We start from the raw sequence: 248,350 nt of genomic DNA, 5'->3' as shown, positions 1-248,350 counted from the left end.
TTTTTTGTTTATCCCCGGCTCGATGATTTGATGAGTGGTCGCCTTCTCTATCGCCGTGGCAACATCAACCCGTCCCACCTCCTCCCTGCTCTCCCGTGTCCTGTCGTCACGGCGATCCAGTCAGCGGTGGTCCTGATAGAAGCGTCCAATGAGAGCGAGGCAGGCCGGCGGGGGAGGGAGGGGGTGAGGAGAGGCGATGGGGAGAGGCGGGCGAGCCCTAATGAGGGGAGTTAATCCTCCCTGTGAGAGGGAGGAAAACACGGCCATGCTGCTTTGTGTGTGCGTGTATGTGTGCGTGTGTGTGTGTGTGTGTGTGTGTGTGTGTGTGTGTATGTGTGTGTGATGCAAAAGCAACTCTTCACTATCCAGGCCATCTGGATGCTTGCTGAGCGGACATCTGGATGGAGAGGAAAATAGAATAAAAGGACAATGTGTGTGTGTGTGTGTGTGTGTGTGTGTGTGTGTGTGCGTGTGTGTGTCACAACCTCCTGGTCTTTCCCAAGTAGTGTGATGAGCAACATTGCGTCCAAGTACTGATGCAACTGAGCAAATCTGAACCACATCCAAATGACATGTGCACACCTCATTCCTCTTTGTTCCTCCTTCCTTCCATCCTAACTCCTTGCCTCCTTTCCTTTTCCATCCTCCAATCTCATTTGTTTCTTTCCTCTCCTTCCCCACCACCCTTTTTTCTCTCTGAGTCCGTTCCTGTTGATGTCCTCAGGCCGGTTATTCGCAGCTCGCTGAGCAACATTAACTTTTTGCTCTCGTTCCCCCTCCTCCTCTCCTCTCCTCTCCTCTGCAGGCAGGCAGTCACACATGAGAGCAGCACGCAACATTGCACTGTAAACATGCACACACCTCCTCACAAAGGCATTTGCACTCACGTCAACAATCAACAAACACTACTGCTACACAAAACTGACACACGGAAATGTAGTGCATGGCAACAGAGGCCTACATCACTACATTTTGAACAGAGGGCACTTCCTTCGCCATAAATGAGCCTCGCACAAACCACTGAGTTTTTTATCCTTATCCCTCCTGTTCTCTCTCTGGAAGGAGCTGTTGTGTTGTTCCCCTTCCTAATTTACAAGCTGAATCCAAAATCAATGATCATTATTAGTCAGGATGGCCACCAGAGCAGCATCACCAGTGACAGGAGCTAATATTTTAAAGGACTGGCCGTACGGGTCGCCAAGTACATTTTTGGTGGCTCACATGTAAGTAACAACTAAATAAAGCCTTCCCTTGCTGTGACAATCCAATACATGAAAGGACATCAATGGAAATAAAATATATTTTATTACTGATTTAAAGTTATAATCTCAAAGATCTCAGTTTTGTTCTCTTTGGCGGCAGCTATGGTGATAAACGGTAAATGCACACTTCCCAGATACCCAGGCAGTGTTGCACGTGTGACTCTTGATTTTCCTCGCTGACAGTCGCTTTCCTTTTCAGACCGTTTGCCTTCATCTGAGCGTCGAGCTTGTTTCTTTTTCTTTGGATTTTCACTTATTTTTGAAGTTGTATCTGCAGTCATCGATCTTTTCTTTGTTTATTCAGCCATTGTAGATTACTGTTTACGCGCAACACTTGCAGAGAGCGGAAAAGCAGCCGCTTAGCTCCGCCTACCCTCTCTGCACCAGACCCCCAGTCTGTAATACTGCAAATGCAAAGGCTTTCATCAGTGGGCCATAGGCTCAGTCACCATTGTGTTACCTCATTCACAATTGATAGTGACTTAAAAGACATTTATTTAAATTAAAATCTTCAAAATTATAACTTTAAATAAAAAAATCTAGTTATTTGGTGCATACTGTATATTCTCTCACAGTCTCTTAGTTCACAATTCATCTTTTTTCCTTCCAATTCTTCAATTTAAAATTCCAAAGCTGCCAAAGTAGAAACAATACAAGAGAACCACAGTCCAGTTTCTGCACCAGTGTGTCGGCTACACCTGCCCAGGCTCTGCTGCTGCTGGAGGAGTTCAAGAGCTGGAGCATCGTGACCACAGGGAGCCGCCTACATGTTCTATTTTACGGTCACAAAGTTTCTCTTTATGGTCACACTCTATCAGGCCATGGTTAATTTTGAACCCTGATATGAGATCTCCAAGTGTAAACCTGTAAATGCCGACAAACTACCCACAGCAACCTCACTAATACTTTTATTTCCAACACGTTCTGTCACTTTATCTCGAGATCTATGTCCCCACATTTTTGAAGAAACTGAATGGAAGTGTCAACAAACAAGGATTGCTTGCACTCCCTCGAGTCTTACTGGACAACTGGGTGTAGACAACAAAACCAGCAGCTGTGTGTAAGACAAAGCAACACTGCCCTGTAATATATAGGCCTACTACATTTGAGAGTTATTGATTACAGTTAAAACAGTATTTACAGAGGGACAATATGATATGCAACACCACAATTATAAAATAATACACAAACAAACAAACAGTATACACAATCTAATGCTACTGTATGAAATATGAAATGCACATGACAGAGGAGCAACGTTACACAGAGCCAGATATCAGCGGGGGGAGAGACAGAAGCACAGAGGGGGGACTTCCTGGCCAAATGAGGCCATGATAACTGGAGCGGGGCCGAGCTGTGGGGTCATGTGGGGTCACTGCTGCTGCCCACCGCCTCCCCCTGATGGAGTTAACACGCAGGACGTGAGACTGCAGGGCGGGGATGAATAGTGAAAAAATAATCATGTGAACATAGATTCATTTTTCCATTCTGTGAATTTATGAATGAAAAGTAAGTGAAGGAAAAATGAGACTGTGTTATACATTGTACAATCTTGTTATACTATCATAATATATCTATATCCAAACTATCGTAATACACCGCATTAAAAGAAAATGAAAAAGAAACAGACTGACAGTGACGAGACAGAAAACCTCTATCAGGTGTTGCACTGCTTCCTGCGGTCCCGTTCTTACTTCACCATGAGTGGAAATGTTTCCATTTAATGTTAGTAATAACAGCTAGCTTAGCTCATTTTAATGTGAGTAATAACAGCTAGCTTAGCTCATTTTAATGAGAGTAATAACAGCTAGCTTAGCTCATTTTAATGTGAGTAATAACAGCTAGCTTAGCTCATTTTAATGTGAGTAATAAGAGCTAGCTTAGCTCATTTTAATGTGAGTAATAACAGCTAGCTTAGCTCATTTTAATGTGAGTAATAACAGCTAGCGTAGCTCATTTTAATGTGAGTAATAACAGCTAGCTTAGCTCATTTTAATGTGAGTAATAACAGCTAGCGTAGCTCATTTTAATGTGAGTAATAACAGCTAGCGTAGCTCATTTTAATGTGAGTAATAACAGCTAGCTTAGCTCATTTTAATGTGAGTAATAACAGCTAGCGTAGCTCATTTTAATGTGAGTAATAACAGCTAGCGTAGCTCATTTTAATGTGAGTAATAACAGCTAGCTTAGCTCATTTTAATGTGAGTAATAACAGCTAGCGTAGCTCATTTTAATGTGAGTAATAACAGCTAGCTTAGCTCATTTTAATGTGAGTAATAACAGCTAGCTTAGCTCATTTTAATGTGAGTAATAACAGCTAGATTAGCTCATTTTAATGTGAGTAATAACAGCTAGCTTAGCTCATTTTAATGTGAGTAATAACAGCTAGCTTAGCTCATTTTAATGTGAGTAATAACAGCTAGCTTAGCTCATTTTAATGTGAGTAATAAGAGCTAGCTTAGCTCATTTTAATGTGAGTAATAACAGCTAGATTAGCTCATTTTAATGTGAGTAATAACAGCTAGCTTAGCTCATTTTAATGTGAGTAATAACAGCTAGGTTAGCTCATTTTAAGAAGGCTACAGAGTTAACCTTTGCTATGGATGCAGCTCTTAACAAACTATATGTAAAACATCATTTTCAAATTAATAAAATGATCAATATTTAGTGTCAAATAATTGATTTTGTAAGTGTAAGAAGTGGGAGGAAACCCTTTCCATTCCGCGAAAACTACCTGCTCACTTTACATTATCCCTTACATAAATCTTTGTAAATGCTCCCTTAAAAACATTCGAGTTCAAGTGTTCTGAAATAAACTGGATAAAAAATACATGGATAAAGTTCACTATGTAAAACCTCCCTCACATCTTATCTCAGAACAGAACGTATTGGGGCAGAAAATGTGTATTTGCTTGTCATTACTTTTACTTAATACGTTTTCATTGGTGATGTAACCACAGACATGCTGCCTATTAATAGCAAATTATGCAATTATTCGTAGTTTTGGTATTGCTTGTTTTATATTATTTTATTCTTTAAGAAAGTAAACTATTTTTTCCTGACTTATATATATAAGCATCAAATATTCTTGATTCCTGATGTCAACTATGCAGGGAGCTCCACAGCTTGACCCCTGACCCCTCCGCCTCCATTATACGCCACATTTCATACACTCTCCTCCAGAAACCTGGAAATCTCCTCTCATAACCACATGCAGGGGCTCTGACCTTTGACCCCAGACTCCTCAGTTGTCAGCCATTTTGAGGCAGGGGGAAGGTGAAGCCGATGCCTGTTAAAACACGTAAACGCCTTCTTTGTCCGCGTGATGAAGAGCAGGGAGACGCAGAGCAGACAGGCTGTGGGTGTAACGCTCCAGTGTTCCCAGCCCAAACATCACTTAAACCCTCCCTCAGAGAGACCGCTCAGAGTCCTTAAAGACTGGAGGACCGGGACCCCGGGGCCCCTCCTGTCTCTTTACGACTGTTGGTGGGCAGACCGCAGGCTCTGGGGGCAGCAGTAAGCTTTTGAACAGGAGCTGGACGAATCCCTGATGTCTACTGCTGATGTGGAGCTCACAGGGTGGAAATATAATCAGGTAGAGAGAGGTTGTGATGGAGTGTATATAAGTATGGGGAAGTACAGTATTTTCTTTGGAACTACTTTAACTATATTCATTTACCAATCTATGTATGAGATATATGATAAAGGCAACTCTGGGGCTGAACCTCTTTCAATCTGTTTAAGAGGATTTTTATTGTACTGATTATTAATTTAATTTTTAGAGCAGCATAATAAAGTAAGAGTAATATATTACAATTGACTTCATTTCCACAACAACGCTATAATAAAGTCATATGGTAACAACGTGGTGATATAATGATTATACAAAGAACAAGAAGGCAGTGCAGTAATTACACAATAATGGTGTAATAGTCTTTTCCTACAATACAATCTCATATTGCAACAATAACACCATGATGCTTATACAGCAATGAGTGCCTTTATTGTCATTGTACAGCTGCACAGCGAAATAAGGTGCTTCTCCTAGGTGGTTTTATACGTTATAAAAGCAGCATCATACAACACAAGATGTAGACAAAATATCAATACAAAATATTAAATAAAAAATAGTTAATATTGCACCCATCTGCATAGTCATTTGTTATTGCACAAGAAGAAGAAGAAGAAAAAGAAGAAGAAGAAGGTAAAGGCCTACTTCATTAATTCAATGTTTTCACTCTGTTATTATTACAAACATGCTACACACATGCACAAACAGGATTCTATGGACATGCATTAATGTAGAGATGTCAGAGTGAGGGGGCTGCACATGGACAAGCGCCCCAAGAAGTGCTAAAGGGCACCTGGACGGCGCTCAGGGAATGATCACCTCTCCAGCAACCAGCCCGAGTCTCCATGCTTGCTCTGTACCGGGACTTGAACCGGCCACCCAATCAAAGTCCCAACAGACTGAGCTACCATCTACCCCAGTCTAAGACAGTATTTCACAGTCTCAATATTAATCAATTACAGCACAATCTTCAAACTCTTGGAGGTGAGTTTAGTTCTTTGATGGCATTTGGATAAAAACTGTTCAAAAATGAGGGGGCCAGACCAGGACACCAGAGAGGCAAGCGACAGGCCGCCCACCGCACCGCGCCGCGCCACCCCCAGCAGCTGACAGGAGGGGCATGGGCAGCAAAGTAACCCCTCATTAGCCACATTTCAGTTTTGCGCTCTAAGAAGGTCTATCTTGTTTTTGTGTCTTTACAAAATAAGAAACAATATATTAAAATACTGATAAACAAACATCACAAGTCACGACAGCCCTGATGCCTTCAGCTGTGCGCTCGGGTCCCTTTTACCTTCTTTGTCGTCATTTTTATTGACTACATGATTAAATATTAGATAAAAATTCTGATACATTAATTATAAATACAGTATTAAAAGTTGCAGTCCTAAAAACATGTACATCATTACATGGTATTTTATAAAATAAAAAAGCCATGAAGCGAGTGAAGGCTTCTATTCTGTGTTTCAATGAAGAAAATTAAAGCAACTAAAGAACCATTATAAATATAAAAAATAAAATCATTGCTCAAAAGTACTTGTTTGCAAATCTTTGATGTTAATTAGCCATTTCTCAGAAAATTAATCCGCAATTTATTATATCAGCAAAAATGTGAAAAACTTTACAAAGACTTTACCCTCATTTATATCATTGTGAACTCAGTATCCTTCTGACAGCCGCACGTCTGGCTCTTGGAAACTGATGGACACACTTCACCTTTTTTTCTAGAAACCTAACGATCATTGATTGTTTTTTTTTGATAATTTTATATATTTATAATTTTTTGTTTAGAATAACTGATAATGGAAAAACAGGATGCAACCCAAAATTGATGCAGCAGCTGAGATATTGTATACTGAGCGTGAGTAGAAGCACTGCATCCTACACTTCCTGTAATGAATAATGTATCTTTTGGTGCCTGTATGATAAATGTGCTCGTGTATTAAACTCCACTCCTCCAGTTTGTAATGCAGATTTTCTGTTAAAGCTTTTTAATCTTCAAAGGCAAGCTGACACATTTCTGCAACACTGACCTTTAACAGAGATCTACAGAGCCACGGGGACATTACACACATTTCTCACTGTCTCCCAGATTTCACTTTAATTCTGAGGTTAAATAACAACACATCACACACACAGACACACACATACCCCTTGACCTCTAAGCACCCCTGAGTCCGTCAACACAAATGTCTTCTGGTCCACGCTTTACATTCACCTTGAATAAATGAAATAAATAAATAAATTGAAATGATTTCTTAACAGGTGAAGAGAAACTAACTATTCTGAATATTTTCTTATAATAAAGAAATCAATTCACGAGCTAGCCCGTAGTTGAACTAGAAATGACTTACAGACCTGTTCCTGCTGTGGGCCCCCGACACTTTAAAGCACCCATGTCAAAGGAATATTTCTCCTCATAGGTCATGGTAGCAGCTCCCACCCACAGCTTCTGGTCAGAGATCAAATCTTGTTGACTTAAGCGATGACTTCACCTCAGTGAGGGTGAAAGGAGCCGGATGCGCTACCAGATGATTCAGCGCTCGGCGATATGAAAAGAGACGTTAACGTGGAGTAATGACCGCGCCGCTGTGCTGAGCATGTTGACACAGTGAAAACGTACCCGCCCAGAGAGCACGCTGATGGAGCTGTGGTCGGGGTGTGGACTGTGGAGAAACAGTCAGCACTTCTTTGTGCTTATATTTTTACACCTTTACTTTGCAACACAGCAGCAGAAGACCTGACAGCTGATGCACGTGTCGTCAAAACTAAACCTCTTTTCTCTCCTTAAATCCTCACCATATGCTGAACAATCTAATAAGGCTTTCAAGCACCAATGTGTTTCTGCTGTCTCATTTCTGGGAAAAACAGCGTATCAGACTCTCTTCATCGTCTTTCTGAAAAACAGAAGAAAACTAATTTAACAACGGTTTATATTTATGTGATATTTTAAAGAACTCATCGAGCAGCAATGCCAAATAAGCACCAAGTTTCCTGAAGATCTGTTGCTTCATTTCATTTTGATCTTTGAAAATTGATGAAAAAAGTTCAAACAAGTGAAAAAAGATGTTATACATATATTTATATATTTAAAAAATGGCAGATGGAAAAAGTTTTTAGTTGCTTTTTTCATTTGACCAAAAAGAGGCTGAAGTGTGCCTCTGTGTTCTAAATAGGACTCATGTTTTTTCCGGGTGGTTTTACACTCTAAACACAAGATAAATACATCCTGCATATTGAGTGTGTAAATGTTCTAAATGTTTTCTACTCGTTGTAATTCTATTTTTAATGTTTAATATTAAATTTGATGAGCAACAAATAAAATACACTTCACTTCCAAAATACATCACATATCCCCGGAGTCATGTGTGACATCTTTAAGTAACACTGGAGCAACAAGCACCAAATAATGTTGTTATAGTTTTGTGTTGTGCTTTCTGTGTGTGTCTCTCCTGTGTGTTCCCCAGGTGCTGCTCTCCCTTCACTGCAGGTGATTAAGCTCACCTGGGCCTCAGTCAGCAATCAGGAGAGAGTATAAAGAGCAGCAGAGAGGAGACAGCCAGTGCCAGTGGGCCATTCGACTGCATGTGTGTTGGACGACAACTAGCTTGTGTATGCTCCTTTTGTGTAAGGAGGGTGCTCTGTCTTCGAGGCCTTCGTGTTTGATAGTCGTAATTTTGGGTTTGATTTTTAGAACAGCTTCTCTTATGTTTGTTTTGAAAGAAGCTCGCTTAGTGTTCCATTTTGGCTTAATTTGTAAATTGCCTATACTTTGTTCCTCCCTTCTTTTTCCTGGGTTTTAATTCATTCTTACTCCCCTCATCGCCTGGCCCATTCAGGGGAACATAACAATTGGGGGGATCAGGGATGTGTATGCAAGTGTTTATCTCCTGTGATTATATGGTAAGCGTTGTTGTTTGGATGCATGTTTGCTAACCTTTAAGTTAAGTATTTAAGTGCTCCCTCAGTTTAGTTAGGAGTGTCCAGCTGGGCTGTGTCAGTCTTTCCTTCAGGCACTCATTTGTTATTTTGCCTTTCTTGTTTTTCAGGGTGAATCCTGGGATCCATTTCCCTGGTGGGGGTAGGCGTTTCAGGGTCTCAGCCTCTGATAGTTGACTTTAAAGCTGCCTCGAGCCCAGCAAGCCCCAGAAGAGGGTAGGTAAAGTTTGTGTAAGGTAGGATCTGGGCAAGTTTTGCGTACTTTTGTTTTCTGGAGGTTAGTTTATTTGCCTGTGGGTTTTGTTTGTTGCATCCCGTATCAATCTATATACAATTTGATAGAGTTGCCAGTTTAAGGAGTTTCCAGATAATGATGATGCTATGAAGACATCAGGGTTCATCAGTTAAACTTTACAATACAGTTTATTTATAAGAGCTTACATTGTCTATCACACATTTTAAGGCCGTGTTATTGTTTTTTAAAGAGGGGGTATTATGCTGTTTCACATTTTAAGACATATATATAATTTTACAATGTTGGATGTCCATACTAAACGTTTCAAATCTGCAGGTAAAAGTATGTTAGAGTAATCCACCTTCTCAGCTCAGTCTGCAGGCTGCTGTGAACGCCAGGTTTCACACTGTTTTTTATACATGCTGCACTTTGTGACGTCATAAAGTGCAGCCTCAGCAGGCTTTGGAGATCTGGCCAATCAGAAGAAAGTGGGCTTGTAGGGGCGGGGTTTCTTAAAGGGACAGAGCTGACTGAGTCGTGTCAGGAAGAGGCTGTATGAGGGCCTGCACAGAGCACCAGTGTGAGAAAGATGATTTTTTTTTAGCATAATACCCCCTTTAAAGTGGAGATAGTTTAAAAACCAATGAATGAAGACATGCACTTTCTTCACTGGCAGCTCAAACTAAACTTTGCAGGGGAGCTGTGCCTGTGCTCTTGTGTGTACTTCACGTGCAACCAGAAAACTGCTGATTCACTGCCTGTTGTCACTATTTCTGCTCTCTAATAGGTTGTTAGATCCAACCACAAATGTCAAAATGTGTAATTTTATTGATTGTTTTACCGCCCAGCCCACGATATCAGCAGTTAGTCCAAAACTGTAAAAGCTAATGAAAAGGCTGCGACTGAAAGATCGGGCTCAGTCTGGATCGATCCCAGTTTGGCACAGAGTCAAACCTGCTAATGGCTTCTGTAGGAGACACAATATTTCAGCTGTCAGGAGGAATATTACCCCCCACAAATCCTCCCTCATCTCTGCTTTCCCAGAAAGATTTCCACTTCAGCTGAAACACAGGTGGACAGGCACGCTGAACAAATCCACTGTAGCAGAGGTGTGTGTGTGTGTGTGAGTGTGTGAGTGTGACAGATAGTAAGAGATAGATCGACCTCCATGCTTTATAATCCTCAGCCCTCGTGTTGTTTCTCAGAGGTGTTGCAGGGGTATGTCTGCATGAGGGGTGTTGGTTTCCCCCGTCCCTCGTGGATAAACAGGTGGGAGTTAAGAGGGTGATCTTAAGCCTGCGGGGCAACACCGGGCCGTGCGGGGTAACAGAGGACGGGATTAGGGGGACAGGAGGAGGGGATGAGGGGTCCCACTGTTCCTCTTAATCTCTGTGTGCGTCCCTGCCAAGGTCACGAGTAAAGAGGTATTCAGATCATCAGCAGCCAAAGCTCTCTGTGTTTCACTGCCATCTGGGTGCCCGCTCATACATCATGCCAGGGGCTTCGTGTGTGTGTGTGTGTGTGTGTGTGTGATGACATTGAAGTGACACTGAGCACACTGACTCATTCACACCATCAGCTCACATGCCAACGCTGCTGTCTGTGAATCAAGGCAGATCACAAACATGGGTCCTCTGCTTTAAACTGATCTAAGGCAGGGTAACAATATAACATTATTATTGTAAATGGGTTGCACTTATGTCGTGTAGAGTCGGAAGAACGGAGACACGCTACATCTCAAATTCACTCCATTCACACACTAAAGGAAGAAGCTCCTAACCTGCCCATCGAGATCTGATCTAATACACTAACACACTCAATTTCACTTTAAACAGCAGAGGTAAAAAAGTAAAAACAATGCAACAATAAAACAACAAATTTAACAAGACAGATTTACAGCGCATAAAATCATGTGCAGAGGTTTAGTGTGAGCGATCAGACTCAATAAGCAAGTTTAAAAAGATGTTTTGAGCTTGGATTTGAAAACGGAGGCGGAGCCAATGTTACGGATGTCGGGTGGGAGGAGTTCCAGAGGTGCAGGGCAGAGCAGCTGAAGGCTCCCGACCTCATGGTGGTCAGGCGGCCGAGTGGTGCAGTGAGGGGAATGGAAGAAGAAGACCTGACTGACGAGTTTCGGGGGGATGCTGCATTCAAGTGCGCTCAGAAACCTGAGTGATCAAACACCTGCCTCTTACGTCAAGCATGAAGAACGGTGCAGGTGGAAAAAAACATGTGCCTAATATGTCGGTATCGAAATCGGCAATCAGCAAAAAGGGTTGGAAAAAATCCAATATCGTGCATTTCTAATACTAACAGAGTGAAAAAATTGAATTTCCTCTCAGGGATTCTTGAAGTATCTTTTCTTCTTCTTCTTCTTCTTCTTCAAACTGCATTGATTCTCAGCTGACTATATGCAGAGGCGATGTCTTTTCAAACACAGCCCAGTGCAAACTCTTCGCACCTGTAACATGCAGTACAAATGACAAAGTTCAAAGCCACTGATTCAAATGTCACTCATTCCTCCATCTGGCCACATGGGGGCAGCCTGAGGCAGTGACAGGACAAATGGTCGAAGTGCTGAAGCCCAAATCTGATTATTCTTCCTTGTATGAACCTTTAAATGTATTTATCTAAAGACACTGTAAGAAGATAAAACAGATTTTACATTTGGCCTTGGTCGTATTTCATGGTACTATGGTTCTAAATGTGTCATAAACAGTCTGACACGCAGCAGAGTTCACTGGGATTTAAGTAATTTAGTAGAAATAAAGATGAAAGAGGTGTCATTACTTTTAAGAAGGTGGAGAGCAGTAATGCAGGTGTTCAGAGAAGATATTTCAAATATTATGTTGCTACTGACAGAAGCAGTGTGCGTGAAATCCTTTTGGAAGTACTGGAGACTTTTCAGAGAATTAAACTAAAAATAGCAGCAGATAGTGTGCAGGTTTGGTTATTCAGCGGGGATGAGAACAGGCAGCAGACCGCCGCTCAAGCCGATGCTCGGTCAGATGTTAATAATTCTCTTTAATGTCTGTCAGCAGCTTCCAGGGACGTAATCTCTTCTATTTTTGGAAAAAGCAGACGTCCCTCCCTCCGACCGATATCTGCGTTTACTGAAGTGTTCTGTTTATCCTTTCGGGTTGGCAGTGAGGAAAAGTGAAATGCCAGCTTAATGATTTCTATCCACACGCTAACCACGGCCTCAGACAGCCTGACAGATGGTATTAAAAGAAGGAGCACAGTACTACAACATGCAGGGCAGACTCTGTGCTGCAGGGACAAACACTTAAAACCTCAGAAGCGAAGCAGGAACTAAACGTGACCTGACATCAAAAACAACGAGACTTTCACACTTATAATAATTTAAAATGGATCGTTTAAGACGCCTGGGAGTTCTGAGTATGTGTGTGTGTTTGTGTGTGTGGGCGGTACTGTGCACTTTCACAGACCTGAAAGAAAGACAGCTACATTGCATCATCACTGCCTTCAGTGGTGTGCAGGTATGTGATGTGTGTGGGTGTGAGATTGTGTGTGCGTGCGTGTGTGTGTGTGTGAAAGAGTGTGCCTGGTCAATGTGTAAGCTGCTCTTCCGGTCCCCTCTACCCACAAGGAGTGAGTGATTGAGCAGAGTAACAGCAGATAAGAGAGACAACAACACACACTGCACCCTGAGGCCCCGAGTGTGTGTGTTAGAGAGAGAGAGAGAGAGAGAGAGAGAGAGAGAGAGAGACTTCATGGATAAGGACCAAAAATACAGCGCGTCAACAAACCTTTACTATACAAACAAACACATCAGGAAACAATGTCATAATCAGGAAGTAAAAACAATTCATTGCTTTCCTTCAGACACACACAGGAAATCAGTGCTTGAAGAATCACAGCCTGTAAAATGTGCTGAAGGGTGTTAAACTGTGTGTAAACACTAAAGGGACATTCTGGCATTTTTCTGCCACTCTCATATTTTTCTCCATAATGACTCGTGGTAATGACAACACCTTTAATAGAGAAGGGCGGAATGATTCTCCTGCAGCTTTACAAAAACTACTAAGATGGACGACGCGTTTCCATCTGCTCTCATTGTTTGAATTTGAAGCCAAAATACCCCCCGTGACGGGCGCTGCCATCTTGCGATGGTGACGTCATTTTGAGCCAGAGTCGCGCAGTAGACATTGGTGGGTGGAGCCGCCGCAGCCACTTCCTCTAACCACAACACACACTTAATTTACTGGAAAAAAAAAACAGATCCCAGATGTCAGCATGTTTAACAGCAGAACAGCTTCTTGTGTTGGTCTGAAGCAGACGTTCACAGATATGGAAACTTCAATGACTGTAGTGATTGATAGACAGGGTCAGCCCTACACACGGGTCTGTATGTGACTGACTGACTGACACGACTCTCTGTCTATATGGCTCTGGATACTTTGTTCGCTGGCCTCACCTACGTCCGCAGCGTGCACCTGCTTTCAAACACGTTGTCATCGGCCTCATAAGAACAGTCCTTGTAACACATTGCCCACACGCACATTGACCTGATGTGGACAGCCACATACGAGGTTTTGACCTAGTCTTGTTTTAGTTACGTCTCCTCTCACCGTTCCTCCTCCACTCTGCTAATCCAGAACAGATCGGCTGCAGGAGCCGTATTTGTCAACAGAGCTGTCAATCATCCTTTTTACAGCATCAAATAACTAATTAAAAATAAACTTGTCAGAAAAATGAACGCTTGGACGTAAATCAGCATGATAAGAACTAACTATAATGACATTTTTTCAGGTGGTTGAACAAGTTAGTTGTGTTGCTTTGGGGCGCAGACACAGGTTTCATGCACTCTGCATATTACTTTTTCATGCTTATCATCACTTCAGCTACATGACGTGTTTGCACAAACAACAGCTCGCACTGAAAAACAACAAGAGACATTCACAAGGACAGCTACCTATTCTCGTACCAACAGCTGCTGTAACCACGACAACCACAGACACATTCAGCTGAAAGTCTCCAGTTAACATGGTCACTCGTTGAATCGAAACACCGGTTGTCCACTCTAAACTGCCGCTGCAAAGTAGGCGCTCATGACACGACATGCCAGCTCTCCCAAAAGTGACGCCAAAACCTCTCGATTACCTCCTAGGGGAGCAGTTGTTAGTTGATTTGATATGCAGCAGAGTTTTCTACGGGCGGAGAACACATTTTAAACGTCAAGATCGCCGTCAAACATGTTTATTTAATCATGCAAAGCAAAAATCGTGATCAGGATTAATATTCGATTGGGCAGCCTTACATATTGCCCATATTGTTTTTAATTGATAGAAGTGGATCCACTATGCTGTTCAGTTTGCTACTTGTATTTCTAGACATGACAAGTGTGTCCTATGTATATTTTCAAGAAGGGAGAAAAGTTACTCTGGCAATCTTTGTCTCAATGGTGGTGTGTAAAATAATACCATGGACAAAAATATCAGACTAACACCACAATATCTGCATTTTTATTTTAATATTTTCTTTTGCCGTTTGTCTATATTTGTAAAAACACTATGGAAACAGACAGGAAATATTGAAGATACAATACATTTTGTTTAGCTTGAATCTATCCAGGCCATTATATGGCAAATGTCTCTAACCACCAGGCCAACAGAAGACCTGGTATTTACCTTTAAATAAACAACTTTATTAAAAGCCTGACTCTTTGGATTTTATCCAGACTCAGAGCTTATATGCATGAGGTTTGCATCCATGCTCCGGGGTCATTTCTTTTTGGACGTATAAGCAGAGGTTGAACTTTAAACTATGGGAAGTCCTAGTTTTCTAGACTGCGGCTGTGAGTTGCCAGTGTCACTAGGTGATCTATTACAGGGTCACTTAATCAGGAAACCTGACGCGTTAACAACACGGCTAACATACAATACACCCGGAAGCACCAGACAGCATGCCAGTCCTCAGGGGGGCTGGTAATGAGATATCTGTGTGGAGGAGCAGAGAAAAGAGAGAAAGGATAATAAACAAAAAAAAAAGAACAGGTAAAGGTGAGAGGAGAGGAACGCTGGAGAAAGAGTGAAAACAACAGCGAGGCTTGTGACAACTAGTCTGCAGGTAGACTGATTGAGGAGTCAGAAGCCGGGAACGGAGGGTACGGAGTGACAGGCAGATGTAAGTTCAGGGTTAAAATAACACTGTCCTCTCTCTCACACCCACACACACACTTTGACTCTCAAAGGCTCCCTTTCCTCCGAGTTCTCCTCTGTCAGTCTGGGCCCCCGCGGCCCTCCAAGCATTCAGAGACACTCTCCACAAAAAGCACACTCACTGCTCGCTGCTGCTATTCTGGGAGCTTCCCTTCCGCTCCCCAACTCCCTTTTAGTCCCTTTCCCTCCATCCTCGTACTTTCTGTCTCCGTCTACCTTTACACCCACTACATTTTTTTTGTTTAAATCCTGAGGAATAATCAACTCAATACAGTTCTCCAGGAAGTATCGATTCATTTTTGGAGCGTCACAGGCCGTAATAGAATAAACCGTCTTTCCTGCTACCCTTCCTTTCCCTATCTTTGACCAATAAAGGGACACAACATTTTTATCCTCAGGTCATAGCAGACCCTGAAACATTTAATGCTCTTTACCTTTAATTTCAAGGAACTTAATTGTGTGCTTATCCTGTTAAAGGAGCAATTGGCCCCGGGAAAAAGCCACTGTCAGTCAAAGCTGGTGTTCTCTGTAATCGATAGAAGCAATAATATTTCAAATTGGCGCCATAGCTGTGGAGAAAGTTGTACAAACAGCTTGTGGTTTCACCCATTCTACATTCCTACAACACCCAGTGTGCAATGCGGCCCTCCCTCTGAAAGGAATGGCCAAACAAGAGACGCTGGAGTGAAATACTACCGTTTCGCTGCAGGCAACGGCTCAGAGCGGTACAGGATCGAAATACAACGAGAATATACCGGTGGATCGTCTAAAAAATCTTCAGGTCTGCAGTCTACATTTCAAACCTGATGATTTTGAACGAGACATGACATCGGAGGCAGGCGTCCTAGATTGAGGGAAAGTAGTTTTGCGAGCTCCCTGGCCTCCGCCAGATGGCACGTTTTACGTAGTCTGATGGAGGTTTTCCAGGGCCCGTTGGAGAAGCAGATAGCATCCTCCAAAGGCATAGAGCCAAATTGACTGATCGTCAGTCAATCACTGGGATGACAGACAACCACTCACACTCATATTCACACTAGGCAATTTAGTGTCATAACATAATCTAACAACCATGTTTTTGTACTGTGGGAGGAAGCTGGAGTACCAGCAGAGAACATGCATGCACAGGATGCAGGTTTAACCAAGAACCCTTCTTGCTGTGAGGCGACAGTGCTAAACACTGCACCGCTGTGCCACCTGGAGAATTTCTACAGATTGTCACTGTGGCTTCCTGTTTTGGCTTGACTTGCGCTGCATTTGAAACACTTTATCATGATTGACTGATTTGAGAAATGGGTGGGTTTTTTGCTTGACTAGTTTTGCTCACATTTGTAAGATAAAGAATTCTTTGTTAGTCTAGAATATTCTGTGTTAGCAATATTGGACAATATACGGTGTTCCTCAAGGAAGTATTCTCGGTCCTATTTTTTTCTGTTATATATGAACCCCTGGGTAAAATAACTAGCATCATAATGTCAAATTACGCTGATGATATACAACTATACATCTCTGTCTTGATAGAAAATCAACATGCTTTAAATTCTCTTTTAAGTTGGATGGATAAATCCAAATATTTTATCTGTAATGCAGTCTAGTAGAAGCTTTATGTAGCATAAAATTGAGATTCACAAGTAAAGTCCATGTACCTAAAAGTTGACATGTACACTTCCACAACAGTTTCAAACAAACAATACAAACAAATATTTAATGGTCACACTGAAATGCAGTATTTCAGTCAGACATCCCCTCAGGCGAAGGAAAAAGGTCTGGCCTGATCTCAACGGTACTGTAAGATTAGCATTTCTAACAAAGCTGCCATTCCACCTGCTCTCAATGCTGCTGCAATTATTGAGGCACAGCCCTAAACACTGATGATCTGCCTCTAATAACTACACAACCCGACTGTCCACAGGTTATAGTGTGGTTTTTCACAAACAAAGAGCGTATCCACTCACACAAAGGCATGTTGGCTCAATGCCTACATTCATAGGCACAGATTCACACAACGAGTTTGTTCCGCTTACTTTCCTCTTAAACTTAGCTCTCAAACAAACACTCCATCATCATTTCTCTTTGTACTGAGGCCTGCAGACACCTGCTTGGGAGTGTCTGGCTGGCCAGCATCCTGTGTGTGGCTCTGAGGGGTTTCTATTTACGACACAAGTGTGACTCTCACTTCCTCCTACTTTACCTCATGAGCTGAGAATTGTTATAGAGCGACTGGGTCCAGATCTAGAAAATAAATAAATCTAGGATGTGAGAGACCCCTCTGATACACAAACACAAGTCTGACAAAACAGGAAACTGTCAACCACATCCGTCTTCTGTTTTTCAGTGTTTATCTTTCAAGTAGTAAAGAATTTATTCCTCTTTTCTTCGTCATCCTGCAAACAGTCTTTAACTCACTCAAAGACACACACAAAGAAAACCAACAGTATTAACCAAGATGACATCACCCCTGGTATTTGCTCCTCAGCATTTCAGAGGTGAATAGTTCCCATTCAGACATGGAGTGAGCTGATGTGCGGACCTCCCCGCTCTGAGGAAAGCACAGTCACTACTTGGCATGATCTCATGTCTGCATAGCTCAAACACAGAGACAGAAAAAGCAAACAGAGACGTGGCAGATAATAATTATCTTACCTTTAATATTTGAGCCACAGGAACCTGGATTTCTGCTTTTCCTGGTCTGACTCCAGCGTCTGCTCCGTCACCGACGATACTCCTCTCAGGTTGAAGACAGGAAGTCAACCACGTCCAGAGAAGGCCCCCAGTCCATTGAGGTGAGATTTTGACCAGCTACAAGTCCATTGCAGTGCAAAGCTGGCACACGTTCACATGATTTCATCGTCATCCATTGGTTAAAACAAACCCAGGAGTGTGTTTCAGGACTGGCCTGAAAGAAACAACAACACAAAGAACAAAAAAATGTCAAGTTGTAGTCCGATATGGTTTCAATGCATAGATATGACAAGATGATAACCACCTTTACACGCACTGTGTCTCACTTTCTCTGAGTGACTGAAACTGAGCACCCATGGGTCTTTGTTCACCCACAGAGAGACCTAATATTGTGATGAGAGGATGAGTCAGAGGCAGGACCCTGGAGAGGTTTACAGGGTTTCAATGGAAAAGGAATGGATTCACACAACGCAGATTGAACATACAGACTGATTATGTGTTTGTTTTCATTTTGTTGTTTATACCATTTATAACTCGGTAAAATGAAACCATGTTTTTTTTATTATAAATGATTGCAAGTCAGGTCCTGTCTAAACACTCGTTAGGCCTCACACTTCAGGATGTTATAGAAATACTTTGTAATCTTCATGAAAATTACTTTTCGCATTTAAGGATATTTAAGGTTAAATCATCCACTTCTATGCATTTCTGAAATTGTAGAATTGTAGGCTAGTGTTTTGCTTTCTTTTTTTCATAGCGAATGAAACTCTAAAGTTATAAAGAAGAGAAAGCCAAGCTGTCAGCAACAGCTTTCCACCCACTCACACTTTTAACACATGACCAAACAGAGTGCCGGATACACCTGAACTGAGTAAACTGCAGATAAGTAATAACAATAGCTTTGCAGAACCAAAAAGTAAAACTACTCCGGTCAGACTAATCTGAATGAATTTTTGATATAAAGTATGATCACCTCAGAGTACAATTCAACATCATACGTTTTTTTATATCATGAAAACCAAAATTAAAAGAACATGAAACTCTATTAAACAGCCTACTGAACCAATAACCTACATAACGGCTACAACCGGAAACAACTCCCAGTGCTCGATGTGAATTAACTTGACAATGCTCCAAACCAGGTCTGGGGGCTGTGGTAGGAATGCCTGAGGGGCCCCGCGCAGGAGAGGGCAGTATGAATGAATCAATGCGATTCACACGGACACACAAGGACACAGTCCACCCACCACCTAGTAAAGTAGCTGACTGGAGCCTACAGTGTCAGAGGAGAAGCTCACAACAAGGAGGAACACCAAGCTATTCTTCCTCCCTGCATACTCTCCACAAACGTCTCCTTTGTCTGTGAGAGGAAAAAAAAAAGACAACGTATGTAACTGTGCGTGGTGTTACAGCAGCACGCGGGACACCAATCACATAGTCGTATAAACAATTACACACACTCAACCGTGTGGCAGCTTTTAAGTGGCAAGTAGCCACTGGGATGTCATTCATTTATTGACACGTGCACTATCCATGCATTAGTGGCTCAGGCTAAAACAGTAAGCTGCATTTTTTTCTATCGACAACAATCTGTAACATGCCGGAGGGCGACATCACACGACCCCAGCGCTTTTTACATTTTTTGTTACGCAACTCGGGCAGCGGGCAGGGCTGGGAGAAGGTAGTTTATAGCTGCAGCCCCCACCCTGGCACATAAAGACAGACAAACACCACCCCGTCCCTAGAGAGTGTAAGAAAGGCCAGAAATAAACTGCACAAACACAGGGCACAAAGCACTGGGGCCACTTAAAAACCGAGTTCCCCTTACTGCAGTGTGCAATTCAGGCAGTTGCTCAATGTGGGCAGAGTCTTGACTTGATGTCGAACCAACCTTTGTTCAACCAAAGCAAACATTTTACATTTCCTGACCCTCATAAGATGTTGTAGAAGCTGAATGACCAGTAAGTATCTGTCAAATCTCCGGTGCGCCCTAAAAACTAACTACACCTTCCCTTTCTTTTTGGACATAACATGTTTCTGCTTCAGTGAGTCATCTGGAACAATAAGTCTACAACTAACCATGAAGTGAAAGGAGCACTGCCCCATTCCATTACTTCCTGCCTCCACCGAAACAGCAGGGGTTTGCTCGTGTCATACAGTGAGAGCAAGTACTGGTAGTTTCAACAGCTCCTTGAGAAGTTGTCCTCCTGTTGACAGGTTGGGGATGTATCTTCCGAGATCACTTGCATTGCCCAGCAGTATCCCTTTTTGCTTTTACAAATCTGCTGGGGGTGACAGCTGCTCAGTAGCTTCCACTTCATCAGGGTCAGGTCGAATCCCGGCTGGTTGAGACTTGGCTGAGGAATTGCTGCTGAAGCACTTCAGTCGCTGCTCCATCTTCATTCAATTTGCTCAGTGGTATAGCTGAGAGGATGTTACTTTTACAGAGAGTACATGTTTCAAAAATTGCTCTTCTTGAAGTCTTCAAAATCCTAAACAAAGCTCTTCCTATATAGATTTTTATAGACGTTCTTAACAGACAGAACCCAAGGAGCCAGGATTCCTAATGGATAATGTATTTAATTGATTGTGGTGAGGTGGGAGGAGGTCTATCATGGAATGTTATGTTGAACTTGAATGTATCAGATCAGACACACCACTGTACACCCGACACACTGTCCACAGTAGGGTCATAGTCCGAGTCCTCCAAATGGCTCTCAGGTGGTGATAGAGGTACTGCCTCCTCCTCTGTTGGAATCAACACAGACATTGTGCATAATGGTGTTGACCACTTAGTTGCTAGGATTCTCTCTGTTGATGAATTAGATCTGAACAATGAACTATCGACTGTAGAGTCCATTTAGGTAATGATAGGTAGGTGATACCAGATGATACATGGCTTCAAAGTATAAAATGATTGCAAAAGGCTCCTTTCCAAATCCAGCCATGACTTCAGTCATTGGCCTGGTAAGATCACGGCCCTGTAGGAGTTGATCATTCAAAGATGTCCCCTGAAATTTCAATGTCAAATACTACCTTTTTAAACACTTCTCTTCGAGTGGGACATCTTACGATGAGGTAGATACCACACGGTACCATTGCTGCATTCAGAGTCCCCGCTAAAACCATCTGTGTGTGACCCTTGAAGACTTGGAAGAAACATCTCTGTGATGAACTGGAGAAGCCTTTCAGATTGGAGGTGAAACATCTTCAAGAACTTCAACCAACTCAAGTTACCTTTTCTATTATACTTTGAACTCTGTCAAACGCTGTTCTGCGATCACCCTGTTGTGAGGCATATTTTCTTTCCATTCAAGCTCATTAGTATATTGGCCAACAGCTGAGCAAACTGGTAGTCCTTTTTTAACAATCCCTGCTGTTCTTCTTCACCACATTTAGGTAAGATCTTGTTGGCACTGTTTAGGGGCTATTTGCAAACTGTTTTATAACTACTTTCTCCAACGACAGTTTGAGGGTCCAAATCAACACTTTGCATGACTTGCAAACGCTCCAACGCCTTAGTCACGTTAAGGCCAATGGGCTGCTCAATCTCTGAACCAATTACAGGTCAGCGTACACGTCTCAGGTGAGGAGACATCTTTGAAGATCTTTTTGTTTAATGAGTGTGATATGGGACACTTGTCCGTGGGTATTTGTTGGGTAGCTCACACTAATAGTTACTGTTCAAGCCAGTCAATTTTAGGTCTGAAACTGTACCTCTCCATAATCTTCTTCTTGTGTTCTATGGTTTACAATCGCTGGTACAGCTCAGTTGGCAGACCAGGCGCCCTGCATGTATAGAGGCTACAGTCCTCGTCGCACTGAAGGCAGGTTTCTGGTCTGCTGGTCATTTGGTGCATGCCGTCCCTCTCTCTCACCTCGCCACATTTCCTGCCCTGTCTTCATTGAAATTCCTATTTCATATTACCTACCTTTTTACAGGTGATATGCAAAAACATCTGAAGTGATATGCCAGCACAGCGGTCAGTTCAGTGTGCGCTCTTGTTATATAATATCCAACTATAAATTAGTCAAGGAGAATGTAGCAAGTTTTCCCTTTGCATCAAGCTGCAAAAAAGTTGTAACAGGACTACTGTGAGACTATTTAGACGTATGTGGCATTGCACGTCCTGCAATGTAACTACTGCATGTGCTCGCTCAGCAATGTCCATGCTGATTCAATATAATGTGCAGCCCTACGTTGAACAGAGATCAACTGCATACCCACTGAACTTTTGTGCAGCACAATAGAGGAGTGTAATCCCGCAGCCAGCGGTCCACCAAGTTCAAGCTGTGATTATGTGCATTACATATTATTTGGATGTTTATTATATGACATTGCTTGCTATTGATCAGCTGATTGCTCCATTAGTATTGGGTAGTCCTACGTCTGCATAACAGTGGTGAAAACTGAACCTACTGTGGTGTGTTAACTGGATGATACAGAGGCACTGACGGTATGGATTTTCTCTTGATGCAGAGAAAAAGCAACATATCCCCACAGGCTGGTGGTTTATGATTCATGCATGAGGTTCAATATGAGTACATTAGTACTCTTCACCCTGTCTGCTAGCCCTTTGTCTTTTAAATAAGCTAATAATTAAACAGGATGTGTCAGGATGAATAGAGCGACTGCCTCTCCTGTAGTTTCCATTGCACAGTCACTGCTGATTCATGCACTCCACTGTCAACAGAAAAGTCTTTCATTCATGCTGCCTGCCCCCACTGATGAAGTCAACATCGCGCCACAGACCAAAAGAAAAGTGTTTTGAATTGCCTCATCTTTACCAGGACCACTTGGGCACTGAGAAAGGTCTTTGTCTGAGACTGTGCTGTATATAAGTAAGTCTACTAAACATTTCAACAGTACAAAACAAAAACATATCAGGCGGCTGAGACAAGCTCAAACCCATGCTATTAAAACTCAACACATGTATAATATCTTCAAATCCAAATAAATGTAGTAACACAATCTTCTGTTTTTGCTGCTGTTTCTACGGATAATACTCTGATAAAGCTGCGATGTTAGTGAGGGATGATGTAATAGGGCCAGGCCATCTATTCTCTCCTGAGGACAATGGAAAGCTGCAGTGAGGAAGACGAGACGCAGAGATAAGAGAAGTGAAACTCAACCTTCTCACACCAACAAAAAGAGACGGTACAGGGAATCCAGTACTTTCTCTATTGCAAACACACACGTACATCTATAGTAGGTGTAAGTAACATAGTGCCTGAGTCACAAAGGTCTCTATTACAGTATTCAGACATTGGTTTAGACATTACTGAAAACTTTTCCATTGATGAATTAGAGGGTATACGCTTACTTAGTAACCAGCCGAATGACTCTAACCTTTCCCTTGGCGTCAACAACCTTGCAGAACAGACCAAAATATGACCCTCTCTAAACACTCACTACTCCCCAAACAACCCCGTCTGTGTCAAGAATCACCTACTCTTTTTTGTGTAGTTTCTAAGAGTTATAAGACAACTGGGCGACCAAACGTTACTCAGACAGGAATAAATCGTACTTTTTTAGGGGACTGTTTTCAGCCGCACATTACCACAGGTATGGTGCTCAACTCAATATTTTTGCCTCAGGACAGGGAACTGCAAATACAGAGACAGTACATGATGGAAATACATTTTCCATGATGACAATAGTTAATCATGTGGTGTTTTAAATGATTCTTGAATACAGAAATTAGCGTGTCGCTGAATGTTTTCCACACATGTTCCCAAATGAGTCAAACAGCTTCAAGTTGTCAAATTATAATATTGTTTACAGTCTGCTTATAAAACTACAAAACAGTCAAAATGACTGGAGGCAGAACTGTAACACACTAACATCTCACCCCTGGCTGTCATTCTTAGATACTGACTTGGACTTACAGTATAAATCAGTGTAAGCAGTAAAACCAGCTTTGATTGCTCTGAGTCATCAAGTGTTTTCAAACTATTTCTGTTATTGCAGGAAGTTGGTGCAACACTTTGGATTGTGACATCCATTTGGGAAAGTGGCACTGCCCTGATTCGACAATATTGCTAACCGCTTGCCGGGCAACGAGCCAGTATTGACAAAGTTTCCTCTCAATCCATCTCACATGTCCACCCCCATGAGAACAAACTCCTACTCAGCAGTGATTATAGTTTCATTTTGACATCTTTGGAAGTTTGTGTTTCAACATGCCGGTCTAGAGTCTAGTTTCTTTCATTTTCATTGACCCTTTTTAGGACTTACAGTCATGAATAGAAAGCACCTCGGCATCCACCTTGCAAAATACATATAGCATAAAGGCCTGTGCCCATTAATGCCATTTTTTGCGCTGGCAGCACCTATTTTCTAACCAGTACAGTTCAGCGTTGTCAGCACTCACTGTGAGCTGTTTTTTTGTTGCTGCGTTCACAGCGCGCTCAGTTGAAAATAGCTTGTCAATGTAATTTCTCTCTCACCAACCAATCAAAATCAATAAGGGGCGGGGCTTAAGATATCAACTTTATACTTTAACCACAGTGGAGGAGGTGAAGCTAATTCTTTCGTTTTTTCAAGGGTACCATTTCCAGGTGTAGAGCTGCTGCTAATGTCAGAACACGATTCCTTTCCAATGTTTCTTTGTGAAATTTCTGTGAATGAAACCAATTCTTTAGCATACAGAGCAATTTAAATCAGACTTAACGATCACTACCAAGGGTAACAACTTTCCTAACCTAGCAGTAAGCGCCGGTGAGGAGCCTAGCACTCTGAAATTGAGATCTTGGGCGCTGCCAGCGAAAAAAAAGGCCTTAACGGACACAGGAAGTTACAGAACACAGGGACTGATTAATCGTCAAGTAAATACAACTAGGTCAATTTGGTTTTAAAAGCTAATTCTCACCAAGTTTGATCCACTACTAATGCTTAATTTGTTTTAAATTGACATTTTAACACCAATTGATCGATATTTATTCAGAAAAGCTCATCAAGTAATAGCCAAATGTGGCACTTGGCAAAAATATGTCGTCCATAAATCTCACTTGTTAGTAAAAATAAATTGTTGTGAAGTCTACAAAACATATTATAGACAAGTTGGCCGTCCATACCCCCAACTTTTGGAACAAACACATACCCGCCTGCTGTTTGCAATGAAGGGAAAAATAAACATATTTCTGTTGTCTTCTTGTTTTTATTACTATAGGCCGATTTCTTCTCAGAATAAAGTAGATCCAAAGAAACTTGTCCTCAATAAGGTCAGTGAATACCTGGGTAAATAAAACCTGTGTTTCAGAGATGATACAAGTCTAAGCTGAGCGACTGCACAAGGGAATGAAACCAGACGTCAATGAAATTGCTTTATATGTATAAAATCATATTCAAACAAATGAAATGATTTAAAATATAAAGCCTGTGTCTCAACCTAACCTCTGTAAGCGCCCTGATCAATGTTAACCCTTTCCATAAACTGTCAACTGACAGAAGCAGTCACACAGTCGTGGCCTGTGTCTGACTCTAACTCAGCCTTTAGTGAGGAGAGCATGACTGCCTTTGTGTCAGTAAATGAGTTTAACTGCATTTATGTCATATGACTGTCAGCCTCATCCTACTAGTTAAGTGACTAATGGAACATCCTGCAAGCGACAAGATCAGAGCTGCAGTTTGACTTTAGCACAGCAATGGAAACAGAAACAATTGCAACAACATACAACAAAAAGTGATTTACATTAGGAATGCCAACACTTAAGGAAGCTTCTCTGACCACCACAACATCACCTCACAGGAATGTGGGAGATACCTCGACCACAGTTTGGGTGTTACTCAAGAATCTGCTAATTCAGCCGAGCTGTGTATTTATGCTAGCCCTCCCACCATCACCATAGACCAACTGTGTGCAATATTCAGTGGAAGCAGGAGGTTTGAAACTGGACGTCTTCCACTTCAAATACAGAATAATCCCTCTGGGACATTCACAGGTTATTACATGTCAAAAGTGGAAGTAGATTGAGCCATTTTTAAGTGATGATGTGAGCGGCAGAAGACAAAGGGAAGCGTACTGCTCAAAATGTAAGATGCCAAGACCAGAGATAGAGGTTCACCCTCAGATTGAGAACCCTACGTGGGGAAAGAGGCCGCCACGTTAAATAACGGTGAAATTAGAGCGATACAGAGCATCATGTTCAATCATGTTAAGTTTCTGGTGTAATCGGTAACACCTGATTGTCAAAGGTTTATTAACTGGGGGGGGAAATGTCCTCATAGCTGCATCACTAGTAGTGTCGTGTGAATTTCTGTAGTGTTAAAATATTTAGATACAAATGTAGAGACAGAGATGTTTTGAATAACCTGCATTAGAGTAATACTCTTGAAAATGTTAAATAAATGTCTGTTAAGTCTCTATCTATCGCTGAATGAGGTAACACGATGGTGATTGAGCCCATGGCCCACTGATGAAAGCCCTTGCATTTGCAGTATTACAGACTGGGTATCTGTGGCGACTTACGTGGAGAAAATTACAAGCGGCGCCCAGTTAGTGACATGTTTTCCATCACCCAGCAGTGGTTGGTCTGCCAGAGAGGGTAGGCGGAGCTAAGCGGCTGCTTTTCCGGTCTCTGCAAGTGTTGCGAGCAAACAAAGAAAAGATTGATGACTACAGATACAACTTCAAAAATAAGTGAAAATCCAAAGAAAAAGAAACAAACTTGACGCTCAGATGAAGCAAACAGTCTAAAAAGGAAAGCGACCGTCAGCCAGGAAAATCAAGAGTTACAACCGGAGCCAACCGTGGACGTCACACATGCAACACTGTCTGGATATCTGGGAAGTGTGCTCCCGTAATTACAGTTTATCTCTATAGGTGCCACCAAAGAACAAAACGAAACTAAGATCTTCGAGATTACAACTTCCATTACATTCCTTAAAGCCTCCCATTGCCTTACTTTTCATATAAAAACACACAATCATGACTGTCTTGACCGATTCTGTCAAACTGAAATCCATAAATTATAATCACACTACAAGGTTGTTGAAGTGACATTATTCTTCATTCTTTCATATAAATACATCATACAAATCACACAGACCCATGTGGCGTTCAGGTGCAACTACCTGTACGACAGTGATCTGGACTTTTACCCCGTCAGAAGAGTGGGTCAGTTTCATTTTATAGTTCAACATTTCCAACCTTTAAAAGTTAATTGTACCAATAAAAAAATCACTTATGAGCAAATGGCTTACATAATGCTGGGCATAAAACTGTAAGCATTACTCATAGATGTACAGATAATGACGGCTACTACGGCAACCTGGGAGGGCGTGTGATGAGACGGGTGTGTGTGTGCGTGTGTGGACCAGAGATAGCGAAAGATAGCGTGTTCGTAATTTAAGCATAATGAAGACACAATTCTGGGAGTGACCGACATCCCTGACTTCTCTGTGAGGATGTGTGTGTGTGTGTGTGCAGGTGTGAGGATGTAGCGAGCTTTGTTCTGCGGCCCTCAGGCCTCGTATCTGACACCAGGTGTGTCAGGTGTGTGTGCGTGTCAGTGAGACAGACAGAGAGAGAGAGACAGAACACGCAGCAAGTGTGAACAAGAACAGCCCCATGGAGCTAAATAGCATATCTTGTCTTTTTGAAGTCTGACACATTTTTTCACACTTGCAGGTGTTTCAGTCACCTGAGGTGAAGTGAGTTCTTTGATCAGAGTCAATATGCTAAAGCGTTACAAAATTTTGGGGGAAAAAATGTAGTTTTATCAAAATACATATCACACAACCACACTTATGTGATGCTCATTGATCATCTTTTTCTGATTTAATTAATTTGGGGGGGGAAACAGAATCACAGTTTCTTAAAAAACTAAAGAACATTGATTCTCAAAATCCTCGATTCAATTACACTTTAGATTTAAAAGGGCACAATTCAAAGTTTCATGTAAAACCTTTTCATTTTAAATCTTAATGTAACTGTCGTTACATTTTAAAATTCCTATTCAAAAAACAAGGCGTGGTATCAACTGTGATAAAACCAGGGCATTTTTTGGGATGTACCTAACTAAAGCTGTACAGTCAAATTTAAATTATTCATGTTAAGATAAGAAAACTTTATTGTCCATCACAGCACATAAAATCATAATCTGCCTTGGCAGCATAAAACAGACCGTAAAGAGCAACTAGAATATGTTTGCAGGACTCAGCAGAGGCCACGAACACGTCCAGGTCAGATTATTTTTTTGGGCCATTTCCGCCTTTTTTGACAGGACAGCTGAAGAGAGACAGGAAGTGGTGGGAGAAGAGAGAGTGGGGGATGACATGCAGCAGGGGGCCGAGGACGGGAGTCCAGCCTGCGGCCTCTGTACATGGGGCGCCTGCTCTACCCACTGAGCTAAACCAGCGCCACAGAACAACTTCAATTCTTGTACCTATTTTTCCTGGCTGATAGGACCTTGAGTCTCCTGACAGATGAAATGGGTGGGTGGGCTTCGGCCTGGATTGCCTTTTTAATGAAGGGCAGGTTGTTCAGTTTTTTAAGTTGCAATTCTTTTTTCCCCAACAGGAATAAACTGGGACCAATCTTATAATGACTTTTAGAGAGACTTTTTAATCTCCTACTTCAGAGGGTAAAATAAGATAAGAGATAAGATAAAACTTTATTAATCCCGCAGGAAATGACAGTGCCAGATAGCTCCAACAAATACACTACAATACAAATTCCACTTCAAATATAAGTGAGAATGTAAACTGTATGGGTTAATGCAAAAGAGACGGCGTGTAACAGTTAGATACTTTCTCAGCACAAGAGGAAACATGAGTAAAGTAATGTACAGAAACTGGTTCAGATGAAAGGTAGGTTTATTGGTGGAACACATGAGCCAATGCAGCGGTAACACTAACCTTAAAAACTGGGCCAAACCAACCACTGACTGGTGCTGACTAAATGAATGCTGACATTAATAGAAAATAAGTTATAGAGACTAACGTTAACTCCTAAAAATAACTAATAAGATGGAGTCACTTCCTGTTTTTCAATCTGTATTTTAATTCAAAATAAGACTTTATGACCCAATAAAAGGTGAAATGCTAAAAAGTATAAATAGCAGACTGGCCTAGTTTTAGGTGTAGAGTCGCACATTACAGATATATTTATTATTACAGATGAACTGTACAGAATTTTAGTCACACAACATGGTCTAAATAACCAAAGGAGAACAGGCAAATAGATATGTTTACACACACAATAGTACACATGACAACATGAACATACTTCATACTGTCCTGACTTTGTAATGGCAGTCTGTAGCACACACAATGTCATATATGGCATTGGTTGAAGACAGTAAAGGAACTTTCTGTATAGATCCTTTCTAGTCATCACTTTATTTAACCTTTTTTTGATGCAGTTATTCAGCCATTGTATCAATTATCCAACTCTTACAAAGTGAGTGAGCACATCCCTTCAAAATCTCTGAAACAAGCTTTGGCCACGACCCTTCAGAGAATTTATATAATAGCAACATTAACTTCTATATCCATCGTCAAATACACACAACACATTCAATCTTACAGTGAGACAAATATATAAACACAACAAAATAGTAACGTTTCAAGAAAATTACCAAAAAAAACCATCTCCGCCCCTCTTTGCTTCCATCAGACCAGCTTTCCACACAGGTAAAATCATTCCCTCGGTGTCCTCAGGGCAGGTCAAACAAGGTGAGACTCTGAAGGGTGGATGTGTTTCACTTGGTCTGGGTTTCTGACAAGGAAAACTTGGTTATACAGCTGAAATAATAACAATAACAATAATATTAGTTAAATATTAATATGAGACTAAAACTGTAGGCAGACTTTGACATGCATGTGATAATATTCAGCTTGAAATCACAGACTCTAACCACAGCCACCTTCAGACTGGCCTTTACAGTGTCTCATTATCAGCCTACAAAAGTGTCCTTGTATGTTACATAGCTCAGAAGAGTTTACAATAACATTAAAAAACAGGAAGCAAGGCTAATGCTAGCCCTGTTGAATAACTTAATTTACAGGTAAACTGAATACCTTTCTGGATCAGTCAACTATATCCATGAGGCTTCCAAAATGTGAAGAAAAAAGAAAGGAAAAATGCAGCAACTTACCATATTTTATCAAAGTGTCCTTTGATGAATGCCGCTCAGACAATGAGGCCTTTTGAAAACATCAAATTCAGGCCAACTTGAACAGCCAATGGTGTGTGCACCTTCAAAACATCGGTACACAGCAAACATGGTAGCCGAGGACAGTGAAATAGTTGGTTGGACCAACATCGTCCACTTTCTTCACAGCTTGCAGAAAGAACCAACAGTGCCCCCTCCCCTCTATGTTTCAGTTCAATATGTTCATACGGGATAAACTTTTATAGACTTTAATTAGATATTTCTTCATCACAATACTGCTGCAACATTAAGGAAAGTGTTTCCTCATTTGTGTTAAGGCTAAACATGTGCGTCACTTTCATCATACCCAGGCATGAAAGTGGCTGACCCATTGAACGACAGAGAAACATATTTTCCAATAAAGAAAATAACAGTAAAATGACATGATTGTGCAGTCATGTCATTTTGTGAGTATTCATGTTACCTAAAGAAATAATTAAAGTTAATGTTGTTCCAGCCATTTATAAAACGATTTGCCTTAAGTCAAGTCACCTGCGTAGTTATATTTTTACACATAAGCCTAATATAAGAAAACAACAATAACACATTTTAGTGAGAATTAATTGTCATTATAAGCTTTTATTTAGTGTTTTATCTCCTTTAGAACTTTTTCTTACTTGTCAGTAAGTACTGAACACTGACATCATGTGACCTGGCTCTGTCTTTCTAAAATTAAATTAAGTTTTTATGCCAAAGAGCGCCAATTTACCCGCACGTTTCACCATGAACGCAGCACGATAAACAAACTCTACACCGGTCCGATATCTCGTGCTTGCTGGGCATTAGACGACTCCAACAGGTGGCTACTCCACAAATTAGCATTTTGTACAACATTTAAATTACAAAGCTAACACTTTCAAACTGAAATGATACATAAAAGTATGTTTGCTTGGTGTTTCTAGTGAGACGCGCGCCTACCTGTCAATCTCAGCTCCTGTCACTTGCTGTCACCTCCTGTTCCGCTGTGTTTTAGCACTGCAACAAACCGGCTACAAGTTCCCAAGTCCTGGCATGTGTCACGCTTTAAAGGTTCTCGGACACGGCGTGAATGAGACTGACACTAAATAAAGTTTGCACAAGTCTGAGTTCAATGGCTCACACGCACACCAGCCCTGTCCGAAAACACAGGGTAACACGGGGGTTTGTGCTGTGAGGCTGCTGGCGTCAGTTCTTTGCTGTCTTTGTACGACTCAAAGATCCTATGTGTTTGTAAAGATGGATCACTCCGGTCAGGGGAAACAAAGTGGCTCTTGTTTGTGCACTTGCCCCTGCTCAAAATGTAGGTAATCAATCAATTAATCACTCAGTCAGTCAGTTAATTAGTTAGTTAGATAACAAATTCATGTGAACACACAAACACACACACACACACACACACACACACACACGCTCACACACGCTCACTTATAAATGAAACACATTTTTTCTTTTTATTCTTTTTATTTCTTTATTATTTCTTTTAAAGTATATTTTGCTGTTGTTCATAGTCTATATATTTTCTTAGCTGGTTTGCCATCACTTTTATTTATATTGTGTTCTGTAATTTAGTTTTGTGTTCTTTATAACACTGTACTAAATAACATAAATGGCTTCATATAAGCCCACTGGGATTTCTGCCTTCCCCTGCACTGTAATAATAATGTATTATTTTGTTATTTTGTGTACCTGGCTTGACACTGTGGCTTAAACCCAGTTTGTTAGAACAAGCATATTTTAAGCTGTTTTGACTGTAAACAATGGGACTGTGTATAATGAAGTCAAATATTCAGTAAACATTATTATTGCAAGAGGGTCAGAAACAAATTAATTTTGTCTAATACTGCATGTTTTTTAAATATCCTTTAATTACAATTTTGTTTGGCAAAAAGACAGATTTGTGCATGCTGAAATAAATGTAATTTAATAAAACATTAATTTTCACAATCATGATTCAAACTGGGTTAGCATCATCACATCTATTTACTAATTTATAAGCATTTTGTATGATCTTATTCTCTTCATGCATGTATCCTCTCTGGTCTGGATCCTGCTCATAACAAAAAGAGGGTTTGTTATTTTTATTTTCTTTGTTTCTTAATTTTTCCGTATCAAAGTTGGCGCATTGTCTGTATTTCCTCCACCACTCTTTGTGACGACGTTTGCTGCGGTAACAGGATTCAATGGCGAAGTGAGAGCTCTTTGTTTCTCTCACATCTCTGGTACACATTCAGGCTGTCAGCCCACTCTTAAAGGAACAGGCTGCAGTTTTGAAATATTACTACACATGACTACAGCTGTTACTAACAAGTTAAGTGCTTTAGGGTCTTTATTGAGACATTTAAAAAAAAAACATAGTTTCTATTTTAACTATAAGCAGTATAGACATGTAGTAAAGTTAGCAAAATTAATCATTAATGGTACTCAAATTCAAGCTGAAGTACTTGTGTAGTAAATTATTTCCCTCTTAAGTTTTGACAGGAAAATATTTTGTATAAGTCGTTTAAATTCAAACTTTTTATGAAACCACTTTATGAAACCACACACTTTACTGAGTGACTAAAGGTAACATTAAGCCTAGAATTGAAAGAAATCATATGGTTGACTTTGTCTCCATCAACTGGTCAAACGTTGTCACAACACTTATTTTCCTCTGAATTTGAGCTGCTTGTGTCCTTCAGTAAAGCCGTGTTTAAAGTCTTTCTTTAATCTATAATTTTACCATATATTTTTAGTTTGTTTCCTTTTCAAAATTATAAAAGGATATTTACAAACGTATTTGACCGCTAGACACATGTCCACGTTTTTACTTTACTTTGAAGGCTTCGAGTTTCTACATATTTAAACACAAGCTTAGCTTTAAAAATCCTTCTCATGCCAATATGAGAGGAGAGCACGGAGAAATGGGTCGCATTTAAAAGATGAAGTGCAAACAGCTTTCTTGTGCACATTTTAGTCAAAATAACCCAAACTCAGTTTTGATTTGAGGGGCTTTAATGATTTACATATGTAGCTGCTTACATAATACATCAGTAACATTCGGCAGCAAGGCTCTAATGTAAAGCAGCTGTGTCTAAAAATAATAAATGTTGTAGAAGGAATAGAGTTAACAGAGGGAATTATTAAGGAAGATTCATAGTTATCATTGACAGGGTTTTATACAGACATTACCAAATGTAATAATGTTTGCATGATTGAATTGTTCATTTCAAAGTGAACATTTAATTAATTACCTTATAAAACAAGTGTAGGCCTACCACAGCTCTGCAGTTATGCGTCTGTAAAAGACGTCGTCCAGGCAGAGAACAGATAATATGGAGAAACAAACATAGCAGGACTCGGTGTTTGTGATGTGATTGTTTATTGCAGCAACAAGAATGGAAAGCTCAGAAAACTTGTACAGTGAGAAAAAAAATGCATTGTTATTTTAACAATTTCCAAATAGCTGGTTGTCAGAAATTTGAAAGACCAATTTTGCATGTGCATCTTATGAGATTTTGCATGTTCTCAACAAGATGTCAGTATCAGAGATGAAACCTCCAGCACACACTTTACTGCAGCCCAGCAGATCAGCTAAACCACTCATCTATGAATGGTGCACAGATCTTTGTAAAGAGGCTTCTGATCTAAAACAATTCAATCTTTATTTTCTACTGGAGGCGTAAAGTCAGCTGGTTTTTCAGAATAAAATAACGGAAATTAATGACCAGACTTGAGCTAAAAGGAAGAGCTCAATGTCGACTGCAACATTCACTGTGTAATTTTTACATCCAATTTACAATGAATCCTTTCATTTTTCACAATTGTCATTCTTGTAACTTTTCCGATGTAGCAGAACAGGCTTTTAAACCAGTAACTTATGATTCAAGCAGATAACAGGGGGGGAAAAAAGGAATAGAAATGTGAAAACTAAACAAAACAAGCCAAACATACATCCTCCAAAACATTAAAGTATTCTTCTGTACTTAGAAACTCAGCTCTATACTGCAGTCATGACACAAAAAGGCACAAGGAAATCTTTCAACAAGAGTGAACACATCAAAACAGAAAGTAAAAAGTACTTTCACACCAACTGAATCATTAAAAAGGAAACCCATGTAGCAGAGTGGTGATCTTTACTGACAGGACCACACGGCTGTAATCACAGTGGTCCCAGACATGTTTGTAACATTATTCATCTGTAAAGTAAAAACACCTTCCACATCGGATCCATGTAAAGTCAGAAGAAAATATCACACACATTGTAAGCGTTTGATTAAAGAGAGACAGAACAGAAGAACACATGAAGCGTCTTTGCTAAGCGGACAGACGTGAAGCGCTTTTATAAGAGCTCGTGTGAAAACTTAGCACCACCTGAGGAGGCCACAGAGGTACGTTAGCGAGGAGAAATCATAGGCGGCTTCTAAAGATGCAGACGTGTGCAGCAATGTGTAGCAATGTACTCTATATACAAACATTATGGGAAACACTGTCCCCGATAATAAAAACATCCACCCCTACAGTGAAATATGGAGGGCACTGCCTCCGATACAGACACACACTGGTAGAGTAAAAACTACCTTCTTCTTTTTGCTCATTATGGAAGACACTGCTCCCGATAATGGCGTCAGGACGAGGCGTGTACATGCGCCAAGGACCCGTACCGACACAGACAGGTGTTCAGTAAATGTTTGCCAATCCAGTGTCAGTTAAAGTAAACCCCCTCAGAGTTGTGCGGTTCGCAGAGAGGTTCCTGATGGTTTCTGTGTTCGGTACGGGCCGTCGGTCCGCATGTGCACTCCTGTTAGCAGATGCTGCTTTTGTCATTTCGACAGTATAACTGTCATAATTATGGAAGGCACTGCTTCCGATAATTATATATCATTTTTTTTATAAAAGGCGATAAAAAAACTATTTATAGTGAACCCTGCCACTGATAAATAAATAACACAATAAATAGACGTACGGTTTGTTTCAGTGCCACATGGTTGGAGACCTTCTCTCTTGGTTTTTTAAAGGCCTACAGAGGTTTGCTCTCATGTCAGGAGGTGGGCGATTCAGATTTTAGGTTTTTTTATTGCTCGTTTCTGGGACTCATTAAATGGTTTCAAGTCGCTGATTGTCCAATTACTTCAAGGTTACTTCAGGGGAAACACTGAATCTCTGACGATGAGTTGTGTAGCACATTTCAGCACAGTATGAAACTATAGCTACCAATGCGACAGCTCCGATTGAACGCGAGGCTCGAGCAGCAGTTGGAAACACCAGCAGTATTGACCTGTGAGAGTTATGGTAAACAAAGGAGAGCTGTTAGCTTATAGTATTCTACCGCCGTTTAGAGTTGGACTAACCTCCGAGCTGCCAAATAAATACAGCCTTTCCTGAGATTGTGACTCGATGATACTGTGCTGAAAACGCATCACTTTCACTACGTTCAACTCATTCAAAAGGATAATGCCAGTTTAGGTTGTACAGCCACATGACAAGGCTGTTTCAGGTAGATGTTACTAGCACCAAAGTATTCAAAATGCCACATTTAGATCAATTAAACTATAAAGAACTACTAAAGAACAAGAGGATGATCTAGTAAACTTGTTTTTGTTCACGCTGAAGGCTTAAGTACATTTTCGGCAGCATAATAATAACACAGAGGTGATGGCTGTTATGGTTCATTTAGAAAAGGCTCCACTTTTATCATTTACTCAATCAGCTGATTTTAAATCTGTGACGCTGTGACCGTCGGTGAATCATCACAGCCTACTGGTTTTCACATTGCCGTTTGTGATGAGAGGATCAAACCATGACGGAGGAACGAGAGGGGAAACATTTCTTAGATCTCGTTATCCAAAGACCAAATGTCTCCTGCTAGTGAGTTGGCACAGCCCTGGAGGGTCCAGGTTGCCAGGGCGAACTGGTTGCGGAACAGGTCGGCGTCTGCGTCGGGGTGGTCGACCTTGAGGGCTTCCAGGTGGCTGGACAGAGCCTTGAGAGTGTGAGGACCCGAGCCCAGCAGGATGTGACGGAAAGGACTCTCTTTGGGAGACACATAGGGGGACAGGAAGTTCCTCTCCACCTACAGAAACGACAAGAGGAAGACCGGATTACGGAAAGAAGGAATATTAGTTTTCTTAAATGATGGATGATTGTCTGCTTTGATGATCAACGAGAAGTTATTTTGTCTTTAAATATCTCTAGATATCAGCTCCTCCCTATCATTTCCAAAGCTTGAAAGTTGCTTTTTTCAAATCATTTCTTTTCAAAACACTGCTCCAGTACTATGATAATAAGATAAAATGGCACAAAAATAATCTTTATTTTTGCCTTCCCAGTGAGCACCATCCGGGATTTCAACATTTAAATTTAATAACGGGGAAAAAGCAGGTCTGAACATCCTCATTTCAACCATTTTTCAACCATCTAAAATACGGTTACGACATCCACGTGTCAGAAACACATTTTATGACTTTGATCATTTCTTCATTTTAGCTATGAAAGGGTGACGAAAGTGACGATTGTAGCGACATTTCTCCAAAATCATTTTGCAGCAGTGGGTTAAATTCGGTCTACACAAAGATGTAATTTAATTTTTTTTTTTTTTCATACAAAAATCAAAAACACAGCACTTTATGGGATGTGTAACGTGTGACGTTCAAGAACGATCAGATTCTTTTGAACGGCTCTTTGGTGCGAACGACGGGAGCTGAGTCGTAGGTGAGAGCCGTTCTTTTTATAGCACCTCCGCTATACCAGGTCACATGCAGCAGAATCATGTCACCACAACATAGTGCTGACGGTGAGCAACATTATAACCCTCCGCCTAGTTTGTTGGTTTAAAACCAAAAACCAAAAAAAACAATCAAGGTCAATACTTCTGTCAATCATCAGGACCGTGTCACGGTGCTTGGATCAGATTGGACTGACAGCAAACAACCTTACGTGCTTAATTCTGATTGACACACGAAAGTAAACACCCCTTTCTTTTCCACCACACGTGAACCCATTTCAAATAGATGAACCCCAAGTTATAGAAGTCTTACAGCCATGATGCGGTCATTAATGACGCGGCACATCTCGATGTCATCCAGGTTGCTGTTGTCGATTTCTGTCAGCAGGCCGCGGGCGGCGCGGCTGTACGAGCCGGAGGCTGAGATCAACCACTGCACCGTCAGGGTCTTGGGCAGCATGCCGGGCTGCATCTGGAAACACACAGACACAGGGGTAATGTAGTGTGATTAACCAGCTAAAAGGATGTGCAGCTTTTGGACACATCTGGGTTTAATTAAAGCTGCAACTAAACAAAAAAGGGGACAATTGAAAGATAGTAAAAAAGACGAATTGGCTACTCTAAGATCAGAATTTCAACAGGGAGGTTAAAAAAAACTATCTGTTCTTCTTCCTCCCAATGCTGTCAGTTTCTAAGAAACTACAGCTATAACAGTCAGAGCAAAACAAAGCTGCACACTCACCCTTTTGACAGCGAAGACTTTCGAGTTGATCTGAGCCACGTTCGTACGGATGATCTTGTCGTACTTTGTCAGGTCAAACCGCAGCAGGTGATCATGGACCAGCCTCAGCACCATGTGACCTGCGAATCGGGTTGCTACTTCAGCCAGCCCAGAAGCCTGGTTGGATGTGGCAGTGTTCAGTTTATTCCGGGTGTCCAGCAATGTGCCAGAGTACGGGTAGATCTGAGAGGGGAAACCAGAGAGAATCAGTTAGGAGAGATGCGTCCCATCATCAAACTGAGATTAATTGAACTTGATTGACCGGGATGACTTACTGAGGTATCAGAGTTGAATCTGAAGGACACTGAGGGAATGCCGGAAAAGGCAAGGAATGGGTAGGCAGCGTTATTCACCCTCATCGGCTCCAACCTGGAATAAACACAGAGAGGATGTAGCTTTAGTGGAGCTTCATCTCGATGCAGGTGGAAAAATACATTAAACATGAGAATGACAACGATCTGACACATTCCAGCAGTGGATGTGATAGTAGTGAGAAAAGTGTCATGGCGATAAATAAACACCGACTGCACCAACAGCCCGGTCAGACTTACACTTCTGATTCCCAGTTGCTCCTTGCAAATTTAGAAAAGAGAGAGGTACCCGTGTTTGGCAAGTTCACCTACAGAGAAGAAAGTACAAGTTGCACAAATTGATCAATTTTTTGGCCAATTCATAGAAAAAACATATTGAACTGTATCAAATATTTCCCCTTAAAATTAACAAATAAGGTAATTCATTAAAGGACCTCCAGCTTTTAATGTACCTCTTTCATAGAGCTCTGGATCAGGCTGTGCATCAAGGGACTCGCTGCTACTTTAAATCCATCCTTACCTGGAAAACAAGTTTGATATTCAGCCATTCTGGAAATCAAGTGTCATACTAAATGGCTTTTTAAAGTTACACATTTTTAAAAGCCTAAGAGTTTAGCAGGATGTCAGAAATAAGTACTTGGGTTGGGCATTTCAAGCAAAAATACGTGATAATAAGTGAAGTGTATTATTGTGAAATGTCTGTCGAAGTCAATAAACGAGGATGGCGGAGCAACACGGTTGTTTAACCGTACATGTGTTGGTTACCGAGCCGACTCAAAGTGGAGAAACATGAAGAAGACTAAAGATAGTCAATACATGTTCTACTAATGATAGGTAGTTTTATTAGTAGTAATAGTTATAATATTAGCCGTTTGCGATACAGCAGCTTTGTTCAGGGAAGCTCTGGTGGGACTGCCAGAAAATACAGTGACCTGCCGCGTCAGTCTTGGAAGCTACCGGACTATTATTAGTTCCATCAGTTCACGATAGCTCCTGGCATCTCCCCTGGCAGCTACCGGATGTGCCACGGCAAGCTACCGCTACCACAATTGAGTTTGCCCTTGCTAGTTTATTTCCTCATAATCTGGAGTGACTCTGCCTCACTGCCATTAACGTAGCCTTTATTATTTGTGACTTGAAACAAAGCTCGGCGCTGTATTTAATCCCTTCACCTAAACGAAGGGTGCTCCGTTGGAGCAGAGGCGCTTGTCGACCGGCGCGGAGAAATGCGCGTCTGGTGTGAACGGAAGTGCTCCGGCTCGCGCGCGATTTTCGTTGCGCGGCGCTTCGCAGCGCTTCGGCATCCGGTGTGTTCCCGGCGTAAGTGTGATGCCCGACGGATTCACTCCAAGACGACGTGCGAGTAGGGAGGGTCCGGTTTGAGAAAGACCCAGCGCTTATATCTCGGGTTCACAACGCCACGCTCATTTAACCGGCACTTTCTTCTTCTTTTCTTATTTAATGGCTGTTCGCCAACAGCTTTCAGATGCGCTACAGCCACCGTCTGGTGGTAGCAACGCATCACAACCAAATATTATATTCTATTAAAATGGGACTATAGTCGCTTGAACTTTTCGATGTTTTATAACTTAATGACAACATATTCCAATATTTGAAATTCATGGCCCATCCTTAATACGCACCTGTTACAACACCATCCAGGTTGATGTAGGCGAAGGCTTTCATGCTCAGAGAGGAAAGATAACCCTGGATAATCAAAAAATACAGATACAAATTAAAGAAGACTTCTATCACAGATAAGTGTAACAATAGCTGCATAAACTAAGGAAACAGTTGAGAAAACTTTGAAGTGTAAAATTCATTTCTCACCTCCAACCACTCGGTGGCACCAACACTCCCATATTCCCCAGCACTCCAGCTAGCAAACACAATACTTCTCCTTGGCCTGAATTGAGCTGTAAAGAGGAAAACATGCAGATTTATAACAGAAGGAGCAGAACAACATTTTGAATGGAGCTGACATTCGGAGGATCTGACAAGAAGGGTACATCCTTTATTAAATAAAAATTTTGCATGATTTCACGCTGAAAATCAGCTGCCGAAACTTACCATGCTCCACCATGTTTGAGATGGAACGTGCCAACTCAACAAGGACGCTGGTGCCAACAGTTGCCGTAGCAAAACCTGGACCCCATGCATCCCTCTGGGCACCGATAACCACATATCGGTCTGAAATGAAAAGGAAAACAAAGAAAGAAAAGGTGAGTCGACATTTATCACTCATATTCTTAGATGTTTGTCTCTCCTGTTGTATGATGATTTGATCGTACCTGCATCTACAAAGCCTTTGATGACCCCGAAGACATTGACTATCTTCTTCTCAGTAAGAACGTTGTTGACCTCCAAAGTGACAATGTCGCTCTCTCCTCCCAGTTTGAAGATGCTTCCCCACTCTTCAGGCCCACTCTGACCCCCCAGCTGCCTGTGGGACGCAGACAATAAACATTAACCCAGTGGAAGCAACTACAATATTTGGTGTTAAGATTACAGTAGTATCTTATTATTATTATTATTATCTGTAATAAAACCTCTTTTTAAGTGCATTGTTTCAGATGGTCCACAGCATATCTGAACCTTACTTCAAAATGGTGTTAGCCATGCTTGCTGAGATGGTCTGAGCCAAGATTTTTGGAAGGCCTGAAGACTCGACGGGTGGAAACTGGGTGTGGTTGAAGGAGGGGAAACCTGGGGTGTAGGGATCCCCTGAACCCATGTGGACCTGTGTGAGACAGACAGAAGGAGAGATGGAAAGTTTTAGGTTTAAGGATAAGCTCCCCTCGAGCACATTGTATTTAAAAAAACGGTTTGCCGTTATTAATTATTGTTCCCAAGAGACTATTTAACAACCATTTATAAAGTTACAGACTGAAAACAAGACTAGGTCAAAACCTAGTATGTGGCTGACGGCATCAGGTAAATGTTCGCTTTTGTGGGCAATGTGTTACAAGGACTGTCCTTATGAGGCCGATGACAACGTGTTTGAAAGCAGGTGTGCGCTGCGGACGTAGGTGAGGAGAGTGGACAAGCAGCGGAGGAGCAGCCCCGCCTACTCCCCGAACAAAGAATCCAGAGCCGTACAGACAGAGAGTCGCGTCAGTGGAGGTCCAACATGCTCCATAATGCGCCATTGCGATGTCGCGCTCTCTCTACGGCTCTGAATAACTGAGTGAGTGAGTGATGGTACTTTCACTGAGTCAGTCACATACAGACCCATGTGACCCCAGTGGTCAGCCAAAAACAGATGCATTTAGTGTTCATCAGAACATGCCTGCTGACCGTGATCGGATCGATCATTTCTGATGCATTCGAGGAACTCGGGAAATCTGAACGCTAAACGGCTTTCGTGACACAGCATCAGGGAATTTATCTCAAGTTAAATTCTAGATCTAGAGCAGATTGTTAGACATCTGCAGCAAGTTCAGCTGTTTATAGAGAGTAATAAGAAGCTAAATTGTCGGTGCATTACGTTCCTCCTGCTTTTGTTCTCCTCATGGACTGTTCCTGCATACGCCGCAGCCTGCTGATACGTGATTGGTCAATACTACTCAGACTACAAGCGTACTACGAACAGAAACCAGAACTTGCAGTTCCGGAAATCCACCTCCCTGCCAAAACTTCAAAAAGTCACTTTGAAGATGCTCAATGTTTTTATTATTATTAGTGCCCCGACAAAAAAAATGAATAAGTGGGTTTCGTCTTCCAACATTTTAGTTTCTAAACTGTTCACACTCACATGTCCAAACAGCGGGGTGCTTTCTGCCATAGAATAAGCTGTGGGGTCCGGGTAGATCAGCACAGCAGAGGCGTTCATTTTGGCAGCATTGGCGACCTGTAAGCAAACAGGCAAAAGGGTATAGACACAAATCTAATCATGACCAGGTATCAAGTATTATTGCCACTAACAGCTAAAAACTATTTGATTAAGGCAAAAGGAAGACGACAGTGGAGTGTATTATTAAAGCACCCACCTTTTCAGCTAAGCTGATCCTACCACTTCTGACCAGCACCACCCTGCCGTTCATGTTGACGCTGTTGCTCTTCAGCCACTTGAAGTCATTTTCCTGTCCGTAATGTGCAAACAAGACGGCACCCTTGAAGAAAACAAACAAAAAAAATTACTTAATTTTTCTCCACTTAATATTTCATGATTTACTTAATAAGGCTCGAAAATTACCGTTTTTTTCCCAGTGGCACTGTAAGACAGAAATCCATCTGCACGCTCAGCCGTCCCATTCTTGAAAGAAATACTGTTCACGTCTGAACTGTGGGCCTCCTGAATCTTCACAAAGTGCTCATCGGTCCAGGTTTTCATGCCATACCCATGAAACTTGTTGAGCACCTTGGCACCCAGAACCTCATCACCTGAAGAACCGGCCCGATGGTCGGAACTAGAAAACTCACTGAGATAGGAGGAAAGAAATAAACGGAAATAAGAATAAAAGGTAAAAAGAAATAAACAATGATTCACCATTTAAATTGTTTATACAAATGAAAATAAATCACATTGGAAAAGAGCAAGCAATGCCTCACAGCAATCTCTACAAGCAGTGTGGGTTTATATTCACCTGAACACAGACTCCAATTTGGCAGCAGAAACTCTCTCTTTAAGCAGCTTTTTGACATCGTCCCAGTCCATGAGGGGGGCAGCACCCGTCTCAGGGGCAACATACATTTCAGGAGGAAGCGTCGAGGAAGCACAGTTGGGAGCCACATCCTTCTTCCGATGAACCAGAAAGCCAATCAAATACCCTGAAGTGGTGTCAGATGAGGACAACAGGGGGGAAGACAGGAAAGAGTGCATTGAGTCATCACTATAATTTGCTAGACCAGGACATTACTGAACCGTATGAATCTGTTATGCAACCCAAAATAACAAAGCTTTAAGCCAAATATAAAAGCTAGTGTTAGTCTCTCTGTATTGCTCAGAGAGGGACTAGTTGAAGCTTTATGCTGATTGGACTGTGGCTCCAGTTGCTTACATCTAAAATACATCTTTAAAAACAAAAGTTGTGTCATCAGCAAAGGTGGGGAAAGACAAACAGTCTACTGAAATAGTAGTGGCCCTAAGATTGATCCTTGAGGAACTTCACGCATTATTTTAGAGTGATGAAAACTTAATGCATCTCAGCTAACCCATTCAACAACCCCCTCTTACCTATGATGAAGATCAGAAGGGTGGCAGCTACCATGAAGCAGAGGTTCTTGGGGGTGCGTCCAATCTTATTTACCACGTAAGGTTTGCGGTTGGAGTTGTGATTGAGGTGTTCTCCCACGCCATTTCCCCCAACCTCCTCATCTATATCAGACGACAGCTTCATCTCCACCTGACTGTTATCGCCCTCCATGTTCTGGGTCAAGTTGAAACGGGTGTAGGAGTGCGGCTCCCCGTTAAACTGTAATTGCAGACAAATACAGCCAGGAGAAGAAGATGTTCTTTATTTGTTTGAGATGTCACAGAATTATGTTTTATGGATGTTAATGTTAAAAAGCTCATCCTTAAATGATCCAACATCAACAATGCAGTGTTGATACCACTCTAAGCAGCCATCATTTTAAAAAGGGTCTAATAGGTTGAACTGATAGGTAAAAAATTTCTGAAAAAGTTCATCAATACTTATTTTATCAGTAGGGGTGGGAATCGCAGGGTAACTCACGATACGATACACGGCCCACGATAATTATAATATCACGATACAGCTATTAAGCCATATTTGATGTATTGCAAGACAATCAGATATCGTGATGTGTCATTATATGATTAACTGAAGAACACAGAATGCCCTTAAGAAGGTAATGTGAAGGATTAATGTATTTTTTCACTGCAATTTGGTGTCAGTTTCACATAATTTGATACTAAATTAAATTTAGATTAATGTCATAAGCGCCACCAGTTTTTTTTCCCCGTTTAGAGCGCCGTATATTTGTAAATTAAAATATCAATATTTGACGCCAGCATATTGATAACTGTATTACACGAGTCATGACGACGATATATTGCTGTATTGATATTTTGTCCCATCCCTATTCATCAGTAATAAAAGGCCAACTTCAGGTTTTCCAGGTTTAAGAAAAACATTTCTGTCTCCAGCATAGGTTGCTTTGTTTTATTAGCTTTAAATGGGTTTGCTGGGTTTTTTTGTAGTGAAGGAATCTTGAGACCTCGTAGTTTATTATAAAAGTAGTAATAAAAAAAAAGTTTTTAAAAGGAATTTTGGAGTAAATACCCACTAAAGTAAGAAAAAAGAGCTTAGTTTCTGTTTCATTTCACTTTTATGATCTCCAACTCCTTTTACATCTTTATTTTACTGTTACTCTTTAAACAAATAGGCACATTTACATTTATAACTTTGTAAGTGTGATCAAAACATTTGACGCTTGTAAAATTAACTCAACACAATCTGGAACAGCACAACCTCATCATGTACCAGTCAGATTAAAATATCCATTTTATAAATAATATTCATGAATATAGAATTAAGACAAGAGCATAACAAGATTAACTCACAGCAGCTGCTTTCTGAGAGGTAACAAAGACAGATGATGAAAAATGACTAAAAAAAATGAGTGCTACTCTGTAGATCTGCTACCAGGAGGATCAGCCAGAGAAAAAAGGAAGAACTACTTTCTTTTACAGTTACAGTCTTGTGACAAATTTTTACACAATTGTCTTGTACTGTGCCAGGAACAATGCAAAAAAAAAAAGTTTAGTCAGCCCCTTTTTTTGTTGAGGGCTGGCAGTTCACAGTTGGTGGAACTACAAGAAACTAATTCTCCTTAAACATTCTGGTATAGTCGTCAGAAAGTAAGACGCAATACATTATTGTGTAGTACAATATTAGAAATTATTTTATTAAATGATTTGCCGTGTGCTTGGGTAGCAGTTAGGGGGTTATTAACTATTAGCTCAGTGGGTGTATGATGACTTAAAACAAAGATGTGAATGTGATTGTAAATACCGGATCATATACAGTACTTATTAACTCTTTCATCAACATGTAACTTTGCAAGACTTTCTCTTGCAACACTGCGCACTGCTTTCACAATAGAATGCCTATAGATTTAAGCGGTGTTGAAACTTGCTGAGCCATCAAGTGTGCATGTCTGTGAAGGTTCTCAGCAAGGTTAATATAGTTAATGAAAACTAAGACTGAAACTAAAACTAGCAGTGAAAAAAATATTTCATTAACTGAAATAAAAATTAAAATAACAGTTTAAAAAAACAAAACAATGCAACACGAACTAAAACTAAACAGAACTGCAGCTAAATTCAGCTTTTCATTGAGAAACCACTTTGTTTATTCATTCTATAGGTTATTTTTATTAGGCCAGTGTCTCTCGTCAAACAGAATAGGACAATTAATTAAATAATCAATGTTATCATATTTCATGTCATTCTTTCATCCTACTTTTTTCAGCTTCTTTAAATCAAGGCTTTCCTCATAAGACCTGAAAATCTAAAACCAACGCTTATTAAAAAAAAAAAAAATAAACTAAAACTAGTCAATTTCTCATTATAAAAACAAAATAAAACTACTTTTGAACTAAACTAAAATCAAAAAACAAAAACATAAAGACTAAATTAAAATTAAAATTTAAAACAATGTAATAAAAGCCATAAGATATTTATGAATATCAGTCTTTAACAGATCACCCTGTGGCTATGAAATGTGTCATGAATATCAACCAATCAAAGTTTAGAAAAATGAGCCCAAAAACACTCAAAAAGGTTCATTCATATTTTGTGTCAATTATTTCACTGCAATATATTTCACTATAATGTGTATATCTAATGCAGTAGATGTGAGCATGCTTCTTTGGCTTTTAAGGCTCACATGTGAGACTAAAACTATTAATACTCGAGGTGTGGTGGTGCTTCAGCCCGTCATGAACAGGGCCGCTGTAAGTTTAACAATCCACCAGATGTCAGTGTTTGCAGAGTTTAAAGCTCAGAGGCTTTTTTCTAGCATAAATAGAAAGAAAGGCCCATGAGGCTTCATCTGCCCTTCACTACCACTACTATTATCATTCAGCAAGGCGATGAAGGAATGTGAAGTAAGAAGTATTTATTCCAAAAGATGAAAAGAATAAAAAAACATTCATTATGTATCAAGAACAGTTAGAATAACACTCATTTCTGAAGTGGATTATTGCTTATGGCAATACTGGGTGGTATTACTGGTGACAATACTCACAATTTTGGATATCGTTGACCTTGCCTGGTCCATCGCTGCTTCACAGGAATCTAAAAATGGAAACAAAGAGGAAAAGATGAATATTTTCTTTCTCTCAGTGTGTGACGTTTTGGAAGATGACCTCCACTTAAACTCTTGAGTGTAAAATATTCATCCTCTGCAGACGTGGTGGCTATAAATACTTTCCCTTTTATTAAACAGCCATGTCTCAAGTGTAAAACAGGATGTTTAATACTCCAAGACATTTAAAGTATAACATGCTGGTAGGTTTCTGTGCTGTGTGTACACGGTTTGCTTTCTATGGGGTGTCCAAAGAACACGTCCCACCTCTTGTCCAAACATCCATGGGGTTTCCTTTGCTGCTAACTAGAAAGGCTCCACTGTTTCTCAGCACAAAAGCCCAGTGTCCAGCACAGGTCAACACAGACTCCATGCCTCCATGTGAACTCCACAGCCGGAAGAATACAATACCGGAATAACCAGCTTCCCACTAGCTTTGATTCAAAAGACAAGCCAAACAAAGCAGGAACATGGGAACAAGACCTGAAATGCAACTCTTGTGTATATATTTTCAACTATAGTAATAAAATAGCGATGTTATAGGAGGCCGACCTGTGATCATCCTCAGGGGAGAGGCCTGCTCTGTATGAAAGGTCAGACGGGTCCTCTCAGCTCTTTATCCTTTTATATATTTATAACTAATCAGGACCGTTTTGCTTTCATAAAACACGCTTTGCTGCACAGTTCGTCTTATTCATATTTTCAGAGGACGCATCTATTTTTAAATGAATATATGAGAGACACAATGTCAGTATAGAATTTCTGACTACTCAGTGAGTTTCCTGTCGATTCACTGATATTTGACACTCGCACGCTGCAGTGTCACTTAATCGCCTCTTGCTGCTGCTGAGGATGGCCATTCAGTTACAATTCTGTGAATCCTACAGACTACATAAACTGATTAACAATATTATTATGCAATACCTAAGTTAACCAAGTATAATGTAGTTATATCTGTACTTAATTCATGACTTAAAGGAGAAGTTTTGTATTCTTAAACCTGGGCCCTATTTTTTAAATGACGCAGGAACAAAAACCTTCTGGAATCATATGGATCTTACTCTTTAAGAACAAGGCCGATCTTTGTAGGGATAATTTATGTAATGTTGTCGGACACCCAGGGTAACAATCAAAAACAAGCACTTTTAGTGGATGTGCTGTGATCGGGCGCAATTGGCCCAAAGGATTATGTTGCAGCCATTGGGTCCGTAACACGGCTACGTCGGAGGACATCTACTGGAGCGACTCCAAAAGTCATTTTGACACCCAAATTTGTAAAAAAAAAAAAAAAAAAAAAAATAGGGCCCAGGTTTAAAAATACTGAACTTCTTCTTTAAGGTTAGATAGAAACACAGAATTTAGCTGTGGTTCAGTTGTAGCTGTTGAATGTGACTGTAGCGGTCAATCAGCCCAGACAAGCTTATGTTATCACAGACTGCTTTTATGATAAGGTATGATAAGTCAGCGGGCCAACTCTTCTTTACTGGGTATTAGGGCTGACCAATTCACTGCATTTCCATCATCTCTGGGAAATTAACATGGACAATGAACACATCGCAAAAGGCTGCCTGAAACAAGATGAACTCATCTGAAGTCATCTTACAAACACTGCCACATTCACAGACACAAACATTTTAGATTTGATTTAGATGGAGCCTTGGATATATGTGCCATATAGGGCTGTGACAGTATTGAATTTTTCTAACTGTGGTGAAACACTGACGCCTCCTTGCAGTCTGGCGGTTAACTGCTGCCGCCGGCCCGCACAACCCCCCATAACACCGACCCCTCGGGCCTTCAGTTTTTTTTGTGCAAAACTTTTAGACAGCAAAGGCGTGGAAAACTATTAAAATGTTGATTACAACCAGCATGAATGGTTACAAAATTAGGCTATACACTAACTTAACTGTTCACTAATTTTTATCTCACTCTCTTGGGATCATCCGAGATGTTTCCCACTGCTGCTTTTTGTTCTGCTAACTTGATACCTGACCGCATTTAGGTCTGACTGTTTTCCTCCATGCCGCCATAGCGACCAGTAAATGTGACGTGTGCCGTTTGAGTGATGTAGGAAAAAAAAATGGTGCTTCATTGCACAGACATCCAGAAAAATAATTAATGTATAAGGGCTTCCAATTGAGATGAAGCGGTGTGACGGACACTAGGTCCAGGTCCACCCCGCGGTATTGCGGTCATGCAGTTACCATCACAACCCAAGTGCCATGCATTGTTTCTCATTTGGCCAATCCAATAAAGCTCCAGCTAGCCGTCACCTAACCTCAGATTAATCCCCAGAAACCCATCTAATAAGAGTTGTCCGAAATTTCTCTGACTACATGTAAAACCCAGGAAAGTTTGGCATCAGCCCCAGAGGCTAAATTGGCAACAGACAAAAGCCAAAGGGTTCAGAGAAACCCTCAGAGTAATCCAAGTCAATCTGGTGGTGATTGCGAGGTTAGCTAGCACGATGGCTGAGGAAGGAGAGTGAAGCGATGGAAATGTGGCCGTGGTGACAAAGACGTTACTTTGCTTGATTTAGCAAGAACGATTTCTTATTGAGGCCAGGTATTATGTGAAACATGCCAAACAGCAGAATAGCTCAAGAACCATGCCACTCCAATATTGAACAATAATCACACATATTTCCTCATGTGGTGCAGTCCAACCACATATTTACTTGTCTGCGACAGCACTGCCACTTTTCTTCTTCAGTGACATTTGCAGTGACATTTGTTCCCTGTAGTAGAATTTACTTCCACTTCCTTGTTCACAACAAAAGCATGATGGCGTGCAGGTGTGTTTTTGTTCCATACGGCTTATACAAAAGGAATGCTAACAACTGAAGCAGTTTAAAGTTACACAATGATTTTAAATAAACAATAAACCTGTAGAGAAGACAAATGGAGCGGAGAATGGCATCATTCATTATAGTCAACAAAAGGCTATATAGAGAGAATCGTGTATCGTCTACATCTCTTGGTATTTTCGAATGACTCGTTAGGCAACCATGAGAGAGTGAATAAAAGACACATTGTTAGTAATTCACACCTTTCCACCTTAAAGCAACCAATATCTTGAGCCGTAAGAAAAGCCACTCTCAAGAATCCCCTGGTCCCAGTCTATTGAGCAGACTGGATGATTGCACTGAGAGGCCTCTCCGACCCCGTCTGACTTTCAAAGAAGAACAAACGGACAAAAAAACCCACCCAAACACGCCTGGTCTTATCAACAACAACAGCTAAGTGAGAAGTAAATGGCCTCAGAGGTTAAACCATTACCACAGAGATCGAACTTTGGACTTGAATGAAACACTGTCAACAGTCGGCTCAATCACAAACCACATAGGCCTTACATCATCAAACAGGCTCAGCGCTATATCTGTGCACCATTTGTTCAATGTATTCAGCCTGGAGAGATTATGAACGACTTATAATGATCGCACAGGGAAATTCACAAGCTCCACTGGAGGGAGATCCCAAACTGGACATTGCGTGAGGAGAGCTGGTTTGGGAGAAAGCCAATGGGACACTAACGATCGGGCTGGCAGGCCTGTCTGCCCTAATTTGCAGCTCCAAAGCACGGCCTGGCTAAACTCCTGCAGCATACTTCCAAGACAGCAGAGATGAAAAAGCCCAACCTTGTACTCAGAGTGTATTTTAATAAAGCAAATCAGGCTGCATACATGTTGGAAGAGGGCCACACAATAGCTAAGTTCAGAGAACATGTTCGGTATTTCAGGCGTTATGAAGTTCAGCTAACTTTAGAACAAGGCTTGGCTTCAGAGGGCCTCAGGAGTCCGTCCACTTTTACAGCCTTGACGGGTCATAAAGCGACAGAAAAAAACACGGTGCATAAGACTTAAGGTCACAAACTAAAAAGAAATTGTAGCCTTCCCATTTATTTTTATTTTTTTATAGCCCGCTTTGTAACATATCTTAAATACACTTGGCGAACACAGACTTTAAAATTGCTGTCAGAACAGGCTAAGCTGCTTTGTAAAGCTAATTGCTCTCTAAGGTGGCAGAGCTATGTCTATAATCTTACATACCAAAAATACCAAGCAGGGCCTTAATACTTTAATCAGATTAGCTACTTTTTCAGTTGAGAAACCTATGGACGGACATAAGCGATATAAACTCAGGAACTGCTCTAAAAAGTAAAAGGCATTTTGTGTCCTTGAAGGCGGCCATGTTCCTGGTGCAGTGTTTGACTATGACTAACTGAAAGAACTTGTATCTCCACTGAATGACTTTCAGACACGTGTGCGCAAGAGATAGTAACAGCAAGCTTGAGTCACACCCTTCAGTTGAGGTCTGTTAGACGTGTTAAATTACAGCAGGAAAGCATGGCTTTAATAGGTGAGGAAGGTTTCATAAAAGAAGTGGAACAACGTGCTACTCTCATTCACTTCTTCCTCAAAGTAATGCAGAGCAATTGAGAGAAAAACTATAAATGATGCAATGTTAAAAACAGGAAATGGTTTCTAATCAAGCATTATCTAAGTTTTAATGTCGAGGACTGCATCGCCCTGCAGGCAGATTAGATATCAGTGAGTGTTTTAGACGCGACATCCTCCCTGGTTTCCAGGTAAAACGGTAAAACGTGTTGCAACAGCAGCTTCCTCAAGTCTTAGTACATGCAACAATCCTTTTTAAGAGAGAAAGACATGATTGTTTCACCACTTTTGCTGCAACATGTTGCGAAGTCGGTTGAAAGTCACTGAGAGGAGGTGAAAACTCCCCCCTCTCATGCAATAACTGGATCAATCTCAATAACCAAATCAACTGAATCAAACGGGACAAGTGTGAGCATGCATGTTTTTCAAACTGCTGACATGCTCCACTACTCCATCAACAACTGAAGTTAAACCTTAAAAACATTACATCACATAATTATAATCAGTCGGTGCGAGCTTAAATGCATCACAATAACGGTTATTACGGCGTTAAAGACCGAGCACATTTGTCCAAACGGTATTTTTAATGCACTTGATACTCCGTGTTTGTGCATATTCAGCTCTTGCTGCAAAAGACAGACAACAGCAACTCAACTCATGCCAGAACAATCTGTTATCAGTTCATAAAACAGTATCAAATGATTTTATTGGATGCTCTTTTCATCAGTCCTCATCTGTCCATTGTTCCCAGAAAAGCCATATCGACTACTCGCTAATTAAAAAACAAAGAAGAAGTCCTCTTTCTTTCTTCCTGTTACTGTTAGAGCTCTGAGGCATCCCAGAAGCCACACACAATAACAAAAAAATAGTGATAACCTGTTTAACTAGTAGCTGAACCTTTACCGGTAACATGCACAGTGTGCCAGGAAATAAAGTCATTTAAGGACGGCAGCGAATGTTTGGAATTCAAGCCTATGCACCCAGGTGGAGACACCAAATGGATGAGATCAAATGACATAACATAAGAAAACACAGGTGCAAAGTGTGAACTAATTTCCACACTTTGTGTACGATACAGATATTCTATGGTTAATGTATTACGGAAATAACACTACTAAGGATAACTGAACAAATCCCACAAATCATTATTAACTCACTACATCACCATTTATCATCAGGACAAACCTCGTATTAACCCGTGCTTCACGGAATCCAGTGCCGTGCCCTCACTGCACAAACATTACAGTCAACTATTTGTAATTGCTTTGTGTTTATTACTGTTTTAACTGTTCAAATATGGAGAGAATAACACTTTATAAAAAGGCAAAAAGCGAGTCACCGAGTCTTTCAGATTTCAGGCAACAGAACTCTTTCAGACCAACTCTGTCCTCAAAAATAAAGGACAGAGGTAGATCAGGGAACAGAGAGACAGGTGAGGGAAACAGTAACGTGGGAGACAAAAAGAAAGGGTGAGATAAGAAGAAAAAAAAGCAACAGAGGAGCTGAGAGGGGGAGAGGGGTCAGGGGTGCGTAGGAGTCATTGTGCAGTGGCTTATCATGTGAGAGTCACATTGGGGGAAAAGCTTTGACTAGCTCATGGGAAAAATGAAGCAGAACAGTGATGCAGGCAAAATCCCATTTATAAGGCTCGCACAAGACGTACTCCTTAAACAGCTGCACATTGTGAATTGTAGACACGAGCTCCAACACAGGATGCATTGCTGCTTTTTAATGCAACCGAGACAATTACCTCCTGTCCTCCTATGGCAGTTTCTTTTTGATTTTGTTTTATCTTACAAGAACGCAGGTTCTGGTGGTTACTTTCTCAATAGTTGCCCTACTCGCTACATCTATACACAGGAGCCCCAGCAGGTGGCACCAGGGTGTATGCATGCCTTAGTGGAACAGAGTCAAGATCATTTCAAAAGACTAATATTACTACAAATAACCTGCAATTAAGTCTCTTCTCAATATTCTAACACTTTACTGTATATGTGAGCTAAGATGTAATGTTATACAGTAACTAAATGGTCTTTTAAGGGGGGAAACCGGCTACAGTCAGCAGTTAGGCTTGTCAAATTCACCTGCTGCTCGTCTGAAAAGAGTGCTGAATGTTTCAGCCTAAAACACCTTAGGGTAGGGCTGGGCAAAATGACAATATATATCGTTAAAACAAAATGAAAAGTCTATCATATGCGTTTTTCTATATCATCTCTATCGTGATAGATTTATTCACACAGGATTATCCATAAATAGGCTTCACCGTGTGTTAATTTCATAGGGTCTCATTGTAATGTTAAATTACCAGAAAACATGCTTTATCAGGATATATATCGTTATCGAGATATGAAAAATCCTATATCTTGATATAGGAATTTGGCCATATTGCCCAACCTCAGCTCAGCTATAACCATACAGTTCCTATCCTTCCATATGTTAACATTTCGTCTCTTAAAAGGCAATTTCAGGAACAAAATGTGGAATCTAAATGTCTAAATGCAGGTAGGGTCATTTTAAAGCAGTCTAGAGGTTATAGCTATGAATAATATTGTAGTAAAGATAGCTTATCTTTGCAGCAGCCTATTGCTGCCTGTCAAGGTCAGCAGGCAGGGACAGGGTAATGTCTACCTACTGACACGGTTACCCCTGAGCAGCAGGGTCATTCAAGGGAGCTATAGCCGTATTTATCACCAGCACAGAGCACACTACGCTGCCCTATGGGACCTGATAGACGTGACTACAGGCTCTCCTCATTATGGCGCCCTTGGTGCACTGGCAACGTTACAAAGAACAACTTGAAAACCGATTTACATCTACAGTGTAATGAAGCACTGTCTGTTAACAGTTGACAGGTGTATTTAACACTTCCGCTCCTGTGTGCTTTGTTGAACAGGCTAAGACACGTTAGCATTACATACATGTGGGAGACTTAAATAATAAAGAGGACTCAAGTAGTAAATTAAATATAGATATACATTATATATATATATTCAGCATTTAACAACACATAGCCTATCGTCAATTAAAACGAGGGCTTATATCTTTTAGCATTACCAGTCTTTAACTTGTTGTAAAGCCTAAAGATACAGTGTGACTGTAGACTTAGCACCTCCAACAGCTAAATATAAACTATTTCAGCTAGCTGTTGATTACAGATAAAGCTCTCACCTTCTCTTTAACACAGCTTAAAACGACTGACTTCTTCTGTGACACCCTTGACACGCGGTTCCTCTCCTCCGGGTTGCTTAGTGCTTCCTATCTGCGCTCTCCGAGCCGGTGCCCTTGACCATGCTGCTTCAGTTTTATGTTAGGACGGCTGCTGGTGCGCGTGGGCTGGAGCCGTCAGAGGGCGTGGCTAGAACGTCACTTCCCTATCTTGTTCGCGCGCCAAAAACTAGTACTCGCGAGATCATGGGTTTTTTTTTCTTTTTTCTTTTTTTTAATCAAACTTTATTGTAGAAATTTCACATTTACAAACTGTAAGGCATACGTTCACTACAAAATTGCTTTCAGGTAGTAAGTTAAGACATAACTTAAATGACACAAAACATTGCACAAACACAATAGAGTATGTAATATAAAATTCAAATAAAACTAATCAATAAAAAAGGTAAGTATTTAAGACATTTCATTGATGAGGTTGTTTGTCTTTGGCATATTTGGATTTCATCAATTTAAAGGACTTAGTATAGAGTTGAATTTCAGTGAGTCTTTGTGAATGAAGAATTTGCTCATAATGAGCCAAGGTCCAATTTTGTTTTCTTTTAATAAGACACACAAAAAATAAGTTTTGTCCTAGAGCTACATGTGCTTCTTTTGACATTAGTGAAGGGAAATTCTGCTCTTTCAAGTGAGTATGATTATTTGGCTCAGCTAAGCAATAAGAGCCAACTTTATCGTCGTAAGTTTGGTATAAAAACTAAAATAATACTGTATAAAAGCATTCAACACTATTACACATGTATGTGCCTATTAAAAGGTATATTTATACTGAACTGTGTTTTCTAAGTCTCACTATACTTGGCTCTGAATGTTATTACCAAAGTGAGACATTTCTAGATTGTATTTAGCATGTAGGCTATAGGATCATCTTATAATTCTGTCTTATATTCATTTTTAAAAAGAAACAAAGGAATTGGTTCTTTAAACAAGAGCTGGCTTCAAGCGTTCACCTAAAAGGGACGCTCACAGGGCTGACCCGTTTGCGATCGACACATAACTAACTAACTAATAACACTGTCAGTGATTCATAAATACATAAAAAAGGGGTGTTTTTTCTCACCATACTATTTTGATTAGTAAGTTATTGAGAGGTATCTGTATATTCAAGAAGACAGAAGTCAAACTTAAGATGTATAGGTTTACTAAATAGGGAATCAATAAAAAGGGAAACCAAAGTTGCTATAAGGTCACTGAGAGTGGTGTACATTTTCTCAAGTACTTTGCTTCAGTGCAACTTTGAGGTAGTTTTTACTTTGCTACTTAATACCTCCATGTAACTTTGTTTCTTAGGAAAATATTTAACACTCAACTGTTATTTGACATATTTACTCAAATTTGCTGAAAGATTTAATGATCTAAATATTAAAATTCTTTATGGAGTGACACACTGAGAGTAAAAATAATATCATAGACAAACGTTTTTTGGTTCCTGTAAAGAATATTCAAAGAACAAAGTTGCCTCATGGAGTCATGGGTTATCTTAAATAACCCCCAGTGTGTCACAGACAAATCGGCGACTTCCTGCTGCTGCTCACCTTGAAATGAGAACAAACCAATAATACCAGTCTGTTCAGGGCTGTCAGACCCAACAGTCCAAAACGATGTGTTGCTTTTAATGCTGCACCTGTGAAAACAGCAGCTCCAGGAAAAGGAAAAGGAGTGAAGGCCTATTTAGTTTGGTCTTGGGTGTGCTGACTCAGTCAGGCGCACAGACGTTTTCCATTTAGGTTGTCTGGGACCATTTTGGCTCCTTTTTCTAACATCAGGAAGACGTGCAGTATCATACGATTTAGACTGTAAGCACAGTGTTTGGAAAATGAACAGAAGCCAAACATGGCAAATTATTAACTGTGAACACTGAGGTAGTTTGATTGGCCTTTACTTAATCGAAATACACAAACACATACAATATAGATAATTCTGTTATTGTATCACTAAGTGTTATGTTCATTCAGACATGGGTGACACATCAACTGCCCTGTGATTGGGCGTTCATGGTGGGCAGGACAAAACAGTCGCCAGTGATGGTAAATTATTAGTAAATCTCTGTTAGCATTTGTTTACTTTTATTTTTTTGATAGCTGGTGTTGCAATCATTTATTTACCATCACTTTTTAATTATTGATTTCTGGACAAAAACAGCCAGAGTGGTGCTTTGTAAGCGTCCCTGTAATTGCTCTTTTGGGTATCATTGGTAATCACATGTTTATGCTTGCTGCCAGGCTGCTAACTGATATTTAGCACAAAGCAGTCATTGGGTGGTCTGAGGTCAGGTTTTAAACACTTTCCCACAGCATGATTTTTCTCACATTTTAGGTAACTTTCCTCTGTTGCTTTGACATTTCATATTCACCAACTTGTAAAGAAGTTGAAGTTGCGGCTGGTCATGTTTTTTTTGTGGAGTTGCTGCTACTTTTATGCCCCGGATTGACTTTGGTGATGTTTTATTCATGCACGCACCTTCTCAATGTCTTCTCTGGATACTGTACACCATGGAGCATTGAGGTTCATTACAAATCTTAGAGACCTGCTCCAGTCATGTTTTGAGACATATAAAATGCTCTGCTTGAAATAATAAATTGTGTCTGATATTTTTTTCCTGCAAAATATGTTTAATTACCTTGTAAAAATCCTCTGAAGGCATCTCCTCTTTCTCCCTCATTAAAAATTCCCAAATCTACATAGTCCCCGCCCACCATGCACATTTACAACCGCCCCCTCTGTCGCTAAAACAAACCACGTCTCTGCCATCGTTTAGTTGCAACTTGTTGAAACTTAGCAAGCTTGAAATGTAGTAATTAGTAGTAGTAACGTTAACGTTAGTAGTCAGTAGTGAGTTGGCAAAAATTACAATGACGGTTACAGCTGGCTCGCGCATCGCCGGAGTGGTTGCCATAGGTTACACATAATGATATGCATAGCGTCACCCCGTCCATTACCGGGATTGGCTCCTTAGGTTTGTGACGTCTCAAACCTGCCAATCTGAAAACGTGTTGTTCAGCCTGTCCTTGGTACACTGCAGTTTAAAAGCAGACAGGCCCAGCCATGGAGATGACTGCTCATGTTGTCCCTGATATGTCTTGTAGCACATGAGAAACACCACATGGAGATGTTTACAAGGTTAAACACTTAATTTTCACTCGAGGGGGGCTTTCAGGCCCCAACTCATCATTGCTCCCTGTATGCTCGAGTTGACATTGTCCACATATATTAAATCACTGACATGTCTTTATTTATAAGGCAATTCTGAACTTGCTTCCCTCTTATGTTATTTTATCAATCTGAAAAATGCTGGAAGCTACATTCTTCACTCTGTGACTTATATTTGCTATCTGTCCCCAAAGTCCCCAAAGAGCGTCTTGAAATGAAGAAAAGGGGAAAAGGGTTTTCAGGTATGCAGCTTGGAATCTGGATTTATGTCTGGGGGAGCTGATCTCTTTAAATCTTTTTTGGAAGCAGATTGAAGACGTTGGAGGAAGATGCATCAGGTTGTAGATGCTTTGACTGATGACCTTCCTCTATATGACCCAGAATATGTTGACTTGTGTTTGTAATTCAATGTGGCTTTTCCTGGTTAAATAAATATTTAATAAATTAAAAAAATTAATTAAAGTGACATAAGGAGGGGCCTTTGAATACGTGTTCTGCACAACAACCACCTTAAAGTCCGCTCTTTCTTGCAGGTTAGTACCCAAGATTAGCCTCATAAAGCTACTGTATATCTCCTGCTGAACAACAGAGCGGACATAATGAGAACGTAGTTCCTTCCTTCCTTAAAAGAGCGGTCTCACGGTCCACGATTTAACGTTTGAAAAGTTCAACCGCATGTTTTACAGCATCTCGTTGTTGTAGTTTCCTTCAGTCACAGGCCAAGAATGTAAAGTCCCATGGAGACTGTCGGCAGATTCAGTTGTCTCCTTTTGTAGTGAAACGATAACTTGACACTCTGTTAAGGTCTGTCTGGTGTTAAGCAACAGGTAATAATGCCTCAGCCTGTGTTGTTGGGTTCAATTGTTAACTCTCAGCACAGCACGCGAACATATTTCCACACTATCCGTAGCTGTCACTCATGGAATTCAAACAATACTCCAACTGTGTGAAAACAGTAGAGGAAAAGTTTTCTCAGAAAAAATAATAGCGATGAAAGTGGGAGGTGGTTCTTGAATTTCACTGGAAAAGTCTGACCTTTTGCTAATAACTAGGAAACACATGAGTACACACTCAGACTCAGGAGGCTGCAACACCAAACCAGTGTGTTGAAATGATTTAGAAACACCTCCTGCAACACTGTGGTTCCCTCTCACATGTACAAATATCCTCTTTTGTGAACAAATATCATCAATCAGAAATGTATGTTTTTTAACTAAGTGGGCTAATCAGAATCATTTGAAGTTATTGCCAAGTGCAGCATATTTACATATACAGGGAGTTCACCTTACAACATCCTGTTGCAAACAAAGAGATGTTAGATAAGAGATTGTATTTTGTGTTGACATCTTATTCAGGTGAGTTCCTCACTTCCTTCTAAGTTGTATCTGCAAATGAACACCTCTGAATATAGTGCAGTCCAGTACGACACCATCACCAATACGACCTCAGTGCAAAAACATGAAATTCAATTATTACCATGACAGAGTCAACAAAAATTTAATATAATAGACAAAATAAAAGGAAAACAGCTGCATTCATCGGATTAGTTTGTACAGTTGCACCCAGGGCTGTCCATAAGCAGGGGAAAGGGGGAAAGCTTTCTGGGACCTTTGTGCAAGCTCTGTGAGGCAATTTTTAAATTTTGATAAAAACAGACCACTTTGAACCTTTGTCAAACGCTATCTGTGTGTTCATACACCTCCAAAGTGTTATGTGACCGATTTTGAGAGCAAACCATGAAGCCTCCGGCCAGTAAATTCTCGAATACCAAATCATCTCGTGGGGCTAATGCTAATGCTAATCTACCTGTTGACGAGATGTAGCCTGTTTCAAAACTCCCTCTCCTAAAAAATGGTCATTCGATAACATGCCATGTCAGTACCTGGCCAGGCTTCAGAGATGAAGTATAGCCAGGAGGCTAACGTTACAGCTAATATGACTGACCAGAAGGTAGCTAGCGCCAATGAAGGCACCATTACTAACACGTCTTCCTCTGAAAAAAAAAAGGTGGATCATTTCAATAAGAGCAAAGACTTTATTAATCTAACCTCGTCTCTGTAATTTGAAGCATCTGTGAATAATAATGATGCCTCAGTAAATTCACTGGACCACTGGCCTGGCTGCAGCCAATAAATTGACTCTGAGTGTATAGGACTACAGTGAACTTGGCTACAGATATTCAGATTCCCCAGAGGATAAATTGTAATGACTTTGTGATACTGGTTTTCAATGTCATGACATCCGCAGGTCAGAGTTTACATTAATTCATGTAAGTAGCTTGACATCTATGAATTAACACATTTTGTGTTGTTGCCTTCGGTCCCCAGATAATACAATTATTTATACTTGACCCATGCTGTACTACATGAGGTTTATTTTTTTCCATTTTGAATCTAATATCTTTACTTCATGGTCTCTGGAGTTGTGTTCTAATTACATTGGTGGTCCAATGGACTGCAGATAATCGCAAAAATTTGTATCCAGCACCATTATCCAGTTAGATTTCCCATCTGTCCACTGCTGTAGTTTATGACCCAGTGCCTGAAAAATATATGGCATCTTTGTCAGGTTCAGCTGTAGGCCTACTTGGCATTCAGTGCTAATTAGCAAATGTTAGCATGCTAACAGGCTAAACCATCCAATTCTATACCGCTTATCCTGCTCATGCTGTCATTGGGTGTACACCCTGGACAGGTTGCCAGTCAATCACAGGGCTGACATTCACACCTACGGGCAATTTTAGAGTCACCATTGAACCTAACTAGCATGTCTTTGGACTGTGGGAGGAAGCCAGAGTGCCCAGAGGGAACCCACGCATGCGAACATGCAAACTCCACACAGAAAGGCCTGATAAGTCCAAACTTGGATTCAAACCAGGAACCTTCTAGCTGTGAGGTGACACCGCTAGCCACCGCACCACCGTGCAGCCCCAAAGCTGAACCAAGGTAGCATGAATGCTAGCTATTGTAGTGTTGCAAGGTAGCTAGCTGGAGGAAGAACGAGGAAGAGGCGATGTGCGTTGCTCGCTCAACAGAGCCCAGATTTATTTCCTTGTTGCAGCAACAGCTAACCCGAGGTTGAGGGTGTTGCCGGAAAACAACAAACAGGTTGGCTAACTGCTTTTCTCAACATGCGTCTTCTTCTCCCAAGAACACCGAACTCCCGCTTAAGAGAAGCTTTATCACAATAACTCTCTCATCCCTCCCCTGGAACTACTTCTCAGCCAATTACCCACTACGGTGGACACCTCCCAATGAACAACAGCAGATAAACAGGAGCTTATACCCAACGTTACAATATCACCTACTTTAAGCATGTGAGCATGTTCCCACTATTCTTCTCCCTTCTCAAACACACATCATAAACCTCATATTATCACCCCAAAGAACACAGGGAAGCCACACAGTTTATTGGATGTTGTCCTGTCTATATTTTATAAACCAAGCTGAGCTGAGCTGTAATGCTTTAATGATTACTCTACGCCTGCTAATAGAGGGTTTCCTGGAGGAGCTGGGGACAGTATGAGAAAGAATTGTCTTCTGCTTCCCATAATGCTGCTATATCTCATTAAAAAACTGCTTTGTGTCCAGTAACACCAAATCTGTGTCTTTTCAAGGTAAGATCAATTATGAGATCAGACTTTGCAGGAAGTAAAGTGAGATTCTTTCTTTGAGAAAAGCCAATGAGGACGGTCTCACGTCAACCACAGCTGGACTCTGTTATGGAGAAAGTCCTGTGTTGTAGGATTTGACTAAACAAGCATGTTAATGATACCTTATGCTGTCTACATATCCACTAACAGTATCCTGTCAATTATATGACTCCCAAAAGACAGGTTAAAGAGCCTTTCACTTCCTCCAATGAATGTTTGCATCTTCTTGTTTTGCTTAAATTATTTCACATTTTTTAAGGGCAGACGCTCTGTTCATTCTGAAACTGCAGGTGCTTTTTAGGCTGTTTCCTGTTGCTTATTTATGACAGAGGAAGTGTAAGAGGAGAAACCGCCAAAATAACAATGAAGAGGGAAAGGACTTTATGAAAATTACTCCTACTCTTCTCTATTTCTGCACTAAAACTTGAAAACGTTACTGTGACATTCATCTAATAAATGCATAAACAGAGCAGTTATTCATTGGCCAGAGACTAACTTGGTTCCAATCTGAGCAAAAAATAAAGTTCACCTAAATAACTGACCTGAAACCTGCATGGTTAGCTTCAAAGAATAGGCGTCTTTATGACTCATATATTTTTTTTGGTTCTGAGTTTTGGAAACTATGGTTCTGAAGCTGCTGACACAGACAGACCCACAAAACCACAGCACACCTGCAAAGGAAATGTGCACCAACTGGTGCCGAGGTGCCAAACCGAGGTTTCTTCTGAGTCCCAGCTGTACTTCAATTATAACTAAACAGAACAGAGCACTGCAGGCAAAACCAGTGTACTGTGACACCAAACCAGAAAGATCAGTGTCAAACAGGTCCAAGGTTAAGTAACTCAGGTTAATAAAGGTTAGATTAATAACTAGGCCATTATATATAAGGTGCAGTAGAAGACCAAATAAGGTATTCTGAGCTTTGTTTACACTAACAGATTAGTCTAAGAGTAACGCTCTCACCAGTCTGGTTTCACACCTATGCATTACACCATCTCACTTGTCAAAGCTTTTCTATGCAGTTGATCACTCCCTGCTTATTCAGACACTCTGTAGTATTGGGTTTGACTCCATTGCTTTTAAATGGTTGTTTTTAGAATTACATTTGTGATAGATTTCAGTGTGTCAATCTAGAAATACCTCATCAGAGGTTTTACCACTAACAAAAGGTGTCCCACAAGGCTCAATTCTGGGCCCTGTCTTATTTACAATTATAATAATAATATTGTCTCTCTCCCTGGGTCCAGAACACGTACTTTTAGGTAAATCCCCCCCATGCACTCACTCTTAAATCAGACAAATACCTTTTCAGAATACTTAGAATAACTGCAATTAAAGAGATAAATAGAAATTGTCAGAAACTGTTGGCACCACAAAGAAACATATGGAAGGAGAGAATCAATGGACTCTATATGATGGAAAGGATAACTCACAGGATAAGGAATCTGGGCGACCTCTTTGAGTCGAGATGGGAGAGGATCACCAAAACTGATAATGTATTTCAATAATGCAAAATCGGATATTGTGTATGTGTGGTTGTTAAGGGGTAGGGGGTGGGCTGTATGTGTGCTTAAGGGCTATCAACCTCCAGTATTCTATATGCGTGAGATTTAGATGTACTTTATCATATGGAGGTATGTGTGGAAGGATGTGCAGTTATGTATTATGTATAAGGATGTTTAGGTAGGTTGCCAAGGTATTGGATTTAGGTCATGAACAAACAGTGGAGAACATTAATATGACAGAATGAACCCACTTCTATGACCAAATAAAAATGTTGTTTTTTGTTTGTTATAAAGTAACAAATTGAAAATGGGTAATTATATGTAGGCCTATGGGGTGGCCTATGGGGCGACCTGTGGGGTGGCATGTGGGGTGATGACCCAAATTGCCCCCTGTGGCAGCATAGATCTGATTGGAAATTGTCACTTACGTCATTGCCCTCAGCGTGTGAATGGGTGAATGTGACATGTAGTACAAAAGCTTTGAGCGGTCTGAAGACTAGAAAAGCAGGGACATTGCTCTTTTTGTAGTGTCTTGAAATAACTTTGGTTATGATTTGGCGCTATGCAAATAAAATCTGATTGATAAATAATTTGATTGAATAGCGCGTCATAAGTACAGTCCATTTGCCATTTATGTGTATGAATTACAAGACCCACTGTACATGCATTAATACTCTAACTATTATTTTTTATTTAAATATATATATATATTTTACTTCCTCACAGTTGTTCTTTGTTTTGTTTTGTTGTTGTTGTTTACACCTACACTATCCTATAGAGAATAATGACACTTAATAATAATTAACCGACCCACTTTCTCTTAATACTCTTCAGAATGCACTCATCAGCCTTATGTTAGTACTTAACGCCAACTAAACCTAATACTGTAGATGCTTGACATCATTGCAAGTTAGGGAAACTCTAAATATTTCTGAGGCTTAAAATGAAATTGAAATTACTTTGACAATACTTGACACCAGTAAACGAAAGCTCGACAGCTCCTGTCCTTACAGGACCAAACCTCACCCACTCTGTTTAATGTATGAACTCTCTCTCTCTTCGATCCCGCCTATTTCAGTTGAATATTATCTTCTGCCGCCACCTGGAAACTTTACAGTAAAGCATCACCTCCCCAGAAAAAATATCCTTATCACTGTCCCACCCATGAGCTCTGCGGGGAGAAGGCCACACACTGTACAATCTACAGTATGTGAACACGGTCAGCATGCAACATGTCCCCTCTGTACTCTTATCTGTCATCACCATCACCATTGTGAATATGAGAGACAATGAGGCCTGAGTTTAAAAGGCTCCGACATGCAGCTGCTCTCATGATGTCTCAAGGATGACATTACAGGTGCACTGTTGTAACACATTCAGGGAAAAATAAATAAGGAAGTAGTGATGTCTAATTACGGCGCACAAAGGCGTCTCTCGGTGTGTTTCCTTTTCAGCATGTGCAGAGCGTCTATAACAGTAGCTGATGAGGAAGGAATCATGCACGTCAGTTAGGACTTCTATAATACTCCAATTTACATCTGTTATAATCTGTCTTATTTAAATGTTGAATGTTCAATTTTGCAGAGGAAACGAAATGAATGATGCAATGATCCACGTAGAGCCCAGCGGGGTTCTGGGGAGGGACGAACGTCTTTTTCTGGAGGGCTGCAGGCAAGCGATATGCAATCTGACGGACAGCAGAGCCAAGTGAGTGCGAACAAGGCAAGACTCTTTGGTTATGAAACCCCTGACGGTTTGGGACAGAGGTGACCGGTCCACCTTTAGATGTTTGTGCACAGCATGCGTCATGGAGCCTCTGGCAGTTCGTATGCCTGAACAAACATGGGTCAAGAGCCTTGGATACTTTTATTTACTTTTAATTTATCTAAAGACAACAAGAACGATAAGACAAAAAAAATATAAAAAGAAAACGTTGGCAGTTAATTTCTACCACTTCTCAGAAAAGGTTGCTCCTTTAAGTCTTAAAGGGAAAGTCATCCTTCATTCGTTGCAAAGATTTCTGTTAGATTTCTATCCATTCTATGACTATGCGACTGATAAGCGTCCATGTGCCCTCACCGTCTCCTTCTCTGCGTTGTGACTGAGATTGTTTTAATGACTTTTAATGTGAAGTGTAATAAAACACTGAATCAAATTTTCCAAACAAATTCTCTCCACTTCTTTTAGCTTGTGGATGAATAAAAACGAGCCTTTCTTGATACTGATTAAGGCATACAAAAAAACTGTTTGGTTTATTCCAGTCAGCATTACATTTCTACCCATCCAAACGATATATTTCTACACTAAATAAACAGTATAGTTTGCAAGAAGCATTATTAAGCCTTCATCAGAGTTGTCTTTCTATTCAACCTTGTAAATAAGGCCCTGAAATGCACATCTGTCTCTCAAGCTTATTGCGTGTGTATTTGTAGCTGTGAGTAGGACAACAGTGACCACTAGTGGTTGGAGTAGAGAACAAAACCAAGAGTGAGGTAAAAAAATATTTATTGGACAAACACGTTGTTAGCCTCACAGACATTTAGCAAAAGCTAATATCACCACACATCACTCTCTTATTCAAGCAAGTCAACAAACATACACACACACACACTCAGACATTTACACACTTTCACATTTGCAGACAAGTTGGACATACTCTGTGTTAGTGGCTGGGTCGGTAGGGGAACGGCATCCCCGTCATGAAAGGCTGAGCGGGGTACTGAGGGTGAGAGGAGGGATGGGGGGCTAGAGGTGTGTGTGGAGGGATCGGGGGGTGTGCAGGGTGCGTGGGGTGTGAGGCGATGGGGGAGTGAGCTGCGTGCGGGCTGAAGGCCATAGGAGGGGTGTGGATGTTGTTGTAGTACATCACCGGGCCGGACAACACCAACTGGAGCAAACTGGAAACACAGATACACAAGATTATGTAAACCAAGGTACAGGAGGGTCTTGCTTTTCCCTTGGGGTCCACATGGGATCTTGTTATTTATTGCCGTAAGCATTCTCCATATGTCATACTCAAGCAGATCTTAAGATGAAACCTGGGCAGTGGTCAAAAAGTCCCAAAAAATTACCCCTTGTGTCTAACCACTTTTTCCTCCTCTATAGAAAACATCATGAGGTCAAGGAAAGATGCGAGGAGAACTCAAAAGGAGTAAGGAAGGAGAATCCGACTGCACTTACACTGGGCCATGTGACTAATGTCACGTGGTTCTGCCGTTTAAAAAACTACAATCTACTAATGATGGACTACAAAGAGTGCATCTATCGCCTGGTGCTTTCCGTGTTTAGTCATAAAAACGTGGACAACTCCGTCAGGACGAGGCAGCTTGTCTGTCTGAGGACCTGAGAACAACTGGAAGTGTTCATACCTCTAAACGTGCACTTCAAACTTCTGCAGCCTGGTTTACCATTAAGAATTATTAAATAAATGATTTTATGAATGTTTTTTAAATAATTTATTTTACTGTATTTATGTTGCAGAATCATATTCTGTATTGTTGTTTCTGTTATTTGTAATACAATCTTATTCTATCTTATATTTCTTTCTATCTTGACCGCCGGGGTCAGCCCAACACATATGACTGAGTGACGGTACTTTCACAGCTGTAGGGAGAGTTGCGACATCGCAATGGCGGATCATGGAGCATATTGGACCTCCACTGACGCGACTCTCTGTCTATACGGCTCTGGATACTTTGTTCGGGGAGTAGGCGAGGCTGCTCCTCCGCTGCTTATCTGCTGTCCTCACCTACGTCCGCAGCGCGCACCTGCTTTCAAACACGTTGTCATCGGCCTCATAAGGACAGTCCTTGTAACACATTGCCCACAAAAGCGCACATTGACCTGATGAGATCAGCCACATACTAGGTTTTGACCTAGTCTTGTTTGTATTAATATTACTGTAGTGTACACTTGGAAAACAAGTTACCAAAGGTCATGGATCAGAAGTTATACTGTATGAAAATAACTGTTTAATCCAGACAAGTTGGTATTCAAGTCTACTATCTACCATCTTCTGTGATGTCGATGTGTTTTCATGACCGCCGAGAGGTGCGTCACTTTAAATGTTGCTGTCGCAAGGAATTGTGGGTCATTATTTTCTCCTCTCCTTTCGTAAAGGATGGTCCAGTGTTTCCTATGCTAAAGGAGATAATAAAGGAAGCAGTGAAGCTCCTTTCCTTATCATTTACAGAATTCGAACAGCTCTTATCAAGGCTGACACTTAAAACACTTGTGGGTCGTTACACTCTGTTAGGAACCTTCCTAACCAAAGAGGACTATTCGACCGCAGCCCAAGTAACCAATAGAAATAGTAACAAGATAAGAGGCAGTTAATTGTTCTTACTTGTTGTGTGGGAGGCGGGAACAGATGGCTCGCAGGTCCTCTGTAAAGACGAGGAAGAACATAATAAGCACTCAAACTTCACCACAACATCAAGAGAGAAGCTATTTGATAAGTAAACAAAGATAAACCTCAAATCTGTATTTTACCTCCCACTGTGACCTCCTGCATGTGTACAACAAAGACGGCGTTCTTGTTGTAGAAGGTTATGTTACTGTCTGATGTTCATTAGGGTTAAAATCCCTGTATAAACTGGAAAATGCACACACTATTCTTAGTTTAAATTTATGCAAATAAAAACATGGCTATATGTAGGTTGTAGTATATAGTATGTGTTTCCAGTGAAGTTTATCCATCTACAGCAAACATGCCTAACTGTTTTATTGCAAAAAAATAATGTATCTGAGCCACTTCCTGGTTAGAAACTCCAAAGTAATCTGATTGGATAAGAGGCATTCCATGAGTGCTGATACAGAGAACAACTTCACTGGGACTTTTCACTCGGTGTATCACTCCGCCTCAGCCAGGGGGCTTTTTCACAAAACCTAGGATTTAAGCCCATTAAGCTCCGTGTTTATGATTTTTTTTAAATTAAAATTAAAATGCGTTGAAATTACATCTTTGTGTAGAGCAGATTACACCCACCGCTGCAAATGATTTTGGAGAAACGCTGCTACAGTCATCACTTTCGTCACCCTTTCATTGCTAAAATGGTAAATTGCGCATTATATACATACTGTATATAGCTACATGGTCTTAATATGTTCTGGCATTGTGGATGAGTGGTTGTAATGTATCTTGATGGTACATTTCCTGAGTGACATTATCTTTACTGCTCACTTTTAAGTTAAATGCATCTCTGCATTTTATAACTATGATGGTTTTAATTAAGAGTGGTTGGTGAATGTATCGGCGATTTTTAGGCTACTTACGCATTTAGTCCGTCCTCAATAGTCTGCCATGCGTTTTCTCATCGTTTTATTATAGCAGCAGCATTTCCTTTTTCTTTTAATACATATTATGTGTTTCAAGTCTTCATGAACTCCCATTAGTAGCTCTTGCTCGATCGCGATGGGTGTAAAGTATGCTGCACGCGTCTTCTTCATCTCAGCATCAGGAAATCTGTGATCAGCCCCGCGGTCAATCCTGGATTTCTGAATTCTGCTTTTGTGAAATAGCCCCCTGGTGTTCTGAGTGCTGTTAATTACCAGCAGACCACGAAGTCTACACTGATCAAGCTCTGAATCACACAGCAGACTCTTATTTCACTGGTTGATAATAAATTAAATCAAACACATAAATGTACATGAAAAAACTGCTGATCTGTGGTAACCTCGAGGCACAGAGTGCGGGAGAATGTTTGGGTTGCTTGGCAACAAAAGGCCAGTTTCAGTTAAGTTGTGGAACTAGTTGAGTTGGTGGAACAAAAACTAATCTGTTGTTGATTAATACTTTTTACAACCATTTCCTGCTTGTATAGCTGTTGTATAAAAGCAATATCACACTGGAGGTTGTGATGTTGTACTGAATATCAGCATGGCTGTGATTGCGGCCTCGTGCCTACGATTGAATGACAGCCGTGATGATATCCAGTACGACATCACGACCTCCAGTGTGATATTGCTTAAATTGCACAATAAGTACAATATATTATGAAATCCCAAATTAAAAGTTTGAAATTATAAATCTTTGTATTTGGATATGTGCTCTCTAAACTCTTAGCCTATTATTGTGTTTAGTCGTGAGCGCAATAGAAACTAACAGGTCAGAGAGAGAAAGATAAACACTAAAAATCTGTCAAGTTCATTTCCAATCTCAGGCCCAAGAATGCAGGTACTGAGGACTTTGCAGCAACCTATGAAAACAATTTTTCCAGAAATGTATTTTTCCCATTTCCATCCCCTATCGACTTTTCTTGTCTCTATTCTGCAATACTTTTATCCTCACATCCCCCCTTTCCAGGATCTTACCTCTCGAGCAGAGCAGAGCTCCGTTGGCCATCGCCACCTGCAGCGCTTGTGCCAGCCGGTCCAGGGTAAGCTGGGACAGTGTGTGTGTATCTGCGGACGACGTGTGTGTGTGTTTGTCGGCCTGGTCCAACAACCTGGAGAGGTCTGAGGTCAGTGCAGCGAGAGAGTCCACCTGCAGCAGCGCCAGGCGGCCGAATAGCCCCTTCTCATTTAGTATGTTCGGCAAAAGCATGAAGACCTGAACGTGGCAGGAGACAGACAAAGACATGGCTTGATTATCTTCACTTTATGTGTAGAGATGTTTCCTCTGCTGCACATAATTATTCAGTGGAAATGTTGGCAAACCGACACACACCTGTAGGACACTCAGATGGAGACCAGAGAAAAGAGGCCCAACCTCCGGCTCGCTCTCAGTTGTTCCGTTGGTTAGCGTCTGCTTCTTGTCTCTCCTGTAGGCCAGCGGTGCTTTGACGCACCAGCGCACTAACCCACCCAACGGTGTCACATCAAGTGAGTTGATTGGCTGGTTGCCTGTGAGGGGCGTGTTCAGGAAGGTGATCAGGACTAGACGAGGGTCATCTTGGATCCACGACACGATCATCTGGAGAAGTTCTAAAGGAGGGGTGAGCTCCTCTGAGAAGACACACAAAAATATTAAAATTAAACATGTTAACAACACACTTTCCTTCTGCTTAAGATTTTTAATTGTATTTTAAATGGATGTTTCGGATGTTTATTTATGTGTGTCACATGTACCTGAGGTGAGGTCATAGAGGGTGGTGACAGCAGTGATGAACTGGCAGCAGAAGCGTGGGCTGGCGCTGTGGATGTTCTGCAGGGTGGGCACCGAGCCTGGCACCATGCTACAATAGTCATCTACTAGCACCTGTGCAAGGCGCACACAGTACACACGGTGGTTTCTCTGCAGGACACAAACACAGCCAGAGTTAAATCTTCAGGGGGGTACACTACGAAGCAGGATCTGCAGTTATCGAGGTAACTTCAGGGTAAACTCCGACTTTTCAGTACTACGAAGGTGGTTCACTTCTCACCGGGGTAGATCACCATGGTAACTTATGCTGAACACCTAGCCTGCTCCGGAGCAGGTTATGTTGGAGATTACAGATCAACCTGAACTAAACACCACCCACTGACCAATCAGGTCTCTTGATTCAGGAGCTCTGTGAGCAGATCGTACAGGGAGGAGGGAAAGAGAGCGGTAAAACACTTCTGCTTTACCGTCTGATTTTATGAAGGAAATTCCTGAAAGATATTCATCGAGCTTTACTGACATACATCCACAACAGAGACTGATAAAAACAATGAAGCCTGAAGTACTTTTGTACTTATACGATATGAAAATAAGCATTCGTGCTGCTTTAAATTGTGGTTTTACATTTATTTTTATTTGCTCCATAGTTTGATACGGCTGAGAGAATAAGTCTAAATCTGTCATTAACGCAACAAAAATACATCAGTGCAACGTATTAATCTAATGTAATACACGAGAGTTATAATCAATATATGGTGCTCTGATGATGGAGCAGTGATATTATTATATGTGCGCATTTACACAGTCTGCGTTTTTTTTCTATTTGTCCTTCCTGCATTCAGCAGCTGCAACTGAGTGGATTATAGTCTGGATTAATTTCTTCTTATCTTTCTAAAATCAGTTTGTAAAATATTCCGAGCAGCTGACGGCAGACGTGCCCGTGTCGAGATTGGTCAATTGCTCCAAACCATGCCACTTTATGTGAACGCGCTCATAGAACTTGACTTATCGAGCTGATAACCAGCGTTGTGCGACCGCTTAGCGCGATCACCTATGTCAGGTTAAGTGAAGCCAGATCAGGAAAAGATACCCTGGGTATGTTGAACTCGCTTCGTAGTATAGGCCCCAGCTCTGCTCAACCACAGTACACAAAAACATGCATTCACACAAGGTCTGAAGTTCTAAGAACCATTTTAATGTACATCTAAGTTTGTTTTAATCCTCACCTGTAACCAGCTAGCAGCACATTCCAAGATAGGGACCCTGCCCATAGCGATTGCCATGGAGACCAGCTTGCCTAACAGTGCCATGCGACTTTCATCTGCCTGGTTGCCTTGAAGACTGAAGAGGGCGGAGAACATCAGCTGCCGGACAGTGTCCCGGCTCTGTTCCTGGAAACAGCTGCACATGATCTCCAACAGCTGGAGCTCCTGGAGAGCACTCATCCTCTGAAAGATAAAAATACAATGAATTCGCTATTCAAATGTGTGTGTTTACATGCTGTATATTGGTGTAAAAGCATTTCAGTCTCTTATTTTACCCTGGCTGGAGTGTTTCTGTCTTTAGGTGCATGCAGGATGAACTCCTCCACCAGCTCCAGGGTCTTGGAGTCGACCTGAGGAGGCTGCCTCCCTGACTGCACCAGGTTACAGATGTAGATGTCCAGGTGATACAGCAGCTCCTTGGCTGCACTCAGCACATCCCGGGGCAGCAACGACTGACGGATGTCACCCATCACCACCTAACAGAGACCCATACAAATTTTCTAATCTTTATTTTTGTTGCTGAAAGTTAAAGAGTGACATGCTTAAAACGGTTCCAAATAAAGTGGTTAGAAAGTTTTACAAGAATGTAATGTGATTTTCACCATAAGCAACAGGCCATGATAATGTAGATTTGGCTTTACAATGCCTCTAAATAATTGTATGTATTTTTATTATAAACTACTACAACTAAATGTGTATAGCTTTAACATAACAATGCACTGATCCTTAGCTTATTTTTACTTTTCCAAGACTAAAATAAAAATGTAAAACTGTACAATGAAAATCGAACACAGAACAGTAAAAACAATGTCCAGTTTTAACATTACATTTGTAGGTATCAGTGTTACAAATAGTGCTCTAACAGCTTAAACACTTTTCCAGTGGAGTAGCTCCACTCAGTCGGTCTCCTCCATCCTGCTACAGTTAGCGTTAGCAAGGTTAGCTAAGAAGTCTCTTACTATTTTGCTATTAATTTCATGTGCGTAAGTTATCCCAGCTGACGGTCAAAGAAAACCCATGTTTAGTCAAGCTCTTACCTCTTCAAAAATCTCTTGATATTCTTAACAAATTAGCCGATTATGAGGCAAGTGAAAGGTCTCTAAACGACGACGGAGCCACTTCCGGTTTCTACGGATACGTGTGCGGGACAAAAAGTACTGCCATTGACTTTTGCAGCGAAATCAGTGCATGTGCTGTTTGGTAAATGTCAACAAAGACTGAGTGTCCTTTGTTAGCTATTAAGTGTGTTGCAAGTAGCACATAAAAAATATGTAATTTAAAGCAACTGTTAGTTATTATAGCCAACAAAGACAAAGACAGTAAGGTTTTCTTATCTCACACAGAATTATTTAAGGAAAACTTAGTATCATTTAATTATTATTCTATATTATAATACATGTAACTGTTGGAAATATTTATAAAAAAATAAAAGCCTCTTTTAGAACACACACTTTAAGCTGTTACATCTAATCGACTCAAAATAACATAAGATAATCTATTATTATCTTGTGTATTTATTCATTAACTAAACGGGTTTATACTCTATATACGATGTTTCTATATTAGATATTTAAAGGCCTAATGTAATTAGGCCTATCTTACTTAACAGGCACTCTGTTTGTCAAATTACTTTGTAAGATTTCTTTATAATTATATCATATTATACAATATAATATATTTTATTTTATACAAAATTAGTCTTTTGATTTTGATGATAGGAAAACTTTATTGTTCAATTCTTCTTTATCGGTCTAAAGTGACATTTCACTATTATTAGTAGTAAACCTATTAATATTTCATGTATGCAGTCCCTGTTTTCATTCTGAATTGTCCTCAGGATGCTTGCACTAAGTAAACATGAATTATATAAACACTTTTTTGAGAGACGGAATGCTAGAAATGTTTGTTAGTCTTGTATGTTGTGCTAAATATGCGGCTAGGATCGCACCCTATAGCTTAACTTGTAAGTAAATTAGAGAAAATTAATAAAATTATTTTTTGTATCATGTCACAAACTAACCTTTTCAACCGTGAGCTTGTCGACCTTATCACGTTATAGCGCACTGTTCTACTTAAAAACGTAATTTTTATGAATTTGGTGACAATTTATAGCCTTTTTCAATACTGTAATCCCCTTTAATCTGCTACAGGGGCGCGCGAGGTAGGCACCGGACCGCCTCGTGGATAAAAAAAAAAAAAGGAAATAGTGGTGCACTCTCTGCCGCGCGCTCCCGACAGCACTTCGCTCTTGCACTTTCTACCGTCCCGTCGAGTGATCCCAAGCAGCCTGCAAGATGACCATCAACACCCTGGCTAAAGGAGGCTGGAACCGGGAGCAAATGGCGTGTTTTCGAAAGGTAATACTGTATGAATCTGTCTCCTTTGCTTTGCTTTTATAATGTGACATATTATACCGTAGATACTAACATGTATGAATCCAGAAACATATAACACATGAACGGATGTTAGGATAAAATCAAGTTGTTAAAAGATGGAATATTTAAAATATTTAAAGTTTTTCTTAATGTGAGACTTTATATGTTTGTTTTCTGTTTGTTGTGAGTACTTGCATGCTCATGTGTATTATGTGTGTATTCCCCTGACAGATGGAGAGAGTGATTGTGGCCATGCAGGACCCTGACATGGGCATGAAGATGAGAAACCAGAGGCTCCTCATCACAGTTATTCCACACGCCATGACAGGTGTGTGTATGTGTGTGTGCCCGTGTGTCAGTGTGCATCAGCATCTGTGTGGACTTGCACTTTGCAGCCTGTGTTTGTCCCAGTGGTCATGCATAATGCAGCAGTGAATTTGGGAGAATACTGTGTGCTTTGCAGAGTAGATGGAGCAAGTTTGTCCTCTTTTCTGGTCTCTTTTGTAACTGTTTCTCTCTTTGTCTGCAGGCCGGGACATAATTGACTGGTTGATGCAGAAATACAATATCAGCGAGGAGGGTAAGAGACTGTATTGATGCATACATTTTATGTGTGTGATAGAGAGAGAGGATTCACTGGGATTCTCTGTCTCAGCGTGACCTGTTTGTTGTGTCGTTGCTAGCATGTTGCCAGGATATGGTGCTCTCTCTCAAGCTGACGTGGTAGTGATGTGTTTGTGAGTGTATTATGGGGGTTGCTGTTTCCAGTAAACTGGCCCCAGAGGATCCAAGTTTGATTAACTCACCTGATGATCTGGGTTTGATTAGTGTCCCCGTGGGGGTTTTGCACCTCAGGAGACTTTACCGTGCCTGAACTAAATTAGAGGTTGGGAAAAAAGTACAGCCCGCTGGTCCCTGTGGCTTCAGAGCAGACTAAAGGAGGAAAGAGACGAGTCAGTGAGCGAGGGAGAGAGAGAGAGAGAGTGGTAAGAGCTGATTAAAATGCATCACACAGCTTTTTTTGGAAGCTGTCAGTCATAAAAGTAGGGCTCTTTAACAAATGAGGAGAGGCTGAAGATTGATTAGGCCTTTTATCCCTGCTGGAACAGGCGTCGATTTGTGAGAGATTGCTAACAAGGTGCTGACACTTAGAAAAATGTATAAAAATAAGATATACTTTATACTAAATTTATTCCTTGTTGTCATAATATTATTTATTCATCATGCTTGATTTGAAAGCTTTGATCCTAATAAAATCAATCAACTCTTTCATGTCCCATCAACCATGGTATAATACAAACTTTGCTTATACACTGATCAGTCATAACATTATGACCACTGACAGGTGAAGTGAATAACATTGATTATCTCATTACAAAGGCCCCTGTCAGTGTGTGGGATATGTTAGGCAGCAAGTGAACATTTTGTCCTCAAAGTTAATGTGTGGGAAGCAAGAAAAACGGCCAAGTGTAAGGATGTGAGCGACTTTGACAAAGGCTGAATTGTGAAGTCTAGACGACTGGGTCAGAGTATCTCCAAAGCTGCAGCTCTTGTGGGGTGTTCCAGGGCTGCAGGGGTCAGTACCTACCAAAAGTGGTCCAAGGAAGGAAAACCAGTGAACCGGCGACAGGGTGTGCATGGGGGAGTGAAGGCTGGCCCATGTGGTCCGATCCAACAGAAGAGCTACTGTAGCTCAAACTGCTGAAAAAGTTGATGCTGGTTCTGATAGAAAGGAGTCAGAACACACAGAGCATCGCAGTTTGTTGTGTATGGGGCTGTGTAGCCGCAGACCGGTCAGGGTGCCCATGCTGACATAATGTTATGGTTGATCAGTGTATATTTCTAACCAAGTGTTGTTTATGGTACAGATATTCCAACCAGATTTTTCCCAGTATTGGTTGATATCGATTACCCCTCCTGTATCAGTGCAATAAGAAATATACACCTATAGGTGGAAAGAAATCATAGAGTGTATAAAAAGATGGATGACATGACAGCTCCCTAAAAGGATGGCTGCAGTATAGGTCATAAAGCCCGCCTCCCCATGTTAACAGATGGGACATGAGTCAAACTATAAAATCAAAATACACGTCAAATACATTTTTCACAAACATGGTTTCTGTCATTATAGTTAGTTCTTATCATGCTGATTTACGACCAAGTGTTCATTTTTCTAACAAGTTTATTTTTAATGAGTTATTTGATGCTGTCAAAAGGATGATTGACAGCTCTGTTGATAAATACAGCTCCTGCAGCCGATCTGTTCCTGATTAGCAGAATAGAGGAGGAACGGCGAGAGGAGACGTAACTAAAACAATCACTACAGTCATTGAAGTTTACATATCTGTGAACGTCTGCTTCAGACCAACACAAGAAACTGTTCTGCTGTTAAACACGCCAGCGTGCTGGATCTTTGCCGTTTTAAGTGTGTGTTTTGGTTAGTGGAAGTAGCCACCGCGGCTCCACCAGCAGATCTCTACTGCACAGCTCTGGCTCCAAATTACATCACCATCACAAGATGGCAGGGCCTGTCACGGGGGCTATTTTGGCATCAATTCCCTACAATGAGAGCAGATGGAGACGCGTCGTCCATCTTTATATACAGTCATTGAAAAAAACAGTTTGCTGACAAGCTTTTGCAAGTTTTACCTAATGTAACACTCTCTGCTAGCACCTTATTTACTTAGTGCCAAACCAAAACAAAAGGTAACTCTTGACACTTTATAAATGCAGCCTTCTGCTGGGGCTCATAAATTATGGTTTCCAACTGGTGCATTAGTTTGCTTACTCATCAATTAATGTCACCACATTTTGGGCTGTATTGGAGACTTTTCCGACACTGATATCTGTATCTGAACAGCTCTAGTTTCTGGTAGCTTTGAAGGTGTGTTAGCACAAATAAACAGCCAGTTTACATCTATCTAAAATACTGAGACAGCAAAGTAATTAGTTTCTTCTGTGTTGTTTAACAGAGGCTCTGCACGTTGGTGGCATGCTGGTGAGATACGGGTATATTTACCCCCTCAAGGAGCCCAGATCCCTCGTGTTACGGCCCGATGAGTCACCCTACCGCTTCCAGGTAAGTCGCTCATCCCTCATGCAGTATGTTCACTCCACCTGCTCCTAAAAACTCGCTGTCCCTCCTTCCAGTTCAAAACCACTTTGACTTAACCGTCACTTTTCCCTCCATCATTGTCCATCTCCCTTTCTCCCTCTCACTCCATTAGCCCACTTCCTAATCCCCCATCCATCTGCCACTTTTTCATCGGCTGCTGCACCATCACTCTCTGTCATAAATGTTAAAAATGTCACTTGTTTTTCAGACTCCTTATTTCTGGACTAGCACCCGCTGGCCTGCCTCAGAGCTGGACTATGGTAAGGCAAGAACAAAAACACACAGTGTGTTTAATTGTAAGGAAAAACAACAATCACACTTCATCACATTATTAAGTGTAATAATATGACACAGATCAGGGAACAACTCTCTATCTAATGTCTTTCTTTACTGTTTTTGCTTTCGATCCCGTCAGCAATCTATTTGGCTAAAAAGAACATAAGAAAACAAGGAGAACTGATGGAATATGAAAAGGTGAGCAAAGTGTGTATTGTGTGTAAGAATAGGAGAGAACATATATGTATGTATAATGAATTATACCATGGTAATTCTGCAGGACCAGGAACATATAACTTTAAATTACACTCCTCTTTGTTCTCTCCTCTCTTTTAAGGAGCGGTACAGTGTGCTGCACAAGAGGATCAACCACACCTGGGACTTTGTGGTGATGCAGGCAAGAGAGCAACTCAGGTGAACTGCACATACGCACAGCCACATCGAGGCACATACACACACAGGCACACACACACATAAACTTACAGTGTGATTTATGTTCAGAGCGTCCAAACAGAGGAGGAAGGCGGACCGCATTGTTCTGGAGTGTCAGGAGCAGGCCTACTGGCTCATCAACAGACCCCCGGTATGTTCACTGTTATTATACTCTGGGTTGTATTAGCACACTATATACTACACTACTCAATACTATACTATACTCTCTATTTTATATGATACTGTCCTCTACCTATATTAGATTTGCTTGACCATACTATAGTGTTCTCTCCTGTGTTGGGTTACAATAAATATTATACTTAACTATAATTTACTATACTGTGATATATTATCCTATACTATACTAGTCTGTACTACACAGTTATTACTATGGTATACTAACTATACTTTACTACACTATACTGTACACAACGTTATGCTATACTATGCTATATCATTCTATAGTCTACTATGTTATACTATATTAACTGTACTGTACACTATGCTACACTATCTTATGCCATACTATACTGAAGCTAATACTTCACTATATTATACCTGACTATACTATACTATACTACTATACTATACTTCACTATACTATAACTGACTATACTATACTACTATACTATACTATTCTATACTTTACCATTATACTATACTATACTATACTACTATACTATACTATACTTTACTATACTATGCTATACAATAATATTATATTCAGGTTGCCATGCTTTGCATATCCCAAGATTCATTGCGCGCCAATTCAAAGGAGATGGTGGACTCTAGCTATGACAGCTAATTAGCCTGCTAGCTACCTGTTGCTAGGCGACAGGAGCAGTGCTTTGTGACACAGAGGTAAGGGCCGCACAGCTGGTGACGCAAACAGGACATCTTTCTAGTCTAGGTCTAGGAACGACTCGTCCTTCGTAGAGCGTGTCCTTTGAAGGATGCAGCTCCTGAATTGAGACACAGCTTATGCTTTACTAAACTATTCTTTACTTTACTACACTATGCTGTACACTTTGCTATACTATGAAATACTATACTATACTATTTTAGATTCCAGCAGAGTAATTTTGCTTTTGGCGTGGAGAGTAGGGACAATCTAGTATTTTTCGGTTCCATACTAAACTGTACTCAGTTCAACACTATTGGTCTCTAATGTGTTGGATTAGAGTATACTGTATAATACTATGATGTACTATGTTATTTAATGCTGTATTATACTTTACTATTCTACACTTTTCCATATTGTTCTGCACTGCATTGTACTATACTGTTGTATACTATACTATACTGTTCTCTTTTTTTAGAATAAACACTAACCTATTATATATTAAAACATTTTGCTCTACACTCAACAAAACCATTCTGGTTTACCACAGTTTTGTATACTATATTGTACTATACTATACTATACTATATTGTGCTTTACCATGCTACAGAACAAGATAAATGTTTGGTACAGTATTTAAAAAAGTCAGACGTCCCACTAATGTTCACTCGCAGTCCCTTCTGCCTCTTACATGAAATATTCAACCCATCTGGTAAAAGCTGCAGCTTACATCTCAGAGAGAGCGAGAGAGAGAGAGAGAGAGAGAGAGAGAGAGAGAGAGAGAGGGGAAGAAAAATAGAAAGAAAAAGAGAGAGAAAAGGAATATCACCTTACACTTTCTTTATATCGCCTGCTGTAAACACAACAGCAGTCCATTTGATACTTAGAGAAAGATCAGATGGAAAGGAGGAAAGGGAGGACAAAGTATAGAGGTAATGTGGAGAGAGAGGGAGGAGGAGGAGGAGAGGGTTTGGAGGAGGGACTCCATCTTGTCTTGCCCTTATGAATTAGGGACGAGGATATGGAGAAAAAGAAAGAAACATGAGAATAAAAGTCAGGGCTAGTGGAGTGGAAAGCTTAAGAAAAGACGAGTGCTCACTCACATGCATGTTCTCATCAGCGACACGCACATACACAAATAAACACAACCTTTACAACAAACATACCATACTTAGTTATTAGTGTGTGTATTTTCTTTCAGCCTGGGGCACATAATGTGTTGGACATGGGTCTAGAGAGACCAAACAACTTCAGCTCCCGAGTTACGCTGGTTAGTGACATCATCAAGTTTGTTTACTTCCTGTTTTACTGTTTATACACCTCTGACAATGTAATGTGATGACATGTCTTGATGACATGTTTTATTGCTTTCCCTTTTTCTTGCTGCTTGGATTGTTTCAAAGTAAGTGTTCAAATGAGCTGTGCTGTACTGTGGACAGTTACAGTATCGTATAATGTGTTTGCAATTAGTGAAAACCTCATTCTGCAGCATTTTAGCTGTTTTATTTATAAAAGGAGGCTCCAAATTAAGTCCTTAAAGGATACTGTTAGGATAATTACACATGTATTATGTTATGACCATAGACTGTATAAAAAGATGACATGACAGCTCCCTAAAAGTGAAGCCAAACCCTCTCTATTGCCCCCTGCTGACTGGCTGCAGTATAGGTCATAAAGCCCGCCTCCTCCATGTTAACAGATGGGACATGAGTCAAACTATAAAATCAAAATACACGTCAAATACATTTTTCTCAAGCATGGTTTCTGTCGTTATAGTTAGTTCTTATGCTGATTTACGTCCAAGTGTTCATTTTTCTGTCAAGTTTATTTTTAATTAGTTATTTGATGCTGTAAAAGTAATGATTGACAGCTCTGTTGACCAATACGGCTCCTGCAGCCGATCTGTTCCTGATTAGCAGAGAACGGCGAGAGGAGACGTGACTAAAACAATCACTACAGTCGTTGAAGTTTACATATCTGTGAACGTCTGCTTCAGACCAACACAAGAAGCTGTTCTGCTGTTAAACACGTAGACATGCGGGATCTTTGCTGGGTGTTTTTCCCGGTAAGTTAAGTGTGTGTTTTGGTTAGCAGATGTGGCTACGCCGACGTCACCCACAAATCTCTACTGCACCGCTCTGGCTCCAAATGACATCACCATCGCTAGATGGCAGCGCCTATCACGGAGGTGTTTTGGCTTTCATTTTGTACAATGAGAGCAGATGGAGAGGCTTCGTCCATCTATATATACAGTCATTGGTTATGACCAATCTGTCTGTTCCTTATGTTTTATTATATTTAATATATATATTGAAAGCCATTGTTTATGTGGGTGAACAGACAAAGGGAAGCTACTTTCTGCGACTGATGTAACTGTATAAATGTATAAAGCTGTCATTCTGTTTCTCTTCACAGAACTAGAACAGTGACTACTACAAAAATGAGGTTAACATTGTCCATTATTTACACACTGTCATTTTAAATTCAAGAGTGTATATTGAAGCTCAGTGTGTGTGTTTACATTTGTATTTTTGTGTGTGTTTTGTTTTTGTTTATAGATTGAAAACTGTAGAAGGGCCCTTGGAAGAAACCGTGTAAAGTCATCTATCTGCCTAGAAGGGTATGTGTCGGTTTGACCAATGCAGATACACACAAACACAAAGTCACACACACACACACACATGCACAGGAGGCCTAATGGACTCGATGCTGCCTGAGCCGAACTCTTCGTCTTAGGCACACACTCACATGCACACACACACACATGCACATAAGCCTTAGTGCTCCCACTATAAGAGCCCCTAATGGATGCATCCTGAGGCAACTTGGAATTAGTGGCCATTAACTCTTATGATCTGCAGCTATAATACAATAATACTGTGTGTGTGTGCGTGCGTGTGTGTGTTTATGTGTGCGCATGCCTCTGCATTTGTGTGTGGATGTGCAGTTTTGTGAAATACAGCGAGCAGTACCTGAACCACGACCCCATTATGCAAGGCTGTCTTCCCAGTAACCCCTGGATCTCTGATGACACGGCACACTGGACGATGAATACAGAAGCGTGAGAGAACACACACACACACACATTTGTTTCTAATCCAAACTGCAACCACCATAGTAGTGCAAGAAAATAAGTAAGTTATAAATGTTTTAGTCCAAAGTTAGGAGTTTGTTATTTGTACGTTTCTATGGTTTATGTTTGTGTTGATGTTGTGTGTCTGAGAGCAGGGCGCCCATACCGACACGTCTTCGAGTGGAGCGTTGGAGCTTCAGCTTCATGGAGCTCCTCAATGACTCCATGGGGAGGCGGGAGTTCATGACCTACCTGGAGAAAGAGTTCAGCGGTAAGAAAGACTGACAGACATGTTGGATTATACTCCAAACACAACTCTGTCGTATACTTGTGTGTGTGTTTCTGTGTGTCCTGAATCTTGTATGTTTGATAAAGTAAAGATGAATTTTCACAAAACTGATGATGATGATGATGGGACTTAACAAGACTTGGCCTAAAGAGTTCAGACACAGAATATCCCATATTTCTTTCACCTTCTTTTTACCACTCCACAAACAACAGCTGTAGTAAGGGACACTATGTCTTCAAGTTGTCTGTCCCTCTGTCAGATTCAAGTTAGAAATCACTTCCACACTTGCAAGATTTTGTGGTTAATTGTCAAAGGTCAAGGTCACTGTGTTCTCATTGTGCTTTCTATTCTTGTGAAAACTTTATCTCTGAACGTTTTATTAAATACTTCACATCAGGCACAAACCTCCACTTGGACTCACTAATGAACTGATTAGAATTTAGTAGTCAAAGGTTAAAGTTTAAGGTCACTGTGATCTCTCAAAAAACTTGTTGGGCCATAACTCAAGCATTCATACACTAATTACACCATAGCTGTGTCTCACTTCAGAGGATGCATCCCTCAAAGGATGCGGTCTATGAAGGATGAGTAATTCACCTGTGTAGACGCTCAGGCCGAACGGAACTGAGACAGTCTGGTCTACGGAGGATTTCCTGTTTGCGACGCCAGCTGTTCCCGCCCTTAACACCATAACTAACGTCACGTAACTTAACCTATTATTCTTTTTCTTTTTGCCTTTATTAGATAGGACAGCTGAAGAGAGTCAGGAAATGTGGGGAGTAGAGAGTAGGGGAAGACATGCACCAAATGATCACAGACCAGGAGTCGAGCCTGCGATCAGTGCGTCGAGGACTGTAGCCTCTGTACATGGGGTGCCCACTCTACCAACTGAGCTTAACCAGCGCCTCTTAACCTTTTATCTTTGATCATTTGTTACAAGGCCCCATACATTTTTCTGAACACGTGTAACGCTACCTATTCAATTGATTTGAAACCAAAAACTTTCACATTTTAAAGTGTATTCATCTGCCGTTTAATAGTCCGCCATCTAGTTTGAATTGGCACGCAATGCATCTTGGGATACATTGGTCAGCCTTTGACGTGCTGCTGTGACGCAATCGGCCTTCAAATACGTCCTTCGAAGGCTGCAGCCCCTGGATTCGGACAGCTTACTTCACACAAATGTCTAATAGGCTAAAATGATAGAGTGAAGATACAATAATTTATATTCTAAAGGTCAAAGGTCAACTTTATTATGACATCATAATGTCCCGGAAAACTATTTTCTGGCTGTCATTTCTGTCCCATTCTCATGAGAATGACATCTCAGAAAAGCCTTGAGGGAATTTCTTTGAATAGTACAATTGAATGTAACTATTGTGTCTACATCAGTGTCAAGGTCACTGTGACCTCATGTTCACCCCATAATCCGAGCAACACAATAGGATGTTTTTTATTTGTTCTCAGATTGACAACGATGCCAACGATGCCTCAATATATTAGAGAACAACCCCTTGCAGTTTTGCAGAAAACGCTGCTTAATTATTCATCAAAGGAAGGAGATTATTAGAATAAAAAACAGAGAACAACTTATTTGTTATTCATATTAAACCAACCTTGTTTCTAAGTCTTATTAGAAGTCTTTTCTCGTAATACTTTTCAGTCCTAAATATGAGAGATTATTTAAGAAGATAAGATACATTTCATGACAACGATAGATGAGAGGATGTAAAGGGTAAAAAGAGAAGAAGAACAGAGAGGAGAGCGGTAAGTCAGAGGAAGATTTAAGAGTCAGTTATACAGTAGAGGCCAGTACGTTTGTTCATCCATGCAGACGTGAATTATCTCTAGGGACCAAGGTTTCCAACTGAGGGCAGCCATGCTATAAAAAGTCCTGTGAGTCACTCTTTCCTGCATCACCTTGTTGTCTGTGTTTCTGCCAGCGGAGAACCTGTGTTTCTGGGAGGCCTGTGAGGACATCAGACACGGAGAGAGCTCCAGGATCATCGAGAAAGTGGAAGAGATCTACAAGTAAACATACAAGCACACAAACATGCACGAATACACGCTTCATTCATCATGAGGTGGCAGCTTTTCTTTTTGTGTGTGACTCAGAAATTTCCTGGCTCCTGGAGCTGCACGATGGGTCAACATCGACAGTAAGACGATGGATAAAACTTTAGAAGGGATCAGACACCCACATCGTTTCGTCATGGACGACGCTCAAATGCACATCTACTTCCTCATGAAGAAGGTCGGAACTCTTTGATCCACAAATCATTTATACTTCACATGAAGGCTTAGTATTTTTCAAACTTTATGGAAGGAATAATTTGAATACACTTTTCCCGATCTTCCAGGCATTCACTGATTTCTACAAGCGCCTCTGTACGACATCAATTTATGAGCGCTTCTCACCGGCCCTTACTGTTGCTAGGTTACAAAAGTTGTCTGGTGGCACTTCCGCTTCCCTTGGTAGTGACTGTGAAGTCTGTTTTAAATAGCTCTTTATGCTTAATATTTACTTTTATTCAAGGAAACTTTACGAAGAAAACATAAAAACAATGTAAAGGAATCGTGTCCTGACATTAGCAGCAGCTCAACTGGAAATTGTACCCTCGAAAAATGAAAGGATTAGCTTCTCCTCTGCCATTGTTGTTGACAAAGTTGATACCAGAAGTCCCGCCCCTTCTTGATTTTGATTGGTTGGTGAGGATGAAGTGACATTGACGATCGGGGCGGTGTTCCCAAAAGATGAACTACTTTCAACTGAGAGCACAGCAACAAAAAACAGCAGAGGGCGTTTTTGCACGGAGGATGCTGAGCGCTGAGAATGCTGAACTGCACTGGTTTTGTTTAGAAAATAGGCCAGCGCAAAAAACACTGTGAGTGAACACAAGGTCCTAGAATATGAAAATCTTTTGACAGACAAAAATAATTATTTCAATTTTGTAATCACTCTAATGATGACTGCATTCTTGATGTTCAGTGTGATGGGAGCATTAAGCCAGCTTTATCAGTCTGCTGATTGATTTTCACAAAACAAATGACTGCCTGGAAGGATCGGAAAAATTCACTTGAAAGAAACTGAAACAGTAGATCGTGTACTCAGGAATAAAACATGTCCCTCAATCCTCCAAATACACTAGAATTGTGTTAACACTGAGTCCATTTTTGTTGTACTAGTCATTGCTCCCCAAAGCCTTCGTCTCTTCAAAAGTTGAAGGCCAAATTCTCCTTACATGAGTCACAAAACTGTGCTTACAATGTGCTCATATACTGTACATAAATTGAACAACTGGAAACCTATGCTGAGATCTAAAAATAGTTGTAATGACATCAAGGACTCTGTCTGCAGCATTTTGTTATGGCTGTAGTTGGCTAAGAGTCTTTTTAGGCAGATATGTGAGAAGAGCATGTAGTCTATCCAACAAGGGATTAATGCACGTCTGCATCAGCCTGATGAGATACCTCCTATTTAGAGATAAAACAAAACATTAATATCGGTGCATATTGATTCAATTGTAATGCCTGTAATGCATTTAACCATACTATATACTATATTTCTGGACTTTTTACAAGCCAGAGGCAACATGTAAAAACTGAACAGCAGAGGACCCAGTGTTGACCCCTGGGGGACGCCACATATGCCAATATTTCTATCTATCTATTTCTATGTAAAATTCCCAGCAAAAAAAGAACTTTATGTGGAAATGTTGTGTGATCTTATTGTATTTGTGTGTGTTTTTGTGTTCAGGACTCTTACCCAAGATATCTGAAGTCTGACTTATACAAGAACATGCTCGCCAAAGCTATTGTCCCCCAGGAGACAAAGAAAAGGTACAAATTCTCATTAATTACCATGTTTACTTTGAAACTTTTTTAATTCTCTAATATTTTTCTCTAATATTTTCTTCCTCTCCTTCCTCTCAGTGTGTTCCCCTTCATGAGACGCCAGCGTCATGCTAGCCCCTCCCCTGCTCAGGCTGCAACTCATGGGACGGAGGAGGACGGGCAGGCTAAGGGTGCCGGGCAAGCAGGTACCAACTCTGCAGGCGGCTCCAATGTCTGACTCACCTCGGTCTCTATTAATTCTGTTGGTCACCGTAGCAACCATCTAAAGAGTTCTTCACTTTTTCTTTCAAGTCAAACTGTCTTTGTGAAAGTCAGAGCTTTTCTTTCACCACCGCAACATTTCAACACTTTGAACATTAGAGCTTCCTCTCAGAGCACGGATGTTACCGCATACCTCAGCAGCATCACATCCTATTCACCGAGCACGACTGCACAACTAGTGAACTGTAGAGAAAAAAAGGGCTCATAGTGCTACAGCCTTTACAGCTGCATTATTATCCTACATCCTATTGATCCATAAAGTCTATCCTGTTGTTCTTGATACTGACCAAGTCTTCCTTTCTCCCTCAATAGCTTTTATATTGAACCTCTCTGCCTCTCGTTAGCAGGTTTAGGCAAAATGGTCCTAAATAGAGCAATAGAGTTGTAAAATATGTAAGTAGTCATACATTTGGCTCAGCATGTCTGTGATTCATTCCATGCCAGAGTTTGACATTGTAAATGTTAAGTTTGCTCGAGCATGTTTTCACCTAAAATAAAATGTCACAATTCTCAACATTCAGTGTCGTGTCGTGTTTTCACTCTGCGTGCTGTGGTAAACTGTGCGTGTGTGTAGATCTGTGGTTAGGTTTTTATTCCTCTGACTTCCTCTCGTTCTCATCTCCTTTTTTCTGTCTCTTTGTAGCCTTTTGGTCTATTTTAAGCACAAACCCTTTGTGTGGTTTGTTTTAGCATGCAGAGACTTTTTCTTCCAAAGAGACTCCTGAAGAATCAAAAGATAAAGATATTTTAAAGTTTGGATATTTCAATTTTCATCATCACACATACAGTATACATCGATCAGCCATAACATTATAACCACCTGCCTAGTATTGTGTAGGTCCTCCAAAACAGCCCTGACCCGTCGAGGCATGGACTCCGCTAGACCTCTGAAGGTGTGCTGAGGTATCTGGCTACAAGACGTTAGCTGCAGATCCTTTAAGTGCTGTAAGTTGTGAGGTGGGGCCTCCATGGATCGGACTTGTTTGTCCAGCACATCCCACAGATGCTCGATTGGATTGAGATCTGGGGAATTTGGAGGCCAAGTCAACACCTTGAACTCGTCGTGTTCCTCAAACCATTCCTGAACCATGTCTGCAGTGTGGCAGGGCGCATTATCCTGCTGAAAGAGGCCACTGACATTAGGGAATACTGTGTCCGTGAAGGGGTGTACTTGGTCTGCTAGAACTCGCATCAGTCAGCCTTGGCCGCCCATGACCCTGTCTCCAGTTTACCGGTTTTCCTTCCTTGGACCACATTTGTAAGTACTGATCACTGCAGACCGGGAACACCCCATAAGAGCTGCAGTTTTGGAGATGCTCTGACCCACTTACATATTCTTACAAACTTCTTCATATTTCCTCTCCATCTACTAACGTTTCAGGGTTTTTTTCCTGAAGGAACTGCTGCGTCTTCTTCTGACTGGCTCCCTCTTCTGGCTGTATGTAGTCAAAGTAGCGCACACAATACATCCATCCATCCATCATCTATACTGCTTATCCTGTTCAGGATCACGGTGGACCTGGAGCCTATCCCAGCTGTCATTGGGCAAGAGGCGGGGTACACCCTGTACTGATCACCAGTCAATCACAGGGCGGACACATAGAGACAGACAACCTTTCACACTCACACCTACGGACAGTTTAGAGTCACCAATGAACCTAACAAGCATTTCTTTGGATTGTGGGAGGAAGTAAGAGTACCCGTAGAGAACCCACGCATGCAAAACTCAACAGAGAAAGGCCCCCCATGTCTGAACCGGGATTCGAACCAGGAGCCGACAGCGCTTGGCACACAACATTTACTTCAAATAAGGAACACACCTACTTAGATAATCATCACAGGTTGAGTATAAGTTGTGCGCAGCTCAAGCAAACATTCCCTTTTTTAGAGCAATTTATGTTAATGGAGAGGGTTAAGGTGGACAAACTATTTTGTTTTTCAAAATAAAATTGCAAAAATGTGAAAATTTAACTTAATTCTGTGGAGGTTAATAGTTTTATTTTTTATGTTTAATCCTTATCATCTTAACCCCCCTCTGATTTATCTTGCAATGATTATCATTTATCATCTATGCAGGACTTTTAATAAAATATCACCACTACTACTGAAAAAGGATTCCCTTTTAGGTGACAAATAATTCAGGTAAAAATGGCACGTCACCTACTTTTAATGAGAATATCAGAAAACAGCAACAAAAGGCGCCGGATTAGCTCAGCGGTTAAATCGGCGGCCACATACAGAGGCTATAGTCCGCTATGTGACGGCCTCGGGTTCAACTCACGCCCTCGGCCCTTTGCCGCGTGTCATCACCACTATCTTCCCCTATTTCCAACACTATCCACTGTCCTCTCAATAAAAAAAAATCTTAAAAAGAAAACAGCAAGAGTTTTAAAAATGAGGGCATTTAGTTCTTGCAAAAGTTACTTTTGAGTTGCTTATGGGAAGTGTAGGTCTCAGCATAGTTTAAGTCTGACTTTATGGATTAAAAGTCCTTTGCTTCTAGAAATGTCAGCATTTACTGCTGTTTCTTTTACCACCAGAATAACAATGAGTGAGGTGCTGGTTTAGCACGGTTGGTAGAACACGCACCCCGTGTACAGAGGCTACAGATGGGCGGTTCGACTCCCGGTCTGCTGATCATTTCCTGCATGTCTTCCCCCACTCTCTACTCCCCATGTTTCCTGTCTCTAGTCAGCTGTCCTATAAATAAAGGCAAAAGAAAAACAATAAGTAGTTCAGTTTAATGTTGTGATTGAATCAGTGATCTGTGTCAGCTGTGCACGACCTGAGAGCTCATCAAATTTACTAATGGAGGTAAGCTCAACATAAGCGCGCAGGCGGATGTGTTCACATGTAAGCACACACACAGTTTAATGTGTATTTCAGCGCTCAGAATGAGCACTTGATATATTTCTGAGGATTATTATAATCCGCTTCCCTGCAGTCCCTCCTCCTCTGTTGGAGCCTGAGAGTGAATGTTTATGTGAGTGTGCCTGAGTGAATAAAAACAGCATCAGTCCACATATAAAGCAATAAATAATCATGATGAAACATAACTCTTTATACAACAGATTTATTTTTGGTCGGCTAAATGCTGTTTGGATTTTTTAAGAGACTGAAAAGTAGCTGTCCAGAACAGGAAGTAAAATCTGATTTTACACGGAGCATTCCATTTCTTCATCCGTAAGTCTACAGTGTGTGATGTAGCGGTGACAACATGAATCAATTCACTCTCTCACAGAAGAGGAGACAATTTCAACAACAAAAGGAAGGCTTATGAAGGGCGACATGTTTGTGCAAAATCACAAAATCATCATAGTGGGGGGAAACATAAAACACATGTTTGTGACATTAAATAACATAAAGGAAGAGTTCAGCAGCTTTTCTGGTGCAAGACACGAAACACACTCTCTTAGAGCACAGACAGACAGGAAGAGGCACCGGACACAAGATACATTCATAAAGTGCCCATTCATACACATGTGGGTTATGTACATTACATAGTGTGTCTGTTTTTTAATCATCAAAGTGCTTCAGAATAAATGAAGGTACAAAAAAACTGATGAGGCTTTAGAGCGGGAAAATTAACAGAAAAGATGAGAAAAAAGAGAAGTCATTCTGTTTGAGTACAAGCTGCCTGTAAGTCAGACATGAACACTACTCCAGAGGGGTGTAGGGGTGGGAATCGCAGGGCAACTCCTAGGGATGCACGATATTGGATTTTTTGCCGATATCCGATATGCCGATATTTTACAACTCATTTAGCCGATTACCGATACCGATATTTTTTTCCTGCACACCTAATTGCAGAGATCATCAACTCTCTTCTGTATTGGAATTAGCGTACAGTATAATGGTGACACTCTTATCAGATTTGTTACAACGGTCGGGGTGACGGGTCTTGAGATGGTTAATCAAGTTTGTAGTGTTGAAAGACTTTGCCTTGGCTCCTCCTCGCATCACCGAAGCTGAGCAGTCATTGCAAATAGTAGTTTTGCTATCTATTTCGGACACTTTGAAAAACTTCCACACCACGGACATTTTGGCTTCTAACTCTCTCATGCTGCAGGTAGACACACGTGACGTCATCACGCTGCGCCGCGCAGGTCTTCTTCGCGCTGGGGACATTGCGCCGAGGTCGGGCATTTAATCAAGTATGCAGCAGCCCATTATTTTATCGGTTAATTATATCGGCGAATATCGGCGTGTTGGCCGATATCCGATAGTTCATTTTGAAGCCAATAACGGCCGATATAACGTGCCGATAATATCGTGCATCCCAAGTAACTCCCGATATGGTACGCAGCCCACGATAATATCACGATACAGTGGTTCTGCAATAGTTGATATATTGCAAGACAATCACGATATCTCATTAACTTCTCCTTCGGCCAGTTCGTTCCCATTCACGTTACCCTCATTCATGTCTTTAGCGCCACCGTGTGGAGTCATGAAGTAGTGACGAGGTGAGTCAAAATCGGCATATATTTGTGAATTTAAATTGCGATATTTGGCGCCAGCTTAGCGGCAATTGTATTGCACGAGTTAAGACGATGATATATTGCCATATTGATATTTTGTCCCACCCCTACCTGGCATGTTTAGTGTTTAAAGGGGATCAGGAGGCACCCTGTACACCAACAACTACTATTTCATTTGTCCACGTTTCACATGTAGACTTGATTTAAAGCCACTGAATCAAAGACATGAGCTGTGGAAAGGCATAAAGAAAAGTTTTAAAATAATTGTTAACAGATTATTTTGATCAGTTTCCTTTAGTGGTCGGCAGTTATACATTATGAAGACAAAGGTGGAAGATGAGTTCCTCTGCTGATGAAAGGCCGCGTTATACGGTTGAAAGTTCGAGAACAAGGCTTTAAAAGTGAAGCTTGAGTTTTTGCTGTTTTTTCAAACTATTTCAAAGAATTCAAAGTTTAATCCAAAAGGAGGCAGCTGGACTTGGTTCAGGTTCTTGAAGTGGTTTCACCTCTCATCCCAAAGACTTGGAGGAGCAAGAAATATAAGCCTCTGTAGGTCATTAGGATGCTAATAGATGGGCAATCAACGGAGAGTCGTTAAGCTGTTGACTTTATAGCACCAAGAATCATAGCACCCCTCTGGTGTTGATGGGTCGTTAGGCTCGCCTGCCTCCGATGTCATGTCTCGTTCAAAATCGTCGGGTTTGAAATGTAGACTGCAGACCTGAAGAATTTTTAGACGATCCACCGGTATATTCTCTATTTCAGATTCTGCCCCGCTCTGAGCTGTTGCCTGCAGTGAAACAGTAGTATTTCACTCCAGCGTCTCTCGCTGGGCCGTTCCTTTCAGAGGGAGGGGCGCAATGCATGCTGGGTCTGTAGGAATGTAGAATGGGCTAAACCACGAGCTGTTTGTACAACTTTCTCTACAGCTATGGCGCTGATTTTAGATATTATTGCTATCGATTACAGAGAACGCCAGCTTTGACTGACTTGGCTTTTTCCAGTAGGGGGAATTGCTCCTTTAACATAGATGGTCAAGGAAGCCATCTACACTCACAAATCTATTAACACACTAATGACCTACTTATATTTCTGGCTCTGTCCACCAGTCAGTAAGAACTGAAGGAGACTTTTGGATGAAACGTCTTTAAGAACTTCAACCAAGTCCAGTCGCCTTTTGGATTAAGCTCAGAATTACGATGAGCTGGATGACTGAGAACCTTCAGAGACACTATTTCAAAGATTGTTAAAACGACCTGGCAGGATCAAAAGGTAGTTGTAATGAAAACCCAGGGGGGATACAAGAATGAGGAGTGTTTACATCAACTATAAATATAGTATACTTTATCAGAAGAAGTAATAGGCTGAATATAAAGATTTAAAAGTGTTCCACAAAGTGCTATTGTTCCCTATAAATATTTCAAACATTTATTCTCTAGCCTGGTAAATATTTACATACCCATTATATACAAACTGTTGGTCATGAGGTCAAAGGTCAGGTGGTGTGCTTACCTGAAAATGCTCACACGTAAGCTGGTGCGACAGACCACCTTGGAGGTTTCAGCAGGTTTGATTTGGGTTGAACGGTGTTTCTGTGTGTGAGTCTGTAAGCTAATTTTTTACGCTTTTTTAGTCTTTTTTATTCAGATTTCAAACCTTAAAGATTTTGAAATTTGAGTTTAAACGCTTTATCAAAATATCAAGAAACTCATGATGTTGTAAGATTCTGTCCTGTGTGTTTCTGTTACCTTATGTGGATGTCTGTAATGCTGTTTCACAATCAATATCTGCTCATTTCTTCTTCGTCTACTATGTGACAGTGTAGAGTTCCTCCTTGCTGCTCTCACAGAGCGTGTACCCACACACCCGGGGTCTCCAGCTCCAGCTCCAGGTCCAGCTCCAGCCCCTGCTCCACCCTAGCGCCTCCCTGTCCCTCTCCCTGGGCGGAAGCAGGAACACCACACAGCTCGCCACCAGGATGTGCCACAGCGAGTGTGTGTAAAAGTAGTTGTCCTCTGTCTCGGCAAAAATGTACAAACACACCCCGATGAGGGCGCAGAGCGCTCCGGGGATCAGGTAGAGGACCCAGCGCTGCCAGGAAGGAGGGTAACAATGCCGCCGTCGCACCCCTCGGTACACCTGTAAACAAACGGGGACAGGAAGTCCATCGTTTGATTTCATGTTGTTACAATAACAGAAATTGTAAACTTTGATTCAATACTAGAATAAAAAACGGTATTAGATAACAAAAATAGAAACCCTATGCACACAAAAAGTCAACCTGCACACAGAGAAACTGTCCTCTGTCTGTCTATATTTTACTGTGTTAGGAACATTTCTATGCGTCAGTCATTTGGCAGTCTCGCAGAGCCTTCAGTCAGCAGGTTGGGACTTGCAGGTTGACCTGGTGACACCTCAGTCCCCGTCTCTCTCCTCTGCTCTCTGTCTGTCTGTAGCTCACACTTAAGGGCACACATCTGTATGAGATGCCAAAGAATGGTGACAAAACATCTATATTTGTGGACCTGGATAAGAGAACGGTTTGCTGTGTTGTAAACGTATAGGAGCTGCAGGTGTGACACAGGGCTGAGCAGAGAGACACTCAGAACAGGCAGGATGAAGCTGCAGAGGTGTGGGGGTGTTTATTTGTTCTTTAGAGCTGCTTTGAAACAATCTGAATATAATGTTGTGTTTTTCTAATTTACTGCCTTTCCTTTCTCTCTCTCTCTCTCTCCTTCTCTAGCACACTCGACCACAGCTGCTCTCTCTCTCTTTGTTCACAGAAGCTTTGAGTTGAAAGTCTGATTGTAGGTCTGTGTATTATTCTTAAAGCTTTTGCACTTTTTGATTCAATCAAACATAACATTAACAGAGATTGGTATGGAAAAATGTTGAGGTTTCTATACTGTTGACTGTTGATACTAAATCTTTGTTTTCTGCCCGTTAATACGGCCTCGTGCCTACGACCGAATCACAGCCATGATGATGTTCAGCACAACATCATGACCTCGAGTGTGATATTGCTTTTATACAATAGTTATACAAGCAGGAAATAGTAGTAAACGGTAATAACCAACAGCAGATTATTTTTTGCTCCACCAACTCAACTAGTCCCACAACTTAACTGAAACTGTTGTTGCCAAGCAACCCAAACATTCTCTTGCTCTCTGTGTCTCATGGTTACCACATATCAGCTGTTTTTATCATGTACATTTATCTGTTTCAGCCAGTGAAACAAGAGTCTGCTGTGTGATTCTGAGGTACCGGCTTGATCAATGTAGACATACACGGTCTGCTGTAATGGTAATTAACAGTATTCAGAACACCTGACTGAGGCGGAGTGATACAAGTAAAAAGTCCCTGTGATGTTGTTTTCTATATCTGCACTCATGGAATGCCTCTTATCCAATCAGATTACTCGGTCAGAACTAAGTGTTGTATATTGGTGCATGTCTTACCCAGGCAGAGACCATGAACATGATGGCACAGAGGACGGGGCCGAGCAGGTTCCACAGACCTTTGCGGTCCAGCTGCATTGACATGGCTATCAGCAGAGCCCCGAGCATGAACAGAGTCTGTTAAGGTGTAAAAAAAAAAAACAGGACAACTTGTAATCAAACTTTTCACTTTTAATAGTGGGAAGTGTATTAATAGTATTGTAGCAGGACAGGCAGTAGTCAGTGTCTTACATATTTGAATGTGTCTCTGATGCGAGCCATGCACAGGATGGTGACCCAGATGGAGCAGACGGACCCCAGGAAGTCACAGTACTGAAGGGTATCGTAGTCCATGATACACATCACGGCTACACCGGGCTGGTCACATGCGTGGTAGAACTGCAATATGACAAGAAGAGGAATCACTATGAAAGCTGTACAATACAGTTTAAATACCAATTAACACTCACATTATATGATTATGTATAACAGATCTTTCTATTGTGACCAATCTGGCATATGTCTAACTTAAAATCTGCTAATCAGAGAAATGTACAAAAAAAATCTCAGATGTTAAAAGTAATGACGACATGACGGCTCCCTTAAAGTGAAGCCAAGCCTCTCTATCGCCCCCTGCTGACTGGCTGCAGTATAGGTCATAAAGCCCGCCTCCTCCATGTTAACAGATGGGACATGAGTCAAACTATAAAATCAAAATACACATCAAATAAATGTTTCTCAAACATGGTTTCTGTCATTATAGTTAGTTCTTATCATGCTGATTTACGTCCAAGTGTTCATTTTTCTGACAAGTTTAGTTTTAATTAGTTATTTGATGCTGTCAAAAGGATGATTGACAGCTCTGTTGACAAATCCGGCTCCTGCAGCCGATCTGTTCCTGATTAGCAGAGTAGAGGAGGAACGGAGAGAGGAGACGTAACTAAAACAATCACTACAGTCATTGAACTTTACATATCTGTGAGCGCCTGCTTCAGACCAACACAAGAAGCTGTTCTGCTGTTAAACTTGCAGACGTGCAGGATCTTTGCGGGGTTTTTTTCGGTAAGTTGAGTGTGTGTTTTGGTTAGACGCGTCGTCCATCTTTATATACAGTCATTGGCCAATCTACCTAACACAGCTATCAATAGCTCTATTAACACCATTACATAATCGCAGACAAGATGAAGTCCTGAAATAGTTTAACAACCACACCCACTAGTAAATATACAAGATGATCCTGAAATACATCACCTTGTGATCACTACACAAGTGAGACATTAAACTGCATTTTTATTTCAGAAACATAATGATAGATTTGATTTATGATTATTAAGTTGTACTTTTAGTTCACACTGGAGGCTGGAGGATGCACATACGAAATGCTTGATTGCTTTCACCACATTTATGTGCTTTTGTGTTACAAAGAATTAGGTGAAAGATGAATTGCATTTGTAAGATGGAACATTTTGTGCCTTTACTCTACATATTTAGCTTAACAAACTGTAGCTGGCAGTCCTCACAGTCTTGTAAGGAGGACTAGATTCTCTTGAGGTGACTTGGTCTCACTGGAAGTGTGATTACAAAGTGTTTGCACAACAGTAACTGTAAGGCTGAAGGAACATGTGTAACACTCTAGAAACAAGCCTGAAATGCATGAAGTATTGCCACATCTCTGCACAAGTGTACGTGCGTTATGCAGCGTGTGTTACCGTGGAGAAGAACATGGTGAAGAGGTAGACGGAGGCCTCTGTGATGTACCAGCGTCTGACGGCCACCACGATGGCCGGCAGGAAGGACAGGTTACTGAGCGTGAGCAGAAGAGTGGCCGTCACCTGCCGCAGGTACGACTGAGCTGTGGAGTCATCAGTGCAGCCCCACCCGTTCCTGCCTGAACACACACACACACAAATTAAACCAAGTGAATTAATTAAAGTGTGTATAAATAAAATATAACGTGTGTATGTGTGTGTGTCGTACCAGCCTTGCAGACACAGGCAGCGTACAGGTAGCTGTAGGACCTCAGCAGTCTACATTCTCCGTACGTCCCACAGTCCTCCACACAGGCACTGACAGACACCTCAGGGACCACAGACACCACTGATGCGTTTCCACAGTCACTGCTGCAAGAAACACACACATTGACATGTTAAACAAAAAAACAAAAAAATAGATTATTGGTGTTTTAGATACAGGTTTCTAAATATGAAACATGCCGCAAGTAGAGATACAAGCTGTGGGGTAAAAACTATGTCAAAGTTTAAATACAAATACACAAAATAAGCAGGGAAGTCTCAACCTAGACACACTGTTTAAAATACCGTACCTGGTGTAAATATGTGTTTAATGTTAACATATACAAGCTTACAGAGGCATTACATGTGTAAACAGTGTTACGGTTTGTATGTGTGCATTACAAAGACATTTATTGACTGTTGAGTATTCCTGTCTCTATTTGAAGGAGGATGTTTGAGGTGCGGAAAATATTATAAAATACTTTAGAAACATCTTTTAGGATGGAGAAATGTTTGTATGTATGTGTGTGTGTGTGTGTGTGTGTGTGTGTGTGTGTGTGTGTGTGTGTTACCTGTTGCATGTGAGCTGCAGGGTGAGGTACCAGGTTGTTGACTGAGGAAAAGGCAGCCTGACCACAGCTTTAGGAACACTGGTATTCACACTGACACCATATCCTCCGAACAAAGCTGCAGACACACATAATAATACGTTTTATTATTTCCATAATGTTAAGGCAAGCTTTCTGTTAGTAATGTGCTGCTGGGAATCAGTGGATGAACAAAGATTGGACATTAGTGGAATCTGTTACATTTCAAAAAGGACCTGTTTTGTTAAATATCAAGCTTAAATTATTTAACATGAATGAATACTACAAAATAACAGCTTTTTCCTTACAGCTGATTTCCACAGTAGTAAGCAGTTTGAAACTGTGAAAGCGGTAGGCCAGGTTAACCAGTTTCTGGTTTTGGAAAGGAGAAGTTAACAATATTACGGCTTATGGCAAACCAATGCTACTGTGTTGCATCCCTATTTGCTCTTAAAGGAGCAGTTCGCCCCCGGAAAGCCACTGTGAGTCAAAGCTGGGGTTCTCTGTAATCAATAGAAGCAGTGTTGTAAGTTGGTGCTACAGCTGTGGAGAAAGTTGTACAAACAGCTTGTGGTTTTGCCCATTCTACATTCCTACAACACCCAGCGTGCATTGCATGATAAAAACAGCTGATCTGTGGTAACCTGGAGACACAGAGTGCAGGAGAATGTTTGGGTTGCTTGGCAACAAAAGTCCAGTTTCAGTTAAGTTGATGAACTAGTTGAGTTGGTGGAGCAAAAAATAAACTGTTGTTGATTGTTTACTACTTTTTGCTGCTTGTACAACTATTGTATATATAATAACTTGGTCTCAGGGTTTCCCTGACAACTAAAATGTAATTAGATTAGGGTTCCAGTGCTTTGCATTGTGAGACAGGGTAGGCCAGGTCGACTGGTCTGATGCAAACTAGATGAATTTTTCAGAACGACATCCAGGTATTTTTGCATATTGCATAACACATGCTACCTTTTGTCCTGATCAGGACATGCTGCTGGTACAAAGCAGGTGGAATGAAATACAGCCACAGTAAAGTTGCAGCATATCCCAGCATGCACTTGGTCCTGCACCCCAGGTGTTTGATGCATCACTTGTTAAATGCATCAATTCTTTTATGTTCGAGTAGATACATCACTGAAGTTAAGTGTGTTACCTGAGCGACAGGGTTGAGAGTTGTTGAGTTCCAGGACTGGAGCCCAGGGAGAGAGACAGGCCACAACGCTGCTGCCGTTTCCCAGGGTTACATTAGTCTGCACACACGAACAACACACACAAACACACATGTAGAGCAAGTTAAACTAGTACATTACACAAATAAAAAAAGAGCACAAACTCACAAATCTCATATCTAAACAGGCTTTATCAGAAGCCTGAATGTGTGTGTAGTGATTCAGTCGTACTTACAGTATTCAGTGTGAGCTGCAGGTTGAGCGTCCCCCCAGTGGCCTGTGTGTGCAGGGGGTAGCTGAGCAGTGAGGGGTGTGTGTTTGAAACGCTGACGTTGGGTCCGTTGACGGGGGTGAATCGGAGCGACAGGATGTCCACCTCCTCGTACAGCACGGGGAAGCTCCACACACACGCCCACGGCAACAACGGCGTTAACAGTGATGCCGATACGTTGCCAAAGCCGACCGCGTCTGTAACCACTGAGCTGTTTCCTGCTGATGTCGAGTTGCTATAGCTGCTGTTGCCACGGAGTTTGCTGATGTCGTCATCTGCTGAAAGGCCGACACTTTTTGGCTTACATCCCACTGAGGCAGAGGAACGCAGAAAAGAGAGAATGCAGACAGGTAGAGGGTCAAAACAGAGGTGTAATGTGTGAAACTTAAGTTTAAAGTAAGGGTGTGTTGTTTGTTCACCTGTGTAGTTTGAGACGATATTAAAGGTCACAGTGCGGTTGTCTTGTTTGCTCTCCACAACAACTCGTAACCAGGTGTCCCAAGGCGGGTTAGAGAGAGCAGCAGAACAGCTGATCCCTGAGCAGTTCACTGTCACTGGGTCATGATGGGGGGACACGGAGCCCAGCCTGAGGACCAGTGAGCAGTTTCCGCTTTCGGCTGCCTCCTCTGATGAACAGTCAGCCACAGAGACGGAGAGAGAGGAGGCAAACTCTGGAACAAACAACCTGAGACACACACAAACAGATGAACTCTAATTATAAAGACTGATGAGAAAAATGTAAAACAAAAACACAGGATGGGAGCACAGGAAATTAAATGTGTTTACTACGGCTGTATCAGACAAGAATTCAAGATTTTGCCTACTTGAGTCTCGTCTCTCAGTGGGACATTAAAACATTTCCACCCAGTGTTTAAAGTCGTGATGTTGTTTTAAACTACAACAGATGAAAGACTTTTGTTAACAAAGGTCGAGAAATAGAAAAAGTTAGTGCCAAAGAGTGTTTGAGAGAAACTGATTTTTAACAAGAAACATATTAATTCAGTATTTCTACCAATCATTTACGGCCCGGTTGCTCAAAAGGTTTCATCTGGGTTTGGAAATCCACTTTTTTTTTCTATCCAGGACGAGGTAAGCCATCTTATGTTTATTCTGGTTGTTCAAAGAAACCTGGATAGGATCAACCTGATCCGGATTCCGACTTCTTGGGATTACAAAATCCTGATTACCAGTGCTCTAATCTCTAATTACAGATTCTACACACACATGTATGCAGGAAAAACAGTCCGTGAGGAGAGCAAAAGCAGGCGGAATGTAATACGCTGTAATGACATCCCAGCTCCCATCAGAGTCATCTGATGATGATTTAGCTTCTTATTAATCTCTATAAACAAACATCTGCATGCTAACAGCTAACAATCAGCTCTACATCAAATATTCAACTTGAGATAAATTCCCTTATGCTGTGTCACGAAAGCCGTTCAGCGTTCAGATGTCCCGACTTCCTTGAATGCATCAGAGCGATCCGACCTCCGTTCAACAAACGAGCATTTTAAAAGTAGTTTTCTTCTCCTCTTGAGGACAGACCTGACAAAGCTTCACTTTTACTTGGTACAAATCTGCATCATGATGAAATTTAGGCAAACTTAAGATCTGTTAATTAGAAATAAATCATAAGAAAAACGGGTTATTTTTCTGTGAACAATGCAGCATGTGGAAAAGGAAGTCTTGACCGAAAGCAGTTTATGCTAAACGCTGGCTACACGCTCGGCATGTTCACCGTTGTCCCCAGAGGCTACATCGTCGTCAGACTATAGCCAATGGGAACCCAGATTGCCAGCGCTCTGAATGTAACTTTACACTACGTCCTTTGACCATAGGGGGCGCCAAAATTCGCACAAGACTAAAGCTCCTGACAGCTGCTTTTATTTGACTATTTGATGTTTATGTATAATATATAATATTGATGATATTTGGTGAAATATTTTATGGGGACAAAATCCTTTATTTTTTCCACAACCCTAAAGTCTACCTCATCAGCTATGTCACTCAAATCAACAATTCAAGAGAAAAACCTTAACTCAAAACTTTTGTTAAATGTTTTTCCCCTCTAATCCAGCCTGAATCCTCCCCTCTGCTTGGATCAGGGTAATCCTGATTTTATTTTTTATTAACGTAATCAGAATCAGAAATACTTTATTTATCCCCACGGGGAAATTTGTGTGGATCAGTTGCTCTGACACAGAGAGAAGCACGGAGAAATATATGGCATAAAAATAGAAGTAAGAAATTTTTAATCTTATCAGATTACCTTTGGACAACCAGGCCTAGGGCTATTTGTTTAACAGAGTAGCAGACCTTCGTGGATGTTTTGACTCCCATTTAAAACCTAACTCACTGAAGGAACCCTCACCTAAATACAAGCCTAGCACGTACAATCAAGCTAGCAGCAGCTCTGCTGCCTCTCCTGACTCCTGTGTCTACTGAGGAGCATCCGAGAAACTCTACATTTTACATGAAGCTGCTTTATTCAGTGTGTTTACCTTTTTTTTTTTTTTTAAACACAGGTCGGTTTGTATTTGAGAGAAATGGAGCTCACCAGATAATCAGGCTCCAGGTAAAATCCTTGTGAACTATGAAACTGCAGAGCCATTTAGAGACTTATTTCATAAAGTTAACATCACTTTATGTGCATTGACACAGCTGAATAAAAAGTTCAATTACTCAACAGACAAACCGTGAGTCCACTTGGCTGACAATAGCTCACAGGATTCAGCCCTCGTGTACACATACACACACACACGCACTACTTACTTAAGGCGTGCAGGTCTGTCAGGAGCTGCAGTCTGCTGGAGGAAAGTGCCCTGCTGTAAAATGGGCGTGTCCACCGCTCTCCTGAGTGACAGCTGAGGCTGGAAGAAGTAGGAGCAGGACGGAAAGCCCTAACAGATAAAAACAAACATTAAATAAACACACTGGCACACAGTTGTCTTCAAATGTTTACCTTCCATACAGGTTTTACAGGTGACTGACAAACCAATGAGCGTAATGATCAGTAGTGGGATAAAATGGGGGACTAAAACACACTCAAAATAAAAATTACTAGAGAGATATTACACAAGATGTTAAGAGAATAATGGTGAAAAAGGCCGATCATTTGCATCGCTGCAATACAAACAGAATCCTGCAAAACAAGCAGCAGAAGAATGCAGTTTAGCTGCTTCATGTGAGAAACTAATCGCTGCTCCGGTGAAACTGGTTCGGTTCAAAGCGAAACTTTCATGCAGAACATCATTAAAATAATGACACTTCATCTTAACCAATACAAAACAGAAGTATCTACTGTAAACAACTCCAAACAAACCTTCTGCTCAATGCGTCCATCATCTTCAGGTAAGTGGGCAGCGACGTACCAATCCCCAGGAGCAGGACTGGAGAGGTTAAAGGTTGTGGAGCTGTGTGATGTCACCGGCAGGATCAGAGACAGACCGGGGCTCCACAGTGTTGCATTGGGAAACACATACCCGGTGGGGTTTATGACTGGAGGGGCACCCCATCGAATATGGCTGAAAGAGAGAGAGGGTGTCATAAGATTGTAAAAGAATAAAGTTTGATTTCACTGAATAAAAAAATGCAAGGCAGAGAGAGCTGGGATGTTGGTAGATAATTAATGATGCAGAACTTAGTGTATCTTACATGGTGACATTGTGCTGTCCACAGTAGAAGTTGTGGCCCTTGGTGACGGAGAACAGCCAGCGAGCGATGGCGGTTTCCTCCGGGATATGAAACCTCTGCAGCCGGACGTTTCCGTACCAGCCATACTTTGACAACTTCTGAGCCGGTTTGGACGAGAGCTCCGAGACAAACGTCAACTGTCCATCTGTAGGGTGTAAGATTTTTTTTTCAGTTAAAATGCACACAGACACAAACACAGATTTTTTGTAAAGTTTAGGAACTGTTTATCTTTCAGAAAATGTGTGAGTCACTCGGTGTTTCAAGTAGCCCAAGATGATGCTCTCAATTGCTTTGTCCACAACCCAAAGAGTTGTGTTTTCTTAAGTAATTGCTCATTCTGATTTAAGGTAGAATCTCGAAGATATCAGTTTCGTTCTCTTTGATGGCACCTAATGGCGATCAACAGTAATTGCAAGAGTCCTCTTCCCAATTTAACCAGAAGTCCACGGTTGGCTCCAGTTGTAACTCTTGATTTTCCTCGCTGACGGTCGCTTTCCTTTTTAGACTGTTTGCCTTCATCTGAGCGTCAAATTTGTTTCTTTCTTTGGATTTTCACTTATTTTTTAAGTTGTATCTTTAGTCAACGATCTATTCTTTGATTGTTCAGACACTCCCCCTACCCTCTCTGGCAGACCAACCACTGCTGGGTGATGGGAAACGTGTCACTAACTGGGCGCCGCTTGTGATTTTTTCTGCGAAAGTCACACCAGACACCCAGTCGATAATAGTACTATATACTGCAAATGCAAAGGCTTTCATCAGTGGGACATAGGCTCAATCACCATTGTGTTATCTCATTCAGTGATAGATAGTGACTTAAAAAATGAAGGAAATGGAAAGGAAGCCACAGTATGCTAAAACTGTATATGCAGATCTCATATAGTGTAGATGAAATTTAAAATAAAAGAACATAATTAGAATTCATCCTGGCCTTTAAGTGCAAAGCAAAATTCTTATCCAGAAAAATGGTCACACACAGAACCAGAGATTTGACACATCCAGGCCACAAAAGACTGAAATACCTGGTGTTACATCTTTGAGCACAGTGTTTGTTGGCAGATAATATATGTGATTGAAGATTAAGTATATATGGCACATTTATAATTTAATATTAGCCTACAAACAAAAAAAAGAAATAAATAAAAATCAACCAGTGAGATGTACACTTAATAAAAAAACAACAAGTAAAAAAAACAGTATAAGATTAATAAGGCGACACTTGATGAATAAGCGTTTTCTTATTAGAAAAGCAAAATATTCTGGAGGTTGAATGAGATAGACTGTAAAGATTTCTGTTGTCATCTTCATGTTAATTAAAGTTCGTAAAAATATACCTCTATAACCATTTGCATGTGCGGGACAGTTGTGCTGAGTGTGCCAGAGACTGTACCAAAGGTCTTTTGCATTCAGTAACAGAAGCAGAACGAAATAGTTAGCCACCATGCTAACACCAATTCCCTCTGACTTCGTCCTTTCTTGCTAAAAACACTCACCGTCTCCTAAAGTCCCGGCCGTCAGGGCGACGAAGAGGAGACAACGCAGAAAACAAACTTCCATGTTTCCTTTTCGAGCGTCTGAACCATTACATCGTCCTTTATCCACCTATAATGTCACACAAATCCACCGCGGGGAGTCATTACTACCTGCACAACACTTCCGGGTTCCCATGTAAATACATGACGTCAGGAACGTCCTCGGGAGCTGCCTTTGCGGTCCGTCGGAAAAATTAAGATCATAAAGAATAAGGTGAGAAAACGTTGAAATCCATTGATTTTAACATATGTGCGGCTAATATCGGAAATACAAGGACTATTTATTTTACACAAACATACTTTTATTCAGTACATTCATACAACGCTGATATTTCGGCTGAGAAATGGATCAATAAAGACTTTTTTGGTTTATTACCAGAACAGGTCTTTACAGGTTTATTTTTGCATAATGTTCACCATTGTGAAAGACTTCAGGGAGGCTGGACAATGAATGACAAATGAGCTAAAGAAAATATTAACTGACATTATTCTATTATAAGATAAAAAGTCAAATAAAATTCAGTGCAATCAGAAGAAAAAGAAAGAAGGTCAGCTGATGAAATGAAAACTACAAGTTAAAGATCATAATCTCAAAAACTTAAGTCCCCATTGATCAGACATGGCAATTACATTTCTGGATATCTTTATAACGAGCTCCACCATATTGAAATGTCCTTATTTTTTGATAAAAGTTGTTTTTTATCCAACTTCTTTCAAATTTCTTAGATACAAAAGCAGTAAAAGTGATCACAGATCCTACAGAGTGGGTAGTGACATTGAGACAGTGACACTTTCATTCATCATTAATTTATCAGTGCAGTTCATCAAGTGTAATTTAAACACCACTTCACTACTTGCAGCTAACTGTAAAGGGGAAGAACACAAACCAAAGGTCATACAATATAATCATAGAAATGTCACATCGTCCTGTGACTCCACCCAGCACCACTGAGCATCATAGCCCAGCAAAACTGTCTCTCTGTTGGTTTCGCTCTCCTCCATTTTTATTATATCGTTCTGAGAGGCTTTGAAACTCTGCTGAGTCTGTGTTTCCTCTGACTGTTTACAAACATCAGATTCCGCCTTCACCTCTTTTCTTGCTCTGCTTGATCTCAGCAGAGCTCTCCTGATGGCGTCAGCACCAGATTTGTTGTCTTTTAAGGAAGCTACGTTTGAGTCCTGTGGCTGTGACTTTGGTAAACTGGCAGTGACCAAACCGTTGGCAGGAGTTGAGGATAACTGACCATGCCTGCTTTGTCTGACACAAGTGACTTCAAACACGGAGGCCGAAGGACTAGGAGGTCTCGCTTCAGTAGACTCGGGGCTCATCCTGTAAAAGTAGCCCCTGTGGTTTGACTCATCGTGGTCAGTGTGAGCTGGAGGATCTGCTGAGTCATCACATGTAGTTTCTGTCAGATCCTGAGTTGGACTCAGGTTTTCTCTGTGGGAGCAACAGGAGAAATATTGAGCCAGATTTGAAGCCTGAGCCCTGAAAGCGAAAAAGCTTTAAGTCCAAATCCAGCATGATTCAGCTCCCGACTTCTTTGGGAAACTCTTTAGTTTATTTTTAGGTTTAGAAGTTGTGTGTTGAATGAGAACAACTACACTGCATTGAAAAAAATGAATCTGGCAAAATGCTGGATCTTAGTGATGTTTCTGTCACGAATGGGTCGGCTTTAAGAGCTCCTTTAAAGAGGGGGTATTATACTGTTTCACATTTTAAGACATATATGTGACAATGTTGGATGTGCCGCTGTGAATGCCAGGTTTTACACTGTTTTATCTACACGCTGCACTTTGTGACGTCACAAAGAGCAGACCTCAGCAGGCTTCGGAGAGCTGGCCAATCAGAAGAAAGTGGGCTTGTAGGGGCGGGGTTTCTTAAGGGGACAGAGATTTGTGTCAGGCAGAGGCTGTATGAGGGCCTGCACAGAGCACCAGAGTGAGAAAAAGTTTTTCAAACTGTAAATTATGCTAAGCTGCTCCACAGGTGTCATAATACACCCCCCTAACTAAGACACAATTTCTTTTTGTTCTGTCATTTAAAAAACTGATCAGAAGCATTCTAAAAGGGTGTTCCTAAAAGGTATCTCTTAAATACTATGCAGAAAAGTAATAACATTAAAAGCCAGGCATGATGAGACTTTTGTATGTAGACCTGGTGCACAATGTTATTTAGTAGTGTGTTATTTCTGTAAGACAACTAGGAGGACAGTTATTCTTGACATATACCACTTTATATTGAATATTTTAAGTAATTTATATGCTTACATACGAATCATGCGTCAAAAAAGTGCTAAATTTAGCTGAATCTCAAATCAGTGAGAATCAAAAGGAAAGAGCCGTTTGGAAGCAGACATAGCTGACTCTTACTGCTCAGCTGACCCAAAGGATCTGGTTCACTGAAAAGACTGGTTCCAATCACAACAGGACTTGTAAATACAGATGTTAGCGTGTTTTGAGATGATGTTCGGAACTCAGTTTAAAGGTGTTTTAATGCTGGTCAATGCAAAAGCCTCTGGTAAAATGATGACTCATCTGCACTAAACTAATATCTTTGTTCAGGCTGGGGTAAGATGTTGTCCGTCTGTGCACACAGGTTCCTTTACACCTGCCAGAATAAACTGTACTGTACCTGCAGGGGGACATTGAGAGCCCTTGCTCTTCTACAGTCACTAAGCTGCTCAGGCTGCCCGTCAGGCTGCTGCCACGGCTGACCAAGGTGTCCCTCTCCTCCATCAGCCAGCGCATGGCCTCGATGCCCTCGTGCACGGCCACCAGCTGCCGCAGAATCCTCACATCGGCAGAGCGCAGACACCTCTGCAGGAATACAGTGGAGTTAGACAAGTGTAAGTATTGGAAATGATGAGTGTGTGCCCACAGGGGCCCCTATACTGAAGTAATCTTCCCCGAATGAGTCCCTTGTGCTTATTTGACTTCAACACATGAAGCAGAAGAAATGAAATAAAAAGAATGAGGGAGGATCAGATGTGAGGAACGAGGTGGAAGAGAATGAGCAGAGGAATCCAGACAGAATGTGTGAAATGAAAGAGAGGGAGGCCAGGTGAGGGTGTGGTGGAGAGACAGGTGACAGTGGTTGTCAGTAGACATTAAACAAGCAGGTGAAGTGGCTCCGAATGGAACTCTGTGCTTTGACAGTTGTTCAGAGGAAAAACAAGTCATCAGAATAAACATAGCAGTGATTCCTGAAGCAAGTTGTGCAAGTTGTTGCATAAAATGAAAAGAAGCATGCAGAGAAAGATGCATTCAGGAGCACCCAAACTGACTAATCATTGCTGAGAATAAAAATCTTTACCATCTCTTGTTGTAAGTTGCTGATTTTGTCAGAAAAAGTCTCGCTGGAGGCAGATCCCCGCTCCCCCCTGTCCACCACATCAGACCTCCACCCTTCCTCACAGTCCGCAGCATCCTTCATCCACATCAGAAGGCTCTCCGGAGTTTTCCTGCCAACCTTATTTTCCAGTTCTCTAAGATCTGGGAGGGAATCGTGGATGATTTCCTCTGCCATCCCTCCGCGCACTGATTACTTTCCAGTAGCTTTGAATGGAGAAGAGCTCGTACGTAAAGCCACTTTAGAAGTTGAAGCCCCAGCGGGTAAACCACACAGCCGTAAATCTCCCACACTTTTCGACTTACAGCAGCGTCCACACGTTATATTCCTGAACAGTCCACAATACACCATGATCACGACTGAAAAACGTGCCACAGAGGCGCAGAACGAGCCGTGAAACCGCTGGAAGTGCGAGCGAGCTGATGTAGGCTGGGCTACTCATCCCTCACACTACAGAGGTATTGCTGGTATGCAGCCCTAAACGTGATGCTGGAAAGTGGAGGTGCCCTTTGTGTCGTCCTGAAACAATGGATGGAGTTTCATACAAGCGGTAACAGCAACACCTGTACCCAGCGAGCTGCTGCTGGGAGCGCGCGGTATATTCTAAATACGTGAAACCACGTGATGACTGACTTTATTACTTTGACTTTCGGTGAGTCTAAAAAAACATTGTCCGGGGGTCTAAATAATTACACGTAGATTGAAATAAATTAAAAACAAACAAAAAAAGAATAAGGTAATAAAGCCTAAAAATGACTGAGGCCTATTTTACACAATAATATTCAAGAATTTTACCCTCAATATAACTGAATAACCTACATTTAATAACAAGAAGTTAGTTAGTTGTGAAGTAGTTAGTGTAACACGTAGCCTTATGTAGGTTATAGCTATGTGTAAAATGTAGGCTATAATTTGCAGTGTTAAAACTTTCCCCTGGGATCAACAAGTATTTCAAACATAGGCCTATGTCATAGGCCATAATAATATCCTGAAAAAACAAGATGCAGACAGACAGCATGTTGAAAAAAATATAAAGGCTTAAGCTAATTATGCGGAGCTGCAAACAGTGGACATAAAAACAACGTTCCGTAAAAAATGACACTTATATAGCCTAATAAATCATGAAAAGGTTCAGAGTTAAAACAACCTGCAGTTAGAAGTTGTAGGAAGCCAGTGAAAGCACTCGCACAGTTTAAAGTACTTATTTCTCTCTCACTTTTACAGTTTCTCTTCAATAAGAACATTTAATCTTAAGGTCTGTGTCTGAAGAATCGAGTTTTAATCCAATATGTTGTAGAAACAGCCCCATGCCTTCTGCTTGTTAGTTAGCTAGCTAGCTAGCTAGCTTGACTGGTGGGAATTACGGATCTTTGACGGGAGCCGGATCTTATGGCTCCCGGCTCAACTCCCCCGGTTCTATTGTTTTTTTTTTTTTTTCAGGCGGCGGCGGCGATTACTAGGTTTACCTGCGAAATAATCACTAGGATAATGATAGGGTAAGATCTGGATCAGATTAGACATCCCACCAATATAAATTCAATTTGCATGTGTGGACTAGGTTTAGCAGCACTAAATTACTCGACCTGCTTTTTAACCATTAGGCTACACAAGGTGGCGCCATATCCCTCTGCTTTGTCAGTGAATTCACTACTTTGAATTTACCCTCTGTTTGAAATGTGTTGTAAATAAAGTTGCCTTGCACGACACTTGAGATGCGGAGTTAAAGTTGAAAAAAGCTGCCTGTGGTAATTCGGCATTAAGGGGAGCGGATCTAGGGCAGGCAGTGCAATATGGGCACAACTATTAAAAGAGCGGCTCTCACGAACGTCAAAACACTAACTGACATTTATGCTAGTTACATTGCTTTGCATTGTAAAAAAAAAAGTGAATTTGTCCAAATTCACTCATCACTTATTTTTATGTTGTTCAGAGACTAGACTGTTTTTGATACAGTAGATGCAGGAGCTAAGGTGCGAAATAGTGCCCAAAATATTATGAAATACATTTTGTTGCTATGTACTAAAGTGTTTTGAGGTGGGGTTTTTTTCATAGTGTGTTTAATTTGTAGCCTACTTTGCAGTGTTAAAGACTCTCCACAAAGACTCTGCAGAGAAGAAACAGGTCTGTAGAGTTGCAAAGCCTTTTTTAGACACAGAGATGGGCAGGGGACAGGAAGCCAACATCTGCCACCCACTCAAATAGATCATTTATTTTTACTCGTCTGTCATCTCGCCAAAAACACTGACGCGGTTCAAAATCAGGACAGCAGTTATGTTTCCTCATGACTGAGGCTAACACCAGTTGATCTGCATTGAATGCATAGTTTGAATAGTGTGTAGTGCACATTGATGAAACAGCAGCAGCCTGAGAAAGGTCAAACAACCTGCAGGGTGCATGAGTGGAAATGAGTTCTGATAATTTATTAGCGCACTGAAAACTACGACATGACCTCAGGAGTGAAAAGAAAAGTCAGACTGTGGGAGAAACTTGTAGCAGGGTTTCACCAGCAGCTGCTGTTAGAGGGAGACAAACACGGCTGCATCCAACACAGAAATTTAACAGCCAAGAAGCTCACCATGAAAATCAGCTGTAACACCGCCATATGTTTCACAGAGGATGTAATTAACAATATGTAGTTGAATGAATGAACTGAATGCATCAGACAAAAACACAAAGCAATGCAGTTGTGCTTGAAGATTGGTTGTTAAAATCAAAGTTACAATTCTGGGTGGAAAACTTCTGTTGGGCATAAATGTGCCACAAACAACACAAACGAGCCAAACTATGAAGAATGACTACAACAAGTAGGAGACATCGACACCGACTGAATAACAGTACATATTTATATACCAGCGGGTGGATTAAAGTCTTAAAGATGAATCATGTTCTCACACGTATGATTTAAAGATGAGGTAAGGTTATACGAGCCCACAGTGGTACCTCCCTCTGTGGGTCTCTCCACAGTTTAGAGGCTCATAAAGCTCAGTCACCTTTACTCTTAAATCTCAACAGTGCAACAGAATCCTCTGCTTGATTTTACTCGAGCTGCTCTGTGGTCAGTCACTTTGTGGTCATAGTGGGTATAAGTGTGGGCAGTGAATGAATATGAGGTAGGACTGTGGCGAAATATGTATAGTGTATTTCAAGGATTCCTACATCACAACTCTGTCTCCGAACAAAATGTGACTTGGAGTGTTTTTCAGACAAAAAGTAGTGTGTCAGTAACGTATGGTAGTTTTTATGTTAATGTCAAATGCTAAACCACCAACCAAAATTTTGAAAAAGACGTTGATTGCACTTATATTGCAATTTTCATTAATTTTTTAAGAGCAGCTCCAGTCATGTTTTAAGACGTATAAAATGCTTTGCTTGAAATAATAAATTGTGTCTGACATATTTTTTTCTGCAGTTTAATTACTATAAAATCCTCCCAAGGCATCTCCTCCTTCTCCCTCATTAAATATTCCCCAATCTACATAGGCCCCGCCCACGATGCAAATGTTCAACCGCCCCCTCCGTCGCGAAAACAACACGTCTCTGCCACCGTTTAGCAGCAACTTGTTGAAACTTTGCTAGCTTGAAATGTAGTAATTAGTAGTAGCAATGTTAACATCAGTAGTCAGTAGTGAGTTCGCTGAAGTGGTTGCCATAGGTTACACATAATGATATGCATAGCCTCACCCCGTCCATTAACGGGATTGGCTCCTTAGGTTTGTGACGTCTCAAACCTGCCAATCTGAAAACATGTTGTTCAGCCTGTCCTTGGTACACTGCAGTTTAAAAGCAGACAGGCCCAGCCATGGAGATGACTGCTTATGTTGTCCCTGATATGTCTTGTAGCACATGAGAAACACCACTTGGAGATGTTTACATGGTGGGACGACCCCTCCACCTGGCCACTGGACGTTTCTGTTTGGTGCTGGCTGTGTGTGTGTTGTAGGAGAGGTGTGTCCGTGTTGGAAGGTTCATCAGCGTCATGAGTTGCACCTGGGCCTGGTGCGCTCTGCCATGATAAAGGCCTCTCAGATCTCTCTCTCTCTCTCTCTGTCTCTCTGTGGTTGTCTGATGGGGCCAGCGGCATGACACATTCGTCGTCTGGAGTTCTGTTTTATATATCTACATTTATACAACCATAAATGATTGTAAAGGCAAACACACAAGTAAAGTAATGTAAACAATAACCATTATCAACCAGGGAGATTGAATACATTTGGTTTACGATCATTTAAGCTAGGGCTGCACAGTGGTGCAGTGGTTAGCGGTGTCGCCTCACATCTAGAAGGTTCCTGGTTTGAATCCCAGTTCGGATGAAGTGGGTCTTTCTGTGTGAAGTTTGCATGTTCTCCCTGTACATGTGTGGGTTCTGTCCGGGTACTCTGGCTTCCTCCCACAAGCCAAAGCCATACTCGTTAGGTTCATTGGTGACTCTAATATGCCTGTAGGTGAGTGTGAAAGGTTGTCTGTGTCTGTGTGTCAGCCCTGTGATTGACTGGTGATCAGTCGAGGGTGTTACACGCCTCTCGCCCAAAGACAGCTGGACAGGATAAGCGGTATTGAAAATGGATGGATGGATGGATAATTTAAGCTTCAAATTGATGCACATTGACCTCTTAAAATGAAGCATTAATATTCCCTCCACATTAACTGTGTGTTGCAGGAAGCAGCATGAAAGTCTTTGATAGAGAGGGGACATCTGCTAGCCTGAAACACTCTGACTTTTGGTCATGAGGCACAGCTTCTCTGACGTGATCAGGTACTTGATGTGTGGGAGAGAATCAGCATACAACATTCACATAGCTTGTTTCCTCTAAAGAGTCCTCTAGATGGCAGCAGACACTCAACATTTGCACAGGCACTCTGGTATTTGATATGATTTTCTCAGAGTTTAACAATCAGGCTTGATTTGTTGCTCCTTTGGGAACACTTGCATTAGGTCTGTTTTCTTAAGCTTACAGATTGAGTTTCACCGATGAGGCTGTCAGACCCTCAGCGAGCCTGAAAACGGAGCCTGAGTCAACACTGTGAGGTCATCTCATCTGCTTATGAATCATAAATATGTTTGCTGTCACTTTATAGGGGAGCCTCGGCCGTTAATTGTCAGATTTTTTTGACAAAATGCTCGACTGCTGCGAACACCTTCCATGATTTCATCAGCGTAACACTGAAGACAAATTAGTCATACGTGACAAAACATTCTTGTAATTCCCTTGGAATGAAAATCAAGCGGGAGGATGGAGTAAAAATGGATAAAAAAAATCTGGTTACAGCATCTCCAGGTGGGGCTATAAAATGTAACTCACGTATATGTTCCCAGGGCAGCTCAGAGTGACCCTGAGGTCGACGTCACACGAGGTAGAGGGCAATCATAAAAACGTTGGACACAGAAAGAATTATGTTTTTTACGAGGCAGGGCCTCTAACTTCCAGTTTTGGGGAAATCATAAACTTACACAAACATTAAAAAGTGGTCAGAGAGTGGATGTCATTGAGAGGGCAGCATTACGAGCAGATAAGGTTTTACAGCGTCTGTCAGTGCAATTAAGCGAGATTTACTGTCAATCATAAAGAGGATGTGGGGTTTATTAGGGGAGCTGGCCTTGGTTTTTTTGTACCAAATTACCTGAAACGTGAAGAGCAGAGAAGTGAACAGTAAAGGGGAGGTGTCATGCTTTTCCATATCTTTTTTATATTTTTAAAAAGTTGTTCATATTAACGCGGTGAAAGTTTCAAATAAAGAGGTAAACGCATGTTGAAGAAGCCTCCCAGGCTGCTCTGAACATCGGTTTTAGACAGTTATTGTGATTTCAAAAAGTCACAGATCTTTTAAGCTAGAGATGGAGTGTTCCCTGCGTCTGTTTGGAGCATCGGCTGTGCACCTCCTCAAAAATAAACGCTACACGTACAGTAGGGGCAGTGTAGTGGCAAAGGCAATGTGACAGGGTCAACACAGCAGCAGGAACAACAAGGGCGGAAAGTTCTGAAGACAAGCTGATAAACCAGGTCCGTAATTATCCACATCCGTAAGATGTGTCAAAACCAATTTGCAGCGACAAACACATGAAATAGCCGGCGACAGATTAGTTCCATTTTTTTCAAACCTGCAAAACTAAATAGAAAAGTCCGGGACCGTTACGTCCGTGCACGGGGGAAAATGTTGGAGAAACAGAGTGGGGACGGTGCCGACGGTGTGTTCTGACGTGATCTCAGAATGAACATAACAGTAACCATCTGGAGTGTCGAATGGTGTTATAGTGCATAGATAATTATGTGAACTATTATGTTACGCCGGTTTTGTATGCAAACACACGTTTAAAAAGCAGGTATCTCCGGCCTTAGTCATCTGCACCAGGCACAGCGGCACCTGAAGTCCAAGGACACGCCCACCAAGCATCTCTGTCTCTCACCGTAATTTTCCGCTCATCTGCTCTGCACAGACATCTTGTCAAGTTTTCGTAGATTGTCCAGTGTGTTTGCAAAAAGTGCTTTTTAGGTTGTGAAAGAAAGTCATACTTGATTTTCCACTACCAGCAACAGACAACATTGTGTCCAGGTGCTTGTTAGTTCATGCCACTTTACGGAGGATTCTTCCTCAGCAGAGTCAGTGTGAAGCTGCATTTGCGGCTCGCCTGGTGCTAACAACGGGGGCTGTTCCCTCTGTAAAGAGCTGTGTTTAAGAGTCAGAACCGAAAGCAGTAAGTAACATTTACATTATATCTCTGAAATGTTTCGTATTGTGTAGATAATCGGACCAAACCGCCTGTCAATGCAGTTTCAGTGCGGACAATGTTTCGTTAGGCGTAGCAATCTAGGGAGCTAACGGTGATTAGCACAGATGCCTAACAGTACAGCTGTGCACCGAGCATATGACTTTATTTCAGACATATCTGCTAAAAATGTGGCATTATTCATGTAGGAAAGAAGTGATAACACTACTACCTTGATCTCTAGTTATCATGCTGTAGTAATGCTGCTAAGATGCAGGACAGTAACAGAATATTTAGGCCTCTCAGAGATATGGACTGAATTTCTCCTGATGTCTCTTACACACACACACACACAATATGTAGAAATAGAAATTGTAGCGTCCTCACGGTGTAGCTGAATTCCCCAGTGATTAATCCTGAAGAGTGGCGTGTGTGTGTTTGCATGCTTTGAGTCAAGGGGTCAGAAAAACAGCCTAACAACTGAGGCCACTGGGTCAGGAAATCCTCCAGGTTCACATGGTCCCTGGAAAAGCCTCACATGCACGCAAAGCCAATCAGGGAGGGAGGGGAACCCTGGACCTTTACGGCACAATTAGGTCAGAAACAAAAAAAGATTTCTAAGAAAAATAAGCTCTGATGTGTGGAAACCTTGTCAAACGGAGTACACACAAGAAATGTGAGCGCTTTGTTAATTTTCCATTTTAAATCTGCATGTTGGGCTGACTTTAAAAGGAAAGTACCACATTTTGTAGATGCAATTATTCACTTAGAGGTAAGAGAGACGATTGATACCACTTTAATGTCGAAGATTGGTATCAATTTTTGCTCTTTTACTCGCTGTAAAAGAGCGAAAAAACATATTGCCAAAAATGTCAACTTTTCCTTTAATGATCTAACCAGCGTGTTTAAGATTTATGAGAAAAAGGCCCGGAGGTTTAAAGAGAAACAGTAAGTTAATAACTCCCACCGCTTGTGAATTTTTAGTTGGGTGATCATGCTGCTCTGTGCATCTGTTTCCATTTAGGAACCTACAGAGAGATTAAATGAGTGTGGAACAGTAATGGATCTCATATGTATGGAGAGGCCCGTTTACATCCTGTAATTGTGTTCTGTTTATTCTAACCATGACATAAAGCACAGCTCCCAGAGCTGAGAAAACACATAAATACAGTATTTACAGTGCGTGAGAGTCGTACAGTGAACCACATTAAAATATATCGACTTCTGATGTGCATATTGCAAGGACAAATTAAAGCAAAACATACACAGAGATGCACATTGTTTGAATGCACAGCGACAGGCTCAAACAGATAACCCTATAGCTGTCTGTCTGCAGGGTCATCAATTGATTCCCGCCGCATCAATCTTTGTTGTTTAACCAGATGGCAGCGGCACCAAAGAGCTTGTGCTGTGCCTGATCGAATGCTTGATAGGAAAGCTCAGAGGAGCCCGTGTCAGAGGCCAGAGGGGCCAGTAGATTCTAAGCACATTAACATTCCTGAATAAATAACCCCAGGGAATGTTATTGTGGAGACATTAAACAGGATTTTCCTCCCCGAGCCCAGGAGAACGGCCAGGCATCACTCTGGCGTCTCCATCGCCCCAGGTTAGGAGGAGCTGAAGAACTCCAAAAGAAGAGGTTTCTAAAGCCCTCATATCCAATCCTTACCCAGCGAAAAATACAGTGAAAATTGCAGCAAATTGCATCTTTTCAGTTTGATATTGTTCTTTTAATTCATTACGTTTTATACCTTTTTGAAGCCGACTGTCTATCTTGCCTCTTTCTAAGCTCTGCAATCTTGCATACACTACGGGTTCGACCTGTTTTTCAACTTACATGTGGTTGTAATAATGGACTTTTAGAAAGAAGAGCGATGGGGTAAGAGGTTAAGTACAGTCAAGTCAATTTTATTTATAGCCCTATATCACAAATCTGCCTCCAGGGGGTTTGGAATCTGTTAAGCACACAAAAGCCTCGATCTTACACCCTCCATTGTTTAATTAAATTAAACAATTAAAGATGCTTCCAGGCTATTTTTGTTCCTTACATACATTGTTCGGTTTAATCCCAGACATTGTGGATTGCAGTGCATTGTAACCCTTTTTTTTTGTGAGTAGAAAATATGTGGAAAATATTTTATAGGTGTTCACAGTTAAATGCATCTCATAGTACAATAAACACTCAGTTTATTAGGTATTACACCTAGTGAAAACTAATGCAATAAATCCCGCCTTAACATCAAAGACCGCTGTGCCTCTGCTACATTACAGCCTAAAAGATTGAATTATAACGCATATAAATTTGTGCACATTGAGCCAAATTTAAGCCCCAACACGTTGAAATAATTTATATCCAAAAGGGCCATATATTTGAATTCTGACTGAAGTTTCACTCTGCCTGCCAGCCTCTACCTGGAGACATAATCGTGCCTGGCTTTAGGCATTTACACACAAAACACATTTTACACACGTAATTTAAAGTTTGCACTGTTTCCCCCCTTGTTTTCATCCAAACCTCTTTGATTACCCTTCTCTATGGTGGTTTATAACTGTCAAAATATAATAACCTAATTACTGTATCGGTTCCACAGAATTAAATCATTGCTAGCACAGATTTTCCACAGCTTTAGTTTGCTTTCAGAGTCCAGCATCCCACACACACACACACACACACATATCACATTCCCAGCATTACTACTATGCTTTAAAGGTATAATTTATTTCTCCATTACATTAAATGTCTAATTTTCCCATATTTCGGTTTTTGCATATAAATACCACTGGGCACCGAAGGTAAAAGAAAATCCACTTTATATTGCCGGCTGTTTTATAGTCTTAACACAGATGTTGTTTCCTTTGGATACAGCGAGACCAGCCTTCCCCCTCTGTTTCTAGTTGCTAGAGTTTGCATGTTCGGTAATCGTTGAAAATAATTTAGAGTCATGTTTTAGGTCATTGCCCACTTTTCCCAGGAGCGCAGATCATGCACATAAGAAGTGGATTGTATCCTCTGGTTTCAAAAGGCAAGCCAAGCAAACCATTGCATTGTTTTTAATGGCCAGCAGGGGGGGACTCCACTGACTGTAAAAATGTATCCGTTTGTATTAAACATTTCCCTAATATCTTAATGGTGTTTTTCAACATTACATGATGTTCATTTTGTAAATGATAGTATAATGTAGAGTAAAATTAACTGTAAACTATGGTAGGCTCTGGGGTGTTGCTACCTGTGATTGACAAGTCGCTACCACTGCAACCTGTCAACCAGGACAGGATGTAACCATCTGTCATCCACACATGGTCACTTCTTACTCCAAAAAAAGATGGAGATCGGCAAATTGCCAAACTCAAGTCTTAAAAGTGGGGTTCAAAATCTAGTGGTTAACATCACAGTTGTTATATCCACTTTTATCATACAGACTATGCCCAGGATAAGTTACTTTTTCCATGTTCCTCCTGACTATCTGTTCACTGTTGTCAGTCCATACTAAACGATTTGTGTTTTGTCTTTAGTCGTTTCTTTTGTCAATGTGCCTATCAAAGTGCCTTCACCTGTATGTTTTCAATTGGACAACAACTCATTGTATTCCACTACTTTGCCCCTTACCATCTGCGCTTGGGTCTTTTCCTGATACATTACATGGATGTGATGGACCAAGACCAATAAAGTGTTCTAACTACTTTTCAGATCTGATTGCATTTAACTCATTTTAAAGCCATGATTATTATTTATCATTTATGACTATATAATTTAGTCAGATTAACAGATTAATAGATGTTCACCAGAAGTATTGATTATGCTCTAAATCAATATAAGTACCACAGGGAGAAAATGTAAGTGTTTTAATCAATGCAGCATCTTATTTATAGACCAATGTCCTTTCCTCTTCATTTAAAAAAAAAAAACTTGTTAACAAAAAATTAATTGATTTTTTTGGCCAGTTGGGGGCGCTGCAAGAAGCTGTCAATGCAATATTGAACAGTTGTTATTGTGAACATGTTAGCCACGAGTTCCCTCTTTACACATCCAGCAGATATTTGGAGTTCTGTTTGTGTCCACCCAACAAAGTAAATCCAATCGTCACTCTCCTTTAAATTCTGTTTTGGCTCACAAACAACTTATTAAGGTCTTTAGCTGCTAAATGCTTAACTATGTTTGCCAGCTTTTTGTTAACTCTGACTATTGGCTTTTTGGTGATTTGCAAGTTATTTTCACTGAAAACAGCTGCAATGCCAGGTGGAGGAGAGGGAGGAGAACGAGCAAGCCAAAAGATGGACATACAGGCTTTGACCCAGGCTAATGGAAAAATGGTTAAGAATGCAATTTGCGTCAAAGTCTGCTAAACAGCATGACCTCAAGATCTACCATGCCGATATAAGATGCAAAGGAGCCAGTTAACCCACAGTGCCTAGAACATCAATGCTTCTCTAACCCAACCCAGGATAGGAAATCAGAACATCGCCAGGTTAAGTGGCCTGTAGCATAAGGGAAAGAGAAAGTATCTCCAGTATGATGTGGAACAAGTCCTTGAAGCTGCGTGTAGGTGAGAAATTGATTGGTAGCCTCAGACAGGGTTATCTATGTAATCATCATTGTAAGCAGACAAGTGATGAAGACAAGTCTGGGCAGAGCAGAACATCATGAGGTGGATGCTTATCACCCTCTCTCAAGTGTAGTTGCATAGAAGGAGGGTCAGGGAGACGGCCTGGAGGTAGGCAGCCTTCATTGTGTATCCCTTTGTATTTGCTGAAAATTAGTCCACTTGTTTGCACTCAAGAGGAGGTTGACAAATACCTCAGCAACACTTGCAGGAACAGAGAAAGGGAGCAAGATCTTGGGCCCTACATAGCCTTGATCAGAATCCACCTTGCTGTTACACATAAGTTACCCCATCCTGAAAGAATTCCCGGAGGGAAGCTGGCAGAACCAGCCTGGCGCTTGGTCTTAGTTGATCATCGTATACTTTCTACAAAAGTGCTTAGACTCATGCAGACTGGGGAAGGGAAATGTTGCTCAGCAGTAGAGATTAACAGAGCGGTCTTGATTTCAAAGGAGGGGAGCTCAAGGGCCATAGAGCATTTCTGTAAGATCTCACTCCTTAGTGTCCAGAGGAAGCTATAATTTAGTTCTAACCCTAACCCTAACCATCTGCCAGAGTTTCTCCTGAAGAACTCAGACATCTACCCCTTAACTGCAGAGCGAGGGGTTCAAAAAGTATCCAGGATGCATTGAGCACACATGAATATGCATTTGAAGGCAGGGGAGACCTTGGGGCTCTGTGGCTGGACCTCTTCATGCCTGTAGGTCAATTCTGCAAGTGGAAAACACACTGGACCACCACCATGTTCCAGGCAATACTAGGGACGTCATGCTTCCTTAGCCTGAGAGCCACCTCTGAAACATCTGCAAAAGCATTAACACAAGACGGATATTAATACTGGGTATGCAATTTTAATGATCTTTTTGGTCAAGTCAGCAAAGGTGTCAGTGAAGAGGCCCCCTTACCAATTTGAGTGTCTGGCCTCCTCCCAATAGGGAATTCATTGATGAGATAATGACAGCAACATCTGTACCAGAGTGCAGATGGATCCTCTAAAGTCCTGACTCATGGACCCGGTGTGAACCCTTTCTTATAGAGGCTTCACAAGCCAGTCATGCATCTAGGAACTCAATCTCCTTGGGATTAAAAGACTAAACAGCAGGAGATGAATCAATTAAGATCACATATGCCTCAGAGAGGGCGTTAAGATGGCTTTGGATTAAACAAGGTGATCGGTGAACAACGCACGCTACTTGGACCAGAGCTCTGTCTGGGTCACCTAGGCGAGGTTGCCCCAGGCAGCAACACTGATGATGTGTTTCACAAGTTTCACCAAAAGGTGTGTTAAAACATTTATATCCAAGGCTTAAGTCAGCCCTCTGCCGTGATTCAAATGTCATGATAACGGTATGAGTCAACAGAAAGTGCTTTTGCTGTTGCCAAATATTCTGCAAGTCAGCGTTCAGAGTGGGATTTGAAATGACATTTCTTACCACATTATGAGCTGAATCCAAGTGTGTTGTGAATCATACATTAGTGTTACATTTGTCCTCACATGCCTGTATTTACTCCTAGAGCTTAATATTTAAATGGTGCTTTCAGTAATTAGAACATATTCAAATGCACAACTCATGTTTACTTGTCAGAATCCTTGTCTTATGGGACAACAACAATGCTGGATATGACCAAGCAGCTGCACTGCATAACAATTCTTCAGTCTCATGTGGACTTGGTTGTTCGATTTAAATTCTGCTCTCTAATCACCATTAAATTACCTGCCAAACAGCTGACTTGTGGATCCAGAGGAATTCTACACAATGTACCCCCCTGCAATTTAATAGCTCCACTTCTACGCAGGAAAGTTGTTATTGCTGAAGTCTCAGAGACTTCTCCACCTAAATCTGTCTGTGCATTTGGTGGTGTTGCCTGGGGAGGAGGCATAACCCACTGACAGGACTCCTCTGGATTGACCTGTAACAGCATGGGGTTAGCAAGATAGGAGCAGCGTGCACCCTTTTCCTCCCCTGGTGAATCATACATTCCTAATGTTGGAGGTCAGCGTTGAGGGAGGACAACAGCTCCAGACACACTGATGACCGCCTGATATATAGCCGTACTTGATTGGGTGATTTTTCTCTCTAAGGCCAGTGAAGGCTTTCTGTAAGTGATCTTTCTCCAGAGACGTCATTGCCTGAAAGGTCACAACTGAGCGCCTGCCGAGTGACATGAGAAAGAAAGTGAACAAGGTCAAAAGCCTCTGGCCAGGTGCCAAAGGAAATACGGGTTTCAGGGAGAATGAGTGTGGTACCTGAGATGGAAAGTTAATCACACAGGAAAATTTAAACCCTGTCTTCCTCTCTGCTACTTTTTTCTCATTTATTGTCCTGTCTAAAGCTTCCCCCTCTGCTGTTTCTCTGGTTACTGGCTGAAAACACGAGGCCCTATGGAGGGGCTCTGGAACTTCACTCACCCCATTACGTTGTACATACGAAATGTTTACATTAATCTTTGTTATCTTTCGATTACCTTATCATTTGAGAGCCTGAGGAAATACAAACCTTGCTCTATATGCCAACAAGTTACCTCAGTGGTGGTATCAACAATCATGACCAACCTCCATCCACCTCCTCATCTCAGATACGGAACAACATGTGGCATAAGAAGATAAAGAGCCTCACTGGTGAGAGGTTGCTGTGCTGTCAGCAAATGGCAGCCAGTGCCAGGTGAACATATGGAGAGCATCAGAGCACGCTGCTCGCGATGTTTGATGAAGTCAATGTTTGTGTTCTGTCAGCAGTATATTCTTCTTGGCCTCTTTCCCATGGGGCTCCTTCAGACACATATGGAGGTAATTTGTTCAAATTCTTCAGCAGAGAAGAAATAAGAGATGGGGGGAAGGCCTTGGGATTTTGGGGTTGGAAATCAGTTTGATAGGTTGGGAATGGGTAAGGGTATATGTCTTTGGGGGTCCAGAGATGGGGGGGTTTCTATGAGAAATGGCTTTAAAAAGGTTCAAGTAACATTCTATAGTGCACTCAGGGCTGGATGTTGCTACATGCTATGACATCATATAGAAAACAATGCAAATATTGTGAAACCTCCAGGCTTCATTTGTACGCTCAATAGTATTTAAATAAAACCAACGAAACAATCCCACATTTGTTATTCTTAAAGCCCTGAATCAAAGGGAGAACACTATTGTCCTTGTGGGATTACCACATTTACAAGTGATCTTCCCCTGGTTGACATGATTGTGTCCAACAGATGTCAATATAACCCCTGACACAAGCTGTGTCTCAATTCAGGGGCTGCATCCTTGGAAGGACGCGGTCTAAGGATGATTCATTCGTAGTCTGTGTAGACACTAAGGCTGAACTGAAATGGGTCTACGGAGGATTGCCTGTTTGTGTCACCAGCTGTTCTTGCCCATAACCTTGTGTCACCAAACGCCGCTACTATCACCTAGCAACAGGTAGCTAACTGGCAAACAAACTGTCATAACTATTGTCACGTAACTTGACCTATTATTATATATATATAATATATATATAGATAATGTGTTTCAAGGCCCATTTTGTTTTGTTAACATTTCTCTTGCTAGCGATACAATTGAGTTGAAACCAAAAACTGTTACAATTAAAACTGTTTTCCTCTGCCACTTAAGAGTCCGCCAGCTTGTTTGAATTGGTGCGCAATCAATCTAGGGATACGTTGGGCCGCGAAGGTCGCACCCGTTGGCTCCTTCGTGGCCCGGAAAAAGAAAGACGCATAAGTCGCCACATCTGAAGGAGCCTTCGAAATGGGACAGGCTTCGACGCGCAGCTGGTCGTCAAAACATCCTTCGAAGGATGCAGCCTCTGAATTGGGACACAGCTACAGTGTCCTACAAGCAAAAAGAGATTGCCCATAGCCACTGAATAACCTCATTCATAAAATTAGTGCTAACCTCTGAGGACAAAAAATAAAGTCATCTGGCATTTTGTAAAAGAGGAAAACTAATGGTCAGGCCATAATGGAAATAGTGGTTCACTCTCTGGAGAGCATGAATATTATATTACTTGGCAATTTGCAAAGTAAATGTTCTCTTACCCTGAAATCTTGGACATTCGTTGTCCTCCGAGGTTCACAAATGCCTAAAGAATGTTTTTTTTTTTAATGTAGCAATAGTTTTTCTGGATACCTTGTCATGGAATAAAAAATGGTTATTTGGGGTGAAGCTGCCATTGATGAGGAAGATAAAAATGGGCAGGATGTCACTACAAAACCACATTTTGAAGGGATCCTTCTTTGGAGAGCAAGTTTCGTTGGAACAAATTTCATGGTTATCAGAATTGTGATAAACGTAGAGAGTATCTTGTATGCAAGAGGAACCTGTGATGTAAGACTGACCCAAAAGGAAAGGCAAGAAGACAACCCGCTCATACCTTTGTCTCTTAGGAACACACAGTTGCCAAAATAAAGTCTGGCCAGCAATACATTTTCTTGGCAATCCTGTAATTTTAGTCATCCTTAATTCTCTAGGGTTCAAACACACTATCCAGCAATTATTTTTTTGGATGCCATTTATTGAAACAGTCAATCAAGGAAAAATTACCTGATCTTGGCCAGTGTTGGCAACAGACAAAATGTCAGAGCAGTTATTAAGAATGATGCCTTGAAGACCATAAAAGACCAGAACAAAGCTCATAGCAGTAATTGTTTCCCAGAATTGAGCAAAGTGTTTGTGACAAATTAATGGACCGGCTGACATCATCATCCTCAGTCTCTGTCGCCAGCAGTGAAAGACGCCATAAAGAAGGAATGGCTTTGATGGCCAACTCTTCATCCATGGTGTGGTACCGTGGCAAACACTTCAACGGTCGTCCCACATGAGATGGATGGCTGAAACTTACATGTTGAGCTGGAAAACCACCAGGAAAGGGTTAAACTATGAGTAAAATGTTGGGTTGTTACAATCCAAACCATAATCACAAACTTTACCCTGTGTGTACATTAGACCGTTTCTGGCGCAGAGGCCCGGTCAGTGTAGCCCTGTCTCCATATCAGCTGTATGATAGGTTGTGATGGCAGAGAATTGGCCTCCCTCTTAATGTTTACATTCTCCAGACACAGGGGAGGACGAATGGAGAAAGAGGAGGAAAAAAAGAGAGACAGAGAGAGAATTAGTTACAGCTGTAGCGCTGTAACTTAAAGTCCTCCAAGAAAAAGGCCTCCTGGGCACGGACACAACATATTATGGCCAACATTATGTTTTAGAGTAGATTTTTATGAGGGGCGTTTGCGTGTATTGTGTGTGGATGAGTGAGGGGCAGATAAAGGAGACTTACATAACACTTTGCAGGCCTGCTGTCTTCGCCTTGCTTTTGTTTCAGTCCCCTCCACGAATGTCCTTTTGAACAACTAGTGTAGAGGGATTAAAGATGTGGTGCTTTTCTGTGTATATCTAAGTGTTTCAGGCGGGTAATTACAGTCCTGGAAACTGATTGTGTGCCAAGAGCCGAGTAAAGAAAAACTCTGCGAAAGTCCGAGAGCTTGGCATGGTTCAAAAGCCGAGGTCTCCTGGGGAGCCAGCCATCATCATGGTGTTCTGTGAATAAGAAAAACATGCCCAGTGGAGCCGTAATGAGGTCACTTATCAGGCAGGGCATTTGGAGGGTGTGCCGCTTCCTCTCAGCATCCCTCCATCTGTCAGGGAGACAACAAATGACCTCGGCAACGACTGCCAATAATGTCATGTGGCGTCAGACTGTATGACATGCTTCAAGTTGACTGAAGGAGCAGACGGGCCAAACTTTCTGAAGAACAGCCTGTCCAGGAGAGCGATCAGGGTCGGATTCTTTCATTTGCTTCTAAATTATTTTAAGTAGGGTGAGATTTGACAAAAACTGCAAAGCGATTATGGATGTTTTTCCTAAGTAGCTAGAACAAACCACAACAGAGCCGCCAATAACAGCCCTCAGATTGTAAAAAGTCAACCCAGAGATGCACATCAAAGACGGCGTGAGCCGTCTATTGTGTTTGTTTGATGGGAAAATACACCAGTTTAGTCATTTAAGTGATTACAGTTGTAAGTGACGACAATCTTGGCGCATGAGATGTTGGTTTGATTGTGTGTGTGTGTGTGTGTGTGTGTGTGTGTATAGGGGGTAAACAAGAAAGAGAAACAGTCATCCCTTTAGAACAACCACAACAGTGCGACAGAGTTCATGAGAGGAATTTGTAAATCACACTGGGTAATTACTTCACAAGTAATAGGGGTTAAACTGCGGTGGGGAAAACACAACAACAGTTTTTTTCTGCACACCACATGAAAAGGATTCCATTATTAGAATGCTAAGCGCTGCTGGTCAAGAAAGCCTCTTTGAAACCCAACAAGAAAAATGGGTCCAGCTGAAAAACAGGAAAAAAAACATAGATCTGTGCCATGTGTTGGTGTGGTGACTACTAAAAATATACCCAGCATGTAGTCTCTATCACTTTCAATTACAGCAGAAGATATCTCTGAGAAAATCTCGCACCACTGATGGGTTAATGGAGCGGGTCAGGACTGGTTCACAAGGATAAACATTATGTCAAGCTATTGGAACTGTTCATGGACATTTGCTCAGCAGAGGGAGCAACACTCACAGGATTACATGTGCTGCCATGTTTGGTAGCAGAGACGTTACATTGATCACTTGGATCCAATGTGCTGCCATGTTTGGTTTAAAAAGAAGCGATGGAGGTGGAGAGAGTGGGAGATAGAAAACTGTAATAAGTTGGCATATGGTTAAAAAGCCTAATATCTACCAAAAAGGAAAGTACACCCTGTAGGGTGAAGTTTTGTACCCAATTAAGAAGCTGCAGGAAGTCATGAAGAGATAATAACAACACAAGGAAGCTGCTACAAAACAGTGCGTCGCTCATGGACCAGTAGCTCTATCACTCAAACTGCAAATGTCAAGGTGGCTGTTAAAATACAGTATATGGTCAGAGGAGAAGATCTCTAGAATTTTCTAGAAGGTGGTTCTTCCACTGGGGACAATGCATGGATATCTGTAAATTCCAGGCAATAAACGGCTTTAACCTGATAGGACCATGAATTAATTTTATGGCAACCAGTCTAAAAATTGTTCGGTTTGGAGGAAAGTGGTGAACTGACAATTAAATACCTAGAGCCGTAACATTAGCATGGCCTAACACCGAGCACACACTCTGTTGGATGTAGTTTTGTGTTGTCTTGACATGCTAACAATTTCACTGATAACAAAACTGCAAAACTGATCAGGGGACCATAAATATGTTCGCAAAAATCTGTGCCAACTGCCGTAATAGATATTTAAATATTTCACGGGATAAATTCAAACTTTGGTCTGCTGGTGGCTCTAGAAGAGTAATCAGTGGTGTTGGGAATTACAGCTCTATGAAGGGAACTGGATCTTATGGCTCTGTTCCTTTCTGAGAGCCGTTCATCGTTCTTTTTTTCTTTTTTTTCCAGGGGGGCGGAGGCTAATAGGTTTATCTGCGAAATAATCACTAGGATAATGCTAGGGTAAGATTTGGATTAGATTAGACATCCAACCAATATAAATTCAATTTGCATGTGTGGACTGGGCTTAGCAGCACTAAATTACTTCAGCGTGAAGAGGAGTGGATCTAGGGCAGGCAGTGAAATTTGGGCACAGCTATAAAAAGAATGGCTGTCATGTCATTCGCACTAAAGAGCTGTTCAAAAGAATCGGATCGTTCGCAAACGTCACAACACTTGTAATCAGACGATTAAAGTAGTTAAGGTTCATCCACTGGGGACAATGCATTGATATTTGTAATGTTGAGGCAATAAATTCAATATTCTTCAACAATATTGCTTAAAAAACAAAAATAATATACTCGAAGAAAAGCCTGGCCATCACCAAAGTCAGTTGGCTTTATCCTGCGAGGACCATGAATGTATTTTATGGCGATCTATCCAATGATTGTTCAGATATTTCAGACACGACATCGGAGGCGGGCGTCCTGGATTGAGGAAGTGTAGTTTAGCGAGCTCCCTGACCTCCGCAAAAAGGACGCGTTTTACATAATCTGATGGAGGTTTTCCAGGGCCCATTGGAGAAGCGGATCGCATCCTCCAAAGACACAGAGCCAAATTGCATTTTTTCCCTGCCATAATGGCATTAGCTCCCCATAATAGCATGATAGAACTGAGGTTGAAAATCGGCAAACTGGCCCTTTAACCTGTGAGGACCATTAATTAATTTTATGGTTATCCAATAGTTGTAGTAGATTTAGTAGATATTTCAGTTTCAGTTTGGAGGTGGTGAACAGACTTTAAAAGAAGCCATGACGATAGTGTTGGAAAAAAAAACCTAAACCAGACACTCAGGGTGTAGTCTTGTGCCCGGTTGAGACTCTGAAAACAGTAATTTAGACGTAGTCATAACACAAGACAGCTGCTACACAATAGTATCAGCCCTGGCGTGGTCATTAAAAACTAAACACATTTTACAGCTTAATAAACTAATCAACTCTAATCTGCTGGGCAATGTGCCTGATCCAAAGTGAAATCAATCAGCTTAGGATACCATGTGAACACACTGACCCAGCTCGTGCTCCGCTGGCACATACAACGACTTTGAGTTACACTGTACAACCTGCAGATGCTCTAAATATATATATGGTTTATTCAGGTTTTGTGTGGAGACTAAGTGGCCTATAAGGATAATACAAGGCACTACAGCCTAATTATACAGCTTCTAAGTATTCTCATATGTGCATGTGCTCGGCCACTCTGGCATACCTTCTGTGTGGAGTCTATATTATTCCAGGGAGCCATTGGGGAGAGGGGTTAAAGCCTGGAATGTACACTATTTCCCCACAGGAAGCCGAGCATGGAAGTCTACCATTGCCCCACGCCCAGATCCCTCCATCACACGCAAAGTTGGCCAGCTGCTGAAAATAGTACAAAAATTCAAAGATTCTTATTCATGAATGACACAAAGAGGGAAACAAACATCACAGCACGCTGCTCTCGATCTTTTGTGCTTTATTAAAGACATGTAATCTTCGATACGTCTTACAGTTTCATTGTACAAAATTTCACACGACATTACAAAAATATGTAAAAGTATTTTTTTAATAAAAATGTACTGAAGCTATCTGCTTTGAAATCTTTGTTTTTTTTCTTATAAAACTTAATATTCACAAGTTGTCAACTTTACTGGAGACATCTTCCAAGCTTTGCCTCTCTAAAGCAGCATGATTTACATTTACACAGGTGTCGACACAAGTCATAGTGGGCATTTCTCCATAACATATGTTTATATACACAATACAGCATTGTACAATGTATGCATGCATGCAGAATTCTCTGATGCTGTCTATAGACACTTTACTTTAAGGCGTGTATGAAGTAAAAAAACTAGTTTCCCTATAAGTTTGTCTCTGTGACTTTAAACTGAGTTAGGATGAATCTTAAAGTCAGTGGTTTTAGGTCTTTATTATTTCTTTGCTTTAACATCAAGCGAACATCCCAGCTAGAAATGTTTTGTTCTGAGAATGTTACGTGCGATGTTCTGGTAATGTTTTGAGCGGGAAGTTTTTATTTGTTTCCCAGAATGTTCCTTTTAATCGTAGGAGAACGTTCTCTGAAAACCTTTTTTAGAAAGTTGCAGTGAGAATGTTCACATTTCAGGAAAGTTTTTTAAATCTCGTTCTGATAGTTGAGGCCGTACTAACATCCTGAAAACATCCTGAGCATGTTGCAGTGAGCATGTTCTACCTTTGTTTTTATGTAACATTGAGCAAATGTTTTATAAAAGGCATTCTGACATCCCAGGCCTCAAAAACATCCTGAAAATAACTTCAGAATATTGCAGTTAAAACGTTTTGTCTTAGTTTAAGTTTTAACGTTACAAGAACTTTATGTGAAATGATGAAGATCCTTAAAATGTTCTTTAAATATTAGATTAAAACGTTTTCTTTCAAACGTAATTAGAACTTGTAGGGACTGTTAGACAATGTTCTGGGAACGTTCCCTGCTAGCTGGGATATTAGCATCATTATCTCTTTAAAATTCAATGTTATTATTTTCATCTATTATATGCAGAGCCTCATTTCCAGCCCTATTGTAATACTGTATCTAACTTACTGTGATATTAAGCAGCTATAATGTGCCAGAATAAAGTTTATTGTAAAGCTAAACTGTGCTTTGATACTGAAAAGCTAATGTAAGCTTCCAACTGCTCTACGAGTTCCTTTATTTTGAGTATATGTATAAGTATATGCCTGTGTAGCATACAGTTTATCACAGTGACGTGAATCAGGACTATGATTAGTAACAGTTAAGTACATGTATTAATGTGATGCTTTGTTTCCACAGTGTTGCTGTCTCTGGTTACATGTGTCTGTTGGAGCAGGTGCCTGATCTCTGGCTGTAGAGAGGCACACTTGTAGGCTATAAACACTGAAATATATAGACATGACATTAATACACACTGGCAAGCTCACAGAAAGGCCTCACCCAAACGCACAGACATACCCACAAGCATACGAAAGGAACACACACACACACAGACACACACTCTGACCTAACACTTGTGAGCGCCCGTCTGGTTCATATAACAGACAGTCATTTCATTAAATGGCTCAGTAGGGGCTCGTCCTAGCCAGCAGAAAGAGGCCCACATCCAACACATACGCTCTGCTCTCACTGTACTTTCCACCTACTGTAACTTATGTGCGCCTTCTAAGGAACACGACATCATTATGGACATAATAAAAGCTCACAAAGTCTTACAAAGCTTTTCAAAGCTTCACTTCAGGTCATTCAAGTGGTGACAAACAGTACTGAGTTTGGCTAAAGTAGTGCTATAAATCACACAAAATACAATGCTTATGTTTGTAATAAAACCAAACAAAAACAACATCCTTCATGGAGTCAAGGAATTCGTTTTTTCGTCATGTTTTGTTTTTATCTAAACTAGTATAGCTCCTGCGCTGGATGCAGCTGAGGGAAGAAGGCACAAAAGCCACACACAGCTTTGTTTACAGCTGCCGTTTCTCGGTTTTGTTTGATTTCAGACTTCAGTCCACGGAAAGGTCTTGCCAGAGGAGAATCTCCAGTAATCTTCATTACATAAGAGGAACAAATATTCCGGGTCCTTTTTTCTTTTTCCACATTAAAATGTCCGATGACACACCAGGAAAAGATGAAAGTTTCCATGGAGAAAGCAAACCTTGCTCGACTGGTTTCTGTTGCCTCTGCTCTTCCTCTGAGATGTTCAAGACTCCATATTTGTCTGCATGATCCAGATTGTTGGACTTTGTTTTATCCAGTATTGACCAGTGGCTGTAGCAGTGATTTAAATGGCACAGGTCAGGTTATGTACAGTCAGTTTGCAGTCTTCTCTATGCTATGATGAGATGGTTGCTCCGCTCTCTGATGTCTGCCGGAGGAACAAGATCTTTCTTCACTGGGGTGGGCAATAAGGTAGAACGTCTACCTTTGGGCTTGAACAAATCTGACACAAAGAATACCTGTGGAAAGAATGGAAAAAAAACATTGAAAATCATCCTTGCAAAGTGCTCATGCAAAATCAGAATCAACCTACCGAGCATAACAACAATAGGTAGTTTTACAAATCAAACAAACGTAATAAAAAAATGCTTGAACTATTGTTTGGGTGGTTCCGTGCACCTTTTTACTACTTAAGTGCACTACTTTAATGGTTGGTGTGGATAATGCATGAAATTAACATTAAACTTACTTCGGATGGTTCTACCCCTTTTCAGACAGTTTTCTACTGTCCAAGGTAATTTCACCTTTCTTTTTCAGACAGATTATGGAGTTCCTCAAGGTTCTGTATTAGGTCCTTTTCAATTTTCGAGCAGCTTATTTACAATATAATACATAAAGCAATCTCCATTTCATTTTAAATCTTACTGGAGCCAATTGTATTAAACTAAACACCTGAGATAGGGGACGTGAACTGTTTTTTTAATAAACTTTATAAACTTAATAGGGACAAATCTAAACATCATTTTGGTACTCTTATCTACATCGGGCATTGTTTAAAAAACTGTAATCTGACTGTAACTTAAGGCTATGTATTAAAAATGATCCTATCATGTCTTCACAAATTACAAAGCGTACATTCAAAACCACTGTTGCATTCGAAACATTTTCAGACGCAAAAATAATTTGTGCCTGAATTTCTTCACATATTGTTAATTATTGTACATTTTTGTTGACTGCTTTATGTGTAACGTGTAATGCACCCTCCTGTCTTTCTACTTTTTTCATCTTGTTAATTTGAAGACACTGCTGAGGTTTAATGAAATTAATGTATGGGTTAGACCACTTAAATTGAATGCGATCGAATGTATAAAAGCTTGCAATAATTCAAAATAAAAGTAGCACTTACTATGCAGTAGGCCACCAGGGCTCCCTGTACAAAACCGGCCAGGACATCAGTGGGGTGGTGCTTGTGATCAGACACGCGGGACAGGCCAGTGTAGAAGGACATCATGATGAGGGTGAACTGGGTCAGAGGGCGCAGCAGGCGAGCTCCATGCCAAGTGAAACGCGACTGCAAGTAAAACTGTAAAAGAGACAGAATCGTGAGTTGAAATAGGAACAAACTCTTTAGTATGCTGGATGGAATATTCGTCTTCAATATGTTGTGTATTCATACACTGCACGACAAAATATGTGTGTATGCTAAAACTATTTAATAACTCACCACCAAGTAGAGCATGGTGTACATGGAGAAAGATGCATGTCCAGAAAAGAAAGACTTCCTGGAAACAAAAGAGGACAATCAGCATTACAGCACAGCTTACAATGTCACATGAAACGCATCAGATTTTGTCGCTATATCTGGCACTTACCTGGCCTCCTGAACTTTGCTCTCAGGCCCCTGACACTGGTAGTCAGTGATATATCCCAGGGAGCAGTTGATAGTGGAGAAATCAGGTTTGCACACATCGAGAAAGTGAGGGCGCATGCGGCCCACTGACACCTTGGCGATGTCAGTGAAGGACTGGCTGATGGCACAGCCGAAGATGAACACGCCCACCTGCTTGTAGAGAGCAGAAATGTAGGGGTTCCCTATGAAGGACTTGGATCCCTCGTTCAGATAGTAGATCCTGTAGCTCTCCCCAATGATGATCTGAAGGGACAGAAGAGATGGTAACGTCAGTGAATGTCATTATTTTGAGTCCCAGCCATAGTGTCCACCCTAATTCCTTAGCACTTAAATTTACATCTCATGGGTGCTAAGTGAAAATGTGTGAGTGCAGAGGAGCCAAAATACTTCATGAGGAATTGGACAACCCTTTTAAATTATGTTTCTTGGACATACAAATTGTTGGCCGGTAAAGTGTGATACTCATAATTTAATACTGTTTTGTTTGCCAAATATCTTAGCATAATAATCACTCAATCAACATGTCCTCATAAGGCCTTTTATCATCATTTAGACCCGTGGTACTCAGCTGGCTTGGGTGTGGCAAAAAGTCGATGCTGCGCTTTTATTTTGAAGGACATAGGTTTCCTTTGACGTGCGTGCAGTAGTACTGTAGTTTAGTTACACTCCATGTACTCACTGATTGGGTAATCTCAGCTACAGTTACATTCTTGAAACTTGATGAGCCCTACAGTGGTTGCATTTATGTTGCAGTGTTTAGCATATTTAAGTAAAGGGTGTATTTTCCCCTTATGCACTGCCACCATTTCAGCTGACTATTATACTGTTGTCTTCTGTGGTGCTGACATACTGTGATGTTTCATTCTGTCTCAGGTCCAAACTGCACCATTTTACATTGAATATATTTGAGTGGTTGAAAAAATCTGACATGTGTTGCGATCTGTCATGAAGGAGGTGGTGGTGGGTCCTGAGGCGAGACCAGTTGAGAACCACTGATTTAGACATCCTCTGCCATCACAGGTTTTAACCATTAGAACATTGTTATTAAGTCTGCAGAATTAATGAATGTGTATGTAAAAGGCCTCAAGCTCTCACCAAAGCTTGTGGACTGTACATCAAAGTGTGTAGTTCATGAAGGTCTGGACATTTGAGAATGGGTTAAAGAGAATTCTGACTTTTTGAAATTATGAAAGCTAAATTAGAATTCAGTGATTTCCCCTGAAGTCGTATGAAAAGGGCAGCTCAGGCTAAATGTGTTTACCTGTGCGATTCCTCTTCTGAGAGAAAACAGTGAGACGACGTGGGAGGCGGCTCAAACTGTCCGAGATGTATAGTTTTCTGTACGTATGTAAATAAACCACAGTCTAAAACCGACGATTGACGTGTAAGGCGCACTTAGGGGGAGGTGGACGGCCATAACTCACAACAGCTGTTCAAGCTCAAAAAACGCCTTCCCAACCCCCCTCATCCCCTGTTGTCTTCCAGCTAGCACACAAATGAAAGTGTGGTAGATGAATCAGGACAAAAGTGTGGGGGGATCGCAAAGAGAAAGTGGAGTGATAATAAGGAGGAGAGAAAGAGAAAAGGAGTATGTGAAAAAGAAGGAGTAACAAGATAAGAAAAGTGGAGGAGAACGAGGAAGGTGAGAGAAGGAATGAAGAGTGGGAGGGAGCGGGGGAGGCACCGCTGGTTCTAATCAGCAGAAACGCTGAGCTAGGCGACGTGTCTGATTTTGGTGGCCAGACTCCACCAGGCGCACGTCGGGGGCACGTTTGTTTTTCAGCGCTCTGGCTGTCTCTCTGAAACGGCTCCCATTTCACAAGGGATGTCTGGCTGTTTTCATGTTAGTATCTCAGTTTCATCAGACATTCTTTCGAGGGGCGCAGAAATAAGTCTCATTCTGAGAAACACTCTGGGCTGAGGGATAGCCTTTCAGGAGATTTAACAAGCCGATAGAGTGTGTTGTTTCCACCATCCAGGCCTTTGGAGCCAGCTCGATAAAGCCCAGCTGCTTTCCTGGGAAACAGGGAAGTGGGAGAAAACACATCTGGTTCTCCCTTGTGTGTAAGATTTAACTGTGTGAATGAATAAATGAGTTGGCGTTGTAGGATGTGAAGCTGTTACCCTAAAACCTCAAGAGATAATCACTGGGGCAGGATTTGCAGCTCATGTCAAACATCTTGTATTTCCAAAGTGACACCCCGCTGTTTTCATTTCTTTAGAAAGAAGATCAACATAAATCATACCCGATGTGGCCTCTTGTGTTTCTCAGGTATATTCAGTGGGAAATGAAGCCCTGCATGACCGAATGTTGGTGTTTTCTGGTTCAGAAAACGCAAAGGTTGGCCAGAACGCTGGGGGGGGTAGATTGTAAAGTCACGTTTTGCTAGAGGAAAATGAGATATCTGGCAAAGCCTTCTTGTTTGGTGCCTTGACCACAATTCCACCCCACCAATTACAGTATTTAACCCAACAACCATTGCGTCAACCATAATTACACAGGGCCAGAACTCTTCTCACCATGAAAACCCTTGTGGCCCGAAGCCCATGTAGTAGTCTGCTCTCCAAGGGGAGGTCACGACTGGCTCCACGGAGCGATGATGGAGAATGCATGCCAGGAGGCAAGGCACCTTCTCCCTGTGGGTCTGCTGGGCGACAACTACAAATGCTTTGGCAGTAACCGCATAGAGCAACTCGAGGGTATTTTAAAGTGTGTCTGCTGCTTATTACATGTCAAAGATGAGTCTGTTTTTCTAGCCCATTGCTAACGTGTCACCTATCACGTGTCATTTTTAGAGTTGTAGCTAATGTGTTACCTGTTGAGACATTGATAGTCGCTTTTCGTATAAGAATTGTTTAGCTGAGACCATCTGCACGAGTATCCAGCACAGCAAGTTGCAGCTTCTCACATCGCCTTTATCAGATCGGGAGAAAGACCTCAGGTGGCACACAGGGCCTCAACTGGGCTGTTAGTAGCAGCTTGTGACTGGCAGCTGAGGGCCAACCTAGGGAAACAGCTGTTCCCGGACCACATTGCAAGGACACCAGATCTGGCCCTAACGTAATAGACTTCGTCCAAGCAGGTTGTTATGATGGAACTCACTGTCCCCTGGGAAGACCGGGTGGAGGAGGTCCACGAGCGCAAGAGGGCCAAAGATCTAATCTGGTTGACAACTGCAGAAACTGCATCGGACTCTCCTGGGGATCAGAGGTTTGCAGGAGAGAAGAGCCACCAGGAGCATCACAGAAGTCGCAGAAGAAGCTTCAAGGTGGCTGTGGATCAGGAGGGGCGAATCATGGCGACCTGAACACAAGCCGGGGACTGATCACCCCAGGCTGTGTCGCCCAGGTGAGGGTGTTTGATGATCAAAGACCCGAAACACCCTATGACCCTGGGTTCATCACTGAAGATATGTCCAAGTTGTACCAGCTGGTGTTTAAAGAAACCAGCGGTTTTTCCTTTTTAGGTGTTGATCAGGCTGGGTTTGGGTATTGATCAGGATGTACGGTTGGGTTTTCCATTGTTAGAAATGCTAAGTACACTTCTAGGCGGCTGTGGCTCAGTGGTAGAGTCGGTCGTCTTTCAATCGGAACGTTGGAGGTTTGATCCCCAGCTCCCTAAGTCTACATGTCGAAGTGTCCTTGGGCAAGACACCCAAAATGAACCCCAAATTGCTCCCGGTGGCATAGCCAATGGGTATAAGTGTTATAACTGATTGACAGTTGGGCAGTTTAGGTGGCAGCCTCTGCCATCAGTGTACCAATGTGTGTGTGAATGGTTGAATGTGACATAGTGTACAAGCAGCTTTGAGTGGTCGCCAAGACTAGAAAAGCGCTACATAAGTACAGTCCATTTACCATTTACTTCTACCAAGACTAACAGTTTTACATATTGTCCTACACTGGCCACAACAGCATAACAAAGCTGTGTGTCAGTATCTACATTGGATTTTTGAGACACTGTACTAATGTTAATATTTTTAACAAGAGAGCTGAAGAACCAGAAAAATGCTTTGGACTGAGATGAATCAAAGTGGAACGCTTAAACCTCGGAGCAGTGCCGAATGAAGAAAAATGAATTACAGTGTGATAGTTTATCGGACAGATTTTGGATACATCTTCACTGTTTTCTCCCAGGAAATTGCAGCAACCCTCCTCTACTCAACCTGCTCAAGTGTCCTAATCAACTGAGTAATCTTAGGCACCCAGAGATAAGCCTTGAACAAATGTTGTTGACTGCTTTTTTATCTAGAATGTGTTGAATGAAGCGAACCAGAGCACAGGTGTGGAGAGGTGTTGAATCAGTAATCATGTGGGATAATCTCAGTTTATACCCTCATTGAGCCAACTGTCAGATAAAGCCCTCTGATGGAGTGCGCACAAGTGTGTTTCCCTGAAGTGAGTGCAGTGGTAATGCGTGTGGTTTGGTTGTAGAATCAGATGAACACCTGTTGAAAATGTTGTCGATCCATCATTTTTAAATCTCTATTATTGACAATTGTTGGACAACATCTGGATTAAGGTGTCAGTGAGTGCTGCTAGTAACAGTGAAGCCTGCTGAAACAAAAGACGTGATGATGACATTAGTGATCAGAGTGAGGTGACTTACAGACAGGATGGTGATAAGAATGCCAGCAGCGCTAAGCACACCGTCGCTAATGGTGTCTCCATTTTTGGCCGGGTACTTGATGGACTCATCGTCGCAGTAAAACCCTCTACGGTAAGGCTCAACAGCGCTGGTCTCAATGACCAAGAAAGGCAGGCCGGCTATAGTGTGAAGAAGCAGTGAGCGGCACAGAGGGAAAGAAGGGTGGTGGGGATGGGTGAGGGAGAGAGAGAGATGGAGGTGCGGGGTTAATGATACGCAAATTACAGAGGTCGCAGGTACGAGCAAGAGGTAACCAGGGAACATCTGGGACTGGCTCAATTCACCTGAGGTTGTTATCTGGGACTAATCAAAAAATAATGGATCTAGCTTTGTTCAATTTTCAGCATAAGTGGGGTCTTTGAGCTGAAAATTTGTAAGGTCAATACCTGTGATTTTAGTATTTTTCACCTTTTGGACTACAAATTATGTATGCTTTACATTCCTGATAGCCATTTTCCAAAGCACAATGTTTTGTTCTTTTTTCAGGCTGCCTTTGGCCTCCCTTAATTTTACTACAGATTGACAATGAAATGGAGATACTGAAGTATAAAATACTGAATGTGAATGAATGTTTTTGTAAAAAAGTATTGCAAAAACTGCTCTGTTTTTCCAAATGAACAAGTGAATAATCTCAGAATTACGAGAAAAGTTTTCATGAAAAAAGAAGGCTCTGTTTTTTAGAATTAACGATAAACATGTACTTCAAAACCCTGCGAGAGGCTCTCACGTGCACACACCAAGTTTGCTGCTGCTGATCAGCCTGACTAATACCATCTATATTACTTAAAGACACGAGTATCTCCCAGTGTCTCAACCCCAAACCAAAATAAAAGAGCATTAAACTCAACAGGCGGGACATGCTTGGCTTGCTTTCATAAAGTCGATAATTGCAGGACTTTGAGGTATATCATTTTTTTTAATGAAAACGTTTCTCATAATTCTGAGATAATTAACTCGTCAATTCAGAAAAACAGGGCAGATTTTGTGAAGTGAATGCAATACGCTTCCAAAAAGCTTAAAATGTAAAGCTTAAAATGTCCTATTCTTATTTGTAACAAAAAGTGAAACAACTCCTAAAACCCAAAGGTGTTAAAATTGAGGGTGTAAAACCTCCACAACAATCGAGTAAACTCGGCTGATGAAGAGGATAATATGCGGCAGAAAGCTCTAAAAAAAGTGATAAGTATTAGTAAAATGAAAATTAGCTTGAACCAGCAAATTGTTTTGACATAAGAGCTTAACTGAGGAGCATTTTCCACTATTTTGTAACACCAGATTATAAAAATGTGACAAATAATTGTCAGTTGCATCTTCCCCTAAAATAAAAGGACTAAATTACCGTTACAGTTAACACATTTTGCAGTGAAATAAATGGAGAGCAATGGCTGCCTTGGCTTTAGGTTATGAAATCAATCTGAAAGCTTATAATAACATACAGTCGCTCTGGAAAATGCTTTGTACTAATGTACAGCATACATAATTTGCACCTAATGAGGTACAACGTGCAAACCACAGAGTCTGTCTAACCAATCATGTCTTTTGAGGTGTCACTTTTGAGGTGTCACATGCCAACCCCTGGATGAATAGAGTGTGTCCCCATCATGCTCTCTGGTTCTCTTGCAGTACCACAACAGGACTTACTGAGACCACGGGCACGGTGACGCCCACGGCTGTGAGCACCGTGTTGGACACCGTGCTGCCCTTATAGGTCAGCTTGATGCTGTTGTCATTGCAGAAGAATCCTCTCTGGTAAGGCGGGAAGGGAGATTTGTGCAAAAACACGCCAACAAGCAACACTGTATGGTTGGGCACACACGAGCAAAGGTCAGACAGATCTTTGAAGCAAAACAGTGGAACGCTGCATCAATAGACATCATGAACAGAAGAGACAAAGCACACAAAGACAGACAGAAATCTCAGACAGGCGTACAAACAGCTTAAAAGCTCCCTGCAGACATGAATTCAAGTTGTATTTTCAAACCGACACTGATGCTGTCATGAGAAAATAAGGCAAAATAAACATTACAATTTGTAGAAAATACTGCCAACAAAATCAAAGCTACTTCATTGTTCAGACTTAAATGATCCTTTTATTCTCAGAATAACATCAGCTGAGCTGGAACAGGCTGAGTTAACGCTAAAAGGGTTGGATGTGGCATGTTTTTAAGAGAGAGCATAACTGCTAACTGATGAGAAAGAAACACTATCAGAGCTTTCCTTCCTGTCTGCAGAGGCTTTCAAGTGCACTTAAAAAGGCCCACTTTAAGATGCCTGCAGGGGGTGTCTGCATCTGATCAATTTAGTGTCTTTCGCCACTTAAAGTGGCAAAAAGATCTTATTTATCTCCTGACAACAAACATAGAGTGGGTGTTACTCAGATGCAAGCCAAAAAGGACAGCTTAGTTTCCCCCATTTACCAAAGGCTTCAAGGGAGGACTTTGAAATTTGAGTGTGGACGTGGTACCCAGGAGAGTCCTCAAATCTCTGACAGACTTTGGAAAACACTTTCAAAGTCACTTCAAAGAGGCGTTTAACTGATGATGGCGCTTTCAAGTCACCCTTTGAATAAAATCTGCGATCTGCTGATACAAAGGAAAGCAAACATCAGTGGTCTCCCTCTCACGCGCTCTCTTCCTCTGTCTGAAAAGCCAAAAAGCACCGGGGTGCAGAGGTCAGTGCTGCGAGAGCTGCTGAAGGAGGGAAGTTTGTGGTGGGGTGGGGGCATGATTTCTCAAACCAAATGTCAACACATGCTTCACTTGCTGATCCCCTCAACCCCCCTCTGAATCCAGACGTCCACACACACACAGCTGACGCTGGCCTTTGAAGGTCCAGCTGGGTTTAGCTCAGGTTACAGACACGGCTCTGCTGCCCGATGGGAACTCCAGGACGCAAGGTTTCCCTCCGCATTCAGCAGGGCTCGCGTTATTAACTTTCTGCTTCTCATTCTCGCTCTTCAAACAAATACCAGGACGGAGCTACAATCTGATCAGAGCCAAAGCAGGTCTGGTGGCGAGAGAAAGGGCAGGGTGGTATGTCTGTAACTGTAAAAATATACAGTACTTTAAAGCGCAATAAATCCTGAATGTCTGATCTCTTTTGTTAGCTTAGCCTGGCCATGAACAGAACCGCACAGGCCTTCCCAAAACAGTGACCGCCCAAACAACAACAAATTGGCTGAAAGTAAAGTACTGGATGGGAAAGACGTTATCCCCAGAGTCCTCCTGACCTCTGAAAATGAAAAGATTTACCATATTTTATGTCTAAATCTAGGCAGAAGTAGAGTGACGGAGGTGGCAAACGGATAGAAGAAATAAAGTATCGACACGAATGAACAGCTGCTTGTAAAGTAAATAAATAAAACCCCAACAAGACACAGTCAGGACCTATTTTCAAGACATTCAGCAGGTTTTTTTTTCACCCTCAGTCCTTTGACCCCTACCATCCGTCTAAACGTTGCAGCATCAGCATTGGGCACAGAATGTTAGGATTTTCCCCTCCTACCCTCTTCCTCTTTTCCCGCTTCTTACAAGCAGGGGGTGAGGAGGAGGAGAAGGGGGAGGTGGGTCAGTCAGGCCAACAACAACACCAGTCAGCAGGCGTGGGTTTTGCATTAGCTCACCATTAACTCAAAGACAACAAAAACAAACAAAAAAGATTTTTCCCCTGAGTTTTCAGTTCCTAATGTCATCTTCAGGTGCGTCTATTCACTTTCGCCCTGCAGCAGTTTGCTTAACAATCAACCAGGGAACCATAACTGCAAATAAGCAAACACTGTAAATGATGATGACTTTGTCAGCACATTACTGCCTGACAGTAAAATAAAAGAGAAAACTCATCATTAAAACACTTGTTGGAATTTCCTATACTCTGCCCGGTTGCCTTTCCCCCAGTTCAGAGCTGGCGTTTCCACGTAGCTGCAGTCTGTGGAAACTGGAATCAACATATAAGCCTCATGCTGAATTAAATCCCCCACCATATTTTAGAGGCTTTCGCCAAAACACCAAGTGTGACTATTAAAACAAACAGACGCACTTTTTCCACTTGCAGGGATCTCTCAGTGTCTGGCATAGAAACGTATACACGTCTGAGGTAGTTGTGGTGTATACACAGATGCAGTTGTTATTACTCTTAGCACCCCCCACACAACCTGAACCCTGTCTGTCAGCCGCTCTGGCCTGCTGCAAAACTTAGTTCATAGTTCCACGGTGGAGGGTAAACCGGGTGTGCCTGCTTGGGTTGAATTAGTGCTTTTGCACTGAATTTCTAATGGCTATAACTGCTGCTTCTCCTCTGGTTTTCTCACTTAAATTATTACTCAGATTTCTAAAGGAAGAGAAAGTTTTAAACACAAGGCAGTTTTCAGTTTACATATCTGTTACCTTTGTATACTCCTAGCCCCTAAACACACACACACAAACAGTTATAGTTACATAACATAAGCATTACCAACACATGTATGTACATACAAACATAAATAAATCATATGCAACAACGTCACAGATAAAGCCCATGCATAACATACACATATGTGACACACATGCACATAGCATGTATACAATTTAAACACAAACATACAGACAAAATTCAGTACTTCCTGGGAGTAAATGTACAGGAAATTATTTGAATGAAAGCATTTGAAAAAGCAGAACTTTTCATTATGTCTCAGTGCCATTTTAACCGTCATAGAATTCAAACTTCATTCAGTACTGACAAACTTTAACTGACATTGTATCCCATTTAAACTAACTGTAAATCACAGTTCACACTTCAACTGTTTTCACTTAAGCATATTTATTTGAGATCAAGTTTGTGTTTTGAATGGGTCAGTTGGAACAAACTATAGAAATGTTAATGTTTTCATTTCATGCATTGTTTGCTGAGGTTTTGAATTATTTGAGACTACTTAAAGTTCCTGTGAGGAACTTTCGGTTTGTATGGATTTTGGCGCCCCCTGTGGACAAAGCTGTACCTCTTATCTCTGCTGATTTTGTCCTGTACATGCTTAAGTTTTAACAAAAAAAATCTCATCCTGCTCTCTTTAACATGTATCGCTCACTTTAAATTTCTGCCCTGGAAAATGTAAACAAAGGCAGCATGCAGTTAATCGCTTCATCTGACAGCTACCCCCCGCCAGGGGTTTCAGGCATTAAAAATAACTATATAGAAATAATCAATCTTGTCGTTGATGGTCTGGTTTGTTTTTGTAGCTCATATAGAGTAATCAGAATTAATTTCAGTCTGTCTCATAACCAGATAAAAACTCCTCAAAAGAGCTTTAAACATGAAAATCACAAGTATTTAATAAAACTAGTAATACCAACATTTTTGGGGGGGTGAACTGACTATTTAAATCCCACTGTCCACACAGCTTCAACATGAAAAAAGGTGGCCCGTGTTCACAAAAATTCAAAATAACTGATTAACCACCTTTGACCTAGTGCTGAACCTAGGAAAAAACACATAGGAACATTATAAGACGATTAACTTTACAACATGAAAGTCACCTACTTAGGCTTAATGTAAACTGAACCCGATCACCTCACAAGAGCTTCAAACAAATAATAAACAAACAAATTACAGCTCTCTTCTTTTCTCTAACTTATTTGTATAGATTCAGTTTTAATTGGCTCTAAAATTAGGGGAATTTCTCCTCTAGTGTCATGGCTAATGTTGTCTTTCCTGGCATCGATGGGCTGCTGGGATAACAGAGAAACATAACTCTGGATGCTGTAATCGGAGAGCTGCAATCAGTGTTTGAGAATGGAGGAGTGGTGTTTACAAGTACTAGCCCTCCATTTCCTCCTTGTGGTTGCTCGTGTTACACCACATCTTAGGCCAGTAAAAAACACTGCTGGTTTGCTGACAAGTTTCTATGTGGGAAGCACACATACAAAGAAAATCATGGGAATTCACCCTCCATTGAGACAAAAACTAGACTTAACTAAAAACAGCTTGTCAGAAAAAGATTGTTTACACTGTAAATCTTTCATTGAATTGCTAAAACAATAGCTGGTGCCTTTTCCCATGCTATTGCAACAGTTGTATTTTTGTGTTGAACCCTGCTTCGCTGTCTGCAATCATGTTCTTACACTTATGTTGCACAAAACAGCAAATTACGAACACTTTGCAATATAAGAGAATAAAATAAATTAGTGAATTTAGTCACTGGTCAAATTTCAAAGATGGGAAAACTCTTTGTAGGCGTTTTGGGTTCAAACGTGTAAAAAAAAGTTTTACCCACACTAACAACGTTAACCCAATGTCTGCAGCTGCAAACATCAGAGGAGCTGTGATGAACATGCAAACGCACTCAGGTCTGACCTTTTCACCACGTCCCTTAATTACTCCACACACACTCATATATATATTTATGCCAGATGTTAAGATCAAGGGAATTCCTGCTGGTTGGGAATGTGAGCCTTTCTGGAAAATATAATGAGGAGTCAAAGCAGGCAGAGCTACAGTACAGGTGTGGGTGGAGACCAAAGAAGTACATATTCCTCCAGGAGCAATTTATTAGTTTCCTCTTTGCCAGCACTTTTTTATTTTGGTGGGGCTAACTTCCACTTGCTGAGTTAATGTAATTATTTGGAAAATATGTAGCTTTATAGCCGTTACAGCTAAATGTGTAGGCTACAGTTGCTAATGGAATTGTGGCTCAGTAATCCAGCTTGTAATGCTGTGGGAAGCTAAAACGTTTAGAGCATTTTAGCTAGGCCTACATTTTAGTATTTTAATGGTTTCAATTAAATTGAATTCATTTTTTACTAACATTTAGCTAGCTTAACCCATAAGCAGTGCAGTAGTTTGAATACAAGTGGCGTTAGCTTTTAGTTAATATATAATATAGTGGTTAAATATTACAAATGAACTACAATGAATAATAAATAAAAGCTATTTTAAGACGTCGGATAAACGATAATAACTGCCCAGACAAACACCGACCAACTCCAACCAACACCAACTATTGGGTCAGTGTGCGCCGACACTCTGTGTTTGTCGGATGGAGTTGTTCGAGTTGGTTCGACATGTCGAGCCGGGTAAACCGCAACATTCTGAGAGTGCGTTCCCTTGACAACTAGCCTATACTCGCGTGCAGAACATCGGTACGCACGACCTTCGTCCACGTAAAATAAAGCAAAAACTTAAATAAGAAAAAGTAGGCAACAGAAGTCTGTCCTGTCAGTTAATGTCTGGGCAGTGTGGAGCTGGCGGATGGTGCATTCACTGGTTAAAAACTCGAAGTAGTTGTGTCACACGTTATTAGTAAAGACTTTCACATACAAAGGGATTCTTACCTAAAAACAAGCAGAAGAGATCAACTCCGACCAGTAACTTTCTCCGGCTGTGGTCTTTGCAGTTATTGTTGTTCAGTGTGCTCCCGCCGTTCCTCGTCTCGGCTGCCATACTTTTCTCATAAATCAAACAGCGTTGCATTTAAAACGTGTTGTGTGGTTCAAATCAAAGTGAATGAAAACCTTCTTACTAACTATCACAGTGCTGCGTTTACTTTATTTACTGTCTACTTCAAGGGGCTAAATAATTCCTAAAGAGGAGTAGTCATGCAGGTCTGTACTGTTACTCTGAGATAATACGCTCTTTCAAAGTGTTACTACTACTTCCTAACAATCTCGCTTTCTTCTAACTTCTAACCATCCCTTACTCCTTTCCTCGGGGTAGTGGGAGTCCTATGACTGCCTTCCAAGAAAGCCACTCCTCCAGCCACTCCCCTTTCAATTAATGCCATATGCCAGCTCCTTCACACAGGATTATCCCCACACTCACCTCTGGGTGCTGTAGGATGCTCACTATGCAATACAGCTGTAAACGGGGGGATTTCACAAGGCAAGGGCAGCCTACATGATTCAGGGATAAGAGCGTGTAGTTTAGGGTCCGTTTCCTTTGATTAAGTACTAATATTTTCTCTTTACAGATGTTTTAAATTGGTCAACAGTCTACTCTCATTGGAAAACCTTCTAAAAATGAACATTTGTCAGAGATTTTTTATCCATCCAAAATACTGTACACAGTGACAAATTTAAACCCTGGGAAGTGCAATGAAATTTAAAGCAGCAACATTTAGTGCAATTTAAGCTACTTTGACAATGTAAAAAGTTAAGTGTCATTGTGTTGAATTAGACAGGGATTGTATAACTTTAAACAATGTATCCCAGTAGTGGATTACTAAGCATTTTGCAGGTCTGCAGGAGATGCTATGTATGCATTATTGTTGTTCTAGCATTGTTTTAAATTAGGAGGAAGAAGAAACCGATAAGTAACAAGAAGCATAAATTAATGACAAATATTTATTAGATTAAACATAGAAACAAAGAATCAAATAGCAGATAACATTCACAAACAAATCCTTAAATAGAAGCTGCTACAAGTGAATAGTAGGCAACTTTATGTCAGTAACATTTATTTTAGATAAAGTGCAATGATTTAATTTGTGCGTCAGTAACAATAACATCAGACAAAAGTGAAAGTGAAAAACACTGTGAAAATGTACAACAAAAATATGAATTATAATACAAACACACCAGCTGCTCTATTCATGATGGTTTCTTTTCCCAACTGCAGAGTAAAAAAAAACAGTTTCAATTACATGGCAAACTTGTCTCCGTAAAGATATTAGTCATGATACATTATCCCAAAAAGTTTTCACACCTACATTACCCGCTTCATTTATAATAAGGTGATTAGAAGGTGTCAGCGTACAGTGGCGGGGGAGGAAGGAGTTGCAGCTCTGTGAAGTCTACCTCCTGTTCACTGTCATACAAAACACAAAGAGACATCACAGTTCAAGATATGCCAAAGAACCTGAAGTGCTCTGTGTGTTTCTTTGCTATAATCTATGAGTCCTCTGCTGCAGTTATAAATAAAGATCAAACACAGCCAAGCGTCTCTTGCTGATTAGAAGGAAACTGTTGACACTTACGGATACGGAGGCTCCTCAACGGCACACAAGAAGTCTGGATGGAGACAAGCAGTGAACTGTGGGTGCAATCTGTCCTGAAACATGTCTGCAGGTAACAGGGATCAGATAAGTGTACCCAATGAGGTATTTGCCATTACAGGCAAGACGCCAAGCGGTGTTCTGACTGTAGTGTTCTCAAAGAGATGCTTAAGTACCCTTCTCTTAGCGCCACCATTATCAGTGAGAGTGATGTAAGTGGTGACAACAATGGAGACACGGAAAAAACATCAACTTACTCTGTGGCTCAGCACTTTGCAAGGGGTAGACAAGACAAAATGAAAAAAGGTTTTAATTTGAGAAAACACTTTAATATAACTAACAACAATAATGGACCTAATAAGATTATAATGGTTGTTATGGATAAGACAATATTTTACTTCGTAGGGGTCGCTGCTTCACTATCAGGGACGTCACGAAAGTCGTCTTTGCTGTGTTGAAAGAAGATGGCCAGTTTCTGCAGGGCCTCATGTCTCGTTCTGATGGTTCAAGACATGAAACTGTTAAGACTTGGTTGACTACAATATGTTCAACTATGTATTTGTACAAATCAATGACCTACAGGCGGCAAGGAGCACATGTACAATACACAATAATCCAATAGTTTCTCTTTATTAAATAATGACCAGTGATTGTGTTGAAGAGGTGCTGATTTTTTCAGTTTGTTCCAGCAGGAAAACAAAGAACAAAGGTGATAATTACAGTGTTATGTGGAAGAGTGTCCATTACATTTCCTCCGAATCACTGATTTCACTCGAGCTACTTCTTTGAATTGAATGAATAAAAGTAATTTAGAGCAGTCTGTGATCATTTCAGGGTCCTTCAAATCAAATGTGCAGGCTACATTAACTCCAATAAATAAGACATCTTCTTCTGCCCTAACTTGAAGAAATAAACAAGCCACAGTCTGTGAAGGTTCTCAGTCATCCAGGTCATGGTCATTCTAAGCTTAATCCAAAAGGCATCTGGACTTGGTTGAAGCTCTTGAAGATGATTCACCTCCTCGTTAGAACCTTCAGTTTGAAACTGAAGAAGCCTTTCGGGTGAGAGGTGAAACGTCTTCAAGAACTTCAACCAAATCCAGCTGCCTTTTCAGCTGCCCACCTACATTTAAAGGACAAAGGACATTCCATTGAAGACAGCAAGGTTCACATCCTGGCCAGAGAAGACCGTTGGTTCGAAAGAGGTGTCAAGGAAGCCATCAATGTTAAGCTGGAAAAACCATCCGTTAACAGAGGTGGTGGCTGAAGACCCATCAACATCATTGGGTGCTAACGACTCTCAGTGATACTGGGACAACAGCTCAGGTTAACGACTCTCCCTTGGTCACACAACTATTAGCATACGAATGACTTATAGAGGCTTATATTTCTAGCTCTGTCCACCAGTCAGTTAGAACTGAAGAAGCCTTTCAGATGAGAGGTGAAACGTCTTCAAGAACTTCAACCAAGTCCAGTTGCCTTTTGGATTAAGCTTAGAATAACAAGCCACAGAGTTATCTAGCATCCTATAAACATAGAATGAGAGATGAGGGATGAGGCATTAAAAAAAAAAAGTCATTTCAGTTCTTTGCAGCAAGCTCAAAGTTCCTTGAAATTATATTATATTCCAAAGTCATTGCTTGGTGCTATGCTAGCTTTGCCTAAACTTGTAGCCTACTATTAAAAGCAAGAGACCTGAAGTGTGTTCATTAAATGGTGTGACTAAAGCCCCTTTCCTTCTTTTTGGCTTAGAGGGAAAAGCTGCAATCGGCATTCAGACCTGGGTAATTATCGTCTCAGCTCCCATCGGCAATGATGGGAATACAAAACCTGTGTCGACACGCTAATCTCCTACCCCTTTCTGGCGTGATGCTATGACACACAGTTGAAGTTCCAGCTGGGCGACTATTGTTTACTAACCCTGTTTCTGGCGCGTTTGTGACATCAGACGGTGATGCATCAGAAAAGAAACCGAAAGGAGTATATTTCACTGCCAATGGGAAAAGAGACAATTGGCAATTGGTCTTAAAAAACCCGCGTAAACACGCTAATTTTGGTGGGAAAGGGGCATTACAGAACATATCTTTGAGGCTTTTAGGGGCCAAACTCTTCCAGTATCACAGGATCAAAGTACACAAGGCTGTTATTGACCAAAACAATCAAATCACATCCCACTACAGACTTTCATTTCATACAATGCCTCTCCAATATTTTTGTGTTATTTTTACTACACTTGGGGAAGTTTGGGGCTCTAATTAGATTTAGTAATACCGACTTGAAACATTCTGTGGATTATCAAACATTAAAACAATCGTAGTTTGCAGCCCTAGTTTGTCCTCTAGGTCGTCTTTGGTCTCTACTATTATACAGTAGACGGCTTCAGAAATATGCTGCAGCCAAACCAAATGGCTTTACATCCTTCCAGGAAATATGTCTAACGTTTCTTTGTTAATTTGTTCAGCTTTTCATAATATTTTTCTTCTTTCTAATGTTTAATATTTGGTTACTCATGAAAAAATATATAGGTTTGCCCACACATCATGTTCACAGTGTTTTCATAAGAGGTGAGATGTAGAAAGATTTATGCACATGTGCAAGAAGAGTGTGCCAAGGTATCTGCTTTGACACCTGCGTGCTGCAGACTTACAGCGTGTGTAGGTCCTCCAGGTTGGCATCGCTCAGAGTGTGCTGGGCGCTGACATGGCCGCATGCTGCAAGAGCGAAAACATGAAGGGCAGAGGTGGGAGGGTCGGTGAAGGGGGGAGTAAGTTACACAACAACAGCTAGACAGAGAGGGAAGGCAGTAAGGAAATGGCGTGGTAAAAGAGTACATCAAAGGCATGCTGCAGTCTGACATACATCAGTGCAGAATATAAAACAGCCACTAAAGCAGAAAGCTGAGAGGGATGGGGAAAAAAAGTCTTCTGTTCACGTGTTTTCACTTCAAAAGGACTGCATGTTAAATGTACTCACACATATCCGGCAATGAGGCGGACTGCTGGGGGAAGCTAGTATGCAGAACGAGGAGAAAGAACATTTTCTGTGTCACATAAATTGACTCATTTATTCCAGAGAGGATGGCTTAATGTGCTCTTATGTGGTCATTCGTCAGAGAAATGAAAGCTTTTTTAAGCCGCAGTAAACTCGTCAGTCTTACTGGCATTCATTGGTGGGTGAGAGGGTCTCATCCTCACAGTCCCACTCCTCACTGTCATCTGTGACTGTGGGAAAACGCATACAAGTTTGATTAATCACAGTGTTCATGCCGATGATGGATGTTTGGCAGAGTAGAAACCAAACCCCTAACATTACCCAGAAGTCTTTCACAATCATAAAACAACAAACGGCTGTCAAGCAGATGCCGACTAGTTAAGATATACAGGTCAGGCATTGTGTTGTGGGACTCTTTGGGCTGTTTGCTAACTTGTGCAAGTGTTCTCTGCCGGTCGAAAAGCTCATACAATATTATAACTAGTTGTATGTTCTGTCTTTTTTAGGCTGAACTGCTTTGTGAGATTTAGATTAGAGGTAAGGTACGCTTAATGTCTTTGTGCAGAGGCTACAGACACTTACAGCTGCTGGTTAGTACAGGGTGGCTGGAGGATCTGTAAAAAACACAAAAAGCATTGATCATGACATACACTGATGGACTAGCAAGCCCTGGCTACACACTGCTTTTAATTTACCGTAATATTCGGTGTATAAGACACACTTTTGATGCATTTTTTTCATCTAAAAAGTGGGCTGCGTCCTACATACCGGTGCGACTGATACACCAGTATAAAATGTGGAGAGAGGTGTGTTATTGTGGTAAGGTATTTTACTCAGACGATAGTGCTATAATCTAACTAAAGTTGTCGGTTGTTAAGTGGTGACTCCACATCTCCACATTAAACCGTTTCCAGGTCCAAGCTGCTATAACGTCTCCTATTTACAATATGCTGCAGTGCTGTTTTGTGTTTACCTCACTGTTTTAAGCGACGCTAACGCTTTGTAACGGACATGCACTGTCATGCAGCCGCCACATTCACAACAATCAATGTTACCGTAGGCTTCCAGCTACCGCTAGCTGCAGCACCGGTAGCTGGCAGGATTGCAAACTCAACATGACAAAAACAAATGGTAGGCTGTAATTTTTGTGTGTTTTTAATGTGGTTTAAATAAACTAATTAATTGAAATAGTGTTGAAATAACTAGTACACAAGTTTTTATTATTAAATGGCTATAAAAAAACCCATTTCCCTCTGGAATACCCCCCAACCAAAACAGACTGTGACTTATATTCCACATTTAACGGTCGACAGCAAAGATTTTATCAGCAGTCTACCTGCTCCCGATGCTGATGGTATCTCCCTCCGGGTTGCCTCCTCGTCCAGCTGCTTGGGCCTTCTTGCCAAGTTCGAGCATCTCTTTGATATTCAGTTCAACATTCATGACTGAAATATAACCATCTGTAACACCCAGGAGAGAGCAGTTAATGAAAACACTGAGAAACTTATGACACAGTGTGAAAAGACATCTTCTGCATGTTTCTGTTCACCTTGTCACAGAAACTGATATCAACAACTACTGCATTATATCATCTCCAATCCTGATTTTACTGATAACGTCTAAAATTTACGTCTGACTCACACTTGTGGTTGTTGTCTCGGGCCAACCATTTGCCTTTGGGGCAGTTGGTGGTACGAATGATGCTGACCGTGTCCCCGCTCTTCACAGGCAGGTCATTCTTTCGAACTTTGCTCGCCAGCATCACCTTGGCGTGATACATAGGCTCCTCTTCACCCGTCACCTAGGAGACACAAATCTTTGTTACATTTAGTGAAAGGCAGGATGTAATATTATGTTGAAAAGTACTGATTTTATGTTTAAGTCAATCAAGGGCCAATCTCAGATCCCATTGGCTGTAGTCAGACGACGATATAGCCTCTGGGAACATCGGTGAACATGCCGGGCGTGTAGCCAGCGGTTAGCGATGACTTTAATTAACGGGTCTTACCTTGGCTGAAATTTCAACATCATGATGCAGATTAGTAAGAAGTAAAACTGAAGTCTGTCCTCAAGAGGAGAAGAAAACTACTTTTAAAATGCTTGTTTGTTGAACGGAGGTCGGATCGATCTGATGCATTCGAGGAAGTCGGGAAATCTGAACGCTGAACGGCTTTCATGACACAGCATCAAGGGAATTTGTCTCAAGTTGAATTTTAGATCAAGAACAGATTGTTAGCTGTTAGCATGCAGATGTTTGTTTATAGAGATTAATAACAAACTAAATCATCGTCAGATCACGCTGATGGGAGCCGGGATGTCGTTACGGCGGATTACATCCTGTCTGCTTTTGCTCTCCACATGGACTGTTTTTCCTGCATACGCCGCAGCCTGCTGATACCTGATTGGTCAATATTACTTGGACTACAAGTGTAGAACAAACTGAAACCAGAACATCCATCCCTAAAATCCACATCCCTGCTTAAATAGAGATTAATCAAGAGCTAAATCTAAAAACTAAAAATCAAAGGCCCTTTTAACTGGAAAGAAAAATCACCTGAGAAGAAAGAAAAGAACTGATCAAACTTACTTTGTACTTCTTTTTCATTTCGTTTTCCTTCTTCTCCCTCTCTTTCTGCTCCTTCTTCTCTTTCTCCAGTCGCTGCTTTTCCCTCTTCCTCTGTTCTTTAAGGTCGGCAGTGTTTGGGCTTTGGGGTTCTTTTCTGGAAACAAAGTAAAACATAACACATTCTCCATAAAAATAACATGAAATGAATAGATGAATGAATGGAACCACAGACTTGTGAAAAATAACCTAATAAGAAAGATTTTCAATATCGAACAGAAAGGAAAAGGACATGTCCGGCTGTGAAGCATAATATTTTCTACCAATACACCAGTAAGAGAGGGCAGCTGTCTAACATACCTGAGTACATGAGTATGGACCACAGCATGCTCTCCTGATACACCAGCCCTGAAGTTGGAGTACCACAAGCAGGGAAAAATCAATGGCTGCCCTCCATGAAGCAAAAACAAATGTCAATGACAAAACACAGGACTCGTATGTTTTAAGAAAAAGGCATACCACGGATTCCGCGGCCACATGTGAAGACTCGCCTCCTCCTTCTTGAAATAAACAGACGATTTCTAATCAACCACAGATGACTGAGTGAAGCACATCGTTTCTTTATTGTACAGAAAGTTTGTTAAATGTTTTCTTACGCAGTTTAAGTGATAATACACTGAATTATATTAAACATAGTTACCATAGGCTGGTTTTCTGCATATGGATCTGTAAAAAAAAATAGGTAAACAGACAGTAAAGCAGGGAAAATAGATGTCAACTGCAAGCAACACTGTAACAAGTAAATACTCTTACTCTTCAGACCACCTTTTCCTTTACGCAGGTTCTGGCCCAAGATGAACTTGTTGAGGTTCTCAACGTCCTCATACACATTGTCACACGCTTCATAGTAACTGTCCTGCTGATGTACACTAGAGCGAAACAGAACAAGCAAACTGTAGGAACAGGAAATGGCAAAACCAATGACTGTATATATAGATGGACGAAGCATCTCCATCTGCTCTCATTGCACAAAATTGATGCCAAAACAGCCCCCGTGACGACATTTAGAGCCAGAGACTGTGCAGTAGAGATTGGCCGGTGGAGCCACTTCCACCAACTGAAACACACACTTAAAGATGTTATCTAGAAGATTTCATTTTTGTTCTCTTTGGCGGCACCTTTGACAGGAAACAGAATACACCAATTTAACCTCTGGTCATCTACAGTTGGCTCCCTTTGTTACGGTTGCAACTCTTGATTTTCCTCGCTGACGGTCGCTTTCCTTTTTAGACTGTTTGCCTTCATCTGAGCGTCGAATTTGTTTCTATTTCTTTGGATTTTCACTTATTTTTGAAGTTGTATCTGTAGTCATCCATCTTTTCTTTGTTTGTTCAGCCATAGTAGATTACTGTTTACTCGCAACGCTTGCAGAGAGCGGAAAAGCAGCCGCTTAGCTCCGCCTACCCTCTCTGGCAGACCAACCACTGCTGGGTGATGAAAACGTGTCACTAACTGGGCGCTGCTTGTGATTTTTTCTGCAGATGTCACCACAGACGCCCAGTCCATAATAATACTATGTACTGAAAATGCAAAGGCTTTCATCAGTGGGCCATAGGCTCAATCACCATCGTGTTACCTCATTCGAGATCAAAATCTCAAGATCAATTATCACTTTAAATTATCGGGGAGTAAGTTAAATGTGTCCAAACTTTTGACTAGTAGTGTATATTGTGATTTTATAGTTTGACTCATGTCCCATCTGTTAACATGGAGGAGGCGGGCTTTATGACCTATACTGCGGCCAGTCAGCAGGGGGCGATAGAGAGGGTTTGGCTTCACTTTTAGGGAGCTATCTTTTTATACAGTCTATGGGCAAAACTCATTGAAATGTATATATAATATGAATATACATCAAAGGTATTATTGCAGGTGCTTAAAATCTCACCTCGGATGCGGTTGAATCACATCATTCGATGCCGAGTGGTTACCACTGTCTGTTTCCTGTGCAGCAGAGTGACACTCAGCAACTTCAAGATCGGTGTCATCAGCCTGAGAGTTAGACAGAGGATCTATATTGACCTCTTCACTCTGCGACCACGGCTCTGGTGCAGCAGGCTCTGGGAACTCTGAGAGGTTTATTGGTTCAGGGAAGCTGTCTGGATCAAGCGGTATTATGTTTTGATTACCAAGGTTCAGATCCTGGAAGTCTGTGTTCACAAGGGGCTGTACAGGATCACACTCGAACAAGTCAAGTTGTGGATCTTCAAAATCTGAGCCCCCACAGTCATCTGGAACAGGAAGGTCAGTGCTGACTAAGTCCAAGGCCTCCAGCTCGAGTGCACCAATGTCAACAGCTTCCCCCTCTGTTGTGTCGATCTCTGAATTCTCAAAGTCTGGAAACTCCGGAGCGTCCAGCACAGGGTTGGAGATGGGTTCTGGCTCATCGCTTGGTTCTTGGCTAAGAACTGGTGACACCTCTAAAATAAGAAACCAAAAATCAGCTTTTAAACAGATGTTCACCCTCACCACAAATAAGTATAATGTAAACTGCAGTACGGATAATACAAAGTCACCGACGCCAAGTAAAACACAACTTTTTTCCCATCATGATCTGTGGCCACAGAAGGGGGGAAACAAAAGTCAAACAAAGCGTGGCTACTTAAGTGGAAAACAGAAGAAAGCTAAATCATACAGCAAGTGAACATACCGTGAACGACGGGCAGGCAGTAAAAGCTGAGATCTACTAATGGAGGTCTGGGGGGCTTTGGAGGTTGTGACCCCAATGATTTCAAGTCAGGCAGAGGCTTCATTAGAGGAGAGGAGGGTGGATGAGGTTCAGTCGTCTTGACAGAGGGAGGTTCAGCTTTAATCCTGCCAAAGTGCTTATTCAACTCTAGACATTGGAAATAAAAATATTGTAAATGCAAATCTGAATAAACATCATAAGACGACTGTCAGAAAATGTTTATTGCTAAATGTAACTTACTGCGTGATGGGTTTTTAGCTTTGAAGAAAGGCCGGGCAGAAATACAAGCCAGGTGTGGAAGACACCCTGCTGGGGGCAGAGACAGCTCCGGCTCAGCACTTTGAGTGTTTTTTGGCGGCGAAGGGAACGCTTTGTCTCTTGAGACGAAGTCAGGGGAACGCAGGGTTTTAGGTTTTGCAGAGATCAACATCTGCTTCCGTGAAAACTTCTTCTTGGCTCTTTCCAAAGTGCTAATAATTTTGTTGTCGGAGTCGCCACTTGTCTCTGCAGGAGGAGGGGTGTTTGGGATGTCAGGGCTGGAGAGGGGGAACTCAGTGGCTGATTGGTCACTTTGCAGAGAAATCCCATCTTCTGTGGTTTGTTTTTCCAAAGAGGGCAACTCGCCGGGAGCACTGGAAGGTCTGGTGGTCAAATCAGCATATGTAGGCTCCTCTCCATTTTCTGCACTGACTTTTGATGCTTTGGCTGACTTGAAAGGAAGCAGCAGTCCTTTCTTCTTCATTTTAGTATGTGGCAGGACATCTTTTCCTGGCTCTGGTTCCAGTTTGTGCTCCTTTTTGGCTGGCAGTTCTGTCTTTTGCTCTTTTACAGGCTGGACAGGAAGCACCAGAGGCATGTGTCGGTCTTTGAGGGACTGCCTTGTTGTGCTGTCTCCATTAGCATGCTGGGATGGGGGTGAGGTCTGCTGAGGCTGTGGTGGAAAGGAAATTGGTCGCTTGCCTCCAGATGACCGCAGCCCATCTCTGAAGATGACCCGGGGAACTGCCGTCTTGTTTTCTACGGCGATATTCATGCTGCTAACCACAGAGCTGCAGTGTCCGCCAGGAGGAGGAAGGTGTTTGGGTTTCTCTGCAACAGCTGGTCGACTGGTTTTAGATTGAGCCAGCAGGGCCTCTTCCTGAAACTTTGCCCTCAGAGCTTTGAAGCTGATCAGTCCCTCCAAAAAAAGGGAAAAAACCCACAATCATGAATCATTTGATTAATAGAAAACGTTTATAACTTTAACAGAAGATTTACTCAAGATGGTTAATTTAGGTAGCAATAACTCAACGCTTACAAAATATCATTAAAGTTTGGTTAACCAAAATTATATAAAAAAAAAACATCATTAAGGCCCTGGTGGCACTGACTGTAGCTCTGCAGACTTTAGTGCTGCAGTTTCCAAATATACATCTGATTTGTTCCTATAGCCTATTACAATAGAGGGGAGGGGAAATTGTCTATCTCTATCCAAGACACAGAGTAGAGCTGCAATTAATAGTTTTTAATTGATTAGCCTAGATGATGACAACTTAGATAAATTAAAGTTTTTTGAAAAAAAAAATTCAAAATCTTTTGCTATTGCTCAATATGTTGCTGAATATGTATGGAGTGGCAAAAAAACAAGGCATCTAAAAAATGTCCCCTTGGCTTTCTGATATTTGTTGTGGGCATTTTCCCCAATCAATTTTCTGACATTTAATAAATCAATTGATTCAGTGACCCAAGAAAATATTAAAGGTAATCAATAACGGAAATAATTAGTAGTCCACAGAGCTCACAGTTAACTGCTGACATTGAGGTCTATGAGATCCAGAATTAACAAAAAGGATGATGCTAGTGATTTTTCAAATAAAATGTATCAGCACTGTCTGGGAGCAATACAAAATAAATGCCAATTGCAGCCATTGTTTGAGGTGGAGGCAGATATCTAAAAGATGGAAATCTGAGGAAATAAAACAAAAAGATGTTTGCTACATGCCTAGATAAAGCTGTATGTTAATTAGAGAACGTTCTGTAAGTTGGACGGACTATTTGTTAACTATTATATTTAGGATTGTGATAACTTAATGTTTGCTGAGTCAGACATTTGTAGCATAAATTAGGTGGTAAATCAATTTAACACAGTGGATTAAACATGGGGCCATGGGGCTAGCACAGGACACGGTAGATATGCTACAAAATGTAGCAAACTTTCCTTTCAATATGCACAAATCATTATATTTAAAAGTTACCTCTTCCATTGCGGCTGGTTTTGTTCATCACTCTTCAGGTTTATACATTTGGAAAGCGGTAAAAACCCGAAATGACACGGACGCTGAAGGCTACGGTGATAAAATAAGCAACATAAATCCAACAGAGTGTTTATGCTACAAACAATTTGAATGCGCCGCGTGAGACGTCAGACGCGTATGCGTGGTGCGCGTGCCCTGATAACGTGCACGGTCTTGTTGTGTGATTGACAAATCAGACGCGTCAGAACGGAACCAACAGGAACCAAGTTGTGTATAGCAGGAATGATTTTTGCTTTTTTTGCGTTTGTTTTTTGTTTGTGTTATTCTATTTAATTTATTTAAAAGTGATATAGCATACTCTATTGTGCTTGTGTAATATTTTGTCGGTTTATTGTACTTAAAAGCAATTTTTTGAATGTAGTGAATGTTTGCCTTACAGTTTGTAAATGTGTCTACAATAAAGTTTTTGAAAAAAAATTGTGATTTTTGCTATTATTATACCAGCAGAAAATAATAATAATAATAATAATAATAATGATGAATTGACCATCTCACTGCAGATATTTTAAAAGGAAAATATGTGTTTCAGTTTGAGGTGTTTGAAGTTCGTACTGTTGATGCATGCAAGTGTTTGTTTGTGTTGCAACAGCATGTTTTGTTTGGATTGGAGTTTTTGTGGGGGTGAAGACGAGAAATGGGGCTCATAGATCATTGAAAAAAAACTTTCCGGACTGTTGTAATAGCATGTGTTTACTTTTCATCAATCATTCACTGTGGTTTGTCAAGACTGCAGTGGTAGAAGTTGCCACAGGATCACAACAGCTGATTTGTGATGTTGAATTTTATTCTGAAGGACTAGCTTCTCATTTCACTATGAAGAAATGTATAAATTTACCCCTGACTTTATGCTCGCTGTACCTGTTTATCAATTTTAGCCCAGTTGTGAATGTATCCACAAGGCCATGGACAACTGATAACAGGTGCAGTATTCCTCGCTTTACTACCTTTTATATTACCTTGATCATGTTCTGGTATGATCTTGAATGCACAAATGGATTCAGGAGACAAATTTAGAGGATAATGTGAGTTTCTCGTGTTGGACAGTGTTACTGGAATGAGGAGGACCAGATCTGTAAACAGACCGATTCCCATCAACTGTAAGCTGGGGCCCTGGTCATCCTGGACTCCTTGTAATGCCTGCACAGACAAAAAGGTAATGCTTCAAAAAACTGCAGAAATAAGTAATTCAAAGAAGATGAATAAAAATGATGACAACTTTTGTTTTGAGGGCTTGTGCAATACCTGGCAACAGTAAAACTAGAACTATCTTAGAAAACAGTGTAGCTGAAACAGGACAGTCTTTTTGTGTTGTAGCTCAGATCAATACATTATGGATGTGCTGATCAGCGGGTCCAAAGGGAACAATGATAATCAGCACTGCTGCTCCAATAAGATCAATGAAAGTGGGCCTTTGTTTCCAGAGCTACAAAACATTCATTCAGGATTTAGCTCCACTTGTAAACCCTATACGTCAAATGTTACTTCTATGAAATGAAGAAATGCATTCAATGTATGTGATTTTACAGCTGCTATGAGGAACCTTCAGTTTGTGTTGATTTTGGCGCCCCCTGTGGACAAAGCCATACCTCTTATTTCTTTGCTGATCTTGTCCTGTACATGCTTAAGTGATGTTTTTTTTAACAAAAATCTCATCCTGCTTTCTTTAACAGTCACATGTATCACTCACTTTAAATTTTTGCCCTGTAAAATGTAAACAAAGGCAGCATGCAGTCAATCGCTTCGTCTGACATCTCCCCCGCCAGCAGTTTTGGACATTGAAAATAACTATATAGAAATAATGAATCTTGTCGCCGATGGTCTTGTTTGCTTTTGTAAGTCATAAAGAGTAATCAGAATTAATTTCAGTCTGTTGTAGATAAAGATTTCAACCCCAACCCATTGTGGCTCTATCCTAAAGGGCAGCCACCCTGTCAATAGCATCCCAAAACTAGGCGCAGGGCCAACAGAGAGGATTTAGATTGGGCCTGAGAGTGCTTACTCATTTTCGACTTTGTCTTAGTTCCGTTTCCGATACTTGGAGAAGCCGTCACAGTTTAGCGGCACAGAGTGCTATGAGACACTGTGGGAGCGGCTGGCATGTCCAACAGCAACCACACAGTGTCTGGTGCCAGATTACTGTGGAGAGGATTTCACCTGCAAAGAAACAGGCAAGTCCCATCATCGACCACTGAGACAACATATTGTCTTTAATGTGAAGGTGTTTGTTGGTGCGTGCACATACAGGCACAGTATCTGTGTGTGAGACTGTCCCTCTGTGTACCCAGGGCGATGCATTAGTCAGTCCCTGCGCTGTAATGGAGAGCCAGACTGTGATGATTTTTCCGATGAAGACGGCTGTGAAGACTTCAACCTGAGAGACGACAAGTGTTCCACCTTAATGCCGATCCCTGGGGCAGAACGAGGCACGCAGGGGTAAACACTGCAGAGCTATGACTGGCTTTGTTGCGTTACATCTCACATATAAAATTCCACCAGCCCTACACAGCATTATTTCTTGAGCTTGATATGTGTCTTTTGAAATGAACATTTTTTTTGATCACTAATCTGCTTACTCTACTTGCCCAGATACAATGCCCTGACTGGAGACTTTGTTGATCGCGTACTTGATGCAAAGTACTTTGGGGGAAAGTGTGAATATGTCTACAACGGTGAATGGAGAAAGTTCATCTATGATGCATTCTGTGAGAACCTGCACTACAATGAAGATGAGAAGAACTACAGAAAACCTCACAACTATCATGCCTACCGCTTTGTCGTAAGATATTGTACTATTACTTTTTTTGAGGTACTTAATAAACAGACGATAAAAGCTTAGATGATTTGACAACATGTTTATCCTTTTACAGGCTGAAGCTACGTCAGAGGGCTCTCATGAATACTATGAGGACAAGGTCAGCCTGCTGAATGCGAGGAAAAAAACGAGGTCCTTCAACGCCGGTGTCACAGTTGGGATCTATTATGTGGAAGGGGGACTGAGGGGGAGTAAGGAGTCTGAGTTTCTCCAGAACATAACGCAGCATAAAAGCCAGGTATGATCTACTCACAGGCCAACAAAGTGCCATACATTTTTTAAAACGATTTAAATATATATCATTACTAATTTGTTTAAGGTAGATGTATTAGTAAAGGGAAATTTGCTTGTTCTTTGGCCAAGGATTAGATGAGAGGACTGATACCACTCTCAAGTCTGTCCATTATGAAGCTACTAGCAGACGCCGGTTAGCTAAGCTTAGCTTAGCTTAGCTTAAAGACAGGAAACTAAGGGAAACAGCCAGGCTGAATCGATCCAAAAAGACAAAATCAGCATACCAGCACCTCTAAAGCTGGCAAAGAACAAACATTTTACATTTTGTTAGATTCATCTTTCCATAAACCACAGCAAAAAATCAGCATCCTGTGTGTTTACATAGCGCTATGTTGTACCCATTTCTTGACTGAGTGTAGTGACTCCAACTAGCAGGACTCCAGGAAGTAACTCTACTCAGCCAGGAAGTAGTTTAACATTTAAACCCCTGTCATATTGGTTTGTAAATTATGTATTTGTACAGATGAAATGTGTTAGCTAGATTTCCCCCCTTGTTTTCTGTCTTCATGCTAAGTTAAGCTAACAGCTAACTCTGTCTTTACGGTGTAAATAATTTCCAGTTATTTTTTTGATTATCATGACTATGACTATATAAAAAGAAAGCCATACACCCTATAAAAACTTGCCTTACTGTCATCAGGACCTGGGATTCATTAGGCTTTGGTCCGAAGTGCAAACGGCCCACTTCAAAATGAGAAGTAATAAGCTGATGCTGCATGAAGACTTCTACGTTTCCCTCATGGAGCTCCCCGAGGAGTACGACTTTGGGATGTACTCCCACTTCTTCAACAAGTTTGGCACCCACTATGTTACAGAGGGAACGATGGGAGGAACCCTGGAATATGTGGTGGTTGTCAACAAAACGTCCATGGCAAAATCAAGTAATGTGGACTGTATCCAGTTTGTTTATCAAAATCATGTATTAGAAAATATACTGTGAAGTTTAATTCTCCTTCTTTCTCTGACAGAGCTTGAGGGTAAACAAGCTGGTAGATGCTTTGGTGCCTCTATTGGTTTAAGCTATGGGATGGCAAATCTTAAAGTGGGAGGTGATTTGTGCAATAAAGGGGGATCGTTTAGTCAAGGTGAGACACCAAGTTCAATCTGTAGCTAACCCTATGAAAGATCTTCATGATACGTAACTTCATAACCTTTACTTTTTCTGCAGACCAGGACTCTAGTTCAGTCGTGATTGAGGACATTATAACTCTGGTGAATGGTGGGATCGTGGGCACCAGCGGTGGTCTGTTAGCGATCAGGAACCCTGACACCTACAGGCACTGGGGAGCTGGCCTCAAATACAACCCAACGCTGATTAAATATGAGGTAACGTACCGTAAGAAACATCAGACTGTATAAAGAGTGGACATAGCCACGCTACCGTGGCATGACATCACCTACTGCTTTCTGAACCACCCTTCATTGTTATGTTACTTGTCGTTCTAGCGACTTGTCAATCACAAGAAGGCCACGTCCTATAGCCTGCTTCATCGTTTGTCTTGCCATAAATGGGACCTTCAATTTATAAGATGAACATCATGCTGTATTGGAGTTGCCCTCAACTTGCAACTTGCGCATTTGCCTCCACTTTGAAACCAGAGCCTACGTGCACTTCTACAGTCTATGAAAGAAACATTGTCTATAATTGTAAATAACCCGCTCTTTGAACTTTTCTCTTTCTCCTCTTCCTGTCTCCTATCACCCAGACCATGCCGATCTATGAGCTTGTACGCCTGAGCACAGCCGCTGACCATGTCGGTGCAAGACTGGCCAACTTGCAGAGAGCTTGGGACGAGTATCTGCAGCAGTTCGACTCCTGCCGCTGCGCCCCCTGCAAGCACGACGGGATCCCTGTCCTCTCTGGTACCTCCTGTAACTGCATCTGTAAGTCCGGCTACCAGGGAGACGCCTGCGAGGAGACTCTAAGAAGAGGTGAGACTTTTTGAGGAAAACACAGGATTAACTTGAATAAAGGAACAGTTTAACATACACTTACTGGCTTTATTACTATCACTCTGATCCGTCCATTAAATCTGATGCTGGAGATGGGATTAGTTTAGCCTAGCAATACAACTCAAAGCAGTCTAGCTAACCTTGCTAATCTGGCTCTGTCCAAAGGTCGGACATCGGGACAGCTATGATGGAGTAATAATAGTGTACTGCCATATCTTGATTACAAATCTATATCTAGTTGTTGTTAATATTATTAAATTATAACCCACTTGGTTTTCTCAACAGATACAAAGACCGATGGGTCATGGTCGTGCTGGGGGTCCTGGTCATCCTGTGCATCAGGTACGAAGACTCGGACAAGAACCTGCGATCATCCTGCACCTGATGGAGGCGGAGCAACCTGCCTGGGCTCCTCCTCCCAGACTCAGCGCTGTTGAAGCTCTCAGTGCTATTTTTAGGATAATCCCACGAGAGTATTTACGATACATAAAAAACACCCATTCACAATCTTTTGCTAGAAATAAAGTGATATCTATGTTCACTTTCAGGACATGCTGTATGATATATTGTGTTTTAAGGAAGGAATAAATTGCATTGTGCAAACTGAGCGACATGTTTGTTGTCTTTTCTGTCTGTGAATTTTTTGGAGGCATTGTGAAACTTAAAAAAATCACTGCGCCGCATGGAAAATGTTGGATTCAGTGTATGCGACGCTGCAATTCACCTCTGGTTTGTTTTTTTTTAGTTTGCCTTCCTTAGGGCCCGATCAGACAGAACGTGTTTTTGCAGCTGGATGCGGCTTTTTTTTCATTGTTTTCAATAAGAGGGACACTTTGCGCGCTGCTTTTGAGTTGCAGAGCGCCTCCCGTTTTTTTTAGCTCTGTGCGCCTCGCATTTTTGAGGCTGCAAAACGCTGCAAAAGCCGGAGTACCTCAGGGTACTTCCATGGTAACAGCACAGCTGTGTGCAATTGGATGAATGGACTGCTGAGAGCACACCTGTGGAGGATGATCGTTAAGAGTTTATTTAAGATGAGAGCCGGCATCAGCATGCTACCAGAACGTTGTAGCTCCCTGTCTAGACAGTGGTTGACAGTTGTAATAAGTTTGTCTACCTTTGAGCATTTTATAAATTAGACATTTTTGTAAAGTTTTTCAGCCTCTCAGTTTTTTAGGTTTTGAGCTTTGGTTTTGCTTCGAGAGCGCTCCTGTTTTTTACTTTGAAGATATTCAGTAAAAGATTGCAACGTACCAACTCTCCTGTCTCTGAGTCTGCTTCTGGGTCCTTCTACTTACCTTGTGTCAGAATTAGCGGTATAGATGATGGATGGTTGGATGGATGGATGGATGGAGTAACATTGAAAAGACATAACAAGAAATGACACACAGGGGCTTAAAAATCTCTATAAAATATTTATTCAAAATATCCTATTTAGGAAAATCTGTTTTTATTCAAATGTCATGCTTATGTCATGCTAGGTCGCAAAAATACACACCAGAGAATAAGATTTTTTTCAAGGGTTTGATTATAAATCTTTATGTCAAAGCTCACATCAGGCCTTTAGATTTAAAAACATTCATTGGACTCTTGCTGCAGTCCTCTGCAGGTCAGGCCTCCGTTGCTGGGTGCTGGGTTGTTACACTGTCGACTCCTCGTCATCGTTCTTCCACTGCAAGAAGACCAGCCACCCCAGCAGCTCCAGCTGCCGTCAATGGCTATATCTGTCACAAGGGGTCATAGGATAACACATATCAATATCTCAGTTGGTTTACCGCAAAGACAGATAAGGTTGTATGCACTGTTTTGTAATTTAAAGTGTTAAGTGTTAACCTTTTGGCCTTTGAGTGATCTCACAGCCCCGTCCAGTGTAGCCAAGAGGACACACACAGTCACACCTGGTGCCTGTTAGGAGAGATGATCAGCATTAACAGAACTTCAATCATCATCAGAGTCACTTTCTACCTTATTATCTTTAGTTGGAGAATGTAAATGACAGCGATTAGATCTGTCAGTGTTAAAGCATTCAGTCCCCTTGGACAAACAGACTTATTTGGGGTTTTAAATGTCCGATTATCAACCAAAAGCAGTCTAAAAGAAGACATCTGTTCAAGTTAACCATAAAACTTGGCATAAACCTCCAACAATACCATCCTCTGATATACCTCTTAAAACAGCCACTCCGTTGTTGTGGCAGGGAGCGCATCGACATGAATCCGCCTCGGCCAAGTACTCTGACAGCGCTCTCTTCAGGTTTCTTTTCAGGGTGGCAGACTGGGAGAAGTCTCTGGAGGTCACCAGCTCGTACAGCGGCCGTGTCTGGTTGGAAAACAAACATCATTATTAAATAGACCAGGATCTTTTTCCCCACAAATGCTCAAACTTGAGCGTGTTCGAGCAAAGCAGCCTGTTTGTGTTTGGCACAGATGCTATTTGGCATGTTGTGCTGATTTCTCTCCAAACTGCTATTGATCATCTGTACTTTGCCCCTGTGTAATTGTGCTAATCCTTGTGCTACCACTGACCGACTCACATGAATGTTTTAACATCAATTAGGTCAGGTCGAGTCAGGTCAGATTCCTTGAAAACAGATTTATGTAGCTTCAAATAGAGATGGTGAAACATGAAGGATTGGAGGACACGAGATGAGGAGATGAAACTTGACACGGTGAGGAAAAATCTGAACAAAAACATGAGATTAAGTGAACGACAGAGACACTCACCGTTCTGCGAATGAAGTCGGGGTTAAATCTCACGCCCTCGCCCCACAGACCCATCAGCTGCGGGGTGGGAAGCTTTTTAGCCACCAAAGCAGTGATGGATTCACTGCTTCCTCCCCTTACAACAGCGACAAAGTCCTCCACCATGCTGCCGCTCACTGTGTCCTCTGTGGAGAGACAGAATGGCCTCACAGTTTCAGCATCGGTCCATGTGTCAAAAAAGAACAAATTCTGAATAAGCCTGCAGCCATACCTCCCATCTCATTCAGCAGGCCGTTACAGGATCCACCACTAAACCCAACAGACACATAAACGCCATAGATGTTAGCGCCCAATTTAAGGCCCGACTGCGTACAGCGCTTGTAGTCTTCCAAAGAATAATCTAGAACAAAAAAGAAAGGAATAGAGAAGTTAAACCAAACTTAATGAGGATCTTGAATGACTCTAGTTTGGGAGTATATATTTATAGATTCTACATAGAAATGTAGCATCCGTCGGTAGGGTAGGATTTTTAGTACGGCAAGTGTTCTGGTTTCCGTGTGTAGTACGCTTGTAGTCCGAGTAATATTGACCAATCACGTCTCAGCAGGCTGCGGCGTATGCAGGAAAAACAGTCTGTGTGGAGCGTAAAAGCAGGAGGGAGCAATTATGCTTCACTTTTGATCTGAACCATAGTCTGTATAAAAAGATGGACAACATGACAGCTCACTAAAAGTGAAGCCAAACCCTCTCTAACGCCCCCTGCTGACTGGCTGCAGTATAGGTCATAAAGAGAGGTAAGTTAAGTGTGTGTTTTGGTTAGCGGAAGTGGCTATGGCCCCTTCACTCGCCGATCTCTAATGCGTAGTCTCTGGCTCCAAATGACGTCACCATCGCAAGATGGCAGCGCCTATTACAGAGGCTATTTTGGCATCACTTTCATACAATGGAAGCAGATGGAGGCGCGTCGTCCATCTATATATACAGTCATTGATCTGAACACACTTCATTTCTCATTTCTCAAGTTGCAAACTGGACTGTAAACGATGCAGCGCACGGAAAAGTCGATTGGAAGTCGCTAAGCGCTGGCTAAACCAGCAACATGTTAACCATCACTCCCAGAGGCTATATCCCCGTCAGACTATAGCTGAGGGGTTCCAAGATTGGGGTGCCACTGATTTCCTTTACCTGTCTTCTCCAGCTTCTCCTTGTTCAGGATGATGGTGTGCTCATAGTCTCCTCCCAGCGCGGCCTCTGTGACGTAGTGGGTGCCGTAGTCTCTGTAGATCTGCCTGTATTCACCGTAAACGTAAGATTGAGGCAAAGAGCGCAGGCGCTGCAGGAACTCTGTGTGAAGCATCAAACCTTCAGACTTCAACATGTACTGGGCCAACTCCAGTTCCGCTTTGGCCCGCACAAAACTGTTAGTCTGAGGAGAGAATAGAGAATTTGTACATATTTTGCTGGTCTGTATACATTTCAAATTGCCTAAGTTTGGTTTGGTCGGTTACGGTTGCGAGAAATCAGATCAAAGGTCTGGAAAAAAGACTAAACAAGCATCTCACCCTGCCAGAAGCACGGCGTATCTTCTTAACAGACTTGGTGTATTTGGCATCATTGTGGTTGAAGCCAAATTCAGCAACGCCTGGAATGGCAAATCCAATGGAAACAGAGACTTGGGTCATGCGCTCCTTCGTGGTGAAGTCCATGTACTCAGAGTACGTCTCAAAAGACTGCAGTGTAAAGTCATACGAGCCTTTTGTCTGTAAATACAGAGCAACATTTCCTTTTTCGTGTGTATAAAGCAGGAAGATCCCTTTTTAGAACGTGAAATAACACATGGAAGCATGAGATGAAATTTAAAGAAAAATTGGATATACCATAATTATTAATTGTTGTTGATTCCGGCTCTAATATGACATCCTTCAAATCAAATCAAATCAAATCACACTTTGTTTATAAAGCACTTTTCAAACAAAATTGCAATACAATGTGTTGAAAATAAATGATATAAAAACAATACAGTAAAAATCTTGAATGACATATAGGAAAATAGGACATTTTCTTTCTATTTCTGGAATACATAAAAATAGAAATAAACAAGACTAGGTCAAAGCCTAGTATGTGTCTACGTTTTTCTGGGCAACACCGGAAGCGAAAATGTAAATCTCATACATAAAAACTCAGTACTACTTATTCTAAAGTGTGACAGCCAGCAGGTTTCACCTGTAGAGTGTACTGTTGCAGGTTGTACGGCTTCCTGAATCTGACGTCCTGGATGTAATGTGGCAAGCAGCTGCCTGCGTAGTACCTGTTATCAAGCACCACTCCCTCCAGGTTACTGTTCAGGATGTTGATCCTGAAAGAAGCATAACATCAACAGCATTAACGTTGAGCTGAATGATCTGAAATCAGTGACCTCTTTACATATTTAAGTCTATAAAAATATCTCACCCACATTGCAGATTAATGTGAGGATGACTCACCCTTTGGCAAGATTTTCGATTCCCCAATACTCTTCCACCTCCTGCCTGCAGGGTTTAGAGGCTGCCTTACATCCAGCTTCATCTGACATGTCCCCGCAGTCGTCCTCCCCGCTGCACTGCAGAGTCCTGGGAATGCAGCGACCTGATGAAGAGGGAAGACATCAACAGCAGTTAGCAATGGTTCATTTCCAAACAAGATAATAGGAAGTGCGCTTATTTGCTTCCTGTCTGAAAGTTAGACGAGAACGCTTATACCATGTTTGTATTTCAAATAAGAATCTTCAGTGAGTTTCTCACAATTAGCTGAGCATGAAGATTGAAGGCAGAGGGGAACCGCTAACCAAGCTTTTATGATAGTTAGGACTCCAGGAAATCACAGGGCAATGACCACAGACTGTATAAAGAGATGGACGACATGACAGCTCCCTGTAAGTGAAACCAAAACATCTCTATTGCTCCCTGCTGACTGGCTGCAGTATAGGTCATAAAGCCCGCCTCCTCCATGTTAACAGATGGGACATGAGTCAAACTATAAAATCAAAATACACTTCAAATACATGTTTCTCAAACATGGTTTCTGTCATTATAGTTAGTTCTTATCATGCTGATTTATGTCCAAGTGCTCATTTTTCTGACAAATTATTTTTTAATTTGTTATTTGATGCTGTAAAAAGGATGATTGACAGCTCTGTTGACAAATACGGCTCCTGCAGCCGATCTGTTCTGGATTAGCAGAGTGGAGGAGGAACGGCGAGAGGAGAAGTAACTAAAACAATCACTACAGTCATTGAAGTTTACATATCTGTGAACGTCTTCTGTGTTCTGATGTTAAACACGCCGACGTGCTGGATCTTTTGCTGTTGTGCTGTTTTTTCTCGGTAAGTTAAGTGTGTGTTTTGGTTCGCGGAAGTGGCTACGACAGGTCCAACTGCCGATCTCTACTACACAGCTCTGGCTCCAAATGACGTCACCATTGCAAGATGGCAGCACCCGTCACCGGGGGTATTTTGGCTTCAATTTCGTACAAAGAGAGTACATGGTGACTCCTCATCCATCTTTATATGCAGTCATTGGCAAGGACAAGAAATAGTCCTGTACAAAGCCCTGTTAAAAACACAACTTTGTGTTTATACATATGCTTTTATACAAAATAAATGGGATTAGATGGGTTAATGAGAGTTTATACATTTGTGATTTTGGAGGGGTTTAATGTCTGGGCTTAGTGCTTTCAGTGACCTCAAGTTTTGTTGGTTAGCTACTGTCTCCCTTTGGTAAGAACCAGGCGAGCTGTTTCCCTCAGCTTCCAGTCTTTATGCTATGCGAGGCTAATCAGCCACTGGTTAGCTTCATATACGTGTACTGTACTGACATGTGAGTGGTATAGACTTTTCCATGGTACGCTGCAATAAAAGTGGATTAGTGTAATTACCAAAATGTCCGCCTGCTCCTTTAAGAAAAGCTCTTAAAATGCAAAGTAGTCTGAAATCTCCTCACGGAAATGAAGATGACTCACCTTCCTTGAACACAGACTATTAACATTCTTCATCTTGTGACTTGAATTCTCAAACACCTAAGCAGCCACTTGTATGTTGTATAACAAGAGACTTAATAAAGGTAAATGGTTTTCCAGAATGGGCATATAGTGAAGGGTGTACCTGTCTGGGTGCAGAGAAATCCCTCACACAATGGTACATTGTCACAGGTGTAGCGGGCTGGAACGTCACAGGCCTCCTCCTCCCCGCCGTGAAAATTACACGGCTGTCCTCCAAACTGAGACGGCTGCTGCAGCTTAGCAAAGCGATACTGTACGATCGAGGGAGACAAACACATAAACGGTCAGAGAAACACAGAGGGAAGGCTCGCCACAACCCAATAAAGGTGGTGGAAGAGCTCGGAAACTGCCCCAGGGAACTATAACAGCCGTAATCCCATTAGAGGGCTGTTTTCACTTTGTCATGTCAAGGTTATTAATCCCCCCTTCTTGTAAAGTGGATGAGATGGAGCACTGAAGTACATCAGCTGAAACCCTTGCCAGCGGAGGAACTCTTTACCTCGCAGGAAAAAAACAGCAGTCAAGGGTCAAAATCCTCCAAAAACACGCCTCAGAATACAGATTTTAATCATGTCTACATCATAACACTTTAGCAATCTTTCATTTATTAAAAAATGACTGTATTTGCATCTAATGTCATTTATAATACTCAGTCTGCTACAAAGGATAGAACAATTCGTCTGGTGAGTAGTTAAGTGGCATATTCTCCACGTTTGTTCTCTGTAGTCCATAAAACTAATAAAATGTTTTTTTAGTGTGTGTTTTCAATATTTCATCTATTAGCTTGATTGTACAGGACAAAATCAGTAAAGCGATAAGAGGTAAAGCTTTGTCCACAGGGGGCGCCAAAATCGACACAAACCAGAAATCCCTCACAGGAGCTTTAAACAACAGGTACGACATTTGGGGAAATATATTTGTGCTTTTAACTGCAAGGAGCTCGATGAGAAGACTGCACTTGTATGCTAAAATACCGAACAGCAGATGGCTAACTTAGCTTAGCAACAAAGGTATTAAAACTCACCTACCACACACTGTTTCCAAATCAGGACCGGGAAGTAAAATTCTCACATTTTAACGACATCTCGATTTTAACTTTTATTTTTGTATGGATGAAACAAAGCTACAAACTGACTAATTAATTTGCTTAAATTTCTTTTTGGTTTGTGTTGATTTTGGCGCCCCCTGTGGACAAATTGATATCTCTTTGCTAATTTTGTCCTGTATAAGTGTTTTTTAAGAAAAAATCTCTTCCTGGTTTCTTTTAAGATGTAAAAGTATCCCTCATGCCGTGGAAAATAATAAAAAGGCTGATTTGGCAGCTCAAAGTTATGCCTCTTCTGACACCTACACACAGCAGTGGTTTCAGGCATTAAAAATAATTATAAAGATATAATCGATCTTGTCGCTGATGGTCTTGTTTGCTTTTGTAGCTCATATAGAGGCATCAGTATTCATTTCGGTCTGTTTCATAACCAGCTAAAAACTCCTCACAGGAGCTTCAATGTGCCCTTTGGACAGAGCCAGGCTAGCTGTTTCCTTCTGTTTCCACTCTTTCTAGCTAAGTTAGCTTTGGCTTCGTATCTACAGTCAAGAAATGAGGGCTTTACCAATTCTCTAACAACTCTTGGCAAGACAGCGTTTTCCCAAAGATGACTCCTTTTTTCAATTAGGTCAAAAGATTTTAGTAATAGAAACAATCCTAAATACGTATGATGCATTTCTCCTACTATTAAGTAGAGGAAGTCAGCTGAGGAGCAGACACTACTGCCATTAGATGATATCATTGACATGTATTTTGCTGTCACATGACTGTCTGCAAGCTGATTCAGAAGATTTTCCACTCTATCAAAACAATTAAACCTCTGAGCTTTTGAAACAGTAGCTCTTGTACAGACAGAGCACTACAGTTGTGCCCACATTAGCGGATTGACTAATACTATTTCAGCCGTATTTCACAACCATTGACAGCTGTGTAGCTATCAGCTTACTGGCATAATCTAATCACAGTCATAAAGGTGAAATCAGACAGTCTGACACCTTCGCTACCCACACCTTCTTTGTATATTGTGTTTTTAAATATCCCATCCCTCCACTGCCAACTGGGCTTACACTACAGGACTGTTAAACCGAAGAAGACAAATGAGGAAAAGGCAAGCTAAAAATAAAGAGTTGGACCGAGACAGAAACGAAATGAGAGTAAACATTGGAGCGGCATTTAGAGAGAGCTACGGGACCTGAAAGGATAACAAAGCGATGCTGAGTTAGACAGTTTGCTCGACAGGTAATGACCCCAGCTTCATTTGTGCTGTATTTGTTTTCCAAAAATGTTTCCACATTGCTAAGATGTCTGCGGTTACTGTGACGTTACGTTGGTGTTGCAATCGGGCTAACGTTAGCTTGTTCCCGCTGCTGCTGCTGTTCAACTGTTGTTTCATGGCGGAGTGGCTGAAAATATCTCTCTGAAGTGCCCAGCCAGTGTTACCGTTTCAGACTTTCTCCTGATAGTTCTGTGTGCCTGTGCTCTCACGGCTAAATGTTCACAACATCAGTGAGTTACTGCTTAGTTGGCTCTGTTTTTCCCACAGTCTCTGTTAGCAAACTAAGTGCTGCTGGTTTTGCTAAACAGAATTAGCTGTAGATTACCGTTCACAGCAAAAACACTGATTTCCGCTGGTTTGATGTGTATCTGCTTCGATAGTGTTGCTAGTGTAATACAACGGCTGCGGCTGTTGTCATTTCACGTTTTAACCGGTGTGTCCGCCATTGTATACCTGGCTTCTTCAGTTGCTGTGGTTACTAGCCTGCACGCGCATGACAGCCTCCTCTGCGGGGAGGGCTTTGGAGGCCGGACTGAGTGCCACGAAAAGAGAGAGGCGGAGGGACCAGGAGGTTTTAATCTTTCAAATTATGAAGCAAAGTCCGATCTCTTCTCCATCTTACCTACTGCAGCTTTAAGTGTCTCTAACTGCACTTGTATTTTAAACATGTTAAATGCCACAATAAAAAAAAAGATATGGATGATTTTAAGCCAACATTGTGGTGATCTTATGGGCCAACATTATCATGCCATGTATTGTATCTGTAGTCTCCCCCGGGCCTATACCATCACCTGTCAGGTATGATCACACTCACCCTTTTCTTCTGACAGGTGTCGCAGCGTGACCATGAGCTCCACTCTGACAAAGCACAGTCCACAGGATGAACCACCACCTGATCGCCTACAGACCGAGCTTCACGAACAATCGGCTCTTCGTTGCTCGCTGCTGTGACGCCGACTTTACTGTCACATGTAGAGAAAGATCAAATCAAAAGAAATGGATATTAACAGACATTTTTAAGTCTTTGGAAGCGAAAGTGTTTTCGTTTCTTTAGAGTATAGCAGAAAAGCAGGAATCAGCATGTCTTTTATAACATTAGTTAACCCCAATGGAAATTAAGCTTAACAACCCCTGGAAAAAACTCCAGGCGATCTATTAAACAGACAATAAAACTCCTACCTGAGCAGCAGCAGGCTCACAGTAACATGGAGACAGCACTGCAGACTGAGCGCACTCCTCTGTATCGGCACAGAAAGCATGGCTGTGTGTTATGACTGACAGTGGACGAGCAGAGGACACTATTCAGCTCTCTGTGTAAACACACAGCGATCAATACGGGCCCGCATATGAACTCAGGGCTTAGACTCAGAGGTGGAGCTGAATACACAGCAGGCCTCAGAGACGAGAAATAAGGTGTTGTGGTTTTACGGCTTGTGTCTGTGTGTGTTTAACAAAGTGTACAGGTATGAAACAATTGTCAGGTTTGTCAAGCAGATTTAGTTTGACAGGTAACCCACCCTGACAGTCTGGATTTGTATTCAGTTTTCACATATATCATGTTTAATCTGTGGTTCTGTGATGGGTCTTAACGAAAACACCCTCGAGACATCGCGTGTCAGTGGTGGGAATGAAGGCTTTGTAATGAAGTAAATTCCTGTCAGCAGACCGCTGTGGTCAAATCAGTTGAGTCATGACTCATGACCTTCAAACTTTGTTTAACTTCACTCGTTTGGAGTTTACAGGATGACACAATCGGATGACTCAGATGTACTTTACTTGGTGAAAAATCACTAATATTGAATGACTCGTGCTCACAGCCTGCTGCTATGAGTATATCTAATAATGCTGTCATAAGAAACACTGTGTTAATCATGCAGTATGTGCAGTTGGATGTGTTTTATAGATCAACAATTATAAGGACAGTGGATGTAACTTTCACACACACCTCTGCACTAAATCATATTGATGATGATGATATTGAGTGTGTTGTTGATGATTAGGATATGCATGATGATGATATTGGCCTTGTTGATGTTGTTGATGATGATCATTTATATTTTAAAAAAAAAGGAGCCAACTTCCTGTCAGCACCAGTGTCTGGTCGCACTTGAAGCTGTTTGTTGGCACTCACTGACTTCGTTCCCTCCTGTCTTGCTCGTTGCTTGTGTTGCATTAACTTTCAGATGTACGTCGCTTTGGACAAAAGCATCTTCTAAATTAAATTGTAACATTGTAACTATAGTACCGTACATACATGGGGCGGCCTTGGCTCAGTGGTAGAGTCGTTTGTCTCTCAATCAGAAGGTTGGTGGTTCAATCCCTGACTGCTACAGTCGCATGTTGAAGTGTCCTTGGGCAAAGACAATGAACCCCAAATTGCTCCCGGTGGCATATCCATCAGGCACGAATGGGCATAGATCTGATTGGAGATTGGGACTTAGGTCATTGCCATCAACGTGTGAATGTGTGTATGACATGTAGTGTAAAAACGCTTTGAGTGGTCGGAATACCAGAAAAGCACTCAATAAGTGCAGTCCATTTACCATTTACTTTACTTTGAGGAACTTGTACCTTATACTTCTATGTCATTTTATACTGTAATATATAATAAGTTTACAAAATATAAAGAATTGCTAAAAAATTAGGTCGTTCTCAACCTTTTAGACTTGTGACCCTTTACAAAGCTGACAGACCTTTATTGTCATAGCAGTGCACAAGTACAGAACAACCAAATTTGATGGCTGTCGTTACCGTTGCAGAGATCAATAAATAAATGAATTTAAAAAATATATAGTTAACCACAATTAAAACTGATCCACCCACCTTAATATTGCACATACCCATATATTACACAAGTGCTGGTGAAAGCGTAGATGTCCGTGAGTCGTGAGCAGTTCGAACAAACTTATCAGATGGTTTCATTAAAACTACTTTGAGGAACTTCCTGTTTGTGTTGATTTTTTTATCGCTTCGTCTGACACCTACCCCCCACCAGCAGTTTCAGGCATTAAAAATAACTATATAGAAATAATCAATCTTGTCGCTGATGGTCTGGTTTGCTTTTGTAATTCATAAAGAGTCATCAGAATTAATTTCAGTCTGTTTCATAACCAAAGAAAAACTCCTCACAGGAGCTTTAAATAACTCCTTAAGGCTCAGAGAGGTCAAATGTCAACACCTCAAAACTAAAGAGAAGACCATCGAGAAGTTCAAAAATGTAAAAAGAATAAGGTTTAGTAAGAAATGTTATTCTTTGTGGCCATTCTTCATCCCTTTTTTGCGTCCCCATTGTGTCCCTTTAAACACGGCCAAACCCAAAGGTGAGGGACGCCTGAAATAAATACTCTGTTAAAAAAAAGAGTAAAGCTTAATTTTAGTGAGCTAAATGCTGCACACACACCAGTGCATCATCATTAACAATCACATAATGTGTATTTTTCGTGACGTGCATTTTGCTTAGACTAAGTGTACATTCACTTTAGGACATTAGACTACTTTAATGTGTGATTAAAGTAATCAGCACTAACACATGATGATTATACTAATATATCACACACGTAGTCACATGACTCTGCTTGACTGCATAGAGGACTTCCTTAGTATTAGTGTGAGGAGAGCAGCCTCTGTTGGCTGCCTCTGTGGTCTCTACACGGGTTCATTAGCAGGATGGCTTCAGGAGAGTAAAGCAGGCAGGAGAGTGGGAATCACATGATATTTTATTGTGACTGAACAGTGGATGGATACAGTGTATGGGGAAGTCATAGACGTACAAAAGTCCTTTTTTTCTCTTTTTCATGACAATTCTTAATTCCATAAATAAAATTTACAAAATATTTTGGACTATTTCTCATTTTCTTACACGAGCAGGGGTACAGTTACCATTTGTTATTGTAAGTCTAGCAGTTAATAGTGATATCTCTATTGTTCATATTACATAACGTTGCCTTTCCTTCTTCACCCAGGTGGAGCAGACCTACAACACGCCCAAGTGCTTTGTTACAACAATGACCTGTTTACTGTTTACAAATGACCCGACAAGAAGAACAGTGACTGGACAACAGAAATAAACCTGATAAGGCATAGAAATGCACTCTACTGTCTCTGAGCGTGTGGTTATTAAGCCATGTCGCGTCAGCGCGGGTTTATTCTGCTTATTTACTCAAGAAAACAAACAGAGATATGATTCTAAGAGAGATGTAAACAATGTGACCTCAGCTGGAAATGTAGAATATCTAAAAAGAAAACGATGCAGGAAAATCTGCCTCCTATTCGCTAAAAAAAAAAACTCTGTAACCTTTACGTAACCATTTCCTTTCTTTCACTTCTTAGACAGGTACAGCAGGCTTTTATTTTGAAATGACCATGTAACACAGATTCACAGTTCATATCTCACCAACCGAACAGAAACGGACATTTTCAGAAACAAAACCAGAAAAAAAAATGGCAGAAAAAGCGAAACAAACATCCAGACGTCAAAAATGGAGGTGCTGGTAGGGCATTGCTTGAGAGAAACACAGGTAGTTGGCATCCAAAGAGGCAGAGAGCTATCGTATGGCACAGAGGCTCAGGTAGGGGGGACTGGGAGGATTCTTATTTACAAAATAGATGTTTGGCAAATTTTTCGATTTCCACATTGATGCCTCAAAGTCATTTGGATATCTCGCATGACTCGGCGCCATCAACAAAGAATTCACAGCTTATAAAAGAAGAAAGACATGTTTTTCGATTTGTTCCAGGTCTTGAAGGAAGCTGCAGAGAACAGTTTTTGCTCACAGCTGAGTCCGCTGAATCCACATTTAGTCTGTTCATGCAAAATGGACGAATCGGTGGCGCAACACTACGAGAACATTTGGCAAATCCATCTGCTGTGCGCAGTCTTTGCTGGTGGCGGTCGACAAACTGAAGGTCGACCGCGCTCAGAAGGACGCTGCTCCTCTTTGAAAGGATCCAAAAAATCATTTGCATCACCAGTGTCACCATGGCTGTGAAACGTATCCTCACAGGTAATCCACTACAGGAGGCTGCAATCGCCTCCGAATGTAGGTTTCAAAGGTCAAAGGTCACTTCCTGGTTCAAAGGTTGTCTGATTGAAGTCATGCTGAGGAGTACAGTACAGTTTGTGGCCTCTGGAGGAAAGCAGATCCTAGTAAAGCCAGCGTGCGACAGAACTGCCAAAATATCCTTCCAAGGTTGAACAAACAGAACAAATCTGTGTAATCCAGCTGAGAGAGATGCTTCAGTTCAGTCACTCATCTCCTTCTTCTCCTTCTCTCTCTCATGAGCGTCTGTCCTGGCCTCAAGAGCTTCCATCCCCTGAAAGAAAAAAACACAAGCAATCAACCAAATCATAAAGCAGCACACGTGCAGTTACATCTCCCACCACCAGGGGGCAACGTTGTGCCTTCCTCCTGTTTCCTCCGGGTGACGCAGAGACGCATAATCACTAAAACATTGAACTAAACCAAGGCTGCTCTCCAATTGGCTCGAACCACTCATCCGCGAAGAAAGAGGAGACACACTGACAAATGAAAATATAAAGCTTATAAAGAAACACAGTGAAAAAAAGAGAGAGGAGATGAAAAGAGCAGGGGAAAAGAGATGAAATGCCACATTGTAAAGTGATATATAACACATACAAATAAGAGAGGAGGGGACCGCGAGATACTCACTCAGTGGCTGTTGTTCTCTAGCTGTCTTCCTGTGGACACGTCTGATCCTGCGGAGGATCAGGAGCTCCATCGGGCACCGGAGAGATGGACCTTGCAACATCAGAGCCCTGAAAAAAGAGAGAGAGGAAGCTGTGACATTCTGTTTTGCAGGTGACATGTTTAGGCAAAATTGACTGTTCCCCTGCATGTAACAGAAGTGCTGTAATTACCCGTAAACATAATTCTACCTTATTATAAATGATCTAATCAAGACGCTCAAATCATCTTTGACCTTTCATGTTAAATTGACTTGACATTTTTCCTAAAAGAAGTGAAAATCAATCCCATTTTTCCGTGTTAATCACATGACTTTACCCGGCGTGATTACAAGCGATGTATTTGAGAGCAGATCATCCACATGACAATAATAGATTAGAGCATCACGCCCGTCCGTTGTTAAATCAAATCCATGAATCTTATCGACTGGAGGTGTGACCCCGGGGGGACAACGCTCACCGATTGTTCCTCCTTAGCGTTGCTGGAGTTGCCCTCTGGGTCTACAGGGGAGTGATCTGTGGGGGGGTCACTGGCCTGTGAGGGGGGGCAGTCTGAAGACGAGCTCTGCTGAGGGGCGGGGGTGGATGCTGCGAAGAGAGGACACAGTAAAAGCATTAAAGGAAATATGCATGAAATACACTAAGTGTTGTGTTTACTGTTTAATGCTAATCTCCTCTGTGAATATATCTTAGCATCCAGCTAGCAGCATGCATAACCTGCACTGAGAAGCAGCAGATTCAGATCTAGACAATGACCTTTACTGAATGTCATCCCCTTGACTTTCTTTACCTTTACACCTGACATTCTGTATTCTGTGTACGATCATATAAAGCTTTATAAATGGGCACAGAAGTCAGCGGGCTGCAGGGCCTTTTCATATCGAGCCCCCGTCCTCTGGAATAACCGCCCTGCTGACATCACACAGTCTGACTCTGCAGAGGCCTTCAAATGCAAACGTAAAACTCTGCTTTTTTCCCTCAACTTTTACCATATTACCCTATTATTATTCTGTATCATTCTCAATTAATCTATTATACTGCAAAAAGTCAGCTCGAAAAATCAAGAATAAAAAGCAATGAAATGTGGAAATTTTAATAAGCAAAATGATCCAACAGAGCCAGAAAATGTCACTTGACAACCAACCAAAAGTTAGGGTTAGTGACGCGATTTCCATCACCAAGCAGTGGTTGGTCTGCCAGAGAGGGTAGGCGGAGCTAAGCGGCTGCTTTTCCGGTCTCTGCAGGTGTTGCGAGTAAACAGTAATCTACTATGGCTGAACAAACAAAGAAAAGGTCGATGACTACAGATACAACTTCAACAATAAGTGAAAATCCAAAGAAAAAGAAACAAACTCGACGCTCAGATGAAGGCAACAGTCTAAAAAGGAAAGCGACCGTCAGCGAGGAAAATCAAGAGTTACAACAGGAGCCAACCGTGAACGTCACACATGCGACACTGTCTGGATATCTGGGAAGCTCCTACAATTACTGTTCATCTCCATAGGTTCCACCAAAGAGAACAAAACTGAGATCTTTGAGATTATGTCTTAAAAGAAAAAAAAGTGAGGCAAACGATTTCATAACATTTGTAACAGAATTGTATAATGTTCAAATGACTCAAAGTGTGTTCCCCAGATATGCATCGTGTCTTTGTTCTGTGCTTCTATAGGAATACATTATTGCTGAGCTTTGGTGTAAGATAAACGACAATAAAACACTGAGTTCCACTTGGTTATTATCTTATCCGCCATAAAATAAAAATAGATTGCCTTGATTTCAGACATTTCATCTCAGTAACAAGCCAACAATAGTACCTACAGTCCATGTTTGCCCTGAATACTGTACACTCTCTGAAAACCACCACATTTTTCTAACCCTCTGTTTGTTTGTGTCCCAGAAGCACATGAGCATCCAAACTGTGTGCCCCCTCTCTCTCTCTCCTCTCCATCTCTCTCTCTCTCGCTCTGGTTTCTCCTCCTTGTCCTCCCTTTCACTCAGCCTCCTCTGCACTGGCCCAGCCTCCGTCCTGGGCCTCTCTCTCTCTCCCCTGACTGTTGGTGCCTCAGTCCAGATGTTTGGATCTCTGTCCTCCTGGACACTCAGCCTGTCCTCTTGTCTACCTCTCTCTGATTGTGTGCATGTTGTCCTTGTCTCTAACTCCCTCTGTGGGTGTAAATGGCGTGCTTTAGCTTCTTCTCTTGTGTGTTGTGTGTCCTCTTTCCAGGACTGCATGGTGTAGACAAGGTCATTCTGCTCAGGTCTGTTTAGCAGCACATAGAAGTTGCCCTGCATCTTATCACATCAATATTTGTTTACACCTATACATTTGTCATCCTGATTAACATACATACTGTAATTGTACTTCTGTTCTATTACATGACTGCATGTACATGCAGAGCGATCCTACCCCATTGCTCTTCTTTAGGGTTTTTCTTTTTCTTCTCAAAGATATACAGTATATACTGTAAAGATGACAAAGCTACTACTGTTGATTTGTGATGTTTGACTGCACTACAATACAAATACAAAGCAGTGCAACAAGGTGCAAAACATTCAATGTGATGTTAGGCAATAGTCTTCAATATGATACAATACTGTATGATGCCATATTGTTCGATACGGTACGATGCGGTACAATAGGCTACTTTATGATATGATACAATGCACTACGATACGATACGCTATGATACGATACAATATGATACGATACGCTATGATATGATGCAATATGACACGATATGACACGATACGACACAATACGATACGACACAACACGACTTGATGCAATGCAATATGATACGATGCGATACAATACAATACGATGCAATACGATACAATATGATACAATACGACAGGATACGACATGACAGGATACGACACGACACAATGCAATACGATTCAACGCAATACGATACAACGCGAAGCAATGTGATGTGATACAATACGATGCAATACGATACAACACGACGTGATACAACGCAATGCGATAAAATACGATGCAATATGATCCGAAAGCAATACGATACAACACGACGCAATGCGACGCGATACGACGCAATGCGATACGATGCAATACGATAAAATGCAATACGATACGACGCAATACGATACAATACTATGCGATACGATACGACGCGATACAATACAATGGAATATGATACGATACAATATTGTACAACACAATACAATATTGTACAACACGATACAATATTGAACGATAAGATACAATGTAATATGATACAATAGAATACAATACAACACGATACGACGCGGAATCATACGATACAATACAATAATTATACGATAGGGTATTTATATATACTGTATCCTTTGTATACTATATACTTTTATTTTCCCTATATTTTATTTTCATTTCCCTTTTTGTTTTGGACTTGAGGCTGCTCATGTAGAGTCGCCTCCACAAAAATGGTAATAAAAACAGATTAAAAAAAACAATCAACCTGTTGACAAATCAGTACAAACTGATTACAGCGACACACTACAGGTATTGCACATTACATATATTAGACAACTATGCTCAGTGTTATGGGATGAAAAAACAGTTAAGCTGTTGCACAATCACTGCATCCTTAAGAAATGTACTGTATACTACATAAGCAAACTCAGTAGGATTCATCCTTTTGGAACCATGAATACCTGGACAGAATTATCTGGCAATACGATAAGTAGATGTTGAGATATTTTGATCATTTGTTGGCGTTAAAAAATCAGATGATTAAAGATATTTTAATTTATCCTTTCATGGTTGTCTTTACATCATTTCATGGACACAGATCTAACACATGTTGTCCAGTCTGGACCAAAGTGGTGGATTAACCAACAGAGTGACATTTTTATCCATATAAAGTAGAAACATGATGGTTTTAAAACTGTAATTATGTAGGATGACAATAATTGAGAACACTTACGAGATTCAGTGGACGGTGACGTGGATGTACCCGGGCTCAAGGTCATCCGAGAGAGATCAAGGTCACTACAGCTCCCTTCCTCTTCCTGGGTTGCAGCAGCTGAAGGAGGCATCAGCTGACTGCAGACCAGTGTGTCCGGTACACTCATGAGGCCCGGGGTCCCGCACCTGCTCGTCGCTGCTGAATCAACGCCTGGTCCAACCCCTGCTGCTCCGGCTCCCGATGTAGACGGGCCCTCGCCTGCGTCTGAGTCCATGCAGAGGCCGTCCTTCCCGAGGCTCAGCTGCCTCTGGAGCAGGGCGGGGTCGGCCGTATGCTGGGGGCTGGTGATGGCAGAGGAGGGGGCTGATAGGTCGCATGCTTGGGGGCACATGGTGGTGATGGGTACCAGGCCTTGGAGCATGGCAGCTGGTATGGCGTGCCCCCCCACGCCCACGGTCTGGGCCGGCATGTAGGCCGCCATGGCCGCCCACTGCTGCTGAGTGGCGGGGAAAATGTTGGCCTGGCTCCAGATGACCGGCTGACCACCGGGGAGGACCTGAGCCACCTGGAGGGGCCCCTGCACGGGGAAGGCCAGAGTCTGAGCCTGGCCAGGAAACGGCTGCTGCGCCCACTGAGCCGCCTGCACCGGACCCATGGTCATATAACCTGGAGTGGAGATAAGAGGCGGGGGAAGAGGGAAATGATTAGATGATATGAAGGCGGGAGAAGGAAATGGAGCTTTTGAGCACAGGAGACATTTTGTCCACTGCGCTTCCGAGTTGAATACATCAATTTTCAAAATAACAGCATGTTCCTGTTTAATGCTGCTGTCTTGCAATCTGTGACTAACAATGGGAGCTATTTAATTCTGAACAATAGAAGAAGGTGCATTTAGAGGGAGCTTTCTAAAACTATTACAGACTAACTGACAGATGTGGTAGATTTTCTTGTCAGGGTCAACGAGCCTGTGACCCATTTCAGCGAAACTTTTATACTCGTTTATACAAAGACTTCACTCAATTTGAGTCAGTTACAAAGCCCAGGTTGAGCGCATCAATTACATGAACATGTACTATAGACTGCATTAAAGAAGTGTAGGAAGCCTCTGGTTCAAATGCAGAAGTGTTGGTGGTAAATCGTTACAAAGTAATCTGTTACTCATTTGACTTTTTTGTACTGGGTGACATCGCAGTGACTATGTCAACGTCTTTTATACCTGCTTTGACATCAAATAATTTATATTTACAACACAAATGTGTTAACATTGACAGGCACATTGAGCAAAGGATGATGGAAAATAAGGTTACTCATTACGCTGTAGGAAGTTTGAACGTTCTTGTTCTTAAATAATGCCATTGTCAGTGTTTTTGCTAAAACACAATAAAGAAAAGTTACTTTAAAGTATCTCCGTCGGTTACAACGTGAACTCTGCTTTTTGATGTGTGGTCCTTATAAATACTCAGATAAATCCACATCCTGCACAAATCTGGGCAAGGCTCTGCACAAACTAAACATCAAAGAAAAACATCCCCAGCAGCACTTTATTCCCTTTTATGTGCTGTATTGTGGAAAATATGCAGCGTGTCAGTCTGGGCAGCTACCTGACGGCACGGAGGTGGGGCTGAAGGGGGCGTACATCTCAGCGGGATTGTGCTGCTGCTGCTGGCGGCTGCTCCTGCTCGGGTCCAGTGTGTTGGCGGGTGACGGGGGCATCTGGGAGACGCACACAAACACAGATGTCACCACTATCAAAGTCAGCTAAAAGTCACCGTGCTGCAGTCGGATATTCAGGGAATTTAGATCCTAATAAAATGACCTAACATCCCTGATAAAACATGATGATGAAATATGGATGCAATTTCTCCGTGCAATGCTTCAAACTTGTATCAAATACTTTAATAGTAGTGATAATACTCACCGAGGGAGGAGTGGACATGTCGCCAAAAAGATCAAAGTGGTTGATATTCTGTGAGTCGCACCAGGGGAGGAGGGAGAGAGAGAGAGACAAGGTCCAGTGTTACATCACGACAATGAGATCTGCACAGTCATGAAACCTCTAAATTCATCTGCAGATAGGGTATGGTGGTTGCATGGGTGGGTAGGTGTGGGGAGTGAAATCTATTCACAAAGGCCGTTTGTGCTGCGGATGGCAAGAAACAACTATCCCCTCGTTTCATTATCAGAAAATGGATCTAAAATGAATCTTTCATGGCTCGCTATAATTGAGTGGGTAAAAGGCTATTCAGTCCTATAAAACAGCCTCTGATTAGATATTCTTATGTCTGCCAATCAAGAGGGGGCCCCCATGAGAGCCTGCGCCTGCTTTATCATGCTGATTCTGCTCTGTGAGCGGACACACACACAGAGGAGTGTGTTTATATCATCGAATGAATGAAAGAAGCTCCTGGAACCACCCGACCGAGACAATGAGGCCACCTCACCCTATAGGCAGACGTGACCCCTGAACTAGTCCCCTCTGTCCTCCACTCCAACTACTTAAAGGAGACTATGTGATGGCAAAGTTGCATGAAATGTCTCTGGGGCCATGCACAAGCAGACAATGAATCACCGAATAAGCACAGAGACACACAGGACACACAGGATTTGCATGCTTTAAATAAACAGATACACATACAAACACATATTTAAACAAAAGAAAGAAAAAGGGAGGAATCGCAGCAATCTGCGTTGCTGCTAACAGGGTGTTTATGTCCTCCTTGAATGAGCCGGGACATAGCGCATCGCACAGTTTGCACGGCACTTTGGGACCATTGAGGGCCACAGAATGAGTCAGAATTTGGAAAAAAGGTAAACATTGTACACTGAAGTCTCTCCCTGCAGGCACTGACACACATCAGGGGAGCTGGAGGCTCTCGGAAAAGCTCCGACTGAATGAACAGACAAGCAGTAACACTTAGAGATATGGAAGCGCTGCTACTTATACTGGCATGGGCTGTTTGGGTGAGATAGCGAGGGGGGGGCAGTTTTTTATCTGTTTGATATGCTGAACAACAAGCACACAAACAGCACGGAGAGCAGAGAAGCACTTTGCTAGGGCTGTTTTCAGAAGTTGCGTGGAAATTCTCTCTGGGTGAATGTTTGGCGAAATAGGCTTGAATGAATGTTTTTTTTATAAGCGATTTGAGGGATGTAACAGTGTGGTGGTGAAGAACTCATAAAGTCTACCAGGATGGGGTGAAATCTATTCTCAGTTTGATGAAAAGTGGGAAATTAAATATGTTTTTTTTTTCTGATGAAATCAATTCACCATATTCACACGGCGGCCATTTTCCTCTGACATCATGCTCAGGGTTGGCAGCTGAACAGCTGTTACAAATTTAGTAGCCTGCTGCTGTGTTCAAGGTTGTGAGCAGAACAAATAAAATTGAACTGTCAAACTTATAATGTCACAGCTACTAGATCAATCAGTAACTGTAATAAGTATCTACAGTGAAAATACAAAAGGACATCAGGCCATATTACAAAAGAAAAAAACATAGCCTATTTGATAGCTAACATTAGCTAACAGCGTATGTTCAACAACAACCCAGCTAAGAAAACAACTTGATAAAGTTAAATGATTTGAGAGAAACGATGTAACTTTCTTGCTAACAGAAACGTTAGCTAGCTAACGGTACTGTTAGCAAGAAATTGTTGAATGCTAACATCAGCTGTTGTCTAATGCTAGCTAGTGGGTGGTTAAATATGTTGTTTCAACTTGAAATATGGCACCATGACCTACTAATTTTCACTGTTTTCTTATCAGTTGCTGATCGATTGAGAAGCAGTGAAATAAAAATGATGCGTGAGATTCGCTGTGTTTATATGCTTTCTAAACCTGGAGTACACCTGTACGACTTCATAACAGCTTTTGAGCTTCCCACCCTGGGAGTGATGTTAAAGGAAAATGGCCGCTGTGTGAATACTGTGAACTCACAGCAGATTAATATTCTGCTATTAATTAACAAACAGCTTTAATGAGTGTTTGGTGGCCTTGATTGTAAGTAGGCGTGACTACACTTCATGCAGCTCAACCCAACACCCACCCCACCTACAAACCTCTCGTCCTCATCCTCTGAGGAAGACGCAGCAGCCACCCCGTTATTCATACAGTCAGTCCTCTGTAGCAGCAAACAGACTCTGATCAAACTGATTCGGTCTGGACCATCTGGCCCCGACATGCATCAGATTCTGCACAGAATTGGATTTTGGATACGAAGCCCGCCTCTCTAATGTCCTGTGAAATTGCTGACAAATCTGACTTTGGTCGACCAATCAATTAGTCTGATCTCTGCGAGCGAAGCCAATGGAGCTTTTTGTTTCATCATCATCACAAAAAGCGGATGCAGACGTGAACCCCTGTCTGACTCATTGAAATATGTTTCAGAGCCTGGGGGCTGCAATACATAACTAAACTATTAGATACAGTAGAGCGAAATATAACAAATGAATGCTGTAAAAGGTGGCTTAAGGCACTTCCTGCGAGAGGACCTTAAGGAGAGGTTTGTAAGTAGAAGAAACAAATAATAAAAAATAAAAACACCTACAGTCATGAAATGGCGTTTTGGGACATCATAGATCCCTTCCTTCTGCTGACTGGTTGGGACCTGCATTGGATTGGAGGTCGGTTCAAACGTAAAGAACAGAATAAAAACATGTTTTTATGTTTCGGCTAAAAAAAACAGGAGTTTAAAAGAACATCCTATTAAAAAAAAAAGCTTACTGCATCATTTTAGCCCATTTTTATAAGTTATTTTATCTACTAGAGCGATTGGATTATGCAAATCCTACAGCTGTTTTGTTGAATCAATTCTACTTAAATCAATATTGATTGCAAACAATGCTTGAGGATGGTGCGTGCTGCTTCTGTGAGTATTAAGAAAGCCTATTGTTATTCTGCAACAGTGTGTCTCAACTGGTTCATCTGACAATACGAAAATGCCTCAGCTGAGCCCTGCTTTGTATATTTCCCTCACATTCATTCCAACTGTCTGTCGCTTTTAACCTCGCTGCCTTTCACTCCTTCACGCCCTCGACTGGTTAACTTTCCGTTACGTTTTCCCCAAGTCTATTGATCTTGTTTCATTCTGAGATCAAATGGCATGGCAAGTGATTAATCTCTCTCTGCATCTTTCATCTTCAGAGGAACGCAAGATACAGAGAGGCAAAAAAGAGGAGGAGGAGGAGGAGAGGGAGAGAGAAAGGGAGGAAGGGGGGGCAGGATTAAACCATACCAACGGTCCCTGGAGTCGAAGCTGGTCGTTCAAATGGTCTAAAGCCAAAAGGTCAAAGTGTTGGATATATAAAAGGAGCTTTGGGTGAACTATCCAGACGAAACAGCTGACCTTGACTGTTCTGCTGCTGTTAGATGCTATGCGAGGCATTGTTTTGAACATAGAACTGCTGCCTTTTGATTTTTATTTGATGTACGCATCTTAAAAGTTACAACCCTAAAGACTTTCTGGAAATAAAATGGTCTTTCTTTTTTCTATTCGGTACTGACGGAGTCTGCTATTTTCACGCATATTCAAATTCAAATGGGCTCTTAACCCACAAGGCTGCTAAAGGAGGCGTTGCAAGTAATGCAAGTAATCCTGTTTAATATCATCTTATTGATATCTGCCTCACTGTTTGATTTCTCCACATACATGACATATATAGTTCCTGTAAAAGCAAGCTGACACTGCTTCATATCAAGGCTATCATCACAGGCTATCTTAACAGGCATCATGTCGTGCAATATAAGGTTTTCATGACTTATTTTTACTGCAAATACAACTGTCAATGTAACTGCCACCATTCCTTCTTTTACTAAGCTTAATTCTGTAAGTATCTTATTGTACTATGGTTATTATATTAGGCACGGTCTCTTTGCATTTAACCTCTTTACACTGTATATTGTATATTCCACTTATATTTGACTTATTTTGTATTTCTTTTTTTTGAACTGTCCCTTTGGAGCAACCTGACACAAGAATTTCCTTTAATTAATAAAGTTAAAAGCCTTTAAAAAGTGACACACAGGTTGGCTTTTATTGTGAAGAGTCCACAGGAAACGCAATGTGTCAATTACTGCTCTTTTCTATTCGTTCTCTTTGGCAGCACCTATGGTGATATACGGTAATTGCGGGAGCACACCATCTAGAAATCCACACAGTGTCGCATGTGTGACGTCCACGGTTGGCTCCAGTTGTAACTCTTGATTTTCCTTGCTGACGGTCGTTTTCCTTTTTAGACTGTTTGCCTTCATCTGAGCGTCAAATTTGTTTCTGTTTCTTAGTATTTTCAGTTATTTTTGAAGTTGTATCTGTAGTCATCGGTCTTTTCTTTGTTTGTTCAGCCATAGTAGATTACCCGTTTACTCGCAACACTTGCAGAGACCGGAAAAGCAGCCGCTTACCTCCGCCTACCCTCTCTGACAGACGAACCACTGCTGCGTGATGGAAAACGCGTCACTAACTGGGCGCCGCTTGTGATTTTTTCTGTGAAAGTCGCCACAGACACCCAGTCTTTAATAATACTATATAATGCAAATGCAAAGGCTTTCATCAGAGGGCCATAGGCTCAATCACCATCGTGTTACCTCATTCGGTGATGGATAGTGACTTAACAGACATTTATTTAAATGAAAATCTTTGAGATTATTACTTTAATTAAAACAATGTTAGTTTGTTTGGCTGCACTGTTAACAGATAAACCAGTTGCTCTTCTGTTGAATTTCTGCTAAAGTGTTTGCTGTGTTAAACCTAAAACACAACTTTTGACTAAGATCATGAGGATTATAACTTGAACATGAAACATCCCTTTATAATAAATCTCTCTGCTTCATTTGATCTCTTCTATTCCTGCATAGCATTTCATCTTCAGCTACATAGAAACAGAAACCTGAATTTGATCTACTTTTAAATCCCCAGAAAATTCTATCTCCAAAAACAAGCTGCACTTTGTAACCTCGACAAGACAGATGCTATAAAGTCATGTTGTTAGTAGTGTTATATTCTCATCTATCACAGGGTATGAAGAGGGAGAAAAAAAAGGGGGCAATGCTTGTCTTTGTACCTGATAAACGCTCTCCTCTGACTGGGGGCCACGGAGGGGTTCGTGTCCAGCCTCAAACACTATGTACTAAAGAACAGAAGTAGTGGGCGAGGTGTAGAGGTGCGGAGAATAATGAGATGGGAAGACAAAGAGAAAGGTTGGCATATAAAACAGAGAGATACAACAAGAGAGAGCGAAACATGACGAGAATAAATGAAAGCACAGGGGAGCGAGGATGGCGTCGAGTGGGGAGCGAAATGAGATCAGGAATATAAAGGGTGTAAAAAAAATGGGGCATGGGAAAGAGTAATGGGGGGAGATGAAGAGAGAAAGAAAAAAGAGTGAGGTGGGAAGAGGAAAGAGCACAAGTATAATAGGTCAGGCAGTAGTTAAAGGCAACGTGGAGGTCTTAGTTAGAGGTCATCAGAAAATGCTCCACCTCTTTGAGACAACATAGACCCGGAGGTCCGAATATTCGATCCTCAAGTCCTCAAATCCATCAGTCTCTCCTCTTACGGCTGACATTATGAAATGTCTTTGTGGATCTCAAATGTAAGGACGTTTGACATTTTGGTAAACAGACCTTTTCACTTTCTTGCCAGAAGTAAGACGAGAAGATTGATACCTTACTCATATGTGTTTAATATGTAGCTGGAGCCTGGTGCCAGTTAGCCTAGCTTAGCATTAACCGTGGAAACAGGGGGGCACAGCTAGCCAGCAAAACATATTTAGCCTACCAGCACAGCAGTTAATATTTTGTCAATGAAGACTGCTATTTTTCTGTTTTCACAACAAAAATTAGACTAAAACTATAACCATAGAAGTGGAAAACTATGACAAATGTAGATTTGTAGTCAACGAATAAAAACCAAACAACAGTATGAAAAACACAAAAAATTACGTATGACCTAAATACTGTTTAATGCAGTCTTATTCAACGACCTGCATTCATGAGCAGAGTGAAAGTAGGTCATTGTACTGAAGCTCCTGATTAGTAAAACAGTATCATCTGGGAAAATAACACACCAACATTATAAAAAGATAAGTAACTTAACATAATAAAGTGTAAAATGTTGATGTTCTTCTCAGTCTGCCATCTTTTGTGTTGGAGATAATTAGAAAGTGTCAAGATTAATCAAGATTGTCAGTCATCTAAATCCTCCTCAAGATGTTTACTAAAGAAATATCTCTATGTTAACCAAAGCTTAAGCAAAACCAGGACAGTAAAGAAAACTTAAGTGGGCAAGTGAAGAAGCCAGCTTCTCAATGATTTGCTGCTCTGCATTCAAGCAAAGTAGTTGCATTAATGATAAATGAGCAGGAACAACAGAGAGGGAGTGGTTCTATTCAAACAGCAAACATTTGGAAATTCAACTGGATTAGCTGCAGAGAGTCACTCTATAAGATAACTGCAATTATCCCTTAAAATCCTATGAACAGTGTCTTTACTATTAACCTCATGAAACACAAAAATGACACCTCAAACCTTGGTAACTGTACACAACAAAGTTAAACCCTAAAATGCTTTAAAGACATGAACAAACTAGCATAAGATTGTAGTTATATTGACTTAAAGACTTAATGGTAGGCAGACTTTGCTCCCTTCAGACAGAACCAGGCTAGCTGTAACCTACTATTTCCAGTCTTAATGCTAAGCTGGGCTAATTGTATTCTTGCTCTAGCTACATATCACTGCACAGACATGAGAGAGGTATCGATCTCTCAGCAAGAAAGCAAATACATGTATTTCCCAAAATGTCAAAGTAGTCCTTTCAGATTGTGGCCACAGTCTGGAGTTTTGTCAACCAACATCAACATAATCCAAAGCTGCAAATGGAATGATTTTATGCAAAACACACTTCAAGAGCAAAGAACAGAGGTGGTCTGGGAGGTGGCTGGACGTACCACTGAACATAGCATTCAGAGTAAGAGTTAGTGTTGTCTGTATTCAGTGTGAGCAAACACAGAGAAAAAAGAAAATCATGTTCAGCCAAATAAATACATGGGGCAAAAAACAGGGGGGGTAACAACCAGTCAGGGGGGGTCGGGGGTCGTGTCTTTGGAGGAAATCAGAACATTGACACAGATCAACTTAAAAAATATGGTTTTACAACACTGCACTGGCAAATGGGAGTTGAATGGTTGAACAAAACTGTCCACTAGGATGGTCTACTGTGTATTACTGGGATGGTGGAATATCATGAATCATTAATTCAAGCAGATCAGTGACTGGAGGAGATATTCAAAATTAAGGATTATTTGTTTTTTTGTCGATTCCAAGCTTTAAGAGTGAAAACAGCACCAGTGAAGCTAGAAAAGCATCAAGGTCAGCAGTGTTTGTTTCCTGTTCTGTGTGCCTACAGACCTACCTGGTACACTGGGTCGTCCACTTCGTCCTCCAGGATGGTCTGTGCGGTGGACAGAGGGCAGATGACACATTTTGTTTTTCATCAGTAAGACAGTGAAGAAGAACTTAGAGTAGAAAAATGGAGGAAAGACATCAAACAACACCAAAAACATAGAGATGTTCTGATACCATTTTTTTCCTTTCAGATATCTAGTCTTGAGTATCGGCTCTAGTCAGAGTATCCCTCAGATATCGGTGGGTATTATTGGTGTATTTTGATAGCTTTGACTACCATTACACTCTCTGCTAGCACTGCACTAGTGTTATTTGCTATTGTCACATGTAAACATCTAATAGATTTTATTGTTACAGTTACTGCTTATTATTTGGCAGTATCAGAGGCCAATACAGATACTGATGTTGGTATCGTTTTCCAATACCAATATCTATGCCAACATCGGTACCAGTATCGATACCAACTTCGGTACCAGTATCAATACCAATATCAATACCAATATTGGTACCATTATCAATACCAATACCAATATCGATATCAATATCGGTACCAATATTGATACCAACTACGGTACCAATATCAGTACCATTATTGATACCAATACCAATATCGGTACCATTATCGATACCAATATCGGTACCAATATAGATACCAACTTTGGTACCAGTATCGATACCAATATTGTGACCGTTATCGATACCACTATCGATCCTGGTATCGGTATCAGAACAACTCTAAAAAATACTTTCATTTCGCTCTTTCCCTTCCAGCAAGCATCATTACAGACTGACAAGTGTGTCATGTTTTAATGAGACAGAGATTTGTTATATCACAGGCACACCGACGCATTCATTTCCTGTCACACTTTCATGACTCCAATAAAAAACGAGCACCCAAACCTGTTGCATTTCCATTATATCTAGATATTCAACGTAGAAATCAATGGTGCAGACAAACACAGTCTGGGATGCACTTCAGAGGAAGCTTGAATGTGTTAAGATCTCTGTTGTGTGAATGAGTCTCTGGCTGAGTTATAATGTGTGATCTCGCCTCCGAATGGGAAATGAAGCTGAGAAAAAAAAGCATAAATGTGCTCTGAGTTTCCTACCTGGTAGACCGCCTGCTCACACTGTTTGTCCTTCTGAGCCTTTTTCTCCATCTCCTCCCGCTGTTTGATGTCGTAGATGAGCGTGAAGAGGTCGCGCAGGTCAATGATGAGAGGCTCGGCCTGGAAGAGGAGGAAAAGGAAAATTATAGAATGAATCAAAAAAGGTGTTGCGTCGGACAGGAATTGAAAGAAGAGGATAAAAGCAGAAAAAAGAGAAATAAGCTTTAAAGGTTTAATAGTGTAGCGACTTCACGTCACAAATAAGTCACTGAGGTCGGGCCTGGTACTTGTCTGACGCACTTAACAAAAGAAGCACTGAGATCCGAAAATTGCGTTTAACCTTTTATGAACAAAAAATAAGATGATCATGATAACATGAACAAACTCATAATCAAAGTAATCAGTGATCAAAGAAAGTACTACTACTCTACAGCTGTAATACATCCAAATTGCTAACTGCTAACAACTGCTAATTTATTTAGGTAAAATATAGCATTAGATCTGGATTTAGTTCAAGGCTGCATGTTAAAAACAGCATTGGTTGGGTTCCTAGATTGTGCATTGGAGTTAACCCTCAAGGAAAAATCAGAGATGACAAATTTCCAATGTTTGAACTTAATCGGTCATTTTCTGATGACAATGTAGCCTCAGGGGGCAAAGGCAAATTTTTTCAGCTATTCAGATAAGCACGCAAGCGGCCAAGACCGTCTTTTTTCTTGGGCTAGTTACTGTCTACAGACAACCAGGAACTTGGAAAGAGGAGACGACATCTACAAGAGGATTGTTAATGCACTTTTATGCTTATGAGTGTTTATAGAAGTCAATAAAAAATGAAATCATTGTATTTGATAGCTTCTGGGTTCTGAGAGGGCATTACAGCTGATGTGTTCAGCCTCTATTGCTTTCCTCACTGGCGGTTTTCCTCCACACAAGTATTACCTGCTTAAACGCAACTGAACAATACCCATCACACCACAAACTCAAACCGTTTCCGTCTCCAAAAGTCTTGTCCCTCGCCTACGGATTCATAGAGTTTTAACAGTTTCCTGCACAGCAGTTGTTCAGGAATAAATCAATAATCCATTATTTTTTACATGTCACTGAATCCTCCATCAGTGCATAATGTACAGGCACACCACAGCTCCTGAACTGTAATGGAAGGTTTGCGCTTGAGCTTTTTAAAAAATGAAAACTTTGCTCACTAAAGACGGATACTTTAGAGCAAAAAACATCTATATCTTATGTTCTAAACTTAAAGGTAATTTTCATCATTACAAGATAAATGAGATGGTGCCAGGCCTCGCACAGCCACACAGCCTGAATATTTAATTGTTCGGCCTGTGCACTGCAATGACTTGGTCTCAGGCCTCATTACTTTAATGGAGCTTTGATTAATGTTCAAATTAAACGATCAAATCACATGTCACTTTAATGGTCAATAACTCTGGCAGTATGGAAGTACCTTAGAGGACCTGAGCCTGTAGCAGCTTTGCAGAGTGGAAAAGTACTCACCGACTGTGCTGTCTTGATGGCCACAAACTTGTGGTGGCCCTCCTTCCCGCAGACATAACCAAAGGCCCGGTGGTCCCTGGTGTCCTTGGCGATGTAGCTGATCTCGTGCACTGAGTGGTGATGCAGAAGCACCTACAGGTAGCAGAAAGGTGAAAGGGTTAAGCCACCAAAGGCCTTGTGGACATCTAAAATAGAGCAATACTACATTGCGAGTTTCCCGAACGAGCCGATTCTTTTGAACGGCTCTTTGATGAGAACGACGGGAACCGAGTCGTAGGTGAGAGCCATTATTTTTAAGTTTTAAATATGTGTGTGTGTTGACACGGGAGAATATAGTGCAGGCACGTTCGCGAGTTCTCACCTCGGATCTTATGGCTCTTTTGAACGCCTCACGGAAAGGACCGTAGCCATAAGACCCGACTCCCTTCAAAGAGCTGTAATTCTCATCACAGTTCTTTCGAACCGCTCTCGGAAAGGAACGGAGCCATAAGATCCGGCTCCCTTCAAAGAGCTGTAATTCTCATCACAGTTCTTTCGAACCGCTCTCAGAAAGGAACAGAGCCATAAGATCCGGCTCCCTTCAAAGAGGCGTAATTCCCAACACTATACCACATCGACTGTCTCTCCTCTTCTCTCTGAAGATACCAAATGTGAAACATGGTGCGGTTTCATAATGTAGTACAAGTTCTGTACACAGTTGGCAGGAAAAGTAGGTCAAAGCTACTTTAAACATCTTTGCATATTGTTGAGCCAAAAGCAACCAAGCAACACAGAGCGAGCCGAACTGTGTCTGACAGAGGGAGGAGAGATTCAAGGCTGTGCAGATCTCCATAATAAACATTGATGCTCTTAATATAAGAAGAGATGCATCGAGCATATAATCCATCAGCATGTTTGTTTGGTTCTGTTGTGTCAGACGGAGTGTCAGACATCTCTCACTCCTTGATTCTTTATTCATGTCCAGCTTTGATATCAGCAGGGGTTGGACGTCTGTGATTTTAGAGATTAATAAATGCCAAATAAGTGAGCAAGTAAAGCTTTTAAAATTTAGCGGGGATATGTTCAGAAGTTTGCCGACTGATGAAAAAGCTCTCTAAACATAAACACATACTCTTATACATAATACTGTATATATGCACACAGAATAATTCAGTTGTCACCCAGGCACACCGACCTGCAGCTCCACTATTAGCGCAGATAAGCTCAGGCACTGGGGAGGAGCTTTCTGTTTGAATATTAGCACATATTCAGCGGGGAGCGTCGTGGTAACGCCTCAGATTAATGTAAAATACAAAACTAATATGACTAGTCTACTCCATTTAGCAGAGAATCATGTCAGCTTTACATAAAGTATTTCCATCTAAATGCTGTCGCTGCCGCCTGTGCTGGAGTGATCCCCCCTTCCACTATAATAACTCAGCGGGGATATTAAGTGTGGAGTGTTATTTACTGCCAGTAATCAGTAAATAAAATGAAGAGCATTAGGGGCATGATTTCCAAAACAACAAATGAGCTTGTCAAAAGCTGGTGAGCTGGTTGGTGGTGGCGGGAGGCTTAATGTTCTTTTTCATTACAGCCGAAAGACACGCCACCATCACCAGCAGCCGTGTTACAGATAGATATGATCAAAGACGGGTGTTTTTTTTTTTTGGGAAGTAGACGTCGGGGGTTAGAGGTGGGGGTCGGCAGCCACGGGACCAAACGCTGTTGCGTAATTATCAGTTTAGCGCTAACGACAGCTGAGGTGGAGCCGGTGGTGTAATTAGCATTAGCGGCAATGATCATTAAGGGGTGGAACTGAGTGCTAATTATCGGTTAGCGCTGATGAGCAGAGTGGGCCTATCCAGCCAACATTGCGCCCCAGGACGGGGGAGAGTCGAGCCCCCTCGATCATCTTGTAATGGAACAGCAGGCCTCTGAGTCCGCCAAGGGGGATGGAAGCAAGGATGGAGGCAGGAAGCAGCCCGTCTCATAACATCACCATAACATTGCTCACTGTGCTATCATTAGCGGGCAGACAGGGCCTGAGTGATCTTACGCGGGTCCTGCAGCATACCCGCAGTCCTACTGTGTTGAACCAGCTTAAGCAGGGTTAAATGTGAAATGTAGGTCCTGTAATTTAATGGTGTCGATTCAATTTGCTGAAGGGAAAATGCTATACAGCAAGCATAGTGTTGCTAATTTAGCATCAATACTTGGAGAAGAATTTGACTTCTTGCAATGCAGAGATGAAAAAGACAGCATAACCTTGTGAATCATCTTCCTCCTGTGCAGGTATTGCAGTTACTAATATGTCAACCGTGCCAGCCAGGCTTACAAGATGGCGGCCCTGGCAGCCGTTGTGAACTGAACCGTGCAAGCGTCTGCCCTCTGGATGTCCTATACTGTAGGTTCATGGTGCAGCAGCTGGCAGAGGCCTCGCGGCGCAGCTCTGCCACGAGCCCCGCTCGCCTCACATGCTACTCACCCCTGATCTTTCACAGTAAATCTTGATCCCGCCGAAGGAGACCGTCAAGAAGACTCTCTGCTTGTGCTCCCCTTTGGAGCGTGCCGAGGAAGCCATTCCCTGTAAGAGATTAAAGCAAACGACATGAGGAGATGAAAGGATATGAGATCAGCGTGAAAAGACAGTGAGCCTTCTTCTCCTCCGACTCAGGTGAGTGTGACAGTGGGAGATCGGGGGGAGAGATTGGGGGGGTAGGGTGACAGGAGTTACATAAGGTGTGATAGGACAGAATGTTCTTTCATGTGCCTTTTCTTGAAGCTTCACTCTCAGAGGAATTCACACGTTATTATTATTGCGGCCTTTTTTCCCCCCCGAGCACCTTCTCCTTTCTCTCCTTTTTCTTAAAGTAGGTCTACCGCACTTCAACGTGACATACACGAGTGCGAGCTAACAACAATAAGGTGAGATTTGCTGACAGAATGGATCGCGCTGCTGACCGACCGGCTCGTTCCGACAACTTCACATAGTGCTGACTGAACAGCGCAGCCAGCCTTTGATGTTCGTTTTTCCCATGGATCTGAGCAGCTCCTTTTTCGTTAAACTCCCAACTCTAATAAAGAAACAATTAACATTTCCACCGCGTTTCGTTTGACGCGACCTGTGTGCTTGACATGTCTTTCATTGAACAAAAGAGGAGAGAAGACGAGAAAAGAGGAGAGGAGATGAGAGGAGAAGAAAGACCTGCCTGATGTGCTGAAGCGTCTTACAAAACTGCAGGTTTGGTAACGTTGACAAGTGAACATGAGCTCCCCTCCACCTCAGAGTTCTTCTTTTAAAGCTTAACTAATATTTGAAACCATGGCGATTAATCTCCATCAAGGTTTGCTTCTGCAGGGAGAGGTTAAAGATAACATATCCATCCATCTTTACACACATAAACGTTCATTCGTATGAGGAAAGGAGGAGCTGCAGGGATAAAGAGGGGAAGGGTAAAGAGAGAGGGGGATAAAGAGCAGAACAAGCAACAGGAATAAGGAAGAGATGAAGTGAATGAGAAAGAGAGCGGGCGGGCGGCTGAGTCGATGGATGTTGTCAATCAACCATCGGCTTCTCCATTTGGTGGATTAGTCCTCAAGGCAGCAAGAGGCAGCTCAATAGAGACCCCGTCCCCTCCTCTTTTCCCTGTCCAGATAATAGCAGGTCCGTATCGACGACCCCATTGACTGTAACTGGCTGGTGGCCGGTGACTACTGGAGTCATATTGAGGGCACGGCTGAAATGTCAGATCGAGGCAAGGAAAAAGTTGTTTTATTGGACATATCACTTGGACTGGAGACGGGTGATGAAAGGCTTTTTGCCTTCTGGCTATTCTGCTCTTCTCGTGGGGCTTCCCACACATTTAAGCTCCAGCAAAGTCTGAAAGAAGATATTTTAAAACGCCATGCATATACGTCCTATTTTGGAGAAGGATTTATCCCGTAGCCACCTACTGCTAAGATGCTTATGTGCTGCTTTTTCTCCAACAAAGAGAGTCATAAGTATTTTCTGCTTTATACTTTGGAGCCAGTAAACACAGCTGGCATTTAAGAGGATACAGAATAAACTTTTGAAAAGAGGAAGTCGACTATTTCTGAGTGTTATGTAATTCATGTTGATGATTGACCTTTTGCTAAACCTTGAACAGCAAAGGTCCAACCTTAACTGTAGGCATTCGTAGCTATGGCAGGTCTGTAAAGCTTTCTCTTATGGATGTATTATTAACTCCTGGATAGGCTACGTGATCCAGGGATGGTGCCTGTTCAGTCCAATAACAATTGCTCGCCAGGTGCATATGTTGAAGAACTGGATATGCGCAATAGAGTTGCTGGCCTGGCTGCTGGCCTGTCATGCTTGGCCCATAGGCTTTAGATTACATTATGATGATGCTCAGATTTTAAAAGAGCTTTTGTTAACTCAAGAAACGTTTGACAAATATAAAACCTAATGGATCAAAAAATCAAATTGTAAAGAGTCATAATTGTTTGTCGTTTGAGATCTCTTGTTAATAGTTTAACAGAGTTCTTTTATAATGTCGTCTCTCGGGCAGCAGAGGAAGCAGTGGCCACTCCATTAATAGAAGTTTATTTTTTACCCCCTTCAAAACCAGCAATACAACAGCAAACGTGAAGGGAATTTTTCACACAGTGTTTATCCGCTCTTACATAAGCTGCTAACTTTAGCATGTCTGCCTACCTAGCTTAAAAGCTACATACCATCATAAGATAACTCAGCTTTACTTTATAACCAGGGGCATTACAATCTACATAATATCAAAGGCTTATATGATAATAAGAACAAATCTTGGCGCCCCAATAGCTCAATTGCTAAGCATAAAACCAAGCTTCACGTACACCATACACGCACTCCAAGTATAGCTACACATCTTCAACAGGGATAATAAACTGGTGAGGATACAAACTTTTTGACATCCAACGTAAGCTTAAGTCTTTCTGCAGAATTTAATATTTGTAACCCCTTTTACAAGATTCATGTATTAAAATAATTCAGCTGCAGACAGTGTCTTCATCCACCTCATGGTTAGCTTAATTCAGTAGCTAGCTACAGCTGCTACTTTCTACTAGGATCATTACAGTTTACAAAAATGCCAGCAGCCAGCTAGAAATTATAAGCCTGCTTTTGTTTTCATCTCTCTGAACTTTCAGATGTACATTTTATTTTAGAATTACTAAGTTACTAAGAATTAATACTAGATTAAAGTGGTAAAAGTACCTTGTAATCTTTAGCATTAGCTGCACATGTGCCTACAGAATGAATTTACAGTGCATTCAATACTTCCAAGTACTAAATACTCAACTCCTTCATCTACAATTACTACAAGTGTTTCTACTTTTTTTTCTGACTTTGTCACTTACTGTAGGGCGTAATTTGACCTAATTTACTCGCAACATTCTGTGAGGAACATGGCTGAAACATTATCTGGGTCACATTATCACAGTTTGCATTTGTGCTACAAGTAAAATATGGACTTAGTTATAAAAATAGCAAACTGTGACTGACATGAGAAGACATTCGAGGCTGACAAATTGGGGGGATGGGGAGGGGCGGTAAAAAGTGAAAATTTCCAAAGTGACTTATACTGCTTTAAGTCGCGGAATAGGAAGCCAGTTTGCCTCCAAGGTCATAAAAAGCTGTATGAATAAATGCAAAGAGCTTTGAGCAACAATAAAAGTATGGCAGTCTGTTAGAGGGAGGAAAGTACAAAGCTGCAACCATTTTGCAAAAGATAAAAAAACAACCTTACGGTAGCTACTGCATGACAAAGACCTAAAGAATAATACGCTTTTCCCCTGTCTGGTCACAGCTTCAGTGAATCATTTACAGGACAGGACAGTTCATATGACTCATTCAACAGACAATACAGACATGCGAGCATGCCTTTTCCAAATCTGACTGAGATAAGTGAAGGGGCTCGGTGGTGTCCCCACACACACACACACACACATACACACACATACAAACACACAGAAGTCTGCACCTTCAGCTTCATCATGGAGTCCTGGCACAGCTTGTCCCCACGAGCCGCCGTCACCTCATCAATCCCGATCAGCTTGGCCTTGTAGCGCACGCCATCTCCACGGAAACGCTTAATAAGCCCCGCCTCACTGCGGTCCTGACCTGCGGCGAGAGAGACGGGGAGAAAAAGTGAAGACAAGAAATGAAGAGGAGAAAATGGAACAGAGAGTGATTACAGGAAACAAGGATGTGTTAGCTCAACTGAATCCTACAACTTTAGCATTGTGCCCTGCTGGAGGTATAGAGGCTTAAGTGTGTGTGTGTGTGTGTGTGTGTGTGTGTGTGTGTGTGTGTGTGTGTGTGGGTGTGGGTGTGTGTGGGTGCAATTGTGTGCATGTGTGTGGGAGTCGGCTGCTCTGGTATAAATATTTATGGAATAGGAAATGCAGAATGAATAGCAAATTAGCAGCAGCGAGCAAGATTGAAAGAAAATTGAACTTGAAATTGGAAATGAAGTCGGATAAAGCCAGCGGACTAAATGAGAAAACAACTGGAACATTGAGAGCTCTCTGACATCATCGATTGCAGGGCATTGTGGGGCATCAACACAGAAAGCTCGGGTGAAGGGTTACAGGGTGTCTGAGTGGGAGCGGTTACTCCTACGCCTCACCCATGTCCGTAGTTCCCATGGGTGCTATTGGGGGGGTGACAAACCAGCTTGAATGGCGGCTATTGAGGGGAATCATTTCGGTCCAGTGCTCACCCATAATCCACCAGGCCCTCCCCGGTGATGGATGTTGGGTGGTGGGATGGCGGTGTGAGACATTTGCAAATGTGTGCCTGGATGGCCTCAGGCTTTATAATGTCATCCCCTCCCTTCTCCCTCCCATCCCGGGTGCAGATTATTCTGTCTGTCGATCTCGGCTGCGTCCTGACACCACCTTGACACTGACACCTTTCTCGTTTTTGTCTCTGCTCTGTCTGCCTTCATACTGTTTTTATTACGACGGTGTGAGCCTCAAGCACCGTCTACTGCGTCTTACTATGTATAAACCATCCCCTCGTAACCTGTGCAAGGTTTGTCATCTGCCGAACACAGACTCTTACCGCATTTACACGAAGTGATAGCAGGATTTCAAAATCAAGGTCACTGGCACCTTGGAGAATCTAACAGTTTTCAGGCTCCTTGCTTGCTCGATTCTAGGTCATGAGCACACACAGTACAGCCGTTAATGGCTAAGATTTGTGCAGGAAGAGAACAAGGTTTATTATCCTTAAAAAAGACTGTCAGGCTGCACTTGAGAACCATATTAGTGACCATATTCTATCCAGAAACAGAAGGAACTGCCATTCGTACAAGAGCTACCCTGAAACAAATGGAAATTCTTCTCCCATCCCTGCAATTTCCAAAGAAAAATCAGCAGTTCAAATGCAAGCACTTGTCTTGGCTATGCACACCCTCTCACTAATTCATGAGGGCACAATTCTCTAAAGGGGGGGAGGGCTTGACGATGCTAAAGTCATTAAAGTCTCTAAGCAAGTGAATGTCAAATCTGGGTCTAATTCAGACTTGTTTCTCTGCCAGAGGATAATGAGTCTTATATACAGCCACCGTGTACCTCTGAACATTAACCAGACGCTGCCTGACATGTAAGCAGCAACCATGAAGAGGAATTACCATTCCCCATTTCATGACAAAGTCACTAAAAAGACAAACTGTAGAGACTTCCATGTATGTGCAAGAGAGGGTGGACTTGATGATAATTACCGCCATACACGACTTGAACCATCCCTCATGCAGCGACTGTAGTCTTTTCATTCAGCGTTATGTATTCCATCCTGATTCTACTGACTCATACACTCCGTAATGTAATGTAAAATGCATGCTGCTCCAGTTGCATTTTAAACACGATCGGTCCAATTCAGAGCAGCTCTCTCAGATGAGCTTTAACCAGATGTTCTGTGCCATTTGTTTCTTTACATACAGCGTGCCATTTCCCCTAATAACACTTCAGGAGAGATTTAGAGCTTTATGCGCAGATCCTCAAAAAAAGTAGGCCTTGCATACCAAATGAGAGTCTTGACACAGTGGCATAACTCGTACGCTACGTGCTCTGGGTTCAGATCGAGACAAGCGAGTGTGCTGTATTTGAAAACTAAAGAGCTGCAGGGCATGCTGTTTCATGTTGTTACACACTGTAAGAGAGGAAGAAGAGAGCAGGAGAAGGTGTGTGTATGTGAGGGTGGTGACACATATTCCTCTGGCTTTCTGGATTTACAATTACCCAAGGTTGAACGGTCCTCACAATATTTCTGGCCCATAAGCCCGATGCTTATAATTTGTCTGACAGAGGGCTGCCTAAAGCTTCGTCTTAAGCTTTTTCTGTTGAAGTCTGCGTCCAAGTGTATCCTACATATCAGAAAACATGCCTACCATTTGGGAGTCCTGGTGGTTTTAGAAGAAAGCATCCGTGTTTTGAATCCCATCTGAGACCTTTGTCACAAGTCTCTCACACAAATATTTCCAGTTGCCATAATTATCCAACAATCTACCAGAGACTTCCATGCCACTAAATCATCAAATCTTCAAAAATGGAGCTGCAACTAAACAAGCAGGACATCAAAGTGCTTGAAATCAAATATTACTATTACCCACCGACACATAGGCCCTCTACCAATAAGCCTGATGCTTATAATGTGTCTGACAGAGGGCTGCCGAAAGCTTCCTCTGCTGTATTCTGCGTCTAAGTGTATCCTACATATCCGAAAACATGCCTGCCATTTGGGAGTCCTGGTGGTCTTAGAAGAAACGTCCTTGGTTTGAATCCCACCTGGGACCTTTGTCACAAGTCTCTCTCCCCAATATATCCAGTTGACATAATTCTCCAACAACCTACCAGAGACTTCCATGCCATAAAATCGCCACATCGTCAAAAAAGAAGCTGCAACTAAACAAGCGAAGGTCAAAGTGCTTGAAATCAAATGCTGCTATTACCCACCGACACATAGGCCCTCTACCCGTAATCCTGATGCTCACAATTTGTCTGACAGAGGGCTCCCTAAAACCATGTCTGCTATAAGTCTGCGTCTAAGTGTATCCTACATCGGACAACATGCTTGTCATTTTGGGAGTCCTGCTGGTCTTAGAAGAAACAATCCTTGGTTTGAATCCCATCCAGGACCTTTGTCACAAGTCTCTCCCCCCAATATTTCCAGCTGACATCATCATCCAACAATCTACTAAAGACTTCCATCCCACAAAGTTGCAAAATCTTCAAAAAATATGCTGCAACTAAACAAGCAGGACATCAAAGTGCTTGAAATCAAGTTCTACTATTACCCACCTACACCAAGCCCTCTGCCCATAAGCCTGATGCTTATAATTTGTCTGGCAGAGAGCTGCCTAAAGCTTTGTCTATTGCAGTCTTCATCGAAGTGTATCCTACATATCAGAAAACATGCCTGCCATTTGGGAGTCCTGGTGGTCTTAGAAGAAAGCATCAAGCAGGGCTTGAATCCCATCTGAGACCTTGGTCACAAGTCTCTCTCCACGCCATCAAATTGTCAAATCTTCAAAAAAGGAGCTGAAACTAAACAAGTAGGACATCAAAGTGCTTAACATCAAATGCTACTCTTACCCACCAACACATAGGCCCTGTATCCTTTAGCCTGATGCTCACAGTTTGTCTGTTAGTGTGTCGTACACATCTAACAACATGCCTGTCATTTTGGGAGTCCTGGTGGTCTAAGACGCAAGTGCCCTGGGATCACAAGTCTCTCCCCAGTAATATTTCCAGATGGTCCAACACCATTTTCCGTCCAAATACCAATTCCAAAACCTAGACTTCAGTTGGCCAATACGTAGTACCTCTGATATACTTGTACGATCAAAAATATACATTAAATTGGTGGAACAGCATTGTTTGGCACACTCGCTGATTCCCAATACCTCATACACAATTCCCGTTTTTAGGCTCTATCAGAGGCCTACCAATACTGGTATCCATATTGGAACAAATCTACCAGTTGCCCTCATTTGCCAAAAATCTAATAAAGACCTCAATGCCATATAGTCGCCAAAAATTCAAAAAAAGGGGACCTCAAATGGCTTGAAATCAAATGCTACAACCATAAACCTGACAGCCAGGCCCTGAACCAGGACCATGGAGAGAACAATTACTGTTCGCCCTGCTCCATACTGTTTCAGGGCTTGTCACTGATCGCTGTGTTGCTTCCTCCTCCTTGCCACACTAGAATGGGGACAGCGAAGGGACAGATGGCAACAGATGGAGAGTCAGAAGTGCCCCTCCAGATATGAGGACTTGGCAACAGGAAACTTTTTGTTGGGGATTCGGGCATCAAGGCAGCTTAACCTTTGAACCTCTCGGAGTGTGTATCTCTGTCTGCCTGTCTCTTCCCGTCAATTTCTCTGCTTGCTAGTAGGGCACACACACCAGTTATTGAGCTATAATGGGAGGGTACTTGGACGCCTACTGAGTTATGAGTTAACCTCCATACAGTGTGTAATGTTAGTCATTATTTTGCATCATTTTGTGCATCTCTTCACTGGATATTTGAAATGAACACACTAGGTATGTCCTATCAGCGCAGGGGGCTGATGACATTAAGCAGCAGTAAAGAGAAAGGATGTCAGAGGAAGGCAAATCTGTCCTGGCCATCTGCCTCCCCCATGTGCACAAAATAACTTTCATAAGCCTCAGCAAACACACGGATACACACTCAAATACATTAGTAGCAGCATGTGTTCCTTCGTCTTACAGGGGGGTGTGTCCATACTTTTTTGACTGGGGTTGCCCAACTGGGGCACTGACTTATGCGTGGGGGGGGAGAAGTTTGTATGCACGCACAGACATATCAGAACAACCATTTCATAATTTATTTACCATATCTGTCTCCACAAATGATGTCCACTTTACCAACTACCTTTAAGGTGTCATTCAAATGTTCTCGTCCTGTGAATCTCAACAGCCACCGGCTATAGTCTGACGATGACAATGGCCAACATTTCAGGGCTTTTGGTGTAGCAAACGGTTAGCGATAGGCAATTCCTTTTCCCTGCCTTACGTTGTTTATAGTCCACCTACAATATGAAAAGTCAGACTGAAGTTGGACTTTACAGACCGATTTCCTTCTTACAAGCAAAGCCTGCTGAGACGCTAGTGGATAAGACTACAAGCAGAAACAAGAACACTTCCCATACCAAAAATCTTGACAATCGCTCTGCATTTTTTTTTGCAGACTCTGTTTATACAGATTATGTTCCTGGTTTTTTGGTTTAAAAAATAACAGGGCAGCAGGGTGGTGTAGTGGTTAGCGCTGTCGCCTCACAGCGAGAAGGTACCTATATCGAATCCCTGTTTGGACATAGTGGGCCTTTCTGTGTGGAGTTTGTATATTCTCCCTGTGCACGCGTGGGTTCTCTCCGGGTACTCTGGCTTCCTCCCACAGTCCAAAGACATGCTCGTTAGGTTTATTGGTGACTATAAATTCCCCGTAGGTGTGAATGCGAGCCTGAAAGGTTGTCTGTCTGTGTGTGTTAGCCCTGTGATTGACTGGTGATCAGTCCAAGGTGTACCCCGCCTCTCGCCCAATGACAGCTGGGATAGGCTCTAGTCCCCCACGACCCTGAACAGGGTGGATGGAAAAATAGCATTGCAGAGTACATCAGACCCAAAAAGAAGAATTGAAAGGGCCACAAAAGCTACTAGCAGCTTTTTGCAGCAATGCCCGAGAAGTTGGTGTGACCATAAATTGCGCCTCTGACCTGGCAGACAGCCAATCATAGATTAGGGTTGTAGGGTGGCATCTGGGGTGGCTTTCAGAGGGGGTCCATCCCACCTCAGGCCGACCCCCTGGACACACCCCTGTCACCCGGCCCATATTGATGTCAGAATTTCTCTACTCAACTTTGACAACAAGCACAAGATGGAGGTTTTGGTTTATTGACTGATCGTTAAAGCTGTTACAGAGTTAATGAGGGGTATTGTTCACATCATCAATGCCGAGGACAGTCCACTGAATCACTGCACAGTTACATGCAGGTATTGATGTTTGCTGGATGTTGGTGGGAGAGATCATTCGTTCGGCGGCGGCTCCACAGTGCTATTATAACATTTATGTTTAAACAGTGTGATGCATGGTTGGATGAGTGCGCCAGCAAATGATTTGGTCGAAAGCTGGAAAGACTGTTTGAAAAGGGTGAAATTGTGAGTATTTGTTCTGTCTGTTACAATCTCTCCAATGTCACACATTCAGTATGAGAGCTGACTGGTGATCTAATCTGCTGTTTGCCTCTCTGCCTCTTTCTGTGTCTGTTTGCAGCATCTCCGTCCTTCTCTCGCTCTCTTTCAATGTCTCTCCGTCCTCTATTCCTTGTCTCTCTTTTTGAAATGAATATTTTTTTTTGTGTGCAGAGATTACGACGGGTGAGCAACAGTTGCTATGGAGATAGAGTAAAGTCACGCATGTAAAGCAATCCGTTGATGGATAGAGGGGAGCTTTGGCTTTGCTGTGGCAGGCAGGGTTTGCTGCAGTGAGGGTTTGATTTTTCCAGATGTTTGTAAAAAGGAATGAAGAGTGCTATGACATGCTGGAGCAAAACGCAAGACGGGGTTGGGAGCATCACCCTAAATGTCTGATTTCCCTCTAAAAGTACAGTCTTAAAGTGAATTACGGAGGAATGGGCAAAGAGTAGGCATGTTGCATAAAAAAAAATAAGGCTGTAAATGGTTCAGATCTTCCTTGTTTTTATCAAAAAATCCTGTAAAAACACCAAAACTAGTACTGTTCACAAGAGTCTGTGTAGCCATCAACCTTAAAATTGGACATAAGAGTATAACCAAGTACTGTTTAAAAATAAAGGGATTATATGGTTCAGTAAAAACACTGTTAGAAATCAAAGTTTAACATTTTAGAAACTTATCGCAGGAATAATTTCTTATTTACATATATCATAGGAAGAGAAAGGTCTTGTAGCGTATGTTAGCTTGACTCAGGGATTAGCGGTGCAAGCAGATGGCTAGCCTCCGCGAAAAAGAAAAGGATAATGCCTTCCACAGGTTTCCTTTTTACATGTTGTTTCTTCACTTTAGCTGCTAGCTAATCAGAGGTAGAACCAGAGTCTGTTTGAACCCTGCAGCCTCTTGTTTTTTACTAGGGGACATCTAGCCCGATGCGAGCAGTCACAGGGCTAAGCTAGCTGTTGATAATTGGGGCATCCCTATGTTCCCAGGGACCTATGTTAATTGCCACTGTAAGAGTCTAGAAAGGGCTATCTGCCCCATTAAACATGTAAAAGAACATAGGGAGATGGCTGTTTAAATGCTGTATAAATGGCATAAATCTGTTCAGCCACTGCGGAAATGTCTAAAATAGAATTCTGCTAATCTTTGGGCGGAGGTTTCTAGAAGTCACCAGTCGGCTTCGTGTTATAGTTGCGTGATTTCTACACATTGAACACTCCTCCAAGGTAATGCGATTGCTGAGAAAATATTACCCCATGAAGGGTCTCCTTAATGTAGAGGTGCTTGTCTTGATGGTTTAATTAACTAAAAAGTTAGGCTAGCTGCTGGTTAAATACATGTGTGATTTTCTACTTCTAAACACGTTAAATAATTACACATTTTGGGAAGTAGGCGTATTGCTTTCCTGGCCAGTGTTAGATGACATGAATGCTCTATTGATTTTGTGTATGTTGTTAAGCTGAACTAGAGGGGTTAGCTTAAAGGGGCAAAAAAAGGGGAAAACAGCTAGCCTAGTCTGCACCACCAAAGCTCACATGCTTCTTTTAATCTTAAACTGAGTGGTAAAAAAGAGTAAAATTGACATATTCATGAGGTCTGAATGTGCTTAAGCTTGAGTGAAACAGACATGGAAGAGGAGTCAGGAAATAGATTCAGATTTGGGCTTCTTAGAGGAATTGCTGACAATATGAAAACTGTCGACCATGTCCTTCAAATCAGACCATTTCTGTGTTGCCGTTGACACATATGAATATAGCAGTGCTTCTTCAACATGTCATAAACCTGATCCTCAGTCGTGTCCTTCACCTGGCCTCAGTCTGCTCCAAACCACCAGTCTGCACGCATTACTGTTGCCCCATTTCCATTTATATGGATCTAAATAGCGTCTTTGCTGATTGTGACAATGGTCCCTGCAGCACATGTGATTAACATGCTAAAGTCAGGGGCTGATAGCCTGAGCTGATAGCCCCCCTCCAATGAGCTGCATGGCCACGTGTGTAATAGCCCCCTCGCGCTGTTCTCCCCCCTCCACTTAACTCAAATCAATGGCCGCTCCTCCAGCCCGGCCATTTATCTGAGTGAGCCGACAGGGCCAGTGAAACAGCCACAGAGGACCTGGCCCCACGGCCCGCAGAAGCAGGATTTACTGGACTGGCTGGAGTGGCTTTATTCACGGATGGAGAAATGAGGGGGGAAAAAGGATGAAGCAAGGAGGGGCGAACGAGAAAGCATCCTCTTCTACTCTTCCTACTTCCTTCCTCCTCCCAATGAATCTCACTCCTTCTACCTGTCTGTATGCTCTTCTTTCCCCCTCTCAGCCAATTCAATCCCATTTCAATCTCCCAGTGAACGTTGGGAGAATGCCTCGTCCTATTACATCACTTATGCTGTTCATCAAAGCGACAGGGTGTGAATTACCCTGTCCATGACACCTAAATCATGGCGCTACCAAACCATGGGGCTTCACGGAATGGCTGTTACCACATCTGGATCCCCGGCACGAGACAGGGAGGCTCTCGACTGAAAGTTCTCTCAAAGTAGTCCTGTGTTATTCAGCTTCATCCAAACATGACTGAAGGTACAACAAAACTGTTTCCCAATTTGTCCTGACAATCTCTTCTACACGTTCCTGTCATCTCTTGAGTGCCCGAGACGTAATCCAAAGAACAACAGCCACGGAATAAAGAAGATTTCTGCTTTATGGAAAAAAATACAGCGGGTATCTTTGGTGTAATGATCGACCATTTGTTCTCCTGGAAAGACCACATTGAAGTTGTAATGTGACACCACATGGTACAAGTGTCTGTCGGCTACTTTGAAGTCTAAACCTCTCCACCAAAAGAAAATCTGTTCCAGAAATTGTAGGTCAACCACTTGAGAAACTCTAAGAATCAATCTCCAATAAAAACATGTTAGGGACTTGGACTCCAAACATGTCTTATGATCCAGACTCCAAAAGTCAGACTCTTTTGTACACCAGTCAATCTTACAATTAAACATGCAGCTGAAACCCAGATTGAAAGTACATTACTGTGTTTGTGGTCAGAATCTCACGTACCTTTGATCCTCCTGGACTCCCTCCGCTGGCTGGTTTTGACACCCGGCTGGATCTCGGCCTCCGCTGACATCCTCCACTGCTGAGTCCCTCGTCCTGCTCACAGCGGATCCACCATGGGTTAGCAGCACACTAGCTAATCCTCCCAACTCCCAGTGTCCGATTCCCACCTCTCCGGTCCTTCTCACAGTCGCTCTTTGGTGGAGAAAATCTCATCGAAATCCATGTTGAGTCGTCTGGTACTCCTCAATAAATGAAGACCCAGCTTTGGTCACTTCTGGCCCATTGTTTTTTGAGTATTGCTTAAAAAACACAGAAAATGATGATTGAATTATGAGCTGTGGGATCCTCTGGAGAGCAGCGTCAGATCAGATTTGACATCTTCTGGAGTGTACCTGAGTTCTCTCCGTGAAGGTCAAGTATCACATGGTCCAGTGTTGCTCTTTTCCAAGGGTCTGCCTATTACTCTGGAGTAATTCCCCCCGAGGGAGACCGCAGCATTGATTGAATGAAATATTGTTCTTCAGAGTAGGTCAGGAGTGGATATTATTCTTTGGGAGAGCACTTCAGATGCCGTCCGACAGCCCATCACAGTCTCTCGCCCCGAGCACTGCAAGGCGAGCACAGAGACAGGTATGACAGTCAATATTAAGCAGGCGGTGTTGAAGAATTAAAATGACAAACACATGCCCCTTGTTCACTCATTACAACGTTAATTTAAGATACAAAATGGCAGGCACCAATTTAACAAATCAACAAAGATGTTATTATCTCTTCTGGATCATCAATCCTTAATGAGAGCGCGGCACACGCATGCTGTTCGTGCCCACCCTCGAAGGATACACAATGCTTGACGCTCTTGTTGTATGTGCTGCTTGTGAGTAAATGTAGTACGTTAAAGCATGACCGATGCATCTGTGCATGCAAAGCACATTTTCAGGAGATGGATTGTAAATGCTGCGAGCTCAGGCCGACAGCACGAGAGGAGGGGAAGTAGCAGAGAGCGGTTAATGACAGGCTGTTTCAAAGCAAACTCTGGTGGAAATCCTGGCACGAGCGTCCATAAACTGGAACCCCCACACATTGTGCTTTAATGCCCTTGAATCATCCACTGCTAACACGGGGGCCGTGCCAAGCTGGCACCGCGGCTGGCACCGCTTCTGTTGGCATGGTGATGGGCCATTGTTGGAGAAAGAGGCCTTCAGCCTGAACTGGCCTGAAAAGAGCCGCAGCACATGGAGCACCAGGCGCACGTTATCCCGTTTGACATTGTGTGACATTGTGAGAGGTGAGAGTGAGAATATGAGTGTGATCTGAGGGTCATGTTATTAATATAGTTTAAAAAAAGTGTTTTTTCATTATTCAACTTGCCTCTTACTGAAACAGTTGCTGTTGTAAGATTCAAAGATGGATTTTAATTTTAACACAAATATCTGTACTTTACTGTTACTGTACAATCTCGTAAGCTTTAGCCGTCTTGCAATTGAGGGAAAAATCAATCATATTATTTTGCATAATGGCTGGCTGCCTTCCAAAAAGCCAGACCAATTTCAACCTAAAAGGATCAGACAATAACTGGTAGAGAAGAAGATTTCTCGTGCGTATCACTCATGACAGATATGGCAAAACAACATAAAAGCAGTATCAAGACAAAACAAGACAAGAGAGAGGAACTTGACAGCGAAGCAGAGGCGTCTAGTGAAAGGGATGTCTGTGACAAACAGGGAGAACTTGTAGAAACGTGAATGAAAGTGAACCAGCAGACAACAGCCAGACACTCTGATATACACACTGGAGCACATTTAATGGGTATGAAGTTTAATACGACAGGAGGAGTTGTTAGATTTGGGTAGAAACAGCCGGTAGACATATCCTTCAGAGGGATCATTTTGAGTACATTTCAGAGCCTGGACTTTTTTTCTTCAGTTAAAAAGTTAAATCAGGGGGCGCCGGTTTAGCTCAGTGGTTTAAGCGCGCCACATGTACAGCGGCTCAGTCCTTGACACAGCAGCCCAGGCCCGTAACTATAACTACATATGCACCAATAACCTGTGACCAGGCTTGAGGAGTAACGGCATACAAGTAACAGCATTACGTAATTAGGGTACAGAAAAAAAGGCAACTGTATTCTGTTGCAGTTACAGAAAAAAGAGGTAATTAGAGCTCGACGTGTAAAATGAATGGAGCAGCGGAAACATGCTCGCGTATTATGCAGCATCGCGGCTGGTGGAGATTGCAGCATTGAATACCATTGCAGTGCAAGTTCTGCCTTCCAGCTGTCATTATCCAAGGACTCGACATCTAATTTAAAGAAACGTTTACAAGTAAGACCAACCGCTCACGTTAGCTGCACAGAATACCAGTTAAAGATGTTAGCTAACCTATCGTCTTCTTCTTCTACTGAAAAATAGTTTGTAACTCTGCTGATGCCGCGGACGGGATGGTGTGGGTAAAAACACAAGCCCCGGAGCGGAATACGTTTATCGCAGTTTACTTGAAGTTTGAGCGTGAAGTAGTGTGAATGTCAGAGTCATTGAATTGAAATACCTTTATTGCAGATTTAGTTTTGAAGTAATACAAAAGTAAGTTACGTAATGTTAAAATTGTGATACATTGATTAGGTTACTGATTACATTTTCTGACAGGTAATTAGAAACTAATTAGAAATTTTTAAAGTTACCCTCCCATCCCCGCCTGTCACCATGAACTCGATTTCTTCCTGTTCATTTCTTCTAGTTTCTTCCTGTAAAGCGAAGTCGTTACTCATTCGTCGAAGCACAATTTTAGAAAAAGGTTGAAGCCTTTGATGCAATCAAGACTAATTTATCTCCAGTTCTTTTCCCTCATCGTCAAACAACCCGATGATATAATGGAGGTAAATAAAATTTCACACGTGCTGCTCATATTAACACGACTTCAACAAACTGAACGGCATTATCACTTTCAAAAACATGTCCTTGTTAAATCTGGATAATCCACAAACTTTGATGAGAGCAGTTTTTACTGGAACTACTTTATAGTCCCAAGAAAGCTATTTAATGAGGATTGTGGATTATCCACAGTAAGTGGGACACTGTCTCTGGATAAAGATGTCACTTTTGATTTTTTTAAACGTCATTTTTCTGTGTTCGGAGCACGCAGCCTGGAATTCCTTTCCCATCCACTCTGTTGGTTTCAGTCACAATAACTAAACAAACCATCGAAATGTTGCTATTGGACTGTGTGTGCAGAAGTGGACTGTTCCTTCAAGTGGTCTGACGTGTATGTACAGTCTGCCTTAGATGTTTCCAAAGAGCTAAATCAACATTTAATGCAACACTTTGACATCCAGGAGTGGTGGAGGTCACAAATGGAGCTCCATGGCTCTCTAACACGACATCTAAATGGAAAATGTGTTTGGTTGGGTGAAGCACCTCTTCATGATGGACGTTTCTCTTATATACAGATGCATCTCTTTGTATAAGACAAATTGATGTATGAAATAGTCTCTCCACACCCTCCGTCTCCTCTTGCAGACATGTCCTTCAACCCACCCATTATCCAACAATGAGCTCTGATGTTCAGACTCATTTCATTCCCTTGAACAACAGCTCTTTGCGGTTGCCTCATCTCCATCGTCTCTCCTTGTGCGCGGCTGTCTAGACCATGTGTCACCCCTCATGTGTGCTCACGAGGCAGATAAAGTCGCTCAGGTCTGCACGAAGGACCCATCTCCACATGAGCACTCCTCAAGAAGGAGCCTTGGAGTGTCGGCGATGGGAAAGGTATTTTCCATGTCACAAAGAACCTTATCGCAATGTAATTTTCATTACCAACGAAGAAGATATGCCTCATTGTATTAGACGGAAGAGCGATTTAATGTGATGTACGGCTGCTTGTCAAAACCAATGCTATCTAGGTCACCCAGACTCTCCAATCTGCTCTGTGTTTTAACAGCTCCCAGTGTCTCTTATGATTTGGGTCAGAGTTAACGAGCATCACTCGTTTCTCCGCTTCTCCCAACTGTTCGGGGATGTCAAAAGCCCCTGACAAAAGCCACCCTTTATTTATTAATTTGCTCACTTAAGTTCTACCTCTCTCAAGTGCAAAGGGAAACTTCCTCGAGGGAAGTCTGTTTAATTCCTGCTCACATCTCCTTATTTCCCTCCATCAACCTGCAGCTGTCTTTGTCTCCGTCTGCCCGTCTTTCACAGATCATCTCAGGAGATGTTTGTTTCCTGCTTGCGTCAGAGTCTTCGCCCCGTGACCGGATTATTGAACGAGAACAGGCACGCTGATGTATGGCAACTCTCTCTTCCTTAACATTAAGCACATCAATCATGCAAACCATTGATTTTCAGGAGAGCTGTTTGAGTGTATATCCTTCAGAAGGAGCACCGGAGCCCCTGGGCACCTTGCAGGTACATATATCTTGTCATGCAGCATCAGTGTATTGGGAGGAGATGTGAGCTGAATCTTTTTCATGAAGGGAAACAATTCTGTCTTTGGTGTTTTGATCAGTTTGTCAGACAGGCGTCTATAAAATGCAGCAAGTTGAAGCACAGGTCAAACAAAATACCACAAATCTGAGAACAAAATTATCTTTCGTTTCTTATCGTTTTAACTTCTTTCGGTTGCTCAAAACTTCCTCATTAAACTGGTTGAATATTCATGATGCAAGCAAACACTAACACCGTAAGTCAATTTAAAGCCATTATTATAAACTACTTACCTCATAACTGTTTTTAACATTTGCTGTGTTCGAAATGCCATACTACACTGGCAGTACGTAGTGATTGGCCAAAATGTAGTATGCAGCATGCAAACAAAAGCAACATGTGCAGTATGCCAAAAATACCCGGATGTCGTACTGATTCGGAAAAAATCTCCAGTATGTATCTGACCAGTCTACCTCGCCTACTGTATCCCACAATGCAAAGCGCTGGAACGTCACAATGGCAGTTGAAATGACGGACAGCAGCAGCATTCCAGCAGAAGGGGGCGCTATAGCTAAAGCTTACTTCCGCCTGGCGTAGCATACTGCTAAATGAATTTGAAAAGGTCCTCCATACTACATACTACCGCAGAACGCAGTAGGCAGTATACAGCATGTATTATAAAGTATGTAGTATGTAGTATATAGTATGGCATTTCAAACACAGCCAAAGACTTTATAAAAAGATGGACGACATGACAGCTCCCTAAAAGTGAAGCCAAACCCTCTCTATCGCCCCCTGCTGACTGGCTGCAGTGTAGGTCATATAGCCCGCCTCCTCCATGTTAACAGATGGGACATGAGTCAAACTATAAAATCAAAATACACGTCAAATACATTTTTCTCAAACATGGTTTCTGTCATTATAGTTAGTTCTTATCATGCTGATTTACGTGCAAGTGTTTCTATTTAATTAGTGATTTGATGCTGTAAAAAGGATGATTGACAGCTCTGTTGACAAATACGGCTCCTGTAGTCGATCTGTTCTAGATTAGCAGAGTAGAGGAGGAACGGCGAGAGGAGTCGTAACTAAAACAATCACTACAGTCAGTGAAGTTTACATATCTGTGAACGTCTGCTTCAGACGAACATAAGAAGTTGTTCTGCTGTTAAATACACCGACGTGAGGGATCTTTGCCGTTTTTTGTCGTTAAGTTAAATGTGTGTTTTGGTTAGTGGAAAGGGCGGGACATCGTTACCGTGGCTCCACCCGCCGATCTCTACTGCGCAACTGGCTCCAAAAAAAGGAACAAGTGCAAGATGCCAGCACCTGTCACGGGGGTATTTTGGCTTCACTTTCTTATAATTTCTTATAATTATGTAATTTAATTTTTCTTTAATCTTTTGTTGGTTTGCTTTCGTGTGCATCTATTCTTTTTTTTTTAAAGCTCTGAACATTGGAAATAAGGGAGTGCCCTCAATGTTTTCACCAGATTGAAATAAAGGTTAAATGATTGAAGGAATGAATGAATCATTATGTAATTAATGCACATACAGTGGGGAATTTCCTTGTTATCATCATTTGTTTTCAATAAAACCAAGACCCTAATTTAGATCTTTGATTTACGTGCAGGAGACAATGGGGTGTAATTTCCAATAATTACACTGAGTTCTATCCTGGTCGCCTCTATGAAGGAAAATTATTCATTAACTGTGATCAGGTTTTCAGTCATGTTTACCGTCGCAGAAATATAATATGCAATCACTGAGGACGCGTTGATTTTTAAATCAGATCATTCATGAGATTTTTTTTAAGCTCCAGCGTCTCAGTAAGCAGCATTTCCTCCTGAGAGAGGCCTTTAATAGACTCCACAATCAACCTCATATTGTGAGACAAGCCTCCGTGCATCTTGCCACCAATGAGTAACAAAGGTTGAACAGCCATCTATCACTGGATATGGCCAATTACACCTCCATTCACTGCGGTCCCGACGGAGAGGAGCAGTCTGTGCTCTCCAGCTTGCATGTGACGAAGGAGGAGTGGGGAGGCCCCGTTCCTCGGACCATCTCTGCGCTTCCTGGCCAGGCTGGCACGGCCCGGGGCCGGTGGAAACGTTTGTTCGACAGACCGGCTTTGGCACCTCGCGCTGGTCATCTTTGTTACAAAATAGCCCACAGCTTATTGAGCGGGACATGACTGTCACAACCTGGCCAAGCAAAACTGGTCTGAATAGCCCTGCTGGGTTGCCTTGTGTCACCTATGGCAGCAAAGATTGGTCAACACTGCTACATGCGCTCCATATCTAAAGCCTTTAATCCCTACTGTTGTGATAGCTACAGTGCAGTTTTATTGTATTCTGTATCAGCTTTTATCGAAGCCTCACAATCAACGATCAGGATGTCTCATGTGGCCTTACAAGAGGCTGATAGCCCTCCAATCTAAGATAAGGTTAATGTCCTTTTTTTGGATTAATTCAATTCTGATTAGCGAGCGGTTGACTGGCACTCTGGTCTTTGGGGTAACGCTGCAATCTATTAACACTTCTGACCATATGATTCAGTGGGTTAATCATGTTACACACAGTCATAGCAAAGCTTAAAGACCACACACACACACACATAGAAAAATATGCAAATTAGTTAAGAGTGTGAAATGCTAGCAGTTCTGTAAATCAGGCACATGTTTGCTTTGAGTTTAATGCTAACAGTCTTACATTAGCATGTTGACAATGCAAATGATGTTTAACTGTACCATCATTATCTCATTTTGAGTGTCAGCATGCTAGCATTTGCTATTTAGTACTAAAGACAAAGTATATCTCAGGCTGATTAGGATTAGTTTTTCAGGTTAATAAACTAGTTACTAACTTTGAAACTAGATTAATCCATATTTCAGAAAAGTTCATGCTAACATGTTTCGGTTAGCATTTAGCTCAGCTGGCATTTGAACTAAATAGTAGCATGAACATGCTAACATAAGCATTTTGACAATGCTTACATGCTGATGTAAGATGGTACCTTTTACACCATCTTAGTTTAGGGTGTTAGCATGCTAGCATTTGCTATTTAGCTGTAACAAAGTACAGCTGAGGCTGATGAGGTATTATGCATGTAACAAATTTCATTCTTATACTTCAATAGTTTGTTTTAGCTTGATTATGTTAGCATTTAGCTCAGCTGTCATTTGAACTAAATATGAACATTTTATATTTAATAATTTTTAATATGATAATTTTAACATGAGTAGCCTAGACAAATGCTAAATTTAAATGGTACCCTTTACACTGACTTAGTTTCGGGTTAGCATGCTAGCATTTGCTATTTAGCTGTAACAAAGTACAGCTGAGGCTGATAAAAATGTAATTAGCTTTGGAGGTATTATAAATGAAGAAACACACATTGAAACTAGATAAACACTTAAGTGACAAGAATGTGTGTAACAAATTAGTTCCTTTTAGCTTGATTGTGTTAGCATTTAGCTCAGCTGTCATTTGATCTAAATATTTATATTTACACATTTTTATTCTGAACATTTTAACGTGAGTACTAGACAATGCTAAGATGCTAAATTTAAATGGTACCCTTTACACTAACTTAGTTTAGTGTTAGCATGCTAGCATTTGCTATTTAGCACTACTCACAAAGTACAGCAGAGGCTGTCATTAGTTTTAAACATATTACAAGTAAAGTGACCATGGCGTTTTCAAAGTTTATCCTGAGGGAGACATAAACGTTCAAAATTTCAATGGCATCCATCCAATTGTAGTCCAGACATTTAACTCAGAACCACAAATGAACCTCAGGGTGGTCCTCGTGAAGAAGGGGACCACCAAAGATTCATCACCTGGGAACCATGAATGTTTGTATGAAACATCATTCATCCACACTGCTAGCATGGCTAAACTCCAAGGATGTTAGGAGCATCATAAGGACAGCCTAATGACAATGTGTGATGAAATTGAGAAAATAACCAAGCTTTGTTTTAGCTAGCACAAATGTGAATAACATTTACATAAGATGGAAGCAGGAGAAATGGGGACAACTACTACAACACTAAACTATTCCTTTTGATTCTTCTGAGGCAGAACAGAAATATTGTAGCCAAAGAAGGCCAAGGACCTCTCCTTTCTTCTCCTCCTCCTCCTCCTCCTCTGCCTTCCTCCCCGGCCTTCCAGGGGGAACTGATAGCCTCTGAGCTCAGGCTGTTCAGCCACGGCCCATTAGTTCACCTCATTCTGACAAGATGGAGGGCCTCTGACGGTGGAACAGTCAAGTGTGCGAGCGGGGAGAAGGAGGAGGAGGATGGGGGGGAGAAAATACATACAAAAAATTGGGGTATTTGAAGCGCTCTCATTTACTTTCTGAGGAAAAAGAGAGGCCTCATTGCTTCGGGTTCAGCAGCTACAGCTGGTAAACTAAATAAGCGTTGCCACACAGTTGCTTTGCTGTGCAGATTTATGTCAGTAAAGGCCTCGGAGCGGTGCACTCAGCTAGGCGTGGCTCCAGCGCGGCCGGGCTCAGCTTCTCAGAGGGCAGTGAGGAGCTGCCCTCTGAAGTGCTCCTGCATTATCCCTTTTTACCAGCTCAGCTGCAGGATAACTGCGCCCAATTTAGATGGAAGAAGAGCGGGGAGAAGATGTGCCTGTGTGTGTGTATGTGTCTCTTCGAGTCTGAGACATGACATAAATGAACAAATACGCTCCCGCTTGCACGGCGCACGTCTCCAGATGCAAATATTAATGGGGTTTATTTTGAAAGTTTGCATTTCTTCGACTGCCTCTGCCTTTCTAACAGACGTATTCAGGCTAATAAAGTGTCACTGGCTCCCTATGGTGACGGTAAACAATACCACGAAAACAAGAGAGCTCACATTTCCTCTTTCATTCGTCTAATTCACCACACGGCACACAGGGAAAGGTCTGGAAACGTGGCCAGCGTGAGACTGCAGGACCCCTCTCAGAACACTTAATTGGTGGATCTGTCTCTCCAAAACACCTCCTCTAATGTTGCTCTGTGGCTTCCCTGAGGAGTCTTTAATTCACTGTTGATTTGGTTTGTTGTTGTGCTGTGTCCCAGCATCTGAACAGTGTGTTAAAACAGCCTATTTACCACGTTCGGTGGGAGAGAGAGAGAACTGGGCCGGCTCCAGACGGCCTGGACAAACACCAACCAATCTTTTCTCCTTCTGTCTCCCTTTCCCTTTCTTTTTGATTTTATAATCTCTACAGCCATTTTTACTCTTTCAATTCCAACTTTCCCCCCTGTTTTTCCTCCTCTCCCTCTCTCCTGTGCCCTCTTTCTCTTTGTCTCCGTCTCCTCAAACATAATGTCTGTTTGTGAAAGGAGGCTGGAGCATGTTTTATTTCGCTGCCACCCCCTCCCCGGCTCTTTTGTCAGCTACAAAAGGACTCTGGAAACCTTGGTTTGGTCATTATTTCATGCGGCGAGTAATTAATGAGACAATTAGGCTTTTTTTCCTCCCTCTGTATCCTGTTTGAACTGAATAAACAGCCAAAGGTGTCCTCTTTAATTGCACTACAGGGGTCATGGATATAATGAAGATACGTCAGCAGCCTCGACTGTGACTAACTGTTTTCACTGTTTGTTGCTCGGACTTCATTCATGTTTTAAAAGACGCAAATTTGACTCAGAAGCATTTTGGACGGGCAAACGCAGCAGAGATCCAGCGAGGCGGAGATAAAAGTTGTCATGATCAAACCCGCTGAGCACAAAAAACATTACCTGCGGACTGAGCGACGCGTTAATGAAGCTGAAAGGAAACACCGACTGTAAGAAGCTCTGTGTGTTTCTGCTTCCTGTCGCTCCGTCTGATCGAAGCTGTCATCGTGTGACACGACAGACACGGAGAAATCTCAGGGAGTCGTTTCACTTAAAGTCCAGCTCGAGTTTTTTGTTCCTCGTTACTGCTGTCATTTGAAGAACTGTACAGACATTATTACAGAGAGAGAGAGGGCCCAAAAACAAAGGGTGTTTTTCTCTTTGATGAAGGACGGCTCTTTGATTTTTCTCCTTCTAGGTTTTATATTTTTCTTTCAGCTCTCACCGAGCTGCCGCCTGTGCTCGCTTCATTTAGTCACACACTAATAACTGTAATAAATCACTTAGTATAGTTTTAAAGTGCGTGCAGTGTTTGGTAAACGGGACTTTCTATGTCTGACAGAATGTTTAATTTGCTGAACAAAAAACAAAACATCTCACAAGAGACGAGTGTCCTGTTTTATATTATATAATATCATGTAATATATGGATCGTGAATTTTGAACACTCGAATACTCATTAATTTATAAAAAATGTAAAAATCATGCAACTATTATGTCGTCTTAAAGATGTATCTTTTCCATTGTTTTTACCCGCGCCTGGTTTTGATGCCGTACCACCACTGGACGGTGGCTGTGGCACATGTGAAAGCTGCTTGCTAACCGCCATTAAATAACAGAAGAAGAAGAAGGCGTCAGTGCCAGGTGCCAGGAGTTATGAAAAAGTAAACCGGTCACTCTCTCTCCTAATGTCAGCGTGTGTTAGTGGTAAGGGAGGGGGCGATCTTCGAATAATGGTCATATAGTTTCAAGTGAATATCGAACAGTATTTTTGCTTGAAAATCCTTAGTAATATGTTAATGTTAGCATTATGAACTTTTTAAAAACGTTTTCTTTTGGCCTTTTATGCCTTTATTGAAGGAGAGAGCACAATGGGTAGTGTTGGAAACAGGGGAAGAGAGAGTGGGGATGAGACGCGGCAAAGAACAGAGGGTGGGAGTCGAGCCTGATGCATTGAGGACTGTAGCCTCTGTATATGGGACGCGCAAGCTAACCCGTCGGCCCCTGTCCATCTATTTTTAATATGATTATGTTATTACAATCAGAGAGGTCAAAAGTCATTTGAAAACTAGGAGTGGGGTCAGTTTGTGCTCCAGAACCATGCGATCATGCTGAGTCACAAGAATATATAGAATAAAAAATGAGGAAATCTATGAAAATGTGGATTTTTAAATGGTACACCATTTTAAATTGTCAAATCCTTTTGGCCTTTTTTTTTGCCTCTTCAGGGCTGTGGAAACAGTTGAATCTTTAAACCTCCAACAGTTTAAAGCACCGTTTACATTAGTCTTGATTCATGATGTTAACAGGCCAAACATTCACTCTTCTTTGTCTCTGTTTTTCAAATATGTGGCCTTTTAGTGGCTAAATGCTCAACAGCTAGCTTATCTGTGTGCTGTTTGGCTCTGAGCAGGTAGTGTACAGGTGGTTTGTAGAGCTTTTTAGCAGAGAACGACTGTCTTCTGCAGACAGGAACAACAATAGCTAAGTTGTGGGAGTGAACCAAAAAAAGCAATATTGTGGGTCGGACCGCTAAAAATGAATTCAACGTCATTATCAGCTCTGTGAAGCGGAGAGTAGCTGCAGGTTCAGGTGACAATTCTCTGTAGTTTTGTGACGTTCAACTCTTTCACACTGATTTCACATTATTAATTGATACATTGTTAGAAGAAAAATATTGATTGTAGCAACTTTAAGTTTGTATTATTAGACTTGTCAACTGACAGGATTTTAAAGAAAAATTGAACCATTAGGACTCAAATCTTGTTTACAGACATCAAAGGGGAGAAAAGTCATTATCTTCCTAATAATCTGTCACAGTCCTGGTTTTGACAGTCCTCCTTCAATGAAACATATTTTCTTCTTCTCTTAAAACTCAACAGTTGGTTTCGAGTTTCCTCTCAGACTGCTGCGTCTGGCAGAAATCCGCCTGAGAGGAAATATAGGAGTGATTGACATTACATACAAAGAAGAGTTAGCGTGACTAACGCTCGGCTGTGATAACGCAGATGGGTTATTTGGTTTGCTTTCATGACTCTACTAGTTTCTTGCAGGCAGCTGGAGGAGCTATTCAAGCACGGGAAGAATCTGTTTCTAAATAAATTACACACAAACTCTGTGAATAAGATGTTTTATACTGTGGCGTGATTGTGTTTGTGCAGCTGTACTTTGCATATCAGGAAGTACGCTTAACTCTTTCCTCTGATCTCTCGAGGACGCCTTTGTTGCAGCTGAACCCTCCCGCTGCGTAGCCACACGTGTGTCGTGAGACTACTTTAAAAGAACTTGAACAACAAACACACAAACTATCAATTCCCCAGACAACAACAGAATATGTGCGGCTGTAATTAGCGACTCTCCCAGCACACCTCCACGTCCCTCATTAATCTCTCATGAGCGATTAGGCGGCTGCGACGTATGGAACGGCGGGAGGTGTGAAACTGGGTGTGAAACTGTTGTCATCTCATATGTTATCGCACTCTGGAGACTCCGGGAGGATTAAACCACGCAGGGCACAGCCCATTGGCAGCTAATCATGCCGCTAATGATAAGTGAAATATTCCACTGCCTCTCATTACAATGGCATCACAAGGTCAAGATCTCACACAGATCGCAAACAAGCAGAGCGGCTGCTTCCTCAGCCGTCGTGTTGTAGTTGGTATGTGTTGTGTCGACCCAAAGCAGAGTGTGATACGAGCACTCCGGATGTGACACTTGACGGCTGATTAGAGGCAAACATCAGGGCGGTCTCCTGCTGTGACGCTCTGATGAGAAGTGATCTAAAGGGTCTTGTCAGCAGACGTCATGCTGACCGCCACCGCCGCTGTGCCAGATGCTCGCTGCTCGCTGCAGCCACACATCAGAAGTATGGAATCAGTTCCCTGCAGGCGGCGCAACCAGAGAGATACGTTTAATTAAAAAAGGGACAAAGTTACAAAATAGAGCGACTGGAATCACTCAGACTTGTGATCAGCCAGTTAACATGTTCAATTGTATAGACAGAGTAAAACTAAGCCCCAATCATCGCTCTAAACACAGAAAATTGCCTAAAAGCTTCTGTAACAAGGTGAAAAATCAGGAACTAAGTTTTATTTAAGCTGTTTTTGTTTTCAAGGTCAAAGTGGATACAGGCAATACGAAATGAGAAATCAACAGGAACCTTGCATTGCACGCTGTAAGCTTTTTCGCACTCAACCATCACCCTGCACCTTCCTGTACATACTGCACAGCTCTTCCATTACACTTACAGTACATATCTTTAAGATTATTTTATTGGCTATAGCCGAAAAACAGCTGAAGAGAGGCAGGAAGTATGGACAAAATGATCACAGACCAGGAGTCGAGCCTGCGGTCAGAGCGTCGAGGACTGTAGCCTCTGAACGTGGGGCGCCTGCTCCACCAACTGAGCTTAACCAGCGCCCCATTACATATTTGTTTTATAATACGGCTGTTTACTTGCTTTATACGTTTTATTTTACGCCTGTTTTACACCAAAACACCAAGACAATTCATTGTAGGCGTAAATCTTCTTGGCCGTTAACCTGATTCTGAAGACATGGGGAAACGGTGGGATCCTGACCCCGACAAATTTGTCCTAAGCTGTGCTATGCTAAACTATGCAAGGCCTGGTTTTGATCTTTGTTAGGTTAAATGATCATTTTATCTGCTGATTCCAACAACAAAAAAATGTAATAACTCCAGGTCACTCAGTGTGATTATTTCTTAAAGAAAACACGCTCGATATCGTCATATTGTGGTGCATCGTAGCGCGTGTGTGCCGACCATGTGCAGCCTGTTACAGTTGCTCCTTCTTACTTTATTGTATATAAAGAACATATTAGACATATTTCTTACTAATAGTAATATAGTATATTTCCTATATTCTCTATGCCATATATTTCTTCATGCTTCTATTTGTATCAGAGCAACCGTAACGTCTGAATAAAGTATTTCTGAGTCTGATCATCTCCCCCGTCTGGTGGGAGTGGAGGACAGAGTGTGTGAGTTGATTCACACAGCCTTGTACAAATAATGACATGAATGAATAGATGGAGGATAATGATGATGCGTTAGCAAACCAAATCCATAAATGTATATTTTCCTACATGAAGGTCGGCCTCAGGGTCGACTCCTTGCAGAGTTAACTCAGGCTGGATTACCTGGAGGTCAAAGGGAGTGTTTGCAGAGGGGCTCCAGACTTTAAGAGGAACCTGGACCAGAAGGATCAGGTTAATGAAAAGACTTCATTATTTCAGTTTATGTTAACTGTGTGATTATTCCTGAATAATTTGGGGGCCTACAGCCTCCCCATTATTTGCACCTAGGGTTTCATATTTCTACTATTTGATTCATTTTTCAGACAAGTTACATTTATCGATGGATTTTTAATCCTAATGAGAAGAAATGGTTATAAGTAGTTAAGTTTCTATTGCACACAAGTTGGGACAATGTTGGGGAAAGGCCTTAGTTTTGTTAGTTTAGTGAAAGCGAACCTTAACTAAGCTTCGACGTGTGTACCTAAACATAATCATGCTTTAGTTGATATGAGGAGATAATGTAGGAGAACAGATATACAGCTCTGGAAAAAAAATAAGAGACCACTGCAAACATATGTTTTTCTCAGATTCTACTATTTGTATGTTTGTGTTTGTGTAAAAATAAATTTTGTTTTATTGTAAACAACATTTCTCCTCCTTCATTTAGGTCTTTTATTGGCATAATCACGACTAGTTAAGAAAACAAAAAGGTGCAAAAAAGATGTTTTTCAGACCTCGAATAATGAAAACAAAACAAGTTTGTGTTCATGTTTATATAATATAAAGTTTTAACTCAGGAAGAGTTCACAAATCAATCTGTGGTGGAATAACCGGGTTTTTAATTACAGCGTTCATGCATCTCTGCATGCTCTCCACCAGTCTGTCACAGTGCTGTTGGGTGACGTTAGGCCGCTCTTTGTTTGTTGTCTTGTGACCGTCCGTCTTCCTCTTGATCACATTCAGGAGGTTCATTTTCAGTGGTTCAGAGCTGGATTGGGTCGACCATGACATGAAGAGAGAGATGCTAATTTAAGGAACATTTGGAGTGCTCTCTTTATTTGTTTGTATTTGAAATTTAAAGATTGTGTTGATACAAAAAAGTCTCTTTCTCATCACTGTTAGAGGACAGATTTAAAGGGACAGGACTGTAGAGCCGGAGGATGTTTCTCAGTAACAGTATGTTTTGATCCTACTGCAGACCTGTGTCCTGGCTGAAAGGTGAATAATGTCTTTATTTTTCCATGTTGGGGGCATGAAAATAGCACCAACAGACAACATACCTGATTATACTGTCAGCAGTCTGATTATTTACTACACAAACTAATGCAGTCTGATACAACAGTCCTGCAGTAAGTCCCGCCCTCATGAAGGTTATATTTCTCTGCTTTTGTTCAAACAGTTTCACAGAGGTGTTGATTCAGCTGTGAGGTTATTTTTATGATTTACGTGTTGAATTAGTCTGGCCGGGGTTTCTGTTGTATCAATAGGGAAAAATAAAAGTCAGAATCACCAAAATTACAGCTTTCGAAGAAGAAAAAGGAGTAAAATCGACCTGTTTTCATTAAAAAGATGCTTCTTTGGAGTGATAAAGACTCAATCTTAGCTGTCATTTGATGTTTGATTACTCAACCTGTAAATGATCTAAACAAGGGGGCTGCACTGTGCTCAAAAAGCACAAAAACATGAATGAGGGGATGTAAAATCACATGAGGATTGAGTCTGATCGCTCCTCCAGGCCCAACTAAACATCTCAATTATCTCCAGGGGGTTGGAAACGCTCCGCAGTGAGCGGCTGAGGCAGATACAATATTTAAAGTGTCTGTCAGTGGAAGAAAAAAAACCCGCTAAGCTTATATTTGATTACATATTTTATGGAGCACAAACACAAGCGCACGCACAAAAGCATCTGGGCTAAAGCAGAGCCAGGCCGCCGCGCTATTCTCATCATCAGCCTCATGCGGAGCGGCTGTCCCGCCTGTGTCGAATCAGGTTGTAGGAACGGGCCGACGGGAGGGAACCAGAAGACCTCACTACTCAGAGGTGATGAATGCACGGCTGCTTACGGAGCCTCCTGTAGTGCATCTGTGAGAGCAGATGAATGGGGAGGAGAGGCTGATAAATTGGGTCACACGAACGTAGCGTTTCTGGGTAATGCGGTGAAAACGCTGGAGGAGTGCAGTTGGGTGGCTGCACGTGCCTACAACTGGGGCAAGGCCGCTGCAACTTCACTGGAATCCTTCCCTCGTGCTCCTCGTGCTCCTCGTGCTCCTCCTGGCATTATTGAAAAGTTACGCTTTTAATTTGAAAATGCATGCTTTTCATTTTCTCCATTTCCTGAAGCCACAGACTCCAAACAAGGCACGTAACATTAACATGAACCCAATTAAAAAACATTTTTGTTTTCTGATTTATTTTTACTTTAATAAAACTAAATAATTTTCATCAATATTGCTTTTGGATGTTTGATCCTTTTATGTTCTATGGTGTTATAACACTGAAAGCTAAAGCTATATTTTAATTAAACTGTACACGTAAAGGGCTGCACGCTGTCTCCTCACTGCTAGAAGGTTCCTGGTTCAAATCACGGTTCAGACGTAGTTGGCCAGAAAGGTTGTCTGTCTCTGTGTGTCAGCCCTGTGATTGACTGGCGATCAGTCCAGGGTGTAACCCCGCCTCTCGCCCAATGACAGCTGGGATAGGCTCCAGCCCCCCCGGGCCCCTGAACAGGATAAGCAGTATAGATAATGGAAGGATGGATGGATTTAGCCTACATGTAAAACACCAACTAGAGACAAGAGGTGAGTTTAACTATTAGCTTTAAATTCTCAGTGATAAACATGCTCTGCACTGCAATTGTCCTAATCAATTAAAATAATATTCAAATTAATTGTATGTTGGGGTGCTGGTTGAGCTCAGCAGGCGCCCCGTGTACAGAGGCTACAGTCATCGACGCACTGATCGCAGGCTCGACTCCCGCTCTGTGATCATGTGATCGCTCTCTACTCCCTATAATCTATCTTCAGCTGTCCTATTTATAGACAAAAGCCGAACAAATAATCTTAAAAAATATTTTATTTTATATAAATGTAATGGAGGGTGATGGTTGAGTGTCAAAGAGAGACAGCATGCATTGCAAGGTTCCTGTTGATGCCTCATTTCGTATTGCCTGTATCCACTTTTGTCCTCTGAGGTCATGTCCACACGTGCACGCTTATTATCGAAAACTGAGTTTTTGCCTCCTTCATTTCCAAAAAAAATCCCGTCCACACAAGCATGGTTATAAAAAATCCCTGTCCAAAAGAAAACACGAAAACACAACAGAAGTGTTGTGATGAGAATGCCACACCAACAGGCGGCGACAGTCTAATCCCGACGTCTTTGTTCCTCAATATAGTATGCGACTAACTGTACATATATGTGTAAACATGTAAAAAGTCCTGTTAAGCATCACTGTTGTTGTCACGTTCATCATTTTGCAAAGAGTGTCCCCTCATTAGTGACGCCTCACAAAGGCGAAAACGGCGCACAGCCTGACGTCACGAGCCAATAACCCCTTCTGCACGTCTCCAGAGTTTTACAAATGATACATTTTCAGGGAGCTAAAACTGCATTTGTGTGGACGAAAGGTCAAAGTGCAGAGAATATCTGTGTATCTGAATGTTTGTATATCTGATGCAAAAAAAAAAAGGCAAAACAGCCCAAAAAAATATTTTTAAGTAAAAAAATTATTTTGTTTCTTAAAGATGTAAAGTTTTCAGATTCAGTAATTAATGATTGATCATTCTGTGTTAACTGTCTCTCTGTATCTTAACTTTGTGTCATTTCTGCGTGCTTTCATATCAAAATCCTTTTTCCAGCTTCCTGTGGAGATGTAGTCAATGTGTATGATGACTCATCCTGCACTCAGAGACAGACAGACACATAAATGTATCCAATCAAACAGGATTTAGGTTGACCTGCTACGCAATCCCATTATGTGCTGTAAAAGTGCTCCTGACTTGTTAGCATGTGGTTGTTAGCAGTTAGCTTTAGCCATCAAGACTCAATCAGATGCATGAATGAGTTCAGAGTCCCTCCTGTGGTTCATGGAAAACTCCCGAGAGGCGTGATTCAATTTAAACATTATGCGCTACACATGGTCAAATGGTCTGTACTTATGTAATGTACCACTTTTACACTACATGTCAAAGTCACCCTTTCACACACACATTCACACAGTGATGGCAAAGGCCTAAGTGCCCGTCTCCAATCAGGATCTATGCCCATTCATGCCATGCCCGTCCAAGGACACTTCGACATGTGACAGTCAGGGATCGAAACCCCAACTTTCCAATAAAGAGTCGACCGCCTCTACCTCTGAGCCGCAGCCGCCCCACACAAAACATTTGAACGTCAGTGCAACAAAAAGCCCAGCGGCACATTTGATACCAAATAGGCAGAATTGACCTTTAAAGTCTCGGAGTCAGTCAGCGATCAGATGCCGGCTAACATGTATGAGCAGCGTGTGCATTCGCCACATCACATCACATCATATCACATATCTTGAGCTTGGTGTGTTCATCGCCCTCTCCCTCTCTCTCTCTCTCTCTGCTCCCATCTCATTTCATTAATTTGGATTTGTGGAGGAGTTTGATTGGGTGGAGGGGCCACGCAGGACGGGGCGAGGCGAGGGGTGGGGGGGTCCTTTACCTTGGCACAGATAAGAAGACAAACTAGATCCGAGGTCGGATAGATCTTGTCGGCAGCACACGCCGCCTCTTGGCAGGCGAGGCGAAGTCGATATTAAGCGGGGCCTTTCTTACCTCCTAAGATTTACAGTATCTGGAGCTCCACAGCCTCGTACTTCACTAGATGGATGAGTGTTTCATTCGGAGCCAACTGGCGCTACACGAGTTGAGCTGAAGGTCATTGTGACTCATTTCTGAGCTCAGAAGCTGGGTGGCTGGAGACGAGACGCTAAATCTCTACTTCTGACTTGTTTTAATGGGACAAAGAAGGCGGGAAGGTGCAGGGGAACAGACTGTTGTCCTGCGCTGATGCAACACACATGCACGCAGTGTAAAGTGCCAGCGTACAGTAGTGGGGTGTGGGTACAGATTGCAGTAGAACCTGGAGGCATATGGCAGGCCGCCCCATGCCTCCCAGCTAATTGAGTCCTAATGAATCACTGGTCTGGCATGCGACACGTCCCCTGTGATGGCTGGTGTCATTGATGCATTGAAGAAGGCCGGTGCTGTGGAAGTGGACGAGGCGGGCCGACACTCCCGCCTCTCACACTGAACACTTCACTCACTCACCAGATGTTACAGGCCAAGGCACACGGATTACTCGCCACCCAGCTCCACACAATGGAAATAATTGTGTGATGGGCCGGCAATTCACTGCCCCATTTGATTCCAGTTAACACTCTGTGTGTCGGCAGGGTCACCGGCTCATTGTCGACTCAACAGGGTCAGAGCGGTAAGGGACAGAGCTGCGGGGAAACACTGGAAGGCAACGGTGCTAGACTGCTGATTTTACATAATACAGTACGTCTTTAATTGACTGCATTACATCGTAACTAATGGAAGTATTACGTAGCCAATTGTTGACCTAATTTCCATGTTGTTTGTCTTATTTTTTATATGTAATTTGGTGCTTTTGGAAATACAACAGTCCCATTTTTCTGCATTATGTCTAAAGGGATATTAGAAATAATGTAATGACCTCATATGTAAGAAGACATGCTGTAACGTAAAAGGTAACAATCTGTTCTGTTGGGTCTATATTCAGTGTTTTAAAACCGTCGGCCTATTTCCAATCCTGTTACTGCAGCAGCTCCAGCCTGAACATATTGGAGAGGAAATGTTCATTTAAACATTTACCGATTCCAGCTTCTATATTTTACACAACAGCTTGTTCACGTCAGCTGGGATACGGGGGTAATAAGGGAGGACTGTTTCTGTGATATTGCTTTTTGTGAGGTCTGTCCAAGATAAATATTTGATGTTTTGAAGGATGTTTCTTCTGGAGAAGGTTGAAAGTAAGTCCGACGACAAATGTCAATTTTTTTTTTTTACCTCATTGAGTCCAAAACCTGGACTTGAGTATCGAGTGATACTGAGGATCCCTCTCAGACATGTGCCAGAAAGTCTGTCTTCACATAATTGTGGGAAAACACAGTTTGTGGACATTTTAGCCGCTTTGACACGTCATTATTGTTGACTGTTAACATCCCGCGTTATTTCGTTGTCAGGGGTCTCTGACCGCCGTGATCTGTGATACCTGCTACAGCAATTTAGACTGTATCAGAGAAGAAATCATTACAGCAACACGTCTAAGTGTAAAAAATAATAATCAACACAAACTTGTATTTGTTTTTGAGTTAAACAAGATGATAGATTTGAAGCTATAACCTGTGGCAGGTTAGCTTAGCTTAGCATAAAGATGTTAATCAGGTGGAAAGAGTTAGCCTGCGTATGTACAAAAGTAGCAAAATCAGCCTCTAAAGCTCGCTAATAATCTCTTTACATCTCATTACTTTAATCCAAGCCAACAGAAGTGTAACATTTTACAGGGTTAAGTGCCAGAGATGTTCTTGGCTCAGACGTGTAACTTACCCTTTCATTTCTGTATGAAGCATCTTACCAAACTCTCTGCGTGGAAGCGAATAGAAGTAATTATTTTACCAGATAAAGTTGAATCCATTCACCTCGTGTATATTAAGCTTCCTGTGACATGTTTCGTCATATTTATTTCTGCAGTCTTTGCACTCCTCCCCAAAGCAGGATTGTCTTTCTCTCTATAAGTGTAACTTTTGTTGTTTTTCTCTCACAGCTCCGGAAAAAATGAAGAGACCACTGCTTTTCTTTGGTTCTTCTATTTGTAGGTTTGTGTTTCTGATAAATTAACTTTTGTGTTATAGTAAACAAATCTCCTTCTTCCAAGTAAAATATTCTCATTTAGGTCTTTTATTTGCAGAAAATTACGATAACCAAAAGATTAAAAAAAATATGTTTTACAGAGCTCCAATGTGCAAAGAAAACAAGTTCATGTTTAAACAACAGAATGTTTGAACTCAGACAGAGGTCACAAATCACTATTTGGTGGAATAACCTGGTTTTAATTGTTCATGCATCTCTGCATGCTCCCCACCAGTCTGTCACAGTGCTGTTAGGCCACTCTTCGTTTGATGTCTTGTGACCGTCTTCCTCCTGATCACATTCAGGACGTTTTCAGTGGTTCAGATCTGGATTGGGCCGACCATGAGAATAATAAAGTATCTTACCTTATCTTACGTGTGCATATTAATGTGCGATTCATATATCTGTCGGGCTTTTCATGGTAGTTTAATGTTACATTTGTTACGATTGCTGTCCTTGTTTTAACCGTATGTTTCTGTTTCTGTAAACGTCAAACTGGAGTCCAATCCCGCCACTAAATCTGATTCCCCACATTCCAAACTGCTCCTTTAAACTTCCCATGTGGGAGGTCGGCGCTCCTTCTTCTTCTGCTCCTTTAACAGCTTGAGTCTTTGCCTCTGACACATTCAGCAACCACAAACCCTCCCGCTGCACTCTCAGCTTCAGATGCACCTGTCATGTTGATTACACTCCCGGCGGAGCGCGTGCATCATTCATTATCCAACAATGCATCACTATCTGAGCAATCTCCCTCTTTTTCAACCCGGGCAGCTGCAGTCACCTCTGACCTGCCTGTGCCAGAGGCCACGTCTCCATTAATGAACAGACTGGATGTGATAAGGCCACCAGCAAAATGAGCGCTCAGACACGATCCGGCACGCTCATTAAAAGTACTTTTATAAAAGATTCAGGCCACTCCAGCGATGGTGTGTCTAACGCTGGAACGCTACATTAATGTCAGTGTAACCCTCGTGTTCGTTAGATGCATTATCTCGGAGCACTTGGGGAATCTTAAGGGAGTTCACTTTGAGGTAATGCGATATGAAGAGAAGCAACAAATGTGACAACGCAGCGGGATTTCAAGGAGACAAAAGGCAAGCAGAAACACTACAGAACAACCCAAAGGATTGCAGGAGTGCAAAACAACTACCAGCCAAAATGTTGTCCCTGCTTTGTCGTAATTGTGCTGAGATAACATGAAAAAGAAATAACTTTACCACTTCCACCATTTTACAATAATTGCACAAGGGGAAAAAGCATTACGGGCTTAATCGGATAAGATACAGCTCCCATATCCTCTCGCCGCGTTAGCTGTCAGGAGCTAAATTAAGTGTCTTGAATCCACTGGGAGACCCAACAAAGAAGCCCGTGCTGGAGAAGTTAATGCTCTCGAGTGTTTTTGTTCAGCTCAATCTTAAGCCCCACAACTCACACTGGGCTGCAGAGAACTGTCCTGGGATGACAACTGGAATTGTACTGTAAATGTGTGTGTGTGCGCGTGCGGCACATGTGTCCTACAATCGAGCCAGTGAGTGCAGCTTAGGATCCGTTGCAGAACATCCGCTGTAAGGAGATTACCGAAGGCAGTTTGGACGATTGGCAGAAGTCGCCCATGAACTTTGGCATCCATGTCAACACCGCTGACCTTTGCCGTGTCCCGCCAAGGCCGCCAAATAAACATCACATGTGGTCATTTGACCGATCGACGTGTGTGTTAGCATCATTATTATTTCACCAGCAGCTTGTTTTATTCCTGCTAGCTGCTTTGTTGCTTCTCCACAGTGATAGTCAAGGCCATTTTCTCATCTCGGCCTGCTCTTACATCAGCACTCAAGCAGAAAACACAGGGCATCATGAGTGGCATATGGTCCAGTGCTGAACTGAGCATCTGAACTGGTCTTGTTGGCTCGTATTCAGCTTTACCCAAGGGGGGGGTTGACTTTTGAAAGGTTAAAATCAGAGAAAAGGAAGGGGTTAAACACGCTGCTAGTGGCCTCTGCTAAGATTCCTTAAGAAATAGTTAAAGATTCGTCTCAGGAGGACGTATTTGGCAAACCATACTCTTATTATAGGCTTTTATTGTGAAAAGACACTGAAATAAGATGAAACGAGTCGTTAATATGAATATTTCCACAGCGCTGATCGCTCCTGCTAGCTTAAAAGGCTCAGTATCGGTATATAAAGAACCAAAAGCGATAACTGTTGAATACAAAAGACTTCTATGAAATAAAAGAGCATCATTGGCGCGTGACATCCATCCATCCCTCATCGATAAACCCAAACGTGGGCGCCTCTGCACGCCTTGACGCAGTTCAGACTCCCCCCTTTCGCCCCCCCGCCCCTGCCTGGACGCTTCCACAATCAACAGGATTGTTTTCACCCCCACAATGACCCTTGAACGTGAGTGAGGACCAGAGGACCCCCTCTTCTTCAGGCCTTTGCTCCGGTTTGAGGCAGACTCTCGCTCTGCTCTGCTCTGCTCTGCGCTGCCGGTCACGCCGGTGCCGCTGCGCCGCGCTGTGCGCTCCCATCCAACACACACATCCATCCACAGGTACTCCCCCCCCCCCCCCCTCCCTCCCCCCAACACAGCCTGCTGAGCATTTTCTAACCGTTCCTCAACTCAAATCAATACATTTACACACATATGCGTCATCATTCACTCATTCACCTCGCTTCGGAGCGCGTTAACACGCCGTCGTTTGAAGATGACTTACTGCTGTTGCAGCAGGACAGCTCTTCATTTGAATATTTGGGGAGGGAGGGGGGTGGCAGGCGTGTTGAAAAAGATTTTTTCATACTCTTATCTTTAGATTACATCTTATTAAGCAGCATGGCCTACATATTCAGAAGTGAGGCATCGAAATGTGTCCAAAAACCGAATGTCCATCACCAATTTGTGCGCAATTGAATGTGGGACAGCAGGTTATCTGACAGGCGACCGGCGTTTGCGCTTTAACGGACTCCACATTCACATCCACCGATGAGCTCATTCCTCATCTCATTTCTATCTTTCTGTTACACACATTTCTGTCCCTCTGTCACCCAAAGCGGACTGTTCCGCAACCCATTTTCATTCAGCGGCCAACCAACGCATCCTCTCCATAAATCCTGACACGTCGCCGAGCCGCCTCGCATCCTGCTTCAGCTCCTCACTCTCACAGTTTTAAACACTCCCGTTAATAGACAAGCCTGTAACCGAGGTGTCACTCACCTTTTCTGAGCGCGTGCGTCTCTGGAGTGTCCCATTTATGCGTTTTAATCCACATCTGTGTCCCCTTCATTTGAGCGCTCTATCTTTTCCCCCCATTGAGTGAGTGAGAGAGAGAGAGAGGGCGAGAGAGAGAGAGAGGGAGAGAGAGAGAGAGAGAGCGTTTAAGAAAATCCATTTGTTAATTCCATTTCCCGGACACACAAGGTGAAATCACATTTCCTTGCTTTTTTTTTTTCCTTACAAAAATTCTTCCATAATTTTTACGATCCTGTGACGCTCTATCTTCTTTTTCCCCCCTCTCTTCTCTCCGGCTCTGAAGTTGCCTGGTTACCCCTGTTTCTCATTCAAGGAGGCTGAAGGCTGCACACAGCGGCCAATCATAGCAGCAGCCGGAGAGATTAACTATTTCTTGGCTTCACTATTCTCAGACTCGGGCGGAAAAAAATGAGGAGAGTGGGCGGGGAAAAGTGGGCCCCCAGTGACAGAGAGAGAAAAATTAAAATGCACAGAGAATAATGTAGAGAGAGGGAGAGAAAGAGAGAGAGAGAGGGGATCCGTTAGAGAGGGAGAATGTGAGGAGGAGGAGGAGGGGGAGGGGACGAAGAGGATTAAACATTTTTGAAAAATAAAGGATGGAGGGAGAGCGGGAGGAGGAGGAGAGGAGGAGGAGGGACCGGTTGCCACTTCTCACAACAACAGAGATGTAAGTGAAGGATATTCCTCCTCCTTCAATCGCTCTTTAAGGAGCACAGATCCGTCTCATTTCTGAAATCCCCAAAAAGCAATCCATCAGGGTAATTGATCGCCCCCCTTTAACCAGCCATCCGTCAACCCAAACCCCTCCTCCTCCCTCACCCCTGTCCTGCTCCCGTCCCCTCATCATCGGCCGTATTGATTTCAATTTCCCCCTCCAGCCGGGGTGAAAGGTGTAGGGGAGCGAGTCCGCTTCAATCACTAATACACCGGCACGTGGGGGCTTAATGACCCCCCACCTGCATGCGGGGGGCTACTACATCCAGGTCGAGCCCCCTCCCACACACACACACACACACATACACACACACCTACTGTATGAAGGCCTTGACCTTTGTGCGCGGCTGCAGCCCGGCTTCAGACCGGCCTCCGCAGGGTGCCATACAGAAGTGCTGGTGCATTATGGGGGAACAGTCGGGGGTCCTGACAGCCCCGACAACAAGCTGCTCAAAGAGACAGGAGGGGTGAGGGTGGGTGGGGGCTGCGGGGTACCGGTGGGGGTGTAGTTGACCCGTGTGTGGGAGCCTTCACAACACTGTCTGGGACATTCCAGCAGATAAAAGGCAGCATGAAATATTTTTTGTTCTATCTATAAATGTCATCATTCTTGTTTTTTAAAAGCATTTTTACGCTCCACACTGAAGATGTCACTCAGATCTGATTCATGCTTTGGTGCGAAACGAGTTCACACACACACAAACACACACAAACACGCGTTTAAAAAAACAACTTTCTTTTTTCTCCTCTTGTTGTTTGCAGTGTGAGTGTGATTGATGCATCGCTGGCTTCCCTCCATCCCAGAGATTACAAATGAAAACAACAGTGTTGGGGTCCCCCCCCACCCCCCCTGCAGCCGGACCAGAGCTGTTTGTGTGTGTGTGGGTGTACAGTTGTGTTTATGACACACATACTCACTGCTACTACACACACACACACACACACACTTAGCGGGTGATTGACGTGTAGCTCTTGGCTCGAGCACAGCTTAATCCCGCCGCTACAGATGGACTCAGTCTTCCTCTTTTTGTCTGGTGTCACCAGCAGCGGCATGTTATACATTTACACACACGCACACGCACACACACACACTCACACACACACTGTAAAGTACCATGTACTTTTGTTTACAGGCGAGGGAGGCTGCTGTGGTGGTTCTAATCCTCCCTCTGTAACCCTCCCTCCCTTGAGCGGCCACCCCTGCTAACACACACACACACGCGCACACACACACACTGCACACAGGCATCTACTCTTTGGTCATTAAAAAAACAAAGGAGGTCAGTGTCAGGCAGCTGCGTCCTGCGAAGCGAGAGTTAATCCTGGTTTTCGAGGCCCGCAGACATAAAGAAGCCTCACAGATAAAACATTTTAGAGTTACACACGAACACATCGCTGTTGTGTCACCTTGTTCCTCCATCCATCCACCTCCACAACAACAGGCAGCGTGTTGTTGTTGTTGTCTCTCAGCTCCTCACGGGTTGCCGCGGTGAATTATTAGCATGAATCGAGAGAGAGAGAGGGGGGAAAGATTAGACTCCCCCTCCTCTTCCCTAATCGTATTCCACTTCTGCAAAGGCTTTGATTTCCATGTAGATGTAGCCGTGTTGATAACGACGAGGAACTGCCCCGGAGAAATGAGGCACAGAGATAAGATAAGGGCGAGCAGATCCCCATCCAGACAAAAAAAGACAAAGAGGAGAGTCATCACCCCACATGGCGGTTAATCTCCATTCAATCCGGAGATTAGCGCAGTCAAAATTCTCATCGAATGATTAGTCATCTCCCAGAGGAGTGATTGCGAGCTGACGCTCCTCCTTTGCAAAAACCCTGGCGTGAAAGCTGATCAATAACTAGTTCCTCGATACCAGGACAGACAGGGCAGCAGCTTTGGGATCACGACACAACATGCTTATTGGACACACACGAGATGCTAATTTACCCCAATGTTTCCTGCTCCAAGACTCGACCGCTGATCAGCAGCTGAAGCAAACAGCCACAGAATGAGCGTGACTTCTGTTTGCTCGCTATTGTTCAGCCTCCTCTGACTTCTATGCTAATGGACTGTTTTAATCAAGTCTAATCGTATTGCCGTAGCAGCGTGTTAGCCATTAGCATTCATAGAGGACCGGCAAAGGAAGGCCTGACATCGATAAATGACACGCGACCCTTGACCCCGGCGGCTCCGGCTGCTGAAAAAGTTCCTCTCCTTTTATCAGCCTCGCCCAGGCCGCTTCATTTCCTGTAGCATGGCTAATCATAATGTAGTGAGACAGCAGCAGCAGGTCTGCAGGCTGCGGTCCTCAGGGGACAAAGAGCAGAGCACCTGTGGTAGAAAACTGCACCAATGTTATATTGAGGGAGAGGAGCATGTTGTTCCAGCTAACCGTCATGTGAAGATTATTCACACACAAGTGCAACGCCAACATTTAGCATAAATGCTTCACAGTCTTGATTAGGAACCCTGCATACATGTGGTGTTAAATCAATGACTGTATATAAAGATGGACGACGCATCTCCATCTCCTCTCGTCGTACAAAAGTGAACCCAAAATAACCCCACTGTGGGCACTGTCATGTTGCGCAGTCAGAGTCTGCGTCCCGCCCTTTCTGCTAACCAAAACACACATTTAACTTACCAAAACAAACAGCACAGATCCCGCACGTCAGTGTATTTAACAGCAGAACAGCTTCTTGTGTTGGTCTGAAGCAGACGTTCACAGGTATGTAAACTTCAATGACTGTAGTGATTGTTTTAGTTACGTCTCCTCTCGCCGCTCCTCCTCCACTCTGCTAATCAGGAACAGATTGGCTGCAGGAGCCGTATTTGTCAGCAGAGCTGTCAATCATCCTTTTTACAGCATCAAATTAAAAATAAACTTGTCAGAAAAATGAAAACTTGGACGTAAATCAGCATGATAAGAACTAACTATAATGACAGAAACCATGTTTGAGAAACATTTATCTGGCGTGTATTTTGATTTTATAGTTTGACTCATGTCCCATCTGTTAACATGGAGGAGGCGGGCTTTATGACCTCTACTGCAGCCAGTCAGCAGGGGGCGATAGAGAGGGTTTGGCTTCACTTTTAGGGAGCTGTCATGTCGTCCATCTTTTTATACAGTCTGTGGTCTGAATAATCCGAAAAATTAGATTCCTGATGGGAAAATTCATCAAGTCTGAAAAAAGTGTGAAAGAATGTTGATACCCGATTTGCTGAGATGACAGACTAAACCTCACGTGATGCAGAAACATGGCAAAGAAAATTAAATGTTGGCAATCTGTAAAAGCTATTGGCTTTAACGTCTGTTGCTTTTCACGTAGAGCGACCTGCAAGAAACAAAGTAAAACATCTCTCTGTGTAGCTTTCGTGTTGTTTTCCTGTTGTGAATTAAAACAGCTCTTAATAATCCTAAAACTGTTTTAAAGCTGCACCAATCTAAATCAACAATACATCAATTGAGTGTCAAACTCACAGAGAATCACCTCCTGACTTATGGAGTATTTTAACATCATTAAGCTCATTGTTTTTGGATTTCTCAATGAAACTTTAAAGTTGAATCTCACTCGCACCAACTTTATTTCCAGACACAAAAGAGAGCTGGGTTAATTGAAAAAAAAGTCCTTGTAAAACCTCTGTGTGCTGTCGCCCAAAACCAACCAGAAGACCAAGTAAGCCACAAGCTGATGAGAGGGTGTATCCTGACCTGGGGGTGTTTGCTGCTGTGATGAACTTTCTGTTTGTGTTGATTTTGGCGCCCCCTGTGGAAAAAGCCGTACCTCTTATCTCGTTGCTGATTTTGTCCTGTGCATGCTTAAGAGGCGTTTTTTAACAAAAATCTCACCCTGCTTTCTTTAACAGTCATATGTGTCACTCACTTTAAATATTTGCCCTGGAAAATGTAAACAAAGGCAGCGTGCAGTTAATCGCCTTGCCCTGTCAGCAGTTTCAGGCATTAAAAATAACCGTATAGAAATAATCAATCTTGTCTCTGATGGTCTGGTTTGCTTTTGTAGGTCATATAGAAAAATAAGAATTACATTTTATAGCTTGCTCATGTTGTACTCCTTGAAACCTTTGCCCTCATGTATGTTGGCAAGACAGTTTTCTTGACCTTGACCATTCAGATGCATTTTAAAACATCCAACGGCCCTTCTTTCTTTTGCAATTTGAACTGCAAAGGCAGCCCTAACCAATCTCCGAAAATGTCATTGAACACAGGACCCTGAAACACGGGACCCTGGGAATACAGAGATGACCCTTTGCAGTTGGAGCAGACCTAAAAGAAGCAATCGGAGATCCTCCCATGCTGGCTCAGAGGTGGAACGACCTCGCCCTACCATTAAACCTCTGCGCCTTTTACATTAAAGACGAAGCGTAACTGGCAGTGTAAAAGGAGCTACAGAAACCTTTTATGACTGTGATTACAGCTTGTTCCACAAATACTAAGTTAAAAATATGTACTGCTTTTAGCAACTTCCCACTTTGAAGGACTTGGTATAACTTTAGCCCCCTTTTTTGTCTCCCTAAACAGCAGTCATGAAGTCCGGAACAGTGGAGGATTAAAGCAGCCAAACTGCTGAAAAACATGTGCCGCGCTCATGCTCATCAGGGTTTCAAAACGGGTCAAAACAAGAACTTTGCTGTGCTTCTGTGTCATGACGCTCTCTACCGTTGTTGTGACATGGCTGGAGTCTGAGAGCCGCAACAGCAGCTCATTAATCTCATGAAGGCCGAGCATCTGTCTCATCAAGGTCACGGAGGTCTGGAGAAAATCTTGCTCATAACACTAAGAGATAATCAGACGGTGGACTTTCTGCTGCAGCCACCTTCGCTTTGATTCTGTTTGGGTGGAAAGAAGTGCTTCGTGATGAAGTTTTATTGAAGTATAACAAGGCGACTGTGTCTCCTTGAATGTGTCTAAGTGTCAGGGTTCAACATCAGCAGTGAACTGGGAGGTAGACATCTGATTACGCTCTATGCAGACGTTTGTAATGTGTAAATGCATCATTCCTATCACAGCCAAAATGATGCAAACGCTCAGTGTAGCCGCAGCATGTCGGGTGCAAATGTCTGCAGCTCGGGCTCGGGGTGTGACGCTTTATTAGCGGCTGATATTAAATCAAAAGAGCAGGAAATAAAGCAGATGGACGCTGACAGGTGCCAGTTTTCATTTCGGGAGAGAACAGCTAATGGATTTAAATCCATCTGCTTAACTCGCATTCTTAATTAGAGGCTCGAACACAATGTGGTTACATTGCATCTGTACACTATTTGGATACAGGAGCGCGTACAGAAAGCTGCTGCCAGTTATTTGGGCTCTGAACATCTTGATTATTGTCTGTTGGAGATACTTGGCAAAGTCTTTACTCAACAGTCATCTGCATTCTTTGCTTCTGCATTCATGCCACATGGTCATGGTTTGATGACATCATCTGTGCAGACATGCATATTTCCACATAACTGTCCACACATTTAACACTTACTGGATTGTTCGTCCTGTGTCAAAGGGCCGTAGATATTGGAGCTGTTATATGTTAGTATACAGAGTATGGAATGCCAACATGTATATAGGATGTTGGTCTGTGGTCCTAGGCTTCAAAATATGATGAACAATCTACTATCAGTTTGGCATGTGCAGGACTGTGAGTTGAAGTTAGCACTAATAAGTATGTAACCTCCAACTGGACTTCTAAGATAAAGGAGTAATGTAACGATAATAAATATGCAACATTTAGTTAGATTTTCAAAATAAAATACTCCATGACCAACATTTGACATTATATGACTTTTGGATGTGCAACAATCATCCGTGGCTCAGCGGTAGAGTGGTTTGTCTCTTAATTGGAAGGTTAGCGGTTCGATCCCTGACTGCTACAGTCACATGACGAAGTGTCCCTGGGCAAGACACTGAACCCCAGCTTGCTCCAGGTGGCATAGCCATCAGGTATGAATGTGCATAGATCTGATTGGAGATTGGCACTTAGGCCTTTGCCACCAGTGTGTGAATGTGAATGTGACGTGTAGTATAAAATCAGCTTTGAGTGGTCGCAAGACCAGAAAAGCGTTATAAGTGCAGTCCATTTACCATTTACAATCACAGTTTTATTTAAGCAACAAATCAACTTGGTTTGGGTTCGGAAAAGATCGTGGAAAGTATATTGTTACAATTTCATTTAGCTTTTGTCCAAACGACCTGAGATCTGAGAGAGTTAATACAACACAAGCATCGATCAAGACCAGAGGGAACAAAGTCAGTAAGTGCCAACAAACAGCTTCAAGTGCGACCAGACACTGGTGCTGAGAGGCAGTGCACAAGGTGTAAAGAAGAAGATCATCATCAATAGCATCAATAGCATTAAGGTCAGAGGTGTTCATGAAAGAGCTGGGTCTTTAGCTTCTACTTAAAGGTGAAAGGGACTCTGCGGACTGAATGGAGTTTGGTAGCTCGTTCCATCACCTGGGGACTACTGAGGAGAAGAGTCTGGTTAGCAACTTAGGGCCCTGTTGTGATGGGAGTACCAGGTGCCTTTCAATGGCAGAGCGTAGTGGGCAGGAGGGAGTGTAAACCTGGATGAGGGCAGACTTAGTGGGTATGAGTTCAGTTTGTCCAAGCTGGATATTGATCTGGGGTTGCATAGAGGGACTGGCTGGGATGACAAGGAGCTCAGTCTTGGATAGGTTGAGCTGAGAAGTGAGAAGAGAAAACAAGAACGAACAAACGTGTATGTGACTAACGCACGGTATGTGACAGAGCTACATATGCACCTTACATTTCTAATGTACATTATTTAACTCAAAGATAAGTGGACTTCTTCTCAGGACTCAGCATTGACTGTTTCACATGGGAATCAAACACCAGCCTCTTGAATGACCAACTGGACCCTCTCGCTCTTCATACTATGTCAACAAAGTCCCATCCAAACAACAGGCTTCAGGACAATCTAAAAATGACACTTAAGGGGGTACCGACGGCGACATCATTTCATGTGTTGGGCCAAGAACAAGCTGCTGTATTTGATGACTTTGGAGTGAGAATGGACTGAAAAATAAACCAATGCAAAAAGGGTTTTATCACTTACCTGGTAAACTGAGAACAGGTTGATCACCTGTCTCACTTTGATCCAAGTCTGACCGTTAAATAACACGTGAAAAAGTGAGGCCTCTGCCCGATCAGCAACTCTGAGCACACAGCAGCTTCTTCAGGGGACCATGGAAACACACGACTCCTCGGTCATGTCCGGTTTATCAAAGAGGCTCTTTATTTTACCGAGTGCACTGGGTATTTAGAAACCTGCGCACACACACACACATACACACACAGAGTGTTGTAACGCGCCCTTTCCTCCCACACATCATCCGATTGTCACTGGGGCCCGATGACAAAGCCTGTGTGACAGTGTGTGATTTATTGTGTCAGAAGAGAAAGTAACAGAGGGTAATTGAGGGGTAAGTGGAGGAAACAAAGTTTGTAGGTGTCAGCGTAACTTTGTCTGCCATCACAAGACCATGATGAATTTATTCATGGGTGGGTGACGCTGCCAAGTCAAGGACAAACACCATATAATTACCCCATAAATTTAGGAAGCGATTAATTCTAAATTTAAGCTATTTAATTAAAATATGCAAATAGACGACAGCGGTAGTTGAAACATGCGACACACTTAGAGGGGTAACAAAGTTTGACTGGAGTTCACTCACTTCCGAACATCAGCTGCCTAAGAAGGAGCCATGAACCGCACAGATATCAGACACACGCTCACACTACATCTGTCTCTGTTGCACATTTGCGCCATTGCGCATCGCTGACTTCCTGAGCACATTTGGGTCCAACAGTGGTGACTCAAGCAAGCTGACTCCTTCAAAGCAGAAGAAGAAGAGTTGGAGAGCCATTACAGATATAATTGGATTTCATTTCAACCATGTGAGTGGAAAAAAGACTTGTCACCACTCGGAGGAAAATGGAGCCAAAATATAATCATTGTACTTACCACACAGCATAAAGGGGGGCTGTTGGTGTATGTATAGATGTGTGTTTCACCCTGTGCGCCTCCGCGTGTGTGAGGGTGTTTTTCAGCGCGTTGCTGCAGGCGTGTGTGGCACTGCACATCTCAATGCATAAAATCCCAAGACACATACACGAGTGTCAAATGAATCCAGAGGAGAAGAGAGAAATGGGTTTCCCTGATGCTCTTTTAAAGCAACAGAGAGGAGAAGAGACTGAAGAGAGTAAATGCAGGACAGATTCAGAAGTGTCTCTCCAAAATAGGACTCACAAATTGTCACCTCTGTCACTGCTGCACGGCGGAAACGTCCATGCTGACAATGGAGCCTAAAAAACAGACAAAATAAGGCTGTCAGACAAGCACTTTAAGAAGAATGTAATGTTATGTGGATAACAGAAGGGTGTATGTAAACTAGTGCTAGCTAGCTAACTTTTCGAGCTAGTCTTTCCCGCCAAAATGTTTTAGCTTCTGTTACAAGAGTTCAGTGATGCTGCAAATATTGATAGAAGAAGAAGAAGACTTTTATTTTGACTTGGGAGAGTTCATTCAATATTCAAAGATGGTTACCTACTGTTGGCTACATAGTTATGCTACATATAGCTCAAATTAGCCTTTAACAAAGCCAAACGCAGACTGTATGTAGCTGTTCTAAAGCTTGAATTACTCTGTTCATTAACCGCTTCTGTGATTCTTTAAAGTGGGAGATCCTAGAGGAAATTGAAGGAAATCACCTATCAGGAACTCAGTGGCTGAGGTGAACTGTTTTACACACCTGGCTGCTCCTTAACAATGTCTGCAAAAACACAAAATATCTGGCTGCAGGTGTTGTATTTAGAAAGCTAGCTACAACTGGTTGCTAGCTGCAAAGGCGGATGAAGCTAGCTACCTAGTTGTACAACATGAGTAAGCTTTGAATGCAGTAATGCAGCAATGCTCCGGGACCGGGCCGTGAAGGTCGTCCTCCAGGGGGAATCCAGAGATGGGGGGTCCACAAGAATAAGATCCAGATCCGAGGGATTAAAACAACCGCGGTATGCCGCCCAAGGATTACAATGCGAGACTCCAGGCTCTTTTTACCGATGTTTACTCTTCTTTTGTTTGGGCACCTCGGTTTGTACACCAAACCTTGTTTGGATCGCCACAGAGTAGCTGTATTTATTCAGGGGAACACTCATCCTTCGAAGGACATATTTGAAGGCCCATTGCGTCACGGCGGCACGTCAAAGTCTGTCCCATTTTGAAGGCTCCTTCAGATACAGCCGACAAATGCGTCCTCCTTTTCCCGGCCACGAAAGATCCATCGTGTGTATCCTGCGAGGCCCAACGTATCCCGAGATTCATTGCACGCCTATTCAAAAGAAATGGCGGACTCTCAAATGGCAGAGGAACACACTTAAAAATGTTTTTGGTTTCAACTCAATCAAACAGGTAGCGATACAAATGTTAAAAAACGAAAGCAGCCTTGAAGCTTTTAATTATCTTTAAAATAATAGGTTAAGTTACGTGACATTAGTAAGCTAACTACCTGTTGCTAGGCGACAGGAGCGGTGTTTTGTGCCACTGGTGTCGCAAACGGGAAATCCTCTGTAGGCAAGACCTTCTCATTTCAGTTCAGCCTTAGCTTCTACACAGGCTACGAATGACTCATCCTTCTCGTCAACGGCACACAAATCCAGGATCAACCACCGACCTTGGATGTGAGAATCCCATCTCCTTACAGTATAACCATGAGAAGAAAATGAGATGTTGTAAGGGCGACTGAAGGATTAAGTAATTAAATATATTATTAGAAAACATAGAAAACAATCAGGCGGACCAAAAAAAACAATAAAAAGTTTGAAAATAAAAAGAGAAAGTGAGAAATAAATAAGAGAGTATAATTAATTCCAGCGTGTATTTTTTTTAGATGCATTAAACACTTTAATTAGATTAATAATAATTCAATTTAGATTCATAAACATGTTTCATCTACTGATTCATCTACACAGGCTACGGATCAACTCCAGTAGAGTTGTCAAAGCTTGTCTTGTTAATGTACATGAAAAAAAGTCAGCAGTGAGGAGAAGTTTCACCTGTTTCCGCTGCAAATTGCCACAGTTTTAGAATATTTTGTGACTATCTTGTCACTGAAGCGATATCTGCCGTACATTAAATCACTGACATTCTGGAAACAGGTGAACAAGCTTTGTAAACAAGTCAAATTTCCTCATTTTCTGCCACCCAGGTTCACTTTTTCATAAGCAAAACAAGATGTTAAGACTCAATCCTAGATAAATGACGAGCTGCGATGGGTATATTTCACAGCGCGTCAGGAAAGTGGAGCTCCAGACGGGGAGTCGAGGCGAGGGAGGAGGAAAGCCGGGGAGCATTTGATTCTCCATCAAGCGCATTGAAATGCCTTCAGACCTCCCGTTCACAGCCCTGACAGGCACACCTACATACACATCTCGCACCATCACTCTCCCGTGCACACGCAGACAGATGGGTGCAGCTGCTGCTCACACTCTCTGTGTCTTACTGACATATATATTTAACCACCCACACGTGCTTTACCCGACACAGGAAAGATGCAAATGGAGGCACACTGACACACACACACAGGTAGGCTTCTCCACGTGTGAGGGGCTGCCCCGAGACATGCAGCACAGAACGGGGAGTTTAATTCACGCAGGGGCCCAGGATTCGAGGCTTTGATCGTCATTGACTATGGGCTATCCAGAAGCTGCAGGCTGCTTTCCACAAACACACACATTACAGCCTGCTTCAACGACATCTGGATTCTGTGTTCGCCCCCCCTTCCTCCCATTGTATCCTCATCTCCATCCTAAATGTGCCAACCTTTTGTTTAGAGAGTTTTTATCTGGCAGAATATGAAGCTCCACAATACACAGAAATGATAATAAGGCTCCTCTTCTGATATTTTGAGGCTCTGACCCAGTTTTGATTTGTTCCACGGGGGGTTCACGTTGCTGCGATGCATCGCTTCAGAACACAACTCTGAAGCCTTATAAACAGTGATTCTGCTCCATAATTACAGCAGAAACTTTCCCCGCACAAACAAGGCATGTTTGAAGACGGATTGCCAGATCTGATTAAATGTAAGCCGGCCAAGTGTGATATCTACTCTGGAATGGAAACGACTGCAGGTATACGAGGAATCCAGCCAGATTGAGAGAGATGCGACGTGTGAGAAACGGGATCAGAGAGAAGCAGAAGAAAGACGACAATGAGAGTAAAATGAAAGATGGAGAAAGAGCCAGATGGAGGTTTGAATATTCCCTCCGCATGTAGTGTAGCGTGTCGTGCGGCTGTCGCCATAACCCGCCCGATGAGGAACGAGGCAGATGTGTAATGGTGTAGGAGAAGGACTCAAATGTCAGTAGGTAATAGGCAGCCTGTTAGATTAATCACAGTCAGGGGCCTCCTTAAGACGCCGACATCCTTGGGGAGGAGTGTCATAAAAAATAAGGCAGTAAAGAGAACTGTGCAGCAATGCAGCATGAAAAATGCCCTCCATCTGCAGTGACTCAGCCAGTGAGTCCAAGGTAGAGACGAATATGTTTGCCCTCTCTCTCTCTCTCTTTCCCTTTCTCCTCTCATCTCGCCGCTATCTCTCCCTCTCTCTGTGTCTGTCTCGCTCTCAGCGCACGCTCCGGTTCATCTCTCGCACACATGCGTGGAGAAACAGGAGGAGAAAGGGAGACACTTGCTTTTGATCAAGGCCCGCTTGCATTCATCAGGTCCTGTGTACATACCATTTCAGTCATTATCCCCAAATAGACACATGAAAATTCACGCACGCTTGCTCAAACAATCACCACTGTCTTTCCTTTTCTAAATCAAACAGCACCATGCAGGCTCTTTCTTCTTCTTCTCCCCCCCCTCCTGTTGGCTAATCTGTTAATTCTACATTCCCTGGGTGAGACGCACAATGAGGACGGTGGGCTTCTACGTTAAAACCCCCGGCTATCGCATCTACACGGTGAGACTGCCCATTGTTACGGGGCTTTCTAATGTAAATAGGCGGTGTAAACAACAATCGCTACATGCTACTGTCCTAGATAGATACTACTGTGCTCTGCAACACAATTAAGCACAAAGACATATTTATGCATGACTGAGTACACTCACATTCATACTTAGCAGCAGACCGTATAAGGCCGGGGACAGCGCATGCATAAGCAAGCATGAACTCTTCCACTGTGCGCCATTCAGTCCTCTTTTGATGCTGTAATACAGGTCCTGACCTGTCTGCAGGAGGATGTAGGGCAGTATTTTCACAATAAAAGCTTTCACTTGTTTGCAGATATGTTCACTAAAGCTGTATCAAAGACTGTTTGTAAAGGGTGGACGTAGCCTGTGGTATCAAAAGAAGTTGTCTAATGACCAGCAGGGGGCGACTGATTGTATAGAATTCTACCAGGAAAAAAAACTTCTCCGTTAACCTCAGTAAACATTTTCCTAATGATTTTAGGGACTCAACTGACCCTTCGCTAAGCCCCTCCCTTGAACGGCCACTGTCCAATCCTACGTTAGCAACTGTAACTAAGCGCAGGAGGCCTGTCAAGCTTTCAGAACTAGGAGAGATGGCGTAACGGTGCGGACGCTTTTTCCGAAGCCAAAACCTCAAGAGGAGAGATGTCGGACATTGATTAAAAATTGTGGAAGACCGCACTCGAAGCTTAGATCAACAAGAACTCCTGCGTTTGCTCCAAGGTAAGATGCTAACTAACTTAGCATGTTAGCAAACAAAGACGGTTGAATGTTAATTCAAAGTTCCAGATCCAGTGTTTGGATCAAGGCCACGATATGCGAGCAAGATCCTGATGCGCTTTAACAAAATTAAAAAGTGGGATAATTTAGCTTTGCTAGCAATGGGCTAAAACGCATCAGATAATGAGAGTTATAGGGAGTCATAATTAAACATTAGCTTAAAATAAAATGATGTATTGACTCACCCTGCTGGGCAGGAACATTGTTGTTCCTGTATATGAATGTCCTTAACATGAATTGTAAAGTGGGGTGCCTGACGCTTGCAACGGGACCGTCGAGCTTTTGGTTACTGTTGCTTGACTGGCATAGCAACAGTAACCAAGGGGGGCGGGACTTAGCGAGGGGTCAGTTACTAGTTTTAAGTCCTCTTCCATACAGCATGATGTATTCTCTGTAAATTTTGGTCCCAAAGAGTCAAATTGAAAGCCACAGCCTACTTGGAATTAAAAAGTACTTCTATCTCTATAACAGAGTAAAGTGGGCCGATGGCGATGCAGTATAAATAAATAATCCATCCACATAGAGGTAACAATTTGTGAAGCAAAGAAATAACAGAAAATAGTCAACTGTAAAATTTAAAAACTATTTGATTATTAATGTATCGTCACGGCACAGCAGGGGCTACTGCTGCCAGAGTATGTTTTATTTATTCAACTACAGCGCGTCCTCCAGACGGTAAAACATCGACATGAGTGAACACAGCATGAGCGATGGAAACTCGAGTTTATTAACCACTGCAAAGTTCATATCCTTGATTGTTGAAATGAAATCCGTGCTGACGTAATAGTTGTTGTTGTAGCGGCTGAACTAGCACGTCACGAGACTGCACACGGGCTCGTCTGCGCCGATTAGATGCACAGAGGGTTGAAACAGCGGTGCTCTGACAGTCATGGTTTCTTTAGCTGATTACTGTGATTTTTAAAACAAGTTTGTTGTTCATAATGTATCATTCTGTTTAGGAAAGATGAGGTGTGTTGGGAAGAATGGTTAGTGATTTAACTGTGTCCTTTTAGATTTCAATGCGTCAGAGAAGAAGGGCGCGTACTTAGCGACATCGGTTTATGCTGTGATGACAGTCAGTGGGTCCGCCCCGTGGTTGCCGTCACATAACGCAGTAATGCGGTCATGCAGTTACCGTGACAGTCCTATGCATGTCCATCCTGTCTTCCAAATTTGGTCACTTCTGGTTCCAAAATACCAAGATGGCAACTTCCAAATTGCGAAAGTCAAGGCTTTAAAAGGAGGGTCCACAAAAAAACAGGTGACATCACAGACGTTATATAGTCTATGACGTGAATAAATCCACCTTATTATGAAATGACTCATATCTGACAAGCAGTGAATGGAGGCACTTGTTCCTGTTTGCACATAATCCCAGAATGCATTGCCTTTGCATGCTTGCACTCTTTGCAGTTAAAAATATGGCAGATTTTTGTTTTTTCAAACGTCTTCACCTGCAACTCGAGGAGGGACTTCTTGTTTAAAGGCTCCTGTTGCTTTAAAAAATTCATGCAGAAGGATAGGAATTCTGTTTAAAGGATGACAAAGGAGACGTTCAAGCACATCACTGTCCCACTTTTAAATGTAAGCTGGTTTTGTGATTACAATCCAGCATTATCCAGGTTTCGGATCATCTAAAGCCTTTAACACACTTCCTTTACTGCTCTGCATCTTCATCTGATCACCAGTAAGCGCAACCCTCCACATTAGTGTCAGACATATGCTTTCATTTCAGTATGTAGGCCATCATTGCATCATTTATGATCATATTTTTGTTCTACTGACTGACTCTTACATAATTCTAATTGAGGTCACACGTGCACACATGCAGAGGATGTGTGAAGGAGATCCCCGTGTCCCGAGATCCTGGTTTCCTTTGGAGCATACAGACTTATATTCAACATCAGGCACTTTGACTTGTCAGATGCAACATTCACATGATATCTTTGAGACAGGAATTATGAGCCGCCGAGAGGGAAGAAAAAATGTTCAAGCTGCCTTCAAGTTGTGGTTCAGGATCGGAGATATCAGGAGTCTCTGAAGCGAATGAACGGGATTGAAAGAACTGCGGATGTTTCAACAAACCGGTCGCAAAGTGGTCGCAAAGCCTCAGTTGATGGCAGTTATATATTAAAGTAAAGAAGCTGTTCACTGTTTGATTCACCTGTATCCATATCTTCCAACTTAAATATTTCAAAATGTCTATTTACGTCTCTAAAAACCTGAATAAAAGTCGTGGCCATACTCATGAGCTCTGCTGGTGTCGACCATGTGATATAGAACAATCTAGCAGTTCTTGACTTGAGATTGTTTTCTCAAACTATGAAACACAGATGATAAGTCCTGAAAGAGCTCTGGATGAGCTACTCTTTGTTACAATGTTAAAAGGATCCGTCTCCACGTCGACCAAGCAAACTCTGGTGATGAAGGCCATAAAATGTGCTTCGAAGCTCCACAAATACCTAATAAAGCAACCATTAATTAGGATTGCTTTATCAGCCAGGGTTCCTCTCTAAGGCTGGAGATACACTCGCTTTTTAACCTCACGTTCGTTTACACAAGCGGCTGTGTCATGAGCCATACTGTTCACAAACTTGTCTATGCACCACGCGTGTTACTGGAGGACAGCTTTACTGCATGTGCGGGATGTAAACAACAGACATGGCGACACTCGAGGACGCTACTATAATGTTGTCCCACCTGGTCACATCCCCTCTGCCTCTACACTGCCCCTACTGCTCATGTGCATACTGCATGTCGCGTTAATTTTTGAGGACGTGCACAGCCGACGCTCCAAACAGACGCAGGGAACAGGTGGCAGCCATCATACGCATGCGAACGCGTAGTTAAAAGCAAGTTTATTTATACTTGTCACAGATATAAAAACATTCAAACACAGTGACAATAGCAGCTTTGAGCATGCTAACAGCCATATCTGCTAGTGGGCCCATAAAAAGGAGGGGCTTAAAAACAAATTATAGTGTCTCATTGGACGCCCGATTTACTTGCAACAATTGCAGAATGAGTCATCAATATTTTTGTTTTTTAAGCTCTAAAATATCATTGAGAATATACAGTAATCGTTTGGTCAGGTGCTGGTCTAAATGCTACATTCAGTGCAAAAAATAAGTGATAAAAACCTGTTCTTTTCATTAAAAACAATGTGTTTGTTCAGAAGAAGCAGGTCCTAACTGACTGTCGATGATGCTAACTCTTTGTAGTCCACATTTGCACAAACATGCATAAATGCTTTGGTAGACTGATGCAAATAACCTGCCCTAGAATAAATCCTATTCCCCTTTAGTGGCACACTGACACCCTTGTTGACATAAAAATAAATCCACTGTCAAGCACCTCTTGCTGACACACAAACACACGCAGGCACGTCAGACAGAGAGAGCATGACAGCTTCTGCTGCGGCCTCACTCATCCGTGGCTGCTCCGGTGCAGATGTGCTCTCTACCTCGTTAACCCCGACCAATGGGAGCTGCCCGCGCGCAGCTGTGCAGCCAACACGCCGCTCTGCCTCACCAGACTGCGGCGCTGGCACGAGGAAACCCACTGGCACCAAGTCAACGCACACTTGGACACGTGTACGTACACATACAGTACACACACCCACACACACATGACTGGAGAGTGCTCAGACATGACTGTGTTTTTAAGCAGCGTCTCTGCGCACTGTGTGCTGGCATGTATAACATGCAGTCACCTTGTTCAAGGCCACAAATAAACAGGTAATTTATCGACAGGGCGGCTTCTTTACTGTATTCAATTACACTTTGCGAGGGGGCTTCAACAAATTTATATCTATTCCTGTAATGCTCACAGCAGCTCTGCATCCTGCAGGGCTGCAGCCACTTCTACCACCGGCTTTACGGTAACCATAGCAACAACTTGGGGCTACCAGGGCTTTGAGGGGAGGGAGGTCAAAGGTCGAGTTCTGTTCAGCGGAGAAATCAAATCTGCTCTTTGCCTTGACAGCAGCTGTGAAGATTGATGTCCAGCAGGAGACGAGTCTGCGGAGCGAGATGCTTCATTTTTTTTGGCTGCTCTGACCCGTCTTAAAATCTGCTGCCCACACCCGCCAGTCCAGGCTCCGACCGTCCATCTACATCCGTCTATCTGACTGATGCAGAGACTTTCCTTTCTGCTGAATCAAGATGTTTTATCTGCCTGCGTGAATGCCCCGAAAACATCAGAGCCTCTGAAATGTTGGATTTATTCCAGGGTACGCTCGGTCAATCAGTTTGCAGTCTGTTGATTTGTCTCTTTTTGCCTTTTTTTTTTCTTCTCTCACATCAGAAGCGAGCCCACAGGTGGTCGCTCACTTTACCGTAGCCATGGCAACTGCCCACGGAAAGCCAAGAGTGTTTGATGGAGGAGAAGAAAAAAAAAGAAACCTTCACTTACCTTTAGTGGGGCAGCTCCTTGGATGAGCGTGGGTGGTTTCTGTTTTCTAAGTGTGTTTTTTCGGCTCTGATGGACCTCTGACTCAGAACAAAATGGACTCTGTCACAGCGGCCCCAGAGTCGGCCCAGGTGGGTTCACATTCATTCCCCTCAAGGCCAGTCCACAGATGGGCTTAGCCAAGAGTGGGGTGAGCTGTGGGTGGGTGGAGGGAAGTGGGCACAGTCCTGGCACGGAGGAGCTGAGCCATCTGCCTGTCAGGACTGCTCCCTTTCAGACCCCTGCTCTGGCTCTGCGGTGTTCCCACCACAGATGGACAGCCTTCAGAAAGGTGTTAGTCATGGCCCGGCTGCATCACAGTGACACTACGAGGGCCGTGATGTCCGGTCATCAGAGCGGAGAAAGGAGGGAGGAGGAGTAAATCTGTTGTATATTTCAAACAAGCGGCTGATAAATGAAGCTAATGCTGAAGTGCCAAAAACTGCAGTTCCTTGAGTGGCCACCAGGGGCTGGCTCCAAAAGCGAGTCAATCCCCATTAGGTCCCATATTAAAATGCCCAACTTTACAGCAGAATTAAACATGTTGCTACAAAAACTGATTTGGTCTCTATAGCTCATTTCTCGGTGCGGTGGTGAATTTTTACGAATGCAGTCACTGAAATTAACTTCCCAAATTTTGTTTATGTTGTTGGTGCTTTCTGGATATTTTTTTTATTTTTTTACAAAAATCTGACAAATAATGTGGCTTGCTGTGTGATTTATGGAACCAACTGGTCGTCCAAGAAGTCTTTTTCAGTTAGTTAAAGACCAGCTCCAGTCATGTTTTAAGACATATAAAATGCTCTGCTTGAAATAATAAATTGTGTCTGATTCTAATTTTCTGCAAAATACGTTTAATTACCTTGTAAAAATCCAACCAAGGCCTCTCCTCCTTCTCCCAAATCTGCATAGTCCCCGGCAACTTGTTGAAACTTAGCCAGCTTGAATTGTAGTAATTACTAGTAGTAACGTTAACGTTAGTAGTCAGTAGTGAGTTGGCAAAAATCACGATGACAGTTACAGCTGGCTCGCGAATCACTGAAGTGGTTGCCATAGGTTGCACATAATGATATGCATAGCGTCACCCCGTCCATTAACGGGATTGGCTCCTTCGGTTTGTGACGTCTCAAACCTGCCAATCTGAAAACGTGTTGTTCAGCCTGTCCTTGGTGCACTGCGGTTTAAAAGCAGACAGGCC

The 248,350-nt window shown here is 41.9% G+C and overlaps 8 protein-coding genes across 9 annotated transcripts; 2 read left to right on the top strand and 6 right to left on the bottom strand.

The window, feature by feature from the left end:
- Positions 1–33,722: 33,722 nt before the first annotated feature.
- LOC138611701 (transferrin receptor protein 1-like) lies at positions 33,723–53,754 on the bottom strand. Its single transcript, XM_069684899.1, has 18 exons — positions 53,636–53,754; positions 46,012–46,061; positions 42,975–43,212; positions 42,385–42,568; positions 41,994–42,219; positions 41,788–41,910; positions 41,553–41,648; positions 40,399–40,538; positions 40,090–40,241; positions 39,869–39,988; positions 39,629–39,714; positions 39,442–39,505; positions 38,251–38,318; positions 38,039–38,106; positions 37,763–37,856; positions 37,449–37,670; positions 37,020–37,178; positions 33,723–36,055 (listed from the first exon to the last, which is right to left on the bottom strand). Exons 2-18 carry the CDS (start codon positions 46,042–46,044, stop codon positions 35,813–35,815), a joined length of 2,316 nt encoding a protein of 771 aa, XP_069541000.1. The 5' UTR covers positions 46,045–46,061; positions 53,636–53,754; the 3' UTR covers positions 33,723–35,812.
- Positions 53,755–64,511: 10,757 nt separating this feature from the next.
- Positions 64,512–71,470, bottom strand: ints15 (integrator complex subunit 15). Its single transcript, XM_069685147.1, has 8 exons — positions 71,383–71,470; positions 70,621–70,821; positions 70,307–70,528; positions 69,065–69,230; positions 68,664–68,941; positions 68,309–68,546; positions 66,342–66,381; positions 64,512–64,893 (listed from the first exon to the last, which is right to left on the bottom strand). Exons 2-8 carry the CDS (start codon positions 70,813–70,815, stop codon positions 64,659–64,661), a joined length of 1,374 nt encoding a protein of 457 aa, XP_069541248.1. The 5' UTR covers positions 70,816–70,821; positions 71,383–71,470; the 3' UTR covers positions 64,512–64,658.
- Positions 71,471–72,639: 1,169 nt separating this feature from the next.
- Positions 72,640–84,818, top strand: rgs11 (regulator of G protein signaling 11). The gene is made up of 17 exons (XM_069685137.1): positions 72,640–72,702; positions 72,952–73,048; positions 73,250–73,300; positions 75,693–75,799; positions 76,044–76,095; positions 76,251–76,309; positions 76,449–76,525; positions 76,613–76,694; positions 78,586–78,654; positions 79,806–79,829; positions 79,943–80,004; positions 80,332–80,445; positions 80,613–80,728; positions 82,690–82,777; positions 82,862–83,000; positions 84,504–84,586; positions 84,680–84,818. Exons 1-17 carry the CDS (start codon positions 72,640–72,642, stop codon positions 84,816–84,818), a joined length of 1,422 nt encoding a protein of 473 aa, XP_069541238.1.
- A 3,116-nt stretch (positions 84,819–87,934) lies between these two features.
- On the bottom strand, positions 87,935–102,162 carry pgap6 (post-glycosylphosphatidylinositol attachment to proteins 6). The gene is made up of 13 exons (XM_069685557.1): positions 102,003–102,162; positions 100,471–100,654; positions 100,139–100,340; positions 99,589–99,716; positions 97,236–97,501; positions 96,781–97,127; positions 96,530–96,626; positions 95,365–95,479; positions 94,758–94,900; positions 94,490–94,668; positions 93,033–93,179; positions 92,802–92,918; positions 87,935–91,482 (listed from the first exon to the last, which is right to left on the bottom strand). The coding sequence occupies exons 1-13, from the start codon at positions 102,064–102,066 to the stop codon at positions 91,153–91,155; spliced, it is 2,319 nt and encodes a 772-aa protein (XP_069541658.1). The 5' UTR covers positions 102,067–102,162; the 3' UTR covers positions 87,935–91,152.
- Positions 102,163–102,947: 785 nt separating this feature from the next.
- LOC138611087 (leucine rich adaptor protein 1-like) lies at positions 102,948–105,570 on the bottom strand. The gene is made up of 3 exons (XM_069683999.1): positions 105,358–105,570; positions 104,677–104,861; positions 102,948–103,482 (listed from the first exon to the last, which is right to left on the bottom strand). Exons 1-3 carry the CDS (start codon positions 105,568–105,570, stop codon positions 102,948–102,950), a joined length of 933 nt encoding a protein of 310 aa, XP_069540100.1.
- A 20,074-nt stretch (positions 105,571–125,644) lies between these two features.
- Positions 125,645–141,826, bottom strand: LOC138611471 (phospholipid phosphatase 3-like). Of its 2 annotated transcripts, none has more exons than XM_069684613.1 (6): positions 141,492–141,826; positions 135,832–135,986; positions 129,505–129,785; positions 129,357–129,414; positions 129,039–129,215; positions 125,645–128,151 (listed from the first exon to the last, which is right to left on the bottom strand). In XM_069684613.1, exons 1-6 carry the CDS (start codon positions 141,628–141,630, stop codon positions 128,023–128,025), a joined length of 939 nt encoding a protein of 312 aa, XP_069540714.1. In that variant the 5' UTR covers positions 141,631–141,826; the 3' UTR covers positions 125,645–128,022. The 2 variants fall into 2 exon arrangements, with proteins under 2 accessions (XP_069540714.1, XP_069540715.1); XM_069684614.1 differs by lacking the exon at positions 135,832–135,986 and adding an exon at positions 134,152–134,309.
- A 12,729-nt stretch (positions 141,827–154,555) lies between these two features.
- On the top strand, positions 154,556–159,238 carry c8a (complement component 8, alpha polypeptide). Its single transcript, XM_069685443.1, has 11 exons — positions 154,556–154,662; positions 154,787–154,895; positions 155,763–155,910; positions 156,028–156,175; positions 156,329–156,518; positions 156,610–156,792; positions 157,489–157,729; positions 157,817–157,933; positions 158,017–158,174; positions 158,555–158,780; positions 159,087–159,238. Exons 1-11 carry the CDS (start codon positions 154,556–154,558, stop codon positions 159,236–159,238), a joined length of 1,779 nt encoding a protein of 592 aa, XP_069541544.1.
- Positions 159,239–160,367: 1,129 nt separating this feature from the next.
- LOC138611575 (complement component C8 beta chain-like) lies at positions 160,368–229,550 on the bottom strand. Its single transcript, XM_069684754.1, has 27 exons — positions 229,415–229,550; positions 229,174–229,256; positions 204,773–205,379; positions 195,474–195,613; positions 191,960–192,058; positions 189,493–189,624; positions 187,981–188,100; positions 186,879–186,917; positions 184,531–184,596; positions 182,019–182,078; positions 179,390–179,437; positions 179,073–179,184; positions 177,490–178,137; positions 174,021–174,148; positions 173,548–173,632; positions 169,036–169,117; positions 168,671–168,818; positions 165,639–165,786; positions 163,984–164,125; positions 163,724–163,856; positions 163,063–163,260; positions 162,686–162,926; positions 161,772–161,900; positions 161,522–161,685; positions 160,964–161,117; positions 160,632–160,703; positions 160,368–160,522 (listed from the first exon to the last, which is right to left on the bottom strand). Exons 3-27 carry the CDS (start codon positions 204,840–204,842, stop codon positions 160,368–160,370), a joined length of 3,513 nt encoding a protein of 1,170 aa, XP_069540855.1. The 5' UTR covers positions 204,843–205,379; positions 229,174–229,256; positions 229,415–229,550.
- Positions 229,551–248,350: the final 18,800 nt, after the last annotated feature.

This window comes from Semicossyphus pulcher, unplaced genomic scaffold (assembly GCF_022749685.1).
Source record: "Semicossyphus pulcher isolate SPU_LCO1_2020_fin unplaced genomic scaffold, fSemPul1.0.p SCAF_7, whole genome shotgun sequence".
Taxonomy (NCBI): Eukaryota; Metazoa; Chordata; class Actinopteri; order Labriformes; family Labridae; genus Semicossyphus; species Semicossyphus pulcher.
Note: the sequence above shows the minus strand (reverse complement) of the source record. Positions and strands in the feature narration are given on the sequence as shown.

Excerpts from the sequence above, each read along its gene's own strand:
- LOC138611701 (XM_069684899.1), bottom strand. The coding sequence starts at position 46,044 with ATGGACCAGGCAAGGTCAACGATATCCAAAATT. Across the intron at positions 40,242-40,398 it reads ATGGCTAACACCATTTTGAA|GCAGCTGGGGGGTCAGAGTG; the intron begins GTAAGGTTCAGA and ends TGCGTCCCACAG. Across the intron at positions 37,857-38,038 it reads AGCAACTGGGAATCAGAAGT|GTTGGAGCCGATGAGGGTGA; the intron begins GTAAGTCTGACC and ends TGTTTATTCCAG.
- ints15 (XM_069685147.1), bottom strand. The coding sequence starts at position 70,815 with ATGGGTGACATCCGTCAGTCGTTGCTGCCCCGGGATGTGCTGAGTGCA. Across the intron at positions 66,382-68,308 it reads AGCTCTGCTCTGCTCGAGAG|AGGACCTGCGAGCCATCTGT; the intron begins GTAAGATCCTGG and ends TCGTCTTTACAG. Across the intron at positions 64,894-66,341 it reads TCCCGCCTCCCACACAACAA|TTTGCTCCAGTTGGTGTTGT; the intron begins GTAAGAACAATT and ends CTGTGTTTCCAG.
- rgs11 (XM_069685137.1), top strand. The coding sequence starts at position 72,640 with ATGACCATCAACACCCTGGCTAAAGGAGGCTGGAACCGGGAGCAAATG. Across the intron at positions 76,310-76,448 it reads AACTGATGGAATATGAAAAG|GAGCGGTACAGTGTGCTGCA; the intron begins GTGAGCAAAGTG and ends CTCTCTTTTAAG. Across the intron at positions 82,778-82,861 it reads AAAGTGGAAGAGATCTACAA|AAATTTCCTGGCTCCTGGAG; the intron begins GTAAACATACAA and ends TGTGTGACTCAG.
- pgap6 (XM_069685557.1), bottom strand. The coding sequence starts at position 102,066 with ATGGAAGTTTGTTTTCTGCGTTGTCTCCTCTTCGTCGCCCTGACGGCC. Across the intron at positions 100,655-102,002 it reads GGCCGGGACTTTAGGAGACG|ATGGACAGTTGACGTTTGTC; the intron begins GTGAGTGTTTTT and ends TACACCCTACAG. Across the intron at positions 94,669-94,757 it reads TGCCTGTGTCTGCAAGGCTG|GCAGGAACGGGTGGGGCTGC; the intron begins GTACGACACACA and ends GTGTGTGTTCAG.
- LOC138611087 (XM_069683999.1), bottom strand. The coding sequence starts at position 105,570 with ATGGCAGAGGAAATCATCCACGATTCCCTCCCAGATCTTAGAGAACTG. Across the intron at positions 104,862-105,357 it reads GCAACTTACAACAAGAGATG|AGGTGTCTGCGCTCTGCCGA; the intron begins GTAAAGATTTTT and ends GTATTCCTGCAG. Across the intron at positions 103,483-104,676 it reads CTCTCAATGTCCCCCTGCAG|AGAAAACCTGAGTCCAACTC; the intron begins GTACAGTACAGT and ends TTGCTCCCACAG.
- LOC138611471 (XM_069684614.1), bottom strand. The coding sequence starts at position 141,630 with ATGCAACGCTGTTTGATTTATGAGAAAAGTATGGCAGCCGAGACGAGG. Across the intron at positions 134,310-141,491 it reads TCTCTTCTGCTTGTTTTTAG|CCGGCCTGCCTTTCTTGGTC; the intron begins GTAAGAATCCCT and ends TTCACACTATAG. Across the intron at positions 129,415-129,504 it reads AGCAAAGTTCAGGAGGCCAG|GAAGTCTTTCTTTTCTGGAC; the intron begins GTAAGTGCCAGA and ends TTTTGTTTCCAG.
- c8a (XM_069685443.1), top strand. The coding sequence starts at position 154,556 with ATGAAGAAATGTATAAATTTACCCCTGACTTTATGCTCGCTGTACCTG. Across the intron at positions 154,663-154,786 it reads CCATGGACAACTGATAACAG|TGTTACTGGAATGAGGAGGA; the intron begins GTGCAGTATTCC and ends CGTGTTGGACAG. Across the intron at positions 157,730-157,816 it reads AACGTCCATGGCAAAATCAA|AGCTTGAGGGTAAACAAGCT; the intron begins GTAATGTGGACT and ends TTTCTCTGACAG.
- LOC138611575 (XM_069684754.1), bottom strand. The coding sequence starts at position 204,842 with ATGTCAGCGGAGGCCGAGATCCAGCCGGGTGTCAAAACCAGCCAGCGG. Across the intron at positions 174,149-177,489 it reads GTCACCGTCCACTGAATCTC|CATCCACCCCCGCCCCTCAG; the intron begins GTAAGTGTTCTC and ends CTCTCTTCGCAG. Across the intron at positions 160,523-160,631 it reads GATCACTCAAAGGCCAAAAG|ATATAGCCATTGACGGCAGC; the intron begins GTTAACACTTAA and ends CCCTTGTGACAG.